General features: G+C 54.8%; 4 protein-coding genes and 1 non-coding gene across 8 annotated transcripts; 4 read left to right on the top strand and 1 right to left on the bottom strand.

The window, feature by feature from the left end:
- The first annotated feature begins 18769 nt into the window (after positions 1-18769).
- Positions 18770-18961, top strand: LOC142001435 (U2 spliceosomal RNA). Its single transcript, XR_012642481.1, has one exon. It is a non-coding gene; the product is annotated as a U2 spliceosomal RNA (small nuclear RNA).
- A 2219-nt stretch (positions 18962-21180) lies between these two features.
- On the top strand, positions 21181-126703 carry AHDC1 (AT-hook DNA binding motif containing 1). 2 transcript variants are annotated; one of them, XM_074976322.1, is made up of 7 exons: positions 21181-21304; positions 21533-21653; positions 106717-106885; positions 111506-111543; positions 112487-117574; positions 120282-120963; positions 125182-126703. In XM_074976322.1, the coding sequence occupies exons 2-5, from the start codon at positions 21557-21559 to the stop codon at positions 117529-117531; spliced, it is 5349 nt and encodes a 1782-aa protein (XP_074832423.1). In that variant the 5' UTR covers positions 21181-21304; positions 21533-21556; the 3' UTR covers positions 117532-117574; positions 120282-120963; positions 125182-126703. The 2 variants fall into 2 exon arrangements, with proteins under 2 accessions (XP_074832423.1, XP_074832422.1); XM_074976321.1 differs by lacking the exon at positions 21181-21304 and having other exon boundaries at positions 21338-21653.
- A 12290-nt stretch (positions 126704-138993) lies between these two features.
- LOC142001256 (putative methyltransferase-like protein 24) lies at positions 138994-155366 on the top strand. The gene is made up of 5 exons (XM_074976307.1): positions 138994-139236; positions 148934-149032; positions 149832-149974; positions 151850-152081; positions 153028-155366. Exons 1-5 carry the CDS (start codon positions 138997-138999, stop codon positions 153343-153345), a joined length of 1032 nt encoding a protein of 343 aa, XP_074832408.1. The 5' UTR covers positions 138994-138996; the 3' UTR covers positions 153346-155366.
- Positions 155367-165509: 10143 nt separating this feature from the next.
- Positions 165510-212818, top strand: WASF2 (WASP family member 2). Of its 3 annotated transcripts, none has more exons than XM_074976418.1 (10): positions 165510-165602; positions 190116-190269; positions 194826-194960; positions 195477-195630; positions 197930-198047; positions 201839-201969; positions 204187-204342; positions 210056-210119; positions 210496-210576; positions 211047-212818. In XM_074976418.1, exons 2-10 carry the CDS (start codon positions 190140-190142, stop codon positions 211311-211313), a joined length of 1236 nt encoding a protein of 411 aa, XP_074832519.1. In that variant the 5' UTR covers positions 165510-165602; positions 190116-190139; the 3' UTR covers positions 211314-212818. The 3 variants fall into 3 exon arrangements, with proteins under 3 accessions (XP_074832519.1, XP_074832517.1, XP_074832518.1); XM_074976417.1 differs by adding an exon at positions 170260-170306 and having other exon boundaries at positions 165511-165602; positions 210056-210576; XM_074976416.1 differs by having other exon boundaries at positions 210056-210576.
- A 16308-nt stretch (positions 212819-229126) lies between these two features.
- On the bottom strand, positions 229127-230113 carry GPR3 (G protein-coupled receptor 3). Its single transcript, XM_074976392.1, has one exon. It carries the CDS (start codon positions 230111-230113, stop codon positions 229127-229129), a length of 987 nt encoding a protein of 328 aa, XP_074832493.1.
- Between the last annotated feature and the right edge of the window lie 5716 nt (positions 230114-235829).

Below are 235829 nucleotides of genomic sequence, written 5' to 3'. Positions count from 1 at the left end.
AGAGCCAGGAGCGATGGGGCTTGGGGCATGCCAAGGGATTGGGGTGCACCAGTGTGATGAGATGGGGGGGCATTTCCCCAAAGCTACCAGCTGCAGCCAACACGAGGGTACCACCCTGGGCTACTGCAATCCCTCTCCCTCTTCAGGCTGCCCATAGATCCCTGCCCCCAACGGGCACAGAGCAGACTCTGCCAAGGAGGAATGATTCACCCCAGGAACCTTAGGTAGCTGTGGAAAGCGTTCTAATGGGAGACCTCCTAGGAGGGCATGAGCCAACAGGCTCCCGTGCTCTTCTTGTGCCCCACCACCCCCGTTCCTGCTGAGCCAGCTCTTCCTGCCACCCCTGGGCACAGGGCTGCCTATTTCCTGGGGCTGGGCTGGGCAGGGCACTGCTGGCCTGGAACAGCTGGCGCTGCCCAGCCAAAGCTGCTCAGGTCTCAGTGCCACCCAACACAGCTGATGAGCAGGTGTCTCCAGAGCAGCGTGTCCCCCTGGGCCGTGCTTGGCAACCAGCCTCCCCACCGGGCCAGCCTGCGTCTCGCTCGCCGGGCCTCCATCCTGAGGCTGTGGCATAACCGTGAGTTAGCACCATCGGGTGCGGGCGGCCAAGCCACAGGCAGGGGGAGAGGCCAGGAGAGACGTGAATCCCTGCAGCTTCCCAGCCTGGTCTCAGCTCTGCACTGGCCTCACTACCCACTTCTTGCGCAGGGCTGGCACTGCCCAGGAAGGCTCCAGCTGCACCCCAGGGCACTGCCTAGAGCCAATGGGGCTGGGCTCAGAGCCGGGCTTGTCTCACACAGCCAGCTGGATGGACACCCCTCCCTGCCCCGCCCCCAGCACATTGCTGCCTGGCTGAAGGAGTGAGGGGAGGGGAGTGGCAAAGCCCAATGTGCCAGCACTGCAGAGGGGCTGCCGTGCCATCAACCCCCACAGCGCACAAGGTGTCTGCACACTCGTACATGCCCCGAGATCCCCATGCAGGCATGTAATGGGGTTTGGGGTGCCCAGGCTCTGCACCCCACCCTCAGCCAGGAGAAATGCTCACTCAGCAGGTGGAAGAGGTGTGTTAGTGACAGGGATACAGCAGGGAACAGAATCACCAGCACAGCATCCAGAAGTGGTCCGTCCGGCCCGTGCTGGGGGGAGGAGAGCCTGCTTTGTGCCTCCCCAGCCTCTAGACTAACTCCCCCAAACTGCCCAGGCCTGTCATTCAAAACCCAACCAGGCTCCACCTCTCTTCGCCTGCTGCCTGGGGAGACAAAGGTGTTACCTGGTCACCTAGGTTGTAAATGGTCAGGCCTGGTCGCCAAGGTTACAGCCACAGCTACCCTCTGTGAGCCACTCAACCTGTCACCCACACCCACCCACACACACACAGCTCATCACAAGACACAACCCTGCGCTCACACAGGTGTACAAGCATGAGTGCGCACAGACAGGCCCGGGCACCTTTGCACACACCCACCCTGGGATTCCGACGGGGGCACCTCCCCACACTGCCAGCCCTTCCTGCATACATGATGCTTGAGGCCCCTGAGCAGCTGCTGTTCTGCCCGGCTTGCTGGGTGCCAGCAGGGCCACGGCACAGGGGATACACCTGCGGGCACGGGGGCTCTGGGGCAAAGAGCTTGTCGGCCGCTTTCCGCAGGCAGGAATCACCCCTTAGACACATGCGAGCATGTGCCATATACAGGGCAGGCACGTGCTGGGCGTGTGCCCAGGCAGACCTTGTCCACGCGTGTTCCAGCATGCTCGGCCTACAGCTGGGCAGCCACATGCTCCCCTTGTGCCTGCGTGTGCTGTAAACAGGTACAGGCACATACTGCATACGTGTAAACACACGTGCATGGCGTGCATGTGTGCTCACCTGTATACACGCCACGTGAGACCATACATGGGTGTGCTTACATTCACCCTGCACGAGTGTGCACACCATGCCCGTGTGTGTGTGCACGCGTGCACGCACTTGTGCTCCCATGTACGACTCTTGCACAAGTCCCCATCAGTGCCAGCAGTGCACCGGCTTGCTCTGGCTTCCAGTCCGTTTGCAGAGGCTGGAAACCTTGGTGTGCCCTCCTGGGGATGGATGAGTGTGGTGTGTTCCCCCTACCCCGGGCTCCAGTCATGCAGAGGGCCTTCCAGAAGGTAGAGATCACTGGGCCCAGGGCCCTGCCAGCACTCCCCCTCCCCACTCCGCAATTCCGCACAGCCAAGTCCATTGCCTCTCATCACCTCCTGCAGGAACAAAGAGAACCTTTGACCTCTCTGCTCCCCGCCCCCCCCGAGCCCCTGCCATCGCCCCCGGAGGGAGGGAGTGGGCACGCAGCCATTTGTGGCTCAGTCCTTCTGTTTGAAGTCTCACACAGGCTTGGCTGCTTAATTGCAGCTGGCGGTTTCCTGTTGCATGGAGGAATTTATAGAGCAGGGTTGGCTTCCAGGGTAGGGGGCAGAGGAAATTGCTGTTGTTCCCATCTGTATCCTAGCCAGGCAGCCATTTAGGGCACCTGGCAAGAGGGCCATAAAGGGAGGCAGATGGGCAGGCGGGAGCAGGCGTCAGGCAGAAAGACAGCTGATGGGGGGAAGGCTCCTGCGGCTGCCACGCTGGGTGCCTGCGCGCCAGGCCTGCCTGCTGTCTGCTCACGCGCCTGCCATGCCCTGCAATTGTAGGCCTTGCCTGGGTTTGCTTCCCCAGCCCAGGCAGGACCCTGTCTAGGCTGCAGCCTGTGTGTGTTCCCAACCACGGGGCAGTGGCTCCCTTGGGAGACTTTCCCAGCCCCAGGGATCTCGGGGAAACTCGTGCATCAGAACTCCCAGACTGTGCTGGGGAGGCGGCAGCCAGAGCTTATTCTACCGTGGGTCATTTTCAGCCTCTTCCTCCTAGTTCTCTCCCCAGCCCGCGAGAGAGATCGGGGGCGACAGACAGGGAGGGGTATTGTAACAGCACAGCCTAGCAGGGTGTGGGGGGGCAGTTATATGACCTTCCTGGTTGGTGCCTCCTGGCTCAGCTGACAAGATAAGCGTGACCTTCTCATAGCCCTGACCGGCAATGCAGAGGGGCCTCTCCAAGCTGGGGGTCCCTGGTGGGAGGGGCGGGTGGGGAGAAGGAGATTGGGAAGGTTGGGGGCTAGAACTGTCCTAGTCGAGGTGCACCCCCCACAACTTCCCCAAACGGTGGTGGTGACCAAAAGCCAAGGCCTGCCAGGTGGCTCCTCAGAGAACCCTAGCCCCACAGGGAAAGAAGACCCCACCTGGGCCATCTGGAGACAGAGCCTCCACCATCCCTCTCCTGGATGAAGGCAATGTGGAGCCCTGGAGCCTGTTACCCAAGCAGCTGTGGTGGGGTTAGCATCCTTCTGCAGTGTAGTGGAATCTGGGCCAATGCCCATTGAGGTGTACACGGTGGTTCACCCCTCTCTGCTGGCAGTTGTGTGTCAGGCACAGGCCAGCGGAGGGCTACACATCTTAGCCTGTCTCTATGCACTCAAGTGTAAAGTGCTGCCAGGGCTCCCCGTAAACCACCTCCCCGAGGGGAGTAGCTAACTGCACCAGGAGCCTATTTACACTGGTGTTTACAGCAGCATTCTTTGCTGCGCCTGTGGCGGAGGGTGTTTTTTTCACACCCCTGAATGGGAAAATTTCAATGCAGTTAACTTCCCAGCGTAGACAAACCCTTAGCTCTTGTTTGCACAAGAGAAACACACTGAGGTTACTAGACCAGTGTAGTTACACCAGATTAGTTATACTGGCTTAAGGCCCTGTGTGGACGCTCTTGGGACTCACAGGGGCTTTCATACGGTTTCACCCAAGGGTATGTCTACACAGCAAATGCAGCAGCAGCACAGGGCAGCTATGCCATTGTAGGGCTGAAGAGTAGGCACTTGCCGCATGGGGAGTTTCCGTTGCTGTAATAAATCCACCTATGCAAGAAGCAGAGGTTAGGTCAGCAGGAGAATTCTTCCACTGACCTGGCCACCTCTATGCCGGGCTTAGGTTGCCACTTTTATTCCGGAGGAGTGGGTCCCCAGAGGGGCTTAATCTGGTTGAACTAACCCAGTTTAAACACACAATTTTCATTAATCTGGATTCATTGTCTTGGGTAAACAAACCCTTGAACCTGAGGCAGTGACATGGCGCTGGGAACGAGGGCCCACGAGGTCTGTGCCTCCATCTGATCCTGCAGCAGCATCCTTGGCTGTGCTGATGTCTTTCTTAGCATGTACACTGCAGGCTGGCAGGACCATCCAGACCAGATTTACTGGGTCTGTGCCGAGGCACATTGGCAGCTCACCAGCTCTGTGAGCACAGGGCCTGATACCACGAGGGGCTGAGCACCACAAGGCCTGGTTCTCCATGGGCTCACATGTCTATCCCTGTGGGCGGCACATGTCGAACACCACCCAGTCCAAGCTCTGGGGACCCTCACATGTGCTGCTTAGGAGTACGTCACATGGGAGCAGATACTGCTCAAAGTTCAGGCCAGTGGAGAATTAGGCCCAAGCTGTGAGCCTGGGCTGAGAAGCTGAGCCTACATTTCTGGAGCCCCTGGAGAAATCGCAGCATGGAATGTTGCAGGAAGCCAGCCCCCCACCGCCCCGGCATTGTGGTGTCTCAGCCCAGGGTGCTCCAAAAGGAGGCGGTGGGAGGGCGGGCGCTGAACCAAAAAGGCTGGTTACAGCTGATTTCAATGCTGGCAAGAGGGACCGGGCAGCACAGGCGCCCCAGCTGCACAGAATTGTGGTTCTGCTTCCCGGGTGAGCTCCTGCTCTGCTCTGCCTCGCGGCAGCCTGGCCTCAGGCTGGCAACACGCTGCTGTCAGTTCAGCACCTTTCACCACGGGACTGTCACTTACACAGGGGTAGGACTGCAAATCTGTGCAATGGCCTGGCTGGGAGGAGGCAAGGGGCTGGCATTGCAGGCGCTGGAGCTGGCTGGTTTGGGGCTGTCTGCCCCCCCCCGTCCCCCGCTTAGCTCAGCCATTGGACCTCTCTGGGTAGACACTTGGATTTCAGTTGGAGCCATTTATTCCTCTTCCTGTTGGCTGAAACTAAACTCCAGAGAGCCTGAAATCTGAGCATGCACACAGGAGTTTGCAGGGCCTGCGTGGAACCGGTTTAAAATCCCCCCTCTAGAGACATCCGTGCAAGCAGACAAGCCGTGGTACTGACGCAGGAGCGCTCCTTGGGAAGTGGGCAAGCCTGGGACTGAGCCACCTGGTGTGCTGCTGACTCCATTGCTCTGGCTTTCCTGTTGAGGCAACACGCCGAGTTCCCTCTATTTTTTTCCATCCATGTGCAGAATGCACTGTGTTCCGCGCCCCAGTGCATGTTCAGATGTGCACCACCGGTGGAAGCACACGCTGCCAGCTGTGGTGGGCTGAGGTGCTCTGCTAATCCGCTGGGCGGCATCTGAATCTCTCCCGGGTGGCCGCTCAGCATACACTGACTTCCCACTCTTTAGGGCAGGGGCTGTGTCTGTACAGCACCGAGCACAAGCCGCTAATCTCGGTTGCTGCCCAGTAGGTGCTCCTGTAGCACAGGAAGCAACGAGAATGACCTCAGGCACTGACGGCAGGCGGCGGAGCAGTTTTGCAGGCGTGGGAATAGAGGCACATGCCTTGGCTTCGCTCTCTTCGCCCCCGTGCAATGTGTGACGGACTGCCCACGGTTCCCACGCACCCGGCCATCTAGCCCACCCGCGACAAATGGGCCACAGCTGCCAGGGCTGTGCTGTGCTGTCTGCAGGATCTTCTCTCCCTGCCAGCCACAGCGTTAATGCCAACGTGCTGTGCGTCCCTGGTGCACGACCTGCAGCCAGCCTGTTCCCGGTCCCTGACAGAGGCTGGAGAGGATCAAAAGGTTTGGTTTAATCACGTGGAAAGGGCCTAGCTTCCCTGCAGCCCCCGGACCAGACTGCACAGGAGTTCTGCTGTTTGGGGGATTGATTTTATGTTAATGACAGGCCCGGGGGCTGGGGCTGGAGGCTGGAGCTGTGAAATCGACCGCGGTTAGCTGCCTTCCAGAAGGACACTGCAGGGAACAGGCTGCTGTTTGCTTCCATTCCCCGCATCCCCAGGGGCAACCCTCGCGCCTGATCAGAAGCATCCTGCGCGCTCCGCTTTCTCAGGCAGCATCTCTGGGGGGGGGGGGGGCACCCAGCTCAACCCTCTGCTCCAGGCAGAGGGGGGACGCTGCACTCTGCTCCCCCTACGCACCACTCGCTGCTACTCTGTCGAAGGGAGCGATGTCTAGTGGTTACAGCAGCAGGGGTGGGACCCAGGAGGGCCAGGTGCTATTCTTGGATTTGCCATGTGACTCGGGCAAGCTGCTGCCTCTGCCATCTGCAAAGCTGGGGGGGTTGGGGGGAAGGAGCCTTTTCTGCCTGGCAGAGGGAGCTGTCAGAGTTTATTTGCTTTATTTGCTTTGAGAGCCTGGTGCTGAGCGCCTGCTGCAGGTGGGATGCCCTCAGCCTCCTCCCCGGAGGGAGCTCTGCCCCAAGGGCACCAGGGGCCTGTCTGTTCCCTGTGCTGTGCCTCACCTCTGCCCCTGCCAGGAGCCTCCCCCGTACTCCACCTACCTCCAATCCCCTTCAGTTCACGCCCCTGCCAGGCCACATCATTCTGGGTGCTGCCTTGACCCTTCCCCTCCCGCGGGCACAGCCACAGCGCTTGCTGGCTAGCAGCCAGGTTTGCAAGTGCATCACCCAATCCTGAGCCCCAGTGGGGCAGGGTGGGGGGTGGGGACAGCCAGGGTCAGAGCTTTGGAGGTCACGGTGCCGTCCCAGAGAAGGTGCAGGGAAGCAGAGGAAAAAGGCATCACACAAGCATTGACCGGCCAGCGCCCTGGCTATACATGGTTCCTAGGAGAGACCCACTGCCTTCCCCCCCATCGCAGCATCGCACCTTGGCCTCCACACAGCTGCTCCTCTGCTGAATAACTGGCCAATTAAATGCCTTCCCCGATGTGTTTGTCTTCGCCCTCCCCTGCCTGCTGCGGGGTTTGGACTGGGGCCTGTGCCTTTAAGGGCTGAGGTCCCAGGGTGGGGAGGCTGAGCAGGCCTGGGTTCTTGTGGGGCTGGAGCCAGAACTCTACCCAGCCCTGCAGGCTGAGACAGCTGACCCAGGCTCTGAGCTTTTCATCCCCGAGTACAAGTAACTTCAGTGTTTATGGTGCTGCAGCAGATCCGTCTCTTTTGGTGGGTGGGCAGCAAACCTTGCAAAGGTGGGAGGGTCTCAGTGCTCCAACACCAGTCCAGGAGTCTGTCCCCTGCCTCATCCACACCCCACGAGCCTGAGTCGGCTAATCCCAGGTCGGCTGTAGCCAGGCTGCAGGTCTTTTATGCCTCAGCTATAACCCCACCATGCACGGCCCCTGGCTCATCTGTGGCCCTGACACTCACCCTCCCACTGCCCTTGGGGGACCCTTGCTGTTTGGCTTGGGCTCGCTTCCAGCAAAGCCAACCTGTGGGTCAGTCTGAGCCATGGGGCCACCTTTGTTCCCTGGGAATAAGGAGAAACTGAAAAAATCCAGAGGTTTATCGATAACTGATCCCCCAGCCACACACCATCAACAACCAAGACCTGTGGCACCCGACTCACCAACTGCCTGAGGAAACGAAGCCATCAGGAAGGGAAGATGGCGATGGGTTGGACGTACCCTCAGAGAACCAACCACCAACCTCACAAGACAAGCCTTGAGTTGGAACCCACAAGGGGAAGGAAAAGAGGGCGCCCACAAACACCTGAAGGCAGACACTGAACAGACAGGATACACCTGGTCAGAACTGGAGATCACCCAGGACGGGATGCTGGCGAATGGTCGTCAATGGCTTGTGCTCCAGGTAGGATTGGAAGAGGCTTAATTACTTACTTAGGTGGCAAACAAGGGACACGGTTTTACTTCAAGGGCTGTTTCAGATACAGCCCATCGCCCACAGCATAACATGCATTTTGCTCTCAGGCACCCATTTCTACCTCCCTCCTGGCCCAGCCCCAGTGAACATTTACAATGGGGTTTATTTACAGCTTTAAAACATGGGACAAGTGGTGGTTCCCTCTTTTCCCCCCCAGGCCCGTCAGTGCTAGTCTGAGTGAGATTTGCTGGTTTCCCAGCACCAAGCAATGGCAAATGGTCCCCACACAATGCACCTGTCACTGCAGAGGCAGCCTGGTGAAATTCCCCACCAGCCCAGCGCTTCTCGCTGCGGTGGGAGAGGTGCCCAGGCAGGGTGGAGCATGGGGCTCGTGTGGATGAGCAGTAAAGCAGCCAAATGACTGTTGGTGTGGGGAAACTGAGGCAGGGTCCCTGGCTCTGAGCACAGCCAGGAAAGGGCACTGGCTGGCCTAGGTAACTGTGGACACTCCCACTCCATATATCTTCCCTTGGCATCTCCAAAGGGGAGGGGAAGTCTTCCTTCCCCTGCAAGCTGCTTTCCATGCAAGTACCTGACAGTCCCCACTATGGGACCTTTCCCAGCACACACTTCAGCTGGCTGGCCCTTTAAATCTGGGGGAGGGGCACTGGGGCCAGCCAGCTGCAGCCCTATGGATGTTCCTTTGCTGCTGGCTGCCCTCCACCTCTCCGCAGGTGAAAATTCTTAGTGGCTCCTCCTTTTCCCTTTCTCCCCAGGGCACAGCATGCTGCATTGCCAGCCTGCCCCCAGCCCCTGGGGCTGAGCTCTGCCCTTGCTCGCACCTGGCTGATTCCCTGGAAATCGGGGCAGAGCCAATTCTGGGTTCCTGGTTACCAGGCAGATGGAAGCGGGGACCAATTGCCAACTGCTCAGCCCCTGAGTTTTCAAAGAGCTCTGGGGACCCTCGCTTGGCCCTGAAAGGGGGGAGAATCTAAGGAGACTAGTGATGCTGCCTGGCAGGGAGGGAGCCCTGGGGGGCAGATGATAGGGAATAAATAGAGCTGTGCTCCGCTGCCATGGGTGGGAAGGGGGCAGAGGTATCAAACCAGGAGAGGATAGAGCTGCTGAAGGGATGAAACTAACCCAGGGGAAGGCTTGCTCTCCCGCCAGTAACATCACCCGGGGGTGGTCGCTGATGGAAGGCATCTGGAAACCAGAGGCAATAAAGAACGAGTAAATACACCTAAGGGACCAGCCCTGCCTTGGCCTCAGGGCCAGGAGAGGGAAGGAGGATGGGGAGGCAGTTGCTCCGTTTGTGATAGGAGAATTGAGCTGTGGCTTGGCTGTGCTGTGCCATGAAAGGGGGATTATTGTAACAGTGGCCCCTAAAGGCCTCCCCTGTGCAAGGGGCTGTACAGCTGGTGACTCACGGAGCTTGCAAGGGAGAGGGGACCCAGGGTGTTATCCCTGTTGCAGGCCTGGAGTGATCCAGGGAGGCTGGGACAGAGTTAGAAATTCAACCCCAACATTTCTGCATTTAGTGTCCTGCTTTACCTGCAGGGCCAGCCGGGCTCTCGGCACGGGGGTGGCGAACCACACACTTCCCCTGGCTGCCGCCCAGGGGCTTTCACTGCTTCTGGGAACTCCCTCGTTGGGACAGAGAGGACAATTTACCCCAGAGCTGTAACCAGAGCACAGGATGCCGCAGGGTCCCTCCAGCCTGGGCATCTGCCCTGAGTCAGTTGCCAAAGACTTTTGCCAGGAAGGGCTCTCTGGGGTAGGGACACACACACGCTGACTCGCTTGATGCCAAAGGGGGGGGCTTGGTGAGACATCCCCCGAAGGGGCCATCTGTGTTCAAGGGTTTCGCTTTTCCCACAGAGAAAGGCAGAAAGGGAGGGACACTATTTCCCAGCAGTGGGGTGAAGCCCTGGAGTGCGTTGCCTAGAGAGGTGGTAGACTCTCCATCCCTAGGGGTGTTTAAGTCCCAGCTCCACAAAGCCCTGGCTGGGATGACTTAGTTGGGGTTGGTCCTGCTGTGGGCAGGGGGCTGGACTTGATGACCTCCTGAGGTCCCTTCCCACCCTGGGGTTCTATCCTCCTGTGAATGGAAGGGGACGCAAGCAAGAGGGGCTGGAGGAGATGAATGAACTTGGTTTGGGTGCTGCTAGAGGAACCAGGAGGGGGCAGCCAGCTGGTGGTTCTTGCCTTGGGAAGCCCAGGGGAGAGAGCAGGCTCATTTGAGCCCCCTGCAGCTCTGCTGGGGACATGAGGGGCAGTTTTGGCTCCCTCCCTTGCTTGCTGGGGTCTGTAGTCTGGTGCGGGTCTGAGCCGGGGCGGTGCCAGTTGTTTGTTCCGATGTTGGACCCCAGACTGACTGGTGCATGGGGGGCAGGGGTTTGGCCGCCCGGCCAGGTGCCCAGGAGGAGCGCTGGTACCAGGCCAGATTCCCCAGCTGTGTTCCTCCTCCCTTGAGAAGCTGGGCCACAGAAGAGGGTGGGGTGCAGCCCGCTGCGCGTCTCCTTTCAGTCGCTCCCATGGTAGCACCTTCTTTGGAGAGTCCCGCATTCGAAGCCTGAGGGGTTAGCATTGCCAGTGCCCGCCCTGGGGCAGGCAGCCGTGGGACACCGCAGCAGAGGGTGGCGCGGTCAGCACAAAGGACCCAGCACATCCTGCAGGAGAGAGTGAAGAGAGACGGCTTGTGTCCTGTCCTTCCAAAATCTGTGTGTCCTGGCCCCCGCGAGGCCGGGGCGAAGGCTGGAGGGGCCGTGCCCGGCGCTGAGCCCTCCTCCCCCACTCGGCTGCACAGCGCCAGGGTGATGGGTCATGGCCCCTTCCTGTCCTGGGAGGCTGGGCATGGAGACGAGGCTGTGCTGAGGCTGCCAGGCACAGCCAGACTCGGGTTCTCTCTGGCTCACCGACAAACAGGCCGCACCACCTGGTGTCGGGCTGCAAGATCTCCAAGCGCTGGTTGGGGCACGGTGCTGGGGTGGGGCGACCACCACTGCCCCTGAGCTTGGAGCCGGAGGAATCCCTGTGCGCAGAGACCTCTGGAATCTGTCCCTGGCCCAGCTGCCTCTGTCACATTGAAATCCCAGGGCTAGACAGCCCACTGCCCCTCTTCCTGGTTCCTGCCCCTCACTCCTCCTCGCTTGCCTAAGAAGGGTCCAGGGACTGGCTGGGTGACCATGGGCCAGTCATTTAGGGCCAGATTGTTAAAGGGCATTAGGTGCCTAAATCCTGCTGAAATCTATGGGAGTTAGGCGTGTAAATCCCTTTGACAGCCTGGGCCTCAGACATCCTTCCAGGTTTCCCTCCTGCACAAGTGGATGCTGCTGACTTGCTGGGGCTGGCAGGACAGATGCTGTGAAATGCACAAAGTGCTCTGAGCTCCTCCGGACACGCCAGGGACACCGGGTGTCCCAGCAGTGCTGGAGGAAAGCAGGTGAGGGGCCCGGCTGGATCCGGGCCTGCCAGGCAACGTTGCAATTAATGTGCTCTCCGCTATTGCAAAGCACCCAGCAGAGACCCACACATCTCCTGTCACCTCAGACATCCGCAAAGGCCTGAAAAATCGCTTGTCTCAGTTACACAGCAACTCCCCCGGCCTCCTGGCTAAAGAATCCCTCTGCCCCTCTCATGCACCGGCGGTCGTGCAGCTGCTGCCTGGCTCAGAGACTTGGTGCCTCCAAGTTTGGCACCAGCCGACAGGCCCTAAACAGCAGGGAGACTAGGAAGTGCCATGCCAGTCTGCCCAGGCTTGGCAAGGAGCAGTAGCCCACCAGATCTGCTCCCATACATAGAGACAGTCCCCCATGCTGGGGGACAAACTCTCAGGGGGGGCCTGCCCTCCCAGCTGCCCGTCGCAAGGAAGGGTGGCAGAGGGGCACCTGTGTGTGATGGTGCCGTCTTTGTTCCTTTCCAGGTGCTGGACAAACCTGCCCCACTGGGTGCACAATGCAGAAACCGAAGAGGAAACTGAGGCACAGGCTCGGCCAAGGTGAGCCCCTGCCTCCGGGGTGCCCTGCTACCCTGCCTCTGACCCGTGGCATGGAACAGAGCACTCCATGGAGGTGGGAGGGGGAGAGAGCAGCCGGACCTGGAACAACACGCTGCAAACCTCACACCTCGCCTCTTGATTTCCCTTCTGCTCTCATTAAGCCCTAATCTGCGGCGGAGCAGCCGGGCTGTGCTGGGGAAGGGAAGGGAGGCCCGATAATGAGGCTCGGAAGCTGAGTGTCCAGGTCTGGCTCCATGTGCGCAGCTCATCCTGTGTCTGCCAGGCTGTCACTGCGTCACGCTGGGGATTAGTCATTCGGCCCAGCCAGGAGGCGCTGGGGGCTCGCTCGCCTTGCTGACACTAACAGAAGCTGAAGCGAGGAGCCGCTGTGGACGAGGGTGTGTCGGCTGGGCCCGGGGAGGCCACGTGGCACTGGCTGAAAGCCCCACCAGTGGAGGTGCCACGGCTGCAGCAGCAGGAGACTCCCCAGCCAGATGTGTGGTCAGACACACTGGGTGTTCCCCTCCCCTCTGCCTACCCTACAGGCCTGGCCCAGCAAGGTGTGGCCAGTGCTGGGCTGGTGGTGGGAGGCCGACCTGCTGCAGCCAGGGTGGCACCTTCTGGGGAACTCCATAAGGGCCTGTGGGAGGGGCGGTGCCCAGTGGGGGAAGGCCTGGCGAATTCTGTGAGCAGGGAGGGAGCCACTCTCAGGCTTCAGGGCATCCAGTGTTTACTCCTGGGGTCAGGAAGGAATGCCGCCTCCCCCAGGTACAGCCCAGTGTGCTCAGAGGCTGGTTTGCCTTCCCTTCCCAACTCCTTGGCTGCAGGACTCGAGGCTAATGGGGGGCAGAGACCCTGCCTGACCACCAGCACTCTCAAGGTGAGCCCCCTGCGGAGGTTGCCCACAAGGGGGTATTGGGGTGAGGGCTGACAGCTGGAAGGGGTTCCTGAAAGGCCCTGTTCCACCACTTCTGAGTGGCCATTGGTCTGAGCCAGGCTGGCCAATAGCACAGGCAGGAAAGGGGAGCTTTTCCCGGTGCCAAGCGGGCCAGAGGCGCTTCTGGGCAGAGGACGGGGCCAAAAGGAGCCGGAACCAGACTTAAAACAGCCGCCAGGCAGTGCACTGTGCTGACATCAGCTAAAGGCAAGCCAAGGCCTTTGACCTTTCCAGCCATGCTCCCTTCCGCAGGTCCAGCCTGGGCACGTGCTGCCCCCATCCTCTGCTGCACCCCAAGACGCGCGGGAGAGCCCCGTGCGGGGATCAGTGCTATGCAGCAGGACAACTGGGTGGGGGAACACACGGGCCTGTGACAGACACAGCAGCAACGCAGCCCAGCAAAGCCACCTGTGTCAGGCAGCAGAAATAACCCCTTCCCCTGGGATCAGGCCAGGCGGGTCAGTTAATTGAGGAGTCAGCAGATTTTCATCCGGCCCCGCCAGAAAGTTACTCAGCCTGGCGCATGTGCGACGCACAGACGGGTCTCGGCCAGGAAGGCAGAGCCCCCCAATGGCAGGTGGAAAATGCATTACCTCTGCAGCTCTGGGCCGTGTTTCCTGTGATCAATTACCTGCTGTTTGGGGAAAGCGGCAGGTCTGGGGAGGTTGTGCTGCACTGCAGGTGCCGAACACCTTCCCCCGTACAGCTACAGAGGAGCCTGCGAAAACAAGCCCTTGCTCCGGGTCTGTGTCCCAGCAGCGCTGGGAGGCCCACCCCACTGGCGTCAGGGGGTGGGTGGGTTACGGCTTGTGCGTTCACCTTGGGCGGGATGATCCCTGCTCCCGGTCTGGAAGTGGGAGAAAGGACTTTGTCACCTCTTTTTACAAAGGGGAAACTGAGTCCCAGAGGGAGTCAGCGACTTGGTGAAGATCTGTGCCAGAGCCAGGCTTTGAGCCAGGTGTCTCGCTAACGTTTTCTATCCACGAGCAGAATAAAGTGCCTGAATCTCTGCAGGTTGGGCACCCGGGTGCTCTCCTTACAGGGACTGCTGGTTTGAGCCCTGATCCTCTGAGTCATTTCCCCTTCACTCTCCCTATGCCAGCTGTAACCACTAGGCCATCCTCTTTCTCATGGGCCCACATGCGCCCTCCACTCCTTTTGGTGGCTGCCGCTCCCAGAGGCACAGCCTGCAGCTCTCGCCTGGCTCTCGAAGGTGGGGGAGCCGTCCCCGAGCATAGCAGGGAGCAAAGCAGCAGAGTTTAGAGGTGACTCGGGCCTGGAGGCTCACCGGAGGGGTTTGCACGTTAAGGAGCTTGATGAATTATTGAAAAGCCTCCATGATGCTTTGCTTCTCCAACCTGCATGAAGTGTGCGCAGGCACAATACACAGGGGCTGGGGGAGGGGAGCACCTCCCCCCTTCCCATCGCCCCCCCCAATCTGGGGAGGACGCTGAGCATCTGGGAGCAGCAGCCACCAAAGGTGGCTCCCAGCTTACAACGAACACCGCTGCCAACCCACCCCTGGGTGCAGGATCCCATTGGTACCGTCACCGTTTGGAATTCAGCTGGTACAAGACGGTGGTTGTCCACGCCCTGTAACTCTGCCTCAGCAAAAGCAGCCCGTGATGGCGATTAGAAGGCTCCCAAGTGAGCGAGTGGGGCCATGGGGTTGAGAGAGGAGAGAAACCAGCAGGGAAAACAAACCCTCTGGCTCAGGTAACTCAGGCACTCCTATTTAGCCTCTCCGGTTGTGGGAACAAGGGACCGCCCAACGACACATTTGTTGCCTTTTCAGCTGATAAAAGGAAAGTGTTTGTTTAGCGTGTGGAACTCCCAGCCACATGATAACGAGGAGCCTGGACTTTAGCTTGCGAGAACGGGTCGGCCACTCCCCCAGCTGAGAACAGCGGCCATTCCCTTGGCTGGGGGTCACCCGGGGAAGATGCAGCCCCTCAGGCTGTAAGCTGGCCACCGTGAGCAGGAAGGGACGCTCTCCAGGAGGAAGTTGTTCTATACTAATTGGGGGTGGGGGAGTCCCTCTGAAGCAGCTGGGATCAGTCAGTGGGGAATAGGACACCAGCCTTCATGGAACATCAGTGTCAGCAGGGAAGCCCCTTCTTGCGATGCCATCATGTAACAAACTTAACCGCACGTGGTGTCCTCTGCCAGGCCCCTCCTCCTGCCGAAACCACCTGAAAGGCCTGGTTATTAGTGTCCTAAAACCCTTGTAGACTGCTGACACCAGACGGAATTTCCCGATTTGACGCTGAGCCCAGGTGCCAGCACCTGCGGAGCCTGCGCTGCCATTTTCCTCTGCATTGAACCGCCCAGGGAGGAAGGAGAAAAAGCAACGCACCAGCCGGCCTGATTCGGAGCTGAGGCCGCTCTGTTGCGTGAAGTGGTGTTACTCCTGATTAGCCCACGTGTGCCAGTTGGCAATCAGACCGCCCCCCCGCCCCGCCCTCGCGTCTCTGCCTGCCCCACATACCCGCTCACAAGCCGGCTCCGAGCTCGCTTCTGCTCGCAAGCCCATGCTGGGTGAACCCACGCCCCTCTGCACCCCCCCGGAGCCCAGCAAAGCTGCCAGATGTCCAGATCTGGCCGGTGTGAGGATTGCATTACCACAGCCCTCCTGGGAACTGAATCAAACCAACCACAGCGATTTCCTGCTTTTCAGACTTGTGGGCTGCCACCAAGGGCTGCAACAACTCCATTAAAACCCTGCCCTCTCAGATGATGATTTTTGCTCTAAAACCTGTTTCTCTGCCTCTGAACCCACCAGCCCCTGCCCATCGAAACCTGGCTCCTGCTACCTGCTCTGACTCTGCTTAGGATTAAATGCAATGGGGAGGGGGCTTGTTACGCCCCTGAGTAGGGACAAACTGGATTTACAGGCTATTTGCTGAAAAGAAGTGTGTATCTCAGGAGGCCGGCCCAGCCAGCCTGTCTTTAAATATAAGATAAATGCAGCGTATGCACCTTGCATACATTCTTGCCTTAGGACCTGGTGCATGGACTTGAGAGCGCGGCTGTATGGCCACCACACAGGACCCACTCCAGTTCCAGCATGGTTTTCAAGTCTGTGTTCTTTAAGGGTTGCAGCCGGAAGGGTCCCTACGGTGCCAGCAAATGTGCAGCTAAAAGCCTAAATCCCATGCAAAAATTCAGAGGGCAACAGCCCTGTGCTCAAACCTTGGAGCAGAGGAGGGCTGGCCAGCCAAACCAGCCACATGATGGCAGCCTAAGCCCACAGTGGGGCTGCTGACGCAGCACTAGTCTGGAAGAGAGAAACCAGGGTCCTTGGCAAGTTGAATTTCCATTAGTGCAGCTGTGGAGGAAGATCGGTGGGGCTGGGGGGTACCTGCAGGGAGCTGGGCCTCCCTGGGCACAGCAGCTGGTGGGAGGCAAGAGCTGGTGGGCATGTCCCTCTCTGCAGGTGTTGGCACACACTTGTGCATGTTGTGTTGACCCGTTGCCATCAACAACAGACCATGCTAACGGCCCTGTGTTGAGAACCACACCCAGCTCCTGAGCTCCATCTGCTTGAGACCCTAGGAATTCAGCACACAAGGGACCCAGCGACTGGCAGATCTGCCTGCATATTGGAGGATTTCTGCCTTGTGGGGAACGGTCCAATCCAGGTGCCATCCAATGGGTCTGCCTAGATGTCTCTGAACCAGAGCCTGGGCTGGCTATGCAGCCTGCAGCTAACCCTTCTTTCTGGAGCAGGACAAGGCAGGACCTCAAGGCAGGACCTCAACACCTGCCCTGCATCCCAGAGGAAGGAGCATGCTCAGGAGCTCAGACCAGGTCTGCCTGTGGGAGGGCTGGATTACTAGGAGAGGTGCTGTCTCGCTCAGGGCTGTGGCTTGAGTGGGAACCTGGCACAGCTCAGATCCTTTGGGTTGTTGTTTAACAGCAGGAATCTGAAAGCAAAGGACACCCACCCACGGCATGGCAGTAGGAGAGAGGTTCTGTTCTTCTCCAGAATCTTTCAGCCAAGGACCTCCCCCCTTCACGCATATTAATTAATGAACCTGGATCTGGTGGGTCAACATTATTATCCACATTTTGCTCAAAGAAACTGGGCCAGTCAATGGTGACATTGTAACTGCCCCCAGGTGGGCTCAAACCTGGGACCTCAGTGCAGGATCGCTGCAATCTTAGCCGAGCAGGGGACTTTTAGCTTAAACTGCAGAGGCACCTGCACTTAGCTCCAGAGATCCCAGGTTCAAGGTTTGCCTAGTGGTGGTTACAACATGACTTGGCCAAGGTCACCCACCCAGTCAATGGTAGAGCTGGGAACAGAGAACCCAGGAGTCCAGTTACTGTGTGCTCTATGTAGGCTGTCTCACTTTAACCGCATATGTGTCTCTCTAGGTGCTGCCTGGGCTGAAAGCCATTACAGGGGGAAATTCAATCTAGGGGTTTGGGGATAGAATAAGCTCAAGTGGTTTATATAGATTCTCAGGCCCCTCATATTGAGTTACAGCCTTAGAAATGGCTCAGGGCCCCTGCATTGTTATTCACAATTCGTTAGGCGCATGTATTCACCAGGATAAATATTCAGCTAGGATTAATTGCTTCTGGAACTGTCACCCGTGCAGGTGGCATGGCAGAACAGGGCCTCCCAAGCTAGGATGCTGGGTCTGGTTAGAAAGCAGTGTCCTGCTCGGGGTTTGCGAGCTGCCACCAACAGCCTGTACAGCTTGTAACATGTCTGTGGCTGTGTGGTGGAAAGCGTCATGCAGGATGTAGGCCCCTGCAGAAAGCAAGGGAGGAAAAGTGATGTCTCGTCAAAGGCAACGGGAGTTTTGCTCCTAGTTTAAAACTGAAACAAGGCAAGTGCCTGCACCTGCCCCAGGAGCCCTTCTGCCCATCTCCTTTTAATTCCCAGTCCTGGCAGGGGGTTTGTGCCAGGTTGAGATACATATTTTTATGATAACTGTAGAGATGCACTTTATACCCGACGCAGGACTTGAACCGTTTTAAGCACCTTTTTGATTAATACATGATCTTTCGATGCTGTAGATTGCATTAGAAAATCTTTTATATGTAAACCTTTGCCACTTGCAATGTAATGGGGGAAGGGGTCTGCTCCTTTTCTCTCCCTCAGATGCCCGCTCCACCACAGAGTCATTATGTGGGCATGTGTCTATGTGCCTGGATGTCTATGCCAAAAGAGGCCAGATTTATACCAAGCAAAACCGTGTGTGATCAGAAATAAAGTGGCTCCTTCTGCATTGTGATTAGTTACGACAAAATAGCAGAAACTTCAAAGTTGGCCTCATGGGATGATTTAGTTGGGGTTGATCCTGCTTGGGGCAGGGGGCTGGACTCGATGACCTCCTGAGGTCCCTTCTAGCCCTGGGATTCTATGGTCTAAATGATAACACAGCCTCTACGTGGGCTCACTCCAACACCACAGAGCCTGTGCATGTGCAAATTCTATCACTGACCCAGATGGAGTCCATGCATCCTGTCTGCGCCTACACATTCGAACACCATGGCACTGCCTGCATCATCTGTAGTCCCCAGCAGCCCCACTAAAGCCCGTGAGATCAATGGGGTACGTGTAATCAGCAGGACTTAGCCCTAGGGGTTCTGTTGCTACCCAACTATTAAATATAATTGAACCCCCAACATACATGATGGGGTGAATGTGTGGGTGATGTAGCCCCTTGGTACTTTTTGTGTTTCATCCCCATCTAGGTGTTACGTTATTGATGATTCACGTGCGATTAAAATTCACAGTCCCCTGGAGTTAACCATGCCCTCACCGCCAAGGAAAATAAAATGTCACAACAAACAGCTGTCCCATAATGTATTTGAATGGGCTTTACGAGCGAAATTAACAAGTGCTTTGAGATCGTTGGAGAAAAGGCCCAAAAGAAGCACAAATTAGTATTTAGATGTGGTGACGCTCAGCGGATAAGACGCTGGACTGAGGGGCGGAAGACCTGAACACTCTTCCTGACCTTGCTATCGCTCCTCGGCCTTTGGGGCTAAGATTGAGTGTAGTTTTTGTTCTTACCAGTGCAATACCTGGTATGTTTTCTCTGTGAGAACTGTGTATTGTGTGGATTTTTGAAGGTGGAAGCTGGTGTAGGAGCTTGCTTCAGCTCCTTCATGCGTCATCTTGGTATTGCTATGTTTCCATGAATGGTACTGGCCTTCTGTGAGATGTAGGCAAATTATGTCCCCCATCTATGCCTCTGTTTTTCCTCCTGTTTTGATTGTAATCTCTTAGGGGCAGGGGAGAGGATGTCTCTTATGTTGTGTCTGTGCAGCACCTAGCACGAGGCAGTACCGTTCTAGGCTGAGATTTCTAGATGTTACTGTGTGACAGTAAAGATAATTCAGTGCCCAGGGCTGCTGCTCCTTTACCGTGTTTCACATGAGAAATGGTCGTGGTGTTTCCCAGTGCTTCAGATGCAGCTCTGGGTTTGTGCGTGCACGTTGTGGGTGGCTGGTGGGCTGATGGGACTATTCCACCCAAAGCCCCCTTTTGCACATCACCATGCTGCCAACTCCAAGCATTCAAAAATCGTGAGTCTGGGCCCCAAGGCCCATGAGATTGGCCTGCACATCAGGAGATGCTTTAAAGGGAATTCAGCCGCACCTCTTTTCATTTGCCTTCTGCTTTGTGCTGCTTTAGGCGGCCGGGGGTCATGTTTTCAATGTATTGGCCACAAGGGTTAAAAACACGCTTGTTTTTAATGAAAACTAAATCTCTTGTACTCACATGACTCCAGTGGCTGGGGCTTTAATAAATACACCAAATACCACGGCAACCCCAGCACAAGTGGACTCATCATTATCATCATCAATAACCGTGGGCTCAGCGCCTGTTCATGTCTGATGCCTCTCTCACTATTTCCTTCCATCTTTCCCTATCCAGTGCAGAGCGGCTTAGTTTCTGTAGACTAGCTCCGCACTAGTCTACTATACCATCTATCCATTCTCTGTGGGGTCTGCCTCTCCTATCTGAACCATACAAGTGGATTCCAAGCACAAATTTACCCACTGAATAATTCACAGGGCGGTGGCTTGAATATTTAGACTGACGTTTCTAAAGTTACCGTTGGGGATTTTAATGTTTTCTTCCCGATGGCAATGAGGTGCCCAGTCCTCTTGGGTGGCTTCAAAAATGCCAGCTGGAAAGTCCCAAGCCATTTCACCTAGAAATAAGGAACCCCCAAACCCTCCACCACCCTCGTCCCTGACCCTAGCGCAGAGTCCTGCAGTTGTGAAGCAGTGCAAGGTGGCCTCTCTCTGTCTTTTGCCAGCATCTGTCCTGAGCCCTTTTCCATGGTGCTCCTGGTGCCCTAGGCTGTACCAGCCAAGCGTAACCCACACACCACTGTCTCAGGCAGTGGTACCTAGACTGCTTACAGAGAGAGAGAATGAGTCTCCTATACAGTCCTAGTTGCAAGCCAATTAGCCTTTAGCTCGGACTAGAAAGGCTCATGTACTAAGCTCTAGAAGTCCCAGGGTCCAGCCTGACTGTCGGAGTTTACTCAAGTACTAAGAGAAAACTGATGGGGTTTGGGTAGAGATGGAAAAAGAGCCCAAAAAGTTGTTGGAGTAAAAGTGCAGCTCGGGTGAGGGGAGAGAATGTACTTAAGTGCATGTTAATGGTGTCCCTCTGGAAAACTGCTTGAGAAAAATCATACACACGCATCACATCGAGACTGTAGGCGAGTACCCAGAAGTGAAACCAGCTGCTCAAGTAACTTTTGGGGTACTTTTCCCACCCCTGGGTTTGGGCAGTGCGGAAACACGTAGGATTTTCCCCATTCTGTGCGGCAAGATAACCAACCCCTGGCTCTCTGGATCTAGCCCGTCTCTTTGTGTCTCCCCAGGATCACCCAGCCACAGCAGGGAGAACGCCGCTGCCACCCCAGCAGCTCCACTGGCGCGACAGGAGAATCCCCACCAGCAGTAGAGAGCCTATGACCCACACACATCGGAGCCGTTCGGGTTCCGCCCGGCAGAGGGCACCGCTGACCCACGCCTGGAAAATAAGGAACCCGCTTCCCAGCAGGATGCGGCCGGGCGGCCCCGGAGCGTGGGGGCGGGTGCCAAGTTCAGCCCCGAACTTTGCAGAAGTTGGGGAGGGGGGAGATGCGCGCGCGCGCTCTCCGTGCACGCGCGGGCAGAGCTCCCGAGCCCCCGCGGGCGGCGCAGGGGGGCGCGCGCGCCTCCCGGGATCCCGCAGCACAGGCGGTGCCTCAACCGCATCAGGGACCCCCGCCCCCCCCGTCTCGCCCCGCCCCCCCCGGCCGCTGGGCAGGGACTACAATCCCCGGCATGCCCTGCCGGAGCGCTCCCTGGGGTTCCGGCTGCTGACAGGCGAAGGTAAGCAGAGCTCGCAGGCGGGCGGCAGCCGCAGCACCAGCCCCCCGAGCTAGGGAGAGGCAGCGGCGAGCCCGTGCCCAGCCCCGCGGGCGGCAGGAGGCGGGGGGAAGAGGAGGAGGAGGAAGAGGAGGGGGGCAGCAGCGAGAGCCTGGGCTCGGGTTTGTGGCTTCATTTCCTTTCCCCAGCCAGCCCCGAGCGCGGCGCGGAGGTGCAGAGCCGAGCTGGGGGAGGCTGTTCTGCAGAGCCCCCACCCCACCCCGCGCCGGGTGGCGCGTCTTTTGTGCGGGCGGGCGGAGCGGGGCGGAGCGGGCCGGGCCGGGGGTCGCGTCCAGCCGCCTCGCTGGAGGAGCATGTGAGCAGCGGCGGTGCCCGTGCTGTCGTTGAAGGTGGCCGGCGCTGCGGAGGGCTCCATGAATCTCGCCGGCAGCCAAGACTCAGTCGCCGCGGACGAGAAGAGCCTCCCCCGGCGGGCGGGCTCGGAGGGGCTGGGTGCCCAGCCGCCGGCGGGTGAGTACCCACCTTGCATTGTCCCTGCCCCCTCCTTCTCCTCCTCCTCCTCTCCCCCCCCCCGGCTGCGGAGCGCCGGGCGGTTTCCCACCCCCCCCGCAATGAGCTAATCCCCCAACTTGCTGCAGAGTGCCCGGGCAGGGCGTGGGGCGGGGGACAGGGCAGCGCGCAGTCCAGATGAACCAGCCTTTGTCTCCCCGCCGAGCGAGCCTGGCAGCCGCCGAGGCCAAGTGGGTTGTATTTCTCCGATTTCCTGTCCGCCCTCCCCGGAGCCCGCACCTCTCCGGTTACTGCCTTGCAACACGCTGCGAAGCCGCCGCCGCCGCCGCCGCCGCCTCTCCATCCCTCCCTCCCTCCCTCCCTCTCCGGCCCCGGCCCCCCCGCCGCCTTTCCCTTCCCCTCCCCGCTTGCAAACAACACCCCTCCCGAAAATGGCTGGAGGTGTAAGCCCCCCTCGCCGCGGCCGGCCAGGTGGGGGCGAGGCAGGGCATTTGAGAAGCCCCGGAGTAAGAGGAGCTGTTTACTAAGTGGAGGGGGCGGCGGGGTGGGTGGGGAGCGGGTGCTGTGCAGAGGAGGGTGGGTGGCTGGGGGGTTGGAATGGAGGATCAAGCCAGCAGCCCTTTATTATTTCAGCATGTGGGTTTGGTTCGAGGCAAAAGCAAGGGGGGGGGGGTGTTTGTGGGGAGGGGGGGACAGACGCCTCCTGGCTCTGGCCTTGCTTTGGGGGAGGGCGAAGTTGCATCCCCTGGGAGAGGAGTTCCCAAATTGCTGGAGTTTTAATTGCAGTTCAAGGAGCAAAAACCGCAGAAATGTTTGGCAAGGGGCTGGGAAGGGGGGGGAGGTGAAGGCTGGGGTGGGGGAGACATTGTCTGACAAGCAGAGTTGTGTGCGCACGCGGGGCGAGCGGGGGGGCGAGGACGAGCATTACCTGTGGAACAAAGTCGCCTACTTCTTTAAATAAATAAATAAGCCTGGAATGGGTGCGTTTGCTTCTGGTGGGCGGGGGGCGCTCCGATTTCGCAGGGCACCTCCGCCTGCCTCCCCCTGCGTATGGGGATTGCTGAGTGACAGCTGTCAGGCTGGCTTCTGGCCACTAGAAGGCAGGCAGCAGTTACAATGAAGGATGTCAACAAAATTTGTGGTGATATTTCTTTTCTCGCATGTGCGTCTGTATCTCGGTTACCTCCGCCCAGCCCTTCCTGCCTGAGCCTTCCCCTGGCCGGCTCCGAAGGCAGATGCAGGACAGCAGATAGGTCTTTGGGGGCGGTGAGTTATTTTTATGGTCCAAAAGGCCTTTATTTGGCTCGGCTGTTCGGGAAGTGGGGGGACGGATGCTGTGCAAAGTTGGATGCATTGGAGACCCAGCTGCTACCTTAAATTCTGCAGATCTAGTGCTTAGGGGTGATGTTTTTGTAAGAGCTCTTTTGTTTTTTTTGTTTTTGTTTTTGGTCATTTTTGGTTTTTCAAATCACCTTGGTGCCAGGGAGCTGCCCTGGAATTCTTAGGGCCGACCCAGACACTGTGTTTCTGGAGTAACTCCATTGAGAGGCGCTAGTGGGAGACCGGAACTGCTCCCTTGGGTGCTTAGTTGGAAAACACGGAGATTCTTATAACCCAGACTGCCCTGGAGACTCTGAATGCGCTACAAGCTGACTTGGCAGGGTCTGGTTTCTCCCTGCAAGGCCAGGTGGCCTGTGTGTGGGGAGCTTGGCATGTAGCTTTGGGAGTGGAGCTCAAGAGCCACGTTCTGGGCTCGGTCACGGGTCTAAACGCAGCAGTCGGTGGAAGGTCTCCAGCTCGGCACCCAGGTGACAGAGCACAGAAGCGAGCCCTACGGACTTTGGTGCTGAGGCAGCAATACACTGGAGCAGGGGCTGAAGTCCCATTGAATTCACTGCTGGGGCTCCAGAGCTCTGCTGAATTGGGGCGTGATGACTCACTGGGTGTCCCTTGCAGTGACTCGTGTTGGTCGGTGGCATCTGGAAAGGAGGTGTGGGGGGCAAATGCGGATCTTTATGCCTGTAGGCCAAACTGTGCCCAGTGCAACTCTGCTGCAGTCCACTGTCTCCTGTGCAGTCACATGGGGGGTGGGCAATTTCAGCCCATTGGCCCTGGCTGTGCCCTCCCTCATGCTTTGCACTGAGCAAGTGCCTCATTCTCTCTCCTCCATAGACTAACATGCACAGAGTCCAGCTCTGTTCCTTTCATTGGAGCTGCTCTGACTGGTACCTGTGTTGCTTGGAGCTGGTTTGGCCCCATGGCCTTGAATCAGCGGCTCGAGGGGAAGTATCGGCACCACGGTGAGGATGGGGCAGGCAAGGACGTGCTATGGCATTGGGATGTGGAGGCTGGGGACGGAGAGGAGATGGAAGGTCAGAGGAGGCCTGAAGGGTCTGGCTGGACACAGTGTCTGCCTGGGCCTCCTTAGAAGAGGCAGCTGGGACCCGGGGCAGTCTATTTCTGCTGAGATCCCGAGGAAAGCTCTGGGAGAATTGTAGGCTTCTATAAATAGCGTGTGTCAGCCAAGTGGAAACAGGGCCTTGAAATGCTCCTGCTATTCTCCCGAGTGCTGGAAACCAGCTCTCAGTAAACAGGGCCATGGTGGGGGCTATGTCTGGACTTGTCATGTGGTTGACTGGGGGATTTTGGCCAGGAAAGGAAATCCAGCGCCCCACAGAGAGGGGGCTCTGGACACCAGGCTGGCTGGATGTGCAGTGGGTCTTTTGCTTTGGAGACCTGCTGTCTTGCCTGTGGTGCACAGTAATATTTTGTCTGCTACTTGCTCTCCTGCTGGGCTGAGCCTTTCAAAAGTGACTTGAGATTTCGGGCGCCCAACTGGAGACCCCTTAAAGAGGCCTCAGCTTTCAGTAAGTGCTGAGCATCTGCCCACTGAAACTCGGGTACCCAAATCCCACGTCACTCCTGAAAGTCGTGCCCCAGGGCCTGTGGTCAACATATCCATTGCCAACTCCCTAGAGCTGGGGGGGCTCCATTTGGAGTGGAGCTCTGGGGTCTCATTGTTGTATCTGCCTTGCCCCCATTGCTTTGGGGTTATTCCTGAATCTGCGCCGGGTGGGAGCACGGAGCAACTCAGAACGGAGATGGTCAGCAAACCCATTGTGCCATGCGTGTGGACTAGACTGTGGAGTTGGCCAGGTGCATGGAAGGATGATGTGAAACAGACCCGTGTGTTTTGTATCCGTGTGGAATGAAAGCCGGCAGGATCTGCTGTTCCGTCTTCAACCCTGCTGATAACCTGGACATTTGTAGGGCGTGAGATGAAATTTTCAGCTATTGGCTCTGCCTCTCCCTTCCACCTCTGTCAGGTGATGGAGGATGGACACTCAAAACCCACGCCTTTCCGGGTGTTTGGGGCAGCCAGGCAAAGCTGCTGTTTTGGAGTTTCTATCTTATCTTCTGTGCTGGGGAGAAGGAAAAGTGTGTTACCCTTTGGCCTGCTGGGATGCGTCCCTTCCGAGCTCATGCTCCCTCTGGCAATTTGTTGCTCCTCTGCGCCTCTGTGAGACACTGTCTGTTGCACAAGAGTGTACTGCAGTGCCTGCTGTGACTCTGCTGGTCTGTCGCACACATCTTCTGGTGCCTTGCGCTGCCCCCCAGGACGCTTTGGGTCTTTTCCGTAACCGTGTGACTGCATTGCTCACTGGGGTATCCGTGCATTCCTGGGGCAATGTCCTACCCACCATAACAAGTTCCTTGGCTGGTGCATACGTGCAAATCCATTGCACAATACCCTACCTCTCCTAAGGTTTGTGCACTTCAGTGTGTTACTCAGTGTGAAACAACCGGTCCCCCTGTGTATTGCGTAATGCCTCCTCGCCTGCGCTCATGCATTGCATGCAGCAGCAAGACACCCTTGCTTCCTTGCACACTTGTCCTGATGCAGTGCACTAGTGCATTGCTTCTCTTGCATGCTTATGATAGTGGGTTGCGTTAAGTGTTGTCATGTCTCTTTGAGACCTTGTGTGCGTGCCCACTGGTGCATTTTATTGCCCATCCTTTCACCTTTGCTTAGGCCGATGGATAAATATCTTGTTTCCAGAGCAAACTGTAAGATTAAGGCTGTAATGTTCTTCCAATAACCGACCGGGAAGCAAAAGTGAGCTCTCAGGTGCCTGCTGTGAGTTTTTAGTGGGGTCCAGGATGGAAGGGATCTGAAACACGCCTGCAATAATTGGGTGGTGTAAAGAGAAACAGCTGGTAGTTTACAGGGCTGTGTTGAGGGGCCAGGCTTTCTTGCAGTCAGAATTGCCTGTGGTTGCAGGTGTATGTGGGGGGTGGGGAACAGGGAGTAGAACATGTGAGGAAAGCCCCCATTTCCAATCTGGCAGTGCTTGTCTGTGTGGGCTGGGCGTGTGCTGAGGTGGGGTAGGTCTCAGCAAAGCACCAAGGTGCCTGCTGGGGAGGGAGCCGAGTCCCTGCTTCTGTCTGTGGGCGGCCGATGGGGCAGAGCTGAGCGAGTGTTTCCTCTGTGGGGGTGGCGTCAGTGTCTGATTCCGTTGCCCATTGCGGTGTGCAACAGGTGCCAGCAAAAATTGGTGACCGATGGGAGGGGAAGTGTGAGTGGCATTGGCAGTGAAACGTGCTCGTTGTCTTCCTCTCCAGCACTGCACCTTGCCCGGCCCCGAGACTTGCGTTACACATGGCTGTTTTCCTGGCATGGGGCAGGCTGCTGGCCCTCAACCCCCTCGGGGCTTGGCGAGACCACTCCGGGGTCTAATTAACTTGCTGAGCCCCCTGGCCCAGGGGAAGCAGGGTGCTGGGGGAGGTTGGGTGGAGCAGGTTCCCAAACAATGAGTTGCCCGTTGGGGCTAGTTACTTGCCTGGGCAGGAGGGCTGCCCCAGGGGAGCAGCTGTTGGAGCTTGCAGGATGCATGTACGTTGGCAGGGCCCAGCTGGAGACAGACACGTGGTGCCTGTGAACGCTGCATGTCCCCTGCCATCCAGGCATGAGCTGCCAGGGAGAGGAGTTGCCTCGGTCCCAGGGAGGAGTTGGGGAATAGCAGCCTGGGAGACCCCAAACTCTGACTAAAGGGATTGGAGAGTGGGCACTAGCGCTTAAAGGAAGGGGCTGACTGGTCTGCAGTGTTCCGCTTGGAGGCGCATGGTAAGATGAGACCAGACGCTCAACTGCTTTGCCGTCGTCTTTGGGACGAAAGCGAACATGGCTCTGTGATGCAAGTTGCTGGAGATGGGGAGATGGCTGCCTGGCATCAGGCCGGTGGGAGTCTGTTAGGGCGAGGCTGTTTAGCATCCTGTGCCAATGCGGGGGGCAGTACCGTGAGGTGGTGGGATGTGACCCGCAGGCCAGGTGGAGCCTGGGGGCATGGTGCGGAGACCTTAGTGAGAACAGGCTGCAGAGCTCTTGGGGCCTTCTGAGGAGGGGTCTCCTGCAGGGGGAGGGGGAGAAAAGTGCAGTGGGGCGTGCTAACTGGGGAGCAGGAGGCTTGGTCGTGTGCAGGAAGACTCAGATTTTCATACACAAGGACAGCTGGTGTGGGCACAGAAGAGGCCACAGTTGGGGCGGTGCAGGCTGGGGTGCATCTGAGATCATGACGTGCTTAGAGATCAGGGACTGGTGGGGAACCACAGCTCAGCAGAGGTGATGGATGGGGTGGGTTCGATGGGAGCCGTGACTTTGATAGGGAGTGCATCCATGTACGAAGCCAGGAAAAGACATTCACCTTTTAGGGATGGACAGAGGCACACTCGTGGGGGTAGAGAAGTGGGTGAGACACGCTGATGTTTAGCAGATACTGATACATCCTTAAATGATAAGATAGGAGACTGGAGAAAACTGAATCTAGTAACAGTCTTCTAAAAGTAAACCACCATGATCCTGGCATTTACTTAAGAAAACAAGTCCACGGTCCCCACCCTGCAAAGGATTTTGCATGCACTCAACATCCATGGTTCTGCCCAAGCAAAGCCTGTAAGTCTGCAAGATCAGGGCCTACATATCTAGAAGGTGATGGAATCTTGGAGCAATAAAGATCGCATCTCCCTGTGCCGTAAATCCAGGTGGCTCCTCTGGAAGTCATTGATTGACACCAGCTGGCCCTCAAGAATTCACCCACAAGAAAGGGGAATGGTTTTGCCTGGGAGGGAAGGATGCATGGGGTGCGCTTAGGAGAGCATGATGGAGGAGCTTCTATACACCTGGATATTTCAGGCAAGTCTTTGTTAGGGTCTCACAGAATCTGATGTAGAATGTTAAATTTTCTTGGCTTGGAACAAGGACCTGTGGGGACCAGAAATTGGCTGGAGGATTGTGGTCAGGCAGGAATGATAAATGCCAGAGCCTGGCTGAATGTTGAGAGCTGTTTTGGAACCAGTCTTGATGGTCCAGAATATCTTAAATTGGGAGGAGCCAGGAAGGACAGGATCAGAACCCCAAAGGCTCTGGAGAGACCAGAAAACACTAAACAAAGATTTGGGTTTTGTGGGGGAGGACGGGGTATGTTCAAGCTGGAGGGGAATTTGCTGCCAGAGTAAAATTCTGACCCAAAATTGCAAGAGGGGAGAAAACTCCCCCTAAAAGTTACAGCTCTCATCTTATTCTTTTGTTCCTGGTTTGCCAGCGTGGCTAGCAGAAACTCGTGAGAAAACAAGCCCAGCTGCTTCTTGGACAGGAAGGGAAACTTCCAGGAAGAAGTAATGGCCAGGAGAGACCTCAGCGTGACGCTGGACAGCAGGTTGAACAGGGAGGAGTTTGCATGCTTGTTTTAGTTGGGGTTGATCCTGCTCTGGGCAGGGGGCTGGACTAGATGACCCCCTGAGGTCCCTTCCTGCCCTGGAATTGTATGATATTTGCAATGCCATGGGTAACAAGCAAACCAGGGCAACGTTGGACCTTGTACAGAGGGAGCTAGTGTCCACCTGCTTCTGGTCGCTCCCTGCTTTATGTGATGGAGGATGGGCTGTACGGACCATTAGGGCCTGTTGGGAGAACCAATAGGGGAAACTGATGGGCTCTGGGGGATGGTGTTACGTGGGCTGTGATTTGGAGAGGTTACCCTGGGGGAACCTGTCGCTTGCTGACCGGTCCACCAGCCTGTTGACGTGGTTGTAACTTTCTGCAGCTCCTGGCGTCTCGGGGTGGTGGTAAATGAATAGGTAGTTGGATCGTCCCAGCACTAGAGCTCCAGGAACGACACGTTTGACTCCGGGTATCTTGTCCCCAAGGGGGACTGTGGCACGTTTGGAGAGGGTTAAATAAGTCTCAGCTGGCTCCAGGGTGGAGCGAATGGGGCTGGGGCATATGCCAAGGCTTCAGGGAGATGAGTTTGCATGGGGCTGGGAGAGGAAAAGAGGCCGAGGGAAAACTTTTATTGCAGGGCAGGGGAGAAAGCTTCTTGGCTGGCAGAGCTCTGGGGTGTGTCTTGGGGCTGGGGTGGGAACCCTTAAAACCCGGCAAAGCACTAGAACAGTCAGACCTGTCCTGGGCTGTGAGCCTTCTTTGGCTGGGAATGGGGAGCTGGCCACTCTGTTTAGGCACTTCTTAGGCCCCTCTTCGTATAATCCTTAAGTGCCTCCAGTCATCAGAGCATTTGTCCTCCTGCTTCCCGGAAGGTCTGTTACCCCATTGTGAAGAGGGGGAACTGAGGCACGGAGTGAGAGAGGAGAGGCGTCTGGCAGAGTAGGGAATTAATACAGGCCTCCCAAGTCCCAGGCTCACACTGTAGCCACTAGGCCACCCTTTCTTGCACCAATAGGCCTTGCTACTCATCGGTAGCTGCTGGTTGGGGTTCCACGGATGTTGTGCTGGCTGGAGTGGGAGGGGAGACCCCAGGGATCTCTTGCTGGCAAGGGAGGCTGCCAGTCCTGTGGCTGGTGGAGGGGAGTTGGGCACGTACGGTACCATAACCCTGGCCTGCGCTGGCCCCGCCTGGGCTTGCCTCAAAGGCTCCGACAGCCCCGCAAGGTCAGTGTCTTGGACTGTGTCCCGCCACAGCCAGGTTTCTTTCAAACCTCCCCCAGCAGCTGTGCTCACGTGGCATGGTCACCCGGCGGGGTCCCTGTGCGGCACCCTGGGTGGGCTGGCTCTGCCAACCACTGGCCGTTATCGGGTGCTGCGGCCCCCTGTCCCTCTGCCAGCGCAGGCAGCCAGGCAGAGCTGGCTCTGGCGTGAGCACAGTAACCCCGCTGCCTCATCGCCCTCCAGGAGATGCCATGGAGGGGAGAGGCTGCAGAGGAGAGCTCCTGGGTCAAGGGAGGGGCCTTTGCTCACGCCAGGGGCTCCACTCCGAGGGGTCCCACCCCACCCTGGGCAAACAAGGGAAGCAGCCAGCGTAGGGGTGGGCCTGCTATGCCCTGGGGAGCTGGGGAAGGGAGTCACGGGGCAGCAAGGAAGCACCCAGCTCTCCCCTCCCTGCCTATGCACCGGGGGGCTGAGGTGAACCCCTGGAGGGGTGAGGCCCGGGCTGACCTGTGCCCAGAGTGGAAGGCTGAGTGGTGCCTGCAGGTTCCCAGGGCCCGCTGCTGGGGGCAGAGTGGCTGGTACTCTGGGTGCTGGGCTGTGGGGCCTGTATGGGAGGGGCCGAGCTCTGGGTGACGGGGTCCCCTCCCAACGTGTTAGCGAAGGCCCAGGCCAGCTGCTCAGGCTGGCTGTTGACATGTTCCAGCTGGCCCCTGGCAGGGGCTGGGCAGCTCAGAGGTGGGGTGTGTGTGGGGGGGAGGGGGCAAAGCATGCCGGGAAGGGACAGAGCCAGGATCTGCTGCCAGGTGGACGTGTGTGCCAGGCCGGGGTGGGACCTGCTCCAAGGCCCCCAAGCTGCCTCTTCGCCCTGGGCTCGGGTTGTGGGGGGGCCAGGGCAGCTCAGGGCCTGGGGAGCAGGGAGCGAGGAGGAGGGCGTGGGGCGCAGCGCCCGGGTTGGTTGTCTGGCTAGTTGCCCGGCTGATCAAAGGTGAATTCCTGAGCCAAAGCCCTGGGAGTCATAATCCTTGGGCTGCAGCCTCCTGCTCTCCTGTCTCCCTACTCCCCCCTGCCTTGACCACAAGCAAAAGGAGCCCAGGTGGAGGCCCTCCCCGCTAGCCCCCCATCTCCCTAGGTTGCTCCTCCTCAGCTGCTTGTGAGGAGATGAAAACACCCCACAAAGTTGTTCTTAGGCCTGGTATCCCCCTCCCTCCACCCCTTTCCCCTTCTTCTCACCTCTGCTCCTCTCAGAGGCTTCGCAGGCAGGGATGCCCCGAAGGCAGCAGCAGCCCCTAACGAGCACGCACTAAATAGTTGAACACGGGCGGGCAGCAGTGGGCCCACTGAACTTGTCCATCCATGTGGGGGTGGCTTGCAGGTCAGGTTGGAATATGTTTTTTATGTGCACCACGGTGTGTGCGAGTGGGCACCACCGGGAGAACCAAAACCCAGCTGGGGGCACTCTGCTAATCCGCTGGGTGCCATGGGAATCTCCCCAAGTGGCTGCCCAAGCACCCAGCTAATGTGATTCAGCTGGGGCCTTTCCTGATCCATGCCAGGGAAAAGAGGGACAGACAGACAGAGAACTTGTAACTTCTCTGCCCTCGCTGCCCCCTGGCCTGTCCCCAAGTTCAGGAGCCGGGTAGGGAGGGCTTTGCTCTGTGCCAGGCAGGGCATCCTGAAAAACACCAGCTCACCTCTCCAGGGCCAAAGGGGGATCTCACTGGGCATCATACAGACACTGGCACTAGGAGCTCCCCCATCTGCCTAGGAGCTGGCACGCCAGTGCACACTAGTATCCCACGGCTGACACCAGCATGGCGGCTGCGCACGCTCACCCCACACACGCTTCTGTCCCCCCAAGCCAGGAGGCGCTGGGCCCCGCATCGCGTACATGTGCAGCACCCCCCAAATCGAACCCTCCCCCTCCCCCCAGCCCAGGCCTGCAGTTCCCCACCGGACACAGGCAAACATCTGCTTTCCGATCCCACTTGGCTCCCGTGGCCTCCCCCTCCCCCAGGCCGAGAAGCACCCTCCAGCCCAGCCCCAAAGCCTGCAGGGGCTCCTGCCTCCCCTCCCCTCCCCTCCCCAGCATTCCATGGGAGTGAAACACAAGAGCTGGCAGGGGCTGTCTCGCTCTGGCCCGCTCTCCGATTCCCGAACAAAGCCTCCCCTAGTTCTCCTGGGAGCCAGGGCTGAAACAGGAGAGGCGGCGGCTGCTGCCGCTGGCCTGGAATGGCTAATGATCGTTCCTCCATCCCACCTCGGCTTTGCACAGAGAGAGCCAGAGCCTGCGGGGTGGGGGGCACCAGGGCGGAGAGGAAGGGGCTGCGGTTCATCCAGGCCGGTGGTCCTAGGAGTTGTAATTCCAGGCTGGACTCTGGGGGGGTTTAGTCACATGCTCTCTTCCAGGCCTTGGGGATGCAGTGCTGTAGGGCATTCTGTGCTGGCACCGGGCGACAGCGGCTGCCCAGCTGCGACGCGTCCCTGGGGAGCCCTCCCTGAGGAAGCTGAGATGCAACAGCTGGAGTGTGAGTGCCTTACAGGCAGAAGGGCTGGGCCAGATTGTGTTCTCCCCGCCCTCGGGTGGGTGGTGGGTCAGCAAATCCAGATTCGCACCAGTGTGTCCAAGAGCAGAAATTGATTGGCACTATCCCCGCACCTCTGCAAAATGCCGGCACCCCTGCGGTGCGCCCAGCGTGGCAGGAATCTCTTGGTGAAGGCTTGGAAATCATTCACTCTAGGGGTGGGAAGGGAAGCAATGCTCACGGATTGTGCTCAGTTCTGGCCTCCCCGGCAGGTAAGGATCTTACCTAGCACCAGCCATCTGGGCAGCTCCCTGCAGTTTGCACAACTTTCCCAACTGCTGCATGGCGGGGTGGGGGTGGGGGTGTCATTTTACCCATTCTAGAGATGGGTCAACTGAGGCCTGGAGTGGGGTGGAAGTGATTTGACCAAGGCCGGGCTATCAGGGTGTGTGCCAGAGCCAAGATTGGAGGCCAGGATTACCGGGTTCCTAGTCCTGTGAGCAGGCCACATGACTGTGCCATGTCTAGATCAGTGCCATGACTGTGGCATTTAGATGGGCACATCTAGGTGTGTTACAGAGGCGGCCCTGATGGTAGGGCCACTGGATGGCTGCCCTCTGTGGAGTCACAGGTCTGAAATTAGCGCCCATTGAAGCGGGACCTCTCAGAGGTGATTTTCCTAAGCCCGGCTTCCTTCCCAAAGTTTGACTCCTTCCAGCAGAACCAGACTTCCCTCCCCACCCGCCTCCAGCCAAGCAAGCCCCCGTTGGAGTGCAGTCCCCGACAGCGAAGGTTATTTTAATGGATGCATTACTTTAAACGAACCCTTCGCCATCTGTTCCACCCCCTAATTACGAATGCAAAAAAAGCCCATCTCACAGCCAGCGCAGGAGAAAGTAAAGACATAAGTGATTTAAATGCATGTAGCCACAGCTCTGTGAGCAGCCAAGTTGGGCTTTCTTCTGCTCCTGCCTTTTGTAAGCAAGTGGGGCAAGTGGTGGGGGCAGGGTCTCTCGTGCCCCATGCTGGGGTTTCCTGAGGGTATTTCTTCTTGCAACAGGAAGCGAGGCTTTGCTGGGGAGCAGGCTCTGGTTCTCAGGAGGGGGCAGCAAAGGGGCACCTTCGTTCCCTCCCCTGCAGGTTCACTTTGCCCCAAGGCTAAATTTCTCTTCTCCTCTGATACTGAGCCTTCAAAGCACAAGGAAATATTCTCTTCCTTCATTTGCTCTGGTGCATTGTGGGAGTGCCAGCGGGGAGGGGGGATTGTGCGCGAGAAAGAGACACAGCTGCGTGCTGTTTCAGACAAACCCTGGTTCTAATCAGCTCTGAGCAGTGGCACCATGGACATGCTCAAGGCAGCCATCTGGTCAGGATGTAGCTTATTAGACATTTACGTTGTGGTCATGCCTCAAGGCTGGGCAGGTTGTGACTTGGGGCACAAGGCCCTGTACAAACAACTGGTCAGTGGCTGTGTTTCCCCCCAACAGGAGGTGAGACTAGGTGACTTGCCCAAGGTTACGGGGGAAGTGGGTGCTAGAGAAGGACATGAATCCAGGTCTCCAAAGTCCTCGGTTAGTGTGCTAACCACTAAGCCATCCAGCCTACTAGCAGCCTGACGTTGTCATGGCTTTACACAGCACCACAACTTCACAATGGTGCTTTGCATGGCAAGAGCCTCTGTCCATTGAGTTTCTGATTTCAGCTATGTGAAAGGCACAGGTTCCCAACAGGAAGAGACACGAGGCAGCTTGGCGATGGGGCTAAGAGGGTTAAAGCCAGAGAGAGTGAGGACCGGAGGGGCGGTGGCTTGGGGAGAGCATGGCCTGTTCCCAGGGCAGCAGGTCATACGTTGCCTGGTTTCGCGTATTTCATGTCGAGGAAGGTTTCTTGCAGCCCGATCGTGCGGGGTTGCCCAGCGCCCTCACCTCCCGCAGCTCTGAGCAACCAGCCCTTGGCACAGGGAGACCCAGGATTTTGTTACTTTCAAAGAAAGGCTGATGTGAATGCAGTGGAGGGGTGGCTATTGAAAGGGTTGGCATGTCCCAGTAACAGCAGCTGTAGGGCTCTCTAGCACCTCGCTGCAAGAGTGGGATGGGAGCCGTGGGAGGGATCACTGGCCAGCAGGAGAGGCAAGGTTGTGTAGTACCCAGGTGGTTGGGGAAAGACCGTTAAAAACATGAGGGCAAGATTGGCTGAAGTGGTTAGTGCTTGGAGGTGGGGGTGCCCAACTGAGGGCACCTGGGTGGCTAAAGGTTCCCAGAGGTGAGTTTTCATGGTGCCTTCTGAAAATCAGGCCTCTCTCTGCAAGGCGCTGCCCAGAATCGCTAGTCACTTTGGAAACTCTTGGGTGTATTCATTGACATGGGAGCCCTAGCTGTCCTCCTCCGTCGCTCAGAGCAAGAATTGAATTCAGTGAGCCCATTTCTGCAATGGTGATGATATTTTACCCTCCTGGGGGCGCCCTGACCCATTTCAGCCATTGGTTTGACCAGCCAGGTCAGCTGACATGCCTGAAAATCCAGTGGCACACAGAAGGTCGGGTTGTGGTTCTCCTCAGGGGTGCTGCTGGTGTACATGTGTTCATGCAGCTTATGTGCTCTCTGGCCCTCGGTAATGCCCAATGCTCACAACATTTTCTGTTGTCCTTAAAGCCCCAGCTCCTGGAGTCATGTGATTACACGGGACTCTTGGTTTCCACCCCCCATCCATGGTTGCAAAAAAGCTGGAAATGACCGTTCCTAAAGGGTTCAATGCCAGCCAGCCAGCCAGCCAGCCCAAGGAATGAACTCTCCCAGCCCCCCCGCCCCGTGTGTATGATCCCCTCCTTACAGGTGGTGAACAAATGGAGATTGAATGTAGGTCACCAAAATCCTAGCCTTGTGCCTGACTCCACCAAGTCCACCTTTCCTCTCTGGGAAAGGCCAGGGGAACTGCGGGGTGGGTTTACCCCAGGGGACCTCGGAGCCGTAGGTAGAAGGTCACAGGCTCTGCAGCCTGCTTGCTCCTCTTGTGTTGGGAGCAGAGGCAGGTGGGTGAGGGACTGCTATGACCTGTTCTGCTGTCCCCTGGGGCGGTCTGCAAGCTCTGTGTCAGTAAGTTCGGGCTCAGCCCCAGTCTTGTTGTCGGTGTTGCTGGGTGCTCCAGTCTCTCTCGGTTCCACTGCAGCAGATGCGCCAGCCCTGCAGGAGGAGGGAATTAGGTTGGGCTGGAGGAATGTTAAAGCTTGCTGCAGGCCTGAGGGTCTTACGTACCCCCGTGGAGATGGGCAGTCATGCAGAATTAATCCTCCCGGCAGCCCGGCTCAGCCTCAGCCAGTGCAGCTCTTCCGGAGGAGGAGTGGGGTGGGGGGCACTGTGAAGTAGAGGCAGCTCTTGGAAATTAATGATAAAAAATTAAAGCTCTCGCCCAGGCTGGAAGGTGGGGTGGGAGGGGGGAGGAGGCGGCAGCGGGTGAGTTCTACCTGGCCTTCAGAGGACCTGTCTGCACTAGCAAACGGACAGAGCCCCGTTGCTCCAGCAAACAGCAGGCGTGGGCCTCGGGGGCACGGACTCTGCTCTTGGGGGTCAGGCAGAGTTCGCCTGGCTTCGCATGGGTGCCACCCGAGGCAGCGCTCCCCCAGGTCTGCCACTCAGCCCTTCCCTGGATGGCTTAGGGCTGTCTGCTCCCGGAGGATGGGGTGGGGGGGCCTGGCTGGCCCTGGCCTCGGCGCAGTACGTGGGGAAGGTGGGGAGGAAGGGGAGTCTTGGCCTCCTCCACGTGCTGGACCTCGCTGACCTGCCTGCCATGCCTGGGAACAGCCCCCGGTGAACGCTGATCGCCTGGAACGGCTGGACCCAGATCCCGAGGACTGCTGGAGGGGGCGGAGAGAGAGAGGTGCCCAATATTCCTTCCCCCTCCCTGGAGGTGGAGCCCTGCCCCTGATTCCCCTCCCCTGGGAGGGGAGAAGGGGTAAGACTTCTGCAGGCCAGTGGGGGAATTCACTCCTCCCCTCCCCCACATGCAGCCCCACAGAATTGGGGCTGTGCTCAGCGGGGTCTTGGCGCTGCCGAGGGCTCTGCAGCTGTTGCCAAGCCCTCTGGTCCGGTGTTTTATAAATAATGCAGCACAGAGGCATGCTGGCAGAGGGCTTTGCAGACAGGCAGGTCGAAGGAGCCTTCAGCACACAGCGAGCGGGCAAGAGAGGTAGCGCTGACGGTAGCCGGGCTTCTGCCGGCTGGTGTGTTCACCTGCCCTCTGCCCAGGGCTGGCAGCAGGGGACCTGCTGGGTAGGTCAGTGCTGGGGAGCAGGGGAAGAGCCCAGCCTCAGAGGAGCTGTTTCCTTGTGTTTGGAGTGGGTGTTTGCCGTGACTTTTGTCCGAGGTGTGCTGGGCACTTCGTGGGCCTTTGTTACCCTCAGGGCCTCTCTGGCATAGCATACAGGCACCTGGGCTCTCAGCCCCTGGGTATTAGCTGCTGGGTCCCGGCCCTCTCCCGGAGCTGGGGATAGAACCCAGGAGTCCAGGCACCCAGCCCCGGGCTGCAGCCCTCTCCTGGAGCTGGGGATAGAACCCAGGAGTCCAGGCACCCAGCCCCGGGCTCCAGCCCTCTCCTGGAGCTGGGGATAGAACCCAGGAGTCCAGGGGCCAGCCCCATGATGTCACCCCAGACTCCAGCCCTTCCCCAGAGCTGGGAGTAGAACCCAGGTGTCCGAATGCCCAGCTCTGTGCTCTCATCATTACGCCCCACTGCCGGCTTGGTGGGAGCGAGGTGTGCGTCCGCCAAGTGTGAAGGTGCGTGCGAGCCAGGTGCCTGCTGAGCACACTGTTCTGGGTGCCCCCCGGGGAGTCTCCAAGGTGACACCCACACACCACGGGAGCCAGCGCTCCTGTGCCTCGTGGCTCAGTCCCCCGGTGGCGGAGCATGGCTTGGAAGGTTACCATAGCAACCTGCAGCTGCTGAACGAACCGGAGTAAACAGTAAGGAGGCAGGGAGAGCCGGGCCCGGGTCGGGTGGCAGTTGGGGATGCTCAGCAGGGGGCGGCAGAGAGCTGTGGGGGGCAGGCGTAGGGAGTGGGTGGGGCAAAGCCTCTGGGGCTTGGACCCAGCAGGGATCGGGTGGAGGATCCCAGGCTGTCCAGGGTGGCTCCGCTTGTCTTCTCCATGCCCATCTCCTCTCCTGCAGCCGGCAGCTGCCGGGCCAGCCGGCGAGAGAGCCCGGCGCGCAGTGGGCAGCTAGCGACCGCGGCCTGTGAAGGTAGTTCTTCCTCCTTTTTCGATTTACTGCTCAGCTGCAGTTGGAAAAGGGCACAGGGAGGAGTCTGGTTCATTGGCCAAAGCACAAGGCTGGGAGTCGGGATTCCTGGGTTCTCTCCCGGGTGCGGGGTGGCAATGTGGGCCAATGGTTAGAGCAGGCATCACCAGGAGTTGGGATCCCAGGGTTCTCTCCCATGTGTCATGCGGGCCAATGGTTAGAGCAGGTATCACCGAGAGTCGGGATCCTTGGGGTTCTGTCCAGACACTGGGCGGGTGTGTGGTTGCTCTGCAGGAATAGGAGGTGTGGCTTCTGGCTGCTGTTCCCAGCTCTGGTGGGAGAGTTTACAGCAAGGGGGGAGTTGCCAGGGCTCCTGGGTTCTCTCTAGGTGCTGCTGCTGCCTGGCCGGGTGACCAGAGGCAGGGCCCTTCCCCTCTCTCTGACTCAGTTTCTTCTCTAAAATGGGGGTGAGATCCCCCAAAACCCTTCATGGCACGAACATCTTACTCTGCTCTGTTACTCCGGCTGGCCTGCTTGTTGCATGTGGTGGCCAAAGGCCCTAGCCCGGTGGGTAAGCAGTTCTGGGGACAGGTCAAGGGATGACTCCTGAGCGGAGCCTGTGAGTGGGAGATGGTGCATGACCAAGGGGCAGAGAGGCCTCTGTCCCCTCCAGCTCCCTCCCTCCCTGGGCAGGCAGGAACCCAGCTCTTATGGTGGGAGCAGACAGAGCCTGGCTCTAGCCCTGGGGGTGGAGAGCGTGCATGAAGGCAGAAAGTTGCCGGGCAGAAGGCGGGGAGTTTTGTATTTTTTTTTTTCAGCTCCACGCTGCCTGCGGGGGCCGTGGGTCTGGCTCGATGGGGGAAAGTGGCTTCGTGGGCAGCACGTGGATGTACAGCGCTTTGATGGGAGCGCGCTGCAGGTGGCAGGCTGGAGAGGAAACCCTTCAAGCCTGACGCGCAGCGGGTGTGTCCTGGATACAAACTCTCTTGTCAAAGCGCTCCACAGACACTGAAGAGCTGAGCCTCCAAGGCCCCTGCATCGCCGTCCATGTGGGAAACTGAGGCACGGAGCAGTTAAATGACTTGGCCAGGCTGCACAGGGATTCAGTGGCAGAGAGATTAGAACAGGGGTCAGCAGCCTTTCCGAGGCGGAGTGCCAAAAGTTGACCTTTACACCCCTCTGTACGGGCTGAGTGTCAGGGATACTTTTTAAAGTCACTAGCAGCCCCACTTACAACAGCTTCATTCATAAATAAAGGAAGACGCAGAGTTTTACCAGTTTGATGGTGGTTGGGAGCTTTAGTTGGTCTTTTGTTAATCCACAGGCAGCACATTGCCCGGCTGCATGGGGGAGGCGGGGTGGGGCTGACTCCTGTCTCGCGTGACGAGGAAAACGTTGGCACGCGGGGTGGGGGTTGCTGACCCCTTGATTAGAACCTGCCTTCCCAGCTGCCTGCCATGGGCCTGAGCCACATCACTGGCCTGGGCCCTGGCTGTGTCGCACAGGGCAGAACGTGGTCCTCCCTGTGATGTGAGTCTGACCCCAGGCACTGCAGTCAGCATCGGTGGTCAGCGATGGTGGGATGCAATTGACTGCAGTGGTATGTCTGAGAGGAGATCCTCAAGGCCTGGTCCTCACCTAGCCAGTGTCCCCTGCCTTTCCTTCCATGGTCTGGGGCCAGGCTCTCCCCCCATGCCCTTGTCCTTCAGCCTGTGGTCTTCCCTGCAGCCTGGGTTCTGGCAAGCCCAGGCGTTCCTGGTCGCCTTGAGCCTGTCTGTGTTTTGCAGGGATGGGTAGCTGCCTGCAGCCCCTGCTCCTTCCCCACAGGCCTAGCTCAGGGGGCAGGAGAGGTTGGTGAAGGGCTGGCAGAAGTGGGAATGCTGGGCTGCTTGCGGGGGACCCTCTGTGCAGTGTTTGGTGCTCTGGCTGCAGCAGCTCACCCATCCCTGATAGGCCAGCGCCTGTGTGCGGCCCTCCTCCACATGTCTCACCTTGTTCCTGGCTCCTCTGGGGTTGCCACATGGTCCCTACTGTGGCCCCCTAGGCGTGGGAGGCAATGTAGCGCTTCACCCCTCTGCCTTGGCCTCTGAGCTGCTGCTGGCGGGCAGGGCCTCCTGGGTGCTGTGAGCAGCAGCCTGGCTGGTGGCTTGGGGAGCGGCCCGGGGGCGTGTGCATGCAGTTGTGGTGAGGCTTGGGCGTTTCTCGGCAGCAGCTGCTGCCGCGCCTGCCCCCACCTCCCTCCCATTGCCATGATGAGTCAACGGCCAGGGTGCCTCCCTTTCACGGTGGCCTCTCTTGTGTGGGGCACGGGGACCCCACAGAGCCCCCCCCATCACAGGCAGGGCAGAACACCAGTATTTGCTTGTTGCTCTGGTTGGTTCTCCCGCCTGGCCTTGCCAGCTGCGAGGCCAGTGCAATTGGCGATGATTGGCTTGTACCCTCCAGCCTCCGTCACAGAGAAGGCCTGGTGCCCCCTCATTTGTGTTTCGGGGCTCCAGGACCTTAATGAAGCTCATTAGAGTTGGAGGTGCAGGTGCCCTAGGTACCTGGCTCATCCCAGAGGGCTGTTAATGAGCGGCCGTTAACGAGCAGCTCGGCACTGCACTGCTCACTCCTCCGGAGTCTGAGCCAGAGAGGAGGCTTGATTTGAAAGCAGGGCTTGCAGGGCTGTCTGAAAGCACAGACCTGCCTTTCGGGGGGAGGAGGCGGCTGGGTTTGACCGGAAGGGGTTAATGAAAGGGCAGCCAGAACTGGGGACAAACTTCTCTTCCCTGGTCCCAGGTCTCAGGGGTCCCCCTGGTATTTATTTGCTTGTTCTTGGCCTGACATTTGTTTCTTCTTTTCTGTGCTGCAGCTTCCAGGTTCTTTTCTTTGCTACCTGCTGAGTATTTGTGCAACAAAGCTGGGCTGGCGAGCGCTCAGCTGCCTTTGTGCAGTCGTGCTGGTGAGGAGGAGCTGTGCGGTAGCACGGCCGCCTCCGTGCCAGAGGGGCATGTTGCGCAGCTGCCCCTGCGCTACATGCTTCAGTACCACAGGAGCGCACGGCCTGGCGGCTGGCACCCTTCGTATCACTGCACTCCACCCGCTCGTGCGTGGCAGGTCCTGTTTGCGCATCCCCCCACCAGTTGTGACCACCTCTCCACTGCCTCTGTGGCAGTGCCCTCCACCCTCCTGCCCTCCGCCTGCTGCGATTGAGATGGTTTGCTATGGTCCTAGTGGTTAAATGCTGATTGCGCTTGCAGGCCTCCTGGCCCAGTTGTCTAACAGCCTGAAACCTGCAGGAAGATTGAGTGGAGACTCCCTGCCAGCAGCTCGCCTGCAGCCTGCTGATTTCCTCTCTCACAGACATGCTGCACTCGCACCTGATTAGACTCAGGAGCCTCTTTCCTTTCGCCAGCATCGCTGCAAAATAAATCCGCCTCTGCTTTCCCTCCCTCCCCTGGGCCTGCGTTGGAGCTTCCCTCTGCAGCGCCTGGCTGGGTCTGGTCCTGGCAGGGGATGCGGCGTGACCTGTAGGGTTGAGCCATGGGAAGGGGTCTGAGTTCTAATGCCAGCTTTGCCACTGACTCTCTCAGTGGCCTCGGGCAAGTGATGGCCCTGCCGGGTGCCTCAGTTTCCCCAAGTGCTCTTCTCTCCCTGTTTTGAACACTGAGGCATGGAAAGCCGAAAGACGTGACCACGGTCCCACAGGGGCTGAACCCAGGTCTCCCAAGCCCAGAGCTAGTGCCCCTGCTACCAGATCAGCCCCCCGCTCAGGGGCTCCAAGGGGTCGTTCATGTCTGTACAGCTCTTGGGTTATGGGGGGCTTAAATGTTACTTTTCTGCTCCAGTCCAGACCAGCGTTCCCTGTAAGCTGAGCGCAGGGGCGGTCACCCAGCAGAGATTCAGGTGCTGCCCAGCTGCTTAGCAGAGCACCGCAGCCACCCAGAGTGGGCAGCCTGTTTTTGGTGGTGCCCTTCTGCACGTGCCTTAGTGCATAGAACAAAATTTATTCCACCTAGGGATGGCAAAAATTAGTGGGTGCCCTGGTCCAGGCTGGCCCCATGCCCCGACTCCCATGCGGGGTTTGAAAGCAAAACCATGTTGTTCCTGAGTCTCCCCTGGGCTGACTCTTGTCCTCGAAAAGCCTCTGCTGGCCTAGCTGTGGTCTCCACAAAAGGCCGCTGAGTGGTCTGAGCTTGATGCCAATTACAAAGCAGGCATACTCACAGTGGGATCGCCGCCCACAGCTCCCGCCGAAGCCTTTGGGACCTGCAGGTGCATCTGGAAAGGTGGAGTTTCAAAGATAGGGGCAACCTCTGGAAACCTTTGGCGGTAAGCTCTGTGCCTCAGTTTCCCCATCTCTGGAGTAACCCTTTCCCGTGGGCGTAATGGCCTCCCCAGGCCCAGCTCCACCCGTTCCCTGGATGTATGACCTGGCCGTAGCACTCAGGGGCACGAGAGGCTGGCTGCAGTGAGGCGAGGAGGGTCTGGTTTATGGAGATAGTCACTAATACCCCTTTCCTCACCTGCACCCTTCCTACCTCTGGTCTCCCCACCCTATGTGGCTCCTTCCCATCAGGCGCCATTACCGGTGAAGCTCTGGGGGAAGCAGAAGGCTCTCCCCCCCGACCGCCTTCCAGCAGCTTCTCGAGAGGCGGCAGCTGCCCAGATCCCTGCTGGGCCCTCTGCACCCCAAAACACCGGCCCCCGTGGCTTACAGGCTCAGTGCAAACAGCTGTGGCTGGGAGGGTGTCAGCCGCCTCTCATGGGGTCTCTGGGTTAGGGCAGCCCTGGTCCAGTCAGGGCCCATGGAGCAAGGGGGTCTCCCCTGGGCTTTTGTCCTCACCCCAGTGAGTTGGTTGAACCAGGCTGGATCGCTGGGCCTTACTGTGCCCACCCCCCACGGGTGCTGGTGTCACCCACCTCCAGTCTGTCGTTCAGGTCACACTGTGTGGCCCCCACGCCTGCCCCTAGGGGACCTCCGGAGCACCCTGGTTGGTGAAGCTGGCCGCGGAGGTAGCAGGCCCAGAAGCTAAAGGGTGGCGAAGGCCACAAGCTGCAGCCCCTGAGCTCGCCCGGTGTGGGGCGGGGCCGAGAGTTCGGGGCTCCTGGAAGTCAAGGCCCCAGGAAGGGAGCTGCCGGGGAGGAGTTGCCCAAGGGTTCCCAAAGCAGCGGAGCCCATGCACCTCACCCCTTGCTGCCCAGCTGCCAGCTGCACGGGGACCCCACTGGAGACTCGTCTTGCTTGCTTTTGAGAGGGGTGGTCTATGCCCCTGGTCCCCACACATCCTGGAAGAGGCATGAGGGAAGGTCTAGCCTAGCCCTCTCCTGGGCCTGTGGGGCAGGTTGGTGGGCTGCCCAGGGCTGGCGTTGCTGATTGCCTGGGAGGGAGTTTGGCAGGGGGCAAGGCTTGGCGGCAGTCAGCTAGCGAGAGCAGGGTGAGGTGTCGTGAGTGGAGATTCTGCCCCGGTCCCATCATGCTCAGTCTGTCCTATCAGCTGCTTCCAGCCTGGGAGGAAGGCAGGGAGGGTGGGGGGCTTTACCTCTGGCGGGACAAAGAGGCTGTGGCTCTGTTAATGGGCTGTGGGTTACCTAGGCTGGGCTCGTGCTTTCTGCCAGGCCCCGGATGGCATCACTCTCCCAGCCAGCCCATGGCATCTCACTGCCCACCAGCAGCGCTGCTCTTTGCCAGCCAGGGCAGGTGGTTAGGTTGAGGCTACGGCTGGGCTCTGGGGCCCAGCTCTGGTCACCAGAAACCCCAGGGCCCCTCCAGTGGTGGGGAGAGGGACCCTGGTGTCTGGGTGCCAGAGCAGGACCTATCAGGTGAAGCTGAGCCCAGAATGCCTGCTGGGCTGGCACCCGCCAGCACAGCACAGCCCGGCTGAGGCCCTGCCCAGCCCTGGGCAAGCGGATGTCCCTGCTCTTGGCTCCTGTGGCTGCCCTCCTCTCTGCCTCCCCAGCTCCAGGAGAGCCAGCCGTTTCCTGGTGGGGGGGGGGTGCTCGTCAGCCCCCCCCATGCTAGAAGCAGGGCCAGGCCGCGGGGCAAGCAAAGACCTAGTGGTGCCTTGTTCCACCCTGATCTCCCTCTGCTTCCTCTCCCCTGCCATGGGCTCTTGCCCTCCCCCACCCCCACCCCCACCTCCTTCCTCTTCCTCCCCAGCGAGGAGGCAGGCCAGCCCAGCAGGCAGGCTGCTGCCAGCAGCAATCAGCTGGGCCCCTCCTCTGCCACCTGCTACTCTGCCTCTGACTCACTACCTGCTTCCGGCCCCCCCCCCCCCCCCCCGGCTTGCAGGGCCATACGGTCCCAGGCAAGGGGGTGGGATTCTGCCTGGACCCACTGCTAGTGCCAAGTGGTCCCCTTGCTCCTTGGCCAAGGGGTGTTACTGGCTTCCAGGTGCTCCCAGGCCCAGGCGAGGGTGGATCCTGGGCAGAGGGGCAGTTGTGGGCCCTCACCACGAGTCCCTGGGCCTGGAGCGAGGGCACAGCATCAGTCTGCGCTCTGTGCTCACCCTCAGACCCAGTAGCCGGTCACCCCGGCCCAGTCGGCCGGCCAAGTGGGAGGCTGTCGACACTCTGGCCGGCCAGGGGCCTCAGGCAGCGAGCGGCTGTGAGCCAGGCAGTGGAGTCGGGCTGGTGTGGGTCAGGGAGTCAGGCCCCAGGGATCTATCCCCAGCCCGCCAGCGGTGTGTGCGGTGACCTGCCCAGGGTCCCACGGAGACCAACAAGCTGTTTCCTCAGTCGCGCCCCGCCAGACGCTCCCGCCTGCCCTGGACGCCAGCCCCCAAGCCAGCAGCCAGGCTCCCGCCAGCCCCGGGGCAGCAGGGACAGATAACGTCTGTCCCGGTGGCCCGTGTAGGACACCGGCTGGTGTCCCCCTGTTGTGGCTAGGGAGGTGGCAAGTCGGTCCTTGGTGACACGGTGATTGGGGTCTGCTGGGCTCTGGGAGGCCTCAGCTGGGAACGGCCCTGACAATTACAGGGTATACAGCCAACGGCCTCGTTAGTGGCCCCAATCCTGCGGTGTGGGCTGCCAGCTTGGATCCCTGGGTCTTTGGGCAGCCCACTGACAGCAGTGGGGCTACCTGCTGGCCCTGCCTGGGTACTGGCAGAGGATCACCGCTGTGCTCTGTGCAAGGTTATCCTGCAGCCCTTCCCTAGCAGAGCCCCAGCTTCCGTCTGTATTGCATGGCCTGGCTGACTCCTGGCAGGCACAGCTCACCCTCGGGGTGCAGGAAGGGGCTGCGCCAGCAGATGGAGGGCAGGTGGAGGGGGGGCGCATTTGGACAGACGGGCGTCTCCTCGTGGATGAGCAGAGCCAGGCCCTGGGACGCTCCCAGCAAGCCCCTGTTGGTGGATTGGGTTCTAGGACTCCCTGCCTTGTACAGAGGCACCAGATTGAGTCCCACCCCCGGCTGGGTTGTGGTTCTGGCTTTAAAGCCCCAGCCGAGCTGCCTGCACATCATTAGTGAGTCAGGAGCACTGCAGGGAGAGTAGACGGGTGGAGGGAGAGTCCACCCAGGAGGGCTGATGGCTGCAAGGGGGAGGGAAGGGGTGCAGGCCTCCCTGTTGCTGCAGGCTGCTCATGCTTGGCTGCAGATGGAATGGCCCCAGGTGTTGCAGGGAAGGCGGAAGCTGGAGGGGGCTGGCTGGGGGATGGGCAGGAGGATTTAGCTTCATAAATCAGAGGTTTGTCTCGCCCCCCCCAGTACATTTCATCCCTTGCCAAACCTGCTTTTCCTGCTGGCTAGGAGCCGGGGCCCTGTCCCTGCTCACCCTTACAATGCACAGACTGTGACAGCGCAGCCCTGCTCCCCTGCAGCTGTGGGTCGGGTATGAGGGGTGGGGGAATCTCCAAAAATATATTGTGCTCTGGCACAGTTCCCCCTCTGCCTCTTGCCTCCCCTGCTGCCTCATCCTTCTCTCTACCCGTCGCCTTCCGCCTCCTCCTGCCCCATCTCTTCCTCACTCCCCAGCCTGGATTCTGCAGCCCGGAGTTCAGGATGCGTGTGTGAGATCTGCCCCAGGCTGGGCGCTTTGGGGCTGGGGAACCCTCTTTGGAGGGGTGCTTTGGCTCTCAGGAATCCTGGGTGAAGGGCAGGGGCTCACAGCTCCCGTGCCCTTTGGAAGAGGGCCAGTTTGTCACAGGAGGGGCTTGTAGGTGCTATTGCAGCATGACTTGGAACGGGTGGGGGGACAGGGAAGTTGTCGCCAAGGTCTCCTTGGGGTGAGAAGAGGATGTGGGTGCTTAGGAGCTCAGCTGCTCCTTCTGCAGAGTCCCTCGGCTGGAGCCTTAATCCCGTGACCCCGCGACCATCTCCACGACAGCTAATTGTGGTGTCCCCAGCTGAGGATTACGGTTTAAAGTGGGGAATAAGCAGTGGGAGCAGATGAGCTCCTAAGCAACAAAGCTCCTGTTTTCATGCAAGCGACTTTTATTATTAATATAATTAAAAGCCAACGGGAGGGAAAACGCACCTCCTATGACTAAACAGTCCCTGCAGGGCTGGCCAGGCTGGGACAGTGCCACCAAGCTTCCTACCTGGCAGCGGCTGTGTATGACACATCCTGCATTTCAGGGCACCCCATCTGCAGTGTCCCAAGCGTCCTGACTCCCTCCCCGCTACGCTGACCCTGGACTGTTCTCCCCCCCAGAGCAGGGAAGAGAACCCAGGAGTCCTCTCTCTGTGTGCTCACCCTGGACTTCCCAATCCCACCTAACCCCTGCTTAGCCAGCACCTTGCGTGGTTCTTCATGAACCACCCCGGGCCGGTCCCTCCTTCTCCTTTCCGAGATGGGGTCTGTGTTGCTACCCCCATTTTACAGGTGGCAAGGCCAAGACGTGAGGAGGGGAAAGTGACTTGCTCACTCGAGTCTATGGCAGGTAGAGAAGCCTGGAGCACTGACTCCCAGCCCCCCTGCTCTAACCACTTTTGCCTCCCTGATTACCTCCTGAGGCCAGGAAGGGAGCCCAGGAGGTCCTGGCTGCCAGCCCCCCCACCCCGACTCTAACCACAACACTGCCTTGCCCAGCACTGTCATGCAGGCAGTTCTGTCTCCGGGGTAATCCGTATGCTGAGCGAATTTCAACTCAGCCCCTATGAAAGGGGCTTTTGTGCACACCAGGTAGAAGCAGCCCTGGCTCCTCCCCAGACCATCTCTCAGCCCTGTCCTCTGCCCAGGCTGCGTCTGCGCGTCAAGGCCGCCGTGTATTGCTTCCTGCCCGGGAAGGTGACACAGTCAGCCTCTGCGGCTCAGCTCAGATCTGGCTGGCTGGCTGCATTCCCACAACTGAGCTCTATGCACCAGCTCCTTGGAGGGAAGAGCCCAAGCCCCTGGGCCCAGTGCATGCCGGTCCCTGGAGGTGATCCCTTTGAGGGCCACCAGCATCAGCATTGCTCAGTTCTCGGTATTAGACACTGCAGATGGAGCCCTGGACCTGCCCCGTGGCTGCATCTCGGGCTGTGACTCTCTGGTCAGTAGGAACTGGCCTGGGACAAACACTTTAGTTGCAGGGAGCTGCTGGCAATGCCTTCCGGCCCTGGCCAGATTTGAACCAGCCACCTAGAGGTGAAAGACTTTGTTTCATGATCAGTCCCCTGGAGCTGGGGCAGCTGTTCCAATGCTGCAGCCAGCCAGCTCTGGGTCAGCTGAGAACTACCCTGTCAGGGCTGGACACCCGTGGGGCTCTGCCACCTTCAGGAACTGACCTCGGGTCTGCTAACGGTCAGGTCTCCCCAGGATCTGAACCGTGATTAATGTGGCAAACACCACGTTTGTGAGATCAAGCCCCTTTCGCCCAGTCCCATACATGGGGGTTTGCTTCCAGCTCCGCTGCCCGAAAACACCAGGGGCTGTGCTGGAATATCTGGGCTGCTGATGTGACACGTTAGCATTTAGACAAGAGTCCGTCTGTCCATCTGCGTGACAGGGCAGGGCCAGCAAAGGGAAGCTCTTGCTAAGCATCTGCTTCCCAGTGCCTGGTGCGCTTGGTTTCTCTGTGTGGCAAACAGCAGGAATCGGCGCCTTATGGGGCTGCCTGAAAGCAGCCGCTTGGCTGGAGAGGGCCTGCGGGGGCAGGGGTGACGGGCAGGGACACAGGAGGCCTGCCTTTGACTGGTCTCTACCATCTGTGTTGGGGGTCTGTGTGCCTCAGTTTCCCCTCCACTCTTGATCTGGTTAGGTGGTGAGCTCTGGGAGGCAGGGACCGTCCCTCTCTACCTGTCTGGGCAGTGCCCGACCCCAGTTGGGCACCTCTGGCCCCCACCTGCAAACGAAGGGTGATGAGGAAACACGAGGTCTGTGTTGATTTCCTGCCTCCTGCCCACACTGGCCTGGCCAAGCCTGTCTGGGACGGCGAAGCAGAGGTTGGTGCCTCGGGCTTGGCTCTTGGAGGAAGGCGGCTTTGGGGTAGGGCTGGATGTGCAGCACACATTCCAGAGCAAACGAAGCTCAGCACCGGGGCTATGGCCTGCTACCCACTTGGCCAGTCTGACAGGTAAGGAGCCAGAAAAACTGGAGAGAAGCCTCAAGTCTTGGATGCTCCCACATCCACCTTCAGTTTTCCTACCCTCGTCTTCCCGAGTGCGCTGGCTTTGACCCCCACTGTATGTCCTGGTGCTCGATCCCTCCCACGTTCAGGTCTCTTGGAAGACCCACTTCTGCTGTTCTGCTGGGTGGTAGGTGTAGAAATTCCCCTTCCCCTGATGCCTGTGGGTGGGCCATAAGACTGTATTGTCCGTGGGCCTTTGCGAATGTTTGGAAGGTGCCAGCAATCATGATAAGCAGCGGACTGAGCTCTTGTGCCATTTGACGTTGTGGGGGAGATGTGATCGTGGGGAAAAGGCAAGAAGGATTCACCACTGGGGGTCAGTGGGTTCCTTGGGCTGGTGCCGGGCGGTACCCACGTGTGGTGCACCCACATCTTCGATCCTGCGAGCCAATGTGGTCGTCTCCTCCCCACAAAGGTGCTTTGGAGTTGGAAAAGGTTCAGAAAATGACAACAAAAATGCTGAGGGCTGGGGAATCTCTGGCTGGCCCAGGCGGGCTGGTTCTCCTAGATTTGCCTACTGCCAGGTGTCTGCACCTTTTCCTTTGTGGTGGCATCTGTTGGCCACGGAGCCAGGGGCCTCCCTGCTCTGAGTCTGATGCCAGTTCCTGGGGTGCTAGTGGTGGGCGTGGGGGATGCATCAGCCTGAAAGGAGTTCGGGGGTGAGGCTCTTGTTCATCTAGGCATTGGGGTTAATGTTACCCTGCCAAGCTGCCCTGCCCTGCCCTGCCCTGCCCTGAGGTGGGAACCCAACACTTGTTCCTCTGGCCAAGGCATGGCTTTGACTTCCTGCCAGAGGCACTCTTCAGATCCTCCTAATTAACAGGCAGTAAAAGTAACGCAACCCCCTTGTTCAGGTCCCCTGGCCTGGCTGTCCTCATGCTCCCTGGTGAGAATGGGGGGCAGAGGGAGGGGGGTCCAGGCACCCCACCACCTGTGGTCCCTGTGAGCTCAGGTTCTCTCCAGTGTCTTGAGTCCCCGGCCTGGTGGCTTGTTCTCAGTTCAGGCGTGCGGGGCCGGGGCCGGGGCCGGGGCCACTCGCTCTCTGGACAGGAAGACGAATGAATTCCATTACGGGATCGTGATTTTATTCCACGTGTCAGAGAGTCTGAGATTAACTTGCTCACCAGTCTGTGACAAACTGAGACGCGTGCGCGCGCACACACACACACACACACACAGAGGTGTTTGCACGCCTGCTGCAGGTGGGGCCGGTGGGGTGCTCCGATCTGGCCCCTCCCAGCAGTAGGGCCCCGGATACTGTACCGACATCCATCTGTGCCACAGGAGTGGGAGCAAATGCCGGGGCAGCCCTGCAGTGCTCTGCTCTCCCTGGCTGCCCCCCACTGCTCTCCACTCCCTTGCATGGCAGCCTGGGCGTGGGGAGGGAGCCTGAGGGGAGCCCAGGGCCTGGATGGATGGGGCGCCGCAGGGGAATGGGAAGAGCCACTGTTGCTCCAGGCGGCTGCTCAGCGAGGGAGCGAAAGCAGCTGTTGTCCGGGTGTCTCCGAACGCGTCGCCAGTACGGGCCTGTGCTGGCCGAAAAAGTTAAAAAAAGGGGGGGAAACGCCCGACGCCGAAGCCCGTGTTCCCCATGTGAAACGGGGACCTGCAGGGGGCCCAGGGTGGGCACCACCCCCCGCCCCAGTCCAGAGGGGCCAGGCACCAGGCATGTGCTCCTCACAACAGGCCTGGCCTTCCGACCGCCCCTCCGAGCACAGGTAGTGGCACCTCCCTGGCTTGTAGGGCGGGTGGGCTTGTCCTTGCCTGGGAGGACGGGGGGCCTGGTGGCCGGGGTGTCTTATTCGAGTGGGTGGGGGGCAGTGGGCCTCCTGCAGTCGCCTGGCACGCAATCCCTGGCGTGCTGGCTGCGTCGCTGTTGCTAGGAGCGTTGGTCCCAGGCTGTCCTGTGGGCCGCGGTCAGGGAAACAGGAAGGGCTCCTTGCCCCTGTCTCTGGGCCCTGGCCTGGCAGGCTGCTGGCGGGGGCGGCGGGGGACAGCAGGAGAAGCTGAGCTAGCGCAGCTGCCTGGAGGGCCGGAGTGGCAGTCTGTTCCAGGCTGGAATGGCGGAGCCTGACTCCCGAGTACCTGGCTAAGTAAATGGCAGCCGGGCGTTGGGGCCTGCATCTGCCAGGGCTGTGTGTGCCACATCACTGCAGCGCTGGGGAGGGCTCGGCTCAGCTGGCTGCATGTTAACAGCCAGGAAAGAGAGAGACACTCAGGCAGTAATGAGCAGAGGAAGAATAGGAGGGCGGCTGGGTGGTTTGCAGTTGACCTTCCTTGTGCAGCTGGCGTCCTTTCCTCTCCTGCCCCTCCCTGCGCTGCTATGGGTGCAGGCAGCTGGCTCCGTTTGCTGGAGGCGTTTGCATTCCGGTTCCAGGGTCACTCGCCTGCTAGACCTCTCGAGAGACCGAGGCGGTGGGAAGCCAGAGCAAGCCACTGGAGGGCTCGGTGAGGGACAGACCTCAGGGGGGCGAGGGAGGGTCCACCTGACAGCATGTTCTCAGCCCTCTGGCTGCCCCCAGCACCCTTGGGGTGAAGGGTTAGGACTGCGAATTAATATAAAAAAAGGGGGACAGGTATTTTCTTCCTCGTCCGTGTGTGGTGGATGGGTGGATATTTCTGGCACTAAGGCACAGTGGCTCCCATCCCTGGGGGGTGGCTGTGGTTCCCTTTGCCAGGGGCTGTGGGCAGGTGCTTTTTGTTTTGTCTTGATGCAATCAGGGGAAATGCTCGGGTCTGGACGCAGGTTACTCTGCTGTGTAGTCTGTACCGTGGCAGGGAGCCACTAGGTATGTCATCCTAGCCTGGGAGGCCCGGCTCGCCCCAGCAGAGGTGCCTGGTGGGCGAGGTGAAGCCAAGCCCAGGGGGTGCGAGGGGTGGGTGGGTCCATGGCTTCACATGACACTGTCCCAGGTGGAAATGGGGTTGGGCCGGGAGGCGGCAACGGGCTGAGCGGGCCTGCTGGAGCAGCCCCCGGGGTGCTGAGCTTGCCCAGCAGCAGCCTGGTTAATGTGTACTGGAATGCGTTGTGGAATTCTCCTGGGAAGATTAAGGGTCTGTGTGGAGCCCCGACAGCGCAGCCTGATTCAGTGCGGGGGGGGGGGGGGGGAGGGAGGGAGGTGGGGGAGGAGGTGGCAGGGGCTGAGCTCTGCCCGGGAGCCTGGCTGTACTGGGGGAAGGTCAGGTTTGGCCGGATGCAGCTCCTCCCCCCCCGCCCCCCCCCCCCCCCCCCCCGCAAGCTCTTTGCACATTAATGCAAATGCACAGGCCTGAGTGGTTCATTAGCAGCGTGGGGAATGGAATAATGCATCCGCATCCCATTAGCCTAATGAAAAAAGAGAACCGGCACCTGGAACAAAGCGGTCGACTCCTGGCCCATGTCCTGGAGCTGGCGGCGCTGGGTCTTGCTTGCACCAGCAGGGTAACTTCAGCGGACTCATCCTGAGGTGCTGGGGATCCCCCGCTCGCTCCACAGGGAGGCTGGCTGGCGAGTAGTGAGGCAGGTGGGGGGACACCTGGGCAGCGTCCCTAGGGCCTCACTGGGGGCACGTGTTTGCCGAACCCCTCCCGGCTGCTGCTGCTCAGGCGGTGCCAGGCACGGATGGCCCCGGGGCAGGTGGCTCAGACCAGGGTGGGCAGTTGAGCTCAGGGCCTGTCAGCTCTGCAGGGAACCGCCAATCTGCAGACCAGCGTGGCTGGCCTCTGGCCTGCTTCTGCGGCTCCCCCCATCCCCAGCTCTCACCCCTGGGGTGCCAGGAATTCCATGTCAGCTCCCTGACACCCAAGTCCGATGTCCCCAGAGGCTGGCTGTGCCAGTGTCCGGGCTGGGGCCCAGGGAGCCCAGGGGCCAGTGAGCAGGGCCTTTGCATCTTGGACCTCAGGGCGTCCCTGGTCCCCCAGGAACTGGCTACATCCTGACCAGGGTTAGGCAGGGGTTCCTCTGATACGCTTGCTCTGTTTGCTTTGCTGCGTCCCTGCGTGCTCAGCAGGGTGGAGGCCACTTGGATTCCGCTGAGGACCAGGCAGGAGCAGAGGCTTGAGGGTGGGAGGGAGGAATTGGCTCTGTTACTCTCAGCAGGAGGGGCTGTCCAGGAGTGGAGAGCTCCTGTCCCCCTTGCCTGGTCAGTGGGTGGCACTGGAGGAGGCAGCAAAGGGGAGCTCATTGTGTGGGAAAGAGCAGGGCAGAAGTAGGGGGTTCCCAGCAGGAGGCGCCAGAGGGAGCCGGGCAGGAGAAGGGGAGTTCCCAGCAGGAGGCATTGGAGGAGGAAGTGGGGCAGGAGCGGGGAGTTCCCAGTAGGAGGCGCCAGAGGGAGCCGGGCAGGAGCGGGGAGTTCCCAGCAGGAGGCGCCAGAGGGAGCCGGGCAGGAGAAGGGGAGTTCCCAGCAGGAGGCGCTGGAGGGAGCAGGGAGGAGCGGGGAATTCCCAGCAGTAGGCACCAGAGGGAGCAGAGCAGGAGTGGGGAGTTCCCAGCAGGAGGCGCCAGAGGGAGGAGGCAGGGGTGCCCTGCGAGTCACAGCTGGAGGTGGGCTCAGTGCGGCTGCCCTGTGCTGGTGGCATCTCGCCGCCAGGGCTGTGCCTGCTGCCTGCAAGTTTTGAAAACAGCCAAGCACAGCCCAACCCCCCATGCAAGTGCCAGGCTCAGCTGGGCTCTCCTGCCCGGCAGAGAAGGGCCCTCGTCTCAGGCCCAGGCCGAGGGACCGGGGGCGCGTCGCCAAGCAAACCAGGCTGTGCCGGAACCCATTAGCCTCTCGCAGGCAGTGTTTCAGAGGCTGTTATTTCTGCCTCTGCTCTCCCTCCTTCTGTCTCTCTCGGCTGTTCTCTCTCTGGCTCCACAGCCCTCCCCTTTGCTGCACGCCATCCGCCCTCCCCCAGCTCCTCTGTCTCCATTCCTGCCGTGTCAGAGCTTGTTTGGGGCAGCGCGGGGTGGGAGTGAGTCACGCTGCATGGCTGCGAGGAGACTTCTGCTCTCACTGGGCTTGGGCCGCGCTGGCGCTGTGGGTGGAGCGGCTTGTTTTTTCGGTGAACCCCCCACCCCCTCGCCTGCCAGTGGGGCCAAGGGGCTCTCGTGGCCGAGGTCGGCGGCGGCTGAGTCACGGATGAAACTCTCGAGCCGTTGGAACTTCCTCCGCCAGGCCCCGTGCTGGGGGAAGTGGTTTCTTGGGGCGACTGGGCCAGGCATGTGGTTACCCAGTTTGCAGACTGGGCCCGGCGCACCGGCATAAAACCAGGGGCTTTCTGTAGCAAGCCGGCAACTCCTTGGCAGAGGGGAGCTGTCTCTCCCGCCGGGGGTGGCAGTGGGCGTGAGGCAGCCTGGTTATTTCCTGCTGGTCCCCTCCCTGGCTGTTCGCACCCCTCTCCTCCCCTCGCCTTGAGCCGCACAGGGAAGAGATTGCAGTGCCACTGGATCACGAGGAGATTTAGGTCAAGCACTCAAGTGAGTGGAAACAGCCATCTGTGTGGGGAGAGGCGGCCAGGCCATCCGGAGCCCAAGGAGCTGATGGCCAGCACTGCAGAGCAGGCGTGGGGCGGGGGGGGGACGGGGGTTTTGGGAACCAGAGCCAGGCAAGGGCGCTGGCTGAAAAAAGCGCCACAGACTCCATGGAGCAGGCACTCTTCCCGTCTGCAGGCTCCCGGCCTCCCTTTGTCTCCTTCCTACCAAATAAAAATACCCCCCTCCCCCCAGGCAGACCCACACCCTGGCAAGGCTGCTGTGAAGCGAAGGGGAAAGCTGCTGGAGCTGCCTTGGCCAAGATCCAAGACCCTCCTGACATCTAAAAGGACGGTGTGTTTGGGGAGGGGGAGGATAAAGCGATCTGTAGCCCAACTGCCTGGCAGAATGAGGCCTCAGGGCAGAGCCCTCTCCCAGGCTAGCCGGCTTGCAAACCCGGCTGCCGGGAATGGCCTGTGCCAGGAGGAAGCGTGGCCTAGTGCCTGGAATGGGGGGAGAAAAATAGGGGACTGAGAGTCAGGATTGCTGGGTCTTCTCCCAGCTGTGGGATGGAGCGTGGGCCAGGGGTGCTGGGGAAGGACAGTACCATGTGTTAGATAATCCTGGGGAAGACGAGGCAATTTGAAGCTTTCACAGGTGAGCAAGGCAGGACACAGACTCCAGGGGCTCTCGGGTTTGTCCCAAACTGCTAACCCACAGGAAAACGAAGCAGAGCTCATTTCAAATGACGCTTCCACTTGGTGTCACTTCCCAACTAAGGACCTGCTGGAGGCCTGACGGTTAGAACAAGGGCCTGGGAATCAAATCTCTGGGGTTTTCTTCTCTGTGCTCCCTGATGCATTGGGCCTCAGTTTACCCATCTGTAAGTAGTGTTGCTTCAGTGAGTCTTCCCCCCCATCCCCAGAAGGGGGCGTTACAGATGTGTGTGCATCTCCTGCTGTAGCGTCAGAAGCTCTCAGTCAGGCTGTGCTGCTCCGAGGTTCACAGTGCGCCGCAGAGCTCTTTGAGATCCTCAGAGGGAGGGCGTGAGGAGAGGCTAACGGCGTTTCCAGGCATCTGCGATGGCAGCTGGTCAGTCCTACCAGGGCCTGGCATGTTCTGGCTTTCACCCGCCGGTGTGCGACTGTCTCAGTTTCCTGTGGCGTCCTTTCGTTTTCTGGCTTGCGCACGTGCGTGTGCCAGAGAAGGGGGAACCCTTCAACCTCCGGCTGCGGGCAGGCCTCTGCAGCCCAGGCTCTTTCCTGCAGGTGGCACTGACGCCGGGCTGCTGACTCAGCGCTCAGCTGGGTCATGGGAGATTTTCTGCCAGGCACTTTTGGGTGATGGCATAATCTCCGAAGTGCGAGGGTGGGGGTGGGAGGGGACAGCCTTACTGGGCCATCTCGTCCCGTCCTCCAGACCCGGAGCTGGATTAGTCACCGCCGTGCTTTGCTTGGTCCTGCTCTAAATGACCCCAGCCCGTGGGGCTTCTCCTCCCCACCTCCAGACCAACCGATCCGCTGCTTGGCTAAGCTTTGCCCTCCTATTCAGCCCATTTTACAAGCTCCTTTCACCCCCCTTTGCTCTGGCGGTGAAGCGTTGGCCTGGTGGCTGCGTAGCTGATTTCGGGGGTGCAGAGGTTGGCGTTTATCTGGGTGATGTCCCCGTGTACTGGGACCTGGTTCTTCCCAGGAGCTGGGGATGGACCGTGGGGGGGAGTGAATTGATTCGTATCCTGTTATGCGCACCTGGTGTCGGAAGACACGGCACTGGGCTTAGATAGACCCCTGAGCTGACCCAGCACGGCCATTCTGAGGTTCTTAAGTCCTTCAAATCAGTGCCCTCAGATCACCTCGGTGTCTCCTTGGACCAACCCCCATTTCAGGCCCTCTGTGCCCTGCCAAGTGACCGCCCCTTAACCCAAAGGGGAGACAGGGCTGCTCAGTGTAACCCGCCATTTTAAAATCGAGCAGGTCTCTGGCCTTTAAAACCAGGCTCCTGGCCAGCCTGCGTGCTGGGGGCTTTGTCCTTTCCGGTCCCGTAGCTCTGTGCAGCTTTGCCGAGTCTCCACTTGGAGAGTGATTTGATTTGATTTTTCCCTCCAGGAGTCCCCTCTCCAGCCTGTGCTGCCGGCTGTGCGTGGCTCTGGGCAAGCAGCACCTCCGAGGCGGAGGCTTGCAGGCTGGCTGGCTGGGGCGGAGGAGATGGTGTCACACACGTGACGTGCGAGGGGCTTGTGCGGGGAAGGAAGGTAGACGGTGGTCTGGGGGAATGGAAAGGCACAGGGGACCGTGCTGGGGGCTGGGAGAGAAGAGGGTCTGGGTGTTGGGGGCGGTACAATGGGAACGGTTGTTCTGGGCAAAGGAGGAGGCCAGCTAGCTGGCAGGTGGGTGCAGAAGGGAGTCCCTCTGCTGTTTTCCCCAGGGCAGAGGATCCCCAGGGAACACAGCGGCTGGTGCCCTGCAGGTGGAAAGGGTCCGTGGATTCCTGGGACTGCCGGTTCTCTAATCTCGGAGGGCTCCATTCAGTCTTTAAATATCCAGCCTTTCCAGGTGGGTTTTGTAGAAAATTAATTTCCGGAGCTATTTTAATTTTGCTGTAGTTAATTTTGCTGTTTATTTTAATTAGCACCGGGTAAATCTCCTCCCAAGCACCCCGCAGCTGTCTGCGGTGGCCGAACCTGGGAGGGAAGGGTTTGGGGAGAGAAGGTGCCATCGTGGGGGGTCAGGGCGCTGGAGGGGTCCCCGTCCCTGTCCCTGTCCCGTCCCTTGAGGTTTGGGTTCCTGACTGGGGAAATGCACTGGGAGAGATTAAGTGGCGTGTCACCTCTGCATCCATCTGTGCCACAGGAGGAAGGAGCCGGGCTCCTGGTCCCAGCTGTATGGCCCAGTGGCTGGGCTCCTGTAAGTGACACTGCAGGGCAGGGTGGCCCAAGGGGTAAAGCCCTGGGCTGGCTGGCTGAGCAATTGCATCGTGTGCCTGGCTCTGCCTGTTGTCTGCTGGTGAACTGGGACCAATTGCTTTTGTCCCTGTCCCCTGGGTCCTGCCGTCTAACTGGACCGTAAGCTCGTGTGTGTGGTCCATGCGGGGACTAGAACCGCAGTGCTTGTGTCTGTAGTAACAAGAACCTCCCTGCCCCGCTCAGGGGCTGAGAGCCTCCTTCCTGCCCAGGCTGGGGAGCTACCTGCACCCCAGTTTCTCACAAGGGCTTGGAGCCCCCCGGTGGGGAGCTGGCCGGGGAGGAGGGCAGGGTGCTCTTGGAGGCATAGGGGCATGGACAGGACAGGGGCATGGATGGGGGGGGGCTTCATTACCCTCCTGAGCTCCTTGTGCCTCCTGGGGAGAAACGGAGCACCCCCCAGGAGCTCTCTGCACCTCCGGTACTGGGGCCCCGGCCCAGGGTCTCCTGGCTAGTGTTACCCGGCCTGGTGCAATGCCCAGTCCTGCCTGGTTGCTGTTGAGAAGGGGCTGTGCGCATCTCCGTCCCCCGCAGCTCCTCCCTGGGGGGCTCCTTGGCTCCCCTTAGCAAGCAGGGACACGCGGCCGACTCCTGGGCCCCCTGCCCAGCCCATGCAGGGCATGTGGCAGACGCTTCCTCAGCACCAAAGGGGTTTAGGAGCGAGCCTGTGGGCCAGGGCGTTGTGTGTGTTGCAGTGGAGCCCCGAGGTCTTAGGCAGGAAGGTGCCGGGGGAGGTGGTATGATGTGAGGGCCCAGCCTGGGAGCAGCTTCATGGGGCAGAGGCCCAGGACAAAGCCTAGGGGCCCCTGCTAGTGGTTCACACCCAGTCCCAGGCACCTCTGCATGGGGCTCTCTCACGGCGACACCTTCTCTGGCTGTCCTGGGGGAGCTGCTCCTGTGCTTGACCCCTCTGCAGTGCAGGGGCACTGCTCGGCTTGCTGCAGGGGTTCCCCAGCCTGCCCCTCAGCAGCTGGCTCCTTCCCAGCCCCTGACCTGGCCAGCGCCAGCCCTTCCTAGGGCACTGGGTCCCCTTTATCCCACCCTGCAAGAGCTCTGCTGGAGCTGCAGGCTCCCCATCTTCCTCCCCTTCATCTTGGGGCTCCAGGTCCCTCGCTTCACCCCAGGAGAGCATCTCCAGGCCTTTGCCAGAGCAGTCTCCTTGGACGCTGGCTCCCCCTTTCACAGCCCTGCTCCCGGGAGCAGAGTCCAGCATCCCCCGGCTGGCTCCTTCCAGCCCCTGGGGAAGGTGGCGGCCATGGCGGCTGGACGGCTGTGCCCGGCTAGGCCCAGGGAGGGAGTGTGGGGTGGGGATGAGGAATGGAGAGAGGGAAGGTTTGGGGGGGTGGAGGGGGGCACAGGAGATGCCTCTAGGGCTCCTGCTCCATAGGGAGGGTGACCCCTTTAGCAGGCCAGCCGTGAGGGCCCACTCCCCTCCGCCGGCTTGCAGCCCTGAAACCAAGCCAGGGCTGTTGGTCGGGGGCCGTCCTGAGTATGTTAGGAATTGGCTGCCCGTCTCCCCTGGAGTCTGCCCCCATCCCACCTGCTCCACTAGGCCTCCCTGCCCTGAGCCCCACCTCGCCCATCAGCTCCTGGTGACCTGTACATCTTGCAACGAATGAACTACTGTCATCGGGGGCTAGCGGGGCACACAGCGAAATCACCATGGCCATGGGGAGCAGCAGAGGCTCGGGGGGAGTGGGTGTTGAGCTAGCAGCCTCCTGGGGCAGAGCCCCCGGCCCCGATCCTGCCTGTGCCTGAGCCCTGTTCCATCTCTCCTGTGCCGTGGGAAGGCTGGAAGGCAGCTGGGCCCCCTCGATGGGAATTCCCCCAGAACCAAGAAGTGGGGTGGGCATATGCTACCCGCTTCCCCGCCTCTGTTGGGGTGGGGAGCGCTGTGGCCAAAGCACTGTGTTCCTGCTTGCCTGCGGTGCTGGAGTGGCCTGAAGAGACCATAACTTAAGACAGCGTCTGCGGCTCCCCGGCCAGGCAAACCCTCAGCCAAGCTGGGAATCCTAGGGGCACAAAGGTGACCCCTTCCTCCCCTTGAGGTCCCTGGCCTGCCTGGCAGTGCCCCAGAGCCTTCTGGCACTCAATGTGACAAGGGCCAAGGTCTCCAGCACCGGGGCTGCGTAGGACTCCGCGTGCACCAAGACCCAGGCACTTTTCTGGCCTTCAGGAGCTCGTGCTCTGATTTAAAGGCAACCCGGAGCCCTGGGCATGTTGCAACAGCAGCGCTGGATCCAACCAGATTGCAGGGCTGACTCCAGCTCTCAGGACACGGCTGGAGGTGGACAGGAGGGTGGGTCTCCATGGCTTTGCACAGGGAAGGCCCTGCTGTCCCAAGCACTGTTGAGCCTGTGGAGACCCTCACAACCCCTCGCAGTTATCCGGGGGCACTGGGCCTTTTCCTGCTGCACCAGAGCAGCCGGAGAGCTTTCAGGGCAAAGAGTGGAGGAGCCGCGCTTGCCAGTTGGAGCTGGGGGATAAAGAGGAACCCTAAATCTGTCTAGAATGCAACTGACGCGAGGGGGTGCCTGACCAGGGCGCCAGCTGCTGCTGCTGGCAAGTGCTCCCACGCTCAGTGCGTGCCATGGCCTGAACTTCCCTCGTCCGGGTGTCCAAGCGGGGGAGGCTGCTGGCAGGAATGTGCTGAGCAGGGAAGGGTTAATGGCACCAGGACTTTTCGGAGAGTTTCTTCCCCCCTCCCTCCCCTCCCCTCACCCCCAACTCCTTGGCAGGGAGGCTTGGCTAGATAAGGCAAGTGCTTACGGGGAGTGGATACAGAGAGAGCCCTGGTGCTGCCTTGTTCAAACGGCATCTGGCGTCTGGAATCAGCCTCCGGGAGCAACAGAGAGACAACAACAGGGACCCAGGGGTGTGGTGGGGGAGGGAAAACGCCTCCCTCCTCGTTACATTTCACCCTCCGGCCCAACCGCCTGGGTAACGGCAAAGCAGGCTGGGCTGGTGGCAGGGCAGGGAGGGAGCAGCAGTGGGACTGTGCTTCAAGTGAGTCCAGATCCACTCCAACCGCAGGGCTTGGAGGCACCGCCTGTCCCAAGGGCTGGGTACACAGCCAGCCTCTGCAGAGAGCAAACCTCCTTGGCTGCCCTCGCCTGCCTGCCCTGCTAGGGCTGGCCGCTTCCTGGTGGAATCCAGGAACCACCCAGCTCCCCAGCCCTCCGCGTGCAAGTGGAAAGGCGTCTCCCTTGTGCGGAGAGCAACGCCCAATGGCTTGGCTGGGGAGGTGGCGCTGCCTCATGGCTAGTCTCGCCTGGGGCCGTGGGAGAAGTCGTCTTGCGGGGGCTGAGCAGCCACGTGGGATTCTGGCCTGGAGCTGACTGGGCTCAGCCCTTGTGAAAATCAGCCCCTTTAATCACTCTGGGCATCAGTTTCCCTGTCTGTGAAAGGGGCATCACGCGGAGATGTGTACTGCAGGGGAGAGGGGCTGGGGAGTCCTTCGTTAATGTTTGCAAAGCACTTAAATAATTCAGTGGCCAAAGAAACCCATTGAATCGAGTCCCCTGCAGCAGCCTCACGCTGCAGCCCTGAGCCTCCCTCCATTGTGCATGGGGACAGGCAGTGAGCAGTCCAGTTCTAGCATCCTACCTGGGTCAGAGCCTAAGGGTGCTGCTGGGAGGGGGCTCTGCGGTCGGGGCTGTGCCCTGAGCAAGTCTGGGCGGGGCAGGCTCAGTTAAGCTTGTGATTTCGGTGCATCTCCTGCATGTGTAAATCAAACGCCCGTACAAGCAGGCGCAGTTGCAGACTACTGGGGAAAACCTGCTGGTTTATTACCAGTTAATTATTTATGTTCTGGTCCTGTCGAAAGGCCTGTTTGACCAGGCCCTGGGCAACTATGGAGAGCAATGCCTTGTGGAAGAGTTGGAACGTCCTGAGTTGCAGTGACTGCAGTAGTACTTTGCAAGTGCATAGGACCTTTCAGCAGTAGGTTTTGAAGGTGATAACTAGGTCCTTACTTAGACAGACAGCAAGGACTTCGGGTGAGACCCCAATGCTACAACTCAGGGTAGCCAGGTTGTGGCCTTCAGCTCTGCCAATGGCCTGCTAGCTGCAAAAATGGAGCTGAAAACTAATTCTGTGCAACGTGCTTTGAGATCTGATGATGAAAAGTGCCATAGAAAACCCAAGTACCTTTCTTATGAGATTACCAAGGATGAAGTGATTTGCCCAAGCTTACGCATTGAATCAGTGGCAGAGTCAGGGACATTATCCAGGAGTCCTGGCTCCCCATCGTCTGCTCTGTCCACTTGACCACAAGGTCTCCATCGAGCTGGTTGATCAACCTGTGCTACATGCTTGTTGCAAGGTCCCACCAAAGTTGTTTGCTTTAGTGATCCATGTCAGATGTTTGGCTGAGGCTGGGCAAATTATTCTGTTGGGATTTTTTTTTTTTTAAATAAAAATGGCTTTTTGGTCAAAAAAGAAATTTCTGACCCGGCATGTTCATTTGTAAGAAAATGCTGCTGGAGACTGTTGGGGGGAGGGGTCTTGTTCACCAGCAAACTCCAAATTCTCTGTTTCTAGCAAATGAAAAATTCAAACCAAATTCCTACAAAATTGTCGGCTTCGGCTGCCCCCACACTGAAGCCGTTTGCAAAAAATGTGAATGCAAAGGAAAGCTTTTTCCGTTTTCCGTGGCTCTTGCTTTTGGAAGTGGTTGAAGGACACAAGAACACCTGCAGACCTGTTCTAGAGCCCTTCTACCTGAGCCTGGGCTGCATCTGAAGCACCTGAAACGTGGGGATCTCTTGTGAGTTTCTTGAGCCCAGAGACGTTCATGGGGAGTGTGAGAATGCAGGTGAATTCCTATGACTCAAACTTAGGAAAGGTTCCTACAGCTTCCCTGTGAATTGAGGATTGTCCCTGCCCTCTGCTCTGCCGGGCTCCAGGAATCCGCAGGGCATTACTCTTTGCCTCTTCTTTATCTGTAACGAAATTGCCATGAGAATGGGATCTTTGTTTCACAGGGTGCATCTCTGCTAGGCAAGTTTGCTGCAAGGACGCCACTGGCGTGGAATGGCTGGTTTCTGCTTGTCCTTGCATCGGGTCAGTGCCTCCAACCCAGTTTCTGCCAGAAACCATTTTTTGCTCCTTCGCACGCAGCCCACAAAGCCTGGTTGTGCTGGTGCATTCTGGGATGCCTGTGGCAACCCGGTGCGATTTCTGGGAGCAGAGCCTTTCAGGTAACATCTAACTGTGGCGCAGCGCAGTGCACGGTTCGAGTTCAGGGGAGCCGGTGGACCCAGTGCTGGGCTTTTGTTTTGTTCACAGGAGGGGAGAAATCCATTATACGTGGTGGTCCTTCAGTCCCAGCCGAGATAAACGGTTCATCCCCCAGAAGCACAGCCACTGCTTGGAACAGGCATGGATGTGCACGCAGTGTTGGATGAGGAACTGGATTGCACCCTCAGCACGTTTGCAGACAACACTAAGCTAGGGGGAGAGGTAGATACCTTGGAGGGTAGAGGTAAGGTCCAGAGGGACCTGGATAAATTGGAGGATTGGGTCAAAAGAAATCTGAGGCGGTTCAACAAGAAGTGTAGAGTCCTGCACTTGGGACGGAAGAATCCCAAGCATTGTTATAGGGTGGGAACCAACTGGCTCAGCAGCAGTACAGCGGAAAGAGACCTAGGGGTTATTGTGGATGAAAGGCTGGACAGGAGTAAACAGTGTGCCCTTGTAGTCAAGAAGGCTAACAGCATATTAGGGAGCATTAGGAGGAGCATTGCGAGCAGATCTAGAGAAGTGGTTATTCCCCTCTCTTTGGCACTGGTGAGGCCACATCTGGAATATTGTGTCCAGTTTTGGGAGCAACCGCCCCCGGTAGGAGGTGGATGTGCTGGAGCAGGTTCAGCGGAGGGCAATTAAAATGATTAGAGGGCTCAAGCACATGACCTATGAGGAGAGGCTGAGAGATTTGGGCTTGTTTAGTTTGCAGAAGAGAAGACTGAGGGGTGATTTAATAGCAGCCTTCAACTTCCTGAAGGGGGCTCTAAAGAGAATGGAGAGAAACTGTTCTCAGTGGTAGGTGGCAGAACAAGGAGCAATGGTCTGCAGTTACAGAGGAAGAGGAGTAGGTTGGATATTGGGAAAAACTACTTCCCCAGGAGGGAGGTGAAGCACTGGAATGCGTTGCCTAGAGAGGTGGTGGAATCTCCATCCCTAGAGATTTTTAAGTCCCAGCTTGACAAGGTCCTGGCTGGGATGACTTAGTGGGGGTTGATCCTGCTTTGGGCAGGGGGCTGGACTTGATGACCTCCTGAGGTCCCTTCCAGCCCTGGGATTCTGTGATTCCCTGGGTGCTTGGGTGGCCACCCGGGAGAGAGTCAGGAGCTGCCCAGCTGAGGAGCAGGGCCCTGGCCCCTGCGTTTGCACTGGCAATGCGCACCTGCACGTCTCGGTGCCCGTGACAGAAGATATTCCACCCATGGATGGAAAAACTTAGGCGGGGCTCTGTGTGCGAGCGACATCATTCCAGCCAGCCATGGAGACGGTGCCTAAACATGACAGTTCACGTTCCCTGCTACCAGGTCTTTTGCCTGCTTGGGTCTTGATCTCTGTTGCAAGGCCTGGGGTTGGGAGGGGCTGGGTTGCTTACCGAACAGGATCTGTCCCTCCTCGGGGGCAACTGGGGCCAGTGGGATTCAGGTGTCAAAGTGGGCAGCCTTGCAGGACACCTGCAGAAGCACAAGGCTCCTGTTCTCATGCAAACGCCGTTTGTTTCCTGTGAGCTGGGAAGGCCGGACAGTGCATGGGGGTGCAGGGGACGAGGGGTGTGTGTGCACAGGCTTCTCACTTCTGGGGAAATGGGGCATCATTCAGCTGGAATTCAGCCTCTTTTCAATTATAGTTCAGGTGCTGCCTGTGCTGGGGAGGTGCCTGGCCACATTCCAGGCCCAATGTGGGCCTCCTAGGACCGCAGCACCAGGGACACTGGAGCTCTGTGGTCTAGGACACTGGTCCTAGACTTGCTGTCGGCATCCCTGGCTCATTGCTAAAGGCCTCCCAACCATTAGAAGGCATTAATCGGGAGAGCTGGTCTCTCTCCTCCCCTTATCTCTCGTCTGTTCCTGGGCCGCTTGCGTGTCCTGCATCTGCCAAGCCGGGAACTGTGGGAGCCGACTCAGGCCGTGCTGATACAAGCTGGTCGTATGCTGGCTGGCACACCTTTGGGGCACCTCTGTTTTTGCAGGTTCGGCTAGAGACCCCTTGGCCTGGTTCCTAGAGGAACCAAGCCTGGGGGAGCTCTACCTGCTTCTAGAAAACAGGCCTTGGGAGTGCAAAGGGCACCCCAAATAGCAGCCAGACAATGAAAATGGATGCCATCATCCTGGCTGGGATGACTTAATTGGGGTTGATCCTGCTTTGGGTTGATCCTGCTTTGGGCAGGGAGCTGGACTTGATGACCTCCTGAGGTCCCTTCCCGCCCTGGGACCTCAGGGTGCTAGATGTCAGAGCACAGCCCCGTTAACGTCACGGAGGCTGTACTGGAAGGCTGGAGCCATGCAGTAGCCACTTCGTCTGGATAGGGCTCTCTGGGAGCGATCCATGGAGACACGGAAATAAGCTAAGCACCGAGAGAGGCCAAGGCAATCCCAGTGTATCAAGGCAAGGAGCCTTGTCCTGCAGTCTCCCAGGGCTTCCCCCCAGGAGGGCAGGAGCCTGTGGAATCTGGCAGACTCTCTGGGGCTGATGACAGCAAAGCTCAGGACTCTGGGCTGCGATCAGCGGGGCGCTGAGAGGTGCGTGCTTCCCAGATACCAAGGCGGGAAGGGACTCTTGCAATGCCCTGGTCTGGTCTTCTGCAGAACACAGGCTGTGGAAGCCAACCCAGCTGTTCCTGCACTGCGCTCCATTTCCTGCGCTGGGGTTTATACACCGCGCACCTCCCCGGGAGGCTTACAGGGCACCTATTTGGGCGGATGCAACCTCCCTCCGTATGGGGCTGGCCAGGGTGTGCTGTTCTGCCCTCCTAGGACTAGTGTGGTACATGGGTGATCCGAGTTCAGGGCAGGGCGGGAGCAGCTGTTAGATAGGTGTGCGTTGGGGACGCAGTCCATGGGGATACCTTTCACCTTCAGCGATTTCCTTGGAGTTCTCCACTCAGCTACAAAATGATGGCTCCCGGTGTTGACAGCAGGGCCGTGAGATGTGACTGTATTCCTCGCCAGCAGCGGGGTACGTCTCTACACAGGCACTGGTGAACCATTTGTCTGTTAGCCTGTGACCTCTTCGGGCAGAGGTTGTCCTGTGCTCCCTCCGTACAGCACCTAGCACGGTGTTGCCTGGGAACATGGCAGCAATCCAGATGCTTAGAGACACCCCTATATTTTTGTGCATACATCTGTCTAATTAATCCCATAGGAAATTAGGGTTTGCTAGACCAGCAGCCTACGTGCGTCGTCCCGTAAGGCAACTCATCCATTGAGCTTCTCTAGGTGGTGAAGTAGGAACAACTTCTTACTGACCCTTGAGGTGACCAGCTCCAACCTGGAACTGAATCGTCCTTGGCTGTATATAATGGATAGTGGTGGCAAAATTACATAGCCTTTTTAAAACCCAGCCACCCCTAAGCCTCCAGGAGCAGCGGTTCCCATAGGAACAGCACCTATAGAAGCATTGTCTTTACGTGACTTTGTCTTTGAGTGACCGTCTCATTGTCTAATCATGGTGCTTCCGAGCAAAGGAATGTCCGATTCGCCCTACGCCGTCTCAGGCCCGTGTCTAAAATGTAATAACCAACCCATTTCTGTAGCTTGCGCCCCTGGGCCATTCCTAGCTAGACCTTTGGGGCATCTCTGTGTTCTTGCCGACCTGTCTCCAGCCTCACCGGCCCCTTCAAGAGGAGCTGGTATTCGAGTTACCCCCATTCTTCTCCCGTTAAACCAGGATCATGGGAGGTGTGACTTTTGAGACTGGAATTCTGCCCCTGGCTGGAAAGGGGCGAACCAGGATTGACCCGAGAGGCTGCCTGCTGGCAGCCCCTATGAACCTGAACTGGGAAGCAAGACTCCATTGTGCCAGGAGCTGTACAAACAGCTAGAAAAGACCGTCCCTGGCACACCAAGCCAACAGTCTAAACAGGCAGGCCAGATGGACGGATCTAGACAGACGGCTTGTCAGCGGTACAGCCTGGAGAAGCTATTATCCCTCCCTGTTTCGCCCCTCCCCAAACAAGTTTCCCGACTATCAGTCTGCCCCAGCCGACCTTCTGCCCAAGCTAATCTGTCTTGCATTATTTCCTGTCTCCTTATTAATGCGCCCAAGCCTCCTGTTTGCTTCTTTTAACTGGAGTAACCACAAGAGGGAAGTTGGAGCACTGTCAGAGCCTGGAGAGATGTGTATAAACTCATTCATGTTTCTCCTGCCTTGGGAGCTGGGGAGTCAGAAGGCTTTCTCTGGGCCGCCGCTCGCGCGGACCACGGTCAGAGCCGCGGCGCGGGGCGAGATGAACCGCGTGTCTGAGTCAGTCTGGCTATCCCTGCGCGCCTCTTGCAATTTCTTCTTTAACGAGAAGGTCCTGCTTTTATCAGAGCCCGGAATACCGTTCTCTCTGCCCTGAGCCAGGCGGTCTCCCCTGAATGTTCTGCCAGACATCCCTACTGTGTCAGGCGCTGTACAAAGTTGCTTCCGGATTTGTGCTCTAGCTGGAGCGGGGCTTGTCCAAGTAGCTGAAGGGGTTTGGGTATCCAGCTCGCCCTGCCTTTCACCTGACTTAGCCTGGGGCGGTTTCCCAGCTGGGGTGGGTCCGTGAGGATTGCTCGTGGATGGGCTCCCTGCAGTGGGAGGACTCCGTGCTGCCAGCCTCCACAAAGGAGCTGGGCTGTGGCATCCACGCCCAGCACGGCTCAGGGCGGAGCTTGGTGGGGATGTGGGCTGCGGAGAGGGAGTGGATCCAGAAGCAGGGATAAGTCAGAGTCTGGCTGGAGAGCGCTTTTCTCCAGCTCACATCGGGGGAGGAGAGAGACCCCATCCCTGCAGGGAGCGCTGGCTGTTCCCCAACTCCACTGGCTAGGACATCTAGAAGCAGCTGGCTGTGTAATTGCCCCTGGGTTGCAGCTCTACTGTAGACAGCGCGCAGGCGCTTTTAGCCACTCTGATCCAACCCTGCTCTGAGCAGATCTACCCCCGCCCATGCTAGTGCTGTCCTCCTGTTGCTGCCGCTGGGGATGTCACTCCAGTGGGAATCCCCGAAGGGCAGTAGCATAGATGCAGCCTGCTGAATTGCCTCCTGTCGGGCTGTGGGCCTGGCCCCCTCCTGTTGTGGATGGGATGGTTTTATCACCCAGTCTGCCAGCACTTGCAAGGACGTCACACAGGTTACCGCCAGGCTGGGAGCTGCTGTGTGCAGGCACCGTCACTCGCTGCCGGTGGAACGTCGGCTGGTGTTGCCCCATGTAGGTCAGGATTTCCACCAGCTGAGATGCTGGCCTGGTGATGTCACTTGCTTGGGGTGCCCCAGCGTCCTGGGTTGCCCATGCAGGCACCCCGGTGAGCTGTGTGGGTAGGGCAGCACACATGGAGAGACGAAGCCAAATGCCATGTGGCAGCACTCAGTGGAGCCCTGGGGCCCGTGGGTCTAGTACTGCCCTTTTGAAATCATCTTGCTGCTGTAAAAGAAGGGTTGAGGATGATGATCTTTTATTATTGCTGCGTATAAGTAAGCAGTGGAGGGCTGGGTCTCAGGAGACCTGCAGTCTCTTCCCTGCTCTGCCACTGCCTTGCTGGGTGACCTTGAGCAAGTCACTTTGCTGCTTTGTGCCTCAGTTTCCTCATCTGGAAAATGGGGTTAATGCTACTGATTCTCCTTTGCAAAGTGCTGGAGAAAAAGCTCTATATGAGAGCCATGTGATGGCATTGCACGGGGAATGGCATATCAGCCTACCCCTGTGCCACACACTGGTTGCTGTAGAAGCACATTGCCTGCAGGTGCTAGAGGTTCTGGAAAGGCTCTGGGTGGAGGGTTTAACTTGAGAATGCCTTTATCTGGGCATAGGCCACAGGGGACCCTCAGAGGCCTAAAATAAAATATTTTCCCAGTCTGATGCCTCGGAATGGAAGAGCTGCTGCTGTCACCATCGTGCTGAGTGGGATTTTGCAGCTGCGTGACTCCGGGTGACAGCCCTGCATGTGTGCCTGCGTGTGCAGGGACCCTAATTAGGACACCTGGAGCACATTTGCTTGCGAGGGTCACAAAGTGCTTTTCAAAAGCATCCATCTGTTCATCATCATGGCTAGGAGCAACTGCTGGACCCCTGCTGAGCAAATGGGGAAACCGAGGCAGGCAGCAGGGTTGGGATGTTTCTAAGCGTACCCAGGGCTCACTGTCAGACCTGGGGTAGAACCTAGGAGTCTTGGCTCCCACCCTCTTGCGGCTCTCACTGGAGCTGTCGGGTATCCTAGCTCTGCAGAGGCTGGCACTGTCTTTCACCATGTATTTGGAGAGTGCTCAGCTCAGTGGAGACCTGTTTGTGTTTTAGAGTCCTAGGGCTGGAAGGGACCTCAGGAGGCCATCTAGTCCAGCCCCCTGCCCAGAGCAGGATCAACCCCAACTAAGTCATCCCAGCCAGGACCTTGTCAAGCCGGGACTTAAACACCTCTCGGGGTGGAGATTCCACCACCTCTCTAGCAATGCATTCCAGTGCTTCCCCATCCTCCTGGGGAAAGAGTTTTGCCTGATATCCAACCTAGACCCCTTCACTGCAACTTGAGACCGTTGCTGCTTGTTCTGCCATCCGGCACCACTGAGAACAATCTCTCTCCATCCTCTTTGGAACCCCCCTCGGGCAGTCCTATATGGACTGCCCTATATAGACCCCTCTTGTTCTTCTCATTTGCCTTCTGGAACTTACGGAATAGTATTTTTACTATGTGTGTTGTCCCTTTAGGATACCAGATGTGTGTCACACTCATTCACACAGGTTTCGGAGTTGGAGGAGCACATGAGGAACAGTTAAAGCCAGGGAACCGGAAACTGGAACCCCTGGATTCTATTGTTGACAATGTAACTGTGTCTGGTGGGGAGAGCAGAGAACAAATCAGGAGGCCTGGGTTCTTGTTCTTAACTCTGCCACTGATTTACTGTGTAGCCTCAGTCATTTCCCACTCTCTGTGCCTCCATGTGGAAAATGTACCAACCCCCTTAATCCAGGGCAGGGTTCTGGCTGCCAAGGTACATTTGCTGCTGACGGACTATCCCCGGGGGGCCGGGGAGTGCCCAGGGGAAAGGTGATCTTGCGCTGCAGAGTGTCGCCGCCACCAGTCTGTAGCACTGAAGTTCGCATCCGCTTCTGAAAACCGTCTCTGCCACCTCTCCGCAGGCAGCTGAGATCGGCGAGGGAGATGGCGTCCTTGCTCTGGCTGAGTCTCCCCGCGGTGGGAAAGTGGGGCTGGAGTGCTGACAATCAGGAAAGAGGGAGTTAGAAGAGAGCCTCCTCCCTTTGAAAACCCTAACCTTATTTTCCCAGGTCCAATGCCGGTTTCCATGGAAACAACAGCCGGGAGCAGAAACGGGAACCAGAATCCAGAAATGCAAAGCCTAGAGCTCCTATTAATTTCACTCGTTGGATTCCAGCTCCTGTCTCCCCAAGGAAGCTGACTTCAGATGGAGGCAAATACGGGCTAGGAAGGCTTTCTCTGGGGGACCCTGATGGCTGCTCCCACCGAATCAGCCAGCCGCGTGCATTCCAGGCCAGAGCTGGGCCTCATTTTTGTTGCTTCAACCCCTGTTTCTGGAAACGCTGTCAGAAAAGCAGCCGGCAGCTGAGGCCAAGGCCTCGTCTTGGGAGATTTCAGCTGCTGGCTTCCTGCTGGGCAAAGCAAGCGTTAGGGTCCAAAACCAGCTCTGGAGCTGGCCCCATCTTGGGCCAGGCAGCGGCTGGGCTGAGGGCTAATGAGCTAACACGTTCCAGCCTGCACTGTTAGCAGTTTCAGCGGCTTGCATACCACGGGGTGGCTGGAGATCTCCACAGTTGGGATCTGCGTCAGCCCGGCGGGCTCCTCCTTTCGCGGCGGCCGGTCTTTCTTCCTTTTGGAAGCACTGCCCCTGGGTTGGCTCTTTAGTCTGCGGGGCTCTTTTTCTGATGGCGTTAAGGATGATTTCCTCAGCCTCTTTATGGCTGTGATTGTCTGTCCGGGGCCGGAGGTATGTGTGTGTCTGTGTGTGTGTGTGTTAATGTATCACACCTGGACCTAACTGTGGGTGAGCGTGTGCTCTCTGGGTGTCTATTTGGATTACGGTGCCCGATGGCTCAGTCTGCGCTCAAGACACCCGACGGGTTAGCCGTGGTACAGACCCGTCCCTGCTTCCCCCTTGTCGTAGAACCCGACACAACAGATGGTTGGAGGATCAAACAAGTGAAACAACTGGAGGGTTGGTGACAAGTATCAGAGCGGTCGCTGTGTTAGTCGGTATCTTCAAGAACACCAAGAAGCCCTGTGGCACCTGGTAGACTAACAGATATTTTGGAGCATCAGCTTTCGTGGGCCAAGACCCACTTCCTCACTTGTGCATCAGACGAAGCGGGTCTTGGCCCACGAAAGCTTATGCTCCCAAATATCTGTTAGTCTATAAGGTGCCACAGATGGTCTTGTTGTAACTGAAGGGTTGCGATGCGCACAAGGAGCGGTGAAGAGATCAGTTGTTGTCTGTGTTGTGATTGCACCTAGGGTTGGGTCGTGACCAAGCCCCTGCTGTGTCAGGCGCTGTACAAACTCAGAACACAAAGATGGTTCCTGCGCCAACGTTTACAGTCTAAGGGCATGTGGGGGAGGGACGTGTGTTGTCTCCTGGGTTGCTGCACGTGACTGGTCTTGGCAGAGGACCGGGGCATTGAGGCCTGAGTTGCAATGTTCCTGCTCAGACCAGGACAGGAGCCAGGAGGTCCCCAGGGCTCAGGAGTGTCTAGCTAACCACCTAGGAAGTTTAGCCTGTTCCCAACTCCACAAGCTTTCCGAGGATCCATACCAAGGGGTTTGATTTGGGGTGCTAAGGTGAGGCCTGTAACCACGCCAGGAGGTCTGGGGCCAAGCGATGGGCCTGGGGGAGGTATCAGCCTGCTCAGTGAGTTCCTTGCAACTCGGCGGTGCTTGCTCTGGCCCTGCGCTGCCTGCTCCTGGCCAGATGAATGCTTTGCAGAGGATTTCAGGCTGTTCCTCGGGGTCTCTTTCCTACTCTGCCGGCTTGGTGGCGGGAGGGGTGTTTGTGCTGACAGAAGAGGTGCTGGAGGCAAGCACAGAGGGGTCGTGCTGCTGCGTGGCACCTACGCTGTCCGTGCTGGGAGGTCATACAGTCATCCTGCCACCCAAGGCAGAGCTCTCTATGCTCAGCACTAGGACAAGTGGCTCCCTCGCTCTCGGTCTGCTCGCACCTGCTTAGTGTAAGGCTGAGGGATGGGCAGGATGTTAATCAAGTCAACTCATTGTACTACACATGGACCTAGGAGTCTGGGTGCCTGGCTTCTAGCCTGAATTCTTCTCCCTACTGGCTGGGTGACTCGGGGCAGATCCCAGCCCCTTTGGGGGTGCAGGTTTCCCACCTGTAAAATGAGATTGACGGGAAACCTTCCCTCCTGTGCTGGGGTCTCCAGTGACCGGTGCTGCTCAGATTCAAAGCTGGAAGGGGTTCCTCATTGAGTTGCCTGGCTTACAAGGTGCCCGGCCGCACCTGAGATGGGGAACTGGAGAAATACTGAAAACGGAGCTGGGCCCAGGCCACTTCTGTGGGTCTGCAAAAGCTTCTGGGACAGCGAAGGGCTTGGACCCCGCATCCCATATTTTGGGCTGCGCTGCATGTGTGCTGAAAGGCCTCTGTTTTCCCAAGGGCCTGTGCCTGCAGGCGGGAGCAGAATGCGTCCCTGAGGCCGTGCATGTGCAAATCCCTGCCTTGCACGAGGAGGAGTGATTGTGACCTAACACACGACCATCTGGAGGGTGCATTGTGGAAGACTGAGAGGTTGGTATAACGGCCCACAGGCAGATTTGAATCTGGGGCCTTTGGAGCTTGGTACGTCCTCCCACCTAAGGCTTTAGGGGAGGCTCCTCCTTTCTCTCGGTAAATGATCCAAGTGCCCCTGCGTGGGACAGTGAACCTCACCGAGGTGTGTGGGTTCCATTGGTGCTGCTGCGGAACGGTACAGGAACCTGGGCACATCCATGCTGCTAGGGCCGCTGCTGCCCAGCGTCAGACCAGCTGAGTTACTGCTGGCCGAGTTGTCCAACGCACCCGAATGTGGCTGAAGTTGAGCTGAGTTGCTGAGTGCTGCCACCGCTGAAAACCAGCCTATGAGCCGCCCCCAGCCTTCTGCCTCCCCCCACCCCTTGTGAGGTGCGCAGGGCTGCTGCCCTCCCAGGCAGGGGTGCTGTGAGCTGGGGGCTGGACAGAGCTTAGGCGCCCAGCATTGAGGGGTATTTCTCTGCCTGGGCCATGCGTTAATTCTGGGCTCTGTGTGTCATGACCAGCCGACGCCGACATCGTGCGCACGGCCTGGTTTACCCCATTTACAGCCGGGCAGGTATTCAGCTACATTATGGATAACTTGCCGAGAGAGATGCTATTAATAATACAGACACATACAGAGGGAAGAAAGTGCACGCTCGATTCTCATGCTGCTACCAGGAGTTCTGAAGCTGGCTCTGGCTGCCTCTTCCCACACGTGACTGCAACACAGTGGGTAGCTGACAGCCCAGAGAGACTGGCTTGGGGCCAGGAAAAAAAGCAGCAAACACAATGTCTGTGCATATCCTCTCTCTTAAAATAACACTCCAACACCGTCTGAGACGAATTAAAATAAGATCAGGAGCGATCTTGCAGGGAGAGACGGAGGGGAAAGGCAGGCAGGGAAATGTACAGGACTGGCTTTCGTCAGCCACTGCCGCATGCCTGCAGCCGCCTCCCGCGCTCACTGGGTAAAGGGCTCAGGGTTTGGAAGTGAAGTTAAAAGAGAGAGAGAGAGAGAGAGAGAGCGCATCCCAATCCATGTCAGGAAGCGGGAAGGTGCGGGGGGGAGACAGCCATGACGCTGTGTGTGCTGAATGCCCAACACATGTCTGTCCTTTAGGGGAGACTTGGCAAGGTGGTGGATTGTGAGCAGCGCCTGCATGATGGAGAGCATCAGGAATTTCCTGCAGCTGGAGAACACACCAAATACCAGAAGGCGCGCGAGAGCGAGCGAGCGAGCGAGCGCAGGGCAGCCAGGGGGGCGAGAGGAGAGAACTTTAAATAATCGTTCGTGATCACCCCGCACATGACACGAAGCTGCTGCTGCCCTGCCAGCGGCGGTGGGGATGTCAGCAGTGAGCAGGAGCCGGGGAGGAAGGTGCTGGATGGGAGCAGGGCTGGGCAGCGGGGATCCTGGAGCAGAGAACCTTGGCTCTTTGGGGGTTTTTCCATCCGTTTGTTTGTTTGCTTTCTTTCAAAGGCATGCGGTGGGTTGGGAGCCTGCCCGTCAGCTCTGCCCGCGCGCTCTACAGCAGCGAGGCTGGGCTTTGCTCCCTTCTCTCGCACCCTGGCCCCCTCCCCTGCTAAGCGACCTCTGGTAGCTTTTTCCCAGCCGGGTCCCTGCTGGCGAGAGGTGCCTCTGATTTCTGGGCCTGGGATGGGGTGGAGACCAGGGCCTCGGATGTGTTTCCCCGGTGGGACTGCGGCTTGGGGAAGAGCTTGCGGTGGTGTTGGCGTCAGTGTTTTGTTTCTGAAAAAAAAGAAAAAAATCAGGCTCGAAAGTGCCCACCCTGTTCAGAAAACCCTGGTCCCCCTCCCCTTCCCGCCACTGCCCGGTGTGCTCCCTGGGCTCCTCCACCAGCTCCCTGTCTGCCCCGTCACACGATCTTGATGCAAGAGCCGGCTGCTCAGCAGCTCCTGCCATGTGGCCGCCTTCTCCCTTCGCTCTGACTGGCTGGGGGCTTCCCTCCCTGCCGGCCCTGTTGGGGGGCAGCCACACCCACCCGTGGGGTTCAAAGGGGTTGCTCGTGTTCGCAGCTCTGGAGATCTGCAGAGCGATTTGGGAGTTCAGGGGAGGAGACAGATGGTTACTTACCTGTACTGAGGTCTCACCCATGGGGCGGCTCAGCATCCCCTTGCGTTCGGGGCGGTGTGCTGCAGAGCTGGTACCTGCCCCACAGAGAAGAGGGTTAAAGCAGTAGCACTGGGAGCCTGCTTCCCGGCAGGCCGGCGGGTTCCTGACGCCAGCCCAGGCTCTAAAGGGCTGAGCTCCGCTGCAGCTGCGGCTGCGGCTGCGCCGAGTTTGCAATGCCTGCAGGCCACTGTGCTTGGAGATCCCTGCAGGCTCCTGGCTCCGCCAGTCCCACGGCCTCAGATTCGCTGCCTGGGACAGGCTTTGGCATTCGGAGCCACTAATGCACCCAGGTGTAGGCTGCCCCCCCCGCCCCCACGGCTAGCTTCTCCACCCCTCCCCCCTGGATTTAGTGCCGTGCTGCAGATGCTCACTCTGGCTCCCCGGGGGCATGGGGGGCGGGTGGGGGGAGAAGAGATCAGAAGGGGGCATCTTGCGATGCAGGAGCCAGCCAGGTAGCTGAAGGTCAGAGGGAAAATCTGGAAGCGGAGGTTGGAGCTGGCCTGGCACGGACTAGAGAGGGACAAAGCGTGGGAAAGGGAGCAGCACGCATCTTTCTTCATTCATGCCCTCGTCTGGCGGGGGGGCAGGAGCTGAGTGCCTGGCACCTTGTTTCCATGGGAATGGGGTCCTTCCGAGTGGGATGGCCCAGAGGTGAAGCTGTTGGACCTGGTGGTGGAGGGGTCTGTGCATCTGGGAAGGGATGGGGGTTCCCCCCCTCCCCGCTGGAGCCTCTGTGATTCACAAGGTGAAAGGGATGGAGAGGGGGACCCAGGCACCAGCTTGGGCATTGCTGCCAGACCACCGCCAGCAACCGTAGAAAGCACGCCCTGGGTTTGCAGCCCCTGAGCCGGGCACCTCACTAGCGCCAGCACCAAGGATAAAGGCTTGATTCATTCCAGGCCACTGCCCTTCGGTGCCCACCTGATGCGGCGCCTGGGCCTGGGCCAGAGAAAGGGGATGCTGGGAAATCGCGGCTCTATTAGCAGGCCTCCGGCGTGCACAGCAGACATGCGCCAGAGAGCAGTGGCCTGGGGCAGAGAGCGTGGGAAGCCTGACTCCTGGCACGCCGTGTGGGCTTGTAGTGCAGAACTCTGGGCATCCTCCCCCCACCCCCATTTTTGGTGCGCTAGGAGCTGCCGCTTGTGCCCTTGGGCTACCAGTATCTTCCAGGGCCGCCTCATTGTCTCCTTAGCCAGGCACATTCCTGGCCTTTCTCCCCCACAGCCGGCAGGTTCCCGTTTCCCCCCCGGGTGGTGGAAGCTGACGGTGCTGCCAGGGAGGTACCTGATCTGCAGGAGATGCTGTGCCAGTGATGGAGCGGCGCCTTCTGCTGGCACACGGGCATGGCACAGGTTCTGGAGAAGATGGTCAACACTGTCTGTGACTCCCTCAGAGGGATCCCAGCCCTGCTGCGCATGGCTCCAGTCCCTGGCACCAGAGGATCCTCCGGGCATTCACTGGGGACCCCCTGGCCTGCCCCCACAAGGCAGCAGAGTGTGGTTCGCCCTCAGGCTGTGACTGACCTGCGGTTGTGCACTAAGGCAGTGTTGCTGCTCAGTCCTGACTTCAGACTGCTTCCTGCCCCCAAAACAGAGCCCCCCAGCCCCAAGCTGGCCTGTGGCCTTCCTGCTTCCCAAAGAAACCCCCATGGGAACAGAAACCCTCTGGCAGCGCCTGTGCAGCCAGAGGGGAGCAGAGCAAAGGGGACGAACCGGAATGAGACAGTTTGTTTTTTCCCATTGTTTCCCTTTGCGAGACTCCAAAGGGAAGTGGGAGCTGAGTGGTGGCTGGGTGCCGAGTGGTGGCCGGGTGCCGCGTGGTAGCCAGGCACTGGGGGTGCCGAGTGGTGGCTGGGCACTGGCCGTACGGAGTGGTGGCCAGGCACTGTGGGGAGCTGAGTGGTGGCCGGGTGCCGAGTGGTGGCCAGGCACTGGGGGTGCCGAGTGGTGGCTGGGCACCGGGGGTACCGAGTGGTGGCCAGGCACTGGGGGGAACTGAGTGGTGGCCGGGCACAGGGGCACCCTCAGGGCGGTGACCTGGGGTGGGTGCAGGGAGAAGGCCAGGGCAGGTTTGCTCCTTGTTGCTGCTTCTCCCGCCACTTGACTGTAAATGCTCAGGATCAGGGCGCTTCTCTTTGTGCAGGGTGCCTATAGACATGGGACAAGAGGGTCCTGGTCCTGGCTGAGGTCTGTGGGTGTTGCCAGACTACAAATAATACTAATAATTAATGCTCAGAGCAAAAGTAGTTGCTGCAGGGAATGGAGCAGGGCTGGAGGGTGTGGCTATACCTTGGTTCCTAGACCAGGGAGCACAGAAAGGCCACCGGCCTTGCTTAACTCCTGGCCAAGCCAGCAGGAGACACTGCAGGAGACAGGCTGGGAAGGGATACACTGGGCAAGGGGGTGTTGCGTATGGCTGGCTAGAAGAGGGGCTGCCTGACCCTGGCTCCCATCCAGTGTTCCCGGTACGCTGCACTCTTGGGCAGTCACCCAGGAGAGAGGCAGGTGCCACCCAGCTGATGAGCTGTGTGCCCACAACTAAGGGCAGGGCACCTCTATGCATGCTGCAGTGCACCGAACAAAATGCATTCCTCACATGGCTGGAGAAGATCTGTAGGATCCCTGCTCCCCTTCCCTCTCTGGTGCTGAAGGGGCACTGGGGCCACCCCCCTCTCTGCTGAGATAAGTTGTCTCCAGGATCTTTGCGTGACAGGAATCTCTCCTGCCCTGGCTTGCTGATCCGAGGCGTCCCTTTGATCTCAGCCGCCATGCAGCAGCCGGGGCTGGGAGAGGGGCTTCATTTCTACCTTTAATTGCTGGCCTTCTCCTGCTTCTCAGTGGGGGAGAGCGGGAAGAAAAGGGAGGTGGGGGGAAGGAAGAAAGGAAAAAAGGAAAAGCCGAATGGGTTTTTCGCTTTGGGCACGGAGCCCTGGGAAGGAAATTCAGGGCGGAGGGGGCTGGTCCTTGCAGCCCCGTGCTGCATGTGTCTGTGTGATGTGTGTGTGCCAGGCCAGGCATTGCTAGACAGTTGTTAGCTTACAAACCGGGTGCTCTGGCCAGTGAGCCCTTTGGAGGGAGCTGGGGTGCAATGCAACCCCTGCCCAGTTCTGCCCCAACCCCACACATCTGCTGCTGCATCCCTGGGTTCCTCCAGGCCTGCTTTCCACCCAGCTCTGCCAGTACCCTCGAGTCTGATCTGCAGCCCCGGATCTTCCAGGTCACCCTCCACCCACCCGGCAGCTCCGGTAGCGCACATCCGTCTGCAGCTCCAGTAATGCATATCCGTCCGCTACACCCCCGGCTAAGTCAGCCATGGGCTCCCTGCTCAGCTCTGCGCTTCATTCCTGACTGTCCCAGGCCTGGGCCCCTGCACAGCTGTGCAGAGGCCCCTCCGCCCTGACCAGCATCTCCCCTGTGCACAGCATACTGGCCAGGTCTCTCCCGCCTCTCCTGCAGAGCTCAGTGTTTGTTCTGGCCTTGGTGCCCCAGCAACAGGCTGATTCATCCCACCACAGCCCCTGCCACCCTGCACCCACCTACCTTCAAGTGCCTGCAGCCCAGCTCCCACTCTGGGGAGGGCTGCTCTGGTCCCCACCCAGGCCCATCAGGTGTGTCCTTCCCTGGAATAAATGCACAACATCTGCTGGGCTCCTGCTCCCTCCCTCCCTGGGGCCCGAGGTACCCACTTGGGAATCCCCCTGCATCTCCATGCTGTGGTCTGGGGGCTCCTGTCCTGTGCAGACACTAACCAGGTTGGGGGCCAGCCCCCTGGAGCTGAGAGGCATTGGTTCCCCACCAGGAGGGAGCTGTCCCCCAAGCTAGATGCCCACCTCGGTCTCTGAGCGCTCGCACCGGGGGCTGGATAATCCAAATCTGATTTATGGATCAGTCTGTCTGCTCAGCAGCTGTGGGCTCTGATGGCAGGGGAGGGAGGAGCTGTGAAGCAGGGCGACGAGCTCACCCCTAAACCCCTGGAGTTCCTCCTGAGCTGTGTGCTCTGGCACGCCAGCTCCTGCTCCTGCTCCTCTTGCTCCGTGCCCGTCATTCTGCACAGCCGGCTTGCTCCATACCACAGGGTCCCCATGGCCAGGCACCCCACAGTTGCCAGCCAGGGCGGGGAGTGGGGGTCCAGGCGGAGGTTATTCTGGGGATGGGGAGGAAGCAATGGGGGTCTGGGTGGAGACCCCGCTGTGGTCACTGGGACAGTCGAGCCTTGATCCCGGAGCTTGGAGCACAGATCTCTAGGTTAGTGCACCAGCTGAGACTTGTAACAAACTAGCACACTGTGCAAATGGAGCTAGAGATGGGGCATCCTCTGGGCCCTCCCCTGAGTGAGCTGCTTCCAGCCTAGCTTGGGCCCTGGGTTCGAGTCTTCCCTCCACCAAAGCCCAGCTAACTCAGTTCAGCGGGATGGGCTTGCGGCCCGGGCGCCAAACTCTGCCCTTCTGCGGGACATCCCGGCCTTGATAAGTCCTCAGTGAGACCCCAGCATACCCTTTGCAATGCAGAGCCCGGCTGGATTCTGGCCTAAATCTTCCCCAGCTAAACAACTGTAATGCCCAGTTTTAACAGCCCCCTAAGACCTAAGTATCAACCCTTTGCCCTGGCCAGCGGGGTGGGAAGGAAAGGCCCCTGCCTGGGTTTCTTTCCGCCTGCACTGCTGCATTTTCCAAAGCCTGCAGCTCAGTGGCATTGCATGGGGATGGCTCTGGTGCTGGTAAGCGTCTGTCTGAGGGGAAGGACAAGCCGGCTGCAGGGTGGCACAGCCTCTTGGAGTCCCCTCCAAAAGGGGGCTGGTGCCCGGCCTGGCTGGGGTAACAGCCCACAGGGAGGTGACCAGGGATACTGGTTTCAGCAAGTCTGAGCCTGGCATCTGTCGAATGTCACCTTACCCAGACAGTCTGTGCTTCCCTCTGTCTCCATATCAACCGTTCTGCTCCAACCACCTGCACGGGGGTGCGGTATCGAGTGGCTGGAACAGGAGAGCCATCAGGCAAGAAGTATTAGCTTGCTCTGCCTCCGATCTGCAGCCAGTTCCTCACCTTCTGCCTGGTTCCCTCCTCCCCCCAGAGGCCCATAAATCACAGCTCTGGGGCCTGATCCTGAATGGCTGACTTAGACTTGCCTCGTGCCCCAGCAAAAGAGAAAAGCTGGGAGATCCTCTTTCTCCCTGTCCCGCTGCTTCGTTCGTGTTAGCCCTGGGAGTCAGGGGTGCTGCCTCATATGTGCCAGGCCCAGCTCAGCTGAGCTGTCAGCTGCTGGGGCCCCCTGGTACCAGCCTGAGGAGGATGTTGAGATGGTCTCTGAATGAGCTGTGGGACCATGCAGCTCAGAACAGAAGCTGCTGGGAGCCGGGTGGGGACACGCCATGGAGCGTTCAAGCTGCCTCTCTCAGCAGGCAGAGACAGTGATGCAGCGGGGTTGGTGCTCGCGAGACGTGGTTCAGTTCTCATCTCTGCTGCTGACCTGCCTTGGGCCGATGAAGTCAAGCTTGCCTGGCTTGCCTCAGTTTCCCCAGTTGTGAAATGGGGGTGCGGGGAGTGAGCCGTGTTGTAATTGGAGGTGGACAGATGGGCAGTGTTATTTAAAATGATCTCTCTGCTCTGCTGGGCACAGAGCACAGGCCTCTGGAGCAGGCGAATTCTCCGCCCAAGCAGGCACCACCGAGCTGCTGTAGGAAGGAGGAGGGCGCCGTGCATTCTGCCTAGACCAGATGTTCTCGCCCTGCTGAGGGCATGAGGGCTGTGCGTGTGATTGGAGACAGCACGCACGTGCCCTGTTATATCTGGCACCTGGAGAATCCCTGGGGTGTGAGAACTGAGAGGCTGAGAGCACCTCCTGGCTGCGGTGATGCAGCTGGGGAGGACAATAGGGGTGGCAGGCTTTGTTTAGCATGGGCCAGACTGCTAGGTACCGTGTGCTTCTTTCCCCAAGCCCAGCTCCAGCCCTGCTCCCCTCATGGCGAGTCCCTGTGTGGAGCTGATATTCAGGCCTTGTGGGCTGTAGGGAACCCAAGGAAGATCTTGGACACTGAGACCCCCAGGGTGGGGGGGCCACAGATGCCTGTCTGGTAGCTAGACAGCTCGTCTGGCAGGGTCCCCTCATGTTCAGTGTAGCCCAAGGCCTGCTTGTGCATTGGGCTCGGGGGATCCTCTGCGGGTGTGACTGACGGAGCCCCATTGACGTCAGCAGATCTAGGTCAGCTGGCACCCACCAGCCGTCCGGCCTTGCGAGCCCGGGAGAGGCTGTGGGTCCGATTCTGGGCTGTCCTACCAACTGTGGGCCCAGGTGCAGTTACACCCGATTAAGGCTGATGCCCAGGGCTGGCAGAGCTGCTCCCTGCCATGGGAGGTGGCCTAGGAGCAACCCTAAGGGCAGGGCTGTTGAACAGCCGGGCAGCGAGGCACCCACCGACTCCACCACACACCCCAGCCGTCTCCTCCAGCACCACCGCACGGCCCTGTTCCCCAATGCCATCAGACTCCCCTGCCAAGGATGGGCCCAAGCCGCCTCCCAGCGCCTCCGCTGCATTGGGAAGGCGCAGAAGCGCCTGCCAGGGAGAGCGGTCGGAGATGGACTTGATCTGCCTTGCAGAGCCTCCATCGCAGGCTCTCCTGCGAGCGTGTAGTTTTACCACGGTGCCTAAACGAGGGACAGAAGTAAATTGACCTTTTAACCCTTTTTCCTACCCAGGGATTATAGCCTGTTTCCTGTTAAATCTCAAGAACCGGTTTCATCCTGCTTGGAGGGGAGGGAGGGAAGCGGCCAAGGGGGCTTTATTTTTCCTTCTCCGCCTGACCCTCCGGGCCGTTCCAGTTGGGATTTCCAAGGCCGGCTCATTATCCCGGGCCCAGGCCCGGCTCCCCTCTGGCCCGGGAAGGTGGGAAGCAGTGGCTCACAGGAAGGAGCCCGAGGCAGGGCGTGATAAATATTGAAAGGGTGGGATTTGGACGCGGGCACCAGCAGCTGCAGCGGTTACAGTGTCACACTCTCTCTCCACAGGTTTACTGACCCATTTCCATTCACACGCCTGCCGGTCTCTTAGCAACGGCAACAGTCTCCCAAGAACAGGCATATTGCCTGCTATTAGTGACTGCTGCAGCTGTCTCAAGGTTATCCCACTCCCTGAAAGCCCTGCCGCGTCTGCTTCGCACGAGAAGCCAGCACAGGCGGTCGGCCAACGCGCGCCTGCGCGGGCAGGAGACCACGGGGTGGGGAGGAACAGCCCCCCCCTTCTTCTTCCCCAGAGTGCGAACCGGCCAGCTGACCCCTACGTCAGCTCCCCGCCGCTTTCCGGGGGTAACCCTTCCTCAGCACGCTCCTCCAGCTGCCGGGATGCAGGAAGGGGCATGCGGTGGCGCCTCAACGGAGCTGCCATTCGGGGTGATCTTAGCCCTCGTTTGGGGTGCGGGTGCACCCAGTGCCCACATTCCATGGGCAGCTACCCCCCATCCCCGGGAGGGAGGTTCGCTAGCTGCTGACCAACACTGGTGCAAGAACAGCGTCTGCTTTCACCAGGAGTTCGGCTGAGTGTCAGTAGCATTTGGGCAGCTAACACCTTGAAGCCCTCCCCCTCCACTCACCCCCTCCAACCTCCAGGCCGGCTGGGTGTAGGAATGGGGAGGGCAGCTCTGGAGAGAGCCAAGGAGGGCTTCAGAACAGAACCCGGCATGAGACTCTTTTCTTAATCCCACTCCCACCCAGCAGCTCCCACTCCCACACTCTTTATTGCATTTTTATTCTGCTTCCACATGCGAAAACCTCAGAGCCCGCAAGAGACAGATTCCCCCGTGCTGCTAAAAATAACCTCAAAACATGGTTGGTTCCTATGTTTTAGGTATCGTGTAGCCAAGGGATTCAGGCACCATTTTCCCCACTAAAAGAATAGAATAAATCCCGCTTAAATCATTTTGTGTTTTCCTGTAAATTGCTGAGCGTTGCTGCCCACCCAGCCCTTCCTGCAACAAAGTACAATTTACCACTCCCCCTGTGATGGCAGTAAGTCCTGGGCAGTCCCAACTCCTGGGCCAGGCTCTCCTCCAGAGCCTTAGTGTTTGTGGCGTTCCAGGCCCAGGTTGTCCAGAGAGGTCAGCTCCCCATTGTTTGGGCACCTAACTTACACCTGTGACCTTGTGTCCATACGGCCACCAGGCCAAGCTCTTTGGCACGTGGGCCAGAGTGCAGGGAACGCTTTGGAAACTCTTGGTGCACCTAATGCAAGCGGGACCTGATCCCGATTGGTGCTACCCCGGATGGTGGTGGTGATAATTTCCAATTGTTAAAACTTGTCCCTAAGCAAGGTTCTCTGGGCTCGGAATGCATTAGCCAGGTGCATCAGTTTTCCCAAAAGGCTTTTTGGGTGGTTTTGAGTTGATCAGTCCTGCCTGTTCTGCTAACGGAAGAGTTCTCCGTTCGGATGTGGGTCTCGTGTTTTTACCATTCAAAACCAGGCTGTTTGGGTTATTTTGTGTTTTCCTCCCTAACGAATTTGGGCAGGTGATTAGTCCTGGATGCATCTACTTGTTTGTTCGTGTTTTGCCTTCCTCTTTGCATTGAAGAGACATAAATAAATCAGGCAGCGCAGAGAGGGATTTAACTTTGAAAAGAGGCTGTTCAGCAAAGAAGCAGTTGTTCGCTGTTTTTTTCTAAGCGTCCTCTGGAGAGACTTGAACCTGTGCTGTCTCTCCATGCCTGCGCTGGTGCTGGTCAGACCCCTCTCATGCCTGCTGGCGAGTGTGTGCCTGTGTACCCGTGTGCATTTGTACCACTGCCCTCTACTGGATGGAATCGGAACTGTGCGCTTGGGTGCCATAGGCCCTGTATTTTCAGGAGATGGGGGACCTCTGCGCATTGGTGGAGCCGATTTCGGCTTCTGCTAGGACCAGGGTGTGTGGAACAGTATGTTGCAGGACCGCTCAGAACGGGTTACAGTAAACATCTCCATTGCGGAGCTGCTAAGTGGTTGAAGCGCGTAGATTGAGGGTGACTCCCAGTGTCTCAAAGTCCCTTGAGACCGATGGCCGTAGTATAGTGCTGACAGTCTGGGGTAAGATCCCTGCTCTACTCTGTGTGTTGGGGGGAGGGGCTAAGGTGGGGGGTGGGTCTTGGCCGGCCTGTGCCTCAGTTTCTCCTTGCCTCTTTTGGAAAGCTCTGTGAGACCCGTGGAAATTTACATAATGTTTTCCAATTGCGGGGGAGGGATAACTCAGTGGTTTGATCATGGGCCTGCTAAACCCAGGGTTCTGAGTTCAATCCTTAAGGGGGCCATTCAGGGATCTGGGGTAAATAGGTTTCTATTCAATCTATCATGGATGGTGCTAGGTCCTGCTGTGAGGACAGGGGACTGGATTTGCTGACCTCTGAAGGTCCCTTCCAGCTCTATGAGACAGGTATACTTCCATTTCTCATCAAAACTAAGTGCACCTCTTCCCTGAGTGTGGGACAGGAGCCCTTCATCTGCAGAACTCACCAGCAGGGCACATCTGCTATCAGCTTCCTTTTGTCCGTGCCCCACAGATGCAGGATGAAGAGGGGATTTGTATTCACCCCTCCAGAAGCTCCTTCTACGGGCCATTGCAGCGCGGGCTGTGCAGGGCCACCATGCCAGGGAGTTTGCCTTTTTATCCTTCGCTTAGCCCTAGCTGCTAATATGCTGCATGTCTTCCAGGCATACTGCAGGCCTCTGCCATCCCCATTAGCTAGCATGGTGTAATCAGCCTCCTTTCCGAATGTGGAAACCAAGGCACAGGAATGGGCAAGGGTTTGCTCCCTGACACTGGGCCACAGGCAGAGCTAAGAGTAGAACCCAGGAGTTCATGGCTTAGGCTCCCTCTGGCTTCAGTGGGGAGCAGGACTAGGCCCTACTGTCTGCACATCTTTGAGTGTAGACTAGATCCAGAGAGTTCATTCAGTGTGGCGTTGTATCTGGGCCTCCTGCAGACCTTGCATGCCTGCATGCATTGGTACAACAATACCTCCAGCCTCAGGCAGGGGATGCTCTGCAGCCCAAAGTACTTGCGACCTTGAGGGAGAAGATGAACAACGAGGCACCAAGAAGGAAAGGGACTTGCCCAAGGTCACACAGCTGGCCAGTGGCAGAGCTAGGAATAGAGCCTAGGTCTGCTAACTCTCAGTCCAGTGCTCTCTCCAGTACTCTTGCTGCTGCCCATGTAAACAAAAGATGTCCCTGGCCACTTCAGCTAGGGAGTTACTCATAGACTTGTTGGACTGGAAGGGACCTGGAGAGGTCGTCTAGTCCAGCCTGCTGCACTTAAGGCAGGACCATGTGTCTAACCTGCACTTAAAAATCTCCAGTGATGGAGATTCTGCAGCCTCCCTAAGCAACTTACCCCAGTGCTTAAACACCCTGACAGTTAGGAAGTTTTTCCAAATATCCAACCTAAACCTCCCTTGCTGCGGTTTGAGCCCTTTGCTTCTTGTCCTATCCTCCGAGGTTAAGGAGAACAATTTTTCTCCCTCTTCTTACAACAACCTTTTCCATACTTTAAAACTGCCAGCCTGTTGCCTCTCTGTCTTCTCTTCTCCTGGCTAAACCAACCCAGTATTTTCAACATTCTCACACAAGTCTTGTGTTTTAGTCCTTGAATCATTTTTGCTGCACTTCTCTGGACTTTCTCCACTTCTCTGGACTTTCTTCCACTTTCCTGGAAGGCCGTGCCCACAACTGGACATGATACAATGGAATAATTACCGGGCTGCCTGTAGAGTCTTAGGCTGAGATTGGTCAGCAAATTAGCTATGGCTTTGCAGCTGGATGGGGCAGTGTCCTGGTGTGGGTCTGGTGTTTAGAAGTGTCGACCTAGCCCAGAGCAAGGAAAGGAAGATCCCTCTCTAGGTGGCCTTGGTGAGTCCCAACCAGCTCCTCAGGATCCCAGTGATGTGAATGAATTACAAGGAAGCGAACAACAATGATCTAAGGAGTTGGAGGGATAAATTTATCCAGCACAATTAAAATGGCTGAATCTGCTTAGCCCAGCAAAGGACGGCCAAGCGAGGTGGGGCTGGGGTAAGGAGAGACCTGTCTGCCGTGTCCAGAGGAGCCACACTGGTTAGGTGGGTAAGGCCTGGGTGCGCTGGTGTGAAGGGGGAGGATGAGTCCCGGCTGAGTTGTGCCCGTGGTGGCATCCGTGAGGCTGGGGAGCAGCCTCCCAGGAGTGGATGCGCCACTGGATACTCGAGTTATTGCAAACCAGCCTGCCCAGTGCAGGACACCATCCTGAGAGGTGGGGGATGGATTTTACCATCAGCTGCTTGTTGGCACCGCCTGGTGTATGGGGCCAGGGAAGGGACCCATCACTGTCCCACTGTGGAAGAAGCTCATGGGCATGGCCTGGGTCGAGGAACATCAGGCTGGCTCCCCTGCAGACCTTTCAGCAACTGGGCAAGAGGGGCTTAGAGAAATGACAGGTGCCTAGGAGAAGGGGGAACCTGTCTGGGAGGAAAGGCTGCTGTGATGAGCTCCGGGAGCCCAGCCAGAGGCAGCGGCTGGCCTGGCCTTCGCCCCATCGCCCCTGGTTTGAGCTGGGACGGAACTTCCCCAGTAGCTGAAGCTCTGACAGGGAACCAAAGGGCAAGAGCTGATGGCCAAGCGCAGCCAGAGGGCTGCTGAGCACTGCTCCAGGTTGAGGTGGGGCTGAGCTCAGGGTCCTCAGCAGGTGTTGCACCCACTTACCCCAGGGCTGCCTTTGGCCCAGCATCTCCGGGCGTAGAGACAAGTGCACAGCGGGAGAGGACGGGGATGCAGCGTGAGCCTGGGAGCTGCCATCCCGGCTGCAGAGAGCGAGCGAGACAGCATCCCAGAGCGCTGGGGGCCTCCCAGGCATACCCCGAGATGGATGGCAGGGGAGGCTACAGCCTGGGTCTGTTTCTCTTGCCAGCTGCTCCCGTGGCTGAGTCACATTTTGAATGAGACAAAGTTAGAAAAAAATTATCCCCCCAACCCTATTATAAAACCCTATTCTGGTCTAAATCCTGCTCGGTAGCTTGGCTCATCCCTGGTATGATACCCCGCCTGCTTCCCCCCACCCTGCGAGCTAGTCCAGCGAGGGCCTGCTCCATTACACTGTTCTCATCGTGCTGCGAGGGAAGGAGGTGTCCTAGACCCAGGCGATCCCTCCGGGAGAATTTCCAAGGTAGGCAGGATGTGGGCTCTTGTGGAGCACATGGGCTTGGGGCCTCAGGCTTTCTCAGGAGTCAGCGCCTCCGTCAGCCCAGCATCCCCTTGGTCGCTACTGAAGTCTTTCTGCCCCAGTGCTGCACAGGCTGTGGACCCAGCTGGCTTGCCAGGGTCTACTCCCAGCTCAGCCCGGAATAAACAGAGGCATTGCTTTCTTCCTCCTTCATTTTCTTTCTTCTGCTCCCCTTCTGCTGCAACCCGGACATTTTGTGTCTCTTGTGACAAGAAGCCCTCCCTTGGGTTTAGCCCACCTCAGCTTTCAGAAAGCCGGGAGCTGCTCCCTTTACTATGGGTGTTTGTAGCCATGATCAGGAAACTGTAGCTTAACGCAGTGTTGCTCAGCCAGGGCTACATGTATCAGGGTGGTTTGCCGAGGTCTTCCAGGGGGCCTAGATTTACAACAGGTGCATAAAACCACTGGTCAAGTCCGTACAATCTAAAAGTTCATGCAGACGATGACTTGTTTCTACTGCGTCGTACGCCTTGTGCTGAAATGTAAGTACAGGATTCCTAGTCCAATTCACGCGTTTGATAATAGAAAGTCAGCAAGTTTTCAGCATTCGTCCTCTGTAATGCTTTTGCATGGTTTGTAAGTGAGGTGTAATTTGGTGGGATGCAAAACAAATCTGACTCCTACAAAGGGCACAGGCATCTGGGAAGGTTGAACAGCACTTGTTTCAAGACCTCAGATGACGTTGGGACTATGTTTCTCAAACCGGTGGTACAACTACTGAGGCGTGCACAAGAGACGTGGGGGTACTTACCATTTGGTTTTGAAAAAGGGGTACTTTATAAACAATAGCTGAGAAACGCTGGCTTAAAATACTCAAGCGAAAGAAACCAGAGGCGCTTGGAAGGCTGGGGGGGGTGGTTAGCCAGTAGGTCTACCCACTCCATGGTGCCACAAGGAGAAAAGAAGGTACAGGGCACTAGCCGTGGGACCAAGGATGTTCAGTGAAAAGACAGTGCAACAAATTCAAAGCTGATAGTTTCCCACGCAAAGAGTAAGGAGGCAGCAGCCCTGGTTGTGCCACAGGGAGTTGCTGAGGCCGCACGTCTGGTGAGATGTGACAGGCTTGGACGTTTCGCTGGGTGGCACCAGTCCCCAGAGAGGAACTAGCTCACGCTGAGGTCCGTTTTGAGAGCGAGTGTCTCCCCTGCGCGTGGGGGCTGCAGCAGGAACGACTAAGGTGGAACTTCATGGTGGGACCCCCTTGGGGCCTCATCCTGCCTTCTCCGAAGCACTGGGGACTGCTCCAGCTGGAGACAGGCCCCTGGACTGAACCAGCCTTGGTTCCGATCCACCCTGGTGATGAGTGTCTCTGGGTGCTTCAGCTACGGCTCAGCCCCTGCCGTCGAACAGCATTGTGGCTGCAGCTAGAGAAGGCAGAGGCTTGGCGGGCTCACTAGGGTGCTCCCAGGGCCCCAAACTCACGCTCCATTGTTCCCCCCCAGCCCTGGCTCTCCAGGCAGGAAGCAAGGGAGGCCTGTTCCTTAAGAACTGCACCAAATGGGCACCAGACTAGTGGCGTGGTTCCCTGCCCCACCAGCCCTGGCACTGTCTGGTACATGGGGTCCCAGTGGTGGAGTGATGGTCCCAGTGCAGCCATTGGGGAGGTGGCCCCCCCCCGTGCCTGGGCTGGTGAAGTCAGCCCCACTCGGCCAGCTGTGGCTGCGCAGGCACTGCAGCACACAGGCCTGCCCGGGATAGCTGGTGACTGAGGGTCCCCAGGGAAGGGAGGCTCTGGAAGGGCCCATTGAAGTTTTCTGCAGCTCCTGTGTAGATCTTCCTAGGCCAGGAGCTGTGGGAGCCGTGGCGAATTCTCCAGCCACCTCTGTTGGGAGAATTAAAACAGCTTTCCATCCGGCAGATGGGTTGTCACTCCCAGCCCCTGAGAGCCCCCAGGGCTCATGGCTCTGGTTGCGCGTTTGTGAGTGAGGGCGTGAGCACCCAGGCTGGGCGCGCTGAAAACAAGCTGCCTTTTCAGGGAGATTAGCTGGGCAACGGCCGCTCATCACCCTGCGCATGCCACCCACTGGTCCCGGCCCCAGCTGGGCTCTGTCACCAACAGCTCCGCACCCCTGGGGGAGATCTGGAGCTGGGGAGTCAGTGGGGAACGCAGTGAATCAGAACAAAAGGTCTGAGCTGCATCGGATGTGGAGGGGGGATGGATCCAAAAGGGTCGTGCTGGTCCCACCACACTCGTCACCTTCCTCGCTCCCTCCCTCCCACACACACGCTCCTGGTTCCAGCCACCAGGTGTGGGGCCTGCTGGGGGTACAGCCAGGAGCCAGGTCAGTGCAGAAGCTGGGCTGAGGATCTGTTTGTTTCACAGAGGTGTGGGGGAGCAGGTGGTGAATATTACGGCTCTTTGGCATAGACAGGGCTCTGCAGCCGTCTATCTCACAGCCCTTTACAGAGGTGGTGAGGGGAAACTGAGGCACAGCCGGGCAGTGGCTCGCCCAAGGTCATCTGCAGGCCACTGGCAGAGTTTGGTCTTCTGTGTTCCAGTCCTGTGCCCTGTCCTCTAGGCCGCCCAGCCTCCTGGTGTGACATTGCGTCAGAGCAGGTCCCTCTCCATGGAGATCTTCACCCTTCTGCTGGGGACCCCCCGTGCCCTGTTTGGTGGGGAATGACGCTCAGTGTGAATCCGGTGCCCACTCAATGCCCTTGGGGCTGGGATCCTTCGTGGTCCCCGAGCCACAGGTCCAGCTTCTCTGGGCTCTGATCAGTGCTTGCTGTGAAGTGGCCTGTTAATGCTCATTAGGCTAGTGGGCGTTGTTATTAGCTGTGCGGCGTCGCGCTAGGTGCTGCACTAGTGTGGGGGTCTGTCTACACAGCCGTTGTGCGGTGTGAGTGCAGTGTGTGGTATGTGCCAACTGGCTTGGCTCAGTCTGACTATGACAGTTACAGTGTAGACATACCCAGGGACCTGCCTGGAAGACCATCCCTATGTTATAGGTGGGAACTAAGACACAGAGAGAGGAGATGACCCGGCTGTGGTTACACTGGGGAGCTTTAACCACCTGGCTGTCCTGGTCCCCAAGGAAGGTGTCTGTGCTGTGGCCACACACACACACACAGAGAGAGAGAGAGAGAGAGAGAAAGAGAGAGAGAGAGAGAGCTCCCTACTGCTGGCAACGCCCGGGCGTTCGCAGAGCACACACTTTCCATCTCTGGTCACTGCCGAGCTGGGCTGCATGAATCCCAGTGTCCTCAGAGATGATGGCTGTTCACAGGACCAGTCGCCAGCCCGTCCAGCAGAGGAAGCCAGCTGAGACGTGCATCCTGAGAGCAAAGTGCCCCGCTCTGCTCTTGGGGATCCCAGATAAATCCACAGCGACTCCATCGGTTAACCCTAGTGTAGCTGAGGCCAGACACTGGTGCTGTTGTCTCTGGGTCACAGCAAGCTCTTCCGCATTGGATCTTTGCCCTGTGGGAGAAGGATCTGTTTTCTGAATGGGGCCTGCTTCTGACTGCACTGCCGGAAGTTTTACACCCGTCAGCGATCCATTGACCCCATTTACCCAATGGTAAGCCTCAGGAGAGTTGTTCCCTGTAAGCCGAGCACTTGCTTGGCCATCCAGCAGCAATTCAGGTGCCGCCCAGTTGATTAGCAGAGCTCCCATACCCTACAGCACACATTTCTACTGGTGGTGCACATCTGTGCGTGCCTTGGTGCACATCACAAAATTTATTTCACCCATGGGTGGAAAAAATAGCGGGACCCCTGCTGTGCGCCTCTCTTGCTTTGAGGTACCCCATTTTCCCTCCTCGTTGCACTGCCACCAGCAAGCGTCATGGGCCCTGAACACTGTTGCTGCTTTAAGGATGTTGACAAGCTGTGAGGTGTGCTGGGTGCTTCTGTCCCCAGGTGCACCACACCAGAGCCATATGTTGCGTTATAACACCACAAGGCCCCAGCAACCGAATCCCCGCCAGAGCACGGCCTGGCTCCTCCCCCCCCACCATCGCAGCCACATCACGGTGCATCTCAGAGTCCTGCACCCAGCTGAGTGGGAGCGTGGAGATTCACATGGCCCTGGGGCAGCCCCACACCATCAGTAAGTCATGCAGCATGGTTGCAGCAGTGACGCTGAAGCTTTGCACAGGGTCAGTCCTCTGCAGAATGGCCCAGGGGACCCCATTCTGCTCCCGGGCAAAGGGGGCACACCCTCTCTCGCATGGCCCCCTGTTCCCCCGCAGTCAGAGCCCATGGAGGGGGAGACCCAGTGGAATAGGAAGGGGGAGAAGGTTAGCTGGCCCTGGATGCGTGCAGCCATCCCCCACCAAAGCCTGAGCCAAGGACTGGCCCCCCAGAAGCCCCTGCGAGAGAGTGGGTAAGGAGTGCAGCTGGGAAGCGGTGCCTGTAGTTACTTGCAGAATGGCTCCTCTCCCCCCTCCCCTCTCCGGTGGCCTGAATAGAACAGCAGCCACAGGCCAAGTCTATGTCCCTTTCGCTGGGACGACCCCGGCTGGCTCGCCTTACTGCACAGGGCAGGATGCTGCCTGCACACATATGGGGCATCCAATGCTTCTCGCGGCTCTGGAGGTCCCCTCCCCATTGGTGCACCGAGCCTTGGCAGCATTCACCCCAAAATGCAATGGGGAAACTGAGGCACGACGTGTCTCCGGTCACCAGGTGGCCCCGTGCTGGAGCTGGCAGTAAAACCCAGGCGTGGCCGCCCCCCGTAAACCTAGCCAATGCCCTCTGCCTCAGTGGGTGCTCACCCAGGGGCCACGGGCCGACCCATGGCCCTGTTTCTGGGGCGGGCAGTTTGCAGTGGCCTGGCGCAGCGACCCCGGCAGCGGCCTGGGAAGGGTTAATGGCGATTGTGCTGCTCCTGCAGACAATTAGTACCATCTCGCTGACAACGCCACAGTGCGCTTCCAGCCTCCCCCACCTCCCTCTTCCCGGCCATTTCAGCTGTTTATTCTGAGCCTGCACAATTGGGATTCTGACTGGAGGAGTTGGCTCCCCTGGCTGCCCTCTGACCCGCTGTTGCTGTGGAAACTGGAGCCCATGTAGGGCTCTGATGGCAGGATTACTGAGCCTGAATTCACAATCTCGAACCTCCCTTGAACATATAGAGAGAGCCCCCTCTGCCCCCCCAGCCCCCGTTCCCATGGAACCCAGCTCCCGTCCCAGGCGAAGTCGGGGCGCGGAGTCCTGGGGGTTACACTCCCCATGCCTCAGGAAGGAGCGTGGCCCTGGCAGCCGCAATGCCGGGCTTCTGCTCCCAGCTCTGGCAAGGCCCAAGGCCTAGTGGTTAAAGCCAGGGCCTGTCGCTCAGGTCTCCGGGATTCTCTTCACATGTACGTGGAGGGGATGGTTTTGTTGTGCGGCTGGGACTTGACAGTGCACCAGGACTCCTGGTTTCTAGTCTCGGCTCTGCCCCGCCTCTCTGCCTGTGCCTAAGTTTCTCCAGCTAAAATGGGGCTAAGTGCCCTTTAGCAATCTCGCAGGAGCGGTTGAGAATCCCATGTGAGCCGGTGACAAAACCTCCCATGAGGGCCGAGGGAGCCTGTCTGGGCTCAGCTGATGGGTGTTCATTAAAGCTCAGGGCGAGCCTCACGTGGAAGGCACCATGGAGTGGCAGAGGATCCACACAGCCTGTCCCAGGCCCTGAGTGCCCAGGCTGGCAGCCCGTGGGCTGGGTGCAAGCTCCGTGGGGCTGGCTGTCTCTGAGGGTTGTAGAGCCCCCTGCCCATTTATCATCCTGTAATAACAAGCTCCTTCCTCCCTCCTCTCTGCTAGCTCTCTGGCTCAATCTTCCCTCCAATATTTTCCATCCGTGGGTGAAATAAATTTTATTTGCACCAAAATGTGCAGCTGTGCACCACCAGTAGACATACATGTTGCTGGCCATGGGCCCTCTTCCTGCTACCCCTCTCCCATCTGTGCAGCTGTAGCCATCCAGAGAGTAAATCCCTGGGTCCTGCAACTTTTCTCCGGCCCCCTTTGGCCTCAGCTGCTCCTCCTGGACTTGGGGCTGGTTGCAGCCTCTTGCTCGCTGCCTCCCTCCTTTGCTCCCAGATCTCATGGGGAAGCCGACAGCTAAATAAAGCCTAAATGAGTTGGCGGGGGGGAGCTCCGAGTTTGGATCAGGCTGTGAATCGCCCGGAGAGAGCCCAAGCGGCAGAACCGGTAAATCCACTAGCCCTTGGTTAGAGCAGCTTGGCTCCCCCCTGCCTCCCCTTGCCCCCCTCCAGCTCAAGCTGCACCAGCTCCCCTTGGCCAGACCCATTGGGCCATACGGCGCGTGACCCCCTTGACTCCAGCGGGGCTTCAGGATCAGGCCCTTGTGTACGCAGGGGGAGATGCACTCTGGCACTCAGCTCCGTTTTTTCTCGTGCTGCACATTCATTTCCTCCTATCTGCCAGCGGGGGGTGCGGTGCTGCACACTGCCCCCCAGCTCATCTCCCCAGGCTGCACGAGGGAGGTAGGAGGTACATTCGGCACGCAGCTGGGCCCGTAGGGAACCCCAGGAGAGCAGCAAGCCCCAAAGTGCACCAGAGGCCTCAGCCCACTGCCAGGGGCTGGCTCAGCTCAGGGAGCCCTTGCTGGGTCCCCCCGGTGGGCTTCGGCCCTCTGCCCTTTCTTCAGCCAGCTGCCACTGGAGAAACCAGACTCTTTCCCACACTCCGCTCCCAGCCAACTGCCCCCTGCTGAAACCTGAGCCAAAAGCATCTGCAAGCCTCATGCCCCAGCTGACATTCCAGTTGTGAACAGAACCCTCCCGCCCCATCTGCTGCCTTCTTCCCTCCCCTGCCCTCCCTCCCTCCTCCCCCACACCTGCTCCCCATGGAGTTTCTTCAGGGCTCAGAGCCTGATTTGGCTTCTGATTTCTCCCTGGCTTCCTGCAGGCGCCTTGAGTCTCTGAGGACCTCACCTGCCCTGTGCTCTCCAGGGCCGGCGGGGACATAAGCCCTTGAAGCCTTTGAGAATAAGGTGCCCTGGCCCCTGCTCTAAAGGTCGTCCCCTTTCCTTGGGCCGGGAGGAGAGGGAGAGACCTCAGTGGGCCGTGCCGCTGGCTGAGCATCAGGCTTCGTGCTCCAGGCCACTCAGAGTTGCGTTAGTTGTGATCCGTTAGTCCAGCTCGCTGCCCCTCGGCTCTGCGCCAGTGTGCTGTGCGGTGCGGTGTCCTTTCGGCACCGGTCACACCCCAAAGGCAGCTGCACGGTGCCCCCCTAGCCCCGCTGTGGTACCCCCACGAGTGCTGGTGCAGCAGTGCCCTCGATTGCACGAGCGTCGTGTCTTGGGGTACTGCTGCATGGTACCGTGGGCTGCAGAGGGTGCTGAGAAGTCAGGGCTTCTGTTTGTTTGGAGACCTGGGGGACGGATGTTTTGGGGGGCTCGTTTCCAGGCCAGCTTCAGTAAATGCCCTTTGTCTGCACTAGCTGCTGCGTGTCATGGCGCAGTCTCCCCAATCTGGGCCCAGCCGCTCATTTTGCAGTGTGCCGCCGCGAATGCCCCCCAGACTCTCCCCAGATGGGCTGGTTCCCTGCAGCATCCTGCTCCGGGCTGCCCTGCCAGCTGGTCTGTTGTGCATTGGGCTGCAGCCGGCTCCGTCTGCACCACAGTCAGTTTTGCTGCATTACCCTGCAAAGGTAGGACGCTGGGCTGCAACCAGGCGTCTCGTTGCCAGACAAAGCCTGTGCGCCTGGTTCTCCTCTCTTGCCCCGGCTGTGAAGCACACTGAGGTGAGGGGCAGGCCTCTTGGCTTTGGAAGGTGCTGAGGGCAGAACAATGCCGAGGGACTGTGGACCGAGGCAGGCTTTGCGGGAGTCCGCTCTGGTTGACGTGCATGGAGATCTGAGCTCTTGCCCCCTCCCTGTCACATGCCGCTCTGTGGGCTGGATGCCCCCTGGGGAAAGCAGGCACAGCTGCAGAGCTGGCTGTCGTGGCCTTGTGCATGCCCGGGCTGTGTTTCTTGGGGGAGGGGAGGGCTCCTGCCCCAGGAGCAATGATCTCCTGTTTCAGCCCCCTGAAGTTCAGTGCCCCCGTGCTGTGCCCTCCGGGGGTGTTGCTCGCAGGGAGCTGAGCGTTGGGAGGCCCTTGCTGTGCTCTGGCGTGTCACAGCTGCCCAGCCCAGCAGAGCTGTGCCTGCCCTTCCCAGGCCGCAATCGGCTTAGGTCTGAGGGTGCTGTGCAGCCTGGCACCGTGGGCATTTCCCCGGGGCCAGGTGCCTCCAGGCCTTCCGCCGCTTTCTATCAGAGAAAGCAGGAGGCGCTCCCAGTGTGCTGCCCCTGGGCAGGCATACCAGGCAGGGGAGCTCGTTGGCAGATGCCTCCTTCCTCCACAGCCCTCCTTGTTCCTCCTCAGTGGGGTCTGCCCTTCCCCTTCGCTTTGGGCCTTTCTGCTCAGCACAGGGGGACAGCACAAGATCTCCTCTACCTGCACCCCCCGCCTAGGGTTTTGGGGGAGCCCTTTGCAATTCTCCCATCTTGGAGACGCGGCTTTGCAGAAACCAGAGGTGCCTGCAGTGGGTCAGTGCTGTACAGCCTGCTGAGGCCATCCCGCCCCCCAGAGACGGCCCGTCGGTGGTCTTAGCACATGGGGTCGGGAGAGTGGGACACGTCTTCTCCAGAGAAGGGGAGGGGGTCTTGGTTTGCCTGCATCTCTGTTGGTAGCGTAGCTGAGGGCAAAGATGGGTGACTAGGGTTTTCCCCCTTGTGGTTTGGCGAATATGGAGTTTACCCCATTGGTGTCTGCTGTTGCTGCTGCCTTGCTTAGTTTCCCCACCTTTTTTTTGACCACCACCCCCAAGATAGAAGACTCAGTCCCCTTCTCGGCCTCTCTTCCCCCTCTGACTCTTCACCCACCAAGAGGCACAGCTCTTGTCTGGACTCTACCTCCTTGGGATGTAGATTAATTCCTCTCACCTTTTCCTGGCCTACATCTTCAGCTCAAGGGGCAGCAGTCGGCGCGCGCGCGCGCGCACACACACACACACACACACACACACACACACACACACACACACACACACACACACACACACACACACACACACACACACACACACACACACACACACACACACACACACACACACACACACAGAGAGAGAGAGAGCAGTCAGATACTGAACTATCTGCTAGCTTGGAGCTGGGCATCTTGCAGGGCTGGCTGGTGTGCCCCCGTAGTCTGATCTAGTAGGGTTGGAGCAGGGGATGGGGAATGAGGACTCATGGATTCTATTCCTGCTGCTTCCACTGTTTGACATGGGAAAATCAGCAGCCCTGCTCTGCGCCTCAGTCAACTCACCTGTGAAATGGGTTCACACCCATGGGCCAGGTGAGGGTGGAATCAGAGTCCTTGAGGCCCCCCTTCCCGCCATCCTGTTCATGTGCATGAGGCACTTTGAAGCACTAGGGAACGGCAAAACCTTTGCACTTTAGCAGCTGTGGGACCGTCAGCGTCGTGCCAGGCCCAGCAAGAGGCAGCCTCCTGACAGGTCATACTCTGCCCCATGCTCTGGATGGACTCTGTCTGTGCCCAGACCTGGTGATCTTGTCATCCCACTAAAGCCTTCGGCAGCCGTTGGATTGCCAGCCATGTAGCCCTAGGCTTCCGCATTCATTTGCCTTCCATCGCACTAACGCTGCCCTTCCAGGCAAGCTGTTGAAACCAAACCAGTGCTGGGGGACAGATTCCCCCAAGCGGCTCTTGCTGGGGATGGCCCCTGGCACCCTTTGGAAGCAGTTCTGCCATCACCGATGCAATGTGGCTGCTTGCGCCGTGGGGCTATTATGGGACGCGGGCACATTTGGCTCTTGGTAGAGCTCTCCAGCCCCACCGGAACCCAACTGCAGAGAGCGAACCATCCTTCAGAAGGAAACTGCTCCATCAACGCCCTTCAGCAGCTGCGTTCTCCTCAATTAGAAGAGGTAATGGAGCAATTTATGGGCATCTCCAAAGTGATGCCTGAGTGACAGGCGGCATGCAATCAGCGCCGGGGCTCCGCCAGCAACTTGTGTTTTTCCAATTTGAATGAAACGCTCCCTGGCAAAAATCATAACAAATCCCCCAGGGCGGCAGGCGATGGCTGGGCTCTGGGGTAACCAGCCTCTTTCCCCAGCTCCATCCTCAGCCAGGACTAGCCTGGGGCCCTCTTTGATTGTGCCGGGGCTGGAGCCTGGGGCAGGGGCCCACCTTTCTGCTCAGCAGGAGAGTGCATGTCCTTGCAGAGACTGTCCTGGAGAAAGGATATGGCTTCAGAGTTTTTCTAGGCGCTCCATCCCCTGGAGCAGAGCGGTGCCCCTGGCCCAGCACCAAACCGGGCTGCCCCTGAGCCAACCATCTCCATCACCGAGGAAAAACCGCAGGTGTCTCCTGCTTAGAGCAGGAGTCTGGGAGGCAGGGCTCCTGGGATCCGGGCCCAGCTCTCAGAGAGTCACAGGGCTGGTGGATTTGAGCAGGACTCATGCATCTGACTAAGCAGGTCTTTGCCCACGAAAGCTTACACTCCAAAATGTCTGTTAGTCTCCAAGGTGCCACAGGACTTCTTGTTTTTGAGCAGAGCTGGGGCTCTGAGTCAGGACTCCGGGGGTTCTCTTCCCGATGCTAGAACCAGGCTGCTGTCTAGACAGCTGGAGAAGGGGCTTGGGATCAGGGCTCCATCTCAGGCTCTGCCCCTCGCTGGCTGCGGGACCGTGGGCAACTCATGTAATTTTGCAGAGCCGCGCTGGTAAAACAGGTCTGACCACACTTCCCTGCCTCGCAGGTGTGTGCCAGCCAGCAATGGGCACCCTGGGATCCCGGAGCACGCAGCTCTGCGGAAGCAGCCAGTGGGATGCTCTCACTTCCTGCCGCTAGGCCTTGGCGCCAGGTGTAAGCGCTCGTGGGGTGGGGGGCAGGAGAGAGGGGCAGGGGCTGGGTGCCGGGGGCAGCATGATTGCAGGAGCAGAGAGAAGAGGGGCAGCAGGGCAGGGAGGGGGCCTTGCAGGCGACAAGCTGGGGTGCCCTGTGGTGCAAGATGGAGGAGTGATGGAGAGGGCAGCATGTGGCTGAGCTGGGGAAGGCGGAGGGGCAGGAACCAGTTGTACAGGCACTTGGGGCAGGGGAGAGGAGTTGGCCCAGTGCTGCCCTGGCGGGGGGATGTGGCCTCACAGCATCAGCACCAACCCCCTTCCCTCCACTGGCGATATCACGTCCCCACTCAGACCCGCTCCTTGGGACACAGCAGTAGCTCCCCGGCACTCCCCGTGGGCCGACCACCGACTGCTCTGCCCCGCAGGGTCTGACCCACAGCCCCACAGCCCACTCTGCCTGGTGTGAACGCCAGCGTGGGGCTGGGGCCGCAGGGCAGCTCTCCCCGCCCAGTGCCCCACAGGGCAGGGAGCTCCGGGAGCAGGTGTGTTCCCCAGCCCCTCCCAGCCAGGTGCGGTGGGGCCGGGTGCGGTGGCTGGCTGGCCGGGGCTCGCTCGCTCTCTGCAAACGGCAGAGGGGGTGCACTGGATCGGGTGTTTGCGTCCCATGCCCGATTGACATGCTCACGTATGCATTACACGCACACACACACGCACTCACACTCACACACTCACACACACATTCAGCTGCCAGGGTCTGTGCAGCAACATGCCCCCCTCGGCAGCTACCCCAGAGCCCGGCTCGGTCCCCGCCGGCCCGTCCGAGCCTCCTGTGCGAATGGCTGGGTCTCCTGGGAAACCGGCTCCCTGGCCAGGAGCTTCCGCTCGGCGAGCGCGCGCCTCCGAACGCCAGCCCACTGGCGCGCGCCTCATAAATCCTGCCAGGGAATTCTGCCCTGCTGGTCTAGCTGCTTTCTAAAATTGGCCAAGGGAGGGCTCTGCCTCCCCCCATCTGCCCGGCCCGGCCCGGTTGGCTGGTGAGTCACCGGCGCCGCAGGCGACGTGCAGGGGCTGGGTGGGTTGAAACCCGGCCTGGGTTCCTCGCTCTGCAGGGCAGGATGGTGCCTGGGCCCTGCCAACCTCCAGGCCAGGCTCTGTGGTAGTGGGGCAGGAATGGCTGCAGTCCCTCAGGTGCCAAACCTCAGCCAGTCTCAGCACCCGGGCCCAGCCACGCCTCTGCTTCCTGGGGCTCGGAGCTGCGGTGGGAGCACAGTGCCGGGAGCCTGGGCGGGGTGCACGCACCTGTCTGGCTGCAGAGAGCTCTGCCGCCCCCCGTCTGTGCCTTTCCATCCTCCTCGCGGCCGGGCAGCCCCGCCTGTGGAGCGCTAGACCTTGGGACGGGCACGCTTCCAGCTGGCGCCTTCCAAATGTTACTGGCCTCTCAGCAGCCAGCCTGCCAGACCTTAACCCACTCTCTGCCATAGACAGGAGTCAGCTGCACCCTGCAGACTCCTGGGGGGGCAGTTAGAGCCTGTCCCTCCCCCCCAGGCTCCAGCTGGGCTTCCATAGCCAGCCTGAGCTGGGCAGCATGTCCCCCGTGGGCTGGCGCTCCGCCCCCGGTCTGTCGCTGTGGGGTTACCTATGGGGTCCCGGGGGGCAGGGGCAGACACAAGGCCCAGGAGTGGCACATGGGGAACTGGGCAGGTAGAAGCTGAGGTGGGAAATAACCTTACCAGGGACAATAAAGCCGCCCCCCAGGCAAGGCTGAGAGCAGAGGCAGGCGTCAGCACGGCCCCTCTGGAGGCCGGCGGCACAGCCGTTGCAAGGCATGCTGGGACGGGGAACTGCTGGAGGAGACAGCCCCATCTCTAGCTCAGCGGGGCGGGGGAACAGAGCTGGCACCGAGGAAGGCAGCTAAATTTAGCCCCTTTCCCCGCGAGCTCTCTCTGAACTGCAGCTCCCTGTTCCAGCCGGCCGAGGTGCCATGGCTTCGGCAGTCCATCTGTCAGCTGATTTCCCAAGCCCCCCGCTTGGGACGGGGAAGGGGTGGGGAGAGAAGGAGCCAGAGGGGCTCTGCTGCTGCCCCGCTGGGAGGAAACGAGGCCGGCCTTTCGGGGTAGAACCTCCCACCTATGGGCGGGGTGGGGAGACGAGGTTGTTGGGCCTGGTGACCTGCCTGGCAGCCCCTGCCCAACTGCCTGGAAAGGCCCCTGTCATCGTGTGCTACCAAAGCCCCCTGGGCTGACCGGGCTGAGTATCAAAGGCCTTGTCTCCTCCAGGTGGCAGTCAAAGGACCCCACCGACGGTGCCCCTTGGAGCTTGCAATGCCCGGGCTGTGTGCGCCCCACAAGTGCCGATGTGCCTGCCCAGGAGGAGGGCCGTCTGTCCGTCCGTCCCGTGTGGCTGCAGCACCAGCCTCTCTTGGGGTTTCCTTCCAGCATGGCCGGGGAGACAGACGTGCAGAGCTGCTCCCCATCAGACAGGCTCCCTGGCCCTGGCCCACACTGTGCCCACGCTCCCAGAGTGGGGTGGTGTGAGCCGCGGTGGCGAGGAGTGGGCTCGGGGTGGGAAGGTTGGGCTGATCCAGGGCAAGGGGAGGCTGCAACAATGGCTCTCTGGTGCCTTCGGTGCCCCCATAGCCGCCTCCACTCTAGGCGGAACTGCCCCTCTCGCAGTGCCTGGCGAGCAGACTGCAGGGCATGGCAGCGGGGTGGGCTGCACCTGTGTGCCCAGGAATGGAAGGGCCGGGCCAGCAGGCTGGGCCGTGGGGCAGACAGGAGGTGGGGCTGAGCCCTGGAAGTCAGGGGAACACGTTTTTGTGGGGGCTGGTCCGGCTGATTGCAGCAGAGTCGTCCCCCGCCCGCCAGCATCCCAGAGGGGGAGGTGGCTTCACCGGGTGCCTGCCTGCCATGAAGATCTCTGGGAAGGGGAGGCCAGCTGGCATGCTGCTCTCTGTCGGGAGCGTCCTTGGTGAGCTTTGCTCTTGGCTGCTTGTGTCCAGGCCAGAGCCTTGGCTGGCTGGGCTTTGTGCTTGGCCTGGCGTGGACAGCCCTGATCCCAAGTGGCATTTGCCGGAGAGGTGAGGAAGGGGGGGGACCGTCTCTAAGGCACCCTGCAGGGGTCCTCGTCTTCTGGAGACTGCATGAGCCCTGCGGGGGCCAGCCAGGTGGCCGTGTCCACGCCTGTCACTCTAGATGCTCTACAGATGGAGGCCTCTACCCCTCGCCGAGAGCTCGCTTGTCGCCAGCTCCGTGTGCCAGGTCTCCTACCCAAATCCAAAGAGTGGGAGTTTCCCAGGCGGTGCCCATAACGGGGCCATCTGCCTGGCAGTTCTGCACCCCGCTGCCAGGCTCCCCGCGACGGAGCTGCTCTCGCGTGCAGCTCTTTCTCCATTCGCTCTCGCCGGGAGAGGGGAACTGGGCTCACGTCCCCGGCTCACTCCCCAATCCCTCTCTGGCCCACTGAGCGCCATGCGCCGCGGAAGGCTCTGCACAGATGACCTAGTGCTGGTGCTCCAGTGGGGCTCTCGTGGTAGTGCCAGGGAAGCCAGCCGCTGAGGTAAGTCTGCTGCGCCCGTTACCTACGGTGAGATGCTCTGGCCATCTGTTCCGGTTCCTCGTTACAACTGCAAAATAGAAAGCATCAGCGGTGGAGGAAAGGAAGGATCGGGTGTCGCGAATAGCGACGGGAGCACGGCTGGGGAGAGGGTTGGTCTTTTCTGCAGGATGATGGTTATTGTTAACGTCAAACAAAACCCCTCTCCCGTGCGTACACACCCCTTATCTGGCATATCACCTCCAAAGCCCAGCTGGAATTAACTGGACAAAATGGCTTTATTGATCTCCACCTGGCCCTAAATCTTCACCCAGCCAGTCTGTGGCCTTGTTACCAAATTGATCAGGAGTCTTGCAATAGTTCTGTTGGTTTCCTGAATCCCCAGCTCCAGGAGCCATGGGGTTTCTGTGAGCAGTTCAGGTTTCCTTGGGAGGCAGGGAGATTGTTTCTTGCTTGGAAGTGTCCAAGACAAATACAAAAGTGCTGCTACACTTTGTGATTTTGTAAGGCCACTTGTGATGGAGGGAGGCCTGACTTATGGTTTTCTACTGCTGGGCTTGGCTGTGCTGCTGTCCCACTGCTGTTCTGTGTGAGCTGCTGCCCCAGCGGAAAGCAAAGGTGACTTGTAAGGCTGTGGGCCAGTGATGGAGGGGCCGCTGTTCTGTTCTGGAGGGCATTGGGAATGAAGAAGACAGGACGGGGCAGGAGGGGACTGGTTCAAGTCAGGACAGAGGGAAGTTGGTAGAGAGGGGGGTGAAGCTAAGAGTGGTCTAACGGGGGTTCTCAGGTAGGGATTCTGCGGCATGGACAAAGCTGTGTGCACAAATTTCTCTTCTGAGGGCTCTCCCCTCACTGGGGGCATTTGTGTGAACAGTGGGGCCGGGGGGTTGTGGGAGAAAGCCAGGGCTTGCAGTTGCTACACCAAGGTACCGCCCAACGCAGACACATTGTGGGTGGCCCTGGATAAAAGACTGCAGTTGTGAATCCATACCAGCTCTGCACCAGAGCAGCATGCAGGAGCGAGCCCAGGCTGGCCGGGGATGCGTTAGCCTCATGTGCCGCGGGGTTAGAGCAGCTGAGCATATGCACGGTTCATCTCTTTGGCAACCCTGCTGCAGCACCCTGCAGGGCCGGGCAGCCAGCGACTCCCTGAATCCGGCATCCCTCACAGGCAGGTCTGTGAACTCCATTGGCTTTTGGAGATAGGCGTTCTGGGGCTGCACCGACCCCTTGCCATCAGCCCCCGATCCTTCCCTCCGCGGCAGCTGTCTCACCGGGGTAAAGGGAGGTGCAGTCTCTGGTCGGGCTTCTGGTTCGCATCTTAAGCCCTCAGTTCTCATCCTCAAAGCTGCGGGTTTGGACAGACTCTGCTTTTGCCGTGTTACACTGCTGGCCTGTTGGATCACATCACCTCGGGCATCACCCAGACCAGGGGCCGTTGTGGCAGGTGCTGCCCAGCTGTAGTGTGAGAAAGACCCTGCCTGGAGACTTTCAGCTCCAAAGAGACACAAGGCGGGGCTGCTGCTGCCTCCTTGTACGGACCGGGAGCCAGGACATGGACGGACGAATTGGTTCCCCCCAGAGAAGGCCGCGGATCAAATCCCAGCTCGTCGAGTCTGCGTTCGCAGCCGGGAACAGTCCTGGGCGTAGGCAGGGGAGAGGAAGAGACGGCCATTGGGCTGGATTCTTCCCTGGCGTAAGCACGTCCGAGCTGGGAGTGACTCTGCCCTGGGGTTTCTTTGGAGCGCGCTCAGCGAAGAACTCTGGGTTTGTTTCTCTTTGGCATTTCTCTAGCGCTCCGAGAAGGGGGATTTCTCTTCCCAGCCCTGCGGCCGGGGGCGGGGTCTGGGCCTGGCCAGGCCCCATCTGTGCATTTTTCCTCTGCACTTTGTAGCGCTAGTTGAACTCACTAGCACGCCCGGCTGTGGGGGTGCCTGGGGCAGGGGGAGAGTTCGGGCACTGCCCGGTTCAGAGCTCTGGTGGGCAGCACGGGTGACGGTGTTGTTCCGTTCTCGGGTGCTGTGAAGCAGCCCAGGTAACTGCTGAGGTCAGGCCCTTGAGACGCTACCCACAGCCCCTTCGCCTCTCCCCGCGACAGCCGCCTCCCCTCCAGCCCAGCCACCCTGCTCTGCTGAAGGCCTCCCCCGCACCCCCTTCTCTGGACCCATCTGTGTGGATCCCCTGCTGCTGTGGGGGACATGAGCCTGGGAATCCAGGCCTGTTTGCTTCACTGTTTGCCTTGGCAGAGGGCCCTGCTTTCCCCAGCTGTGGAAACGGTGATGAGACTGACCCGCAGTGGCGGGGAGGGGAGCAGTGGTGGTAATGGCTCTCCCACAGCCAGCAGACACTGCCCTCTCCCAGGCAGGGACCCTGCCTTGCACAGGTTCTGCAGTGCCCGGGGAGCAGGCTCTGGGCAGGTCCGTGCGTCAGCTGCAGGGTGCACGGGGAGCGAGATGGGGAGGAGCCGCAGGAGCCCGAGGGGGCAGGAGGCTGGGGAGCAGGGTTGCGTAGGCCCACAGAGGGGAGGGCTCTCAACACAGACTCCTGTAGCTTTTCAGGCCAGAAGGGCCCTGGAGCATCTGCTGCAACCCGCTGCTGAGCACAGGAGAGGGGCTGAGTGGTGGGAGGTTAGACGAACATGGGAACCCCTGAGCTCACCTGGCCGGGAGGCAGCGCCTGCTGATTTCCATTCATGTCAGCAACCCCGGGGCTGGCTCTGGGCACGTTCGCTAGATGGAGCAGGTTGGGTCGGGTGGGAGAGGACCAGGGATGGGGGGAGCACAAAACCCCAGCTACAAAGGCAGAGGGGCAGAAAGAGGGAGCAGGTTTGTTTGGGGGATGGCTGCAAGCAGTGAGAGAGCTCCGGGGGCAGGGCCCCCCTCCCAAGCACCGGTGGTCAGTGGGTGAGAGGAGGAGTCTTGGAGCCAAGGAGAAATCGGCCTGGGGAACGGGGAAGCCCGGGGAGGGTCAGGGGTTACACCCCCGGGGGCCAGCAGGGGACGCTGTTTCAACACAGCCTCCAGCTCAGCGCAGGCCTCAGCTGGCAGCCTCCCGGGCCGGCAAATGTCTCTTGCCGGCCTGTCTGCACAGCGGCGGCGCGGCATCGGTGCCCATGCTCCGCTGTGCGCTGCCGGCCATGCCCGCCTCAAGCTCCTCTGACGGCAGCTCCTGCCCTCTGCGCACAGTGAGTCGCTCCCCCGTGGGGGGCTGGGGCGGCGGGGCGGGGCGGGGAGGGGGGGTTGGCGTTACAGCTCAGGGATCTCCCCAGCACCCCCGGCCGGGGGCTGCTGCATCGGTGCGCAAGCAGCCTGCCAAAGCCTCTCCCTGACCCCATCCTTGCGCGGGCGTGCGGGGCTGGGCTGTGCCCAGGGATGCTGGTGCTCACTGGAGGCTCCCTGTGCCCGCTAGTCCTTGCTCTGACTCTCCCCCGCTGCCTGGCAGCCCTGTCTGCCCGCTGGGCTCAGGGCTGCTCAGAGTGGGCCTGATCACAGGGGGCTGACCCCACCCCCAGCTCAGCACCAGACTGAATTCAATGCTTTGCCCTTCCCAGGGTCACCTCCTCCGGGGGGGGGGGAGTGCCTAGCACTTCAGTGGGGGCCCCTGTTGCCCCCCATCCCTCGGCCGGGGGGCAGAGGCTGCTGAGCAGCGTCCCAGGAGAAGGGAGGGCTGGGGGAGTCTGCGCCTCTGCTTCCTGCCACCAGGAAGCCTGAAACTGTTAAACTAATTAAAGATTTTCAGCAGCAGGATTAATCCTGGGCGGGGGGAGGTGGCGAGCCCAGGTAGTCGGAGGATATTGGATTTCTGAAAGGCAAGTCAGCACTCTTCGGGGGCTGTTATCTTTCCGAGGCTCCAGGGGTCAGGAGGTGGAAAACAGAGGTGACTGCAATCTTTCTCACACAGCCCCTGTGCCTTGCTCCTCTCTGCTGCCTCTCTCCGGCTCCCCCCCCAAAACCGCCACCGCCGTGCATCTCTCGCATTCTGCCCATGCCTCTGCTCGCGCTTGTGTGGTCTCCAGTCGTGTTTTGTAACCAGGGAGAGAGCGAGAGGGAAAAAATCCCCCTGGCTAACAAGCCGGGAATGGTGAAGTCCAGAGCTCCTAATGCAGAACATGTGGCAGCTGCCTGAGGCGGAGCAGAGGAGGTGAAAGTGTACATTGTGTGCGCGCATCCCCCGCCCGCCTGCCCCCCCACCCCGGCCCTGGGCTGTGTCTGGGAGCACTCAGCCTGCCCCAGCCCAGGGGGGTCGGCTCTGCCAGGACGCAGCTGGGGGGGGAGCTCCCCGCCCCCTGACACATGCATTGCCGAGGCGCCTGCCCCCCAGCTGCGTCTGAGCCGGGCCGGCCGTGCCCGGCAGGGAGGGGAGCAAGCGATCAGGTGGCAGCAGTGTCGCCCGGTGCCCAGGGGATAACCCAGGGGAGCGAGTCACAGGAGCCCTCCCTGCCCATTCTCGTTCCCAGCTGGCTCTGCTGGCCGTGGCGTGGGTGGGAGCCAGAGGCGCCCCGCCGGAATGCGGAGGAGTTACCCTTTGCACCCGGCTTCCAGGGAGCGCGCGGCGGTTATCTGCATGAGCCAGCCTTGCCATTGGCGACTCACCGCCAAGGGGCCCCCGCGCTGGCTGCAGTCAGGGCCCTCTCCGGCCGGCCAGCTGTGTGCCAGGGCAGGGGTGGAGGGAGGAGAAGGCTTTGGCGCGGCCAGGGGTCCATCCCCCTTACTCCTATGGTGCAACGTCAGGGGACTCAGCTGTTGCTGGGGCAGGCCCCCTTATCCCACCCCTGTGCCTAGCATAGCCATGTCTTCCCGCCCCTCTGTCTTTGGGGGCCAGCAGTGGATTGGAGTCATCTCCTGCCTCTCCGCCTGTCTGCTCGGCAGCTGCTCTGGGCTGTGCCTAGTCGTTAAGAGGCTTTAATAACCCAGAGCAAGTGTGGTCTTGTTACAGCCAGAGAGGAGTCGGTGAGAGCGCTGGCGGGAGCCGTGTGCGTGTCGGTGACTGGCTGTCTCGGGAGGTGCATGTGCCTTGCTCTGGGTGTGTTCATGTAACTCGGTGCCTGGCATGAGCCGGCCCTGATTTATACCGGCATCAAGGTGGCGTAACTGTCCTGAGTCTGGAGGAGCTGACACGGCTCTGGCCCCATTCCAGTCCTGGTGGCAGGGCAGGCTCCTAGTGTCTGACTGGTTGCACTTGGATTGAAAGGAAAGCGGTGCTCCGGGGGCGAGTGGGATCCCAGGGGCTGTTCTGGGAAGCCATCCGGGTGCTTCCTGCCTGCCTCCTCCCAGCTCCCGGCTCATTCGCAGCTGCATGTGAGAGTAGACCGGTCTTTCGAGTGCATATTTTGCTGCCCTGTGGTGCAACCGTACACCGCCCAGGCCAGCAGCGGCAGCAGCTCTGCAGGGCTGGAGGCAGAGCTGCCTGTGTTTCTGTGCCAGGCAGGAGACCAAAGGCTGGGGAGGGGAAGGGATGTGGACTGAGGAACTGACAGGTCTGAATTCTCCTTCCCTGGCTTGTTGATCGGCTGTCACGCTAATGCAGGCAACAGGAACAGTCTGGATCAGGCGGTGTGTGTGTTGGAGAAGGACACAGGCAGACTGGAAGAAGGACAGTCAGACAGGCGAAGGGTGGGGAGCAGACAGACAGACACACATGGGAGAGGTATCAGCAGACATACAAAGACAGGGCGACTCCCGCGCTCGGTTGAGGAGACACACAAACCCGCACAGAAGGATCCAGAGGAAAAGAGTCAGTGACACACAAAGACACGGGCACACAACCCAGGAGAGGCTGGTTGACACACACCAACACCACCTCACAAAGAGAAGGTGCAACACGCTGCAGGCGAGACAGACACACACGCACACAAGCCCCCACACCAACACGCACAGAGAGGGAAAAGCACAGCCGAGCAGCATGCCCCGAGGCAGAGGGAACTGTGGGTACCGGCTTTAGCTACTGCCGAGCTGAGAGCTTGGCTGATTTCCTTTAGGGCTCGGCTGGATCCTGAGTGAGACAGGCAAACGGATGGATGCGAGACAGAGAAGCCAGGAGAGATCGAGGGGGGATGTGGCTGAACTGATGAATGGTGGCTGGGCAGACGGGGGATCACCCTGGAAGCTCTTTTCACATGGAAAAACACTGGCAATCTCAGCTCCTGGCTTCCAATGACGCCTCAGGTGGGGCAGGCCGGGCCCTGTGGGCAGGAGCCAGCCAGGACTGAGCCATGGCTGCCTTTCCACCCGGCTGATCAACAGCCACCTAGGTACAGAACGCTGCACCAGCTGTGACCTAGGGAGAAAGGGGGGCGGCACCCTCAGTCCATGGTCAGAGAGAGCCGGCGCTCACCCGTCAGTTCTCTGCTGCACGTTTGGGTGGAGGGGGGAGAGCGGCTTAGACAAACAGACAGTTGCAGACAGCTGGGTAGGCGTGAATGCCTGTGCTGCTATCTGTACCCGCTCGCTCTCGCGCGCACACATGCACACAGGCTGAATAACCCGGTGGGAGCCTGTGTTTAAGATGCCAGAGTGGAGCACGATTCAGCCCAGTGCCACACTGGGCTGTGTGCTGCTGTTTGCAGGTGCCCCCTTTGCCAGCAGCCCAGTGACGAGGGCTGGTGGGCGTGGGTGAGAGCCACCGCCCCTTTTTACGCCAGGCACCAGCCTGCCCCCTACGGAAGGGGCTTCTTCTGGGCCTGTTTGTCTGGTGCTGGAATAATCCCCCGTCACCTCCAGGCCATTGCCCCAGCCCAGGACCCTGCATTCCCCACCGACCCTCCGCTAATGCGTCTGGTCTGTCTGCTGCTCTTTGACAGATGGGAGCTCCCTCCCTTGCCAGCCCATCGGCCTGGAAAACGGAGCCAGCCCACCAGCCGAGTGGTTCCAGCGCGCCCAGGGCTCCGGGCTGCGCCAGCCCAGCAGTGAGACAGAGGGCGGCGAGAGGAACTTCAAAGTGAACCTGCATTGCAAGCACTCGCGGCCAAGGTAATGGCTTCAGGGCGCAGGGCAGCCCAGTGGTAGCGGCCGGTGAGGGGGAGGCAGCTCCAGGGTATTGGGGGTGGGGGCAACCCCATGGTACCTACAGGGCATGGGGGAGCAGCTGTGTGTTACCTACAGGGGATGGGGAGCAGCCCTATGGTATCTATAAGGGATCGGGGAGCAGCCGCATGTTATCTATACAGGATGGGGAAACAACCCCATGTTACCTGCAGGGGATGGGAGATCAGCCCTGTATTATCCATAAGGGGTGAGGAAGCAACCCCATGTTACCTACCCAAGATGGGGAGCCACCGTGTATTATTGCTAAGGGATGAGGGTGCAGCCTTGTATTATCTGTAAGGGTTGGGGGATCGGTCCCATGTAATCTGTAAGGGATGGGGGAGCTGCCACACGTTATCTATAAGGGGTGGGGGCGCATCCCCCATGCTACCTACAGGGGATGGGAGCAGTCCTATGTCATCTATAAGGCATGGCGGGGGGAAGCCTTGTATTACCTTCAGTAAAGGGGGAGCAGCCCTGTTTTACCTACAGGAGATGGGGGACTAGCTCTTGGGTATCTATAAGGGGTGGGGAGCAGCCCTGTGTTATCTATACGGGTTGGGGGCACAGCTCCATGTTACCTGTAGGGAATGGGGGAGCTGCTCTGTGTTATCTGTAAGGGCTGGGGGCAGCCCCACGCGATGTCTAAGGGACGGGGGTGCAGCCCCTTGTTACCTGCAGGCAAACAGGGAGCAGTTCTGGTTCATTTCTCCCAGGGGCTGGAGGACGGCCCATCTGGAATTGGGCCCGCAGCTCCGACTCGCCCCGGAGGTTCCAGGGAGCCCCGCGGGCGGCTGGTGCTGCCCACGGAGCTGCCCCTTCGGCGGAGCTGGCATGCTGCGGAGGGGCCGTGCCCAGGGTTGAATGGGGCCTTTGTGTTCTCCCCTCTGCTCTCCCTCCCACCCCCAGCAGCTGAATCCGGGCTGGGCCTGCCAGCGCTGCCTCCCCTGGAGCACCTGCCTGTGCCCAGCAGCGAGCATCCGTCTGCTGCAGCTGCCATGGGGTGGGTGGTGCCTGGGCACTTCACCCCAGCCTGGCACTCGGCACTACAGCTGGGCAGAGCTATGGGGCAGTGGGGCAGAACTGCGCAGCTCATGTGCCAGCTCCACTCGTTCGAGCACCTGGCTTGGGAAAGGCCCATGGTCAGCTCTGGGCATTCCCCACCTCTGTTCAGCTTCCCCCCACCCCGCCCTCCCCGGGGAGTTTTGCTGTGGGAGGGGCTCCGAGTCAGAGGGCACCTCCGTCTCTCTGCCTCTCTGGTCTTTCTGTGCTGGATTGTGACACCAGGACTGGCAGAGCTGGGCAGGAGCTGCAGGCTGGGACAGAGGGGTACTGGCAAAGGTGTGCGGGGAACCCAGGACTGGCGTAGCAGGGGGTGTAGGCCAGGAGTGAGGGGCACTGGCAGAGCTCTGGGGGGAACCCAGGACTGGCGTAGCAGGGGGTGTAGGCCAGGAGTGAGGGGCACTGGCAGAGCTCAGGGGGAGCCCAGGGCTGCCCAGTGTCCAGAGCTTGCCCAAGGCCCATCCCTGCCTCCTCTGTCACCAGTGGTGTGGCAGTGGTGCCACAGGGAGCCTGGTCAGCATCGTTAACCCTGAGGGGAAACTGAGGCGTGGGACAGCACAGCGAGCTGAGGGCAGAACTTGGGCCTCCTGGGGGAGCTGCCTTCCCCCCTCTGCGGCCACAGGCCCGCACTGCCTCTCCCCGAACCCTGCTCCCACTGACAGCCACATGGGGTGTTTGCTCCCTGCTGGCGCTGGTGCTTTTCCGTGGGATCCTGACCCTTCTCACTCCACATCTGGCCAAGTGTTGCCTGGAAACGGCAGCCGTAAGCACGGGGTGTTCTCAGGGGAAGGGGGCGGGAGAGGAAGGGGAACCAGGGCCCCTGCCGGTGCGTGAAAGGCAGGCGCCGGGAGCCAGAGCTGAGCCGCGGGGCAGACGCTGCCGAGGACGGACACGTAGTGGGGCCGAAATGCCCGAGGCAGGGGAGAGACGGGGCCTTCCGTCCCAGCCTGCGGAAGGGGTGGTGGGGGGCTCTGGACAGCCTGGCGCAGCGCCCGGACAGGCCTAGCACACGGCAGTGCCCAGCCGGGCCTGCCAAAAGCTGAGGTCACTTCCTCCGGCAACTTTCCATGAGAGCAGAGCTGGAGGGGCCGGAGCGGTAGGGGTGCGGAGCAGGGCAGGGGGGGCATGAGCAATTGGAAGGCCAGGGAGGGGCCGGGAGGGAGGGAGGAGGGGTCCAGAGACGGGGTAAGGCCTGGAGGGAGGGGGCAGGAGCTGGTCTTTGGCTGCCTCAGTCTCCCGTGGAGGTCCAGCCTGGGGAAAGCTGCTGCGTGGCCCTCCTGGAGCCTGGGGTGTCCCCTCCCTGCCCCTCTGTGGTGAGGTGCCATTTTCCTGCCAGGGCGGGGGAGGGAGACCAACCCCTCCCCTTCCCCTTATGTCTGGCACACGGCTTTTGTTTGGTGGCTGGGGGTGGGGGACGACACGCCTGCCCCAGCAGCTCCATATTTAGCCTGTGCAAAGCAATGAGGCCGGAACAGTTGGGTCCAGGCTAGGAGCAGCCTGCACCCCTGCTGGGTCCCGCCCCAGACTCCTGCTGTGGTGCCGGCACAGGGGCTGTTGGTGTGTGTTTAGTACGGCGGGGGTGCTGACGGTTGGCGCCCGAATAGGGGAGCTGCACGCGCCTCTGGGGGCTTCTGTGGCAGCACAGGGCTCAGTGCAGGCCTGGTCAGGGCCCAGAATGCAGGCGGGACCTGGCACCTGGACGTGAAAAATCCCAGGCCCCAAGAGGCGCGCAGGGGCCGGGATACCTAGCACCCACCCGGCTGGAAGGCTCCTCCCTTGGCCTGGGGGCAGCCGCTGCAGAACCCTGCCTGGACATGGCAGGGTGTGAGCCCCAGTGCCCCAGGGAGTAGCGGCAAGGCCCTGGAAGAGGTTGGCTCTTGGGGAAGGGTTTCAGCGCATGGAGAGGAACGTCCCCATTGCAATACACGCTGCCCATCAAGGTGCGGGATGTTACACTGGGATTTCTCCCCGCCCCTTGGGCTGCCGACAAGGGTCCCCAGCCTGTCCTCCAAGAGCCAGACCCCGGCCCCCAGGAAGCCCTGCTCCATGAAGAGCCAAAGACACTCTCTGCCTGGCGGTGATGGGGCGATGGTCCTGGGGCATCTCCGCTCTGGTCCCATCCCTCCTTGGGGACAGCTGGGAACAAAGAACTATTCTCTCGCAGTCCCCTTCCTTCCTCTTGGGCCGGAGGGGAGGGGACGACCCCGCTGTAATTGATCCCGTTCCAAACCGTGGAGCCAGGTGCCTTGCGGTGGCGTGGCAGGAAAGGGGTGACCGCCCCACACAAAGGCAAACACAAAGGGGCTTTCTGCAGGCCGCAAGGCACACAGGTTGCAAACTTTAAGCAGGAGCGGGGGAATAGTTCTGCTAAGGGGGAGGGGGGGACCCAGGAGTGCACAGGCGTGACCGGTTAATATGCATAAACACTTGGAGGAGGATCCACAGCTCACAGGGGACACCTAGCGGCGGTACTTCCGCAGAGCCCTGTCCCTTGGCGTGGGCTGCTCTGTGTTTCCAGCCTCGTGCAGGAGCAGGAGGCCACTGGAGCAGGCTAGCAAAGGCGCAGGAGGTCCCTGGCCTGTGCAGCAGGTGTACAAGGTCCAGGGGCAGCAGCCCAGCCTGTGGGACAGGCTGCAAAGGCCAGGGCAGATCTCCAGCCCAAAGCTCAGATGTGCCAGACACAGTCCATAGCTCAGGTGTGCAAGGCCAGTCAGCTCCCCGGCCCATGGTGTATGTGTGCAAGGCCAGTCAGCTCCCCGGCCCGTGGGGTAGGTGTGCAAGGCCAGTCAGCTCCCCAGCCCGTGGGGTAGGTGTGCAAGGCCAGTCAGCTCCCCGGCCCATGGGGTAGGTGTGCAAGGCCAGTCAGCTCCCCGGCCCGTGGGGTAGGTGTGCAAGGCCAGTCAGCTCCCCAGCCCGTGGGGTAGGTGTGCAAGGCCAGTCAGCTCCCCAGCCCGTGGGGTAGGTGTGCAAGGCCAGTCAGCTCCCCAGCCCATGGGGTAGGTGTGCAAGGCCAGGCACAGGCCCGGTTTAGTATTCGTGTTGTAAAGGAGCAGACAGATCCCCAACCCCACCCCCAGCTCTACCCTGCTGGAACGCAGCAGATGGGCATGTCCCCCTCGGGCCAACCTGAGACCAAACCATTTGCATAGAATGGCAGGGTTAACAATACGTCTTCAGTCCTTGCCTCGAGTCTTGGGCCAAATCCCGCCCTTCCGTAAGCCTGTGCAGCTCTTGCTGGTTACCAAGGGCGCAGCCTCTGCCATGGAATTACTGTGACCCCGATACCCCAGGGGCGGCTCTGTTAGAAATCTGCAGAGAGCGCCTGCTGGGGGAGCTCTGAGCGAGTTAGCCGCCCAGAGCCAGCCCTGTCCCGGGGGAGGGGGCAGAGTCAAGTCATTGGAGGTGCAGACCTGGGGTTGGGGTGGCTGAGCGAAAGCTGGGTTCCAGGCCGTGCAGGGAAGGCCCCGCTCTCAAGGCTAAATGTCTCTTCTCTTCCCTTTGCAGAGAGCTCAAGTGTAACAGCCGGAGCAGCAAGGCTGAGGGTAAGTGCCATTACCATGCCCTGGGGCGTCTCGCCCAGCCCAGGCCATGCCAGGGGAGCGGGGGTCTGTTAGGGCATCAGAGCCACGTCCCAGTGGCCACCACGGTGCAGCTCTCCCGAGAGAGCGGCTGGTCCAGCAGTCCCAGAGGGGCTTTCTGAGCAGACCCTCAACCAGGGCCGGGGCAAGGAGCTCTGTGGGTATGGTGGGGACGAGGACTCCTGGGATGCTGCCGTACAGATGGGGTAAGGGAGGGAGATTTCACTGGCAGGCATCCGCTGCAGCATCTGTGCTGGGGAGGGATGGGGCCTCACAGCATTGCACTTGCGGAGGCCATGGACGATTTGCATGTGGGGCACAAAATCCAGAGTGGGGTCGGCGCCCAGGCTCTGGGGCACGGGGCCAAAGCTGGGGTCCCCTGCCAGACCCACTTACCAGATATACCCGCCAACCCCATCCCAGGGGAAACACCTGGGTATGGGGGAACCCCTGTCTTGCTCTGTGAAGGGATGCTGGCCAGCAGTGGGACCTGGCAACCAGGAACGAAGGGCTTACAAGCCCCAACCTAGGAGGAAGGGAATGGGCTGGTCTGGTCCACCAAAGAGAAGGCTGAGGGCACCAGAGGTCAGTCTGCAAATACGTTAGTGGACGATGGATGGGCTGATCTTCACGTCTACCAAGGAAGGGAGAATCGGCTCTGCTTGCCTCCCGGGGGAGCTAGCCTAGGGAGGAGGAGGTGTGTTCCAGCTCAGGGGGGCTTCAGCCCTGGAGCAGGTTCCTTGGGGAGCTTGTGGAATCCCTGGTTTGAGAAGTGACTGGACGATAACCAGCAGGGATGGGCGTACCAGCTCCCTCCCTTCCAGCCCAGCCCCGGAGCATACACCCTTCCCGAGAAGGCCCTCTGGCGCCGCCCTGCATTAAGAGCTTGACTTTGCTTCTGTTTCAGGGCCGTGCATCGGCTTCCCCGACACCCATGTCAGCAACTGCTCCGCTAAGCGGCACCCGGGGGAGGAGGAGTTCAGGATGCGTGTGAAGCCCCCCGGCCCTGTGGTGACAACTGGTGCCATCCGCAGTTCCCCTGACTACGTCCGTGAGCCCAAGTTCTACCAGGCAGGACATCCTGGGCAGAGGCCAGCAGCATGCCCAGAGGAAAAGGCCTTATCCTGCAGCGTGCTGAGCTTCCCTGAGGGATCGTGCCCGGCACTGAGCCGGGAGCACCAGTCCGGCTCTCTGCTCCATGGGGACCCGGCCGACAGGTGCCAGAACCTCCACTCCCTTGGCACCACCAAGGGCGAGGACTTCTCATCGGCCAACCCTCTGGGCTGTGCCAGCGACCCCCGGCTCCTGGTGGGGGGCCTGGATGAGACCGCCACCCATGACCGTGCCCCCAAGACCTTCTCCAACGCCACGTTGGCATCCGGCCGCTGCAACGTCGACAACATTGTCTCGCTGCTGAAGAGCAAGTGTGGCAACGGGAGAATCAACCTCCACCCCGTGGTGCAGCTAATCGACATCATGAAGGACCTCAACCGGCTCTCCGAGGACTTGAAGAATAGCGGCGTTCACCTGGACTGCGGCAGCCTGCGGCTCAGCAGCCCCCCAGCCCTGGCTGAGGAGAACCGGATGCCCGCCAGCGCTGGTGACCGCGATCTCCAGTACAGCTTCTTCTCCTCAGCCACCTTGGCCAACAGCATTCGCAGCCCAGAGGAGAGGGTGGTTCCCTGCACTGCCAAGCCCGAGCCGCCCAGGCAGCCTTGCCCAGCCCACAGTGAGGAGGAGATGGAGGGGGGCAGGGAAAGCCCCCAGCAGCCGGCGTGCCACAGCAGCACTGCCCCTGCCTCGAAACTCCCCGGCAACCCTGAGGAAGCCAGCTGCTCCGAGCCGGATGCCACGGATTACTCGGAGCTGGCCGAGGCAGACATCCTGAGCGAACTGGCCTCCTTGGCCTGCCCAGGGGCCCCACTGCTGGGGTCTCAGTCGCTGGAGCCCCAGTCCCAGTTGCTATCGGCCCAGGAGCTGGATTCCCAGTCCCAGTTACTAGATTCTCAGGCTCTCGAATCCCAGCCGCGGCTACTAGATTCCCAGACGCTGGAGCCTCTGACCGAGTCCCTGGAGCTGCAGACGCTGGAGCAGCTGCCAGAGTCTCTGGGGCTCCAGTCGCTGGAGCCCTTGTCCGAGTCTCTGGAGCTGCAATCTCTGGAGCCTTTGTCAGCGTCTCTGGAGCTGCAGTCTCTGGAGCCCCTGTCTGAGCCCCTGGGTCTCCAGGGCCTGGAGACACTCCACGAATCACTGGACCCCCAGCTCTTAGACTCCCAGGCCCAGCTACTCGATCCCGAGGCCCAGCTGCTGGACCCTCAGTCCCTAGGGCCGCTGCCCAAGTTGCTAGAGCCCCAGCCCCAGCTCATGGCAGCTGAGCCCCTGGGATCCCACCCACTCCAGCCCCACCTCAGCAGCTGCCGGCTGGGGGAGGTGATGAGGCGGGGCGCAGGGCGGGGTTCAGGAAGGGGCGGGGCTGACCACAGGAAGTACGCACTGCGCAGAACAGACAAACCAAAGATTCTCGGCCGCCGGCGGCGGGCAGGGCGGGGCCGGAGGGTGGAAGTCTCTGCCGAGAGCCGAGTCTTTCCCCTAGCCATGCCAGGCGAGGTGCCGATGGGGCCGGCCGAGCCCAGCGTACCCATCCTGCTGGCAGCTCCCACCCCAGAGGCCGACGAGGTCCAGACGGCCGCCTTGCAGGCCAAGAAGGGCAAATGCCGCGGCGTGCGCAAGATGGTGGTGAAGATGGCCAAGATCCCCGTCTCCTTGGGGAGAAGGAACAAGACCACCTACAAGGTCTCCTCCCTCAGCAGCAACCTGAGCATGGAGGGCAAGGAGCTGGCGTCCCACACGTCCCTGGAGCCCACCCCGCTGCTGAAGATGAAGAACAACGGCCGCAACGTGGTGGTGGTCTTCCCCCCGGGGGAGATGCCCATCATCCTGAAGCGCAAGCGGGGCAGGCCCCCCAAAAACTTGCTGCTGGGGCCGGGCAAGCCCAAGGAGCCCACCCCAGAGGTGAAGAAGAGGAGGAGGAGGAAGCAGAAGCTGGCCTCACCCCAGCCCTCCTACAGCGCCGACACCAACGACTCCAAGGCTGACTACTCCGACGTGCTGGCCAAACTGGCCTTCTTGAACCGGCAGAGCCAGTGCTCTGGGCGCTGCTCCCCTCCTCGCTGCTGGACCCCCAGCGAGCCTGAATCCATCCACCAGGCCCCTGACACCCAAAGCATCTCCCACTTCTTGCACCGGGTGCAGGGCTTCCGCCGGCGTGGGGGCAAGGCTGGGGGCTTTGGTGGCCGTGGAGGGGGCCACGCCGCCCGCTCGTCCCGCTGCTCCTTCAGCGACTTCTTCGAGGGCATCGGGAAGAAGAAGAAGCCCTCGGCGGCCATGCATGCTGACGCTGTCCACCCACGCAAGAGGGGCCGGCCGGAGCCAGATCCCATGGGCAAGCCCAAGCGAAAGAGGCGAGCGCGCAAGAACGGGGTGCTCTTTCCAGAGCAGAACCCCAGCCAGAACTTCAGCGATGGCGCCTCGGAGTGGGCCGGGGACAAGGGGAGTCCGTGGGCACCCCACCACAGTCACCTCTCCAACCAGGCTAGCAGGAACTGCAGCTACCAAGGTGCAGAGTCCAGGGCCTTCCACACCTCAGCGCTGGAGTCCAGCTCTTCCAGCCGGGCCAGCTTCTTCACAGGGAGTAACCCACCCTCTCAGACGGAGGTCAACCAGGAGAGGCACAGCCTCTTCACTGGCTACTTCCGCTCCTTGCTGGACTCGGACGACTCCTCCGACCTGCTGGACTTTGCCCTGTCAGCCTCGCGGTCCGAGTCGCGCAAGTCCTCGGCCTCCTACACGGCCCCGCCCAGCACCGTGCCCAGCCAGCGCAGCCTGGCCTCCTACCAAGGCAGGAGCACCAAAGTCACGCCCGCTGCCGCCACCACTGAGGCAGCCTTCCACGTGGCCATGCAGAGTCGGCAGTCCTTCTCCCACAGCCGGGCCGCTGGCTACGGGCTCTCCCAGGCCACCTCGGAGTGCCGTGGGGCCGATGCTTTCCAGAAGCTGGTGCCGCCCTCGGCTGTCTCCAGGTCACCCACTGCTCACCCCACCGCCACCGCCAGCTACGCCCAGTACGGCAGCTACAGCTCTGGGCCGAGTGTGACGCCCTCCAGTGTGTTTGGGCTCGGCAAGCAGTACCCCGCTGCCCAAGAGTGTCCCAACAACAAGGACTGCAGCTTTGCCTATGGCAGCGGCAACAGCCTCCCTTCGTCCCCCAGTAGCGCCCACAGTGCCGGCTACGCCCAGCAGACAGCAGGAGCCAGCCTGCCCCTCAGCAAAGCCTCCTTCTTCACCAACTCTGAGCCGGGCCAGTTCTCTGGTTCCTCGCACACCCCCCTCCGGTGCGACAGCCGGGCGAGCACTGTGTCCCCGGGCGGCTACATGGTCCCCAAAGGTTCGGCTTCTTTCCAACCCTCCTCCGAGAATTGCCGACAGTTCCCCACCGCTGCCCAGTGGACTTTCCGACCAGGCTACGGTGGGCTGGACTGGAGCGCCGAGGCCTTCAGCCAGCTCTACAACCCAGGCTTTGAGTGCCACATCAACGAACCCAACGTCATCCTGGACATCTCCAACTACACCCCCCAGAAGGCCAAGCAGCAGACCATCTCAGAGACCTTCTCCGAGTCCTCCTCCGACAGCACCCAGTTCAACCAGCCGGCCGGCTACAGGCGAGCCAACAGCGAGGCCTCCTCCAGCGAAGGCCAGTCCAGCCTGTCCAGCCTGGAGAAGCTCATGATGGACTGGAATGAGGCCTCCTCGGCCCCAGGTTACAACTGGAACCAGAGCGTCCTGTTCCAGAGCAGCTCCAAGCCTGGGCGAGGAAGGCGGAAGAAGGTGGACATGTTTGACGCCTCCCACCTGAACTTCTCTTCCTCTTCCTCCTCCTCCTCGGTGTATCCCTCCAAGAGGAGCACCGGGCCCAGGCAGCCACGGGGTTCCCGAGGGGCTTGCGCCTCCAAGAAGGAGCGGGGCACGGGGAAGGCCAAGTTCCCCACCAAAGCCCAGCAGGTCAACGCGCTCTTTCAGGAGAGCACGGACTTGGGGCTGGATTATTACAGCGGCGACAGCAGCATGTCCCCCCTCCCCTCCCAGTCCCGGGGTTTTGGGCTCGGCGAGCGAGAGCCAGGCGAGTACGCGGGGCCCTACTCCATGAATCCCTCCACCCCCTCCGACGGGACCTTCGTCCAAGGCTTCCAGAGCGACTCCCCTGGCCTGGGCCAGACGGACTTGGAGAGCAAACACTTCCCTGGCCTGCCACACCCGCTGGCTGCCCCGGCCCAGCAGCCCGTGTTCGAAGCCAGCCTGCAGAAAGCCTTCTCGCCCAACTGCTCCCCAACCCTGGCCTTCAAGGAGGACCTGCGGCCAAGCGACATCCGCAAGCTGCCAGCCTGCGAGTCGCTGAAGCACAGCCTGCAGGGGAGCGGCCTGCCCCACCCCGCCCACATGGCCTGCCGGGACCTCCCCATGCCTCAGCCCCACTACGACTCCCCCAGCTGCAAAACCCCCAGCTACTGGTACTCGCCCACCTCCAGCACCCGCAGCCCCCCCTACGACAACAAAGCCGGGGCCAGCCTGCTGGTGGACTTCATGGGGCGAGCTGATGCCTCCTGCCTCACCCCGCACCTGGGCAACCCCAGCAACGCTGCCGCCTCCAAGGGCGAGAAGGAGCCCCTCGAGATGGCCAGGGTGCACCACCGGGGGGCGTACGCTTGCCCCTTGATGAATGACTTGAATATCTCCCCAGTACCAAGAGACTCTATGCTGCCGCTGCAGGACAACTACAGGTACCCGACTTTCCCGTCCCAAGGGCATCCCATCATGGCTGCGGCCCAGAAGAGCGGGTTTTTGGGGCCAATGGTAGAGCAACACCCTGAGGACACTTTTACGGTCACCTCATTGTAGTGTCATCTAAAGTGCCAACCGGACAACGAGGTTTTGTTACAGGGTAGGTTCTGCGGGGAGTGGGGGGCGGGGAGGCTCCGAGCTTGGCCCCTAAGACCCGGGACGCAGGTGGGAGGGCACAGTTCATGCTGGAGGACGGGGAGGGTGCAGGCGAGGAGACGAATGGAGGCGGAAGCCCCGGGTTGGGGCAGTTGCTGGAGGAGCAGAGCGTCACTAGCTGAGCTTCAGAGAGACTCTCCCCAGCAAGGCTCAGGTGACAGGCTCGGGGTCCTGCAAGAACACTCAGAGGGGAACCGCTGCTTCTCACGCGTCCACCGTTCGGCACGCGCACGTGCTCAGGAGCTGGCACACGCGTGTGCGTGCACTAGTCCGTTACCCAGGTGGGGAGGTGCCACCCTGTGCGTGTAACTGCAGTGTGGCGAGGAGACATGGCCCCGGAGGGTTGGGGTGGAGAGAGGGGCCCATCTCTCCAGCCTGAGGGTGCTGTCGAGATTTCACGCTGTAACCGGCTGCTTCGTGGCTTCCTTCCACTTTGGTGTAAGGAGGATGTGGGTGTCCTGCCTCCTTAGATCTGCCGGGCAGCAGCCAAGCACGTGCCCTGGGACGCACTCCAAGCTGTCGTGGGGATATCTGCAGGAGAAGAGCCTGGTCCCCAGACTTGGCCCCCGGGTGCTGCCAGGAGCCAGCTCCCCTCACTGGCTGACTCCAGCCAATGGCTGCGCATCCGAGTTCAGCCCCATGCTCTCACTTGGGTTGCGAGGAGGTTCTGGGGCTTTGTTTGCCATGTGTGTTATCTGCCCAGTCTCACTGAGCTCTGTGGATTCTCTGCAGGCTGCAGGGAGCCAGGCTGTGCTCTGCGCCTGCTCAGCCTACCTCTCCCCGCGCAGGATTTGCCTAAGCATCCCAACCAGTGGTCTAAGCTTAGTCCCAGGGTTTCTATGGCACTAAGCCACGGAGTGCTTGAAAAGCTCCCCGCACCCTAGCTATTTGACCCTTTCCCAGCAGTCTGTTTGCACCCAGACGTCCACTGGGCTGCAGGGAGTGGGGGGCTGGGAGGCCCCTAATACCCAGAGTCCTGCAAGAACGCCCAGTACCTGGGTATCAGGCACCCTGTTCACATGGCACAGCTGTGCAGGCTGCAATCCCCAGCTTCTCGCTCCCAGGCGCCAGCTGGCAGCTGCAGGGGCAGGAGGGCCTTGCTTCCCGCATGGAGCCTTGCACGAGGGCTGAGGGATGGAGACAAGGACAGTTTGCCTTGAAATTGGCCAGAGGTGGGACACAGCAGCTCCCTGACCACTAGGGCTGTGGCCACAGGTAATGTGGCACTTTGGGATATGCTAATGAGGTGTGCAAGAATATGCAGCACCTCATTAGCATAACGAGAGCCACACGAGCTTTGAAACTGTTTGGAAACACACACGGACTGTGTTGCTGGGGGGGGGGCTTTGAAAATGACCCCCTGATTTTGAAAGCCCCTTCTTCCTACTTGGCTTTGGGAATAAGGAGCTTTTGAAATCAGGGGGGTTGTTTGAAAGGCCCCTGGCTACATGAGCGGCATGTGTTTCAAAACTGGCACTTTCGAAGTGCGTGTGGCTGCTATTATGCTAATGAGGCACTGCATATTCATGAAGTGCCTCATTAGCATATCCTGAAGTTCCCTATTAGATAATTGTAGATACACAACTCCTAGAGCTGGAAGGGACCTCAGGAGGTCATCTAGTCCAGTCCCCTGCCCTCTTGGCAGGGCCAAGCAGCATCCCTGACATCTATTTGCCTCATCCCTAAATGGCCACCTCAAGGATGGAGCTCACAACCCTGGGTTTAGCAGGCTAATGCTCAAACCACTGAGCTATCCCTCCCCCATCATTACCATACTGTGGCCACAGCCTAGGTGTAATCCAGTTTGGCAAATAGCCTTGAACTGGATTATAAGGACTAGATGAACGGGGCCCACAGCCCAGGTTGCTGAACAGAGCACATTGGCCTCAATTGCTCTTCATGGTAATAACTAACCAGACTTGGCCCCAAGTAGAGAAGGTGTGTGGGCTGGGATCTCTCCTGTTGGGGAGCTGGCTCGGAACATCGGCCTCCCGTCTCTTCCTGCACATGCAGGTGTAAATCAGGAGTAACTCAGCTGGAGCCAGAGAAAAGCGAGAGGGGAAGGGCTGTCTGTGGGACCCAGGTGAGCTGGGGCAAGGCCTGCCTCTGCCACTGACACCCAGGTTGGCCTTAAGCACATCACTTAGGCTGAATATGGAAAGGAGCCCAGCTCCCATTCAGACACGTGATTAAGGGCTGGGTGTCCCAAAATGCACAACGCTCAGTGTGCCCCTTGGAGCCAGAGTTCTGAGCTCATTTGCAAAGCAGGCCACTTGTTTCACTGCCTCTGTCTCCATGGGCACCTGTAAAATGGGGCTAATAACATTGCATTTCTCCCATGCTGGGCGCCTGATTCACAGGCACACTCTGGCCTCGTTACGCTCCTCCAGAAGAGCAGTTTACTTTCCCATGGGCTTGAAGGCCCCTTTACGCTCCTAGTGCCGCATGAAGGGACGTTAGTGTAGGCAGGAATCAGGCCCTTTGCCTGAATTACTGTTAAAGCTGGGGCAGGGGCTGTGTCTAGCACCCAATGCCAGGGTCTGATCTCTCCTGAGATGCTGAGTTGCGGCCGTAATGTGTATCATCGGGGATCCCCTGGGGGTGTGTCATGCCCTCTTCTCATCCCTCTTTTCTGTTTCTCTCTTTTCCAGAGCTAATTTAGCCAGCACTTTTTCTGGAACACTTTTCAAGTTCTGTATTTAACTGAGATCGAGAACTGTTTGTTTGCTTTTCTAAAAAAAAAAAAAAAATAGAGAAAAAAAGAAAAAACAAAAGAAAGCGGAGAAGAGGAAGGGAGAACACCCGGATTTTTTCAAACTAAGAACTCGCTCCGTCTCCAAACAACGTGGCTGTGATTTTTGGACTGAGCCCTGTTGTTCTGTCCCTCTCCCCCACTCCAATGCCTCCTGCCCCACAGCCTCTAGCAGAAAGACAATCGGACCTCAGCCGCCCCCTTCCCACCCCACCTGCATGCGTGTGAGCTGACAGAGGGAGGCGGTGGAACACAACTCGGGACAGCACCGGGAAGGGCTGGGGGAGCTGGGCTTCTGCGCTGGTTGGTTTGGTTGATTTTTCTACCAAAATAAATCAGATCTGTGAACTGGAACAAAAAACTCAACGGATGCCGACCGAGGACTTGGCTGCGTCCTCTCTCCCGCCACGTTTGCTGCTTTGGACGGTTTCTTTGGTTTTTTGTTCCCCGGTGTGTTTGGTTTTGGGGTTACTTTTCTTGCTTGGTTTTTTTTTTTTTTTTTTGGAGAGCCAAATATATATATATATATAATTAAAAACACCACCACCACCAGGGGATCTTGGAGATACACCTATTGCTTGGTAAGTAACTGAGAAGGGTCCCCCCTCCGGCTGCTTTGTCTGTTCTGCGCCCGACCTGCTTCTGCGAGTTGGTGTGCGTGTGTGTGTGTTCGGGAGAGACACGCTTCCCCATGGAGTCTTTAAGGGCTAGGGGTGCGGGCTCAGTCGGCTCTGTGCTGTTATCAGGCAGGTATGGCTATGAAGGCTACCTTGATGGTGTTGCTAAGCACTGGGTACCTCTTGTGGGATGGGGATCCAAGAAGGATTGTCGGTTGAGTTACTCGGTGAGGTTTGCTCTGGAAAAATAAAGCTGTGCCTTGGAGAAAGGGCCGTCGCGCCAGGGTTCTTCCTGGGCTGTGGGACAAGCCTGACGCGCCATGGGGTGATGGGCTCCTTTTCGAGCTCGGCACTGCTGCTCCCCAGCCCAGAGATCGTTAGAGAGCCTGGAGGGGTTTGGTGTGAGCCCCGTGGAGCTGGAGGGCAGTGAGGAAGACAAGCTCTGCAGTGCAAGGAGGAGGCTGCCACCCGTGTTTGTGTCTCGTGTGGAACTGTGGAGCTAGCCCCTCGCTTGCCCTTGCCGGCGTTACTGCCACTGGGCAGGGTCCAGCCCAGGGTGCCTGCGGCAGGAGCTGGGCCAGGTGGAGGGAGAGCTGGGCCAGGTGGAGGGACAGCTGGGTTTGGGCTTGTGCCTAAACTGGGTGTCTTACTGAAGGGCTGTAACATGCTGTCCCCTTCCCCCATCTCCGGGCTGCACAGCTCAGCCCGTGTTCGAATGGCAGCCACCTCTAGCGGGGACCTCCCTCCTCACTGGGCTCGTGTCTCCACTCGCCCTCCCGTGGCCCTGCAGATTTCAGCGGAGTTGCTGGCTGCGGTTTGGAGGGAGCCCTCTGGCCCTTCCCGGCTTGCAGTATAAGGCCAGGCTGTCTGCTAACCCGCTTTTGCTCCCCAGGGTAAGAACCTGGGGTCTGGATCCTCTGGCAAAGCCCGCTGCCTCGGCGTCCCTTCGTTCAGCCACTCGTCCATCTCATGGCCTTCAAACAGGGCCTGCTGGGTCCTTCCAGCCATGTGCAGTAGGCAGAGTGTAGATCTACTCAACCCCAACCCTCCATTTCCATCCCAGCTCTCTGCCCCTGCAGACACTGGCTGCGCCCTCCCCCTGCTCCCTGCCTGTTGCCCGGGCACATGGGACCCCCAAGCCTTGCAGAAGGAGCTCCCCTGGGGTGCTGAGTCCTAATCCTTCCCCTCCTGGGTTCACTGTTCTAAAGATGCAGTTAGCGCTGTCGGGGGCTAGGTAACTCGCTGTGAATTGCAGGCCAAGTTGCTGTCTCGCTTGCTTGTCCAGTTGCAGTAAGGAGCTCTCTTTCGACAAGGGGCTAGTGCTGAATTAGCACACCCAGAGCTGTCCTTCCCGAGGCACCTTCAGCGCTCAGGTCAGGCCTGTCACCAGGAGCGGAACTGACATTTTTGACTTCTTTTTAACTCCTCCTTGGCAAGGTGCCGCGAGCAGATCTCCGGAAGTGTTCAGCACCTTTGGGGAATCCCCCAGCTGGGCCACTTGGAACAATGGGGATTCCTTCTGCCCCACCCCACCCATAAACCCACCCCACTGAGGCTAGTGGGAGCTGCTGGGCCCTGGGTGATTGATATTACACTGAGAGACCCCAGCTGCCATCAAAGCCCCATTGTGCTCGGTGCTGTATGTTTCCCAGTCAGAGACAAGCCCAGCCCCAATGCATTCAGCATCCCAGTAGATGTGGGAGGGGTCAGAGAAGAAGTGTTTCTAAGACAGGGCACAGACCAGAATTCAGGTTCTCCTGACTTTCAGCCCAGTGCCCTAACATCTAGGCCACTGTGCCTCCCACCACTGCGCCCGACTGAACCTCCAGCCTCTCTTGCCCATGGGCTGATGCCGCGAGGACCGCTGAGCTCCTCTGAGAGATTCCCAAGGCCTCTCCGGGTGGCATTCCCATTGCCCTTAGCAGTACCTGCTCTGTAGACGAGCTGGAGCCTTTGGTCTCTGGGGCTGTCAGTCCGATGCCACTCAGCTGTGGGGCCTGGCTGTGGGTCCCATGGGAGGGTGACAGCCAGGCTGGCCTTACTGTTACCATCTCTAGCTGCAGGGAGGTGGGCACCTCCTCGCCCATCCCCACAGCAGGCGCATGCCCATCTCCAAGCCTGCCCTCTCCAGTGGTGGGAGAATAAACCAAAGGGGAGACTGAGCCTTGCGGGCTGGGCAGAAGGAGCAGCACAGAGGAAGGCACTTCAGCCAGCAGGGCAGCCCTCAGGTTAACGTCCCAGCCTGCAACGCTCCTCTGACTCCCCCAGCCCGCCCCACCCCAGCCACTGCACAGGTGCCGCTCCCAAGAGCTCCCCTGGTGGTGGAAGATTCTGCAGCTGCTGGAGCTGCACGAACTGATTCCGGCAGAGCATCCAGCCCCGGGTGCCGGGGGGCTGACTGCTGGGAGAACAGCCCTCGGTGCTTGGCCTGGGAGCGAGAGCCGAGCTCTCTGACAGGCAGTGGTTACTTGCTCGGGTTAGAGGGGCACCCTGGGGTGCAGCACGGTGCCTGTTCAGCTTGGCTGGGCTGGGTTCAGCTCCCCTGACGGCTGTTGGAGCTGGGTGGGAGCAGCATGGTGGCCGAAGCCCAGAGTATGTTGCCCTGGGGATGCTGGAGCCTCTGGGGCTCAGGTGAGGCCACTGGGCCCTGGAGACTAGAGCTCAGTTGGAGGCGAGCTCCTTAGCACCCCTCCACCGCAGCGCTAGCACAGGGATTGCAGCAGCTGCCCCGTCCTAAGCTGAGCCCGGCTCGTCACTTCCCTGTCGGACAACTGAGCTGGGCTCAGGCCTGAGCTCTCCCTGTTTTCCCCTTCCCCAGTGGCCTGCTGGCCTCCCAAGCTGACCCAACAGGCTGCACATGCCTCCCGCTCGCTGGTCTCGCCTGCCCCCCATAGCGGGGCCTTTGGGGCTGGCCCACAGCCTGCGGCTCCGCAGGCTCTGGCAGCGTGGGGCCAATGGGGAGTTGTCCTGCTACCAGTGGAGTCACACCAGCTTTCCACCCGCGTGACCCAGCGCAGCAGCTGGCCTTGGAGTTTTTGCTGGATCGTTGCATGCAATGGATTTAGTGTGGGTCTGGTGCCGACACTGGGCCCCCTGCTCCGCTGCTGGTTGCTGTGCAGCCCGACCTGTTCCTATGCACGTCTGTCCGTTCCTCAAATCCACCCAGGAAAGGTGCAGTAGGGTCGAGGGGGTGCTGCCCCTGTGGGCCCCACAGCAAGCTCGGCTGCAGAGAAGATGCACTGCCTCTGCTCATCAAGTCCTTTCCCTTCTCCCCGTGTCCTGTGGGCCAGGCTGGGCTGGGCTCCTTTCTGTTGCTGACCTAGATCCACCAAAGCCTTTAAACTTCATAACCCTACCAGCCGCCACATGAGGCTTGATCCCCTCTTGCAGACACCAGCTAGAAGCCCATGTGATGCCAGATAACCGAGAGCAGAGCCAGGCTCAGGGAGCCTTAGGTCCGTACCACCCCGGGACTGGGCACCACCCACTGTTCCCAGCAGAGAGGCAGAGCCCTGTGGGTGATGCACTGGGCTGACTTCAGTTCTTGCCTCTGCCTCAGGTTTCCTGTGGGGCCTTGGGCAAGTCTCCAATTCCTACCATGAAAAGAGAGGAGCAGGGAGAGCCCCTGGAGGCAGGGGGGCTTCCTAGGGGTTTGTCTCCGTGGAAACGCTACAGCTACCACCACGCTCACTACGAGGGTTCTCCCATTGGCACTGGGAGGGCACCACGGCCAGAGGCAGGGCTGTAATGCTGCCTAGGGGGTTAGGTGGTGCAGTGCCTGGGAACCCCAGTCATGGACCAGGGCAAGACGCTCAAAGGTGCTTAGCCTCCCACCATGGAGCCCTTCTGTGATTCTCTGCTGGTTCTTGTGCCACCTCATCACCACCATGGCTGAGCAGCTGCCAGTTGTGCAGTAAGTGACCAGCCTAGCAGCAGCTGTAGCCCCTAAATACCTTCTGCGGCATCTGCCATGCGCCCTCCCACTTGCATTAGATGCTGCAAAGTAACAAAAGCCCTGCCCCGAGGCACGACCCGCCCCCCACCCCTCCATTGATTGCACTGGGTGTTGGATCAGGCCTGGCCCAGGGGTGACAGCGTAGCGTGTCACCGGTGTGTTTCATGGGAGTGAATGAGTGGAAGCAGGGGCGAGACATTAATTTCTGTTTTGTTTGTCTTTTGCAGCTTATATAAACAAATGAGAAGACCCCACCTTGTCCTGTCCCAGCCATGAGTTCACTACATGACAGACTCAGCCACCAACTGCTCCGGGCAGATTTGGGTTTTTTTTTCTTTTTTTCTTTTTTTGACAGGGGCGTGGCAAGATGGCGCACGTTCCCCAGCCCCGAAGCATCCACGCGCACCGAAATCCCTGCGAGAAGAGCGAAGAGCATCAACCGCCTGATAGCTGCCCCGTGTTCACTGTCGCTCTTCCCCTCCGGGCCCACCCCCTCCCACCCAACTTTCTTCCTCAGTCTCACTCTCTTTAGAATCAGAGCCCCCCCCCCCCCCCCAGCTCCCCCCCCCCCCCAGGCCCCAGTCTCTGTTTGGAAGCAGAGGGATGTCTATTTTTTTTCTGCAGAAAACCAGCAATTGTATATACTTTTGAAGAAAAGAAAAAAATGTTATTAAAAAAAAACAAAAATGAAAAAGACCCACACGCGTGAAAAAAAATAAAAATAAAGAAACAAAAAAAAAGTCACGAGGCAAATATGCAGGAGAAAGAGGCAAAAACCCACCAGTATGCACTGAGAAAATTTATTTACAGATCGCTCGACAAAAAAAAGTAACAATAACCTATTTATTGTATATAACGTTTTATTATAAATCGTGTCTTGTATATTGCATTCTGTACATCGGCTGTGGTTTTGTGATGTGCAAATTCCGCATGGGTTCCATTGGTTTCGGTTGCCTTTTTTAATGACAACGACGACGACTTTAGTTTTATTTTTATTATTGATCATTTTTGGCAGTACGCACCCAAAGATCCAAATTTGTATTAAAAAAAAAAAAGGAAGAAAAAGGTTTAACAATAAACACCCTCTTTGTGGGGGAGGGGGTTTGCTTGGCAGTCGGGGTGGGGGGAGACACCCGGGGAGGAGTGGGGGGGGGTGCGGGGTCAGGGTGAAGGCATTGTCCTGAGTTCTTGTTTGCCACGTGTTAGCAACACCAGTATTCCTTCCTTCACGCTTACCCAGCTGCGCCTGTGATGAGCTCAGGGTGTGTGTGTGTGTGTGTGTGTGTGTGTGCGCGCGCGCATGAGTGGGTGTAGGGGGATTACTTTTTATTTTTGCCCCCTCTTTCTCCTGTTTATCCCAACCCCGCCCCCGCCCCCCCCCCCCCCCCGCCTTTCCCAGGGTTTGGAAACTTATGTACAGCTTTGTGGATTGTGAAAAAAAAAAAAAAAAAAAACCATAAAAAAAGCCCTCCTGTGTTGTCAGTTACTGATCTATCCTGCAGTGCTTGTATGAAATAGACCAGGAATCTGGTCACTTTCAGCCAGAGCGCCTGCTCTGAGCATCCGTTCATTAAAGACCATGAGCTCCTCTTGCTTTATGAGTTCTTTGACAAGGCCTCTTGACTCCATACCCCTCGTCCACCCCCCCCCCACAAAGGTCCCTTTTGCTTTCCCACTCAATTGGTCTTTTTGTGTATTTAGGAAGGAATTTTTTAATAGGCACTTTTTTATATTAAAAGAAACCTATATATTGAGCGACGCGGCTTCTTTTTGCTTCTGTTAACGGTTGTTGGACAGGATGATTGGGGGGTTTAATGGAGTCTGTCTCCCTGCCTGCCTCCTGGTGTGCGGCGGGGGGGTGGGGTCTGGCGCTCTGCAATGGATTAGCTGGCATGGCAGAAGATGCTGTGATTATACATTAGCTGGGGTTTGGGTGTTGGCGGGGGGATGGGTGTTGCTTACGAGGCTAGATCCAGCGCTAATGGGAGTTTAAAGCTGCCTGCTGGAAATAACCAGTATCCTGAGTGACAGGCAGCAGCCAAGCGAATGTGATTCACAGTGCCAGGCTTTGCACACTGCCCTGTCAGGACTGGCATTGGCATGGCCAGGGCATGTCTGCCCTGCAGCTGGGAGTGGGACTCCCAGCCTGATTAGCAGAGGTGTGCTAGTGCAGTACAAATCAGGGAGGACCAGGGAGTGCGGGTGTCTGTCCTGAGCCTCTACCTCGGCCACAGCATCCACCTTGCGCAATGGCTGGAGCTCTGCTAGTGTGATCTGGCTATGCCTTCAGGGCATGACTGGGGTCTATCCTAGGAGTTGGGTTAGCTTCTTCCCAGCCACACGCGTGGGCTCGGGCGTTTTTACCACTCCATGACCAGCAAAGCTTAGCTGACCCAGGGTGACCAGAAAACCTGTCTGCAATGGAGCTTGGCCAAGACCTGACTGAGCCTGCAGCAGTCTCTTTCAGAGCAGGGCTCGGGAGATTGGCCGTTCCGCTCCACCGCATAAGCAGCCAACAGCAAAGCCAGGTTTCAGCCTTGCACAGAGAACGATCAAGTCGCATGCTCAGCAAAGCACGGTGGGCCTCCTGCCTGCAAGGCGGAAGCTGCCTTTGCATGGCAGATGAATGGCTGGAGGAAACGTGGACCCCACCAAGCGCGTTGTGTAGGAGAGCTGGCACCACCAAAGGACTGATAGGGGGCTTAAGTAATTGCCTGAGCCTCGAGCTGGGGCTAAATGCCTTGCTTGTTAACCAGCCTGGCTTTGCACACAGGCCACTGGCAGGGAGCAGGCGCCTGTTCTTTATCTGATAAATGGCTGCTGCTTTGTTGCTTTCCTCCCCAGCCTCCTTGCCCCTGTTGATTTGGCCTTTAAAACCCTCCATGTTCCAAAACAAAGGGGGGTTAGTGCTGGCTCAGTGCAGACAAGAACAGATGTCAGGAGCCAATGGGAGAGGGGTCAGCTGGATGTGTGCACCAACCCATCTGTGGATCCGCCCCTGCAGAAATGGAGGAGAGTCAGGTGTCAGCTGGGACCGTCACAGATCTGCAACGGGGAAGGCCAAAGATGCATGTTAGGAGGCAAGTGCCAGGGGGTGCTTCTAAACTCACCCTCAATTTAATGGGTGAGAGGGCAGGGGCTGATTGCTGAATGCTTGAGGTTGGCCATGCAAGATGACGGGGGAGGAGAGGCCAGTGCTGCACAGTGCCTCTGTTCTGTAAGGTAGGGACGGGTACAGCTAGTGGACCTGGGAGACCGGTCGCAGTCCCTGTAGAGAAAGTCCTGCAGCAAAGGGCTGCAGCAGCTGCATCCATTTGGGTAACAGCACCGAGGTGCTTAGCTGGGATTAGATTCCTGCCCCTGTGCAGGTCCAATTCAGGAGTGGCTTTGCTAAAGCCCTGGCCTTAGTGTGGAAGGGAGGGAAGCAGGTTCCAGGAGGGAGAAGTGGACCATGAGAGAGAGGTGACTGCTGCAGGATAGGTAAGGAGGTCCTGGGTGAGCATATGTCTTCCTGAAGAACTTGGCACATCCAACCTGATACAGTGCAGAGGTGGAAAAAGTACCCAAGAAGTGCAGTTGCTTTCTAGTCTGGATAGTTGAGTGTGTAGTTAAGATGTGATGTGTATGTGTAGTTAAGTAGTTTTCTGGTGGGTGGGTGTACTTAACTAGTTTTCCAAGGGAGCTTCTACTTAAGTACACACACCCAGGCAGCTGTACTTTTACTCAAGTAACTTACTGGGTACTTTTTCCACCTCTGAGTATAAGGTATCACCTATTATGGCAAGGTGCACAGTAAACAGGAATGGCAAACAGCCTGGGGAGGAGAGACCAGGTAGACGCAGCACAGCCTGCTAGGGTCTAGTCCCAGTTCATCCTGCCTGAGTTTAGGGTGATTCACTTCCAGCCACCCTTGGTTTGCCAGAATGGGAAATGGGCATAATCAGGAGCCGAGGTACTGCAGGAAGTAAGTGTTGGGAATCTGCCGTGGGCCACCCTGAGTGACTCGGGACTGCGTGCCCCCGCCCCTCCTCTGTGGGTGATGGCTGCCTCCTTGCTTTGGCCTGACTTCTAATGAGGAGTAAAAAGGGTGGAATCAAGAAAAGGATGTAGCCCACTAAACCCCGGGCCTAACCGTGAGGAAGGGCCCCAGTAGGCGGTGGCATCATCTCCCAGGGAAAGAGGAGGAAGCCACATTGCTTGGTGTTTTTAAAGCTAGCCGGGAGAACATAATGCTACACTAATCCTGCAGTGGCAAGGAGAGCACGACAGCCTCTAATGGTGTGTTGTTCTCCAGACACTGACTGACTCATTAGCAGGATCGGCAGTGAACTAGGCAATGGGGTTGGCAGCAAGTCATCACTATGCTTCAGAGTCAACACCCCCTTCAGATGAATGGAGAAGTCCAAACCTTGCCCAGCGATCCTTGCAGTTCGTCTGGGTGCAGGCACAGACCTACAGCCCTTCCCAGGGGAGGGCCATCTGAAGCGCTTTCTCTATAAGGACTGTCAGTGGAGAGATTTAAGGAGGAAAGAACAGTTAAATGATAACAAAATGGAGAGGCCCAAAGGAGAAGAATGGGGACTGAGAGCCTTGAAAATAGCAACCTCCCATCCCCACTCTTCACCCGTAGTACCCACTGATACGGTAATGCTAGAATTTTTTTCGCAGTCGCAAAGTGCTTTGAGATCTGCCAGGAGGTGGCTTGGAGGTTCCAAGTGTTATTTTTGTACCTTCCAATTGTCCCAAAACCTAGGGACCTGGGAGAGCAACAGCTGCAGCAGGATAATGGGCTGCAGCTGCTGCAAGGGTGGCTCCCTTCCCATAGCGCAAATCATACTGTTCTGTGGCATCTCGAGCCTGTAAAGCGCTCATTGCCACTGAGTCTGGGAACAGCTGGGTGCTCCCTGACACAGCACAGCTGATGTAAATCGGCTGCAGTAGTAAAGGTGAGGCAGCAGATTTGGAGCTAGACAAGGGCTGGCCCCCGGAAGGGGTGGTGTGAGGAGGGAAGGAAGAGGCTGCTGGGTGTGGTACTCATGAGGACTCTGCAGGGAAGAAGGGGGTTAGGAAAAGAGGCTTAGGTGGCAGGGAGAGGAATGCGTGTGCCCTGCTGAGGGCCCAGTCCTACTCCCCTGTTAATGGCAAAACTCTCCTTAATTGCAGTAGACGCAGTCCTGCAGTGCAGGATCCCACCGAGCGCTTACTGCAAGTACCTGATGATTTCAGCCAGCAGCGTGAGCACTCAGGTCCTTGGCAGGAGGGCTCTGGGCCTAGCTGGAGTGAGCTGCTCAAGGGCTGGCTTTGCACAAGCCCTGGGAGCAGAGACTCTGTTGCCAGCATCCAGGGAGCAGATCCTGGGATGATCTCCCTCTTCCTGGAGCCAGGGCTGGTGGTGTGCTAGGCAGCAGGTGCAGGCTGCCCTGCCCAGTGTGACCGTGGCCCCTTGAACATGACGGATCACCGTGCGGCTTGCTCTTCTCCCAGCCTGCCTCTCGCTCAAGGCTGGGGGCCCGTACGCCGAGCCAGCGTGCTTTCCCCTGGCCACGGCTGTCCTCCGGTGTCAGGGCGGGCTCCAGCTGCCAGCCCAGTGGGCAGACACTGGTGCAAAGGGGGCTCCCCAGGCCCCAGCAGCTGGGCCCCAGACAGGTGGATGAGCCAGGCTCATCGCCCTGCCAGCAAAGGGAGGGAGAAGGGCACATTGACTTTGGGCTGCAGACAGGTTGAGAGAGGGAGACGGATGGGAAACACGCCAGTGCCACAACGGCAGCCTGGCGCGCCAGTTCCAGGAACGGGCAGCTAAGCCCTGCAGCATCCCACCTCCGGCCGCCAGGGAGGGAGGGAGCCGCCTCAGGGCCTGCGGAACTTGGCAAAGCGCGCCAGCTACCTGTGGGTGGGAAGAGGTTAGCAATATCCGCAGGGTCATGGCTACTGCAGCTAAGTGCTTTTTGCATTGTTTGGGGGCGGGCGGGGGGGAAGAGAAGGAGGTTGCCATGGAGAAAACCACATGATCCATACTGATGGACTGGGGGGGGGGGGCGGGGGAGGGGGAGGGAGAGCTGCCTTCCGAATAGGAAAGGATTGAAAGACATCTGCATGGTGCCAGGAGAGAGGGGGAAAGAAAGGTGGGGGGGCAGGACTCTCCCATGCAAACCCCATTTCTCCCCCCAGTGCTTTTTTTTTTTTAAGCCTGTTTCTGCAGAATCCCTCCCCAGCTCCCCCTCTCTGTGTCTTCCTCCCCCCCTCCCGGGAAAAGCTACCCTCCCCCACAGCTTTTGGGAAGGCAAAAGAACCTCCCGAGTTCCTTCCCTCCTGTGCCATCCTAGCCAAATCAAACAAGCCTCTGGAAACAAATCAGCACACACCCCTCCTCCGCTTGCCTGCCCCAAGCCAGAGCCACCTGCCAAGCTGCCACTTCAGAGCACAAGTGAGTGGTGCCTGATTTAAAGGGCCAGGAGTCTGGTTTTTCCTGGGCCGAGGCAGATGCTGAGTGGCATGTAAAGGGCCACAGTCCCTGATCTGTATTAGCCTGATGGGAGGTGCCATGCAGGAAGGGACCGGGCCGAGGAGCGTGGAGTGGGTCTCCGCATTCTGTGCTTGCTGTCACATTTCCCTCCCTTGGCAACAGCAAACTGCGCCCCTGCCAGCGGGGCAAATGGCCCCCTGAGGCCAGAGGCTGCTCACGCAGCATCACAAGGCCTGAGCCCTCGCTCCAATGCAGCAGTGGCTTGCCAAGGTGCAGCCAGGGGCCCGGGGGCCAGCCAGAACTGCAGCCAGGGGGAACCTGCCTGGGGAGTCGTGCATAGACTAGAGAAGGCAGCACCCCTTCCAGCCTGCTGCTCTAGGCCCTCCAATGCCTCCCCCAGAGTCGTTCTCTAGCGGTGCATTCCCCCGGCTGCACCAGCCGTAGGGGGTGGCTCTGTAGGGAGGACCCCTGCCAGGTGCAGCTTCCAAATGAACCTTTTCCATTTTCACAGCACAGCCTGCGTGGCCCCCAGGATGGAGGGTTTGCGTGTGCTCACAAAGGAGGATGCCTCCGTAGCAGCCACGCAGCAGCTGGCTTATACAGAAATGGAGGCACTGCAGGGGATTTGCTTATCGCAAGGTGTCTTGGGGAGGGGGGCTCTTCCGTGCAAACAGGAGCCTCTGAATGGACCCAGAGAGCTGCCGAGATTGACGGTCACAGAGCGCTGGGGCAGAGGAAGGAGAAGCACGCCTCTGGAAGAACCCGGTGCAGTGAGACGGGGCGGCTACAGCAAGCCTCAAAGTCCAGTCCCCGGCTGAGCCTGTGTTGCAAGGCCAAGTGACTGCTGAGGTTGATCCTGCCTGGGCCTTCTCCGCCCCTGTGCGGAGGGGTGAGAAAGAAGCCTCCGGACCCAGCTCCTGGAAGGAATGGACAGCCAGCATAGGGACAGGCGGGAGCCACATGTGTGGCCTGCGGCCGAGTCCAGAGAAGCGGCCAATGGCTTCAGGCAAGCTTTGGGGGGCGCTGGGTGTTTTGGCGGGAGCAGTGTAACACCCCTGTAGCCCCAGTGCCAGGTCCATGAGGGCGAAGGAAGCTGGAGGGCGCATGGCCAGGCGAAGGGCTCAGCCAAGGACGGCTGGTGGCCTCCCAGCCAGAGGCCGGCACGGCAGCAACGGGCCTCGGCAAAATGCCCCAGAGCGTCCTTGAAATCCCGCCACCAGGCACCCCCTCCGACGAGCTCACCCAGCACAGCCCAGCGAGGCTCTGACGTGGCCATCGCCGGCCCGGCCCCCAGCTGCCCCCTCCGTGCTGAGCTTGTGGGGCGAGTGGCCCCAGGCGGCACGGCACAGTGAGGAGCCGGGCGCCCCCCAGCGAGGCTGGCGAGGAAGAGGAGCAGGGCCGTTGCCTGGCAACTACTCAGCTGTCTGTTGACCTAGAAGGAGCCGCTCACTCTTGACACAGCTGGTGTTTACACGGCGCCCAGGCTTTTCCTTCGCCTGCCTTCGCAGGGAGCTGGAGCAAGGCCCTGGCCTCCCCCACTCCAGGGCCGTTTGCAAAAGGCAGAGACAAAAGGCCGAGAGCGCAGGGAGGAAGGGGCGGGGGGCGGTGGAGCCAGCTTCCCCCACACCTTCCGCCCCCACTGGTAGGCAGGAAAGAGGCTTCCTGTGCCCCAGGCCATCGCTCACCGTGCACAACTAGGCCACTGCCTTGGCAGCAGCTGGCCACCTCCTGCAAGGGGCTGGGCGCCCTCAGCCCCTGCTGAGGCCGGTGGGAGGCACTCAGCCATGAAGCGCTGGGAACAGGCATGCTCAGCAGGCAAGGCCCTGAGGAGAGAGGAGTTACGGCAGCCGGAGAGACGGGTTGGAGCTCTTGGTGCTAACACTTAGCACCAGGCAAAAGTTTTTGTCCTTCACAGCACATAGTGAATGTTAACCAACTCCCCCGCCCCCACCCCCCCAAGGTAGGTGGCTAAAGGGCATTAAACTCCCATCTTCTGTGTGGGGAAACTGAGGCAACGGGTGGCCAAAACTCACCCAAGGCTGCACAGTGAGTCAGTGTCAGAACTCAGGCATCCCTGGCTGCAAAACCTATGCTCGGGCTGCTCCACGCCGCTGCTCCCAGGTTGTACACCTGAATGAGGCCGCGTGGCTTCGAGGTCCCAGTGCAGGATTGCTTTGCAGCTGATGCACGAATGTAAAGCAGGTGCCAAAACACTACAGCTTTCTGAACTGGTAGCATTTCCACACTCACCTTGCACCGGTGTAAATGTCTGCACGGGGGGCAGGGTAACTGTGATTTGAGCCCTGGTGCCTAATCGTGGCTACTTGTGAACTTGGTTGGTAAGATGTCCCGGATTTAAGGCTGCCTCAGGGCTCTCTGCCTTCGTTGCAGGAGGAGTTAAGGTTAAGTTCTAATGTCCATTCGAGTCATTCTTTTCAGGCATGCCTAATTTTCTCAAGGAGAGCGTTCCTTTTGTCCTCAATGCCCTGGGCTAGGGTTCAGCCCCAGGGTTAGTCTCTATTATTTTTGCAATGTTTCAGAGAAATTAATTCAACTTTCTCTTAGCTACAAGTGCAGGGGGAAGCCTGAAGACTCCTGCCAGTGCAGTTTGAAAGGAAGGGTGAGCAAAAACCAGCCCACGGCCAGGCACGGTTTGCTGCTGCATGTTTTGTTCACTGGCACAGTCACAGGTACTGCCACTCGCAGCTCCCATTGGCCACAGATTGGCATTCCTGGGCAATGGGAGCTGCGGGAAGCAGGGGACCAGATAATGGGACCCTGGCAAACCGCATCCATTCTGTGGGCTGTGCATCGCCCACCCGTTTCAAAGTTCTAACAATTGAAAAGAGCTAATTTCACAGCGGCACAGCTGAATTTTTCCAACTTTAAATGGTCACCACCATTCCAATGCCTGAGCTGATTCGCTGAACCACACCTTGCCTTTTAAGACTCAGTTAAATCCACAGAGCAGCATGTGCCAGTCATGTGGCTGAGAAAAAGCTTTGCTGATTGGTGTGATCATTCTGTCTTTTTAATCCCCTCTCTCCTAGCAGCATGGCTCCCAGATGTGTGTAGTAGGTTACAAAGACTTACCAGCAGAGCCTACTTGAAAATGGCTTTAGATTTTGGGGCACTGAAATCGTGACATGTAGCTGATTAATTAATGAAGGGTAATAGCATCATTTAAACAGCATTTTGAAGGAGATTATCATTCGCTCTGGGGGGGGGTGCTAGAAGTGGATTCAGATTCAAGCTGGTGTTATGTTGACATCTTTGAAAAATGTCTTTTATGGCAGCATGGGAGGTAGGGGGCAGAGGTAGGGGAACAGCAGAGTGGGGAAGGGGAGGAGGAGGTTATATGGGGAGTAGGGACCCAAACTTGTTACCATAGTTATTTGTAATAGAATGGTGCTTGGAAGCCCCGATCAAGACTCCCCTCACGGTGTTAGCTGCTGTACATGGTGAGAGTCACTCCTGCCCCCCGAAAGTGTGCGCTATAAATAGGCAAGGCAGAGAAGACGCAAACAGCTGGTCTGACATCTGAAATCACACAAGGGAGCTAAGGCTATGTCTACATTGCAGGCTTCCTGACAGACGTCTGCCACTCCCAGAGCCTTTGGCCGACATCACAGTCATCCTCATTCCACGAGGAAGAAGGGCTGTGTTGGCCGAGGGGTTTTTCCTGATATTTGGCCCCATGCAGACAGGCCAAACGTTGGGAAAACCTCTCCAGACAGACCTATCTGCAGGAGACACGCAAACGCATTGCACAATTTGCGTATCTTTTGCCGACGGATCTCTTCAGTCTTGACACAGCCTAGCGTTTGAAGCCAGAGCCTATACGACTTAAATATGTTCTACAATACTCCGGCACTAGCAGGTTTCAATCGGCCATCCTGGGAGCTGCTAGTTGCTGTCAGAGTAAGAGCTGAGCTTAGACAGCAGCCCCCAGCTCTGGGGGGCTGATTGGCAGAACACTGAGGGCCCTGACTGGTGCACGGCCTCTGTTTAAAGGCATAGGAAGTAGGAGTCACTTTGCCTTAGAGTACGTGCCTTATGGCTCCTGCCCCACTGGCTTGACTTCCTGACCTGGCCTAATTCACCTTATCATTGTGTGGCTCTTCTCATCCCCTAGTAACTCCACCCTTCCTGCCTCCCGCTGTTCAGCTCCCCATTTGCCCTCTGGCCTGGCTTGGACTGTGACTTCCTGGTACCTGACCCGATCTGACTCCTTCTTTGACCATTAGACAAGACTGCCCGGGTCATGGAAGGTCTCAGCGCCCAGCCGCGATCTGCCTGCTAGACCACACTGCCTCTCCAGAAGGTAAGGGACCTCATAAGGCCCATGAGGCAGTGGCATCTCTTCAAGCCCGCTATCTCTGCTCTCAGAAGGATCAGTGGGAGATGGCAAGTCTCCCAAGCACGGACAGGGCTTCAGGAAGGCCTGGAGCTGGAATGGGCCAGTGTTCAGATATCATGGTGGTGGGCCTATGAGAAATCTACCCGTGATAACGGGGTGGTACGGTATCAGCAATATGATATGTGCTGGGCCCTACAAGGCTATGGATGAAGTAAGGCTGAGACAGTGATTGGCTATGACAGGGGCTAGGCATGGCACAGCTGGGCTCACAGAGCTGTCCTGGGAAATTTGGATCCTTGGTAAGCCTATGCAAGTGCTCTCACATTGCTGCAAGGGCAAAGTCTTGCATATAACCCCATACCCACCACCCTGCTGCCCTGTCCTGCCTCATGAGATATTCCACCATGCCAGGGTGGGAGACCGTAACAAGACCCCTGGGGCAAAGCCTGGGACTGCGAGACTGCTGTGGCCCCTGAACTCACTAATCTGGGCTGTCTCGGCCAGTGTTTTGCTACAGCCAATCTCAAACCCCTCCAGGCCCTGTTATCAGCACAGCAAGATGCAGCACCTCACCCCCGGCAAAACTGCATGCATGCTCCGAGAGCCACTCCTGAATCACAGATAGAGAGGGGTACCAGCCCGAGCACCCCAGCATTTTGCCTCAGGAACATACCACCTTGCATTTCTCAGACAAGCAGTTCAAATTTATTAATCGGTTCACTTTATCAAAGGAAAGGGGACATACACCAGCCTTTGAACCCCTTAGCAGGTTTGCTGCAGGCAAGTTCACTGGTGAGGGTAAACAGTAAAACAAATTTATTGACAACAAAAGAGCTTTTAAAGCGGTTATATGGGATAGGCAAAAAGTCAGAGTAGTTAACGCAAGCAAAACGGAAGCACAGGCTCTAACTCTCTACCATGCTAGGCTAGGCAACAGCTTCTAGAGTAAGCCATTTTCTCATTCCACTGGTCATTGCAGTTCTTAACATACAGGCTTGTCCCTTCAGCGTGGGCTAGTCACCTCCATTGGAGGGCTGCAAGTTCATGCACAGGGTCCTCGATCATCAGCCCCTTTTGTACCCACAGCCCAGCTAAAGACCCTTCTTTCCCTGCAACTGCTCACATCCTTTTGTGTCTGCATCATTTCCCACCACCTTCTAGCTCTACACTTCAGCAGTTTCTCCAACTAGCACAGTACTATTGTGCTATTTTCCTTTCGTGCTGTCCTGCCAGTTTATATAGCCTGGTAGCTAATGAACCTGCAGCTGTTCCCCATTTACCCCTCAGCTGTGGGCTTGCTCAGCTGCTCCAATTAATTGCCCTTTCTGCTGCAGCTGGCTGGCAGAGGGCTGGTTTGCTCTTTTTAGCCAGGGCTCTGGCACATGAAGTCTTCAGGCTTCTTCTCTGTGTCACTGTTGCTTGCAGCATGGGTGGGGGCAGAAGGCAAGCCCAGCACAAGCTCCTGTGTTCTGTTTTAAACCCTCAGTGGGTAGGAACACAAGGCCAGACATGTGGGGACTGCTGAGTCACCAGACAAGGCTGAGCAGTTCCCTTGGTGTGGTCTTATGCATGTGAGTCATTGATTTGCAGCTGGACAGTGGTTCTTGATGGCTGTTTGACACCCACCCAAGGGTGGTTATTTTCCTAACTGGTGGCTCCAGGGAGCTAATATCTGGCCGATGTCCCAGTTGACAGCATATTGCAGTGACAGCCATGTAACACAGTCTCATAACTTCCTATCCACTAACAGTACACATATTTAGATGGCCCAGTGGGTTTGAGCCACTGAGAACCTCTCCCCTGACAATGCACAAGCATGCTTTCCAGGCAGGATCACAGTTACGCACGGGGGGGATTGGAGGGTGCACTGAACGCTCTGTGAGGTTCTGGCACGGATCCAGCAATGTGCAAGGGGCTTCCAGCAGCCCAGATGCCACAGTGGGAGGCTGTAGAAAGGCCATTAGTATTTCCGTGTGTCACTGGTGGGGTGGGAGCCCAACGAGCCTTCTGCAGCACCCACTCTGGCACCATACCCTGGGCACAGAGCACAGCAGGAACTGGAGAGCCATGAATAGGGATAGGATGCCCCAGATTATGCCCCCTTCCCCCATGCCCTAGGTACAGTGTGGGCAATATATGCTCTGGGCTTTCCCACTCTGTCATAGGCCATCATGGCTTTGCCTGGCACCATCTAGCACAGATGTGGTAGCCGAGTATGCTCATCTGTGGGTTTGGTTTAAACACATGGCATGGGTGCAGGATGGATATGGCAGGCCCTGACATGGGCTTTAGAAATCTGGCACTGCTGTAGAATAGACTCACAGGGCATGGGGTGAGTGGGGCCACGTGGCATGAGGCTGGTATGGGCAGAGCCTGGGGCACCTGGCATGGGCATGGAATGAACATGCAGGGCATGGGGTAAGTTGGAGTACATGGCACAAGGTGTTTGGGGTTCCTGGCAGATGCAGCATGGGGGTAGCAGGGGATGAGGGGTGGGGCACACGGCAGGGACTGGAATGGACCAAGCAAGAGATGGATGTTGGGTGCCTGGCATGGGTGTGGAAGGGACACAAAAGGGATGGAGAGAGGCTGGGGCACGTGGCATGTGGTAATTTTGGGGTTCCTGGCGCAGGCACAGCATGGACATGACAGGGGCTGGGGTGGGTTCCGGCATGTGGCAGGGGTCAGCATGAGCAGGGCATGCATTGGATTTTTTGGGTACTTGGCTTGGGACACGCATGGCGGAGGATGGGGCAGATTGGGCACAAGGCACAGGTGTGGAATGGAGACACAGGGCAAGGGGGGTTGGGCACATGGCACAGGTGTGGGCAGGGTGCAAGGTGGATGTTGATCCCTGTGCCCAGAGACTGGGCATGTGGCACAGGGGTGAAATCCACATGCCAGACATGGGGGCTGGGCACGTGGCAGAGGTGTAAAATGGACACACGGGGCACGGGGGGGGGGCTGGGCACGTGGCACAGGTGTGAAATGGACACGCCGGGCACGGGGGCTGGGCACGTGGCACAGGTGTGAAATGGACACGCCGGGCACGGGGGCTGGGCCCGTGGCCCGGGGGTGGGCAGGCAGCGAGGTGGACGCGGTGGCCTTGGGCAGCCGGCGGGGCGCCGCGGGGAGGATGGGCCGAGTCGGAGCAGGGCGGGGCCCGGCCGGCGGGGGCCGGTCCCGGGGCGGCAGGTGAGCGGCCGGCCGGCGGGAGCCATGGCAGGCGGCGCGGCGCTGCGGCTGCTGCTGCTGGGCTGCGGGCTGCTGAGCCTGGCGCACATTCTGCTGCGCGGCGGCCGCCCGGGGCCCGAGCCGGGGCCCTTCACCATCATCACCATCCGGGGGGGAGCCGCCCCCCGCCGCGAGGGGCCCGGAGCCGCGGCCGGACCGCCGGCGGGGAGCAGCTCGGGCTCCCTGCAGCGCTTCCAGGATGAGAACGAGACCCTCGGCCAGCCCGTAAGGAACCCGACCCCCCACCGCGGGCCGCTCCGTGCGCGTTGTCCTTCAGAGCAGGAGGTTGCCAACTCTCCCGGACCGGACGGCATAGTGCCGCTGGCGTGCAGGTTGTCTGGTTGGGAGGGTTGGCAACCCCTTATGTCTGCCCCCCCCCGCAAGTATTTACCTAAATTAACCACTTGCTGCCTGGCTTTCCTCCTCCCACCTCTGCCTGCCCCCTCTCCCCCCAAGAGCCTCTCTCTGTTTCCTGACTGACCTCTTCCCCACACACTGCCCTGCTGGTCCACCCTGACCCCTGGTCAGGTGCGGGAGGGGGAGGGCGACTGGCTGGTTTGGGAGAGTTGCACTTTTCCCACTAAATCTCCTTCTTTTCTCTCCCTTTGCTTGCGGCTTCTGGCGAAGAGAGACTCAGGCCGAAGGGGCACAGAAGGTACCCAGGGAAGTGGCTGTATTTGATGCCTGGAAGGGCCCAAGCTGAAAGGAGCCGGTGCAGGGTGGGGGTTAGCCTGGGGCAGGGCGCTGCTCCAGTGATCAGGGCTGCTGGCTGGCAATGCTGCTGGTTAATGAGTGGCCTTGAGATTAACCAGCCCCGGCCTGGATTTTATACTTCAGTGACCTATGGGCATCTCCCTGGGCAGCACAGGTGTGCTGCAGGGTCCCTGCCTTGCTGTCTCGCAGCCTTTCTTCCATTGAGGAGGTGGGTTTGGAATTGCATTAAAGTGGGACCTCATTCTGCAGCCCCCTCCTCGTGCAATGAGGGGTTTGCATGCTCGCCCTGAAGCGCCCTGTGGGAAAGTGCTGCTCGCTTTTGTAAAGTTGGCTGGATGGGCCCAGGTGGATCCTTGCCCTGGTGCTGAAATCTTTGCTGGCATTGCAGAGACAGAGAGGAGTGTTTGGTGCTCATTTAGTTGCCTTCTTGAGGTGGCAGGGGATCTGGGAACTCTCCTAGTTTGTGGCAAAGCCTCTTTCTGCTCAGACTGAGCTTTGCGTCCTGTTGTAAGGTGCAGGGCTTCTTTATAATGAGGCTTGTCAGGTTTGCTGCAGGGATTCTGGCTGGGGGGATGTGCAGAGCCAGAAGGGGGAACCGCAGCTTTTCCATGCTTCAAACTCTTCTATTCCCCTGGGAACCAAGAAGGAATTTGCCTCTCCTCCCCCCACGCTGCTTCTCCAGGAATCCATCCCCTCCACCCTAGAGTGAGCAGCCTGCTCCAGTCTCAGTGTGGAAGGCTGAGAAATGTTACAGGAGCCCAGAAATTGCCTGTAAGGAGAGAAGGACTCTGCAAGAGTTCCAGCAGGTTAATTAGGGTGGAAATGCCGGGGATCGCTGCAGGGAGGGCAGAGTTGAAGCAACACAGCGTCCTGCCACACTGGTCTGTGTGTTAACCTGCAGCCAGGCACATGCATGCCATCTTCCAGTCCCTTATTGCAGCTCTATTATCGACATCCAGGAAACCTCTCCTGGAGACCAGTTTTCCCTCTAATTTTTTCCATCCGTGAGTGGAATAAATGTTGTGAGGTGCACTGAGGCATATGTAGATGTGCACCCCCAATGGAAATGCGCTGCTGGCCAGGGGCGCTCTGCTGATCTGTTGGTTGGCGTTGGCATCTTTCTTGGGTGGAGAGTCACGGTCTCCTCTTAAGGGCCCTTGGGTAACCAGTCTTTTTATACGCAGGGTCCCTGGTAAAGGGGCCAGGCATGGCAGTTACAACAGACATGGCCACGAGTGGCAGGGGACCCAGCGGGAGCAGAGGGATGAACAGGGAAGTTGCTGCGACGGAAAGGCTGGGGGAGGTTTTCTGTGTGGGTTTTGCAGCCTCGCCATCTGACTGTTCTTGTCTGCGTCATCCAGACATCTAAAACCACCACCCGTGTCTGTACCAGTGCCGGCTGAGAGCTTCAGGCTAAGTATCCACAGGTTCAGACTGGTACTGTATCAACAGCAGTGAAGAGGAGGAGGATGGCTCGGTTTCCGCTGCTGAAGTGACTGCCTCACCCCACGGCCCCAGACGTGATGGCAGTGGAAGTCTTGGGTTGAAGATTATGGTTAAACAAAAGGAGGGAGGTTAAACATAAAATGGCATCAAAGCTCTGGCCGGGGTCCAGCTTCAGCGTCAGGAAGGGAATAGAATGGAGGCTGCGGTGCCTGGGTGTTACAGCATGTGGGGACCCATGCTATTCTGTGACACTGCACACCCTGCGAGCAGAGGAGCGAGCGATGCAGCGGCACAAATCCACAGTCGTGTGAAATTTTGCAGCTGTCTCTGAGGCACACCTGGGCCATTCACCACTTTGCAGCAGCAGTCGAGATAGAACTAAACCCCTCCTGCTCCTCAGAATAGGCAGAAAGAACTATGGAGATACACATCTCCTAGAGCTGGAAGGGACGTTGGGAGGTCATGGAGTTCTGTCCTCTTGGCAGGACAAAGCACCATCCCCCCCGGCCTTTTTTCTTTTTTTCATCTATTTTCCCCACCTCCCTAAATGGCCCCCTCAAGGGCTGAGCTCACAACCCTGGGTTTAGCAGGCCAGTGCGCAAACCACTGAACTGTCCCTCCACCCTAGAGCCGATTATGATTGGTATTAAAGGGGGATCTTCATTTGTTACCAGTATAACATCTGTGACACAGCTTAGAGTTTTGGATTTCAGCCGGTAGAGGGGAGAGGTGTACAGCTACTGTGGCCCAGGAGTCGGCAACCTTTCCAAGGCTGAAATGGGACCTTTTGACCTCTATGCACAGTCCAGGTGCTGGCAATACTTTTTAAAGTCACAAATAGTCCTACTTGCAACGGCTTCATTCATAAATAAATGAATGAAGATGCAGAGCTTTACTGGTGAGATGGGAGCATTAGCTGGGCTTTTGTCAATCCGCTGGCGGCCTGGCTTTGAGGAAGCTCCTGGCTGCAAAGGAGAGGAGGAGGAGGAGGGCTGAGCTCCCGCCTCATGTGCTGATGAAAATCGGCTCGCATGCCGCTCTTGGCACCTGTGCCAGGGGCTGCTGACCCCTGCCGTAGCCAATTTATTTTGCTTCCATCCTGCCCTCCATGTAGCCTCATGAGAGGCTGGCTGACACCTGATTCCCATTCGAACGAATGGCTTTGGAAATCCCAGCCGTTATTCCTATCTTGCAGCCCGTTCACTTGGTAACACCAGACACTTGGTGTGTGAGCCACAAGCTGAAGACAAGTGGAAGGTGTTGTTCCAGGTCAGACCTGAGAGCCACCAAACCTGGCACCTTGGTTTAACAGCTGATGAGGCCTGAAAGTTTTCCAGAAGACTGTTGTGCAGGCAACTTCCCACAGACGTCACTGGGAGAGCAACCAGAGTGGAAATTTAACTACAGACTTCAGGATTGCCAGAGTTTTCCAGATGAGGATCAAAATGCCCTTTGCCAATAATTCCCATCGCAGCCTAGAGAATTCCTAGTCCTGGATAGAGAAACTGAGGTAGGGAGCGGGGAAACCGCCTTGTCTGGTAGCAGAGGGGGGCACAGCCTCTAAAGCTGCCGATGCCTGGACCTCCACTCGCAGCCAGAAAGCCGTTCTGCCCCTTATCTGTCCCCGCTGAAGTCGTCAGCTCCATACCCCCCTGCCCGACAGCGCTTCCGGCGCCCTGAGCATGTGCTGCTAGCGGAAGCGTTTCCCTTTGTTTGTTTTCCAATCTCCCGGCCAGAGCGGCTTCCGAGGGAGATGCTTTGAGGGGAGGAAGTGTCCTGGTATCAGGGAGGGGGAGTTCCTGGGAGGGGTTGCAGCACCGTGACCTCTCCTTCGCCTTCCGACTGATGGGCTGGGGGCCCTGGCACAAGCTGGGGCCACATGCGCATGGGCGGGGGCATGTGCCTCTGGTGCTTCACACCATTTTGCTGTGTGTTGTCCACCCCCCTTTGCAAGTGTGAGAATTTTCCCCGCAGTTGTAATAGCAAAGCTCTCCTGCTTTTCTCAGGGGGCCACCTAGCCCCACCCTTGGGAATGGAAGAGCGCGGTTCTAAGGCCCCACTAGCCCTTGGCCTCCAGGCTGTGCTGGGAGATCCATGCTCCCTAGCAGAAACTGGACAAAGGCCCAGCAAACTCATTTCACGTGCCACCCCTGAGGACAGTGACTCACTCACTACTGCAAGGGTGGCCAAGCTGGGGCTCTCAAGCCACATGCGGCTCTTTGAGCCATTAAATGGGGCTCCTCCTCGGAGCTGGGAGTGCCGTCCGTCACTCTGCACATGCTGGTGGCAGCTCCGGTGAGTCGCTGGCATCAAGTTAGAGTAGGGGGGACTGGGGGTTCCTGGCTCTGGGGGAGGGGAGGGATTGGTTTAGAATGGAATCTGTCTATCTATCTATCCATCTATCTAAATAATTTGACTCCCTCTTTAAACCCTTCTCTGAAACCTGCCCCCCCACTCATGCATCTGATGAAGCAGGTCTTTGCCCATAAAAGCTTATCCTCTAAAATATCTGTTAGTCTATAGGGTGGCACAGGACTTCTTGGTGTTTTTGAAGATACAGACTAACTCAGCCACCCCCTGATGTTTATATATTATAAATATATAATGGCCGTGTTTACACTAGCCCAAATCTTCCAAGCGGCCATGCTGACATGAATAAGGGGATTTCGAAGTTCCCGGGGTACTTTTGAAAAGACCCCCCGTCTGGATGAGCCGCACGGCAGTGAAAAGCAGCAGTTTGCAAGAGCCGTGGCCGGTGGCATGCTAATGAGGCGCTGAATATGCATTTCAGCATCATTAGTAATCTTCGAAATGGCCATTTGCATGGCCATTTTGAAGACATGGGCTAGTGTAGATGTAGCCAATACATGGTTCTTTGCACCCTGTCTGTGGCTCTTCAGCTCTATCTGGTTGGCCACCCCTGCACCACTGCCTTGGTTTGCAACTGAACCAGCAACCTTGGTAGCTGGTTAATGTCCCCCTGAGCCCCTTCCTCCTCGAGCTCTGACTTTATACGAAGCCTGGTGCCTTTTGAACGGACGGGGCTCGAATGTGCAAAGCCCTGCCTGGCAGAAGCCTTGTGCGAGAGGCACACGCACCTTTGTCATGCATGTGCGCCCGGGGCAGCTGGTCTGCAGGAGCAAACGAGCGTGTGCGCCGAGCTGGCAGTGGGGAGGGTAGGCTGCCATTTTGCCGATGCTGTATTTGGCACTGCTCATCCTTTGTGTGGGCCGTTGCAAACGTGGCCCTTGCTGTCACATTTCCACCACGCGGGGGAGGGAAAGCAAAAGCCGGCACAGCTGGGGCAGCGTTCGGAGGTCTCCACTCTCCAGTAATTTGGAAAGCCGTTCTGGAGAGCAGAGGAGCTGAGATCAGACGGGCAAGGGGAAAGGGAGCCTACCAGCAAAAGTGGTTTGATGGGGAAGCAGGAGCGGTCCTTACTGGCTGTATTCGTGCTCAGTGCTATATGCAACTGTCCAAAACACAGTCCAGACATTGGCCCTGATAGGGAGGGAGGGAAGAAGTCAGGACGCCTGGGTTCTATTCCTGGCTTTGGGCAGGAGTGTGATTGTGATATTGGAGTGGGGGCTGGTGGGATCCCTGTCAGGGTCCCCAGCTCTGGCTCTGGTGGGGAGTGTGATCTAGGGAGGAGAGTGGGAGACTGGCTGGGTTCTGGAGCAGGAGGGACACTGGCATATGGGCTTGTGGGTTCTCCCCCCAGCTCTGCAGCTGGGCACGTGTGGCAGAGGGGCCCTGGCCAGTGCAGCTGGAGTTCTGCTTGGGCAGAGCTTGGCAGGGCTGACTGCAGAGTGGCTGCTGCTTCCAGTGAGGGTACAACCCTGCCAGCCTGTGGCCCAGCACTCCTGCTGAGCGCTGTGCCGCCCGAAGGCCTGCCTTGCCCGCACAAGCCAGTGACAGCTGGGAGGGGGCAGGTGACAGTGACATGCCAATGCGCAGGCAGGGCACAGTCACAGGACTGGCAGATCTCACCCTGGCTCGGATTCCAAGGCGCCTGCGCAGAGCCCGGCAAGGGGGACCCAGAACAACCTGATGACCGCGCGGGTGATGGAGGGGCTGGGGCTGAGTGGGGAGAGGTCCTCAGTGACTCCTCAGAGAGGGGAGGGCAGAGCGGAGCTGCGAGGGTAAATGCAACCCAAGGGCAGCGTTTGTTCATTTTCCCTGGGCCAGATTGTCTGAGTTATCAGCGGTGGCAGAAGCTCAGCGCTTCCTGTCTCTGCGCCGAATGCTGGCTCCCAGGGGAAGGGATTAAGGGGATTATATTATTATTTGTTAGCACTGAGTGGGGGAGAAAAAAGGAGAAACCTCCGTGGCTGGGAATTCAGCCTAATCAGAGCAGAGATTAGCTGCATCGGGCAGCCGGGGTAGCTCCAGCCCCCAGCATCCTCCGCCAGGCTGGGAGGGAGAGGGGCTGCCTGGCAGGCGTGCTGGTGCCCCTCTCGCCCACTGACCGCCCTGCCTCGCCTTTCCTGCCCTCCGATCCCCCACGGGGCGGAGGTGACTGGGCCTAGCCCCTGGGTGTTAGGACAAGCAAAGGGAGGGATTAGCCCCATGAATCCCAGCCCCCTCCTCTCCCGAGCGGGGACCTGCAGCCCACCCTGCCCAGCCCAATGGGGTGGAGGAAATTTGCCGGTACCTGCCTGAGCCCTGCGGTACCTCTTGGGCCGGGCCAGGCCGGGCCAGGGCTGGTTCTGCTGCTTTGCCACCTCTACTGGTCGCTGGGGCACCCCCCCGCCACTGTTCCTACACTACCTCCCTCAGCAGTGCCCTCACCCCCACCCCTGCTACCTCTGCCCCCAATGGTCCCTGGGGTGACCCCACCGCCACCTTTCCTACGCTACATCCCCCTCGCAGTCTCTGTGGTTGCCCCCACCATCCAGCCACTGGCTCTGGGTTGTCCCCACCCTTCCCCCGGTACCCACACCCTCCCCCTCTCCTATGCTACTTCCCCTGTCCGCCTCCAATGTACGCCAGCCCCCTCCCCTCCCCCTCCTCCCCACCTGTCCCCAGTGGCCGTCCCACCTTTCCTCCAGCTCCTGCCTCCATCACCCCCTGGGGACCCCCACCTCTCCACTCCCACTGCTCCTGGGCATTCCACTGCCCCCGCCCTCATCAGTACCCACAGCCCGCCTCTCACCAAGCTCCACACCTCAAGCCTCCTTCCCATCCCTGGACCTCACCCCCAGCCCCACGCTCCCATCCCCCACCTCTCCGAGCCCTGGGCCCTGAGGCTGATGCAGGTGGGGTCTGCCAAGAAGTGCCGCACCAGGGAACGGGCAGCTCTGCCAAGGATGGCTGGGAGGGGGAGAGTCATGGGCCAGGCCCCGCCGCCTGCCCTGCCCCGTTAAAACTTTGACTTGAATATATGTGTGCCCAAAGAGCGGCCTCTGTGCCACCTAAGAGAAGGAGGCCACAGAGCAAGAGGGGTTTGGCTTGCTCTGGTTTTAAAGGTACCTGTAGGGACCATGCTGTGTGGGGCTGGGCACAGGGACTGGGCGTGGGCTCTGTGTCTAGGGAGGCGGATGCCAGCCCCACTGGGAGGTGGGTCAGGGGTTGTTGGTGCAGAGCCAGTAGGAAGGTCCGGCCTCTCGATTCACGCGGCCCTGCCCTCCCGAGGCTGCATCACTTCCTCTCCCCTTATGTGCGCTGGCTTTGCTGCCTGAACCGGCCGATGGGAAGGTAACTCTGCCACTCTCACTTCCGGGGACGGCGGCTGGGCCAACCCGAGAGCTGGACGGCGCTTACCTGGGCCGTGGGGCCCGGGGCAGTCATCAGTTTGCTTGTTCTTAAGATGGGCTCTGGCCATAATTAATGGCCTGCCTGTCTACGAGCTGCCACAGGAAGCTCTGGGCTGGTTGCAGGCCTACTGCTGATCACTCCGGTAAGGCAGAGCAGACACAGAGCCATCCTCCTGCTGTAGCTGGCATTCCTTCACAGCCTTCTGCCTGCACACAGGGGGCCTCTCTCTCCTCTGCACTGCCCCTTCTTCACCCAGGCTAGAAGGAAAACAGCAGTCCCTAGGAGTCAGAGCTGCGGTCTATGCCAATATCTGCTCCCGACTTACAAGGTAGCCTTGAGCAATTTACCTTCCCCCTCTCTGCCTGGGTTTCCCCACTTTGAAAATAAGGATAATGAGAACTCGGGGAGGAATGGGGATTGTAAAAAAATGTGGCACCCCTCAGGCAAAGTGCAAAGTCACCGAGTTAGCTAATCAGCTGCAAAGCCCCGTCACTTAGCCACAGCAGCGCTGGGGAGGAAAATCCAACAGGAGCTACCCCTGTGCAATGGGGTTCCCTGGTCAGCTGCACCAACATCTCCTGATTCTCTTCTCCCTACAGCCCGTCTCTCTCCGGGGGTGCCATTCTGTAGAGCCCAGTTGTCTGTTCTTGCTCACTGCAGCATGTGCCACCCCCTCGGGTGCGGTGGGGGTCTGGGCATTTCCCCTGAACTGCATACTGCTTTCCCATTGGTAGGTGAGGTGGGAGCTGACACCACAGCCGGGCTCACTGCGTAGGGCTCTCCTGTGAGCCAGGTTACCTATTGCCATCAAGTGGAAAATATTCCCTGTTCACTGCCAGTCCCGAGCCACTGGTATGAGTGGGAGATTTTGGTGAGATCAGGGCTGGGTCCCTGCATGCCCATTTAATCACCAATGCAGGAGCTGCTAGGATCCAGTCCTGCTTATAAAGCGATTGCTTCATTCTCTGGCAAGCTGCAGCCAGGTCTGGGGTGGACCAACACTCATTCTCCTCCAGCCGGGCCACACAAGGGTGTTTTAGAAAGGAAAGATTAAAACAACCTCTCCAGCTGAAACAGCAGGGAGACTTTTAGGCCTGCAACGTGCAATTACCTGCGTTGGACTATGGCCTGGACACTGGGCTTAGCGTCCAACTTCCGTGACATGTGTCTGAAGGGTTTTATAGTGCCTGGGAGCCATCGGGGCCTCAGCTTCACTCTTCAGCCACCAGAAATTTCCCCTCTAGTAGCACTGCCTGAGCCACTGATTCAGTCTGGCTCAGATCAAAGAGCCCCCCTCCAATGGCTTACCTGCCATTGCTCCCTGCAACGTGGGACTCCCTAGCACTGTGATGGGGCAATCGGGTCACCAATGACTCCTCAGAGAGAGCGCCCCCTACTGGCTTACCTGACATTGCTCCCTGCAGCATGGCGCCCCCTAGCTCTGCTCTGGGGCATTGGGGTCAGCAGTGACTCCAAGGAGAGAGCACCCCCTACTGGCTAACCCACCATTGCTCCCTGCAGCACGGCGCCCCCTAGCTCTGCTCTGGAGCATTGGGGTCAGCAGTGACTCCAAGGAGAGAGCACCCCCTACTGGCTAACCCACCATTGCTCCCTGCAGCACGGCGCCCCCTAGCTCTGCTCTGGGGCATTGGGGTCAGCAGTGACGCAGAAGAGGGGAGCACTGGGTCTCTTACATGTCTCCCTGCAGTGCCTGGGCTGTCCTTGGAAGTTTCCTGCCCGAGTGCTGCCCAGCCCTGTGTGGCTGATGAAAGCACAGCCTGGAGCATTAGCTCTTCAGTCGCAGACATCCCCTCCCCTGGCTGTTCAGGCGCTGGGGTGCTGCCGTGCTGAGCCTGTGTTTCTGGGTTATTAAACCCTTCAGCGCCTTGGCAGGTTCCTCCGACACATCGGCATCTTTTTAGACATGTGGTAGCTGAGGCAGGTTCATTTCCCAGCGTTCCCCACCGCTCCCGGCTCTTGACTCTTTATATCTGTGTGACCTCAGAAAACCCAGCAGAGTGTGGCCCTGCAGCCCTGGGCCAATGGCCGCGAGTCCCTCCGCAGCGAAGCTGAGCGGTTCCTTGCGTACATCACCACCCCCCAGGTAGGTTGCAGAGCACCACTCGCCCTCCCCACTCCAGCCCCTGGTTACCCAACACAGCCCAGAGGTGGGACAAATAAGGGCTCGGGGCGTGGGAGGGGGGCACTCTGTCTGGGAGAGAGCCTGGATTCCAGCCAGAAAAGATGCTTGCCCAGAGAGGCAATGAACTGCATTTGAGGTCTTGCCTCTCCCTAACTGCTCCCCCAGCCCCCAGTGCTCTATTCTCTCCTCTTCTGCCGCCCTCGGTTCTGGCACCGGCCAGGTTGGTTCCTGCTGTCGCCTATCAGAGAGGAGCAGCCTGGTGGCCTGCAGAAGGGCAGGATCTGAAGGGTGGGGCAGATAAAATCCCAGTCCCCATCCAGTCCTGCACTGGGCCTGGTGGGGAAGAGGCAGCCCCGCAGAGATCCCTTCCCTGGGCTGGTGAGCGCATGGGAGGTCTGGAGATAGTAGAGAGGTAGGAGGGGAAGGAGGCCCAGGCTGGGGAAAAGTGGACATTGCTGTGATGCTGTTAGGGACTGGGAGGAATCAGGGGGGCTGGAGAATCTTGAGCTGAAGCCAGCTTTCCTGGAGGGGCCCGGGGCTGGCTTGCTGGCATAGAAGCAAAGCAGGAAGGCTGGTGCACTAGGAGAACTACCTCTATGCGCTTTGTGCTGCCAGGGTTGGGCAGGGGATGGCTGCTGAGCCATGATTGGGACAACAGGAAAACAAAGCTTCCGAGAGCCAAGCGCCTCTCAAGTCCCTGGTTGTGAACCCAATTCCCTCCCTTCTCTAATGGGTGAATTTGTTTTTCCTTCTCCTGCAGCTGCCCTGCTCCAAGGTGCTGACCCAGGCTGGGCTCCAGGCTTCCACAGCCAGCACTACCGGGCCATGGCGAGTGTGCCTGGATCACATGCCCACCGCCTTGCTGAACCTGCAGCAGGAGAGGTGCCTGGTTTATACCTTCAGGTGAGCACCGTGCTCCTGGGGATGGGCTCCCCACCTCAGGAGAGCAAGCTGGGGCAGACAACTGAGCAAGGATGGATTCGGGGGAGCTGGGGTGGCAGGGGAGAGTGCAGCAGGACTGTTACATGACAAGAGATATCTTTTGGGTTTTGCTTTTTTCCCAATGACGTTTTTATGGAGAATCCCAATTTCACCCAAACAGAACTGTTAGCTTGTTTCCAGCTGACACTTTCCAGCGTTTGAAAACCTTCAGCCATGCTCTGAAAAAACCCTACAAAAATGTTCTGAAAGGGATCTCGGGCTTTGGGGGCTTCTTTTCCAATCATCTCTGCTCTGCGACCCCCACTGCCTCTGTGTCCTTCCAGCCCATATAAACCCTCCTGCGCTGTCCTGGGTCCCTCAGAACAGAGGCCTCCCGAGCAAACCTTCATTTGCAGGCTGCATTTTCTAGACTGAAACGTTGGTTGATAGTAACAGTTTTGAGTCTAAGCCAGTAAAGGCTGCGGGTATCAAAGAACAGGGACAGCGTATCTGGCAGGCAGGCAGGCAAGGTGCACACTACCCACCAAAGTGCTCATCCTGGCTCTGGATGGACTTGTCACCACAGCAGGGAGACTAATTCCGTCTCACTGGCCTGCTGAACCCTGGCCTGGTTCAAGCAGCCAAGAGGAGTGCTGATTGTGGTGGGCATTTGGTGTGTGCTGCAGACTTGCCTGTTAGGATTAGCCTGGTCAGATCAGACCGGCACCTAATAATCAAACATCCCATCTCCAGGTCTGGCCAAATCCAACCGTGGAACTGCCATGATACACACAGAAATGGTTCATCAGACGTCCCCTTTCACACAGGCCGCTGCCCAGCCTTCAGAGAGTGACTCCTCGGTCACTGGGTACCTGGGACTGGCCACCAAGAGGTTAATATTCCTGTGCACCATCACCAGTCCCGAGAGCCGTCCACTTCCCTGTCGGCTAGTCTGTTAGGCGCATTTGAGTCAGAGGCTGCGGTGAACACCATCTGCTCCTGGGTACATTCTGGCAGCATGAGTCATGCCTAGCCAAAGGGACAGCAGCCCACCCCATGCCCCAAAGGCCTGCGTGAAACGCCTAGCCTCCAGGCCTCATTCTCATCATACTTGTGCAGTTCAGGCAGGCTGCAGCTGGGGAAAAAGCTTCTCTTAGTTCATGTCCACCTAGGTAGCTCTGACCAGTGACTGCTGCTGGTGTGGAGATCCCAGGCCTGCTAGGATCCCTTTGAGCTGGTGAACCTGAGACCCCTAAAACAGAAGTTCTGCACCAGAACAGTGCCAGTGTGCCCTGCTGGCACAATCAGTGCTGTGGGCCTCTCTTCCCGCCCTTAACTCAGCCAGGTGCTCTGCTGTAACCTGCTCTTCTTTCTCGTGCTCTCCGGCCTGCCCCAGTGCTTGGGCTGCAGCCAAATCTCCATGGCAGGTTAGAGCTGCGTCACTGGGCAGAAGGGACGGTGGGATGTGCAGTGGGCACTGACTGGTGCAGTTAAGAACTTAATTAGGGACAGTTGCTGGGAATCACTGCTGTACGAGGTTTCTTCCTGCTACACATGGACCAGGGCAGAAGCTGTAGGAAGTCCCTAAGATCTGCTTTCTCCAGCAAATCTCTGTGCTCCTTCCCTTTAGCTGCCTGGTTTGCAGCAGGCAGTGACGGGTTGCATATGCAGAGCAAAACCCAGGGTAAAGAAAATCCACCTGCTTGGAACCTGAGCTGCAGGGCTGGAACGAAGTCAGCCAGAGTGCCTCTGTACCAATTTGCATGACATTCCTCATCATGCTTTGCCTTGCGGCCTCCTATTCTGCAGGTCAGCCTAACTTGTGTGGCTTGCTTCTCTCCCTTCCTTCGCTTGTAGCACAGTCAAAAGGGGCTTTGAGTTCAGCCAGCGGATGAGCGAGATGAGGTGCCAGGTGCACAGCTTTGGCCTGAGCCCCTACAAACAGACAGATCTCCAGCACAGAGGACAAGTGCAGCATCACGCGCTGTGGCTGGACTGGCATGAGCGACGCCTAGCTACCTTCCCGCAGAGACAGAGGAGCCCTTCCAAGAAGCTAAACCAGATTATGCAGGACTTTGGCCACAAGAAGGTAATGGTATCCGGTAACATAGTCCTCTCCACCCCTGCATGCCTCCCACCACCTGTCCCCTCTCTGTATCTCAGCCGGCTACTTCCTGTCTTCCTTGGAGAAGCCTAACCACAAGCCCATCTGAGGAAGACATCAAAAGAGGGCAGAACTGATGTGCAAGGTGTCCTGGAGAGGTTAGTGCTAGACTTTTCAAAGGTGCCAAAGAACCAGGTGCCCAACCCTCACTGAATTTGAATGGGGCTTGGGAACCCAGTTCCTTCATTAATTCCACCGAAGAGCAATGGAGCTGCTTCATGGATTTCAGTAGAAGTTAAGAGCCTCTGTTCCTTTGTGGATCTGGGGCTTTGTTCCTAATTAAATGCCAAGGCCTGAGTCCAGGGAGCAGAAATCCACAGGACAGAGAGAAACTAGGGGGATGTAATTGCCCACCTCTGACACATTTGCCTATGTTTATTTCCCTCTCAGCCTCTTGCTGCCCATTGGCACTCCGGGGCTCTTAGGCTTCCATCAGGAAAGCACAGGGTCCAATAGGAAAGCTGTGTTTAAGGGCCACGTGAAGAAGGCTGAGCCCCCTCTGGGCTAAGCTATCCCTCGGCCAGCCCCAAGCTGGGGGCGCATCTCTGCTATGACTACCAGGACAAGTGCATGCCGGGGCTGAGCTGAAGCCGATGGGAGCTTTTCCATTTTCCAGCAGGCTTTGGATCAGGCTTCTAGTTGCAAACAGACCCTTTTCCCCACCTGCTAACTCCCGGCTCTCAGAAACAGCCTTAAACCAGGATGCTGGCAGAGCTTGGCTTAGAGCAGCAGAGCTCGTTTTCCCCCACTGCCAGGCATGTCCAGATGCCTCGTTTTCAGACTTCTTTTGGCCAGCCCTTGCCTAGCCCCCTCTCATGGCAGCACCAGTCTCTGAGCAGCTGGCTTGGCTTGTTCTTTCTCTCTGGAGTAGATTGACGTTCTGGAGGCGGACTTGGCCAGCGCCGAGTGGAAGATTTTGGAGAGCATCCTCCTGGATGGCACCGTGGCTGCTGTGCACCAGCTGATCCTTACCATCCACCTCCACTGGCCTGGCTTTGAGGTTAGTGGAAGTGAGGCAGCTGTGGTACGGTACTGGTACAGCCTGCTGAAAGCACTGGAGACCAGAGGGTTTCAGCTGTTCCATAGTTTCAAGGACCCACGGAAGCCGCAGCTCTTCCTGCACAAAGAACTTTTCAATGCCAGCAGCTCTTACACCCTGGGCTGGGTCAACACCTACTGGAGGTACTGAAGGGGACACTCGGGGCATTTGAGAGCGTAGGGCTGGGTGTTTTCAAACCTGGACCCTGGCCAAGCTCAGAGTGGGGTTGGATATGCTTGGTAGGTCCTGGCTGACCCATGTGTTCCTGCTGCATCCCAGGGATGGATAATGCAGCCAGCGGAGTTCTGAACCGCTGTCCGACTTGTGACTCTGACTGCAAAGGCCGCTTGGATGGTCGCTCCAGCAGGGACTAGAAACCACCTTGAGAGACCCACGGGTTCAGAGGAGCCAACGACCACATCCCACAAGACCATCTAACCACTGATCTGGTCTCAAGCACACACAAGGACCGGACTGTCCAACTCGTGTCCTCCCCGAGGAAGCAAGGAGCGTGTTGAAGCACCGAGTCCTGGCAGTGCAGATAAGGAGAAGTTGAGCTGATGCGTTGCGGGAGAAAGTCCCGCAGCATTTCTAGCTGCTGTTTTTAAACACACCCCCTGCCCCTCCAACCGCACACATAAGCCACAGACATGGCCACAGCAGCCCTGGGAAGGAAGGGCGAGGAACTGCCAATGCTCTGTTGTTTGGGGGAGCCATTCTAACCTGCAGGCATCAAGGGAGGTGAAGCACTGGAATGGGTTGCTAGAGAGGTGGTGGATTCTCCATCCCTAGAGGTTTTTAAGTCCTGGCTTGACAAGGTCGTGGCTGGGATGACTTAGTTGAGGTTGATCCTGCTTTAGGCAGGGGGCTGGACTAGCGTCTTGAGGCCCCTTCCAGCCTTAGGATTCTAGGATTCTAAGTGCATTTGCCAACTAGAAGTTAGAAGCAGGGAATGTACAACTGTTGCTGGGACCAGCAGCCTATCTGCCCAACGCTGTTACAATCAGCTGGGACTTTCAGAGGAGAAGGCAGGGTGGTGCCCAGTTCACACTCGGATTCAGTTGGACCTGGGCACCTGTCTCCTGTTGGCATCGTTCAGACTTCCAGCCAGCTTTTGTACTGAACGGCACAGAGCATTTCATGTTGTCTCTTCTGGCTCTGGAAGCGCTGCGATGCTGTGCTGGAGAACACATGAGATCTGGCTCTCTCTTGAGACAGCAGCTCCTGCCACCTGGGTTAGGCTGTCTTGATGGCATGTATTGTATTTCAGCTCATCTGTGTCTGTTCAGAACCAGGGAGTGCGCATTTGCAAATGACTTAAAACAAAGGTGGGTGGTGGGGAGGCCATTCAGGTTTTTGAAATCGCCAAAGTGAAGTTCAGGATCTAATTCTGAGCAGAGGTTTAGGTCAGTTTGCATCCACTTATTTTGCTTCAACCCTTCCAGGACTCCCACTGCTTGCACAGAATGGTTCTAGAAAATGTCTTCAGAGCTGTTTCTGCCTGTGTCCTTTCCTGGCAGACACCACTATTTTCTTTAGTCTTTTATTTACACTTTATTGCTATTGTTTTTTGCAACTGCAAGCTCTGCTGGAGTGCACAAAACCCTTTAGATCTCGGCTGGCAGGAGAGATCTGCCTAATCATAGTCATTATCTGGTAGCAGGTAATGGGCATCTTTCCCATGTTAATTTCAGAACAGAATAGATGAGAGCCAGGCACTTCTGGGAAGGGAGCATGCTCCTAGCCTGCCCTGTGGTTGGAATTCACCATGTTTTTGCCAGGAAGTTGAGTACAGCAGAGTTCCTCCTCTGAGCTCTGACTTTGCTGCTGCAGTAGCGGCTCCTCAGGTCACTCACGTTGGTATTAAATACGTGAGGATTGTTTGGGTATGTGTGACTGTAACTTCAGGAAAACCAGGCATATGGGGCACCGTAACCTACTGATTTAGTCGGCACCACCCCCAAAATGTGCTGTAAAATAAGCTCGGGTCAGCCCCGGGGCTGGGTAATTGTGTGTCAGCTGCAGTCAGGAGGAGAGAATGAAATCCACCTGAGAGCCAGGAACTGCACAATTTTGTCCCTGCCCAGCAATGTAGAACCCTGCCAAGGACACCATTGTACTCTGCAGATGGAGGCTCTTATCACTGTTGTAATAAAAACCCCTTGAGTATGCTTTCTGGTTTGGTCTGTAGAGAGTGAGACAATCTCTCTGTCCGTGCAACTGTTTTGAATCTCCAGTAACTTGCTGCGCAAGCCCCTACGTCACGCAGGCAGGGCCATGTTCTGCTTGCCTCTTTATTAGCAAGGCAGGCGGGGCAGCTTTCTCCCCAGCTTCAGATGCAAATTGCCCTGGAAGAAAGCGAGACATGTTCCTGGGGTGGACAAGTTCCCATTTCCTCCGGGTGTGCAGGAGCACAGAGCTGGGAGGAAGGGTGGTGGTGGAGTTTTGTGTTCCAAGATACCATTAACTAGTGAGCAAAGGTTGCAGTGTCTCCATGGAGACAAGACAGCAAGCGAGACAGTGTGTGTGTGGATCTAAGGTTAGAGCTGATTAGTAAATGTCAGCTGCACCAGCATGTTCCTGTAACTGCCCTCCACCTGCACCGGCGAGGGTCCCCGTTGGGAGAAAAAAACCACAGCTGGCTGTGGGGGAGGGGAGAAAAGACAAAGGCAGGCTGGGGGTCTGGCTAATCTTTTCCATCCATGTGCAGAATACATTTTTACATGCACCGAGGCATGTGCAAATGTGCACCATGACAAGCTAGCTGGGGGCGCTCTGCTAATCAGCTGGGTGGCATTGGGATCTCTCCTGCATGGCCGCCCATGCGCACAGCTTACAGGGAACGCTGGACAAGGCCACTCCCGCCCTCAGTTACAAAGCTAAGCCCTTAACAATTAAAGAGGAAACTGTCCAACACCTTACCTGTGAAGCTGTTATTGCTCTTCAAGCTCCTAGGGGTCCAGGTCAGGTCTTAAGACCCAGCTGTCTTCAGGGATTTCAGCAGATCCTCAGGGCTTTTTCAAGTCAATGGAAGCACCCACGTGCATAATCTTATATGTTCAGAGGTCCTGCTCCTTTGCTTTGGGTCGTGGAATGTTGTCAGAACCAGAGGTGGGAAAAGTACCTAAAAGTTACTTGAGTAAAAGTAACAGGAAGTCCTGTGGCACCTTATAGCCTCACAGATATTTTGGATCATAAGCTTTTGTGGGCAAAGACTCGCTTTGTCAGACGGAGCGGGTCTTTGCCCACAAAAGCTTATGCTCCAAAATATCTGTGAGTCTATAAGGTGCCACAGGACTTGTTGTTTTTGAAGATGCAGACTAACTCGGCTACTCTCTGATACTTGAGTAAAAGTGCAGCTGCTGGGGGGGTACTTAAGTACAAGTCATAGGTGCCCCTTTGGAAAACTACTTGAGTAAAGGTACACACACAGCACATCTTTCTTGTACTCATTAATTGGACAGATGACTAAAGAGGAGTATAAATATATGGCTGGAGAATGCCAGAGGGTAATCTGGAAAGCAAAAGCACAATTGGAACTGCAGCTAGCCAGGAATGTGAAGGGTAACAAGAAGGGTTTCTACAGGCATGTTAACAACAAGAGGATGATCAGGGAGGGTGTGAGGCTGTTACTGGGTGAGGGAGGTAACCTGGTGACACATGATGTGCGAAAGGCTGAAGTACTCAATGCTTTTTTTGCCTCGTCGTCACAGACAAGGTCAGCTTCCCGACTAGGCAATGCAATATGGGAAGGAGGGGGGCAGCCCTTGGTGGGGAAAGAACAGGTTGAGAGCTATTTAGAAAAGCTAGACACACACAAATCCATGGATCCGGGTTTAATGCATCTAAGGGTACTGAGGGAATTGGCAGATATCACTGCAGAGCCTTTGGCTGTTACCTTTCAAAGTTAGTGGAGATCGGGAGAGATCCCAGGTGATTGGAAAAAGGGAAACATAGTGCCCATCTTTAAAAAAGGACAGAAGGACAGTCCAGGGAACTATAGACCAGTCAGCCTTACCTCAGTCCACAGAAAAATTATGGAGGGGATCCTCAAGGAATCCATTTTGGAGCACTTGGAAGAGGGGAAAGTGATCAAGAGTAGTCAGCATGGATTCACCAAGGGCAAGTCCTGCCTGACCAATCTGATTAGTTTCTATGGTGAGGTAACTGGCTCTGTGGACATGAGAAAGTCAATGGATGTGATACACCTTGACTTTAGCAAAGCTTTTGATACAGCCCCCCACAACATTCTTGCCCATAAGTTAAGGAAGTATGGGTTGGATACATGAACTGTAAGATGGATAGAAAACTGGCTTGATGTACAGGCTCAACGGGTAGTGGTCTGGCTCAGTGTCTGGTTGGCGGTCAGTTTCAAGTGGAGTGCCCCAAGGATCAGTTCTAGGGCCAATATTGTTCAACATCTTTATTAATGACCTGGATGAGGGGATGGATTGCACCCTCAGCAAATTTGCAGATGACACTAAGCTAGGGGGCCAGGTAGGTACATTGGAGGGAAGGGATCAGGTTCAGAGTGACCTAGACAAATTGGAAGATTGGGCCAAAAGAAATTTGATGCAGTTCAACAAGGAGAAGTGCAGAGTCCTGCACTTGGGACAGAAGAATCCCAAGCACTGTTACAGGCTGGGGACCAACTGGCTAAGTAGCAGTGCAGCAGAAAAGGACCTAGGGATTACAGTGGATGAGAGGCTGGACATGAGTCAGCAGTGTGCCCTTGTAGCTAACAGGGCCAAAGGTACATTGGGGTGCATTAGGAGCAGCATTTCCAGCAGATCTGGAGATGTTGTTATTCCCCTCTACTCGGCACTTTTGAGGTCACATCTGGAGTGTTGTGTCCAATTGTGGGCCCCCAGTTTAGAAAGGATGTGGATGCATTGGAGAGGGTACAGCAGAGGGCAGTGAAAATGATTAAGGGACTGGAGCACATGACCTATGAGGAGAGGCTGAGGGATTTGGGCTTGTATACTTTGCAGAAGAGAAGACTGAGGGGAGATCTGAGAGTAGCCTTCAGCTTCCCAAAGCGGGGGCTCTAAAGCAGATGGAGAGAGGCTGTTCTCAGTGGTGACAGATGGCAAATCAAGGAGCAATGGTCTGAAGTTACGGAAGGAGAGGTGTAGGTTGGATGTTAGGAAAATCTATTTCACCAGGAGGGTGGTGAAGCACTGGAATGTGTTACTGAGTGTGGTGGTGGAATCTCCATCCCTGGAGGTTTTAAGTCACGGCTTGACAAGGTCCTGGCTGGGACAATTTAGTTGGGGTTGATCCTGCTTTGGGCAGGGGGCTGGACTAGATGACCTCCTGAGGTCCCGCCGAGCCGTAGGATTCTATGATACCCAGAAGTGAAATAGCTGCACTTTTATTAAAGTAACTTTTGCGGTATTTTTCCAACCTCTGGTCAGAACCTCCCTCCCCTGTTGCTTGTTTGATAGCGTAATCACCCTTCCCTCGTACCTTCCATCAAAGATCTCCGAGTATATAAGCTCTGCTCGGCAGCCTGCGAAACAGGTACACCCAGTCACTGCCCCCGCCCGACAGAGACAGAAACAGACATGGAGATGGCACATGATTCCACCAAGCTGTGGTATTTATATAGTGCCAAGCACTGAAGTATCTCATGCCCGGGTCCTCCAAGATATTTAGACTCTTAGCTTCCATTCAGCCCTCCCACAAATGTGAGGCTGTCTGGAATACCTAATGAATACCCTCCCCTACCCCCACTCCCGGCAATCCTTGTGCTCCTAGCCTTGCTGCTTGGAGTGTTTCCCATCCACCCACAGGTGCTGAATCACTCTTTGCTCTCCATGGACAAGAGCCACCTTATCGTTACCTGGGGTTACTTGATGCTGTAGCCACATCCCTTTGTATTGTCCCAGGTGAGAGCTGTGACTTAGCTCTTTTGCCTGTCCTGGGTCCCAGGAGCATCAATAAATACATGGATGCAAGCAGGCACCTGCAGGTAAGACAGGCGTGAGACCGTGATATAATTTTATTTGCAGAACCAAACCACAATTGCTAGGTGCCTCAGCCCTGAGCTCAGCAGTGTCGCTTCAGGCCTCAGGTCAGTTTCCTTTAACAAAACGTCTCTTCTGAGGCTTTGGGGCAGAGACCGTGTCCGACTGTTCTGTACAGTGCAACCACATGGTCCACGCTCCACAAATAGAGTGGCCGAAGGAAGTTTGATGGTGCCGTGACTTTAGGCTATGTCTACGTAGTAGTTATTTCAAAATAACTATCCTAGTGTGTACATTACACAACTGCGATTTCAAAATAGCAGTTGACTTATTTTGAAATTGATAAGCCTCATTGCATGAGGAATAGCGCCTCTTTCGAAATGGGTGCTGCTAAGCTAGAGAACAGAGCCTATTTCGAAATAACCCATAGTGCATCCGATGGCTGTATTTCGAAGTAGGCTCTATATGTGTAGACAACGTATTTCAAAATAGCTATGTGCTATTTTGAAATGCCAAAATGCCTTTTTGTCTGTAGGAGTGTTATTTTGAAATAAGCTACTTTGGAACAGCTTACTTTGGAATAAGGCTGCCCTGTAGACATACACTTAGTGCACTAGTATTCTCTTTCCAATGCTTGCGTTAGGTCACAGGGATGATGTGTACTGGCTTCATCCAATCTCCTTTTGTCCAGGATTGTAATGGGCAGATGCCATTTGGAGATGTGGCTTCTGGTAGTTTGCTAGTTCGCTGCAATGGTTCACAAAGATGTAAGCAAACACCTGCTGGTTTCATTTAGCATGAGGGCCATACTGAGGAAGGGACAAGTGTGGGACAGAAAGGGCTATATGAGTAAAACTGAGGCTCACCCGTCGAGGGCTCAATCAAATTCACGGTCCATTTTGGTCAATTGCATGGTCATGGGATTTTTTAAATTGTAAATGTCATTCCAGATATTTAAGTCTGAAATTTCAGTGTTGTAACTGTAGGGATCCTGACCCGAAATGGAGCAGGAGGGAGCAGGTTATTTTAGGAGGAGTTGTGGTACCAATACCCTTCTGCACCGCTGCTGGCTCTGGCCTCAAACCTCAGAGGCTGAGGCTGGACAGGATCCAAGCTCCGACATCAGAGCCACTGCCAGCAGCAGCACAGACATAAGGATGGCATGGTATGGTGTTGCCATTCTTCCGTCTGCAACACTGTCTACAGAGCTGGGCCCTCAGAGGCCACCAGTCCCCAGCCATCCAGCTCTGAAAACAGCCATGCTGAAGTAAAGGTGGCATGGTATGGTATGATACTGCTACCTTGCACCCTGCTGCTGCTGGCAGAGCTCTGCCTTCAGGGCTGGGTGCCTGGCCAACAGCCACTGATGTCCGTCTGCTCAGATCTAAAAGCAGAGAATTAAGGATGGCAATATCATGTCTCTGCTAAGACTACCTTGTGACGCCTCACTCCCGCATGTCCCTTTTGGGTCAGTACCCCCGATTTCAGAAATGCTTGTGGTCTTCCCTTTGAAATCTGTACGGTATAGGGTACAAGCACACAGAAAACAAGATTTCACAGGGGGAGACCAGATTTCACAGTCCATGACATGTTTTTCATGGCTGTGAATTTGGCAGGGCCCTACCCTTAGGGCAGTGGGTTGTGGAAAGGTCTGTAATGTATCTTCCCATGGCTGGCATCCTGAGCCTCTTGCACAAGGCTTAGATTTTGCCCTTCTAAAACATAACACGAGCAAAATAGCTGAAAAGGTGCATGGCCACAGCTACAGCTGGTGCAGGGCCGGTCTTCTGGTCACTTTGGCAGCCTGTGTGGCATTTGACCTGGAGATCATTTACATTCAGAAAACACAGGATGGCAATTGGCAGGCGACAACGTCCCTTATAGAGAAACAAGTGTCAGGGGGTATCAATTACTTTTGTTTGGGATATTGCAGTTCAGCAGATATTATTCAGGGGTTATAAAGAGACTCTCTCACGCAGCTGAGCAATAAAGGTTGCAGCACAGACACAGATTACTGGGTCCCCTGGGGAGCGGGACACCTATCGATGGAGACAAATCCTCTTCAAGGCAGCATGGAAAACCTGGAGGTGATAACCCTCCCCTGCCTTCCTATAGGAGAAGGGGCCCATGCCCCTGCCTTACAGCTGTGTAAGCCTGTTACTATAGGAGTGTGCATGATGATTTCAAGTTTTCCTGGGTGATTTCACTTGGAGAAGGGTGTAGCTGTTTGAACAGTTCGAAGTGGAAAGAGGGGGTGGAATTGGGTTGCCTGTTTTAAGGCACAGGGAAGCTGGATACGTGCAGGGCCCCCCGGGGGTGCTAGCAGTGGGGGTCAGGTGACACTGGCGCAGTGTTCTGTAGCACGTGCTGATGGCGACAGGTGAGATCTTGAATGATGAGAACACTGACTTGTTTACCCCGGTTGCTGCAGCATTCAGCCACTGATTGATCTGTTGCTGGCGCTGCTGCTGCTGGCTTGTCTTTCCAAGGACCAGTGCACTAGGAGGGATAGAATGGGCAGGATGGGTGAGGAAACCACAGAAATACTAATGTATCATACATATCCTGTGTGCTGTGGGTCTCACACATAAATAGGTCATGAAAAACAAAGGGGCATACGCTCTCTCCTCCTACATTCCCTTTGTAATGCTCATGCAGTGCAGAGGGAATGGAGATTGGCTGCATCCTCTTAGTTTGGTAGGAGGTAGTCCCAAATGGGTGCTGAGCCGGCAGCACAATCCACTCCAGTGCCAGACTCCCTACAGGGGCAAGAAAGAGCATGCAGGAACAGGGAGGGAGGAGTGGGTGGGCCATGAGGCGTTCCAGCTATGCTTGAAGTAGTGGATGGTTTCTTGCCAAATGAGCATGAGTTACGGCAATCCCCAGATTGCTCTAACCTGCACCAGGGTCAAGAGAGAATCAGGAAACACACCCCGTTTGCACAGCAAACCAGAAAATCTGGCCCACAGAGGGCACTTGCATACAGTAAGGACTGCGCTGATGTCAGCAGGTTGCAAAAATGCTGCTGCTAACACAGTACAAAGGATACAACTCAGCACCAAAGCAATAGTAAACTGAAAAAACAAGCAGGGAGAGAGGCTAGCAGTGAGTGATTCAGTAAGCGTAGTTTATTTTAAAATCTGATTACTTTATTCACTTTGAATGGGTAGACATGTAGATCTTAGAGATGCAGAGCTTTACCCTTTAGGTGGTGGTGGCAGCATTAGCTGGTCTTTTGTTAATCCACAGGCGGCCTGACTTTGAGCAAGCTCCCAACTGCATGGAGGAGGAGGGATGGGGCTGAGGTCCCACCTCGCATGCTGATGAAAATTGGCTCCCCTGCTACTCTTGGCATCCATGCTGGGGGCTGCTGGTCCCACCTGACAGCTCACTTTTGTTGTCTACTTCCTTTCAGTTTTTATATGGAAAACTCTTTACTAGATAAATTGTTTTGTTTTTGTTTATTTCCCAACTCGCACACAGTAGACCCCCCAGGATAGGCGCACTCACAGTGCGTGAATCTCAGGTTAGCAGAGCTAGTCAATTTCCCAGTTCCTGTGAGTGGTGAGCATGGGGGAGCCAGGCACCAGCTCCCCCAACTCACAGGAGCAGGAAACTGACCAGTCCTGTTGTGCTGGTCAGTTTCCCCGCTCCTGTCAGGGACAGCAAGAGTCAGGTTGGGGTTTCATAGCTCCTGTCAGGGGTGGCAGCCTGACTCAGCTGCTGCTACTGACAGCAGCCAGGAAACTGACCAGTGCAGCCATGCAGATCAGTTTCCTGTCTCCTGTGAAGCGGGAGCTGGAGCCTGGTTCCCAGCTCCACACTGCTCGCAGGAGAGGGTATACTGTCCAGCACTGCTGTGCTAGTCAGTTTCCTTGCTCCCCAGAGTAATGCAAAATTTGACTTACCCAGGGCTGCGCAGGAACGCAACCTCCGCATAAGTCAGGGGGTTACTGTATATTATAATGGGATGAATCATTTAGTCCTTCCCAGGGGATGTCAACTTGACTTTGCTGCCTCTGCCACCAGCGGAGTATTAGAAATGAATTCCTGGGCCTTTATGGAGAGAAAATCTCCTGACACAAATGAAACAGAAACTGCTAGAAGCCGAGACTAAGCCCCCAATCCTGCTATCAGATGCACACAGACAGACCTCTGTGCCTGCAAGCAAACTGGCTTGAAGTCAATGTGGCTTCATCCACATGAATCAGCCTTCAGGACCAGGGCCAAAAGCTGGACTAGATCAGATAGATGGAGTTTCCTTGCACAGTCCAAGTATTTCAGGATATTGATCGGTTAAGCTATGTTCTCCAAATTGGTTTAACAAAAAGGTCTTGCCTGGCATCCCAAAAAAGAAGTGCCAGAAAGGCAGCATTGAGAGAACTCTCCAAACATGAGGTTGTTGTGAATAGGGTAAATCATGCCAGCATGGACAGAAGGCATTTTTAAAAGGGCTGTCTGCTCTCTACAGAATATTTCTATTTCCTGGCATTGAGTCTGTTAGTAGCAACACGACCTAAACCTTAATTCTAGATCCCTGCTGCTCCACAGCACATCTCAGGGGAGGAGCTAGAGAAGGCGCTCCAGGGTAAAGGGCAATGGCATGAGCAGATGATCCTCGAGCGAAGGCTGTTACCTCCTTCCCCGTGGCCATATCAGCTCTCCTTGACTCCTGCAGCTCCTCCTTTCTTTGCCATGTCTAACTTCATCACCACCAACCCTCCTCCTTTACGGCATTCCAACATCTCCTTCCCCCAGTGTTCTCTTTAATTCATGTAACTCTTCTCTTCCTCTGCCATGCTCCCTGGAGGGAGGACCACCTCCATTTGTGCCAGAGGTGAGGTCCTTTCCCTCTCTTGTATGGCCGTCTCTATTAATTCCATCACATCTGTCTTCTACATCCTATTCAGCCCCGCAGGTCCTCCTCCACTCTTTGGTGGGCCTGTCCCAACACTTCCTGCTTCTTCATCCGTCCTTATCTTTCGCAGGGCTGCTTCCCAATCCATGATCTCCGCCGACCTCTTTTTACGGCTACCTCTCTCAAGGTTCTCCTCATTGCTACAGCCTCCCTTCCCCTCCCTATCTCTCACTGTGTCCTATCTCAGCCCAGGTCTTGGCCTGCTCTGTCTAGAGGGCTCTCACCAAGCATGGGGCAGAAGAGACACCCCTCTGCAAAGTCTCCGATAAAGGACAGCATCGATTCCTAGCCTTTGCTGTCATCCATCTGTCCCTGTCCCATCCCCAATCAATGGTGTAGTGCAGGGTGGCCAACCCGCAGCTTTCGAGTTGCATGCAGCTCTTTGCCCAATGAAATGCGGCTTTTGCTAGTTCAGAGCCACGTGCCCAGACTGCTCACAGCCACTCTGCTCTCGCACCCCAGCGCCGGGAGGGAGAGGCACATGGCTGTGGGGACTTTGGTGAGACCCACGCATTAGGTTTGAGTGGGCAGGGGCTGGGGCTTGCCTGGCTCTGGGAAATGGGGAGGGCGTTAAGTTGTGGGAGGCAGAAGCACCTTAAACTCGAAGTCTTCATGGATGCAGAATAGGGCGGCCAACACAGGTAGATAGATAGGTATATAGATTAGATAATATGTGACTCTTTGCACTCTATCCACAGCTGTTTGGCTCGGAGTCTCTAACTGGTTGGAGACCCCTGGTGTAGTGGGACCAATTGAAGTGGCTAACAGAACCGATATGCTGTATTCCCCCATTGAGATGTGGCCTCAGTTTACCTTCAGCTACACTTCTGCCCTGCCCTGCCCTTCCCAGCGCTCCCTCCTCTGTCCCTTCCCACCTCCCTCTTCCTGCCCCCTGCTGGAATCTTCTTGTCTGCCCCCTTCCCCCTCCTTCTATGTCTCAAATGGGCCAGTCAGGCTGATATGACACCCCCGCTCCTCTAGGTGGAACATTCTTCGGAGGGCCTCACACCATAGAGAAGAAGGGCAAAACCAAGGGCAGTCACAGGAGGAGACCTGCCGGGGCGGGCCAAGCATTTCTCAAAATAGGAAGCTAAATCATTTCCAACCACCCTAATCTCCATCAAATGTTTTTCTGTGTGGTATTCATTCAAAGCGTTTGCTGGGTCTTTCCTGGAAATCCTGGTCAGTTTAACTCTAATTGTGTAGTTCCCCCCACCGTGCTCATATGGTGCGTTCCACCTTGTTGACTCTTTGCGGGGCTTGCTTGGGTGGGGCCCTAGCGTTGAGTTGAGAACGTACGCAAGTTGCGTTGCAATTTTGACGGGCGCGGCCAGAAACCAATTGGGTGCTGAAGAGCCGAGCGGAGGGCCAATTGGGCCGCGCACCGGCGGTGGAGGAGGTGGGACGGGCTTCAGTCAGGGCAGGGAGGTGGAGTTGTGGAATGGCGGACGGCAGGGGCGGCCCGCCTCGGTGGTAGTGAGCGGAGGGAGCCGGAGCAGAAAGCGAGGCCGCCTAGCGGGGTGAGTGAGCGGCCACGTACGGAGCGACGCCCACCTCCTTGGCTGGCCTTTTAACCTGCGGGCGGCAGCCAGCCCCCTGCCATATAGTGAGCCCTCACAGTGGGGCGGGCTGTGCTTCCTGCTACATAGTGATCCTGGGTGTTACTGTGCTGCCCTGCCCTGCTCGCTCGCGGGGCCTGACTGCCTCCATGTCCCCGCCTTGGGGAGTCTTGATTTGGGGTGACCCTTTCACACGGTCTCCTTAATTGCGGCTGTCAAATGTATGGGCCCTGCCCTGGTCTTGGGAGGGCACCCCTGTGCTGGGGGGGTTCAAAGGGGGGCACCCCTGTGCTGGGGGAGGTGGAAAGGAGGGGCACCCCTGTGCTGGGGGGGTTCAAAGGGGGGCACCCCTGTGCTGGGGGAGGTGGAAAGGAGGGGCACCCCTGTGCTGGGGCGTGCGAAGAGGGAGCCCTGCTGCCAAGCTTTTAAAGGGCTTTGCTGTCCTCCCAGAAAGGGGGAAAGAGCAGAAGACCCGGTGAAACCCTGCTATGCCACCCTGGTTTGCATAGGAAGTGCTTTGAGGGGTGATGGGTTTTACGTAGCTGCTTAAAGCAGGTGAAAACAGCAAGAAGTCTTGTGGGACCGTACAAACTGACAGATGTATTGGCGCATAAGCTTTCATGGGCAAAGACCCGCTTCATCCGTATGCATCTGAAAAATCGGGTGTTGGCCCGAGAAAGCTTATGCTCCAGTATATGTATTCGTATGTAAGGTGTCACAGGACTTCTGTTTTTGTGCATACAGGCTAACGCAGCTACTCTTGTGATACTTAGCATGGGTAGAATGTCCGTGAAAGGATTTGATGGCTTTTGGGGAGTGCCTTGGGTGGAAGAAACCAAGCAGTCCTGTTGCATCCTGAAGTCTGACAATTTTATTTATTAGCTAATGAGCTTTGTGGGTAAGACCCCCTTCGTCAGGTTTTGGAGATTTTGGGTGGAAGATTATTTTTCTTTGTAGGCTTATGCTGTGCTCGGCTGCTGGGTGTTGAGAGAGCATGCTTAAAGGTGCTTGCCAAGCTCAAGAGTGTGCCTGCTTACACGTGTGAAAAGTTTGCCTGATTGTACAGCTGGCTGCTTTTGTTGGTGCAAGTTTTTTTGAGTGGAATTGTGGTGCATTGATATGAAGTTGTTTTCAGCCTCAGGGCTGCCTTTTGGTAGTCTTGGAAGAACTGATTCTTTTCCTCTCATTCCTTAAAAAGGGTATGCAAGAGAGAGAATATGTACATATATAACTCCTAATCAGTGGCATGCTGTGTGCATATATTCTTGAATCTTATTCATAGAAACAGATTGGGACCTGACCCTGTAGTAGCTGTAGTGGATGGTGGAAAGTACCTTCTTCAATGATGATTCCTCACAGCCTCAGTGATAATAGGCTTAAGAGGGTGTAGCTGAATATGATGGGGTAGTTAAGCTGTGCTCCCCAGACAGTTTAGTTTTTCTCTGAAGGGGAATAGAATTACTGGGGATATTCTTCAGGTTGTTTCAGATTAGTCTGTAGGCCTACACTAAGGCTCCTGCTTCAGGATATCCTTTTGGACCAAAGGAATTGCAAGTTCCCATGTACTTATCACAAGCTAACTTAAGGGCACCGTCTACAAAAAGGGAAGCTGTCTAAAAATTTTCATGGGTACCAACATGGATTCAACGCCTCTCTGTTAGCAGAACTGTCCTAGTGCAGATGGGGCAATAGGCATTTTTATCGTATGTTATAGCTCTGCCAAGAGCCAGGCTGATCAGTGTGGTGGTAAAAATGTTGGTGGTTTGTCTATGCCCGCAGCGATTCCCAGGCTTTTTGGGATAGTGACCCATTTTGCAATTCAGTAAGAGTTTGTGACCCAAGGCAATTCAATACTGGGGGTGTAGGTTCTCCCTTGGGAAAAATTATATAAATCTTGATTCCCCCTGCAATAGTTAAACCCTTCACAACTCCAAACCATCCCCCCATTCCCCAGCTTAAATCTCTCATAGCGCCAAACCACCACCACCCCCCAGCCCCAGGCTTAAACCTCTGGCATCTCCAACATGCCTCCCTGCCCCCAGGCTTAAGCCCCTCACAGCCCCAAAATGCCCCCCACCTAGCTCATGAGCATGATTGCTGCCCGCTGCTGCCTCTGCATGGCTCCCCCCTACCTTCAGTGTGGGCAGTTCCCTGCCCTGCCATGCTGAAAGGGGACTCAATTTAATTGGTTTAATGGCTGGATCCCTCCCATTGTCTGTTAAACCAATTAAAATAAGTTTCATTTCAGTGCAACAGGGCAGGGACTGGGAGAAGGAGTGAGCAGCGAGAACTGCAGATCGCTTCTTTAAGAGCCACATGCCTCACAGCTGCCCAGCTGGCAACCCTTAGAAAATCTAATGGCAACCCATGTTTGGGGCCTGATCCACAGGTTGGGAAACTTTGGTCTGTGGAATCCAGCACTGCAATCATGAGTGGAGCGGAACTGATACACTCAGTAATGAGGAATTTTTAGTCCCATTTAACACTAGGAAAGTTTTCTATCATCTACAAAGCCCTCTTTATTGTGAGGCCCCCAGAAGTGTGGACATCCCTTTGAAAGGAAAAGTTGATAGTGAAAGATATCAGAGAACAGCAAACAATAAGGGTGGCATGTGCAGAAGAACTGACACAAGCTGTGTTGCTTTATGCACCCGCACACAAACTGGCTGTCGAATGAGGAAGGAAAATAGCCATGAATTTTTTATACCAGTTCTAAATGTCCTCAGAGCTGGTTACTATTAAAAACCATTGGAATAAAAATGCTCAGTATTGTGACTTACTGTGCAGTAGTATTTCTGCATCAATTTATTTTCGTTTGACTCTGGTGTGGGTTTTTGCCCTAAGTTTTGGTTGCACTTTATATCAGGCCTCTTGTAAAAATGTATTGCTAAAATATTTTACAGACTTACGTAACTTACAAATTTAAAAAAAATAAACATTAATAGCATGACTTTGAAAATCTCTTCATTGACTCATGAGCTAGTGCAAAGCTACAAATGGCTGGGGAAAGTAGGTCAGACACAGCTGCAGAATTTGTGTGTTTATATTTTTAACGGTTTTTAAAATGTAAAAACTCAGATATGGGGAAACCCCTCCCAAGCTTCATGAGTCCACCCAATTCAAACCCTCATGCAAACCGTCATTTGTAATGCCACTCCCCGGGTGTGTTGGCAGCAGCAGTTATTAATCTCCAGATCTTAAAACATCAGACTACATTAGATCTTAGCCGTGTACTTACTTTGGCTAAATGACCCTCTTGGCCAAAGCTGTAGCAAGATCATCAAGCACAATCTAGCCAACACTAGATGGGGACAGAGTGCTACTCTGAATGGATGTGAGTGACAAGAAGGTAGTCTTCCAAGGATGAACTGAATGTCAGCCTTTTATTTCCCCAATTTGTATGCAAATAGTTCTAGTTTGTCTGCTTCTGGCCAGACTCCTTCCAAGCAGCTGAAGAGTAAAATTAGTTGGACTTGGTTGGTTTCACTTTTTTTTTTTTCCTTTAGAACCCCATGAGCAGAAGCGAAACTGACAACTCTGCTATTGTTTGGGAGAACTGTGTTGTCCATTTACCAGGCTGGTGGACCTCCATCAACCTTTCACTTTGGTTTTGCCTTGTAGATTTCTAGTGAAGTTTTCAATTCCTGATTTGTAGAAATGTGTATAGCACAACCCATAATAACAGAGAAAGATGAAAGAATAGGAGTTGAAGATTGCTCTAATAAGACAGGTTATAGGCAGTAGAACTGATACAAAATGCACTAATTTGTTTGAAATGCTACATTTAAAAATAAAACTAGTGACTGACTAGTGAGTTGTAGTGCAGGATACCCATGGTGCATTGCTCTCTGCAGTGATGCAAGTGCTGTTAGTGAGGATACGCTCTACCACTAGAAGAAGTTTGATGTAGACATGTACAACCAACTTAATTACTGCGGTGGGTGTATGTCGGCTTTGCATTGTGTACTTAAGTTTGTAGTGCATAGACACACCCTTAGTAAGGGAAGCAACATGGAACTGTTGTGACATGTGCAGCTGTTGTTGTTGGAGACTGTAGGAGTGAATAACTGGTAACGTCCTGTTAAGCAGAATTTTATATCAACTTACCAAGAATTTATTATATACCAAACAAATGGAGTGTATTTTTAAGCTTACAGTTCAGAATACTTGTGACCAATGATTCATTGGTGGACAAATATAATACTTTTTAAAAACCTCATGTATAAATAGCAAACCAGTTTTCTGGCTATTTGAAATGTGACTGATTCTTCATGGCTTGCTTTGTTCATTCATTCACAGCATAGCTGAGGTAAATGTGTGGTGTGGGTGGGTAGGCTCAGTCTTATGGAGTTTGCCTTGTTTAAATCCAGTTATGTTGGTGAATCCAGCTCTACTTACCTCACATCCAAATCCCTGGCAAGAAAAATGGGAAGTCCACTTGAGGTCTGACTTTCCACAAAAGTTAAATAAGGTTTTGGTTGACAGCTTGTATGGCAAACAAGTTTACAACATAAAAGGCTTGTCTTTAGTCATTCTGGTCTCCTTTTCTATAGGTGTTTTGGATGCATTTTAGTTTCCCATTCTTTCAAACTAAGGTTTCCATTGTGTTTTTAATTAGGCATATCACAGGTGCTGAGGACTGGGCAAAACACAGTGGACCACTTGGTAAGGAACAGTCCTACACATACCGGAAAGTGAATGGACAAGAAAGGTCATATTAGTTGTTTTCCTGTCTCATTTGCATGGTTCATGTAAAAGTTTTTTTTATACTTACTGGTGTCTTTTCATATAAAATCCAGCAAAGTCTGTTTTGCTAAAAGTTAAGGTATTTTCTTGTGGGCTAAGACTGGCCAAATATATGCTCTGGCTAAAGGTTCAGCAGTTATTCGTTTTGCATGGCCATGAATTTGGTAGGGCCCTAATTATATTATGTATATGGATCAAGAAATCTGGTCTTCTGCATGTTTTTCACCCTATGCTATACAGTTTAATGTGGGAGGCTAGGATTTCTCAAAACAGAGGTACTGATCCTAAACAGAGTTGCAAGAGGGGGTGTCACAATATTCCTATCCATACTTCCATGCTGCCCTCAGAAGTGGGCACTGAGCCAACAGCCACCACTCTCTGTCCATTCAGCTCTGAATAGAGCCCTGCCAGCAGCCAGACACAAGTAAGTTGGCAATACAATATCATGCCATCCTTACTTCTATGTTACTGTCTTCTGAGCTGGTTGGCCAGAGAGTGGTTGCTTAGGACCCAGCTTTGCAGACGGGAGTGCAGAAGTAAGAGTGGCAATACCATACTATGCCACCCTTACTTCTGAGCTAGGCTCCTACCTGATAGCTGCTACTCTCTGGCCACCCAGCTCTGACGGCAGCACCACCACCAAGTAAGGGTAGCAGTATCACCTCCCCCAAATCCTTTTTGGGTGAGGGCCCCTACAGTTACAACACTGCAAAATGTCAGAATCAGATTATGAAAAAATGAAATTTATGATTTTAAAAATCCTATGACTGTGAAATTGTCCAGAATGGACCATGAATTTGGTAGGGTCCTATTTATAGTTTCTATAGGAATACACCAAAACTGGGAGTAAAGTATGTTGGGGTTTTGCAGGTCCAGCTTTGTTCTTTGCACATAACCTCTATAAAAGTCAGTCTTGTCCCTTTGTTGTCTTCAATCTTTAATTATACAGACAGAATACATCTGATTTCAGTAGAGTAGGTGCCTAGGACATGGTGCATACCACTTAGAGCAAAATCCTTGTTTTTAATGGTATTGCTAACAATAGCAAGCACTATACCTAATACTAAATATTTGCAGGATTGGGGCTTTAAACACAGTGTGCACATAATAAGTGCCTAGCCCTACATAGAACTTTTTCTCTTGTTTTCACTGAAATAACTATGTAGGAACTGCTGATGGCTCATAAGCAAATGAGTGCTCAGAACAGAACTACACTGGTGAAGTTCACTTCCTCTCAGAGTTTCTGCAATTCTTCACAATAAAGAAAAAAATGCGTAATGTAATTTTTTGGGAATGGCTATGTCATGTCTCCTACATATGACAGCATATGGGGAGGCTCGTAAGGGCTTTTTCTGAATGCTCACAGGATGGTGGCCTGACTCCAGCTTTAGAAGATATTTCTATTTCTTTGGGAGCTTTCTAGTTTTTTCAGATGGGGTTGGGGGGAAGTGGGGAGTGGAAGAGCGCTCAGTCTCTTCCCTTTTTCCTTCTCCTGAATAAGCTAACCAATGAGCTTGAGTTGTGTTTTCTTCAAATGCACAGTCCATAGGGTGCGTGTACTGTTAATACCATTCAAATACAAAACTCACATTTGTAGTAAGAAAGCTAAAAAAATAGTTGGAAGGTCCCACTTCTAATTGTTGAAATTGAAGTGAAACTTGCTGGTATAATACTGCCATTTACTGATGTATTGAAGCATAGATTTCCCCATGTGTATCCTAGCTGTGTGGCTTTTGTATGACACGCTGGAGCAGTGGTGGGCAAACTCTGTCCAGCAGACACCCCCTCTCAGGGCCCCTCACCCCCCTGTACCTCTTGTGCACTAGGGCACAGGAGCCCTGCACTTCCTTGTTCCTCCCCTCCCTCCAAGCCCTTTTGGAGAATGCGAATCATCTCATTCATACTCTGGTTCTCCCCCCCCTCCTGACCCTTCCCCCAGCTGGAACAGCCACAGATCAGCTGTTTGAGGCTGTTCCAGCTGGGAGAAGGAAGAAGAAGAGGGGTCCAGTGTGAATCAGGTGATTTGTAAGCTCCAATGGCACTGGGAGGAAGAAGGTAGAGCAAATGAGTGCAGGGCTCTGGTGTCCCAGTGGACAAGAGGCTGGCAGGGGGCAGCAGGTGGAATCCCAGTGGGCTGCAGACTGCTGCAGCCCTCTGAGATGAAAGAAGGTCACTCATGCAACCCATTGACCATTGTGGTTGCCCTCACTGCTCTGGAGTCTTTGCAGATATTAGGAGTGGTAGCAGAAACTGGTGTTTGCCGAAGTGGAAGGTGAACCTAGTAACACCTAGTTCTTTGTAAGTAGTGCTTTTCATCAGTAGCTCTTGAAGTGCTTTACAAGGGAGGTCATTATCATCATCATCTTTTTCACAAATGGAGAAAATGGGGCATGGGGCAGTAGAGTGACTCTCCCAAGTTCACTCAGCATGTCACTGGAAAGTCCAGGAATATAAACTTGGTCTCCTGAGCCCCGTGCAGCATTCTTGACACTTCCCATGCCCAGCTCACCCTTAGTCTAGACTTCTAACTTGGCTTTGACGTCTTCAAATGGCCTGGCACTTCCCTCCCTGATACCCTCTCAGCCCTTCCCTGGCACTGCCCATTTACATAGGTGGCCTGGTGCATGCTTTTACCGCAGTGATGGACCACCTGCCGCCATTCAAGCTCTGGGAGAGAGGGACAGAAGTGGCGACAGAACGTGATTCATGGTGCTCTGAAAGTGCTGGGCGGGAGGGCCTGGAGTAGAAAGTGCTGGGCTGTAGTGCCCCAGTGCGTGAGAAGTGTGTGGGGAAGAGGGCCAAGAGGGGGTACACAGGCTACAGGTGGAACCACAGGGGGCTGCATGGGCAAACTGCAGCCCACTGAGACTAAGGACTATTCATAGGGCCCACTCAATAATCTTGGTTGCCCATCACTGCCTTACAGGGGCAGGATGCTTAGGGGTTGCGTGTAGTGAGTCCCAAACAACAGGGAGAGCAGAGAACAGACTCCCAGAATCTTTCACTCTTGACATTTTTTTTTCTCTTGTGCTTGTTAGTCTGTTATTCTAAACAGCTTTCAGATTGGCTGTGTTGGAGCATATTTAGTAACTACGCATCTCTCACATGGAGGATTTAACTCCAAGTGTCTTGCTAATTCTCTTTGATGGCCATTGTGGTTCTGTTACATCCTCCAACTAAATTTTCATTGCATCTTCTGAAAATAAGTTGAGGAGTAACGTATGCCGTTCCTCCTCTCCTGGATTCTGTGCAGTCCTTCCAACTATTTTGTGCAATCTTATTTTTCCCCAAAGTCCTTGAACCTGTGTTCAAGATTACTAGTGACTTACACAGTATTGTAAAGCCCTTGGAGATAAACAGATTGCTTCATTACTGAGGGCCTAAAGAGGGGCAGAACAATACAAGTAAGTTCTGCCCTGAGGCCGCCTACTCTGCCGTTGTTCTGAGATGGTGTGTGACCTGTTATTTTTGAAGGTTATGCACTATCGCTCTTCCACCTAGCGCACAATAGAGAATGGGATGGAACATGTATAGCAGAGTTTCTTGCTAAAATGAATAGATTCTTAAAGTTGCTGTTAAGACTATAATTGAGATCTGGTTTATTTGGTTTTCATTGGAAAACATTTAGCTATATAGTTGCCTTTACCTTGTATGTTATGCTAATTGATATAGACATTTTCCTTCAAAAGTGCTGATTTAATGGGAGAAAGCATGTTATTTCTCTGCTGGATTGCTGTGTGTCTGTTTGAACAATTCCTTCATAAATGAAGGCCTTCCTTTTTTCAGTACAAACTCACTTGTGGTGAAAATATCCTTATAGGCTTGGAACCAAGTTTCTGTGCGCAGCTCAGCCACTAACACTTAGACAATTCGCTTAACTGTTCTGTGCCCCAGTTTCCTCTTCTGTAGAGCTGAATTAATGGTTCTCGCTTTCCTTTTGTAAAGCAAGATGAGAAAGATGGATGAAATACAGTCTGTAAGATTATAACGGGAACAATGAATTGTGCCTCTTTGTGATGCCTAGCAAAGACTCCATTGCTGAAGGTGAAGGTGGTAAGTATGCTCTGAGTACCTAGATAGAAGACATGGTCGAAGAAGACTATTTCCATCCCCCTTCTTGTCCTATTATCGTGCCTGGTAGTGGAAAAACACAATAGTGTTTTTGGTCTTGACTCTTCCATGACTGGACTGTTCTGAATTTGTACTAGGAATATTGGTTCTGTTTTGTGACAGACAGGGGGTTTGATGTTACTTTTTTCACAGCAGTTCTGTGTTAATTGTTGATAGGCTGTATAGGTTTGCCGAGTGCTCTGTTGGCTTATTCTATTGTCAAAACAGGACTGAGTGTGTTTCATTTTTTTGTGTTTCCTCTTTCAGTGCTTTCCTTTTTTCTACTTTTTAAGAGTCTTGCTTCAAGTCTGTGTGTAGCTAAGTTCTTTTCTTTTGGTTGGAGGGAATGAGTGATGCTTTGCTTTCAACCAGGTCGTCACTGGGAGGCTTTAAGTGGCATTCAGAGGAATCTATCAGACACAATGTCTGACGGATTGGTATAGCTGCAATTCATGCATGGAGTACAAAAAATAGGACTTAATTGGTAGGGAGGGGAAATGGCAACCTGAGTTGAATGAATGGGTGAAAGTTCCCCGACTATCCCTTGACTAGCAAACAGTGTTGTGAGTTGTTGGTGCTGCCAGAGCAGAAGTGAGAGTCCACTTTGCATACACCCTTCTTTTGTGCACAGAAAGAGAAAATCCGCATTCTTATGCCTTTGATCTTATAGCTACAAACAGAAGAGAGAACTATACCACCCTTCTCCCCGGCCCTAAATCCTGTCCTTTCAAAACCAGCAGCAGCTGTTCTGAACCTCTGTTGGAGGAAGACATTGTGACTATAAATACAGCTTTATCATCTGTCTCGGACATCATAAAATAACTGGCCACTTCCTCTGTAGAGGCTGAATTAAAAACCATGTAATCAACCGATTTGTGCAAAGCAGCATTTTGGTCTTTATTCAGAATTCAGTCTTGTGTCAAGGACTTTGCTTCTAGCGTGTGGCTTTACATGAGAGGTTTTCATAAAGCAGCTTTGTATCATGGGACATGTGGTGAGCCTTGATCATCTAGTACCTAAAGACTTGCCTCAGTGACACCGCTACTGCAGTTATTTCTCTTCCTCATGAAAATATCCGTTCTATGAAATCATGGTTTCAAACCTTTTACCCCTTGAGAGTCAGAACTGTTTTTAATGATGCAGAACTCAGGGCAGAGAGTTGCATTGTATTTCAATGTCTTGTGTCCAGATTGAAAGTTTCAACACGTGCAAAAATTAAATTACAGTTGAAACGAAAAAAAAAATTGTTCCACTGCTAGTAGAAGATCCTTTTGGCATTTGCCACTGAACCCTAATCAACACTTACCTATCTTTCCAAACCCAGCAAGCCTGGTTTAAAATAACTTGGCCTTGCTAGCATGCTCTAAAGTCCCTTAAATCTGGTTTCTTGCAGACATAGGAAGAAAATACATTCCAAAATCATGGTCTCTTTGTTGAGTATCCTGCCAGCAGTTCGGGCAGGTGGCTACGCTCTCCTACCTCAGGCCTTCACTACACAAAACGTGCTCTTAACTCAAGGGAAGATGTGGCAGTTCCTTGTTTAGTGAGACTGAGTTGGAGACTATTTGACTCGAAAAATCATATGAATACTACAGACTGCTTTGTCTTGAACTTTACTTGAGTGACCACTTTATGTAGGAAAGACGAGGCTTTCTGTAATCTGAAGAAGAGGGTCTGTCCTGCGAAAGCTCATCACCTAATGAATTATTGTTAGTCCTTAAAGTGCTACATGACTGCTGGGTTGTTTTGTAGAATACAGACTATCATGGCTACCTCTTTGTTACTATTCAAGATCTCAATAGTCTGTCTACTAAATTGTACAAGGGCTGAAGGCACTGTTGTCTGGTGGAGAAGGGGTTAAATTCTGCTTCCTTCGAGCATTCTTTTCTGGCTGCTGAAGAGATTAGACTCTTTACAAAAAAAGAGAGTAAAGGAACCTTTACCCTGGTATCCTGCCCAGCACCCCCATCACTGCCTTTCAAACTAAGCAGTTCTGATGTCCAGGCTTGAGAGGTTACTGAGCGCAGAATGGTTGTTGCAGTCACTATGCTTGGAAGGATTAGATTTTTTTGGTGAATGTTGATACATATCAGTTTCATGATACACACCCAAACCTATAAAAATATTTCCATCAATTCTGATCAAAATTTACAGGCTGGCAAAGTAAAAAAAAATGTTGCTTGACAACTTATTAGAGGCTGATTTAAGGATATCGACTTTAATGAGATGCTGACAATTTGTTACAGTTATAAAACTTTTAAATTCCAAAGTCCACTGTCATTAAAAAGCTGTCTGATTACCAGTTTTCTGTAACTGTAAGAATTTAAATAGATCATTTTGAAAATGCTTAAAATAGGTATAGGTATCTGTTAAAATTACAAAAAATATGCAATTCTGCAGAGCCTAATTATTACTAATTTATTTCTAAATTTCTTTGGGATGTCTAGAATATAGAAGTCCTCATATAATTGTGATGTAGTCTAAATTGTCCCTTTGTGACAAGGTGAGTGTGATGATATCTTCTAGGACCAGTTTCTTGTACCAACTTCTGTTGGTGAGAGAGAGAAAATTTTGCTCTTATGGAGCTCTTGTGCAGTGTCTTTCATTATTGAAAACTAGCTTGTATTGTGGGGTGGCTAATGTCACTTCTCCCCCATCTAGAATATCCCATTTTAATATAAATTTGTGGGGTCCACAACTGTTTATGCCCCTGCTGTAGGTGAGGAAAGAACAAAGCAAAATGTGGCCAGGTATTAAGGTTTGAGTCCCTGAAAAGCGTGAACTCCAAGGAGAGGGAAGAATGGTCTGGCATCTTGGAATGGGTAGGAGTAGGAATGAGAATAAACAAAAGAACAAAAACAGAGTAATAGCCGTGCTAGACTATATACTATCAAAACAAAAAAGCAGTCCAGTAGCACTTTAAAGACTAGCAAAATAATTTATTAGGTGATGAGCTTTCGTGGGACAGACCCACTTCTTCAGATCATAGCCATACCAGAACTGACTGTCTGTTCTGGTATGGCTATGATCTGAAGAAGTGGGTCTGTCCCACGAAAGCTCATCACCTAATAAATTATTTTGCTAGTCTTTAAAGTGCTACTAAACAAAAAACAGTTTGGGCTAGGTGGCGGTACAAAGCCTAAGAGAGAACTCTCTACTGGAGGAAGAGTTTCATTAAAGAATGCAGCAGTCTCTCAAGGGAGGTGATGGAAGCCCTTTTTATTTACTGGCTTCGTTCCAGATGTAAACTCACTCATCTGGAGCCCCTCTACCCCAAGTGTACTGGTGGTCTAGAGTAAGTTTCAGTGAGACTGCTTCCACTAGTGAAGATTAGCATAAACATGTTTGCGGATTGGAACCCTGCTGCACAGAAGCATTTGCTGGGTTTTGAATGGTTCCCATTACAGTTCTTTTCCATCTCTGACTTTTGACTTCTCTGATGCAGTGGTACATGTTTATAGACTTTTAACACCATATCCTGTTACTGCAGTAATTGCAAGGAATCTACATCTTATTTGGACTCTCTGTAGAAATGATTAGCTGTTTCCTCTAAAATTGCTTATGACTGAAATCCCCACAGATATTCATAAAAAAACATTTAAGACATCAACTCCCTCAAATTTTCTAATGTCAGAGGTTAACTTAGAATATTAATGCTGCAAAGATTAATTTAAGATATTAAATCAGTTCAGGCAAGAATACATGTACATATTGTAATTACTTCCTTTTCTTACAATTAAAGTAATTGGATTATATTTAATGAGCTATTTACATTTAATAATTAAGACTTATCTTTCTAGTATTCCCCAAGTGTGGCAGATGGGTGGGGGCACTTTGTGCTGTGATATAGTTATCTAGGAATGAGTTGAAACTGAAAGAGCAGCAAGGGTTTTAGAGCAGCTTCTTTGTTTCACTAATAAAACACAGTTTAGAACTCTTAGAAAGAGCAATGCATATTAAAGGACAGGTGGGAAAGTTTATTGGGCGCAGTTGCAAATGAGATATAACAGTTTGCAGTAAAAGGTTGAATGTGCTCAGACTTCAGGGATAAGTCATTTCAAAAACTGCTTACACCAGTTACAGTGTTCTGCTATATGATGGAAATACACCAATGTGATATTTGAAGCTTCATAAGGGCCCAATGAAAGTTTTATTATGGTGGTAAACACAGGGCAGGCCCCTCTTGTGGCTAGGTGGCATGAGGTGGGGGAAGAAAACATGGTATTCCTATTAGCACTTTAAGGGAGTGAGTGGTGCTTGCTTTAGCAGATGTGCACCATTTGCAGAAATTGGCTTGTAGCTTTGGGGAGGCATTTGTGTATCAATGCCATGAGACTTGGATGCATTTTTTCCGATAATATATGACACTGTTAGGAATTCAGCAGTTACTTGGAAAGCCAGTTGAAAATGTGTTGACTGGAAAACATGTATTTTAAGTAAATATAGTGCTGTTAGAACGTGCTAGGTAAGGAGCCCAGGAGACACCTTACATTTTTATCCAGAACTCTGGTTCTCCGTGGAAAATGACAGAGCAAGCTTCCTCTATGCTGCCCTCACGCATAGCTAATGCATCTCAGTCCTAATCTGGGAGACCTATTCTTGGGCTAGTCTCAAAGGGGTAGCTGTGTTAGTCTGTAGCTTTGCAAAACAAAGCAAGCAGTCCTGAAGCACCTTAAAGAAGAACAGTTTTATTCAGTAGATAATGAGCTTTCATGGGTAAGACCCACTTCTTCAGGGCCCACTCAGACTATGTCTATACTATGCAAAATAAGGCAACCGTAGATAAGCAATTTTAGCTACGGTAGTTGCATAGGTAGAATCAGCCTACCTGTGCTCGGTTCACTTGGCTGTCCCTGCTGAACAAGATTGATGGGTTTCTCCTGTTGATCTCCCTTACTCCTTGCATCTCACTGGGAATACAGGAATCAACTGCAATCTTGCAACCCCTGAGAGGTCGATTTCCCGGGTTCCTACTAGACGTGTGAAATCAAACCCCAGAAAATTGACCTTGAGCCAGTTGATCTTCCAGGCTAGTGTAGACGTAGGCATGGTCATTGGTTTGTCCCCTGAAATTGCCAAGTATGCTGAATAGTAACAGAGAGGTCGCTGTGTCAGTCTGTACTCCAACAAAACAAAACAGCAGAAATGTAGCACTTTGAAGACTAAAAAAATGACTTATTCAGTGATGAGCTTTTGTGGGAGAGACCCACTTCATCAGATCCTGCTGAATGAAGTGGTAGTTGTCTATGGACTCTCTTTTACTGGGGAATGATTGAGACCTACTCATTTCACAGCCTTCAGATGTTAATGATATAAATTCCAGATATGGGCCAAATGGGAATCAAAGAACTAAATATAAAAGATTATATTGTGTTACTAGTCCCCTGATCTATCCTTTCCCCATGAGTAGTTGTAATATCCGAGAATCTAAGATGCTACTTTTGGATTAGCTGCATAATCTAAATTTTACCTGCATACTTGCTCTGTGCAGCAGTCACTAGTAACCTTGAATCCTTGCCAAAATTTGTCAACCTTAAAAGAAAAAGTCAAGACCTCAAGTGAATGTTTCACAGCTTCTACTCCACCTATTTCCCCTGCAGCTATACCAGCAAAGAGCTTCCAATATTTCAGTAGCTGGTCTCTCTCTTGGTGTATCTCTGTGCACGTTGCTGAGGATGTGAAACTATCTGCTGTTGAGCTTTTATTTCACAGATAAGCAGCATCAGTAATTGTGCATTCTGTGACTCAAAAACCATCTATGACTATTGATTTTCTTTTGTCACTACTATTCTAAAGTCTTATTTAGAAGTATGAGTTCTGTGTGCTTGCTTAGTCAAGGACCAATAGAGTCTCAAACAGATGATCATTTTTGTTTAAAATTGAATTAAAATATGAGTGTTCTTCTCATAAAAAGTGGCTATGTAGAAAAGCCAGCTTTAGTGATGCACAGTTTACTTCCAGTTAACCATGCAGGGCCAAACCAGCTATGGAGGGAGTGAACTGTTTTTTTTTTTTTCAGCTTTCTCTTTATTGAAAATTAAGTCCTAAATTAAGACCCAGATTGTCACTCTCACCTATGCAATCCCCTTGAAAACAATGCATGGTGGCATGGGGCATACATGAGCCAGAAGAAAAGAACAGCTTGGCTTTCAGATTCTGTGGTAGGTTTGCAGGCCTGACAGCTTAAAAAAAAAAAAAAAAAAAAAAAGCAAAAAACACATTTGTAAAATGAGAATACTAGATAGGGAGTGCTTAAGAGATAATACTCGCAGTGCTACTTCTGGAGTTGCATTTCTACTAGAACTGCATTTAAATTCTAGGAGCAGATCAAATTTTTTAGCATCTCCAACGCTGTTCTTCTTCCATGTTTTCCTCGAGCTACTCCTTCTACTCTCTGCCTCTTTTGTAATGCTACTGGCTCCCTCTTGTCAAAATCTGAATCTGGGCATTGAGGTGGGACCCTTGTGTTTACCGATCTTCTTTCATCTTTAGGGCAGTTACCTCATTGGGCAAACCTTCAAATGAGTGTAGCTCCAGTTCAGGGCATTCTTTTGTGTGATGGCTGGCAAAGAGGAAGACGGGACTGACCTTTCAGTACCTAATGACCCTAAGAAATGTTGAGGAATGTGTTCTCCTGTGTTTTGGGGTGTTACCCACATAAATCATCTGTCTTGTGGGGAGAACAGACCCCTGGGAAAGAAAGTAGCCTACAAGTCTGCCAGCAGCTGAACAAGAGTTAGCAGTGGAGTGCAGCTCCAGACTAATGATGGTGAGCACCTGACATATTTTTGGGACTGAATACTTGTTAGAGCTGGCAGAATGGAATAGTTTGTGGCATCATATGGCATTTTGCTCTATAATTTCACTCCTCATTGCTCAGATGCTGTACTGAGTGCTAGGTAGGCTTCCTCTCTTAGGGTAACACGTAGCAGCAGCAGCTCTGATTACAACACCCCATTTTTCTGTGTCTACATTGTGCACTTGGATAGTGATATTAGTTCTCAGCAGAACCTTCTGCTGACTTTTCTGGGTTTTTTTTCTGTTCTTCCTGGGTGTGTTGGCTGCTTTGTGTTTCACCCACCCCCCAACCCCACAGTCTTTTCAAATTGGGCAAAAGCCTATCTTTCTGACTACTACAGCTTGATGAGGGAGTGTTTACTGCTGGGAGAAGCTTTAAATTTAATGTAGAGTTGTCATAGACACTAGAATAAGTGGTCAGTCTGCATTGGTAGGCCACTGAGTGAGTCCCATTTCATATCTGATTATCTCTTTCCTCTCTCGTTCACAAACCTGCTGGTGTGTCTAATACTCCCAAAGGCTGCACTCTGAGAAACTTAGCTGGAGGCCAGTTCTTCTTCGCTATGCTGTTTGTGTTGGGCAGGATTATTTGTAGCAATCAGTGCTGCAAAAATGTTAATTTGATAGCTGGGGAAGGGTTATCAGTGACCCGAACTAACTTGAAAATGCAGGTACCAGAAAACATGCTCCATCCACCTCAGGTGCTGTGTTACACCAGGCATCGTAGCAGACACTACTTCTGATGCTGAAATTAATTCACAGAGGGCCTTTACTTTAAGAGGTAACGTCTTGCACTAAGATGTCTATTAATGCAATGTCAGTCATTTAAATATATATCCTTGAGAAAATGTCCTAAAATCTACTAGGCGAAGTTGGCAAAAAGGCTAGTGAGTGGGCTGCATGAGTGGCCCTCCTTCATCTCAACGGGCCACAGGATTGAAATCAGGCATGTACGCTAACCATTACTGGAAGAATGAGATTCCATATATTAATACATCGCGTGCTGAATACTTGGAAACACACAGAAATGCTTTAGTCATTCATATATTAATAGTACAGTTATCAACTTAAAATAGAAACATTTACACTTACAGTACAGTATCAAATCCCTGCCTGGCCTCTTCCCTGCCTCATAGGCCAAGTGTGTCCCATCCCTGCTTCTTCCCCTTCCTCCCAGCACTTCGGGACCACCATGAATCAGCTGATGTGCATGCACCCTGTCCCTACTCTAGTGGGGGGGAGTGCAAATCATCTGATTCATGGTGCTCCAGAAGTGCTGAGAGGAGGAGGGTAGGTAAGTGCCGGGCCCCCAGTGCACAAGAGGCGGAGGGGAGGAGGACAGAGTGGGGTGTATAGGCTGCACATAGCATCTTGATGAGTCGCATGTGGGCCATGGGCTGCAGGTTGTCCCTGGTATATATTGTGTGTAACCTTTTGGTTTTTGACTCTCCTCTTCCTCCTCACCAGCATGATGACCATGGCATCGGAGCACTTTTACAGGAAAAGAAAACATAGGCCTGCTTGCCAGCTGATAGTGGTTTTCTCTTTCTCACTCCAACAAGTATTTGGCCTTGATTTTAGTGATTTCTTTTCATTGTTGGCAAGCAGATCCTGGGATGCCATTGTGTTGCTTTGTAATCCTTGACAAAGACTACCTTCCTTATTGTTTGTAACAGTTGTTTCATCATGGGTTGGAATGATTTAAATGAAAGAGATTTACATAATTGATTTAAATTGTCAAAATAAAATCTTTGATTTAAATCAAGTTACCAAAAAAGCTAAGATTGACTGACTGACCGTGATTAGAATGCATTTAATTTTAGGGTAAACCTCACTGAAGCCTCGCTGGCACTTAGGTTTTTTGAGAAAACAAGTATAGAATGGGATCCTTTGAAAAAGATGAGTGATGCTGAAGTAAAATAGGGAACAGATTTATGGCATCACCATGATGGTCTGTGGGCAGGATGTTCCAAAATAAGGGGCTTGTATTAGGTAATACAAAATAAGAAAATGAAACTTAGTGACAACTGGCAACTCTAGATTTCTCTTAGGATGTGTCGACACTTGCATTCCTCTTTCGAAAGAGGTATGCAAATGATGTATAAATTTGCATATTTGACATCTTATTTGCATATTCTAATTTTGAAAGAGCTTCTTCCAAAAGAAGAAAGCCAGTGTAGATGCTGCTCTTTCAAAAGTAAACCCCATCTTTGAAAAAATCCTTCTTCCCATTAAATAAAGGGAAGAAGGATTCTTTCAAAGATGGGTTTACTTTTGAAAGAGCAGCGTCTACACTGGCTTTCTTCTTTCAAAAGAAGCTCTTTTGAAATTAAAATATGCAAATGAGGTGTAAATTTGCATTTTATTTGTCTCATTTGCATACCTCTTTCGCAGGTGGAATGCAAGTGTAGATACACCCTTACTGTAGCTTTCTATGTTGTTTATTTGAGGATAGATTCTAAACCTAGTTAACTAATTTAAATAAACCTGTAAGGATTAGCTGAGCTAAACTTTTTTTTTCTAGCAACATCCAACACAGCAAACAGCTTGGGAACTTATTTGTCAAATCACAGTTAAACTAAAAGGCATTGATAAGAGTTTTGAAGAATAATAACAAGCAATTCTGTGGCACCTTAGAGACTAAAAATTTATTAGATCATGAGCTTTCATGGGAAAAACCCACAAAAGCCCATGACCTAATAAATGTTAGACTGTAAGGAGCCACAGGACTGCTTTGGTGTTTTTGAAGTTACAGACTAACACAGCTACCCCCGGAAGACTGATGCATTGAAAAGTGAATGATTTAAGTTACTAACTAGTTGATCCACTCAGCCGTATCCATGCCATTTTGTCCTAATAGACAGTTTTCCTTATGTTTCATTCTTGAAGCTAGGCCCTGCATCTTCTTCCTGCACTACATACGCTTGACTCATTTTCTTTTTTTACCCAGGGAGTGAATTTCTTCAAAATATTCCCAGATATGGTGTCTTACGCCCAGAAGCCGTGACATTTTTCTGTGACTAAAGAATATAGGAAGCTGTGTGTGTGATGAATAATGTCTTCCTTTTTTGTATCCGGTCCACTCTGCTGTTCCTTTCCATGCTGCCTCTGTCCTTTCTGATATACTGTTACTCTGCCGAAGACAATGGCTTAGCTAACTTAGCTGCTGTGCTTGGCCAAGGTCTACCACCACGTAAGCACAGAACAAAAACAAACCTGTCCAGCTTTTTTTTTTTTCCTTTGCACATGTTACTTTTTAGTTTCTGAGAAACCAAAATCAAAAGTCCAGTGCTTCCAAGAAGCAAGAGCTAGTAGTTAGGCTGGACAGACGAGATCCATTAATTCATTTTTGTGAGGCTGGAAGTGTTATGCGTAGTATGTCTGTGATGAGGTTTAATTGTAACTGTTGTTTTGAAATGAGAAATTTAGTTTGTTATGGATTTTTTATCTGATTTTTTTTTTTTTTAAATCATCGGTTTTTGTCCATGCTGGCTTTTGGCATGTGGTTTGCTGTCCCAGTCCTTGTTTTGTGTTTGGTGAATATGGGTGCAACTCTGTCCTAAGTACTTGTAGATGGGCAACAGCTGTTTCAAATAAACCAACTCAACATGAATTCAGTCCTGAATGCTGTGATTCCTGTAGGATCCCCTGTGGCAGAATCAAGGTTTGCCTGATTTGAGTAGCCATAGTCAACTTATCCATTATACTTGCAATAGCCAAGTGACCAGAAGCCTTTAGTTGTGGTATAGTAACAGAGAGGAAGCTGTGCTAGTCTATACACTATCAAAACAAAAAGCAGTCAAGTAGCACTTTAAAGACTAGCAAAATAGTTTATTAGGTGAGCTTTCGTGGGACAGACCCACTTCTTCAGACCATAGCCAGACCAGAACAGACTCAATATTTAAGGCACAGAGAACCAAAAACAGTAAGCAAAGTTCTCTGTGCCTTAAATATTGAGTCTGTTCTGGTCTGGCTATGGTCTGAAGAAGTGGGTCTGTCCCACGAAAGCTCACCTAATAAACTATTTTGCTAGTCTTTAAAGTGCTACTTGACTGCTTTTTGTTTTTTTAGTTGTGGTATGTTCACCATTAAGTTATGCTGACTGAGTTCCATATTTTGAATAAGCAGAGATTAACATTATGAGTTCCATTCTTCTATATACAGTCTTCTGCCCTATTAACAGGTTAATTTACCTTTTTTGTTATGTCCTTGGAACAAGTTTTGGTTTGAATAATTTTGTGCTACAGAAACAAGTTCATGAAAAATTCCTGGTAGTTTAGGGTTTAGTGTTCTACATAGGCCAGTCTCCATGAGCAACAGGGAGGCACCTCGCCAGTTGTGGAAAACCAGGAAGGAGTTAACACTAGAGGGTGTGGGGTAAGAAAGCAGCTAGAGGGATTGTACTGAGCAAGTCCATAGTTCAGTTTTGAAAATGGGAGCGTGTTGCTGGGTTGAAGACTTTTAGGAATCTGGGAGTGGTGGTATGAGCTTCAGAGTGAAAGTAGGTTGCAGCATTTGGCAGATATTTTGGAAGAACTTGAGTGATGGACTTGTAGAAGAAGAGATGAGCTCTCAGAAAATCAAAAACAGAATTGTCAGCAAAGAGTTAAGATAATGACACATTCTGGCATCATTTGGCTGGAAGAAAGTGATAGAACTTAGAGCTGTGGGAGAGCCTGGAGGGGAAAAGAGTGGCTATTGGGCAGTTCAACCTGTCATGTCTTAAGATTTTGGGGTGAGGAGGAGAGACTCTTATTGTTAACCTGGAACTGGATTTCAGAATTATCTCAGTCTTCCAGGGCTTGAAAAAGAATATTGTTGTCAAGTGGGAGATTCTAATACAAGTTCTAAAGAATCTGTTTTCATTTGAAAAAGTTGTTGTTCATGGTTGTGAAGATAACCTTAAACTGATAGTGTTGTCTGCCTGAGTCTGCAGAGAAATAGCTCCACTGTCAGTGCTTCTTACCGCTTTCCCAACCGAGCAGCTCTGTGAAACTGCCAAGTCACATTCTTGCTTGGGATGGCAGTGAGCAGCAGCTGAGGCACTGGCCTGTTTTTCTTTCTCCTTCCAGTTTTCTGTATCAGTCTGACTTGAAAGTGTTTCCTTTCCGTGGAGATGACAGGCCATTACCTTTGTGTGTTTAGCCACACCCCATGTCACAACAGGAAGTGTGTGGGTGTGGACATATCTAAATCCATGTATCACACGTTGCTTGAAACATTTGCCTGATACCTACTCGCCTGATGACTAGTGGCGCTAATCAGAGTGGAAATAATTGTTCTATCACATTCCTCCAACTTAAAAGAACAAAGTGCCTGAGTTCTGTCCTTTGTGTCCCATATTTCTTTCCACCATACAGTGAGTCAGCATTTTAATGAACTGTTAAGAATAAAACTTACCAGCAGTCTTCTGCTTGTACTAGACCTTTTCCTTCCTGGCTTCAGTCACTACTTTTTCCTCTTTTTTCTCTTAGGTCATGGTGTATTTGTCTTTGCGTTGTGCAGAGCAGTGTAGCCATAGCCTGGACATTGGGCTACGCAGGTACAGTCAGCAGTGTGCACCAAAATGCTGTACTGTAACTCCTGTGTGTGGTGCTGTGGAGAGTTATTAGACAATTGTGTTTACACAAGCTAGGTACTTTTTAGTTCATGCACAGGTGTCCCCGTAGGGATGTGACAGGGCGTCACTTTGGTACGCGCTCCTGTTCACCTGTCTGAATCGCAGGGCAGTATAAGCAAACCCCAACTAGCTAGTTTCCTTCCTAGGCATTATTTTTTACCTCTTCCCCCCATCATTTCTCTCTCTGCTTATACTTACCCCCAAAATTTCTCTCTTGATACTCTGTTTATAATGACTGCATGAATCTTTTCTTCCCATACACTTATATATAGGGCTTGGAAATTGTACAAGATACATAATAACCGGAGGGATAAACCTCCTAACCAAAGACTGACATTCACAGTGAAGGAGCCCCAGTGCCCAAATGCAGTGTCCTGTTGAGAAGCCATTCCAACCCAGCATCTGTCATGACTAAGGGCATGCACTGCACCCTGTTCAGCGGCCCAGGTGTCAGTCATGTCCACCTTGTCTCTGACTAGTAACTGTCTGCTGAAGTTGAAGCTCTGAATCTCTGTTCCTGCTGAAAGAGAGGAGGAGAATTCTTCTTAACTGCCTTCCTCTCCAGAACCTACTAGCTACTGCAAGGGCAGCTGTGTGGCTCTCTGAGACATCCCCTGAGCCCTGACCCTCTCCTTTGTCCCAAGTCTCTAGCATAGGTAGGCTGCTTCAGTAAAAAGAGAGACTTTTTCCAGTGTTGTTTTCCTTAATTTCAAACAAAGCGATAGAAACAGCATGGAGTAGACAAGCCCTTACTTCCTGGGAGGAATTGGCAACATAGTTCAAAGCCAGTGGCTCCTAATAAGAGTGAGCACTTCCTCCCCCATGGACACATACATGTTAGATCAGCAGTAGGGTGGTCCCATGTCCTTCTTCGGTCATAACCTGGTCACGTTGCCACAATCTCTCTCGGCGGGGGGCGGGATGCATTTTACTTCCTGTTCTCTTTGGTCTCTCTGTCAATATCTTTCCTGTGTTTTAAATTGGTTTTCTTGCTGCCTCTCCTCCAATAGCTTCACCCACTCACCAAAAGGCTCTTCCGTGCTCTACGTGCATGGGATGCCCCTAGGTAGCTTTGTGGGGCTAAGCTACATGTGCTTGTATGAATGAGTGCCAGAGAAATGGTAGAAGCCTGAGCAAGTTGGCTACAGCCTAAGCTTACAGCTCCATGCCTGTGAGCTGCTGGTGTGGCTCTTACAAGATATCGCTGAGAAATGCTAGCTTAGCTGAAGCCCAGAAACCTAACTTAATAAAAGAATCTGGAAGGGTCCACAAACAGTCCTACAATATATATGGAATTTAGAATTAATGGTGGAAGTTGTTCCTTAGCTCGCTCTGTACTTAGCTCTCTGATGGTCTCTATGCTTCAGGCATGGTGAGGTCTGAGAAGGGGTTTCAGTCTTAATAGATTTTTCTGCTTTTCTTGGGTTTTAGATTTGGCTCATCAGCATCACTTTGATTTGGTCTTTTGTAACCTTCTGTTTCACAGGGACAAGTGAACTAAATAACTTGTTTATAATGGAGTTTGGTGAGACTAAGTCTATGCTAGAGAAATAAGAAGATTTCAAATACACAGTTCTAGCTACAGCATTTGCATAGCTGGAATCGATGCATCAGAATCGACTTATTTCCCTAGTGAAGTCTGAGCCTCTGTAGTCTCATGTTGACGTCCCTATTGCATGGAATACAAGGCTTGAGGGACGAGCCCTGAAAGGTCGATTCTGCTGCGTTTTCACCAGACGCGCAAAATTGAACTCCGGAAGATCTACTGCCACCGCATCAATCTTCCAGTAGGTATAGACAAACCCTAAGAGAGCGCATGCTTGCAGTCCTCCAGAGCTGGAATTTGTCTGTATTAGTGGGTCAAATATGGACATTCAGGATTTGGTTTGTGATCTTCCCAGTAGAAAAGCATCCAGGAAGGACTCCCAGACCTCAAAGATAAGCAGCCAGCTGCCACGGGCTATATAGGGTGGCTCAAAGTCAAGAGCAAACAGCTGATTTTTTTTTTTAATGGCTCTTAGTTTGTTGCTGTTGGTGACAGGAAGCCATGTTCTCCAAGCTGTTAGCTTCCTGTTTTATTTTTATACCCATTTTGAGCAGCTCAGCATGTCCATCACAAGGCAGGCATCTGTTTCTGTGCTTTTGGGTTGTTTCTCATCTCGCCTACAGAGAAAGACTGTTTTCCTTCTTAAAATTAATCAAAAAGTTGGGATAGATTTGCCTTCATGTTAGAAATTTTGGGAATGTATCCAACTGCTTATGCTGTACTCTGTTATTCAGGAGTTGAAGTTTCATTCTGTTTTGTGGTTAAGAGGTGTCAGAGAATTAAACTTCCAGCATTTAGGCAAGTCAGTGGTAGAGATTTTGCAGCTGTAAAGTACTGGGCAGGCAATGACCCATTCAACCATTTTCTGAATGATAACTTTCAGAAGCTTTTGTATTCCATAAATTTTAGAAAAACTGGAAGTTGGAGTTAAGTTTCATTTGGCTGTGTGTATTAAAATTAATTCTGATTTCTTTCCATGTTGGGATCCACTCTCGTATCCTTATAAAGCACCAGTGTGATAAACCACTAAGCCTAAAACAATAGGTCTATGTAAATGTAAGCTGGAAAGGAATTTCCAAGGGAAGAGGGGCGCAGCCTGCAGGATAAGAAACACTCACCAGAAAGCTTCCTGGTCAGCTGCAAGCACTTCCTGTTGTTTCATGTGAACCCTTTCTGTTTGTGCTGTGGGTGAGGAGGGAGGTAAGCATCTGTGTGTTCAGCCTAAAGCTTCTGTTCACCTTCTTGGTTACAAAACAATCACGTTAAAATGTTCCTTTAGAAAGCTTCACAGTAGCTGCTGTTCGATGTTCTGTAATATCTGGGGAAGGAATGAGATTGTTTAGTGTAGAGGCATCAGTGGGAAGGGTGGCAGCTGCAGTAATGTAAACAGTCCCTACTAAGCTAAAATAGGTAGTTTTCCATTGCTGCCTGTACACCTGAGCCATCAGGTCTCTGCTTTTCCACTGCAGGCTGTAGATCAGCAGGATCCTTTTTTTCGAAGGACCAGTTTCATAAGGGCGGGAAGGGAAAAAGATGCCTTATAAATAAAGCTGTTTCAGAGCAGGATCATGAACATCATGGCTCTGGTGTGCCTGGAATTTGTGGGTGAGTAATCCTTTCCTGTTTCTTTTCTGGGTTGTTTTTCATCTTTCAGAACACTGCCTGAAGTGGGTCCACCATGCCATTAGTAACAAGGAACATTGAGCCAAGGCACCTGTGCCGTCAGACGTTGCCTAGCGTTAGAAGTGAGCTGGAATGCATGACCAACATCACCCTGGCAAATGTCATTCGACAGCTGGGCAGCCTGAGTGAGTACCACTGTGAGCCTGCATGCTGCCCTCAGGAGTCGTTAGCGCTCTTTATTTAGCTCTCTTTCTGTTCTACTCCTATTTCTCCCCCATCTGCCCTCCCTGGGTAATGCGCAGATATTTTCCTAAAGAAATATTCATTAATTTTCCCTCCTTCTCCCATCTACTCCTTAACCAAGGGAAAAGAAAAAGGGGAGAAAAAAAAGAAAAAGGAAAAACAAAGAGGAGGGAAACTCAGTGAACTGCAGTAAAATTGTAGATTAAAGAATTGAGTATGGTTCAGGGCTACAAAATAGGAGTTTCTCAGAGTGGCCGGTACTTTCTTGAAGAATGCACCTGTAATTGCATCTGCTGTTAATTGTAGCTCAACTATGTAACATTTACAATCAATACTTTTAATGAAAAGTAATCAAAATGTGCACATGGCATCTGACCTGTTTGGCTGTGCTACATTTATTGCATGACAAACCTGAAAGTCCCCAGTTGAGGACAAGAATCGCCTGTGGGATATTGGAGTTTGCAAGGTGGCATGTGGTTACGGCCGTACACATAGTTACCCCTGATGGCTTGGCTCTCTGGTACCTGGCAGACAGTCTTACGAACGGCAAGAGGAAAACATTGGGTCCAATAAAAATAAACTGTAAGAATGGCTATGGCTAAAACATTTTTTCTTTAAAATGTTCTGGTCTCAGATTTGTTCAACATTGCTTTGTGGCCTGGAAAGAGATCTGCAAACGCTTTGATAAACACATGTGTATGTTAATTTCACTCTAGAATCTATAAATACCTCTGTTTCCTTCACAAGATAGGCCCTTTCCTCTAGTGCAATATGAACATGGGCGTGAGGATTCCAGGCACAATCTTTCCTATTTCTGCATTAGGGAAAGAACGTTGCTATCACTGAAACCCCTGTGCTGCTTCAAGCTTCACATCTGATACCAGTAGGCCTTGCATTGACTCTGTTGCTAAAAATACCAATATGCAGCAATGGACAAGGCCAGTGTATGCATCCATTGTCAAGCGTCTCTCACTGTGCAGTAGTTAGATATGATTCCTGGGATGGTTACGTAGCATAAGGGCTCTCTTAAAATCCCTCCTGTGCATGCGAAATGAGGGAGGGGGAGGATGGCAAAGCTCTTTAAATCCCAGATACAGGGAGTAAGCTGATCCAAATCCAAAAGGCATGCTGGGGGTTAGTGTGACAGAGCACCAGCCAGCTCTCCCTCAGGCTTAGACCTTCTTTGTGCACTTCACAATATTCAAAGCACCTCTGCTTATCCCTCAGCACAGAGAGTGAAGTGCTGGAAGCCAAATCACAGCCTGGTTCCTTTATCAGGAGGGTGCCAAGGGAGCCTCACTCTGGGGCGTGGGGAAGGCCAATCACAGACACAACCAAGAGTGCTGTAGGGAAGCTTATGTGAAACAGAATATTCTTATTGACACTCATGTGCATCACTGTGCATTTGAGGGTAACGGGAAAGGAGGGGAATAAAACGGAGCATCTTCTCCTCCTGTGTACATTTGCAGGGTGGAAGGCAGAATTCTAAGTGCTGTGGTCTTTGGGCTAATTACTGCAGAATGTCGAGACCCAAATACTTTCACTCCTCTCTTTGTTGTCTGTACGATACTCTGAAATTGAGAATATGCTGTTTCCTTATGCTTTGAATACTGTAGTAATCCAAAGAGAGTTCAGTAAGTGGCAGCAAACCTGTCAAATAATCAGCTGTGCCTAGTACACCACAACCTCTTTACAAAGACACAAACATAAAACTCGTGCAGCATTTATATTCCAGAGAGTTTGCCCTTTGTTTCTATGACAGCCAGTAGCATTTTGGAGAGACACTCTGTGCGTTTCTGTTAATTCTGTAGAATCATAGAAGCTAGAAATGGGAAGGACCTATTAAATCATTGTCTGTCTTCCTGCCAATGCAGGATAAAGGTAATTTTGATTGTAATTTTCACTACTGAATTAAAATCAATCATGCAGCTAAATCCCTGAAAACTAATTTCTTTCCCTATCCAAAATATACGTGAAATGCAAAAGCATACATATACTGAATCCTGTACAGTAACTGCATGTTGCCACAGTTATGCAATTAAAGAAATACAGTAAGCTCTTTCATGTCTGGCAGCCCCGGGACAGGGAGGTTGCCGGATATTCAATATTCTGGATAATAAAGAGGTATACCTAGCAATGCTTAACACTAAAGAAAACCATGATTTGATATTAAGAGACAAACAAAAACGTATGCAAGTATCAGAGGGGTAGCCAAGTTCATCTGTATCTTCAAAAACAACAAGAAGTCCTATGGCACGTTATAGACTAACAGATATTTCGGAGCATAAGCTTTCGTGGGCATCATACGCCTCTAATGGAGTGGGTCTTTGTCCATGAAAGCTCATGCTCCAAAATATCTGTTAGTTCAAAAATGTATGCAGGGTACTTTACCAACAACAGTAGTACTGTACTCTGTAAACTCGTACTGTATTTGCTCTATGTATTTGTGTTTACTTTCACTATACTGTACTTACGGAAAAGGTAACTAAAATTTACTTTTGGTTAAAATGCTGGTTATTGGAGAGTTCCAGATGATAGAACGCCCACTATGAAGGACTTTTACTGTGTACCCAAGCTCAGGGATCAGTGCATGTAATTATATCTCATCTTTGTATTGTTAGTGTACTGCTTCAGTACTGCAAAGCAACAGTTTTGTTTTTTCCCAGCATCTGTAGCTTTTTGCCCTGTGAAATTCAGAAATGGGTTCCAGACATCATTTAAATGGAAATAAATAACAGCCTTGTTCTATGAGGTTATTGCTTTGAGGTCTGTCAAATTGCATTAAAGATGAACCTTCCTTCTCCTTTTATTGTGGCATCCTTTGTGAAACACGTGAGTTGCTCTTACAGTGAGGTAGAACAGAGAAGGTGCTTAATGAAAGCAGGTTACAATGAGATCTGTCTGCCTCCTGTGTCTGAGGGAATGAATATCTTCTTATGAGTTAACATCGGGAAGCTGACAAGACATGGCAGCAGGGCAAAGGTAGTGTCCCTCCATTAAAATCCTGTATACAGGAAGGCAGCGGGACAAGAATCACTTTGTACGCAACCTGCATAGAGAAAACAGCCATAGGTCTAGGTGCTGGGACTCTGAAAGACGCAGGTTGAGCACGCGTGTGTAAAATGACTGCAGGGAGAGGGGCTTGAGCTTGGTATTGCTTCCGAGAGCAGGCTCTCCGCTCAAGTTCGTAGATGTCATGGAGGCTGCTGGGCTTGAATGACAGCCTAGTGCTTTTTCCCCTCCTTCCTTCTGAAATCAACTGTTGAAAGTGCAATTTCCATTTTATCCATATCACTTGTGCTAAATGCCAAGATTTTTCTTAAAAAAAGGACTCAAAACTGAAGTGTCATCTTTATTTAGGCTCTTCACTGGCTGACAGGGTTTTTAAAAAGTGCTCGGAGCTTGACAGGCCTCACTGACTTCAGGGGAATCTGTTAGTCTCTAAAGTGCTACACGGCTGCTTGTTATTTGTGAAGACTCGGTAAAGACAGCTTCTGGTGGAGGAGTTGATGGGCGACAGGTTTGGCTAGTCAGCTGCCTCTTACAACTAATATTGTCTCCTTGCGCTTCTCACCTCTCTGAATCCATCTGTTCTCTTTCGTACTTAGATTGCAAGTTCTGTCTAGCAGGACTTTCATTTTATGTTCATACAAGGCCCAGCACAGCGGTCACCTGGTCTGTTAGAGGAGGCTCATATGTGGCTACTGCAGTACCAAGAATTCATAACAACAAGATTTGCCTTGACTATTCACAGAACAGTCTGAGGTTTTACGGGGGGCTCATCACATTTAAGATGCTCCAGTAGAAGTAGCAGCCACTATGTATATTTATTTTTGGTCTAGAATAATCTTGAATGCATCAGTCTTTCAAGTGCTGCTAAATATTGGAATTAGAGGGTCAGTACCCTTGTCTCTGAATGTGGTTAAGTTTTTAGGATCAAGACCTGAATAGACCATAGAGTTCTAGAATACAGTTACTGTTGAGGAAGCCATACTGCAATGCAGTAGTTTATAATGTGGAAGCCCTTTGAGGTGCCGCGCACCAATAAAATCTAGCTGTGTTTGCTTGTTAATAAACAGAATGTCATATAAACCTTAAAGGGGCTACAAGCCAGTCTGGCACAGACTCATGCAGCACACTGTCAACTTGGCTTGTTTCAACCAGTGTTGGTTACTTTATTCAAGGTTCAAGACATACGCTTCAATTGTGTTTCATTGGTGTTTAAAAATCTCTTACAAGAAGGGTCACATTTAACCGGAGTGGTGCACCAGTTCACTCTCTGTGTTAATAACTTGGGTGGTGTCAACATTGCCAAACATGAAAATAACAGCTCTGGCTCTTGTAAAGGTGAGAAAATAGCTTGCTGATGCTAGTGTGGAAGAAGCAGGAGGTTGGTTAGTGGGGAAGGGATGGTGTCGGGAGGACTCAGGAATTAAGACCCTGAGGGTGGAACGTATAACACAGCTCGGAGTGTAATAGAGTATCTTGAATATTCCAGGTAAATTTGCGGAGGACATTTTTGGAGAGCTGTTTACTCAAGCCAACACCTTTGCCTGTCGGGTGAGCTCTCTAGCTGAGAGGGTTGACCGCTTGCAAGTCAAAGTCACGCAGCTGGATCCCAAAGAGGAAGAAGGTAATGGAGCAGACCACAGCGCTCACAGACCAAGCCTGCTAAAGAGCTCCATGAAACCAGCACCACTCATGGCCTTGAAATGAGATAGAAGCATGCATGAGGCTCATGTGTTTTCCCCTGCTCCTGATAGGGACTCATTTCGTAATTGCCTTGAAAAAACACTTTGCTAGCGACATGTGGAGTGGTTCCAAGCAAGTCTGCTTCTGCTGGAGTTGGTCACTAGCAAGTCTGACTAGTCAGTGCAGCTTGATTTTCAGGAAGTGTTTACACTGAAATTTAAAACCACAATAGCACCTCTCTTGAGAACCACGTGAAACAGTTTCAGGTCTGTGAAGACAAGGTTGGAACTTCTTTACTTGTCTCACGAGCATTGTGGGAAGAAAGGAACCCACCACAGAAAGAGCTAAGCATGCTGAGAATTTTAAGTACAATCAAAGGTGGCTGCTTAGCCTTCTGGTACCGGTTGCCTGGGTTGAGCTGCCCTTCACTTTCTCTTTTCATGGTTTTCCTCCTTAGTGTCCCTACAAGGCATTAATACAAGGAAGGCCTTCAAAAGCTCCACCACTCAGGACCAAAAGCTCTTCGACAGAAACTCTCTCCCGGTGCCTGTCCTTGAAACGTACCACATCTGCAATGCTCCTCCTCCTCTCAACATTCTCTCCCCTTACAGGTAATGGGGCAGAATCCCTTTCACTACTTTTTTCCCCTTTAGGGAATGCCTTATCCACAGCCACCTGACAAAGGTGCTCACCTGATGGCTGAGGTCACAAACAACTTAATCAAGACACACTAGCCAGTAAGGGAAATGGAGTCACCTAACTAGAGTCCTCCAGGCAGTTTCTATTCTTTAGTTAGATTATTTGTAGTTTTGCTTCTGGGGGTTTACAGATGAAAGTAGCTGAAAAATTACATAGTTACCTGCTATCGCTGTTGTGATGGTGCCTCAAGGAGACAAGGATGGAACTACATAACATTACTAGATGTATGATGTATTTTCTCAAGCTTCCCTGTGTAATATCTTGGCCCCTTTCTAGGAGCCTTCTTGGAAACTACAGGGCATAAATTTGCATGTGGCATTGACCCATATGGGTGCATCAGACTCCTTTAGATTTTGAATATTATCTGGTCTAAGCTCAGTGTTGGGGGACTAACTCAGCCTAGACCCTGACTGTATAACCAGCATAAAGCCCTTCTCCTTAATGCTCTAGCCATGTTATATTATCCTGGGATGCTCAAACTGTGGCTCACGAGTCACAGTTGGTTCTTCAGTGTGTTCCCTGTGGCTCTTTGCAGCACATGATTTTACGAGACCGTGTGATTTTAATTTATTAACCAATCAGGACTTTTATGAGGTTGTTAGCCAATTGTAGGCAATAAAATAAGAATCCTCGGTCAGTCATTTTGTTGTGAGAATACATGCACGTACACATATATAAAAATAAAAACTAAATATTTCACTGTCGTGCTGTTTAAATGTGACTATATGGCACCACAGTAAATGAAACAATGAATTCACACAACTGTGGCTCCTTGGGGTAATGTTGATCATTAATTTGACTTGTTTTAATTTAAAAAGTCCGAGTGTCGCAGCTGTTGATAGTCGTAGTGTGGGGAGTCAGAATACAAATATTTCTTTAGCGCATGTCTGTAAATTTCTTTTGACCAGGTAAAAAGTAATTACAGATAGCTGGAGGCAGCTGCCTTCTGCGAGATGCTGTCCTACTGCAAAGTAGGAGGGTAGGCAAGTGTATGTGCAGTCCTGCACTTCAGGGAGGGGGCTGTTCTGATTGAAGGCTCCTGAAGTAGGGAAAATTTTAATTAAAACACAGACTGGGGCAGGGGAGGAAGTTATGGGACCCTGGTCTAGTGCATGTGGGGTAGGGCCGAATGGCGATGACTGCTGAAAAGAACGCCGTTCAGTGTTCGGAGGTGCATGCACTAAAACCTGCACGCCTTGATGTGTCTGCTTGGCAGGCTTTCTGGAAAAGACAGTGTGGAGAGCAGAAGGATGAGAAGCAGCGTATATGGAGAGAGGGTGTGTTTGACAAGGGAGCTGGGGTGGGGAGACCTGCCCAGTATTTTAGTGACTGCTCAGTGGAGTTCTTGCACCATACTTAAGGGACAGAAACCAAAACTGTGTATCCCCGAACTAGAGGGGACTTGGGGTATGGCTACACAGCAGCTTTATCTTGAAATAAGCCACTTTGGAATAGTCTATTTCAAAATAATCCTGTTACACCCAAAGATGCATTTTGAAATAACACTTAGCTGTTTCAAAATACATTATCTGTACACACAGAGCCTAATGTGAAATAGAGCCATTGGACGCACTAAGGCTTATTTTGAAATAGGCGCTCTTCCTCGTAGAGTTGGGTTTACCAGTTTCGAAATAAGCCAGCCACTGTTTGGAAATTATTTCAAAATAGTAGTTGTGTTGTGTAGGTGCAAGGATAGTTATTTCAAGATAACAGCAGTTATTTCAACATAACTTTGCTGCATAGATGTGCCCTTGAAGTGCTAAGCCTTGCAGGAGAAGTGGTCAGAGTTCCTTTGAGCCCCGGCTCATCAGGCTGATATGGGTCGGATACAAGGGTACAAAGGGAGTGACGTGGCCAGTGGCCAGTGATCTGTCTGCTCCAACCCAATACATCAGGTACCTGTCTGGCAGCTGGATGAACTGGACCTGGCCTTTGAGCATGAGGTCAAGTGGGACTCAGACCTACAGCCATCAGAACTGTAGTTGAGCGCTTTGTTCCGTTACTGCTGAGAAATGATGGTGACTTTAAACTAGGGGAGGTGTGGTGATGGTTTTAAGTCAGTGAAAGGCCTCTGTTTGAAAGGGTTGGGGAAGGAGCACAAAAAATTTGGCTCCTTGTTTCAGATACATGGCAGTTGTTACCTGGTGGGTGACTGAAATCTTTGGGCATCAGACTGTCACCTGACTGTCTCCTTGTGTGTTTCTGATCCAGGGATGATAGCAAAGAGGCACTCAAGTTCTACACAGATCCCTCATATTTCTTTGACCTTTGGAAAGAGAAAATGCTGCAGGACACCAAGGATATCATGAAAGAGAAGCGGAAGCACAGGGTGAGACGATGGGGGCATCATTGCTGCATGCTAGCAAAGAAATAGTGGGTAAGACAAGGTAGGAGGAAAAGCCAGAGGCTTCGAGGAGACAGTTTGTTTTCAAAATCCAAGTTTGCACTTTCATTTGGCTTCTTTAGAGGGGATGAGGTCAAGTTTAAAATTATACTTTAAAAAAATAAACTCCCCTAATGCCTATTAAGAACCTAACAATAGCCATACTGATTCAGACCAAAGGTCCATCTAACCCACTATCCTGTCTTCTCATAGTGGCCAGTGTCAGGTGCCTCGGCAGATATGAACAGAGCAGGTAATCATCAAATGATCCATCCCCTGTTGCCCACGCCCAGCTTCTGACAAACAGAAGCTGGGGATGCCATTCTTGCCCATCTTGGCTAATAGCCATGGATGGGCCTGTTCTCTGTGAATTTATTTACCTCCTTTTAAAACTCTGTTATAGGCTTGGACTTCACAACATCATCTGTCAACAAATTCTACAGGTTGACTTTGTGTTGTGTGAAGAAGTACTTCCTTTTTTTGTTTTAAACTTTCTACCTATTAATTTAATTTGGTGACCCCTCATTTTTGTGTTAAGGGATGCAGTAATTAAATCATCTTTGTTCACTTTTTCCACAACAATCATGATTTTATAGACCTCTGTCATATTCCTGCCCCCTTAGTCATCTCTTTTCCAAGATGAAGAGTCCCAGTCTTACTAATTTCTCCTCATATGGCAGCTGTTCCATACCCCCAGTCATTTTTGTTGCACTTTTCTGAATTTTTCCTAATGCCAAAATACCTTATTTGAAATGAGGCAAGCATGTCTGCATGCAGTATTCAAGATGTGGGCATACCATGAATTTATATACAGACAATAAGGTATGCTCTATCTTATTCTCAATACCTTAATGATTCCTAGTGTTTGCTTTTTTGACAGCTGCTGCACATGGAGTGGGTGTTTTCAAAGAACTGTCCCCAATGACCCCGAGATCTCTGTTTTGAGTAGTAACAGATAATTTAATCACCATTGTTTTATATGTATCATTAGAATTAGTTTTCCATATGCATCACTTTACATTTATCTGCCATTTTGTTGCCCAATCACCCTGTTTTGTTAAATCCTTCTGAAGTTCTTCATGGTCTGCTTTAGCAGTTTTGTATCCTCTTCAAGTCTTGCCACCTCAGTGTTTATCCCCTTCTCCATACATTTATGACTATATTGAATAGGATTGGTCACAGAACAGAGCCTTGGAGGGACACCTGTAGTCACCACTCTCCATTCTGCAAACAAACCATTTTTTTCTACCCTTTGTTTCTTTTCTTTTGACCAGCTCTCAATCCATGAAAGGGCCTTTCCTTTTACCCCATGACAACTCACTTTACTTAGGAGCGTTTGGTGAGAGACCTTGTCAAAGGCTTTCTAGAAATCTAACTACACGATATCCACTGGATGTCCCTTTTCCACATGCTTATTGACCTCTCTCAAAGAATTCTGGTAGATTGGTAAGACATGATTTCCCTTTGCAGAAATCATGTTGACTTTTTGCCAACAAATTATGTTCATCTATGTGCGTGACAATTTTGTTCTTTACTGGAGTTTCAACCAGTTTGCCCAGTACTCAAGTTAGACTTACCAGTCTGTAATTACCCGGATTACCTCTAGAGCTTTTTTTAAAGATCGGTGTCACATTAACAATCTTCCGGTCGTTTTATATAGAAGATGATGTAAAGGATAGATTACACACACAGGCGTGGGAAGTAGAGGTGTGGGGGGTGCTGTAGCACCTCAGGTTTTGCCCCTAGTTCCCTGCACGTAGGGGTTGGACCTGCTGCCAGCATCTTTCAGGTAGTCCCCACAGATTCTGCCAGCCTCTTGGGGTTCTGCTACCCATGGGCTTTGCCAGCCCAACCCAGGGTTCCCACCCACCATCCTCATAGGCTTCGCCAGCCCTCAGGGCCCCACTGGTCCTGCCATGGGCTCTGTAGTCCACCACCCCTAGGGCTCCTGGAGAAGTGAATATTGCCAGCTCCTCTGGACTGGACCAGCCAGACACCATTTGCAACAATGGAGTCCATTCCATTCAATATGGGAGATTTAGCAGTGTGATTTCAGCAAGTCTTAACAGAGAGTGCAACTCAGCACGCCCATCCCAAAAATAGTTCCAGCACCACTGATTATGAACCACAGTTAACTCCACAACTGAGTTCTTTCAGAACTCTTGGGTGAATGTCATCTGGTCACAGTGACTTATTACTGATCAGTTTGTTCCAAAACCACCTCTCATATCATCTCAACCTGGAGCAGTTCCTCAGATTTGTCACCTAAATTATTATTCGGATTTGGGAATTTACCTCACGTCTTCAGCCATGAAGATAGGTGCAAAAAATTTATTTAGTTACGATGATCCTTGCTTATTACATTGGAGAGATTTTACATGTATTGCTCTGAATATCATGCAGTTTGGTTGGTGATGTTACTTCATTTCATAGCTTTGTATCTTCTATTTCCTGGACTTCTATGGGTTAACACAATAAGTGCTGTCTTTTGGATGACAAGAGCAGTCCTTATGCCCTCCTCAGTACTCTTGCAGTATCTTGCAGGCAAATCTATATCAAAGTGCCACATTTACTACCTTGTGATATATACTGTGATGTACCTGGCATATCGCCACCTGTCCCTCTGAAGGAAACAGGTGTGTGTACTCTGGCAGCAGTGAATTAAGTTTAAAAATTCAGTTACCCTTCTGAATATGTGGAAGGGTTTAAGGTATGTAAAACTACAAAAAAAAATCAAAACCCTCCAACATGCTAGCCCAGTTGCTGTACTTGAGTGTCCTTTTAACATTAGCAAATAATAAGGCAAATTTCATTATAAAAGGAGTTAATTTCTATGTCTTCAGGGCTTAGTTTGGGGAAATTTAACTTCATTTTAAGTGATTTGTAACATTAAATCTCAGAAAGAGATCATGACCTTTCAGTCAGACTATAAGAGAGAGATTTGGCATATCAGAAGCCTTTGTATGGGGTTGGTCTCAGCCCAGTTCATTTTGGTTATGTGTTCACATAACAGCTACTTAACTGTTGCTACTGACTGGTTTCCTTGCTGGCATCCTCAACAGGTAGACCAAAGACACAACAAAGGCCTGTCTACATTGTAAGTTACTGTGTAGCAAGCCAGGGTGTGAATTGTCCTGCACAGTAACATCCCTTGTTGTATTGTGGCATTCCAGGACTTTCATTGTATGGTAGCAGTTTCACATGGGGTTTTGCTATTTAGCAAGCAGGTGTCATTTAAGCTTGGGGAAATTATCTGCCCTTCCACCCCAAAAAAGCTCATTCCTAGTCATAACTGAGGCACATTTGTTGGAGCATAGAAGGGCGGTCATACTTCTGCTACCAGCTGTGCAGTATCCGTTCTGTAGATAGTGGCTTTCAGTAACTCAGTCTGAGGGTTTTTCTAGACAAACAGTGTGCCGCAATATGCCGTGTTAATCTGCCTCACAGTAACTTCCTGTGCACTAATTTTTTATGTGGACGTGAAGTGTATGGCTGTCTAGTTCAAGGTAGATTGGTGGCCTGTCTTATTAACGATTCATGTAGACAAATCTTAATCCTACCACCAGTACTAAACTCACTGTTCTGCAGTCTCAAAGAATCCCAAAATCTTTGTAATCTCTTTAAACACTAGTTGGCCCTATCTTTTCTCCACCCCTCCCAGTGAGATGAACTAAGGACAGATTAAACCCAAGGAAGTTGTCAGTCCTAAAGGATGTGCCTTTCCTTTTCTCCTCCAGAAAGAGAAAAAGGATAATCCCAACCGAGGGAATGTGAATCCACGGAAAATCAAAACCCGGAAGGAGGAGTGGGAGAAACTGAAAATGGGACAAGAGTTTGTGGAGTCAAAAGACAAACAAGGACCTGCAGGGTAAGTGAATCTGGCTATTTATTCCGCCCTCCATGAAGGGGAGTGTGCTTCTGCAGTTTCTCCAGATCTGCTGTGCAGTGTGGTTCGATACCACTGCTAATCACGTCTTCTAGAGGAAATCTATCTGTTGATTTGAAACTTGCAAAATAAATGAAGAAGCTAAACAAATTAAACAAGGTGGCACAATTAGTTTTCAAATCTGCTTCTGCTCTTGGCTCCCCTAACTCAGAGGTGCACAAATGAAGAGGACTTAGTCTCTTTACCCGATTATCATTCATCCTTTACAGCAGGGTCCCCAGTTTGGCCCATAGCAGTGATAACCAGTACATGTAAGCATGGGGATGCAGTATGGAAGGAGGAGTGCAGACTCCATGGTGTGTTTCACAGACGTCGGGACCCTTGGGTGTTAGGGAGGGTTGACTTTTGTCTGCAGAGAGTGGTGTGCCCCACCATGAGAAATCAGCAGTTAAGGTGATGCTGACTGTTCTCTGCCAAGTTCTCACAGCAGCACTCAAAGCACTAGTGACGTAACTTTTAATAGCTTTTTTTCTTGTAGTTATGGGCTAATGAAAGTGGTAACCTCTTGTGGTGAGGAAAGCCAGTGAGTAGGGCAGCCGGATGTTCTCCAACCTGGCCACTTCATGACCTTTTCATACGAAGAAGGGTTGTTTCAACCTTTCGTGTTGGGGCACCATTTCTGCTACTGGTTTTCCATAAGCTTTGCTTCCTGTTTCAAAATGTAAGACCTTTCTCCTCCCATCCAAGCTCTTTCAGCCTTTGATCTCCCTTTGTTGCTTCCTGTTCAGGGTTTAATTTAACTTTTGACACCAGTCTGGCAAGAAGGAAACGGAATTCCCAAAATGCACTTCCCAACATGCTCTTTTCTTGCCATTTGTGACTCCTTTCTCTGAAGAAAATCTTGTTTAGAATCATATTTTATGTTTAGAAATAAAACCTGCTTTTATTTTAATAGCAGGGTCAGTTGAGTCGAGGCCAGGCAGAAGGAGTCTGACTTCATGACAGCTGCTTTTCTTTGCTTTGTGTATATCCCACTACAAATTCTCCTATGCATTTTGTACTCCTCTATGCTCTCATATGAGGCTTGAAGAGTGTTTTTGTTTCTCTGCTTGGAGTGATCTTACCCTGCTGTCAATCTTGGGGGTGACCCCAAACAAAACACTGCATTGCAGCTTTGGATACTTCGATTTTTGTGGGTGATTGCATCTCCAGAGCACTCTAGGTGCATTCCAGATGTGCAGGAGGCAATAGCCTTTGCACTGATGAGAATATAGTCACATTAGGACTCTTTTGCTGCTGCAGGGTGAGCAATATAAATGGGAGCTTGTCAAGTCCAGTTTTTGCTTATAATCCAGCTTTAAGAGCAAGCTTTTACCAACCTAGCAACTAATAGAAATAGGTTTTGTTTCAAAAAACAGACACATTATCTTGCAGTGTTGTCAACTCACACACTGGATTGTAAAATGGACATAGGGCAGGACACATTTTACATGGTTTGGACCTGATGGTGTCCCTTTAAAATAATTATTTGTACAGGTTGAACCTCTGAAATCCAGGACTCTCTGATCTGGCAACATCAGACCTTGGATGTTGCCAGATCAGAGAGCTCTGATGGCCAGGAGTGGGCACCATCTGTGAGTCCTGCAACTGTAAGCAGCTAGAGTGGGAAGCTGATGGGCACTAAGAAGCGGGAACCTCAGTCACTCCCCACGGAAGCCAAGAGCTGGAGAGCCACAGTGGCCGGGGAGCAGGGATGGGAATTTTGCAGCAGATGGGGAGTAGGAGCTGCGCTGGGCAGGAATGATGAAAGCTGGTAGGGGGTTAGCAGCTGGGGCCAGTGGCCAGGAATGTGCCAGTGCCCTGGAAGGGAGCCCTGGGGGTGGGGCTGCAGAGAGCAGGGGATCACTGACCTCTCCTTGTCTGGCAAAATCCTTGGTTGGATCCTGGACCAAGGAGATGCAACCTGTATTACAGTAGTGCACAGAGGCGCAAATTCAGACTAGAGGTCCATTGTTTCGGGTTTTTAACGTAATACGAGACATTCCTGTGAGAAGACCTTAGTCTGAGTTTTAGAGTGCAGTGCTTCTAATAACTAGGCTATTTGTGATGGAGCGGCCTGGATGGCTATGAGCCTGTTTTTGTTTCTCTGATGTGCTGTGCTGGAAGTGCCCATTGCTCCATTGTCGTTTTTCATTTTAGATATCCCTCCAATGTGGTGTATCAGAATGGCAGCATTGGCTCAAATGAGATCATGGACATGAACTACTATCCACCGCCACCACAGTCTGATTCTGTCTCGCCACCATCTCCATCCTATCCAGAGGACAGCCTGCCTCCACCGCCGCTGGACTTTAGGTAAATGTCCAGACCCATCTGGTCACAGAGATATAATGGATAATATAAAATGAAGGAGTTCGCTGGTCTTCTGAAACCCACTAACATAAGTACTGTATCGAGACCTGAGTGAACCTGAAAGTAAAGTGCACAAAGCATTAAGTAAGTAGAAGTCATAGAATCATAGGATTGGAAGGGATCTCAAGAGATCGAGTCCAGTCTCCTGTACTTATGACAGGCCCAGCCACCATCTAAATCGCTCCTAACAGGTGTTTGTCTAACCTACTGTTAAAAATCTCCAGTGATGGATATTCCACAACCTCCCTAGGCAGTTTATTCCAGTGCTTAACCACCTTGACAGTTAAGAAGCTTTTCCTGATGTCCAGCCTAAGCCTTCCTTGCTGCAATTTAAACCCATTGATGCTTGTCCTGTCATCAGAGGTTAAGAAGAATAATTGTTCTCCCTTTCGTTTTAGGTACTTGAAAGCTGTTATCATGTCCCCTCTGTCTCCTCTTTTCCAAACTAAACAAACCTAATTTTTTCAGTCTTCCCTCACAGGTCATGTTTTCTAGACTTTTAATCATTTTTGTTGCTATTCTCTGAACCATCTACAACATGTCTCCATTTTCCTGAAAAGTCGTGCCCAGAACTGGAAGCAATACTCCAGTTGGGGCCTAATCAGTGCAGAGTAGAGTGGAAGAATAACTTCGTGTCTTGCTTACAACACTCCTGTTAATACTTCCCAGAATATTTGCCTTTTTTTAACACTACCATACTGTTGACTCATATGTAGCTTGTGGTCCACTATGAACCCTGGATCCCTTTCTGCAGTACTCCTTCCTAGACAGTCATTTCCCATATGGTATGTGTGTAACTGATGATTCCTTCCTTAGTTGGGTATTTTGAATTTGTCCTTTTTTGAATTTCATCCTGTTTACCTCAGACTACTCCTCCAGCTTGTCTAGATCATTTTTAATTACAACCCTATGCTCCAAAGCACGTGTAACCTTGTACACCTTGGTACCATTTGCAAACGTTGTAAGGATACTCTCTGCCATTATCTAAATCATTAACGAAGGAATTGAACAAAACCCAACCCAGAGCTGATTCCGGTGGAACTCTGCTCGTTATGCCCTTTCAGCATTACTGTGAGCCGTTGATAACTACTCTCTGGGAACAGTTACCCAGCTAGTTGTGCACCCACCTTATTGTAGTTCTGTCTGGGTTGTATTTCCTTAGTTTCTTCATGAGGTCATACAAAACTGTATCAAAAGCCTTACTAAAGTCTAGATATATTACATCTGCTTCTTCCCCCTATCCACAAGGCTTGTAGACCTGTCAAAGAAAGTTGTCAGGTTGGTTTGGTAGGATTTGTTCTTGACAAATGCAGGCTATTATTTATCACCTTCCAGATGTTTGGAAATAGATGCCTTAGTTATTTCCTCCATTATCTTTCCTGGGACAGAAGTTAAACTGACTGGGCTGTCATTTCCTGATTTGTCCTTATTTCCCATTTTTATCAGTGGGCCCTATATTTGCCCCTTTTCCAGTTTTCTGGAATCTCTCCCATATTCCATAACTGTTCAAAGATTATAGCTAACAGCTCAGATATTTGCTGTCAGCTGCTTGAGTCAAAGAGAAAGAACAGCATCAGTATAGCGCAGGGTGGGCAATAATTTTTGATCAGTGGCTAATCCAAGATTTTGATGATTGGTCAAGGGCTGCACTTTGCTGCGGAGAGGATATGGGGCCTGGACAGAGGTTGGGTGCAGAAGGGAGCTCGGGGTAGGAGACTGGGGTGCAGGAGAGGGTGTGGGGTCAAGGAGGGAGTTTGGAGGAAGAAGGGATTGTGACCTGGGCCAGGAGTAGGGCTGCAGGAGAGGATTGTGGCTTTGAGGGAGGTATGTAGGGAGGCTGCGGGGTCTGGGAGGGAGTGATGAGCTGGGAAAGAGGGGAGTCTAGAGGATTTGGGTAGTAACCTGGGGCAGGAGGGAGCGGTGACCTGGGGCAGGGAGTTGCAGTGTGGGAGAGGGGTAGGGTGCCAGATGCAGACTCTGGCCAGTCCAATGGGACTCTCAGACAGGCTCTCTGCCTGCTGCAGTTCCCGGCTGCACACAGGGGCTGGCTGCTAGGGCCCAGTGCTGCTCTGTGTCCAAGTGAGGAGAGACTTTGCACACTGCCCCTGCCTCTGCCCCTAGTGCAATCCTCACCACTCCAATTGGCTGGTTTCTGGCGGCAGCACGTGAAGTCCCCTGGCCTTCCCCTCCCTCACGAGCAGCGCACAGTGCCCAGGGGCACGGGGCACCATCAGCCAGCTGCTTTGCGTGGACTGGGGCTGGGCAAGGGGTCACGGGGGCGGCCCACCAGATCCAAAGTTTGTGGTGGGGAAGCTGTGTTTTGCCTGCCCTGGTATAGAGTCATGGAGTTTAAGTCTGGAAGGGACCACCAGATCATCTAGTCTCCTCTCATGTACATCACAGGCCACCAGAAGCACCCAGCAGAAGCACTGACTTCCTTTCTACCTGGGGATGGGGTGTTCAGCTCATACACATGCCCTGCTGCCACCCCAGGCACTGCCCCCACGCACCCTTTCTTCCCAGGTCCCACCTCTGCTTCTTTCCGCTCCCTACCTTGAGCGCATCCCATCCCTGCTCCTCTTCTTCCCACCCGGGGCCTCTGGCATACTGCAGAGCAGCTGATTTGCCGTGGGCTGGAGATACTGGGAGGAAGAGGGAGAAGTTGCTCAGTGTCGGAAGTTGCTAGCAGGGGGAGGTCGGAGGGGAGGATTAGCTGCTGTTGGGCACCCACCTTTTTTTTTTTTCTTGGAGCCACCCAGAGTTGGCCCTCATGCCTTCCAGGACCCGCACGCTAAACCCACCAACCAAAATCAAACCGAAGTATCACAGTGCACAGGAGAACAGGAAGGACTAAGATGTACCAGTGCCCAAGGGCCCCCCAAGAGCGGGGAATTGATTGTGAGAGGTACCCATTGAACTAGTAGTGTTGGGTAGGGGGGTGCCACTGCAGGCAAAATTAAAATCCCAAGGTGACCGCCAGTGTCCCCTGAAGGAAAATGCCTTTCCCGTCCCACGTATGGTGATCAGTTAGACTCTGAGCATGCGACTAAGAACAGCCAGTAAAGCCCCTTACAGCAAGAATGCTCAGTGCCTTCTCATAACACTCCCTGTCCATCTCTCATCTCTAGCCCTGGCCATACCTGACGCTGCCGAAGCAGGAGATTACAAACCACTCCTGAAACACATTTTACCGGGGGGATCCCCTTCTTAACCACTGCAGGTGGCTGTCTGGAACCCTGAACCATGTGCTTTTGGGAACATAAACTAAAGTGGAAGTGAGCTCCAGGTCTACGGAACCCTGCCCGTTACTATCGCAGGCATCAAATCACAATCTTACATTTGTCCAGCTCTCTTCGAATTAATGAAGTGAAAGCCCCAAACTTGCTATAATGATGGGAAAGCATCACCTTGCTTTTCTCACTCTTCAGACTCCTTACACGTAAGACTTACTGTGGTGAAGCACCTGTCTTCGCAGAACCAGGGTTCCATTAGACAATCTTGGCTTGGTTTTGGGTAACCAACTCATCTGTCTCCCTCTTCAGATACAAATGCTTGAGGTCATGTGGTTCTGCATCCCCCCAGCCTCTGCCCAGAGACAGTCCCTGTTACTGTGTTCCTATGTTATAACCACTTTCCCCTCCAGGCCTTGCAAGCCCAATGTGTAGGTGCTATGACACCTCCTAGTTTGAGTTCTTGAGGCCCTCGCATCTCCTACAAGTTCTAGGATGGTTTAGACAGTACTTGGTCCTGCCATTGGGGCAGGGGGCTGGACTCGATGGCCTCTCAAGGTCCCTTCAGTCCTAGTATTCAATGATTCTAGTGCATCCTCCTTTCCCAGAGACATCAGTGTTCTGCAGAATCAGGTCTATTACACACCTCCTCCAAATGGCCTGCTATAGGCTGAAATCACAAAGGCCTAAACTAGGGTATCTTTTTAAAGAGTAGGACCCAGAAAAGTGCATCAAGAGTAACTCTAATGGGAGTAAGTGACTGACAAATGCTGTAGCACTAGCTTGACTAAAACATATCAAAAAGCAACCTAGCTTGTGTGTTTGAGTTGCAAATAGAATCTGTCACCACATGAGACCAGCGCTCCGTCCTCTCTAGAGCTGTCCTGGTTTAAAGCCCTGGCTGCCCCTTGAATCTTTGTTTTAGAAAAAGGGTGGTGGTCAATTGACCCTTCACCACAAAATGACCAGTTGTCTCCATGGTATATCAGATGAACATCACAGGCTGCGTTTTATAGGTGCCAGGTTTGGAGGTGAACACTGCGGTTTGCTGGCAGTCAGTGAAAGCTGCCTTTCAGCAGTATGTGAACTAGTTACCGAGCACTTGCTGGGCACCAGTGGTTCCTGCTAATGGGAAATTTATTGAGTCCTTTGAATCCATATTTTCCCTCTGGCTGTATTGGATCCCCGGGCCTTTTTCCTTAGACTGGGGATGGCAAGATAAGGCCCCAGGGGCCAGATCCAGCCTGCCAAGCCTTTTAATTCAGCCTTGCAACTGCAGAGTGGGGAGAACTCCAGTGCTGCCCTTTCCCCAGCAAAACTGGCCTATAGGAGCTGAGAGATTTTGCTTGGGGTGGCGACAGTGCAGCAAAAACCCTCGACTCTCATTGGCCAGTTTCCGGGGAACAGGAGCTGAGAGGTTTTGATGGGGGTGAGGGGAGCAGAGAAAGCACTCCCCCCCTCCACCCTCTGCAGCACAGAAAACCCTGGAGAACAGCCAGTGGGCTGGGGCTGCAGGCAGTTGGGTAGCCTGCCTGAGAGTGCTGCTGGCCAGGAGCTGCTTAAGTAAAGGCCTCCCTGGCCACAGCCTGCCTCTGGCACTCCTCCTCAGCTCCCTCCCAGACCCTGCACCCATTCTTACATCTCTCCCCCAGGTCAGAATCCTCATCTGCACCCACACCCCATCCCAAACCCTACCTCCCAAGCACCTGCCTCGGGTCACAACCCCCTCTGTTAACAAAAATCCCTTTCACTCCCCCCAGCCACTGTCTCCTGCATCCCAGCACCCACCTCCATTCCAGACCCCCCACATCTTTCATGGGAAAGTGCAGCCCTTAACCACTTTCTAAAATCCTGGAGTGGCTCATCATCAAAAAAGATTGCCCACCCTTGCCTTAGACCCTTGACAAGAGGTCAGACACCGCCCACTGTGCCAGTAAAGAGTCAGTGAATCGGTAAGTTAATAGCATAGAAAACAGTAGCTAAAGGTTACCTCCATAGATATCCCTGCTTAGCATGTAATAAATCTGCCCTCGCAGCCAAATGGATACCGAATGACTGGCATCACTCTAGAAGATTCTGAGCTGAGGGGGCAGCGTGGCCTCTGGCAGAGAGAGATTTGGTGCTTGCCTTGTCCAGCGTGTGCTGTTGCTGTGCAGACTGTTCGGGACGTCTGGTAGCGTGTCTCTCAGCTGCAGTGTCAGCTGTCAGTTCTGCTCTCCTAGCCCAGAGTAACGCAGTGGGTTAGTCAGCACCAGGGCCCTGGAGAATATCAGAAAAAGCTGGGAGTTGGAAGTGATAGCTGGACAAAATCCTTTCTGATTGCCCCAAAGCTGAGATGATCTTCCTCTGATCTGAGCTCAATGCTAATGGTGTTCTTTGTGTCCCTGTGCCCCGCCCCCCTCTGTTTCTCTTTCTTCCTGCAACAGCTATCCAGTAGACAACCAAAGAGGTTCTGGTTCAGGTTCTGGAGGACCGAAAAGATCCAGCCTGGTCAGTCCCAGCCATCCTCCACCAGCTCCTCCAGTTGGATCCCCATCCAGTGCCAGGCCAGGCTTTGCCCCACCTGCTGCTCCTCCTCCCCCACCACCAATGTCAGGAGTTCCCCCACCACCTCCTTCTTTGGGATTTCCAACTTCAGGGATGCCGTCGCCACCATCTCCATCCTCCTTCCCTCCTCACCCGGAGTTCGCTGCCCCTCCGCCTCCGCCGCCACCTGCCGCGGCAGAGTTCTTTGCTGTGCCTTCACAGCCATTACCTCAGCCAGCAGCAGGTGCTCCTCCCCCTCCCCCTCCCCCTCCCCCACCCGGCCCCCCACCTCTGTCTGCCAGTGGCATGGATGGTGCACCAGCTCCGCTTCTGCCTCCAGACTCCGCCGCCTCCAAGCCCAAATCTTCCTTGCCTCCTGTTAGTGATGCCCGAAGTGACTTGCTGTCTGCTATCCGTCAAGGTAAGCTCTGGCAGTGACTTTACATATCCTCTTTCCCTGCAGCCTAGAGGGAGGGCCCTTCCTAGGGGCAGCGCCGCTGCTGGCCTGCACCTTGTCACACCTGTCCTGTGGGTGATCTGACCCAAAGAGAATCTCGGTGCCGCGTTTCAGCCCAAAGGGGGTGCCCTTGGTTTTTAAACCTTTGTGGGTTGCTCCCCAAGAATCCGTGCAGCTCCCAAGCTGCAGTCGGATTGTCTTTAGGTCAGCAACACGTCATGCCTGCTCTGACTTCCCCCAGTCGCCCTAGCACCAAACCTAGCCAGGTGTGACCTCCGTGCCCCCTCCGGTGCAATTGCTGTCTCAGGCTGCAATCCGGGCACTGGGCAGGACCCTCCCCGTGGCTATGTAGAGCACAGCACTGGAGCAGCAATTAAGACTCGATAACATTGCAAGCCATTGAGTGACATCCTCTGCCTCCTTCCCTGTGCCAGGCTTCCAGCTCCGCAAGGTGGAGGAACAGCGGGAACAGGAGAAGCGGGACGTCGTGGGCAATGACGTGGCAACAATCCTGTCTCGCCGCATCGCTGTGGAGTACAGCGACTCCGAGGATGATTCTTCTGAGTTCGATGAGGATGACTGGTCTGATTAACCCTGGTCTGCTCCTTGTGCTCTTCCTAGCTGGGCTGACCCCTTTCTTACAGAGCCAAGTACTTCCTAGGTTGCCAAAAACTTTTAGCTTTACCTGTCTCCTCCAGTAACTGAGATGTACCATGGGGTTTCAATGACTTGCACTCGCCTTTCCAAAAGGTCACCTCCAAGATACTGAGCGCTGCAGTGTTGTTTTCTGGCAGGAGGTGGAACGGTGCTTGCTCACAGAAGGAAACTACCACCGCGTTGACTATGCCACAGAACAAAGTGCAGTTAAATATCCTTGGGAGGGCTATTTTTTAAGTTAAAGATCAGTGACCCTGTTGGAGCCAAAGGGCTCTTCAGGTGAAGGGCATTGTGAGCTGGTTCTCTAATTGCAGGATAGGGTGAATACAATTGTCTCTTCCTCTCCAGTTCATGTTGGAGTTAGGAAATGGGCATAAAATGTCTCTTCTAGGCTTCACTGCATTATAAAATAGCCCTTTGAACAATCCTGTTTTTTTGGCTGATGGAAGCACCATTTCCCCAGCATTTCAGAACTAACCTGCTTAAAAAGATCTCTCAAGGTGTGGGGCTGCACAGTGCACTACATGGAATCCAGGGAATTAGGTTTTCTTTACAAGCTGCCTCTACCCCATCCACTAGCCTGGGACTTGCTGGGGTTTACCCACCCTTCTGTGCTTGGAAGGTTTTCACCTAGTGAGCTCCACAGTGTGTCTGGAGCAGGAGCTGTAACCAGGAGTGCTGGGTGGGGGAAGGGGAGCTCTGAGCATCAAATGGGCTCCAGGCCCGTTGGGCATTCTGTGTGCCTACAATTAACTTAACAATCAGGGCAAGGAGACAAGCATCAGTCTCTCCCTTGGCCTGTTCAGGGCAACACTTTGGTCAGTTTGCAGATAAGTGCTTTTCAGTGAGGTCAATGGTGCTCTATATGCAGGGACTTAAGCAGAAGAAAATGCCAGTATTTCGCCTACACTGCTGTCTCATACCCTGGTGGAGAGGATTACATGTTGCAGGGTCTTGCTGGGGACTGAGCTGGCCATTGGTAACATTACACCTAGCCCACATTAGTGGTTTTCATTACTGCATATGCAAGGTCCAGTAGCTGATTTTCAGAAAACATTGTATTATCTCCTGTACTAGATAAACTTACCAATTCCTGCTTCTCTTCCAGGAGCTGCATTACACACGAGGGCTGGAAATGGGGGGTTTAGATTAGATGGCTTATGTTTTATTGCCTTTTAAAGTTAAATGTACCTCCAATACAAAGCGCTTATTTAATATCTGGGCTTGACTGTCAAAATCTCAGTCAGCATGATATAAAAGAGCAGTTCCTGAGTTGTTTCTCAGATTCCAGCCCACCTGATTCATGGGTCCAATTGTGTGGGGAGGGATAACTCAGGGCATTAATCTGATAAAATGGCCAAATCTCCATCCTTTGCTTTGCCTTGACTTTGCTGAAGTGTTCTGCCAAGAAGTGCCTCTCCTCCCCTGCCCTCCTCTCTGACTTGCCTTTTTCCTGCTTTCGTGTGTCCAAACAAAGATGTCACTAATACATTGGACTCCAGATACAGCCAGAGCCTGTCATGTTGCCATTAAAAAAAAAAAAAAACAACTTTGAGGTTTAAATCAGTGAGAAGTCCTGTGGCACCATATAAACTAACAGATTATCTGGAGCGAAAGCTTTGCCCATGAAAACTTATGCTCCTATAAGGTGCCACAGGACTTCAGTTGTTTTTGCAGATACAGACTAATGCAGCTATCCTTCTGGCTCTTTGGTTTGTTTGTTTCAGTGTATAAATTCTTGTTTTTCAGAGAGTTTCACTATCTTCTTGAATACCTTCTCCTTTTTAACCCTTTGACGTAGCAAATCAATGAAGTGGCTTAGATCGGAGGTTTCTAGAGAGGCTAGGGAGCCACGTTTTTGGGTGCTGGCGTTGTCTTCCAATATAATCATAAAGCACCAATAATTAATGTATTAAATGTCTGGCCTGCTGTATTTCGACAGCAAGGCAAATGGGTAAGGTAGCGTTCTAACAGGATATAGGTGGTGAAACTTAGTTTCTGATGGGACATGAACATGGGAGCAATGTTAGTTCCAGTCCACCAGTGCCAATTAAACATGCACTCCTGAGCACTGGGAACTAGGAACACAAAAATGCCAATATTGTGGGGTTTTTTTTAAATTGCTTTGGTCCCACCTGGCCCCATTTCACAAAGGGGACATTAATATGCCTTTCACTCAGACTTTTAAAGGTGTGATACCCATTGGGACCTGAAATGGGCATCCATCCATGTGCAAGCTACTAGCTGGGACGTGCAGCAGTAGAACTGGCTTCAGACAGACCTGTGAATAGCCTCATTGCTCTGCCCAGTGTTGGTCTAAGCATCTATGCAATAAAGCTTGCCCTTTGTACTAGGTAGCCCTAAAGATGCAGTGCCCACTTACACTGACCAGTGATCCCATCAATGGGAGGAGCAGTGTTTTCTTTAATCAAGCCTGGTTTAAAAACAGTCCTTTCAAAGCCATTGGAGTTCTTAGAAGTGGATCTAAAATGTGGCTCCTCCGCCTGGGGGGAGTAGTGGGAGGGGAAGGAAACAGGTGCCAAAACCAAGAGGCGTGTGTGTGAATGGCTTCAATGGTCAGGCCGCCAACCTATTCATACTAGGGGCAGGTACTTGCCTGAACAACCTTCTGGCCACTTTGTAGGTTAGCGTGTTCTTATGTGGCGTGACCAAAGATACATTCTCAAGAGCACAGGAGGTAGAACTGCCAGTGTTCAACCAGTCTGGGGGTGAGACTGAGGCTGCTTTGTTTTGGGGGGAGGTATCTCGGCTTGCCTTTGTATTTCTGTCCAGTTGTGCCCAGGTTAGTGGGCTCCTATGGAAATGCAAATCCAAAGCAGCCATCAGCTGGTGCTTGTATTGGGAGTTGTTGGCCATTGGATCTGCTTACGTGCTCTGTCTCTTTGCAGTGCATGTTGAACAGGTGAGGGTGCCTTTCCTTTCAGCTCCTGGTTAAGTATTCTCTCTCTGTTTTCAGCTACAGGGCCTGGCTGCTTCTCATAGCATTCTCCCCCCTCCCCACTCACACTTGTGCAGAGGTTATGCCGACTACAGGTTTACAGGGCTCCGCCTTGCAGATCATCTGCAGTCAGTTGAGTTCTCTCCTTATCAGTCACAATGCACCAGACCAGAACCAGGGAAGGGGCTCGTGTGAGTCCCAAATGGCCAAGAAACTGTGTGAAGTACAACTTCATGAGGAAGAGAATTACAGTCCATGGACTTCTTAAATACGCCTGCTTTAAAAGTACCTGCCCAGGATGGGCCAAACCTGTCTCTCAGCTGCCCTGGGTATGGTTTTCTTTCTCTTATTCTTTTACAAAGCCTTGAAGTGGGATATGGATCAGATTTTATTACTGTATTAATGTTATTCCTTTTGATTAATTTTAGAAACTAACCAATTTTTTCCTGTTTAGAGTGATGTAAAGCTAGAAGAGTTGTAATGATCCTGAAGTGCCTTATTTCCTATACAATATGAATATATTTATAAGATTGATTAATTCCATTTGTATTCTGGGGGGTGTCTACTCTAGGCAAAGGTGGTGTCGGTGGGGAAAGAGATGCACCATGTCTTACAAGGAGCAAAATGAGTCTTACAGTGTTGCAGGAAAAAGGGAGTGAGAAGATTCTCCAGGTTGCAAGCAGTGGGGGTTACTCCCTTTCAGACCAGAGGAATGCAGAAAAGTATCAAAAACTAAACCCTGTTAGTCTCACCTGCAAAACGCTGTACGTCTTTGGCATGGAGGTTAACAACTTGTTTTGCTTCAGAGAGTGCACAGTGACAGATTCTGGATGGTGATGCCAGTGTAAATCAGGAGTAACACCACTGGCTTAGTGGAGTAGCTGTGCCTTTACACCTGTTTATCTGAATTCAGATTTTTTCCTAGTAATTCCTGTTTTCGATTTCCCTCTGTCAGGTGCTGTTTAGCCAAGCTTTCCTACTGTGTTTTTTATAGTCTGCTTGGTCTCCCCCCGCACCCGCCCCAGATGAAGATCCCCATTTGCAATTTTTGTAATGTACCTGTAAAAAAAATCTTCCTTTTTTAAAAATGTAAACTTTTAAAAAAATCTTGATAAAATCTTTCTATCCAATCAACAGCTGTGTTCATGTCACTTTGGAGAATGGGGCTAACAGGTTGGGAACGGTGCCTTTGGGTGCTAGAGGGCAAAGATCCAGCCCTTTTGTTATGGCCTTGATGATGATGGTCCCACGAGGGACTGGTTTTGCGAAGCTCTTAGTGTGATGACTTGGGAGTTACCAACAGACTGGCAAAAGCCAGCTAAGATTGCCACCCACAGCTGGGCTGCCATGACTCGTTTATCTTTACCTACAAGTTCCCAGCCTGGGGATGGAACAGGAGTATTAGAACGGGATTATGGGAGGTGCCATTTTAGCATCTTGTGTCTGTATAGCCAAAGGGTCCTGTAATATGTCCATGTAAGGCCACAACTCTGTAACCCGAGGAGCCCCCCAGTGCTGCAGCTGCGAGTCTGGAGCCAACTGCAGGAGCTGTGTTAAGAAGAACATGAAACCTCACTCTGGGTTTCCCCTCACAAGAGTTGGCATATCCCAAAAAACCTTTGAAACACTGTGCAGAAATCTCTTCTTCAGATACTAAAATGCAGCCCCTTCTGGAAAAGTGCCGTCTCCGTAGCCAACTAGTGCTTGCCATGCTGCATAACTGCCAGGATGGGAAATGGCATCCAGAGAGTCAGGCAAATCTCTGCGTGGACTTAGAAGAACCTGTGTCCTTTTTGCTACAGCAGAGTAGCCAGGCTGTGCTTCGTTTTAAAAGCTGCTGAAAGACCCACTTGTCGTAAATTCCACTAACATGGATGGAGGACTTGCAGCCCAGTCTCATAGACTGTTGTGCAAACAATCTGCTGCGTAAGCCTCTTGTGTGAATGTTAGTTGCAGAGCATGTGGGTGCAAAGGAACCTTTGTCTCAAATTCAGTCCTGTCTTAACATCAGGCCTGAATGGCTACTAGGTAGAACACCCGTTGACTTCTGTGTTCACACACATGCTGCAGCATTGGGCCTTTTCGCCATTTGCAGCTGATACAGCCCCCGCTGCAAATCCTTGTTTGGGTGATTTGTGAGTTATTCCTGCCAGCTCCAGAGCAAGCTCCCAGCACAGCTACGGCAGAGCTGCTTTTGAGGTACTCAAACGATTGGGAGAGAGAAGAAAGGGTTGTTTGCCACTGGATCCAACAGCCCAAGCCTGTTAGCGCCCTATGAAAATTCACTGGCTCTCAGAAAAGCCCATCCTGAACATAAAAGATGCCGTCTTAGCCTGTCAGCTGGTCTTAGAACTGGAATCCCAATGTCCCTCTCGTTTGCCAAGGCCAGAGTTTGTGTGGTGCTCCTGTCTTCAAGAACCTGACATACCAAAATGTCACCTTCTTGCAGCTTCTAATCCCTTCCAAGTTAGCTTTTCGATTCCTACAGTCTGCTAGCCTGCATACTCCCTGGCAGCAACAAGTCTTCCCAGTTGGTACCAAAAAACCATGCATAACCCTGGTCGGCAGCAAGCTCTTAATACCAGATCCTGCTCTCGGCGTGTCCCATCACCTCTCTTTGCAGTCGCTGTGCTTGTTACCGGGACGGCTGTGTCCTTCCTGAGCGAGGACAGCCTGGCTGCAAGGACGAGAGTCTTGAAACGCAGATTAGACTCTGAGCCTGTGGGAGGATACATGCTGATTTGCCACGTGTGGGGTGAGCAGTTCTGGGAAGCTGGCTTCAGGGCCATTCTACCAATACACCAAATATGCCGCCGCATAAGGCTCTGTGGCATTTCTGGCACCTGATTGCCCCAGATTTTGCATGTCCTCAGTAGCTCTGTTTGTTGCAGCTTCAGTTCCAGCAACCAGCCTCATCCCACAACCAGCCCACTTGAGGGCTGCACCCAGCAGGTCTGTCCATGGATGTGGGGGGGGTGCAGGGCCTGGGACAACCCTCCCCCTGCCTCTGCTCCGCCCCCTCACCTAAATTCCGCCCCTTCGCCCAAGCCCCCTCCCCCAAGGTATATGTCCCAGGAGGTTCGTGGGCAGCCTGGTGGTGGCACCAGAAGTCAGTGCACCCCCATGCTCACCAGGTGGCCCCTTCCCCCTCTGCTCCACCAGCTCCACCTCCCTGCACTGCACCCCCACCTGGGTTTCCCGCTTCCTCCATCCTCTGCCCCAAGTGATATGGCTGGGGGCTGGGTCTCTCCCACTGCTGCTGCCTCCCTGCCCTACTCCTCCTCTCCCCGGCTCCTGCTCACACAGCCCTAAGTACAGTGTGGCCCCCCCGCCACCACCCTCCAGGAGGAGCCGCCTCTACACAGGCAGGTGTAGGTGCTCAGGCTGCATAGGGCTGCAAAGCCACTAGGGGTGGCCCTGGCTGCCCCATGCAGCGCTGCAGCAGCACCTACCACAGTGTAACTGAAATCAGAAGTGCGCCTGCCTGCCGGGAAACCTGCCACGCTTTTTTTTTTAATGTCTGCCAAGCACTGCAATCAACGTGATCTCTCACCAGCTGCCTCACTGCAGCCAGTACCTGAGCAGCAGGGAGAGTGCTCCCTGCCATTAGTAGTGGCTTCCTGAGGCAGCTGCAAGGGTCTGTCAGTGCCTTGCAACTCTGGCCTTGTCCGAAGTGTTTGATGTGTGTTCATGTCTGCAGCTCTGTGGAGCTCAGGGCTAAAGCACAGCTGGCTGGGACGCAGCTTCCCAGGCGCCCTGGTCTCCAAAGACCCATTTAATTTTCTCCTTCAGGGTGGTGTTAGCAACACCAAGATGCTGCTGCCGGCCGGACAAGTGGGATGTCGGTCCTCTCCACTACTGACGTCATGTTCTTTCCCTTAATTCCCCCTCTGGGAACAAGGCAAGAGCAGGCCCTGCCAGCTCTGATCAGTGTTAACAGCCTGCTCTCCCCATGTGTGGCAGAGCAGAGTGCTGCCAATGTCACCCCCTTTCCAAGGCCAGATTCATTATTTAAGCATCCAGTGGCTGGGGGAGAGCAGTGGAGGTGAGGATTATCCTCTTCTGCATGCACAGTCTGTCTGAAGCACCCATTTCCTTCTCTCTGAAATCTGGGTGTGCCAGGAATGCGGGATCAGCCCTTAGCAATGGCTGGCTTCTTTTTTGCTGTTGCCTACGCAGGCGGGTGGGGAAAGGAAATAAGCTCCTGAGCTCTGTGTGGCTTTATCTGTGACTCTTCCATCTGCTCACAGCAGTGCACAAATAACTACAGGGTGCCTGAGGAATTAGGTATTTGGAGCTAGCACTTCTGCAGTCTGGCAGCACAGCAGCTCTGTACAGGGCTCAGATGCCTTAACAAAGGCTAACTCCTGCACAGGGAGGGGTTCAGGCAGCAGTTGTCAAGCTCATTTTATGCTGAGAGCCAAGTCACACTTCTAACTATGGACAGTGAGCCAGGGCCATGTACATTTGGTAAACCCACAACCCTATGTGCTTCAGAAGATCTCCCACTGCAACCAAAAGGAGGTTGGTATTTTGTCAGGTTAAAATAGTTTACAGAGCTAGTCTTGCAAGGTTGATGTTGGCTTCAGTGGTTATCTGTGGGTTCTGTGCAGCTCTGAAACCAGGCACACTCCAATCTCTATCCTTTGTTTATCTGATTCCCTGGATGCAGTCACCTGATTTATGGGCGTAATTGTAGAAAGCGTGCAAGGGATGTGCATGTAATTGTGGGAAGTGTGCATATGGGGGACGCCGACTGTCTGAAAGACCAACGTGCTCTAAGCAGTATCATGAGGCTTGAGAGTCAACATCTCACTGAGGTGAACAGAAGTATTTCACCTGTCTGAGCGACAGGTTCTGGCTGAAGGCTCGTCACAGTGAGAGTGGATTTTCTGTGCCCGTTTAGCCTTACTCTCATGTAGGAGGCTTTTCTTTGTGGAGCTTGTCCTCTGCAGCAGTAAGAACGTCACTCAAACCATCTTGCTGACCTCACCCCCTTAAGGTCTTGGTACTATAGCGAGGCTCAGCAAATCATGCTCCGTCTTTCAGCTCTGGGCTGCTAATTTAGATCTCACCCAATCCACAGGTTGAACTTCTCTTGTCTGGAACTCTTGTCCAGCAACATCCGTAATCAGGCAGGATTTTAGCTGGATGACCACTTGTCATGGGTGTGGCCAAGTTTCCCGTGGTCCCATAAAGTTTGTTTCCAGCCACCAGTACTGGCTCTGTGTTCTGGGGTGTTATTTAGCTGTAATTTACCCCAAATGTCTTCTAAGAGCCCAGTAAGCAGTGGAAGTTTTGCTAATGTGCTCGACAATATTGACCTGAGGGTGCCGGATTCGAGAGGCTCAACCTGTAGTACTAAGAGCCATTCAATTGTCCTATGTGAAATGAGCAACGAATTGGTGTCTCAAATGAACAGCACCATTGGCAAGGATTGAATGGAGACATGGAGAATGACCGTTGCTCCTCTACTGATGTTCCAACCCAAGTTAGCTAACATGGGTTACCCCCTCACCCCCCCCATTCAGTGTGTCCTATTGGACTCAGGAAGTCAGGGGTTGGAGCACAAGTGTCTAGTTGGGCAGAGGCACTGCCCTGATGCACCAGAGATAATGATGCATCTGACAAAAGAACCAGGGAAGGCCTCTCCTCCCCTCCCCCTCTGGGATAGCTTTGGCAGAGCCCGTCGGATTAGAGGAGCACTGGGAATACATCTTGGAAGTTTTCCTCACTTTCGACCCACTTCTGCTTCCGTCCCAGGTGATGCTGGTGAAGGGCAAAGCCTCCTCCAGCCAACGGAGAAGCAGAGGAAGCAAGGTGAGATGGTGAGCTGCCAGTTCCTGAATTTTCACAGGGGCTCAGCCCACCTGCTCTTAGCAGATAATCCTGCGCCAAAGGGAAGTGAGTGATCCTTGCCAACGTGGCCTCTCCCTGGAGTAACCAGTGCAGAGCCCTGCAGCTGCTGTTTTGTTCACACAAAAGCCAGGAACTGCAGTGTTTTCTGCTGCCTCCAACGATCCTCTGTCATTTGCAGGAGGAACATTTGGCTGTGAACCATATCCCGGGCAGTACTGGGGAGTACTACCCTCGACTAACCTTTTTCCACGGCCCTGGGCAGAGACTATAAATATTATCCTCTGCCTGCTCCATTTAAGGACAGGATATGGGAAACAAACCCCCTTTACTCCAGGCGTTCAAGGCTGCCTCTGATATTGGCACTGGTTTGGGCAGCCAGGCAGAACGCCAAGCACTTGGAAAGCTGCACTGGCACAGCCCAAGTGACTGCAGAGCAGTCTGGATTGAAGTAAAACCTGCCCGACTCGTAACAAGTGGGTACACACGACCAAAACATCAATTGTGGATCCACTTTGCTGCCTGTTCCTTCTTGTTTACCAACCCCAGGGGGCAGCCAGTCAAGCCCAATCTGCCACCGAAAACCTTAGGGGAGCTTTCCCTCCACAACAGCTCGAAATCACACAAGCCCCAACACCGGTGGTTTAGCCCAAATCAGTTGCACACGGTGTTGTTTATTTAGCCTGTTTTATTTTCCCTGCAGAGAGTGATCCCTTTCCCATGAAAGGGTACGTGCCTGTCTGTGACGTAAAGGTGTTTGTCTAATCCAGCCCTATCCTGCGTGCTCTGTGAGCTGAAAGCCTGGATCAGTGCCTGGAGCAACGGTGGAATTGCTTCTGGTTTGTGTTCTGGGAAAGCAAACATCAGTCTGTGTGTGGGGTCCGGGAGTTTGCTACTGCCCTGCACCAAGCTTGGCATGGCTTTCAGCACAGGAGGGAAAGGAATGCAGCAGCAGGTAAGAATCTCCTGAATCTGTAGGCGGCTCAGCTGCCAGGCGGGGGGAGATGGGAGCCTCACTAGTGCAAAACCTGGCTGACTGGGGCATTTCTGACGAGTTTAACAGTGACCTAATAGTAGGGAGGACACGGTATTGATTGCTGTAGCACCATTGATGTACAACGTGGGCCTTGCCAGACAACTAAAATGACAAAATCCTGCTCCCAAGACTGTTCTAGACTGATTTGCACAATGGCCAAGCACCTGCTGGTCCTAACAACCAGCAATTACCATTCCCAGAACAAAATTGATTGCTAAGGCTTGGGCGGGGGGGTGCATGGGGGTGGTATCCCCTAGTGATTTGGGGTCCTGTATTCTAGTCCTGGTGCAGGGGTGGGGAAAATACCCCAAAAAGCTACTTGAGTAAAAGTGCAGCTGCTTTCACTTCAGGATACTTGAGTACAAGACATACATACATATCTCCTAGACCTGGAAGGGACCTCAAGGTCATCGAGTCCAGTCCCTGCCCTCTTGAAAGCACCAAGCACCATCCCTGACAGATTCTTTTTAAAAACCTCTTTGCCCCAGTCCCCTAAATGGCCTCCGTAAGGATTGAACTCCCAACCCTGGGTTTACAAGGCCAATGTTCAAATCACAGATGTGATCTAACGGTAAAGCTCTGCATCTGAATTTATTTGCTAATGAAGCTGTTGTGAGTAGGACTATTAGCGACTTTAAAAGTATCACCAGCACTCGGACCATACAGAGGTCAGAAGGTCAAATTTTGGCCCTCTGCCTCGGAAAGGTTGCTGACCCTGGGTTTAGTTCATCAGCTCCTTGGGGCAAGAATGGCCTCTCCCTGTATGTCTGTGCGGCACCCAGCACCATGGGGTCCAGATCATCCTTGGGACCGCTAGGTGTGACCGCAACAACCATTGCTTTCAGGCGTCGTGGGGGACGGCCCTCTTTGCATAGGTGGGAGCGGGGTGTGGCTGAGGAAGGCTGCTGGGTGCCCAGTGGAAATGTGTTTTAAGAACATTAGCAATATGGGGCCTGTGACACCCAGCATAGCGGTTCTGCTTCTGTTCAGAAGAGAGAAGCGTTACAAGATCTGCACTCCCTCTGGAGTCATCTCCGCAGAGCGATCAGGAACTGCGCGGGCCAGGAATAAAGACCTCATTCCCCAATCTGGGCCCTCCTCTTGGGGAAGTGCACTGCACTGGTCTTCTGCTTAAGAAGGCGGCTTTGGCCACTGGGGCTACCCGTCTGGTTCCTTTTGCCAGCCCTGTAGCCTCTGCTGTTCTTCCAGCTTCCAGCACTGGGCACTTCTGTCTCTTGTCAGATTCTGCACTGACTCCAAAGCCAGCAAGAGGAAGGAAACCATGTTTTCTTTTTTTTAAAAAAAAAAATGGGCTGCTCCTGCATGGGACTGCCAGACCAGCGGGGTCAGCATTCAGCCGGTGGCGTCAGGAGCAGCCTTTTAGCTTGCAGCTCTGTTCCCTCCCATTGAATAGTCCCAGCAGCCCACATTGTGGGACCTGTGGGAGGAAGGCACTATGCAGATGCTGTTTTTCCTCATTCCAGGAGGTGTCAGGCCTGGGTCTTTCTCCTGGCTTTTTGCTTTCTCATGACAGTTGCTGCAGCTTGCAGCATTGGCATGTGAGGCACAATGAGTGCACAGAGCAATGACTGATTGGTTGTGGCCTCTTGGAGACCCAGGCGGGGAGGACAAAGATTAAGAGCCCAGACAGCCCAACATTCCTCTCCCTGTGCCACCAGTCCCACCTATTGGGCTATTAGCCCTGCGTCATTTCCTGCACTGGGCACGTTTTGATTGCCAGAGCCATTCCTATGAAGGAAATAAACCCGAACCACTAAGCGGTTTGAAACAGATGCAAGAATTCTTTGTAGAGGAATATAATGCCCTAAATTACAGAGGTGCTGGGCAGCTGGAGCTCTGATCTGCTGCCTTCAGAATGCATCTGAAAATCAGGGGGACTCAGTGTTGCAGCCAAACTGCCACAGTAACATCCCTGTGCATGGAGCTGCCTAACGTGGCTACTAGCCTTGCACGGTAGCAGAGAGCCTCACTCTCTTTGCGTGTTTATCCTCACAGCCCCTCAGTGGCAGAGCTGTTGTCCCCCATTTACAGCCAGGGACCAGAGGGACTCTGTCTTGGCACAGGTCTCCCTCCAACTACCTGTCGTGAAACAAGGATCTGAGCCAAAGCATAGAGGGGTACATGTCCTACTACTGCAAGGAAAGAGTTACAGCAGGCTGGAGGGAGCCTGCATAGTTCCATCAGCCAATGAGTAAAGGGCTCCTGGGGGGGAGCCAATCAGAGGACAGCTTGCTGGTGCAGCCTTGTATAAAAGGAGCTGTTCCAGCTAAACTGGGTCAGTTGGGTCCTGGTGAGGGAAGGGGAAGGACCAGCTCCCAGAGAGAGAGAGAGCGAGCGCGCGAGCGCGCTAGCACCTTAGCTAGGGCAGCACTGGGCAGGATAAAGGGAGCTTGGGGAAGGTTCCAGCCTGACTCTTGCCAGACTGTGGGCCCCAAGCTAGAGGCCCAGATGGTGCTCGGGGTCACAGGGCAAGGGACAATGAAGGGAAATTGCTAGGTCTCAACGTAAAGGCCTAGGCTGCTGGACCTGGGAGGGGGTGACTAAGCGGCGTAGCACTACTAACAGGGCAGAGTGGCTATGGGGCAGGACCCTTTGGAAGAGGGTGGGGCAGGAAGCCCAGTTGCCCAGGGTTTCCCAAGTCTTAAACGAGGGCTCTGCTCGTGGGCTGCTTCTCCTGCAGTTTTTTGGCCTTGCCTTCTCCAGGTTCTAAGGCCCGTTACAAGCTACAGGCCAAACAGTGACACGTTGATGTCTGTTTTGCTCCTTCCTTGCTGGAGCAAGGCCCCTGAGGATGCACCCGGGGCATCCCCATTACACCCACATGGGAGTTTCTGCCTGAGCAAAAAGAGAACAGGACTGGCTCTGGCATTTGGGCTGGTGTCCCTGCAGCAACCTGCCTGCAGTTCTCCTCGCACTGTGCTGGAGGGTGACTCCCACCCCATGTGCAGCGTGCTGCCCAGTAGGCCCTCTAGAGGAAGCATTAAAGCCATTCTGCTGTGACAGAGCGCGGGCAGGCCCCTGGTTTTTAGTTTAATTCACAAGGGCTACGTCTACACGTGCAGCCAACATCGAAATAGGCTATTTCGATGAATAACGTCTACACGTCCTCCAGGGCCGGCAACGTTGATGTTCAACTTCGACGTTGCTCAGCCCAACATCGAAATAGGCTCAGCGAGGGAACGTCTACACTTCAAAGTAGCACACATCGAAATAGGGATGCCAGGCACAGCTGCAGACAGGGTCACAGGGCGGACTCAACAGCAAGCCGCTCCCTTAAAGGGCCCCTCCCAGACACAGTTGCACTAAACAACACAAGATACACAGAGCTGACAACTGGTTGCAGACCCTGTGCCTGCAGCATAGATCCCCAGCTGCCGCAGAAGCAGCCAGAAGCCCTGGGCTAAGGGCTGCTGCCCACAGTGACCATAGAGCCCCGCAGGGGCTGGAGAGAGAGCATCTCTCAACCCCCCAGCTGATGGCCGCCATGGAGGACCCAGCAATTTCGACGCTGCGGGACGCGGATCGTCTACACTGTCCCTACTTCGACGTTGAACGTCGAAGTAGGGCGCTATTCCTATCTCCTCATGAGGTTAGCGGCTTCGACGTCTCGCCGCCTAATGTCGAAGTTAACTTCAAAATAGCGCCCGACGCGTGTAGACGTGACGGGCGCTATTTCGAAGTTGGTGCCGCTACTTCGAAGTAGCGTGCACGTGTAGACGCAGCCAAGGACTCCTCAAAACAGCTCACGGCACTGGGTGGGAGAAAGAGCAAAGGCCTGAGTCAACATTGCTGGGATGTGAACCTGTGGCGGCAGCATTTCAAACAGCTAATCTGTGCGATGCTGTAGACCCTCTGTCCTGGGTTTGAAGTGAGAGTGCCCAGAACTCTTTCAGGGTGCATCTGTGCTTGCATTCTTCTTTTGAAAGAGGCATGCAAATGAGGTGCAGATTTTCAAATCTGACACCTCGTTTGCATATTCTTTCAAAAGAGCTTCTTTTGAAAGAGGAAAAGCAGTGCAGCTGCGGCCCTTTCGAAAGAACCCTTCTTCCCTTTTTTTTATGGGAAGAAGGTTTCTTTCCAAGATGGGGTTTACTTTTGAAAGAGCAGTACTCCAGGGAGGTGCCAGAGATGTAAATCTGCACCTCATTTGCATTTTTGATTTCCCTCATTTGCATACCTCTTTTGAAAGAGGACTGCAAGTGTAGCTGCAGCCTCGGTGTCCTGCGGTTTCAGGGTGCCCTAGAGATCACACAGCTGTTTGCACTAGGAGAAAAGTCTCTCTGTTCCACTTGGGTTCTGTTTAACCCCCAGGCTTACTTGGGGGTTGCAAAGAAGGAACTGTCCCCCCATCTCTACTATCAGCTTGGCTAGGGACCGCGCCCCAGTCTCAGCCAGCCATGCAGTGACTGTGTACTGCTTGTATCCAGCACTGACTCTTCAGCACTCCCCTCAGCATGCGGTAGCTACAGCTCTGTATTAATCATTTCCATAGGAGTGTAGATCGGGGGTGAGCAAACTTCTTGCTCTGGGCCCCGCTTTTTGACCCTGCAATTAGCCCCACCCCCGCCTGTGGGAAGACCACAGGAAGGGATGCGTGGGTGCTCGGGAAGGGAGTATGAGGTTTGGGAAGGGGATGATATGCTCAGGAAGGAGGTGCTGGGTGCTCAGGGGGAGGACCCCCGCAGCGGATGTAGAGGACACAAGAAGTGCCCTGAAGCAGGAGGGGTGCTCGGGGATGTCTCAAAGGGAGGACCCCGGGGGGCTGCTGTAGAGAAGGACGGTGGTGGTCCTTGGCTGCACCATGTTGACAAATGGCGGCGGCACAAGGCTGGCGGCGGTCCAGCACCCCCACCCCCACCCCCGGGCAGCAGCACGAGCACCACACCAGTAACTCGGGGGCGGGGGTGCTGGGGGCCAGCATTCCATGGGCTGCGGGGACCAATGCAGCCACCTTACCTGAGACAGGAACTCACCAGCTGCCCCTGCTGCCTGGCTCAGGGCCTCCGCACGTTCTCTTTGGCCCAGCAGTAGTGGTGGTGGCGGCCACGCGGGCGGAAGCAGGAGGCTGGGGAGGCAAAGGAGCCGATTGTGTGGCGACCTCCCTACAAAATGATGTGCCCCCCCCCGCATTTTGTGCACCCCTGGTGGTGATCATCTTCATACAACCCCTGTACCGTCTCCCGCTTATAACCCAGCGTTTTCATTTAACTTTTTATCAAGTCCTTTGACCCAGAAACTTCTTACATCTTTTTGTATTAAATCCTTTGTAATAAGAAAACATCTTTATACCAGACTAGATCTCTCCCCTCTTACTTAATTGATGGCCCTGTTGGTCCTGAATGAGATGCAAATGGAAAAGGTATAAAAGCCAAGCACACCCCCGCAAGAGTTGCAAGGGTTGGAAGCCAGATCCAAGGACAGTAAGACCTGGGAAGTGGGTTCATTAAAAGAAGACTGGACATATTCACGGCCTTGGGATGCAGCAGCAGCAAGTACCTGTTTTGGAAACCTCCTTTCTGAAGCGTGGCAGCATTTAGACAACAGCCAGAGGAAGGCGCCATAGAGTCTGCGTGTGCCTGTGATGAACACCTGCTGTAAATCTAAGTTTTTTTGCAGGGGAACCCTGGGTCTCATCACCATTGGAGCATTGAGCTGGATTGGCAGAAGCCCGGCTCCACCTCTCCCCTGTCTAACTCACCGAATCAGTGAAGTTCAGAGGAGCAGGAGTTGATAACAAGATGGAGTGTGCTTGTGTGTGGGGGGTGAGCAAGCACATGAGCGTAATACATCATGTGCATAAGATAAAGTGGTGATTGGTCTCTGTATTATCGTTGCATGTGGTGTTCTGCCTCACCCCCTGCAAAAGATCCTACGTAATTCTTTTGGGTACAACAGTTGTCGATAACCGCTCAGTCGAGGCAGCATTCTGCTCTCCCGCAGTGTGTTCCCTCAGCTTTTTTCGCCACTTGGGCCCCCAGAAGTTGGAGACAAAGACCCTTGGACACCCTCATACAATCCAAGGGCTGGAAGGGACCTCAGGAGGTCATTGAGTCCAGGCCTGTGCCCAAAGCAGGATCAACCCCAACTAAACCATCCCAGCCAGGGCTTGTCAAGCAGGGGCTTAAAAACTTCCGAGGATGGAGAATCCACCAACTCTCTTGGTAACACATTCCAGTGCTTCACCACCCTCGTGGTGTAATAGTTTTTCCTAATAGCCAACCTAGACCTCTCCCTGTGTAACTTCAGACCATTGCTCCTTGTTCTGCCATCTGTCACCACTGAGAACAGTCTCTCTCCATCTTCTTTAGAGCTCCCCTTCTGGAAGCTGAAGGTTGCTATCAAATCACCCCTCACTCTTCTACAAACTAAATAAGCCCAAATCCCTCAGCCTCTCCTCATAGGTCATGTGCTCCAGCCCCTTAATAATTTTCATTGCCCTCTGCTGTACCCACTCCAATGCATCCACATCCTTTCTGTACTGCAGGGTCCACAACTGGACACAATACTCCACATGTGGCCTCACCAGTGCTGACTAGAGGGGAATAATACCTTCTCTAGCTCTGCTCAAAATGCTTCTAATGCACCCCCACGTGCCATCAGCCTTCTTGGCTACAAGGGCACACCTTTTGATCCTCTTCCCTAACTGAATAAAAGCCACCGAACATGAGGGAAAACGTCCAGCTAACAAGATGTATTGGGCAGCAGAAATGTCTCCTGGGAGAACTGAGGGAAGCGCTATTACCTGGACTTTTTAACAAGACTGGCCAGAACACTAGAAAATGTGCCATAGGGAAGAATCCTGAGCTGGCTGCACGGAGATGGGCTGAGGAGCTGACAGTTCTCTGGAGTCTGTGATAAAGGTGGCCTTAATTGGACTCAACGCTTTGTCCTTGTTCACGGAATCCAGTTACTCCCCTTCCCCAACAGTGACCTTCCAACAGCCCTCTCCCCCATAAGTCAAGCATCACCCATCATATCACAAATTACCTTTATTCTTCTTATGCTTGTAAACAAGAATGCAGTACTTTCCAATCCCATGGAACAAGAGTCTGTGCAACAAAGCAGTGAGCTTCCAAATTTCCAAAGTGCCTCCTGCATTTGCTTCCTTTCCAGATTCCTTCACACCTGAAGAACCTACAGTACACTGAAGAGCTGTCTTCTGAAACACAGTTTTGAATCTGGCCAACACGCAAGCGGTCTCCACTGAGACAGCAACGTCAAATAGTCTCTAATAGTGCAATGGGTTTGAATGTAACTCAGATCATCTGAGCCCTTGGGTTTTTATAGGCACAGTCCAATATTGCAGCATCCTCCTTTTTTCATGCCTGTTGTCTATACATGATACAGTTAAACATCCCCACATTACCTAATACCACCCAGGGCACTCAGCATGCAAAAAGAACCTTCGTTATTGTTTTGTCTTTATTAAAACACAGTGAACACTAGAGGGCGGCAAACTACAGCATTGGGAAAAATCTATTGTCTTGGAAAAAATTTGGTCATAAATAAATAAATAAATAAATAAAATAAATACAATAATGCATCGATTTTTTTTTTAAAGCTGGTTTTGTTCTGGCCCATTGTTGCATGGAACCGACAGATCTTTGATGTAGAAAATAAATAGCTGAAGCTCTGAGGTAATTAACAAGGCATATAAAAGCCAAAACCAAAAAGATAGTCTCTTTAAAAAAAAATGCACCATCAATATTGTGTCAAAGAAAATATGTAGGGAGATCTTGCTCTCACACACTCACGTTTCCTCGCACTCACTAACAGACTTATTTATTATGGATAAAAATAAATCTCTCTCTCTTTTCTGTAAATTCTGAAAGTGGAAAAATAAAGGGTGAGAGCAGCTCACGCGCACCAGGGAAGGGGAATCAGAGGAAACACGGAATCGTTGAGAGCTCTCACAAAATCTCTGTGGTTATGCAAAAAGGGGGACTGTCGTGTGCAAATGGGTCTTTGGACTGAGGGCCAGTGAGTCAGACATCGCTGGGAGATCGGGACCTGAAAGGCATTGTGGAAGAGAAGCACCCGCAGCATACAGTCCATAGCACTTTCTGGATCTCTTGGTTCCTGAAGGCATAGATTATGGGGTTAATCATGGAGTTGTAGGTGGCGGGGAGGATGGTCATGTAGGTATAGAGAGCTGGGTAGGTGTAATCTCCCAGGAGGCAGTAAATGGCAAAGGGCAGCCAGCAAGAAGCAAAAGTCCCCAGGATGACAGCTAACGTGGAGATGCCTTTCCTGGTGGTGACGTAGTGCGAGGTGGCCAGGAAGTGCCTCTGCACGGCAATCTGGTGGGCATGCCTACAAACAATCTTGCAGATCTGGACATAGAGCTGCAACATCACTGCAAAGACCATGAAGAAAGAGATGGACAGGATGATGAGGTTGTTCTTGGTCAGGGGCTTCACAATGCTGCAGATGGAGACGTCTTTCAAGCAGTTCCAGCCCATGACCGGCAGCAGCCCGAAGCAGATTGAAAAGCCCCAGGTCAGCATCAGCATGATGTAAGTCCTGGTGACTGTCCGTTCTGAATAGTAAGTCAGTGCGTTGTAGAGGGAAAGGTAGCGGTCTATGGTGATGGTCAGCAGGCTGCCCACGCTGGCGGTGAACGAGGTCACCAGAAGCCCCACCGTGATGAGGTTCACAGCCTGCGACTGGATGCAATAAATGAAGGCGAAGTGGAATATCAGCCCTAGGCCAGCCAGGAAGTCAGCGGTGGCCAGGCTCCCGATGAGCAGGAACATTGGCGTTCGGAAGGCCGGGGTGTGAAATACAATGGCTACCACGATGGCATTCTCACAGGAGATGATGGTCCCAGAAACACAAAGCACCACATCCCAGAGATTCAGGACAAGAGGTTGCCCCAGCGAGTCCAAGTTCAGGGAGTTCCTGCTGCCATTGCTGGCTGCAAACCAGCCTCCCTGGCTTTCGGTGGAATTGTGGGCCATGTCCTTGCTCATGACGTCCAGGAGTGACCTGCAGGGGGCACAGCACCAACTTCCATTTAGCATCATCCTGTAAAGACGAAGGCTCAGATGTGCTGATGGACTTGAACCTGGGACTTACTCTGTGCACTGATCAGGGCCCCGTCTAACAAACTCACCCACCTGGTTCCCCATTCGTCTTTCCCAAGGGCTCGCCTTCCCCGAGGCTCCAGCGCAGCTACCCTGCTGTGCAGTGTGCTCACCATTCGCTCGTAGGGGAATGGGTATTGCTGCTTATTTTTTTTACACCTTCTTCCCTCCTTTGCATGGACCAAAAAAAAAAAAAAGGTGGGTGGAGCCCACAAAAAAGCCCCCCCTCTAGTGATCTCGTCACCTGGGTTTGCCCCCCTGTGTGCCTCCCGGGCGTTATGAGCTTCGCCCTGACTGTGTGTAGGTGGTGGCGTGGAAGCCAGCACCGGAAAGGACAGGGGTCATTGCGCCTGGGCCCTTTTCTTCTTGGACTGCTCCACCCCCCCTAGCCTGGGCTCTGGCACCTCTACAGCTGCCAACATGCCGCCTGCCAGAGCTCCCTGGGCGCTGCAGTGCTGCCAGCACCTATTTGCAGCTGCCTTGGGGGGGTGGGGGCGCTGATCCTCCCCCGCCCCCCGTCCTTTGCTTTGCACTGGGGGGGACCCTCCTCCTTTAACCCTGGATTGGCTCATCCGACGCGCCCCTGGCTAGCTAGGGGCGGGCGGGGGGGGACCCCATTCCCAGGGGCGCCTCACCTGGTGCGAGGGGGCCGGGCCGCCCGGCGGGCTCCGTGCGGCTCCTGGGCTCCTGTTGCGGGCGGAGGGCTCCGTTCCATGTGCGGCTGCAGTGAGACGGGGCCCGGGGAGGCGCGGCGGAGTTATAGGGGATTAGCCCCTTCGGGGTGACTCACGCCGCGAAGCCTGCGTCTCCTGCCGGCTCGCTGCTGGGTGACGTCAATGAGACGCGGGAGCCAATCACCTGTGGGGCCGGGCCCCGGCGCGCGCCGCGCGGCATAGTAATCGGGTTCCCACCGGAGCGTTCCATTCATAAAACCGGCCCTGCGGGCAGGTGCTTCCCAGGCGCCCCCTTCCCCCTTCCCCGGTGCAGTGACAGCCGCGGGGGCGCTGGGGGTCAGCCCCCATCAGAGCCTGGCGCCCGAGCCAGGGGGTCCTGGCCAGCCGGGGGGCGGGGGCTGCCTGCTACAAAGTGGTCCCGAGCAGGGCTCGGCTGCCCGCGCCGTGGAGCGGGGACCCCCCGCGGGTGAGCATGGGCGGGAGCGGTCAGCATTAGTGGCCTGGCACAGGCAGTGCCGCCCGTCGCGGGGATGCACCCCGTGTCCTGCGGGGGGGAGGGGAGCGCTCCAGCCCTCGCGGGGCTCATGGGGGTGCGTTCCTAGGGGGCTGGATCGGCTTCCGGGGCCCACGGCTCTGGCTGGAGCCTGCCGCCGGGCCTGCAGCGCCGCCCCCACATCCGGGGAGCCCGCCTGGGGCAGAAGGAAGCATGGCGCCCCCGCCCCCAGCCTCCAGCTCAGCCCCTCGGGCCAGAGCCGGAAGCGCTCCGCTGCCTCTCTCCCCGGGCTAGGGCTTCACAAGCGAGCGCTGAATAATTCATCGCCCGGAGAAAGAGCGACGCCAGCCCGGCGGTGCTGGGAACCTGAGCTGCTTCCCGCCAGGGCTGGGCCTGCGCTGGAGACCCGAGCCGCGCCACGCTGCAGGGCAGCGCGCGTCGGGTGCAGAGAAGGCCGCTTGGGGGGCGGGGGGAGAAGCGCTCCCCTCCCTGCCGAGGTTGTGCACCGGTGCAGGGGGGAGGGGTCTTTCCAGCCCCCCCTCCCACTCCCCGACCACGCGTGGGAGCGGAGCAGGCTGGCGGGTTGGGGTGCAGTGAGGGAGGGGCTGCATTGCCGGGTGCTTCCTTGGCCCGCCCTAGATGCAGGAGCTGCCGCGGTAGCACTGGGTTCCCCGCCTGGCTGCATCAGCTGCCCGGAGAGACAGGGGGAGTCATTCATTGCGTGCGCTCATGTCCTCGTTCTGCGGCGCTGAGCTGTGGCCAGGCGAGCGGGCTGGGGACCTAGAACAGACGCAAACCGAGGTCGGGCCCCTGCCACTCGCCCTTAGTCCCAGGAGCTGGATGCAAAGCTGTGGTAGCATTGGGCACATTGGGTAGCTGTGGTGATCCAGCCCCACGCCAGGCCCTGGACCTGCCTGGGCATCAGTAGATCCCCCCACCAGGAGAGTGAAACCCACAAGCCGGCGCTCAAAGGAACTCCTGGAGGAAGACAAACCACCTGTCACCTGCAGGCCAATGACTCACCCAGCTCTCCCTCCTGCTGGGACTCCTGCGTCTTCTTTATCCAAGGAAACCGGCACCATCTCTGCAAGGCCTGAACCTGAGGACGTAAATCCATAAGTCTGTTGGACACAGGAATTGGGTGCTGATGTTATGGGCCATTGCAACAATTTGGGCCATGTGCTGCTGCCTGGTACCCCTTCACCGTCCATGCCCCACTTCAGAGATGTTAATGGTCTACCTCATTTTAAGTGGTCTCCTGCAACTGGCTTCACAATCTAGCCTGGCTGGTATTGAGCTCAGGGGCTCTCCAGACCAGATGAGATCTGTGATGCTGTGAAGCTCAGAAGTTTGTTCTGGCCAGCAACATAAGTCGATGCATTTAAAATATATCCTCTCCCCAACGGTGGCTCTCGTAAGGTGCATCTACACTTACCTGAAGAAAGACGTGGTGGTGGTCAGTCTTCTGGGGTTCAATGTAGTGTTCCTAGTGAGCCCACACTTAGGCTACGTCTACACTCACTGGGAGTGTCGACGGCTGCAAAATCGATTTTAGGTACGTGATGGGCATACCTAAAATCGATTTTGCAGCCGTCGACATTGGTCCCTGTCCTCGCTGCAGAACGCCAACAGGAGAGCTCATCTCATTGACATTCCTTAACCCTTGTGGCTCGCCAGGAGTGCCGGGGTCGATGTTGCTCCTGGACTGCATTGTTTCCTGCATGCGTGAACCGGCGTCCCGGAAGATGGAACCCAAGCGTTTGATCTTCCGCAGCAAGCGTAGACCCAGCCTTAGGGTGAATCTTCCAGAGTTTGGTTTTGCTGCCTGTGTTGACACATGGCAAAATGGATCTCCCCGGGCTTGGCCATCGACTCTGGTACTCCACACTGTTGTGTGGAGTGAGGGATGTCAGCATGAGCCTGAAAAGCCTCAATCTACTCGGAGTAAGAATGTCGATTCTGACTCATTGATTCTAACGATACTAACGACATCGCTAGAATTGCATATTGGAAATCGACTTTCTCCCTTGTGTAGAGCTAGCCTTAGGGTTTGTGTATACTATGGGGAAGACTGACCTGGTCAGGGTTGATCCTCCAGAGTTCGATTTTGTGTGTCTGTCTGGGGTTGGCAGTTGACCCCCGTGTGCGCTGACGTCATGAGGAGCAAGGGAGGTTGATGGAATAAAGTCCAGGGGAGAGTTTCTCCCATTGGCCTTCTCGCTGTGAGGACAGCAGGAGAAATTGATCTTGGATATGTCCACTCCAGCTACGCCATTCACGTAGCTGGAACTGCATATCTTACATCCATTTTTCATAGGAGCAGAGACCCGGCAGAGACCCAGAACGTAGGGTACATCTCCATGTACTGCAGTATTGATGCTGCAGAGATCCTTCTTCCAGGATTCGATTTAGTGATCTAGAAGGGACACACTCAGTTGAATGCTGAGGGTGCTCCTGCAGATCTTGGCACCCTGGCAGAGAAAGCCAAATAAGGCACACTGACTCCAGCTGTGCTAGTCTCATAACTGGAGTTATGCATCTAGGTTTCAAGTATCACAGCGGTAGCCGTGTTAGTCTGTATCTTCGAGAACAACAAGAAGTCCCGTGGCACCTTATAGACTAACAGATATTTTGGAGCATAAGCTTTCATGGGCAAACACTCACTTCATCAGATGCATGAGTGGGGGGGTGGTTTCAGAGGGGTATTTACAGAGTGGGTAAGAGGGAGGGCCAGAACTGACAGGGTCTATTCAGCAAGGTGGAAATGGCTCATTTTCAGTAGTATGTATCAAAAGATACAAAAACAAGTCAGATCAGAGAGGGGAGATGTGGCCCATTGTCAGACTCTAACGTGGAGCTGTTAACACGCAGGGCAGAGAAGCTGCTTTTGTAAGGGGCCGGCCGCTCCCAGTCTCTGTTTAATCCTCGGTTGGTGGAGTCAAATTTGCAAATAAATTGCAGCTCAGAGATTTCTCTCTCCATTTGATTTCTGAAATGTCTCTGTTGTAGGACTGCTCCTTTTAAATCTGTTACTGAGTGTCCAGGGAGGTTGAAGTGCTCTCCCACGGGTTTCTGTACATCACCATTCCGAATGTCTGATTTATGTCCATTTGTTCTTTTACATAGAGACTGTCTACTTTGGCCAATGTAAATTGCAGTGGGGTATCTTAGGTTGACTTTCTCCCCTAGAATAGATCTGCCCTTCCACCGGGTAACTCCCTTGCTGAGGGGTGTGAAAAATTCACAACCCACATAGACATGCTCACCTAACCCCCAGCATCGACAGCACTGTATGTCCCATCAGTAAAGCTAAGGCTGCTTGTTGAAGTAGATTAACTGCACCAAGGAAGGCCCCCCACCCCGTCTGCGTTAGAGGCTATGTCTACACTTCCCTAGAAAGTCGACAGCTGCTACGCAATTTTTGGTGTGCCAACTGCGTACCACAAATCGACTTTGCAGCTGTCGACTTCTGTGCCTGTCTTTGTGGCAGGTCAATGGGAGCGCTGCCCTGGTGACCTTCCTTAATCCTCGTGGCTCGCGAGGCATTCCGGGGTTGACATTCACCCTGGAATGCACCATTTCATGCATGCAGAAAATGGTGTCCTGGAAGATCAGACCGAAACAGTTGATCTTCTGCAGCCAGTGTTAGATGTATGTAGCCGTAGTGTCTTCAACAGAGCACTACCAACCTGCTCCGCACTGGTGCGATGCTGTGTATGGACAAACCCTTAGTAGGAAGGTGGCATTATGGGTATACAGTGGGCTTTCTCAGTGGTCTTTAGGCACTAACTCCTGCTGAAAGCAATCAGTGAGATTGAAACCAATATGCCTGAGGTACCAATATACCTCTGAGGGTCGGGCCAAAGGGCTTGTATTCTAAAAGGGAGGTGCATTATATTCTTTACATATGTGGGGAAGTCACCTTGGGTAAGTTGTTGCTCCCACTGCTTCTAGCTCTGTAATCACTATTTACCTGTAGCACCAGGGTTCCCTGTGAGCTGAGTGCTTGGGCAGACACCCAGGAGAGAGTTGGGTGCTGCCTAGCTGATGAGCAGAGCTGCCCACAGCCAACAGCGTGTGTTTCCACTGGTGCTGTACATCTGCACAGGCCTTGGTGCACAGAACAATTTATCCTGCACACAGATGGAAAAACTAGAGGGAACTGTGTTCAGCTCTGTCTCCCGGTGCCTCTCTGCAAAGCATCAGCCCCCCTCCCCCCGTTAGTTATTTATTTGGCTGCTAAAAGCCCCCCACCAGCCCTGGTGTCTGCCTCCCTCATTTGGATTTGTGGCTCTGGCTAACGGGAAGGGAAGCAGGGGCCAGATGAACTGCAGGGGCCTCTCCCACGTGGGTGTGGAGCCAACTGGCTCAGGAGCCGGGAGGCTTATAAGACACCAAAGTGCTCAAGTATTTCTAGCCTGGCTGAGAGCATTTC

Source organism: Carettochelys insculpta, chromosome 24, assembly GCF_033958435.1.
Source record: "Carettochelys insculpta isolate YL-2023 chromosome 24, ASM3395843v1, whole genome shotgun sequence".
In the NCBI taxonomy this organism is placed as follows: Eukaryota; Metazoa; Chordata; order Testudines; family Carettochelyidae; genus Carettochelys; species Carettochelys insculpta.
Note: the sequence above shows the minus strand (reverse complement) of the source record. Positions and strands in the feature narration are given on the sequence as shown.

Bases quoted from the DNA above. Each gene is read 5' to 3' on its own strand.
- GPR3 (XM_074976392.1), bottom strand. From the start codon at position 230,113: ATGAGCAAGGACATGGCCCACAATTCCACCGAAAGCCAGGGAGGCTGG.
- LOC142001256 (XM_074976307.1), top strand. From the start codon at position 138,997: ATGGCAGGCGGCGCGGCGCTGCGGCTGCTGCTGCTGGGCTGCGGGCTG. The intron at 139,237-148,933 runs GTAAGGAACCCG...GTGTGACCTCAG, and splicing joins ACGAGACCCTCGGCCAGCCC to AAAACCCAGCAGAGTGTGGC. The intron at 152,082-153,027 runs GTAATGGTATCC...TCTCTGGAGTAG, and splicing joins AGGACTTTGGCCACAAGAAG to ATTGACGTTCTGGAGGCGGA.
- AHDC1 (XM_074976322.1), top strand. From the start codon at position 21,557: ATGAATCTCGCCGGCAGCCAAGACTCAGTCGCCGCGGACGAGAAGAGC. The intron at 21,654-106,716 runs GTGAGTACCCAC...GCTCTTTGACAG, and splicing joins GGGTGCCCAGCCGCCGGCGG to ATGGGAGCTCCCTCCCTTGC. The intron at 106,886-111,505 runs GTAATGGCTTCA...TTCCCTTTGCAG, and splicing joins TGCAAGCACTCGCGGCCAAG to AGAGCTCAAGTGTAACAGCC.
- WASF2 (XM_074976416.1), top strand. From the start codon at position 190,140: ATGCCATTAGTAACAAGGAACATTGAGCCAAGGCACCTGTGCCGTCAG. The intron at 194,961-195,476 runs GTAATGGAGCAG...TTTCCTCCTTAG, and splicing joins GGATCCCAAAGAGGAAGAAG to TGTCCCTACAAGGCATTAAT. The intron at 195,631-197,929 runs GTAATGGGGCAG...TTTCTGATCCAG, and splicing joins AACATTCTCTCCCCTTACAG to GGATGATAGCAAAGAGGCAC.